At 46.6% G+C, this 288,358-nt stretch overlaps 2 protein-coding genes across 2 annotated transcripts; both read left to right on the top strand.

The window, feature by feature from the left end:
- Positions 1 to 132,719: 132,719 nt before the first annotated feature.
- Positions 132,720 to 266,530, top strand: LOC102455781 (uncharacterized). Its single transcript, XM_089773316.1, has 83 exons — positions 132,720 to 132,835; positions 136,479 to 136,566; positions 137,756 to 137,944; positions 138,492 to 138,600; positions 144,358 to 144,454; positions 145,991 to 146,006; positions 154,391 to 154,572; positions 156,145 to 156,281; positions 156,997 to 157,221; positions 157,685 to 157,826; positions 158,169 to 158,292; positions 159,939 to 160,130; positions 161,807 to 161,944; positions 164,134 to 164,316; positions 164,423 to 164,617; positions 164,880 to 165,028; positions 166,690 to 166,858; positions 167,693 to 167,827; positions 167,917 to 168,069; positions 168,159 to 168,360; positions 168,505 to 168,645; positions 169,765 to 169,947; positions 171,479 to 171,550; positions 173,770 to 173,896; positions 174,503 to 174,642; positions 176,002 to 176,205; positions 176,483 to 176,632; positions 176,777 to 176,956; positions 179,373 to 179,489; positions 180,123 to 180,272; positions 182,716 to 182,931; positions 183,610 to 183,714; positions 184,645 to 184,789; positions 186,636 to 186,850; positions 190,818 to 190,917; positions 191,800 to 191,966; positions 192,579 to 192,812; positions 193,634 to 193,731; positions 194,982 to 195,159; positions 195,461 to 195,712; positions 196,099 to 196,194; positions 196,448 to 196,621; positions 196,898 to 197,053; positions 197,754 to 197,874; positions 198,291 to 198,508; positions 200,573 to 200,824; positions 201,192 to 201,383; positions 204,334 to 204,483; positions 204,830 to 204,933; positions 205,876 to 206,093; positions 208,212 to 208,432; positions 208,554 to 208,700; positions 209,452 to 209,616; positions 210,889 to 211,040; positions 211,331 to 211,499; positions 214,660 to 214,768; positions 215,618 to 215,763; positions 216,621 to 216,746; positions 217,238 to 217,417; positions 217,596 to 217,820; positions 219,132 to 219,258; positions 222,056 to 222,255; positions 223,070 to 223,282; positions 230,350 to 230,495; positions 231,018 to 231,145; positions 232,523 to 232,655; positions 233,013 to 233,145; positions 233,653 to 233,865; positions 234,341 to 234,467; positions 234,797 to 235,008; positions 237,293 to 237,455; positions 238,118 to 238,200; positions 241,419 to 241,579; positions 243,030 to 243,183; positions 244,798 to 244,973; positions 245,070 to 245,139; positions 246,115 to 246,267; positions 248,008 to 248,343; positions 250,385 to 250,494; positions 251,419 to 251,534; positions 258,746 to 258,875; positions 261,210 to 261,341; positions 264,871 to 266,530. Exons 1-83 carry the CDS (start codon positions 132,747 to 132,749, stop codon positions 265,084 to 265,086), a joined length of 13,041 nt encoding a protein of 4,346 aa, XP_089629442.1. The 5' UTR covers positions 132,720 to 132,746; the 3' UTR covers positions 265,087 to 266,530.
- A 35-nt stretch (positions 266,531 to 266,565) lies between these two features.
- Positions 266,566 to 276,254, top strand: LOC112544723 (uncharacterized). The gene is made up of 7 exons (XM_025181434.3): positions 266,566 to 267,352; positions 267,675 to 267,712; positions 270,218 to 270,304; positions 272,437 to 272,553; positions 272,719 to 272,793; positions 274,922 to 275,026; positions 275,126 to 276,254. The coding sequence occupies exons 1-7, from the start codon at positions 267,240 to 267,242 to the stop codon at positions 275,200 to 275,202; spliced, it is 612 nt and encodes a 203-aa protein (XP_025037219.3). The 5' UTR covers positions 266,566 to 267,239; the 3' UTR covers positions 275,203 to 276,254.
- Positions 276,255 to 288,358: the final 12,104 nt, after the last annotated feature.

The following is a 288,358-nucleotide window of genomic DNA, read 5'->3' as shown; positions in this document are numbered from 1 at the left end:
CACTTTACCTCCCCAAACCTTTTCCCTTCCTTCTTTGTCTGCCTTCCCTGTTTAGACTGTAGGCTCCTCAGGACAGATGCTGACAGTAATTAGGCAGCTGGATTTCAGTGACTGCTGCTTGTCATGCCAACCAGTGTTGCTTCAGTGTGCTACCTCTGCCTATTTGCTGCAGTCATCTGCCATCTCATCTTATACTTGGATATTAGAGCTCAGCGGGGTAAAAGGTAGGTATCATCTTTGTAATGGTGTCTGTACAGTGCCTAGCACAACGGGGCCTAACATTAGTTGAGGGCACTAGCTACAGTGTACATAAGTGATAGTATGTCCCTTGTTGTTCTGTTAATAGCTGAATCCCATGAGATTGTATCCAGACATTGTCTGTTTTGCTGTCATTCGGACATGAACATAGAAAAAGAGAATTGACAGTTCTTTGCAGCCCTTTCGACCCTGAGCAGACACTCATGTTCATATTGCTGTCAAGCTGACCTTTGCAACAGTGTATCCACTCTGTAAACTCAATCTCTCAACTACAACCACTGCAGCAGCACTGCCTGTAGCAAAAACTGCCTGACAGCCTTATGAGCAATGGAGGAGAGTGGAGCTAGGACAGCAGGGGAGAGTATCAGGCAAATATAGTACATCCAGTCATGATGGAGCCCCCCTCTCTTCTTAGAATAACTCCACGAGTTGGCTGGTACATAAGTCTGTGCCTCCTCCTCACTGCTCATTATATTTCCAGGGGATTTGCAAACAGAGGTTGTGTTGCAATTGAGTGCAATTGAAATGTATACCCTCCTAACACCAGAATTGTCCAGCAATCTGGTGTTGGGGTGGGGACAAGTATTTTGCTTCCTTGTTATCCATAATAGCAGGATTTTTTATCCTAGTACTTGGTTGCATTTTTACTTCCTATTCTTGTTTACTCTCAAATGAAGCCTGTGATCCAAGACATTCCTGCCTCAAGAGCAGTAAACTTGAGCCAGCTGTCTACTGGAGCTGATTTATTAGTCCTTTTGACTAGGAATAAAAAACAACAGTTACTGGCTATGTAAGTAATAATACACCCCCTTCTCGCCCTCTCCACTCCCACCCATCCATTCATAAAAGTAATCTCTATGCTAAGGAGAAGGAAAAAGCAGTGTTGCGAATGGAAAGTGTGCTGGAAGTAAAATTAAAGATGATTCATCCTGAACCTTAGAAGTGACACCTTCCCCCCTTCATCTTTAAGATAAATTGAAGCTTTCCTCTGGGGTTATGTCTGGAGCAGAGAGTTGACTTGTAGAGCCTTGTGTCATCAGTAATAGCTTCCACTTTTCTTCAGTCACTTAGGAGATCGATGGGAGTTCAATTCTTTGCCACCCACAAGGATATTCCCTTTGATTCAGACCCACAAGGTGGCCCCTCATTATAGGGAGAATACTGTTGCTCCAAAAAAGGTGTAATTCAGTGCAGCCTGGATAATTGCAGGCTTTAAGAATGTGTGTCATGCTGAAAGGCTTAGCACAATGGCTTATTAGAATACAAGGTGACCTACGGCAAGTAGTCAGGATCACGCAGGGGAGCTGGTTAAATTGTCTCTGAGGGAGGCAAAAATACAGTCCATTGTGTAAGACTGTAAAACAAGAAAGGAGAGGTTGACTCTTGCATGACTTACATTTAAAATAATAATTGCAACATACTGAATGGATGTGAAACAAAACTGTGGGGCTGAACCATATTGAACACTGGGTGTAACTCTGTGCCAGAGGACTATTTCATTAATATATGGTGTGTTTGGTTTTTTTACTTTAAAAAATTGTGAAGCATCTTGTGACATTGTCTTGCAATGTTTGCATCTTGGTGTGGTCTCATCAGGGCTCTAGGGAACTGTGAGTGAGTGAAACATTGCAAAGCTAAGTATCTCAATTGACTGTTACAATGCCTCACCGCAAATCACATGTTGCTTCCTGTGTATCTCCTTCCCCCTTGCTTCCTGCCTCACAGCTTCCTGGGTCAGGCATACACCATGGGACCTGACCAAATTCTCACTTACCTCACTGAAAACCTTTCCATTGACATTAATGGGAGATGGGGCCAGGCACTCAATTCATCAGTGCTCTAACGTGCCCCATAGACATCAAATAGAACATGGATGGCTCATTGTAGGGAGGGCCTTGAGAAACATCAAAATGAGTGTCATTGTGTTAGACAACCAAGCATACCCATGAGGGATGCAACACCTTTAAACACATGTGCTGGCAAGAGAGAGTTCAGGCTATGTATTCCGAAGAGAAGACTAATGGTACTAATGGGTTAGTTCCTGGATGAATGTTTCTGTGATGTGGTGTGTAATTGCTGCTGTGTATTTACTTCCAGTTGAGGAGTAGGCCAACCTTGGGAGGTAGGCCAGTCCTCGCTTACAGACAGCCCCCCACTCCGCGGGATCTTAGGTCCGTTGTTTTGGGAGAGATTCTGCTGTTCCTCAGCTCATCTCTCTGAAGCTCCTGGCATCATGTCTGCCTCCCTCGCTGATGTTCCCAGGAGTGAGCTGCCCTTCTGACTTTTAGCTCCTCTTCCAATTGGTGCATTGGCTCCAGGTATGGCAAGGCAGGGCTGACTGAAACCAAGGTAGTTCTTAACCCTGTGTTGCTCTGTGTGGGGTATGTACACCCCATCATACATAGAATCATACAGCTGGAAGAGACCTCAGGAGGTCATTAAGTCCAGCCCCCTGCCCAAGGCAGGACCAATCCCAACCAGTCCCAAAGGATGGACACAGCCTTTGTCCATCCTTCCCCTGCCTTTTCCCCACAGTCTTTTAGTCCATGCCCCTGACTGCTTGTGTGGTAATTTCCATGCAGAACTCTTCTGAGCAGGGGTTCTGTTGGTCCCATTATTTTCTGCCAGTTGCCCAATGTATTTCTGGGTGCTCTAAAAATATTAGCATCAAGTTAGGGGATTTTTTTTCAATTATAATAACCTTTGTGTTGGCAATTTTACCCGACATACATATGGGAAACACTATGTGGGATATTCTCCTCTCTTGAACCATGAGGATTAATGGAAGAGACTTATTAGATATTAATTTTTACTGCAAGCACCTGGCTACAGCAGTCATTATAAAAAACTCTCTGGCATGATGCACAGTTCTGATATGCTAATCACATTTCCATATGGTGCACCATTTTCCTAAGTATCATTTGTACTCTGTAATTCAAAGCAAATACATATTTATGATTTGAAAATAGCTGACTGAATAAATTGGACATTTAAGTAACTTCTGTTTCCTTGTTAACAAAAAAAGTCATTATATTATTGCTGCTAAGTAGCAGTAGGGGAATTAATATAATTATTTTGTGGGGATTTTTTTTTCAGTTTAACTCCTTGAAATGTGCTTATACAGATGCTGGGCAACTCAAATTGGAAGAAGGGCATAAATAATAGGCACGAAAAGCTTAGATAGCCTTTTGTATTGTCTTCAGGATGGTGAGGCTATTATAGCTTTGCCTACTGCTGTAAAACCTCACCCTATGTCTACAGGCCAGTCAATACATGGAGAAGGAAACTTTTAAGGCTCAGTTTTAGAGATGAGATAACCAGCACTCAGGTGAATGTAGGATTCTGAGAACCCCTGAAACTCTTCACACACAGGTTATACTGGTACAACCACTTTGCTCAGGTGTGAGAGCCACACCCTGAGCAACCTAATTATGCTGGTCTACCCCCACAACCCTTGTAGTCAGTGCTATGTCCTTGGAAGACCTTCTCCTGCTAACATAGCTGCCTCTTCTTAGGAACATGGATTAACTATGCCAATGGGAAAAGCTCTCCTGTTGGCACAGAAGTATCTTCATTAAAGTGCTTACTACAGCAGCATTGCTGCAGCACTGTGCATGAAGACAAGCCTTATTCTGCTAGCCACTTCCAGTTTGGGTGGAATACACAACATGTAGGTAAATTCTCTATGTGGTTTTCACTTTCTCTGCTTTCAATCTATGTTACAGGATGCCAGGAGCTCTTTCCTTAAGAGAGAGGAATTCAAAGTTTCATTGATCATCATATATATGCACTACATGAGTATCAATGCTGCCGCCACTAACTTCCCCCCCGTCCTGTCCTAATGAGCAGTGCCCTTCATGTAATACCTGGGACTGACTTCTTCTTTAGCTTTTCTAAAGCTGTGGTCAGGAATCTGAAGGTCATTACATTATGCATAAGCATTGATGTGAAGTAGTTAACAAGCAGCTATGTTCTTGCAAGAGTTGAGTTAATTTGAGTTGTGAATGAACTGCCAAGTATGTATGTAACTGTGCATCTGTACTTTTTAAAAGTCAGATTGCTGTGGATGTGATGTGATACTGATTAATAAGTGGGGCTTGAAGTATTTTTAAAAGACTTTTTATGGGAATAGCTCTCTTAGCAATCAAGAGATATAGAGATATCCAGTTTAGTTGATTTCTTTATGAATTAAAATGCATAATATACCTTACGCTCAATATATTTTTGAGGGCATAAAATTTGTTTACAGGATCTGGAGCTTGTAACACTGCATATACAGTAGCTTTATTTTACCTGTGCATTTCTTATAAATAGCAATAGAGAAGTAGCCCTGAACAGTAAATCAAATGGTACAAAGCATTCTTGTTTTTCTGGAAGCCATGTGTGTTGGAATTGTGTTGCAGAGACCAAAGAGTTATAATCTTAGATGCTTCTGGGGCCTGCTAGCCCATAAAATGTTGAGGGTTTTGTATGAAGACTGCTTTAATATGGTACAGCAGCACAGATAAACATTTTATTCTGTCTTTAACAATAGTGGATTATAAAGTTAAATACAGTAGCTGTCTGAAGATTCAGATTCTTCATGGGGCTTAGGTGATTGCACATCTGTTCATTTAAAATACCGTTGTTTTTTGTGCGTGTAGGAAAGACACAATCAAGTGATTTATTGATTGCTAATGCTGCACACTGTTCACTCATGTCCATCTAATCACAGGTTTTACAATGCTGAGCTGCTATATTCATGGATGTTACATTAATACCTGAGAGCATGTCTACGCTGGGTCTGAAAGGTGCATCCTCTCGGTTGGGTAGGAATATCGATTCTAATGCTGATCAAGCTAGAGCACTAAAATAACAGCCCAGTCATGGTTACACAAGTAACCATGATGTTATTTCAGATGTATTGTAATGGAGTCAGGTAGCCTGTCCCACTGCTTGCATCACTGTGACTACAATGTTATTTTACTTACTCTAGCACAATCAGAGCTAGTGTGGATATGACTACCTGAGTTGGAAATGATTTCTCTAGCTCCAGTGTGGACATACCCTAAGACAGACAGTTGGGTCACTTAGGGTGTGTCTACACAGCAAAGGTATTTTAGAATAACGGCTATATTTCAAAATAAGTATGCGAACATCTACACAGCAGTTCCATTATTTCAAAATAATGGACGGCTTATTCTGACTTCTGTAAACTGCATTCTACAAGGAATAATGCCTATTCTGAAATAGCTATTTTGAAATAAGGTGCATATAGATGCCCCACTGCTGCTATTTTGAAACAGCCCCTCACCAAGGCCATTCTAAGTTATTCCTCCTGGGGCTCTAAATCGAGATAGTCTTCCCTAATGTAGACATGCTGCCTCGGACTCATTTTGAGGCTTCCTTGCACTGTAGATGTGCTATTTCGAAATAAGCTATTTTGCAATAACTGTGCAGTGTAGACATAGCCCGAGGAATGTATATTCCTAATAAATTAATTGGGACTGATGGACATTGTGGATCTTTAGGACTTAATTAGAAAGTGACTAATGAGCTACAGGTAAACAGTGCCATTTTCAGAAGTTCCATTCTCAGAAGCCATTCCATGTTAGAAAGTGGTCCTCAGCATATATTGCTCCTGGTTGATTTGCAGCAACCTGTGATCCAAGGAGCATCTCCATGCAGAAGCATCTCAGTAACAGGAAATATTATCAGAATAAAGGGTAGGCTGTCTCCTTGAAATCACTCTGCACTGCTGCTGTCGGAGCTCAGCAATGCCATCAAATTAAGGTCCTCTCTCACCCATCTGCATATGGAATGAAATGGCACCTCATTCTTTCTCTCCATTTTTAATTAACTTAGAGTAGAAGGAGAAAAGCATGAAAGACAAGAGGGCTGTGTCTAGACTGGCCAGTTTTTCTGGAAAATCTGCCGCTTTTCTGGAAAAACTTGCCAGCTGTCTACACTGGCCGCTTGAATTTCCGCAAAAGCACTGACTTCCTACTGTAAGAAATCAGTGCTTCTTGCGGAAATACTATGCTGCTCCCGTTTGGGCAAAAGTCCTTTTGTGCAAAGCTTTTGCGCAAAAGGGCCAGTGTAGACAGCTCAGATTTGTTTTCCGCTCAAAAGCCCCGATCGCGAAAATGGGGGCGTCTAGATTGGCCACGGACGCTTTTCTGCAAAAAGTGCTTTTGCGGAAAAGCGTCCGTGCCAATCTAGACGGTCTTTTCTGCAAATGCTTTTAACAGAAAACTTTTCCGTTACAATCATTTCCGGAAAATCGTGCCAGTCTAGACGTAGCCGAGGAGGTGAATTTTGAAATTGGCAAGTTTCTTATCCCAAGCAGCAGTGAAACCCCAGGGGTTGGGGGAACCCTTGTTATGAAAAAGATGTCATTCGCATTTTTATCTAATCTTTCTTTTTGCTCCTACCTATGAAACTTCAGGGCAGGAAAATTCACAAACAGTTCCCCAAACGTTACTGAATATTTCATGGCCTGGGTTCATGAGCCAGTCTTCTGCCAAAGCTCAGGACCCATTGTGCTAGATAGTGAATAAGTGAGCAGTCAGGACTCCGTGCCGCTTCAGTGTGTTCCTGACGACTGCCCCTTGCTTTGTCTTTGAGGTGCACTGGCCTGATTCCCAAGCCTTGTCTTGAGCGGATCAGCATGCGGAAGATAATTTAATATTTAATATCTCTTACTTATTGCCCTTGGAGACTGTTATCACAGTACTGAATGATAAGAGGGAACTGGCAGCATGTGGGAATATACAAGTGGCAGCTGTTTCTTCTGTTCTTGGAAGTCTTTTTTTCCTTTGCTCTCCCCAGCCAGTTCCCTCCCTTCACTCCCCCCCCCCTTCAAACTTTGTCAGGTGGTAAAGTTTACCAAGTTCATTAACTGCTACAGAATGCAAACAGAGACACTTTTTTGCCACCATCCCACTGAGTTGATAAAACTTTGCGCTCTCCTTTAGCACAGTTCAGCTGGGAATTTCAGAGACCTTTGCTGATATGCACTAACCTGTCCCAGAGAGGCAAGTTAGTATTATTTCCTATTTTGCACATCTGGAAACTGAGGCACAGAGCAACAAGGTGGCAATTTTACTCAGGAAGATTTCTATAGGACGAGGAATAGAACCCAGATCATGCTAATCTCGCACTACAGTGTGACTGCAAGATAGTCTTAGCTTGGTGTGAAGGAGAGGAGAGTATATAATCAACTCTCAACCAGAACGGTACAGAACCACTTCAAAAGGAATTATGTGTGCAGCTGTCTCTTAAATGTAGCCATTTTTGGTATGGCAAGCAGCAGTTGTTTAAAAATCAACACTCCTCTACCCGTGAAACTACAGCAGTCATTTCTGTAAGATGAATAATGTGTTGGAATTTGGCCAGGAGAAAGACTAAACATTCCTCTTGTAAGAAAATGTCATGGTACCTTTTTAAGGGCCAAAAGTAGTGTCAATCTCGGTTTAAGAAATGGACTTAACTCCCTTCTGGGGCACTTGTGCAATATTGAGCTAGTCCAACCATGCTTAGCTGAGAAGAACTGATAGAGTCACAGTATGTAATGGCACAGCTGGTGGCTTTGATGTTCACTGTTGATATTTTTCTATTTAAAATATACTTGCAATAGAAACTAAGTGTATTGAAAAGACGGCTAGTAGTATTAGGCTAATTACTGTTTATCATTGCTCACACAAGGAAAGGGTAAACACGCCTTTTGGGAAACAAGCATGGTAAATGTATCTATTCTTGTGAATAATTCAAGAGAAACATTGACAAGCGAACAATTGTGGGCAGAAAAAATTGAAGCCTTACAATACTGTTCATCTAATTTAGTTTACTCTGAATACATGGTTGCTGGCTAAGCTAGATTCCGTGGTGCTGAAAAGGGATAGGTGATGCTTTATATTTCAGGGCAAGAAGATCACATAAGTCCACTTTTCCTGCTGGGTCCGCATAGTATGAATTGTCATTACACAGCATCTAAGTTGCCACCAGACTCCTTTTTGCTGAAACAGACTAACACGGCTGCCTCTCTGAAACAGCAAGTAAGGAATGTTCTGAAACAAACCAAGAAAAGGGGATTATGGAATCAATAGGTGGGTGGGAGATGAGGACTCCCAAGACAGAATTAATATTGTCTGTCCAGGCATCCTACTCTTACATTAAAAGGGGTGACTTTTTTTTTCAGTAGGATTTGAATCCATGAGTCAAAAGTAAAAATCTTAATAATCTATTTCCAACCTTTCCAGTCCATTCTAGTTGTAGATCTTACCAATGTGCAAGTGTAAGATAATGTCCAGTGATTGTTCTCTTGGGCTTGTGTTGACCATTGTCTATTAGCAGTGTAACCCCAGTGTTTAGATTTTAGCCCATTCCTGGTTATTCGTTTCCTACCATGCACCACAATCTGGACTCATTTATTCAGAAACTGCTGGTGGCTTATGAATTTTTAGCACAAATAACTAACATTCAAAAACATTTTTTCTCCAGTTTTTGCTAAACATAATTAATAACAAAACATTTGGGAGTTAGCGGCAAAGACATTTTACAGAAACACTTATTATGCAAATAGCTAAATGAATTGCATATATTTGCATCTGATTAAACATGATGTAGCACAAGTAGCTAAAATGGAGCCAGTTTTCTAATATGGTTGCTAGAAAGGCCAAAGATTGACTCTGGGGAGGACACACAGACTTAAACTGCAACACCTAACCTATATAAATAGCTCCCCTTAGATTTTGAAAGTTTTATACATGGAATATTGTAATAGAGCAAGATATATAGTGTGACTCCCTAGCTTTTCAAAAGGTCTTAATTCTTTTTCCTAATCTCTGCATGCATCTGATCTCCTTCCCTCCATGCCATTGTACTGTCCCCTATTTAATGTATTAGCTCTTAAGTTTTCTTTAACATAGGGATGTTCTGTTTTAATATATCTAAAACAATTGATATCAAAGTAGTTAATAGATCCATTACTACAGGGCAGTTATATTATGTATTGATAGCTGTGTCAACATCCTATCCATTCTCAGCTTCACCTGCCTACCGGGTGTGTGCCCTACTAGCAGGTTGTGAACTCTTTAGTGAACTTTTTCATTCCATTGTACAATATCTACCACAATTGGGTCCTGGTCCATAACTTGTGCTCCTGGATGCTATCATAATGCGGATAATATGGAGTGCAGGTTGAACCTCTCTAGTCCAGCAGCCTCGGAACCTGACCAGCACCAAACCAGAGAATTTGCCAAATCACAGGAGGTCAATATTGTCGAGCAGTATCACCAACACTTCCACTGCTTATTGGGCTCTTAGAAGACATTTATGGGTAAATTAGAGTTAAATAATGGCACAGAACACTCAGAGCCAGGACTGGTGGCTGTAAACAAACTTTATCGGACTGCTGGAAACTTGGTCACAACCATGATAAGTGGACCTCCAGCTAACTAAAATCATGCTAGACCATGGATGTTACTGGACCAGATAGTGTCAGAGTAGAGATGTTCAACCCATATTAGAGCATATAGAGAGAGTTCAGGAAACAGTTAAGTGTGAAAAGTCACTTGTCTCTGTTTCTCACACACGCTTCTTTTCTAAACCTCCATTTCGTATGGTTTTGCCAACAAGCAGCTGTATGGTAATCCCGGGAGCTCTGCAGAAGATTGGATGTGTCTGTGCTTTCTTAGCAATGTAATCTCCAAAGCAGTAAAATGGCAACTAAGGCCTTGGATTTGGGGTTTTAAAACAGCTTACTTTAATGAGACTTACAAGGCTATGGGGGCAGGGCATAAAACAAATGACTGTAGATCTCATGCAGATAGGAGTGAAAAACTAATGTTTTCTCCAGCAACTGCAGAGAACAAGCAAGGCAAAGAAAGCACCGGTTACAAAACAAGACTTTAAGCCAACAAAATCTATGCATTCTTCCCTTGAGCAACTGATGCCAACTCATGATTTGTGGCGAGTCTCTTGTCATTTGGTGTTTTTGTTAAAGCCCAGATTCTGGAATCACATGACATTATAGACTCTGAGCTTTAATTTAAAAGAAAGCGTAGGTCTCTAGTTCTCCTGGCTGCAAAGAAAAAGCTTGAGCATGAAAGCTTTGGCGCCAGAAATAGTCAATTTTCTAAGTTCTTTTGGACATGGACCAAGTTTTTCTTCTGTTTGTACAGAGCCTAGCAAGATGGGGAGAGAGGAGAGGAGATGCCCCACAGTGAGCTGGGGGTTCTGTTCCTGCAGGGCTGAGGGCAGCCTGCAATAACTGCAGCAGGAAGTGCAGCATGGGGTCTAAGAGCCGTCAGCTGCTTGAAGGCAGGTCCAGCTCCATGCCTGGAGTTCTGTGGTATCCACAAGGGCAACCAGAGCAGGCAGTGGAATGGGTTTTCTGTCCCTCAAGGAGGTAGGCGAAGGAGAGGAGCCTGAGACATGGCTGTACAGGGGGGGTCCCTTTAAGCACGAGCTTCAGGAGGCAGCTCCAGGGTGTGACAGCTGTTCTGATGCCCTGCTCAAAATGCTTCCAAAGGGCTTTAAATGTATGTGACTGAGGCTCCAGTGAGTGTGGACGCTCTATTTCACAATAGCTCAGCGCTATTTCAATTGGCATTTGCTGCGTAACCCTATTATTTCAAAATAAGCTCGTTCAGAGTTTCTATTCTGAAATAGCTTATTTTGAAATTAGGCATGCAGTGTAGACGTACCCTGAGTGGGGCTCCTTGGTGCTACAATAATATCAATTATAATTAACAGCTCTGGAAAATGGGGGCTCTAGTTTGAAACTCAGCCTGGAGATAAAATCATGACTGATGTGGAAAAAATGGCTAAAGAGAAATTATTTACTCCTTCTATGATATAAGAACTAGGGATCACCAAATGAAATCAATAGGTAGCAGGTTTCAGACAAACAAAAGGAAGTACTACTTCACACACCACACAGTCAACCTGTGGAACTCCTTGACATAGGATGTTGTGAAGGATAAGGCTATAACGGGGCTAAATAAATTAATGGAGGCTAGGTCCATCAATGACTATTAGCCAGGATGGGTAGGGATGGTGTCAGAAGCGGGAAATGGGTGACAGGATGGATCACGTGATGATTCCCTGTTCTGTTCATTCTCTTTGGGGCATTGGCCACTGTTAGAAGACGCTATCTAGCGCATTGGCCACTGGGCTAGATGGATCTTTGGTCTGACTCAGTATGCATGCCATGATTAAGTTACTTTCAAAATGGAATTTAGGATCCTTAAACTCTTTCTTTGAAAATGTTACTTATAGTCTAAGCTTGGCTTTCCTGCCCCTCTTGCACTGAGTCAGTCATGACTGCATAGACAAGACGAGCTTCTTACAATTAGTTCCCTGATTCTGTGTCTTTCCTGTTCAATGTTATGCATGGCGTGGGCTGACTAAAACGTTGTTTATGGGGCTGCATTGAGTATGACTTGTTTATAATGACCATAATAATCACTGTAACTGTTCAGTTATTTCAACTGCTTTCCAATGTATCTTTTAAAGAGACCATTATACAGCTTGCCATGTTTCTGGACTGCTTATTATGTAAATCAGGCGACAAAGTGCTTTATGTTTCATGGGTGAAATGTGTGTTATAAGATAAGATGTCTGTTCCCCTCCCTTCCCCACATGTCAGAATAAATCAACATAAATGGACAATTGAACTGGAAGCTCCTACCTATCACAAAAAGAGGTGTTAGGAATTCAGGACGAACACAATAATGAGAGAGATGTCTGCTCTGTAACCACAGGTTAAAGGGATGGGAGTCAATAAATGAGACTGAATTTTTCCCTATAAAATGATTTACTGTGGGATAGAGAGAGGTATGGATATTTGGTGCATACCAAACTGAATATGTATTGCTCATACTTCGTGGAGCAGGTTTTCAGATTACCTTTGGCTGATAAAATATAGTCACGAAATATACAGTGGTATAATGGGTTTTATTATAGACTTTGCTCAAACATTAAGGATTGTCGTAAGTGGATTAGCTTTCCCTTTTCATGGGTAATTTAGATGTAGTGATAACACTTCTATATCAATCTGACCTACATTTGTACACTAATCTTTCCTCGAATGTTCATGGGTGGCCTACAGCTTCCTAGAGCTTTGTATGCTGTTACCTATTTGCATTTCTCTTCTCTTCACATTAATTCCAGACTTTAACTTTAACCCAACTATTAATCCGAGTCTGAATCTTAGTGATCACATCCTCTAATCCTAAATTTAGTCCAGGTGCTTATTGTAAATCCTGAGGAACTCAGATATTTTTCTACCTTTTCGTAAGTGGTAGGTGCAATGTTTTATGATACTTCCAACACTTGATGAAACATTGAGACCTTATCCTTAAAAAGAAACTTTCAACTAGCTGATTTCCAAATTGTAAAGCCCAGGTTCAATTTAATATGGGTGAGGAGTGGAAGAGGGTGCTTAAGCAATACTATAAACATATGTATCTAGTCTTTTATTTAAAAATATGAAAATAATTCAAAAATATAAACCTCCCTTCTGGGTCTTTTAAACTCAGACACAGCATTACAGTAGAGCAGTAAGAAACCAGAAATAAAACTACCAAGTCTAGTTTTGGTATTCAGCAAACTGCAAACAATACAACAGCATAAATGGTGCAATGTAACTGAGGGTATATCTACACTAACTTTTAGTAGTCTCTAAGAATTTATAAGTAGAATTGGGGGGAAGATACAAAGTTTGAATAGTCACCCAAATTTCTCCAAAGTTTGAAGGTTTTCAGATCTGGGATTTTGTTTGGGGGTCATTTTTGTTACTTCTATCATGGCTTTTAAAAAGACTTTAAAATCCTCTCTAAGAAACAGATTTAAAATTGTTTAGAAAATGAAACCACTAGAAGGGAAAGAAACACATAAAAGAAAAGCTAATCTATCTATTAGCCATGACCAGCATCGGAGACTAAAAAAATTTTCATAGAGGGGTGTGTCTACACTGCAGGGCTTAACTCAAAATAAGCTATGCAAATTAAGCTACGTCAATTGCGTATTTTATTTTTATATTAATAAGCAGCATCTACACAGCACTTATCTCGAAATAGAGCACTCTTCCTCCAACTTCCCTTACTCCTTGTACAATGAGGGTTACAGGAGTTGGAGTATGAAGTCCTGCATCTTGACAGTATTTTGACACTATTTCGAAATAACTGCCTGTAGTGTAGACATATGTCCACCGGGGTATGTGAGCATTTTATGGCAGAACTGTTAAACACATCTGCTTACATTGGTCTGATCTGTTCCGTGAAAGAGAAAGGGCCATGTTCTGCTCTCACTTACACCATTGTAACTCCATTGAGTTACCAGTTCAGCTAATGCCATGTGTTCAGAAATGAGTCAGGCCTCAAAATCATGAGATTTGTCTTTGACAGTAGATATTTGTGCATAATCGCATGACTCCAGGAGCTAAGGCTATAGGAAAGGCTATTCCAAGACTAATGATAAAACATTGAGACTTGGAAGAATGGATTTGCTTGTGACTTACAGGAATATGAGTAAGAGAATAATCTTCTGTATGTGCATGGGTGACAGGTGCATTGATATTTGCACCTTTCTGCCATCGGCCAGAGCAGGGGTGGGCAACCATTCAGAAGTAGTGTGCCAAGATTTTAGCCATTAAACACACATACATAGTTTGATATAGAAATGTCTGATGTGTGAAGGAATTAAAGCACTAATGAAGCAACGGAGTAGAGCAGAAAGCAACAGTATACTGATGTGTTGGTGGTAAAGTGCAATGCCTACAGGTGTCAATAGCCATGAGGTCTGGCAGCTGGAGCAGCTGCCACCGCCACACGGTCCTGGCCCGAGCCATGGGAGGAGCGGCCACGGAGCCCTGGTCCCGGCCACCAGAGGAGCAGCCATGCAGCCCTGGCCCTGGCTGCTGGAGCAGCTGCTGCCCCCATGTGGCCCTGGCCCCCCAGAGCAGCTGCAGCCCTGGGGAGTTGGGGACAGCTGCCCGGCTGAGCCCCCGTTCACCCACCACCAGCAGCTCCCCTTCCACCAGCTCAGTGCTGCTCTGCAATGCAGTTGGGTGGGCGGGGAGCACTGAGGCTGCAGGGCTGGGGCTATCCAACAGGGTGGAGAGTGGCTGGCTGGAGAAGGTGAGGATGGGACTCCCAGGTGTAGGCAGTGGTGGGGCTGGAAGGCGGCTCCGCACTCCCTGCCCTCCTCCGAACTAGGAAAACAGCGCCCCAGAGCGAGCCCTGCCCCTCCCCATGGCCTGGCTCCAGCCTACCCGTGGCAGCCGGCTTGGGGGTGCCTCTGAGTGCCCAGCCACTTAGCACGCAGCCTAACCTGCTGCCGGGGAAGGGGCAGGGTGCCGGCTGCTCACACACCAGGGGAGCCCTGCGCAGCCCAGTCTGCAGCCTGATCCCCCCGGAACAGGTGCTGTAGCCTTGTGGCTGCACATTGGCCGTGAGCCTCCAGCGGCAGCATGGGTTCCCCACTGCACTGGGGACGAGTGGGGTGGGAGAGGGGCTGAGCTCCCACCATGGACCGTGCACATGCCTCTCAAAATCAGCTCGCATGTCACTTATGGCAGATGTGCCCTAGGTTGCCGACCCCTGGCCAGAGACTGTGCAGGAGGTGGGGGAGAAGGGGAATTTTCATGTAATTTTATTTTATTTTCCAACTTTTTGCACTATTTTGACACCTCTTGGCAATTTTCCTAAGTGCTTAAATAGCACATTACTGTGAAGGATGTTTTTAAGTAGCTAGAAGTTTAAATTGGGTAAGGCTTATTTACCGTTTGACTTCTGGCTCTGCCGGCATTTATTTCTCTAAACGATTCCTGCCAAATGAGTTATTTTTCAGTTAAATTGAGCAGGTTCCCACACTTGTATTTTCTCTCCTATTTGCATGTTCTCTCCCTTCTGTCAGCGTCAGTCAGACAGCTCCCCAGCCCAAGGATGCTTCTAAAAGTCAAACGCTGCTTGATCCCCAGCCTGCTGGGTGGGAGGCAGGCAGGAGTGGGAACTCAAGGCTGGGAAAGAACTTGTATGTATTTTTCTGCTGAAGTATCTCAGTTGCTGTGCTGTACGAGGATTGCAGGCATTTTTCATCCCATCTCTTCCTGCTTTTTAATCATTACATTGATTGACGAGACAGGGAAAGGGGACCTCGCATTATTTTTAGCAATAGGTTTTCGGATGCCAAGACAAACAGCCTTAAAGCTGTGATCCTCCTCTGCATTTCTGAAATCCTCATTGCACTCTAATAATGTCAGTCAGGAAGGTTTATGAACAAATTAAGAGGCTGTGATGTTGTTGGATTTTTGATGTGAATATTCAAAGTGTCATTGCATCCACTGTGGTATGTTTGCCTCAAATTTTGTATAACGTGGGACAAGTGAGCTGTCTATTGGAAGTTTATGCTTTGCTGATTCTGTTTCTACTGTTCACATGCATGGGTGCAACTTGAAACCATTGCTCCTCGTCCTGTCACCTTCCACCACTGGGAATAGCCTGGCTCCATCCTCTTTGGAACCCCCTTGCAGGTAGTTGAAGGATGCTGTCAAATCCCTCCTCACTCTTCTCTTCTGAAAACTAAATAAGCCCAATTCCCTCAGCCTCGGCTCATAAGTCATGCACCCCCGTCATCCAATCATTTTCGTTGCCCTCCACCAGGCTCTCTCCAATTTGTCCACATGCTTTCTGTAGAGGAGGTCCCAAAACTGGATGCAATACTCCAGATGTGGTCTCACAAGTGCTAAAAAGAGGAGAGTAATCACATTCCTAGATCTTCTGGCAATGTTCCTACTAATGCAGTCCAATATGCCATTAGCCTTTTTGGCAACAAGGGCACACTGTTGGCTCCTATCCAGCTTCTTGTCTATTATAATCCCCAGGTCCTTTTCTGCAGAACTGCTGTTTAGCCAGTCGGTCCCCAGCCTGTAGCAGTGCTTGGGAATCTTCCATCCCAAGTGCAGGACTCTGTAATTGTCCTCATTGAACGTCATCCGATGTCTTTTGGCCCAAACCTCTAATTTCTCTAGACCACTATGGACTCATCCCTATCCTCTCCCCTTAGCTTAGTGTCATCTGCAGACTTGCTGAGGGTGCAAGCAGTCCTTCATCCAGATGATTAATGACAGTATGGAAGAAAACTGGCCCTCGGACCAGCCCTTGGGGAACTCCACTTGAAACCATCTGCCAAATAGACATTGAGTGACACCGCGAACAAACAGCTCCAGAAGTCAAATAACATGAGCCAGTCACAGGTGCATGCTTGCAGTTGAGGGTATGCGTGTCCTTTTCTCCACTTGGACAACAGACATCATACATACTCCACAGGGATTTTATGCCTTCACTATGCCCTGGATGAGGTCCAGAGATGGAACTGGTAGTGAGGCAGGGCCATAAGAGAGGTTCAGCAAAAATATGAGTTGACTTAATCTCAATCCCAATATTTACAGAGACCATATGAGTACTGGCACAAATGATCTGTTTGGAGGCCACCTTTTCGGACTGAGGCTATGTCTAGATTGCAAGCTTGTTTTGGAAGAAGCTTTTCCAGAAGAGATCTTCCAGAAAAACTTTTTTCGAAAGAGAGCATCCACACAGCAAAAGCGCAACAAAAAAGCAATGTGCTTTTTTGAAAGATAGGGTCCAATCCATGTGGATGCTATCTCGCATTTAAATTGTGATTAGTATGGAGAGAATGACGACCAGGGCACCTGTATTATTTCCTGGAGGCCTCTTCTTTAGAAAGAACTCCCTCTTCTGCGTCCACACACGCCTTTTTCTGAAAAAGCTTTTTTGGAAAAAGGCTTCTTCCTCACAGAAAGAGGTTTACTGCTGTCAGAAAAACCCTTCTATTCTTTCGACTTTCTGCTGAAAGAATGCAATAGCAGTGTGGACGTAAATATAGTTTTTCCCAGAAAAATGGCCGCTTTTCCAGAAAAACACTTCAGTGTAGACATACCCTGAAAGCCACCATCAGAAGTTTTAGGAACAACAGGGAGTGTCCCATGTCAGGATTATGTAACATAATCTCAATCCCAATGGTGAACATAAGAATGGCCGTACTGGGTCAGACCAAAGGTCCATCTAGCCCAGTATCCTGTCTGCCGACAGTAGCCAATTCCAGATGCAATCCCCCCCAGAGGCAGGGAACACAACAGGTAATACTCACATGATCCCACCCCTATCTCCTACTTCCAGAGGCTAGGAACACCATTCTTACTCATCCTGGCTAATAGCCATTGATGGACCTAACCTCCATGAATCTATCTAGCTCTTTTTTTGAGCCCTGTTAAAGTTCTAGCCTTCACTGCATCCTCTGGCAAGGAGTTCCACAGGTTGACTGTGCATTGAGTGAAGAAAAACTTCCTTTTCTTTGTTTGGTGGTGTCAAGAACTTGGACAGCAAGGGGTGATGTGGGACAGGAATGAGTTGCAACAGTGGATCTCTAGAATAGAAGCGCAAAGGGTATTGAAGGTCAGGAGTGAGGATCATTGGCAGTTGTGTGCAGAAAGCTCACACGGCTTAAAACCAAACAGCATCTGGCTCTAACTGGTATGATCATTGCTCATTTTCATAAGCACACAATTATTTTTGTTAAAGCTCAGAGCATTAATAAGATAATGAGCATGAATAAATTGATGCATTAGCAAAGGGATTTCCTGTTCATGAACCAAGGTGGTTGAACGTAGCTTCATAAAATATTGTGAAGGGCCTTTGGAGAGCTGTGAGATTCTGAATTCAGGTTGAAGAGATTTAACCTCACTGTGTACTTAGCTTACTTATTCTTTATTTTATTTTTAAATGGTGAAACCAGCTCTAAGCCACACACTATCTAAAGAATTATCTCTCTAATAATTCTAATCTTTATTCTTTGATCCCAAATGTAGCAGGCAGGCAAACCAGTTTTTTTCATTTCTAATACTTTTGATTATTATATAAAAAAGCAGGGTTTTGCACAGAAAAACATGTCCAAGACCTTCATGTGACTCATGAGTTTGAATGCCTGAGTGTTTGGATGTCCAACTTAAAGTGTCCTTTAAGAGGGCCTGATTTTTGGAAAGTGCTAAGCACTTGCCATTTTGAAAATTAGGTCGCTTATATATACGTATATATGTGTGTGTGTGTGTGTGTGTGTGTGTGTGTATAACATTGAGGAAGATATGAGCTTCTTGAACATTACACAATATTGTCCAAGAATATTTGACCAAATGAGATGCATTCAGTTCCAGTTGATTTTGTTGCCAGGAATGCTTAAGAAAGCAGAAAATAGCAAATATACATTGGAAACTATTCACAGAAAGCAAAATTCAACTTCATAATTATGAACATTCACACTGCTCATTAGGAGAACAGAAGCTATCTCAATGAACAGAAACCTTACTAACTGACGCCTGACTCTTAATAAAATGGCTTGAATTTCAGAGACCGTATTTTCCTGGGGAATGTAGGGGACTGAGCTACAGAACAAGAATAATTTGCAAAAGAGAACTCAACTCACTACATATTTAAAGGAAAAAAGATCTTGTAGTTATGTCAGTGGATTGCGATGCCATTGGAGCCGTGGATTCAAATCCTGATTTTGCAAGAGTCAACCTGAGTGACCTTGCACTGGTCATTAGAGCTCCCAGTTACTTAGTTAACAATCTCTAAAATAAGAATCTTTCTCTCACTCTTTCTTGACTGTTCATGCTGTACATTCTTTTGGGCAGGGACTGTCACTTATAACATTTACATCCAATGCCTAGCGTAACAGGCCCCCCACTAGTGGTTACACACTGTGCACCTCTGATCATACAGAAAACCTGAAAGAAGCTGTTCATATGATGAAGCAATCGTATTGCTTTTATAGAGATACCCACGCTCTAAAATACTGTTCTATAATGATGATAATTTATTTTGTTCGAGACATGAAACAACTTGGGTTAAATAACATTGACAATAGATACATTATTTTCCTGGGCAAATTAAATGCACACAGGCACTGGGTTTTGCAATACATCAAGGGACTTTTATGAACTCAATCCTCAAAGGACATTAATGGAAGATATAATCCTGAGTCAATGCAAGTTACCCTTGATCATTTATCTAACTTGAAATGGCTCTCAAATATTCAAAACATGGCTTGTTCTAATTAAGAACATAATAATTTTATTAGATGTCATTAAAATGTATAAATAAACATATTCTTTTTATGGTGCTGTTTCACATCAGTTAAGCCATTCATGTGTCATACCCAAAGAGAGAGGCGTGAAGTGATAAATTGATAAATCAGTTGGAAAACATGATCTTGTCTTATAGTTTCTGGCCTCAGTTGTTCTCTGAAAGCAGCAATTTCTGTTTTCATACCAAGGAAGTCTATATCTAGGAATTCATTATGAGTAGATGAATCTCTCTCTGCCTTATGAACTGGGCTCTGGTGACCAGTGCACTGCTGAGTAGGGTAAATTTAGATTGGGTAGAATCCCTTCCTTCCTCCTTTCAAATTTTAATCAAATCCCAAAAGACCTTTCCTTGAAAGACCAAAAAGTTCAAACAACTTCCCCTTATGCACTCTATTACTTTTACTCTTGTGCTTTTTTGTCACTTCTGAATTATATATATGAGCAGAAACTCCCACATTTAGGAGCATACTTAAAGGTTATTCTCCTTCTATCTACCTAGAAACTTGTGGGTACGTCTAAACTACATGGCTCCATCGACGGAGCCATGTAGATTTGTTGTTTTGGCAAAGGCAAATGAAGCCGTGATTTAAATGATCGCGGCTTCATTTAAATTTACATGGCTGCCGCGCTGAGCCGACAAACAGCTGATCAGCTGTTTGTCAGCTCAGCGCGCTAGTCTGGATGCTCCCCTGTCGACATCAAAGCCCTTTGTCGGCAGCCCCGGTAAACCTCATCCCACGAGGAATAACGGGGCTGCCGACAAAGGGCTTTGATGTCGGCAGGGGAGCGTCCAGACTAGCGCGCTGAGCGGACAAACATGTTTGTCGGCTCAGCGCGGCAGCCATGTAAATTTAAATGAAGCCGTGATCATTTAAATCACGGCTTCATTTGCCTTTGCCTATGTGTCTAATCTACATGCCTCTGACGACAGAAGCATGTAGTCTAGACACAGCCTGTGTGTCCTATATCATTGCAGGTATTAACTGAACAACTCACAATCATTTGTTGATTTTATTGTCCCTATATTCACTCCATAAGGCAAAGAAATGCTATTTCTATTCAGACAGAGTAAGGTCACCCGAGAAATCTGTGGTACAGGTGGAAATTGAACCCCGATGTCTTGGATAACCATCTGGTGCTTTACCCATGAGCCCATCCAGTGCTGTAGAGAGTCCTGGTTAAGGCAATATTCCTTATCATTAAAATGAGATCTACCTGGCTTGTGGTATCACATTTGAAGGAGTTCTGGTTATTGATTTAGAAAATCATTCCCTAGTGCTTGAGACAAGGGGAAATCGGGATTAGTTTGAGCTGTATCTTTGACTGTATGGTCTACCTCTGTTCCTCAGTTTCTCCAGTGTAAAATGGGAGTCTACCTAGTTCAGAGATTGGCTAATGTTTGTAAAATGTTCTGCCCATGAGATAAGATTTCACATACAGGTTAGTGGGAACGGGGGGAATTCATATTGCATGATATACATGGAGGATGAATAGAGGTTCTATACAAGGCCTTTATGCATCTCTCAGGCCTTTACTCTAGAGGGCCCCCTGAGTTGGACCCTCTGAAATTAAATGCTTTTCCCCCTTCATTATTTCTTTTGTGTGGCAATATATAATATAGGGTGGGGCAGCTGTGCTGCATTGCCCCCAAGACAGTAATTGCTGGGCTCCAGAAGAAATCCAGCTCATATGAGAACAAAAGTCTTCACCACATATTGAGAAGGAAGCTCCTCAAAGCTTCAGTTGGACACACCAACTGAAAGCAGCACTAGACCCAGTTAAGAAAAAAAAGAGTGCAAAACATACAGGAAAATATCTCCTCTGCCCCAATGATCAACATCCCTACAACACACCTTTCAAGATCCATGGGTCTTATACATGCCTGTTATAACATGCCAGTGCACTAAATGCCTCACCAGCAACTAGACAATCACTGGGCTCTTTAACGTCCACAGGAAAATAAAAGGCCAAAACACCTTGTCACTCCTGGGTGAGCATTATTCACAGAAAAATCACACTCTGCCCGATTTCCCAGTCCTCACCCTCAAAGGAAATCTGCATGACACTTTCAAAAGGCAAGTGTGGGAGCTGGTGTCCTTAGTGCCTCTTGGAATTGTACCACCCCATCTAGTAGCTCTTCGTTGTCTGTCTGGGCAGCAAGGTTAAGAATCTGAATAGACTATAGAGACCAAAGTCCTACAGAGAGATGGTCTCCCATGTTTGTAGCTGAAGTTCACAGGCAAGGTGGGGTGGGGAAGCTTGCATCATTCCTATGCAGGTTCTCTAGGTTACTAGTTCTTTATTTTCCAGGTGGTTTTCAATAGTACTGATTTTAACTTCACTCTAGTAAAAATAACATGGCTATTTATAAATGTATGCGAGATTCTTGGATGTGCTTCACATTTAAACAAATGACATCCATGTGTCATGCAGAATAATACAGTACCCAGCAATTCAGAATATGTAAACACTGTAGCAGATCCATTGCATCGTACCCATAAACTCTTCAAATAGGACTGATATTACATGGGATGAAGTTAGAGAATGAACCAGTGTACTGGTTAAAATGCCTGATGAAGTGCATTTACCAAAAGTGCTCCTGGTAATTGTTATCAGAAATGCTGCCTTATTAAGGAAATGAAATGTCCTGTGCCCTGGAAGTATCTCATGCTTGTCTTCCTCCGTCTCTCATCTAAATACTGCCTCTAAATTTCAGAAGCTTCAGAGGGGGAGCTGAGTTAGTCTGTAACAGGAAAAACTTAAACAACAAATAATCTAATAGCACTTTATAGACTAACAAAACATGTAGATGGTATCATGCAGGGTCATCTGAAAAAGTGGGCTGTGCCCACGAAAGCTCATGATACCATCTACATGTTTTGTTAGTCTTTAAAGTGCTGCTAAGCTATTTGTTGTTTTCAGAATTTGAGGACATCATCACCCTTTTCTTAGCTTCCCCTTTTCCCCCAATGAAGCAAAGTCCCACTCAACCAAAAGAAGTAGTATCACTTGTTCTCCAACCCCTCATGAGCTGCTGCTGTTTCTCATCTTTGTAGCTTGACAGAAAAATACCAGTAGGTTGCACAACTTTAGTGGAGAAAAAAGTATCAGTAGAAATCTGTCTCTCATCCCTGTCCTCTGTCCGTGTGTGTGTGTGTGTGTGTGTATACACACACACACACAGTAGTTTCTGTATATGGGATTATATTTTTTTCAGGTAGACAGTAATGAGGCCTCTCTTGCTTGTTGATAGGTTGAGTGGAGAGATCCATACCCTACTTTAGCAAAAGCTGGTGAGGATAAAAGGCCACATGTGTTTTTTCAAAAACACAAGTGACAAAACTTCCGGTAGGGTAGCTTCTGAAGGGCATAAATGCCTCTAATAAGAACCCTTCATGGCTTCACCTGGGCCTCCCCTTGTGTTTCCTGCATGGAAAGTTATTTTATTTGTCCCTCCTGCCACTTCCTTAGATTCATTACCCATAATGGTTATTACCAGCCATTTCCTTTTCATGCTTCTATTGCAGAGGCTTTCCTTGAAGAGAGCTTGATTGCAAGGAAATGGTTTGGATTTGCATGCCATGCAATAAAGGTGGGCAATTTACAAAGTTGTTTTACAGACAGTGGTTTCATTAGCCTCTGTCAGTGTCTAGTAAAGCAGAAAGCCTTGAAACCTCTGGTATGCTGATCAGTAGCAAGGTAAGTAGAACAGTTTTTGGGTGGGGTGTAGAAGGAAAGTGAAAGTGTCCCCTCTGTTAAATTAATTTATTAGCTTAATACAAAAGAGGGGAACTAATTTGGTGTCTCTTGTGATTGTGAGGCACCACAAAAGTTACAGAAATTATGCTGATTATAATCCCTTTCTATCCATATAGGTTGGTCTTACCTTGATCTGATGCAGGGCCAGACTCCTGTATTCTACCCCAGTGCTGGGGGAAGTGTGTAGTCTAGTGTGGGAAGGGAGAGATTAATCTTTACTCTCCTGGGCTGTATTTCTAGTTCTCTCTCTAACCTGCAGCAAAATGCTTCCTCTTTCTGTGCTTCATTCAGCTCCCTCTAAGGGGGGGATGGTATTTACAGTGCCCACCTTGCCATGAGGACTTGTCAGTCTTTGTGAGTGCTTTGAGAGCCTGGTAATATGTCTTTATCCTCCAGAACTGTGACTCCAGCGCCCACCCCTAGCAATAATTTCCCATTGTTTCCTCCACTCTCCTGGGGAAGGAAAGGAAACAACTGGCTAACTGCATTCTGGGAGAGCTGCACCTTTCACTAATCTGTCAGACGCTGGTTATCATTGGAGTCAGGACACTGAATAAGATGGGGGCATTTATCTGATCTCAAGGGGTAAAATTTTGTCTCTGCTTTTGGTGCTAATCAAGAAGATGATAAATATTTTGGAATGTTTCTGAGGCTAATGAGAAGATTTTCTCACTCTTGTTCTTTCCTTTCCCTTGAAACTTTCAGTAGAACCGGGGGAAGGTTGTTTTGGTTTCTTTTAATTTTTATGCCTACAGAAAATATTCAGACAGCTCCTTTATTCCAACTAAAAAAAGAAAAAGAAAAAAGGCAGGCCATGGCTGTCTGCAGACACTTCCAGAATATCAAACCCAGCTTGTGTTTGTGGTGGGAAGTACTCCCCAGGTATCCCCAGTTGCAGAAAGATGAAGACTTAGAAAATGAGGTTCTTTCTGCTCATTCAACCTCTTTATTTGATAGACAAAGAGATTGAATGAGCAGAAAGGCATGATCACAGAAAATACACCTGAAATAATGCAGTTAATTGTTGCAGACAGGAAGTAAAAATGCAGGAATTGTAACAGTTAGTTCATTGTCCCACTGGTGGTAGGAAACCAGGTTGGGGTTTGGTGCAATAAATAAATTGAAAGGTAGAAAGTATAGACTAGCAAGACAGCCCATAGGCAGAGCTTAAAGAAAGTGACAAGTGTCTGTCTCTCTCTCTCTCGCGCGCGCACACACACACACACACACACACACACACGAATTTACGCTTGATCCTCGGCCTGCACTGCTGAGATATATTGTTAGTGAGTTGCTTTGAATTTACTAACAGCTGTTAAATAGAGCTATGAATCCCCTAGTGATCACACTGGATAACATGATACACTGTGAGCTGCAGTACTGGTGACTAAGAAGGAATTTCAAGACTACAGAAGGGGAGAAAGGAAACCTGGTTAACTACTATTCCTGATCCTCCTGAAGCTCTTTATAGCAGCAGCAGACACCTCTATGCCTGGGATCCCTTTTGAGACTTAGCTGTCTGCCGCATCCCATCCTTTTGTCTGTGTCTCTTGCATTGCATTAACCTGTATTAATGCCTGTGGGACTTCTGCCTGATTGAGAGTGCTGGATGCGTCTTTGTGATTTAAAATGACCAGCACATGCCCAACAGCCTGTGATTAGGGATGAGAGAGAGACTGCCTTGATCCACCAACCTTTCCATTCCATTGTCCGTCCCAGTCAGAGTCTCGGGCACAGGCAGAAAGGGACCAGCATGAAAGAGAAGCAAGACTACTGACAGATTAAATCAAGCTCTACTGTGTGCCTGCAAAATACTTGTGGCAGCCTCTGAAATTAAATATCTTGTCCAGGGTTGATCAAGTGCAAATTGCTGCTAAGGTTGAGTTTTTCATTTTACTGCTCACCGTGTTTTCCAAAAGACTGAGAACTGCTTGAACCGGGGACAGATTACAGCAGCACGAAGTCTTTGGTAGATCGGAAGAGGGCAGAACAGCATGGGTGCCTGTCTATACTAGGAATTGGTTGACATGGTGCAGGTACCACACTTGGCAATGGTCGGGCTGGGAGAATTTCTGTCTGAAAGATTATTCTGAATACTGCTGACGTGACTTGCAAGAGCACCGCAAGCCTTGCATAGACATTTATTATTTAAATCTAAATAAAACAGCAGAGAGAGATCAGAGTGACGTGGATTCCACTTTTGCCTTATGGATGCTACTCCGCTGCTGTTTTTGGTTGGGCAAGTGGAAATTTAGCAACACAGGTCACCTTGAAGACATCATCTCCTTATCTCTAATGCTGGCTCCTCATTGAATAGAGTGCTGTTCTAGGTCTGTGTCCTGATTTTCAAAGCCCTCCGTGTCCCTGGCTAACTGGGTGATTACTACTCCTTCTCTTTCCAGGACCATGAACTCTCTCAGTGCTTCTGCTCCACCAGAACAATGCAGTTGTCAAGAGATCTTAAAAGTCTTGTACAGGCAGGAGGAAGAACATTGTAGAAGAAACTGAAACTCATGCCAAGCCACTGTGGCAATGATCCATTGGCGACAGACAGGCTGGATGGACTGACACAGGCACACACGAGCAAATGAGCAAACTACAATATCCCTATACACCAGTCGCGTTCTTTCACCTACACGTTTTAGAGAAAAGGAGGAAGCAAGAGTTATTTCTGTACTGAAATAATTTGGTAGCACTTGGGATACAATGGTGATTTGAAGACTAATAGGTATCTAACAACTGCTGGTGTTACTGAGATTGATACACAAAATCTGGGCCATAACTCACTGGTTTTGGTTCAGAAGCTCAGCTTTGAGCTAAACATAAGCTACGGAAGTGGGCTGAAAAGATTTGAAACACTGTTGTGCTGGTAGCTTGCTACTATTTATTTAATAGCTGATTGAAATGTTTTGACCCCAAATGGTGGGGGAGAGAGGGGTACTGGAAAGAATATTTTAGTTTAAATTTCACATCTGCTTAAGGTATTAATAACCCCTCTTTCCCACAAAGGTCTTTTTCCTTTTTACATTCCAGCAGCTGTTCCAGAACTCCTTTGCTTTTGTGGCAAAGTGAAATCTGTGCCTACTATATTTTAATAGGGAGAAATTGCAACTTTAATTTGTCTTCTCTGTTCCTTTGTGTCAGCAAAGCCCAGCAAGTAAAATTAAAAAAAAACCCCAAACCTAGAGATACAAGAACAGCAGATGGAGATTTATTCTGTGGATCTTCCTTTTGCCCATCTACATACTGACTAGACTCAGCTACTAGGTCACAGGGACTTGGGCTTCTGCTGAATGGATGGATATTATCAGCTCAGATTGCCAGAAAGATGTGTCTGTTGTCTCTGCTAACACCTTTTCTGTTTCATGTTCCCCTGCGATAACCTTCTGCAGGCTGGCTCTTATTTATGAGATCTGTCCCTTTTTGGTCTTGCAGATCTTGGTTGCTATAGTTTCAAATGTTTAGGAAGCCATTATCAGGCTCTGAAATGTCTTGAGATAAGTGACTAGGCTACTTGGGCAGACAGAGGATAACATCTGTCTGTCAGAATCGAAACCATGGGTAGTGAAAACTGACCCCTTAGTCCCTCAGGGGACATTAGTTTTCAGCCATGGCTGAGGATCCTTATTCAGGATCATTGATTCTGACAAATTCCAGTTATATACCTTTTTGCCAAATGTTTTGCAGCATAAGCACAGCTACAGGGGTCGCCTAGCAACATTTTGCCAACAGAGAATCACAGAATTCATAGAGAACATGCAAAGTTTTACACTCCTTTGCCTCTGAAATTAAAGGCAAGAAAACCCAAAAATATCAGGAAAAGGTGTATATGCTGAGAAGGTGAGGGAGGAAAACTTGCATGGGTTTCCAGGGGGAGGGGATTATGCTTTTACAAGCTCATTAGAAATTTCAGACTTAATTAGAAGCCCTTCCCAAACTGAGATTTGGACAGTGAGATTAAATGGACTGTACTTTGACTAAACATGGCAGTGTTGTTGCACAGCTTTGTCATGGCCGGAAGGGGATATCCTGGATCCCTTTTTGTTAGTCCTGCTATCACTAAACTAAGAACTTTTCTCCAGTGTCCTAGCTGGACAGAGCAGGGGTGCTGGAACAATTTTCTAGTGCGGGGCTGAGAGCCATGGAACTGAACTATACACAGAGTTGACAATGGAAAACACTTCAAGCCAGGGGGTGCTGTAGCACCCCCCCTCCCCAGCACCCTGAGGATGTGTCTAGACAACAGGGTTTTGTCGACAAAAGTGGACTTTTGTCGACAAAACTATACATGCGTCTACACTACTGCTGAGTTCTGTCGACGTTATGTCGACAGAACTCAGCGGTAGAACTCGGTAATTTTGTCGACAGCGGTGAACCTCATTCTACGAGGAATAACGCCTTTTGTCGACAGAATTCTGTTGACAGAAGGCATTATTGCATCTACACTGTCCTTTGCGTCTACACTCTCATGTCGACAAAGCAGCTTGCTTCGTCGACAGAACTGGATGTAGTCTAGACGCTCTTTGTCGACAGAAGTTTTGTCTGTATCTGTCAACAAAGTCTCTGTCAACAAAGGCTGTAGTCTAGATATACCCTTAGTCTATGTCTACATTGCTGGGTTTTTTCAGCAGAAGATATGCAAATTGTGCACTCATTTGCATATCTTTTGCGGGTCCTTTTTGCGGAAGAGGTTTTGCCGCTAAAATGCCCAGTGTAGATGGGGCCATTTGTTGGAAAAAACCTCTTTCAGAAAAAGGCTCGGCAGAAGATATGCAAATGGGTGCACGATTTGCATATTTTGTGCCGATAAACCCCCAGCAGTGTAGACATAGACTTAGTTCCAGACCCTATGGGCAGGTGCAAAGGGACCAGATGACAGCCATAACCCCCTGGTTTAAAAAAACCAAGGAGTATTCCTTGGCACTTGGAGTGCTAACAGGCCTTAGGACAGGTGTAAATATGCTGGCGGGAGACAGTACCTATGCCCTGGCACAGAGTCGGCTCTGAACTAGCCCCAAAGAAGCCCCTGGTACAGGGGGTGTTTTGGGGTGGGGCAGAGCTGGGACGGATCTGCTTCCCTTTACATGCATATCAGGGCTGATGCAAGTCAAGGCAGGGCTTGATACTTATAGAGAGTGAGGCCATAAGGGGTTGGTTATAAGCAGAGCTTGCCGAACCGCAGCGAGCCCCGCTCACCAGCCGCGCTGTCCGGCGATCTGCGCATGTGTAGATCACCCGAACCCAGCTCTTCCAGTTGCAATCTACTCCCTATGGGCGAGGAGATTGTATTATTTGTCGAGCCCTGGTTATAAGACCATCTAGTCTGACCCCTGGATATCATGGCCAGTGTCATGCAGCATCACTCAGTTGTCCCTCTTTGAACCCAATAACATGTCTGCATGAAGCATGTCTTCCAGAAAGGCAGCCAGTCTTGATCTGGAGACATGGCGAGAAGGGGCCTACTGGAGTAGTTTGTTCCAATGGTTAATTGCCCTTGCTCTTAAAAAGTTGTGCTCTATTCCCTGTTTGAAATGGTCTGATTTCACCTTCCAGCCACTGGTTCTTGTTCTGCCTTTTATCACTTTAGTACCAATATTTCCATCCCATGAAACTACTCATGAAGTGTGACTGAGTCACCTCTCAGCCTTCTTTCTGATAAGCAAAACAGACTGAGTTCCAGCCCTGAGTTCCAGTCTCTTGTTTCATAGGTATGGCTGCATTCTTTGTGCCTTGTCACTGTGCTTATTTAACCATCCCGATTGCTCTGTTTGACTACCCTGTCCTCCTCATTATTTACCACTCCACCAGTCTTTGTGCCAACAACATTTTTAGTTGCCTGGAATTAAAACATGCTAACTAGTGTTGGGCCTCATACCAATTCCTGCAGAACCCCACTAGACACTTCTTCATTCAGTGATGATTCCCAGTCGATGACTGTGTTTTGAAATCTGCCATTCTTAACCCATGTAGCAAGTATACTATTGCAATTGCATGGTGCTATTTTTTTAATAGAAGTGCTGTGTGGCACTAAGTATGTTATGTCTATGTACTTACCTTTATCAATGGAACTTATCTACTCAATTAATGAAATCAGGTTTCCTAGAATCATAGAACACTAGATCTGGAAGGGACCTCGAGAGGGCATCAGACTCCATCCCCTGCACTCAGGCAAGGACCAAGCACCGTCTAGATCAGTGGTCCCCAGCACGGTGCCCGCGGGTGCCATGGTGCCTGCGGGACCATTTGTGTGCGCCCGCCAAGTGCTCGGGGCTGGCCTGGCCCTGGGCATGTGGTGCATGCATCGTGCCGGAGCCAGCCCAGGAGCATGGTAAGTGCTGGCCCCGGGAGCGCCGCGAATTGGCCGCTCGTGCCCCGGGTGCGCGGTGCTTGGAGGGCGAGGGGGGGGCCCCAGCCCCGGGCGCACAGTGCTTGGGGGGGGGCCCAGCACCCAGGAGCATGGCACTTGCGGGGGGCCCCCGCCCCTGAGCACGCGGCTATGGGGGGGCTACCCGCCCCCGGGCGTGCATGTGTCCCCGCCCCCTGGCACCCGGCAGGCGAACGGCCACGCCCCCTGGCGCCCGGCAGCCTCTAAAAGTTGGGGACCACTGGTCTAGATCATTCCTGAAAAGGATACTGGCTTGACAAGACCTGTCTTCTGCAAAACCGTGTTGACCGGCATTCATTATATTCTTATCCCCTAACTCTTTATTAATTGCATTCCATAGAAAATGTTCTATTACTTTGCCTAGGTTTGAGGTCAGGCTAAGCACATTTACCCTTTTTGCGTATTGGCACAGCTTTTGCACTACTGCAGTCTCCTGGAATCTCCTTGGTACTAAATTAGATTTATTAAAAATTAACATTGGTGGGCCAATAACCTTGGATTGGAAAGTAATTCATCATCTTCGTGTGGGACAAACACATCACCCTGCTTCTTTCCAAACACAGAACAGAAATATTTATTAAGTACGTCTGCCTTTTGTGAATCATTATTAACAATTTTGCTGTCTCCATTGAGCAATTGGCCTATATCTTACTCGGAGTTCACTTATTAGTAAAATGTAAAGACTCCTTATTGTCCTTACCCCCGTCAGCCACAGGTTTTTCCATGATGTTATAAATTGTCTCGACTTCATAACACATATTTATTATCATCTACTTACTCCCTTTTCTGTTTGTTGTTGTGATGGAGTGTCTGCCCCGCACATCAATCCCCCAGTGACCTCAGAGTGAGACAATGGGAATTTATCACCCCTGTGCTGATCATCAGGCTGGCCGATAAGAGGAGTAAAGGAGGCAGTTACCCTGGCTCCCGCTGATTCTGGCTTCTGTTGCTACTGCAGCTGTGGTGGTGGACAGAGGCCTGGGCCCTTTAAACTGCAGCTGGAGCACTGTGCGGTGCACTCCATGTGGCTCTGAGGGCTGGGAGGATGCATGCTGCACTCTGGGAGGCTCTGAGACCTCCCTTCCCAGCCCCACCCCTTCTGCCTGAGGCCCCACCCCTTCTGGGGGCACAGAGTCAGGCTTACCCCACACACCTTGCCCAGGGGCCCAGCCAGGCTCTCGGCTCCCCTGCTGATCATTTTTACAAGCGCCACCTTGCTCTCTCCTGCCTCTCCATCTTCACTGGTGTCTCACTGCTTCCTTTGAATGGAAACATGACTCATGCTGATCTTTCCTACCCTCCTAGCCCTTCTCCCCTTCCTCTGTTCTATTGACATCACTGAAACCCTTCCCATAATTTGGGTGCCCGCTCTGTGGGATCCCTCTCTGCCCTTTTCCCCTCACAGCCAGGCCCCCCCCCCCCCGATTCCATATTTCCCTCTTTGTAACATTATTAAAAAACAGACACCCCCCCTCCCATCATGGTTCTGATTCTTGCCTTCGACTTGTCAAGCCTACCAACTGCAAGTCAAAGTAATATTCCTCTCCCTCTGCTTTAACTGCACCCTCTGTCACATCATCTTGCCCTCCCCATTCTAACCGGTCCTTTTTTGCATGTGGTCCATGCTCTGTCCTCTGAAGATAGGTTGTTGGAAGAGACCGTTCTCCCTTTGTTGTTAGCGAGTTAGTTGATTCTGTTTCCCTTTCAGTCTGTAAACTGGAGATGGCTTCTCCCAGGAGAAGCAGTAAGTGTGTATAGACACAGCTCTGCCATAAAGGATGGCTTTGCAGGGCACAGCAATTAATATTCAACCACAGAGCAGATACAGCACAGGCAACAGAAACCTCCCTCCATGTTCACCTCCTGTTAATGTGTCTGAACCTTACGCTGGAGAGATTACTGTCAGCAGAAGGGAAGAGGCTCATTTGGATGTTCTCCCGGGTGCAAATGCGCATGCTGTTTACACTGTGGACACTGGTCTACTAAGAAATGACCCCTTTTCCTGGGTACACAGCTGGAAATAAAGGGCCAGGCACCCTCACTGGGTTCATGTCTCTGCAAATGCCTCGGCAGATCGAGATGGTGGGGTTTTTTTGTTTTTTATTATTATTATTTTTATTTTTTATTTTTTATTTTTTATTTTTTTTAGGCTTCCTTTGAGAGTGAGATTTCCCCTAAACTCTGTGGGATATTTGTTCATTTGAAAGGGAGGAAGCCAAGAGAATCTGAATTGAGAGAGGAGGAGTAGAAATATAAGAACCAACAGGGCAGGTGAGGTAATATCTTTTATTGGACCAGTATCTGTTGGTGAAAGAGACAAGTTTTTGAGCTTCCACAGAACAGCTTTTCTACCTAAAGTAGAACAGATTGTTTAGCATCCGTAGTTAACACTCATTTCAAGGTGAAGTAGCCATTAACTTTTTCCTGACTTGTTACTGCTGCTGGAACTCTGCTATAGCTGGGTCTGTCCCAGCTGGGAATTTGAATGGTAGAAACGGGGACTGGGAATTATGACTTCTGAGTAGAATTTCCTGTGTGACTATTGATTTGCTTTGTTCAGCCTTGGGCCAGTCACTTCACCTCTGTGGACTTTGGTTTATCCACCTGTCAAATGATCATGTTTACTTGTCTCTCAAGGGGTTATGAGAACTTGATTGTGATACACAGTAATGCCAGATGATACTATTAAAAATTGGAGCAAAGACAGAAATGTGAAAAGACTTAACTCTGGTTCCCTTGTTGTAGTCATGGCATCAGAAAATGGGTTTTATTCTGCTCTCACTTATGCAGGTGTGAATCACAAGCAGTTCTGATTAAGTCAGTTGAGGTGCACAGGTTTAAAGTGAGAGGCAATTCAGGGCCAACAACAGGCTTTTGGGATATAAATACTTAGTCTATCTAGTAAAAGGAGTACTGTCCCTTTAAGACTGTATTGTTCAGCAGAGGAATATTCAGGTAGGAAGTTTAAACTAGCAAAATTGTGCTCCTCTAGTAATTGGAAGTTTGCTTCCAAACAATCAATAACAAATGTCATAAAGTACCAATCTATTCAGAGAATTAATTGGAGATACTTAGAAGAAATTAATAATGAATGTTCAAGTGATAGTTCCTTTTTAACCTTGCAAGAATATTAAGACAAAGTAAACATCAGAGGAATTACAGCAAAGCAGACAAACTCTGTGGGAAAATTAAGTATGCAAACTAGAGAGAGAGCTGCATAAATCTGCATGTTATTAATGGAAGATGTTTCCTGAAATTACCATACAAGCTGAATATTAAGCACAATAAACATAAAACCATAACAAAGAGCTGCTACATTGAGAAGAAAGATGTTACAATGTGTAGGGAGAGAAACTATTGCAGTCATCCTTCAAGTGACACTAACTTTTCATGCTATATTAATATATGTGAAGGTGCACAGCACTTAGTGAGATATGCAGTGTCTGCCGAACTGTACACTCGGCAGGAAATATCTGTGTCAAATCAGGACTAGAATAATGGGCAAAAATCCATTACAATTCTATAAGATCACATAACTATTGTTCATCATCCTTTAAAATCTTACCCTGGTTATAGAATTCTATAGGATAGAACAAAAATTTGCTTGTTTTTAAACTACATACATTTTACAGAGCAATTTCTATAGGACCCTGACTAGTTTAATTCCTGTATACAGAACTTGTGGATACGTTTAAAAATATATGCATAGAGTCATCTTGGATTATAACAATCTAACAACAGAAGCACATATGATGATATTCAAAGTCAAGACTAAGACTGGGAAATGTGCCCATAATTGGTCCTTTTGGGTTTAAATCCTTGAGGTGCTAAGCAACTTCAGATCTGTTTATGTTAGGGGGAGTTCAGGCTTTCAGTACCTCTCAGAAATGAACCCTTTGCAATTTGGTATTTCAGCATCTAAAAACCTCCTACATATCCCTGCACTGTTCAAATAGTGGAAGTGATTGACTCATAATATGAGCTAATCCTTTGCCACATCCAAGAAATGGTGTAAAATGTGTTTTTTAGAACTCATTAAATTTTAAACACCGAATCAATTCTCATATTCTCTCTCATGCTGCTGCATGTGCATGTATACTTGTAGCAGATCAGTTTCTTGTGCTTTTAACATCAAAGAAATGACTTCAGAACTGACTTAAAAATCTGATATCTGCTGCAAATGCTCAAAACCCAAGGGACTGAATAAAACAAGCAAGATATATAAGAAAGAAGGACAGCAGGGCTTGCTTGGGGTAAATTCTGACATCATTACTCAGGCAAAACTCCCACTGAGGAGGACGGCTCTGACTTCAGGAAGGAGCCATATGCTCTTACACTCCAGTTGAGATGAGTGAATAATTTGCAGTAAACACACTTGACACACTAACTTCTCTCTCTATGGATGAATTATAAACAAACAAACAATAGCTTCTCAAGTGATGAAATTCTCTGCTGTGCAGAAGACTGGCACAAGAGCAATGCACCTTTTCATGTCCCATGTAAGTTCTACTTGAAGGGCTTCACTGATGCACATGTCTTGTGCTGGCCCTCTCCACTAGGGTGAATTTCACCCTGCTTGGAATTATTTTACTCCATGATTTCTGCAAAGGATGGTTGATGAGTAAAATAATTGCAGTCAGTTGGGAATACTAGAGGGAAATGAGAGGTTATGATTATGATTAGACACCTAAATCCCATAGTATTGTTTCCATTCCTTTAAAAGAAGGAAGTAACTCTCTAAATTGGATTTCTGGTGTGGCTTCAGAAATGTGACTATTCAGTCATCACTATTCAGGAATGTTCTGCAATATTTACTTAAAATTTCACTGTTAGTGAATTTGGGGCTAGCACACCCAGACTGTGAACACAAAAGGAACTTCAATATAACAATAGCTGTATGATGATCGCAATGCAAAGGTATTTGCTTGGCCTTTTAGACTTTCATGTCCTCATGTCATTTAAAAGGCTTCAGTTAACAATCCCTGAGGCTATGTCTAGACTATGTTATGTTATGTTGGGAAAACGGCCATTTTTCTGACAAAACTTGAGTTACATTCACACTGCAAGCGCATTCTTTCGACAGTACATGGAAAGAACAGAGAGCTTTTTGTGCAATTGGTAATCCTCATGCTATGAGGAAGAAGCCTTTTTCTGAAAGAGCTCTTTCGCAAAAAAGCGTGTGTAGACGGGGAAGAGGAAGAAGCACAGGTGTTTTCTGTCCATTCTGTCCATAGCATTCTGTCCATAGAAATCACTGCTTACATGCGAGATTGCCTGGATGCTATCTTTCAAAAAAGCAAATCGCTTTTTCGATGAGCTTTTGCAGTGTGGATTCTCTTTCACAAGAAGTTTTTTCTGAAAATCTCTTCCAAAAAAAGCTTCTTGCAAAAGAAGCCTGTAGTCTAGATGTAGCTGGAATCTGAATTTTCCATTATGGAAAAGCATAGCTCAGACTCTATGGGGACAAATACTGTATCTGAGGTTTGATTTAACATGTTGGAAAATTCTCTTTCTCTTTGTAGATTTGATCCTGAAAGCACATGCATAGTTCCATCTTTGAATCTGAAAGAGAAACTGATTCATGTGTCTTTGAATGTTACATATGTTAATTCCCACTGCACACAGAGAGAATTTTGGCCAGCTAATTACACAATAGATGTGTCCTGGTTTTGAAAAAAATAATCAAAATCAAATTAACAACCACATGGATCATTTCCTTGTACATTAGGTGGGCAATAAAATAAGTGTATGTTAATCCTATGGGATTTAGGAATACATTGTGGGAGCCCCAGGGTGAGATGTTTGGTCATGTATCCATGTTTTCTTCTTTCCCTGTGTACTTACTCTCATTTGTTTCAGCTTTCATTTACCTTCTGCCAGGGAGCTGCTGATTTCCAACATCTCTTCCTCCCAAGCCCCCACCCCTGTGCCTTTGGCCAGCTTGATTTACTCTGTCCTTCTGAGAAGGGGGTGAGCCCACATGTCTGCGCTAATAAAAATCTTGTCTGTCTTCCTTAACAAAAATCAAATGTTCCAAGAATGTGAATCCTGTTACAGAAGGAAAATCAGAGCCAGTGTGTGCATATGCCCTAGGGACATATGATGGATTACATCAAGAGAATATTTATTATATGCAGCATCATTAAGTTATCACATAAATTGTGCTTACGTTGCAATGCTAGATGTTTAATTGGTATCATGCCAGCAGATGCTGCAGGCCAGCAATTGCTTCACTCTGAGACACTTATGTTGCATGAAAGGGAACTGGCAGCAGCCGTCCTAGTGGGGAAACATTTGTAGTAATGGCTGATTTTCCTGCTGAAGAGTCCATCAGCAATAGGACTATGGGCTGCTAGTGGAAGGCTAGTAGCTAACTCTGGGACATGTATAAGGATTTCCTGCCTTCCTAGGACTGCCACTGACTTATTCTGTGTCAGATTCTGCCCCCTGTTATTTAGAATTGGACATCTACCTAGACTTGTTCAGGTCCTTAAGGAGAGCCTCAGGGCTAGGGGCTGGGGATGGAGGGATGCAGGAGCCAGGGTTAGGGGGTGAGGAGGGGCTCTGGGCACGAGACTGTGTCGGGGGGATGCATGGGGGGAGAGGGAGGGCCAAAGTGCCCCCTACCAGATTCATATCAGAGCTGCTTGCTCTTCCCCTTCCTGTTCCTGTCACAGAGAGCAAGAGCAAAGTGCACAACTCTTCTGCCCCCTGCACTCCCCAGCTAGAGTAAGGAATGCAAGAAACTTCCCCTCACTCCCCGACAAAGGGCAACAACCAGCAATGTCCATGTATGAATCTGGCAGGGAGGGAGCTTCAGCCACCTTCCCTAAAGGGCACCTGAACAGTAGGAGGCTTGGGGCTGGGGCAGTACCAGACAGGAGAGCACCGCCCCAGCTAGCCCCTTCCTTCTGCCTGGTGATTCTGTCTCTTTTATATGGTTTTCTGAGACGCAATCCCATTCCAGGCACATCCTGTTTTCCTAGCTTGACCAAACCCTTACATTGTTTTAAGTTATGATAACAGGAAGCGGTGCACTGAATTTGGTGGTCCTATCTCTTACCATTTTGGAGGAGTTCTTGAACAAACAGGTGAGCAAACAGACAAATGCTCTCCAATATATAGTACTAGCAGATGACCGGGCACAGTCATTTTGCATAGATTACACTTATAGAAAAGGTCAAGAAATTACATATATGTAATAAAAAAGTTTCTAGCAATGTGCATGCAAAAGGGAAGTAAAAGAACAGTTTAACATTTGTAGGATTTCAACTTCAAATATTATTTCTTTTTTTTAATTATTACCATACACAGTAAATTTGAGTCAGAAACTCATAAAGCTTTCATTACACTTTCCGTAACTAATTTGAATTATTTTGTGATTTGTAACAATAAATGTTTTCTTTGCATTACAATCACAGTTGAATAGGTGATTCTATTCTAATTTTGTTAGCCAATATTTTTATGAACTCTAATCATAATAGTCGTCTGATGAAAAACAAAAATAATTATTTAAATCGTTCACTTAGCGTATTCTGGTGTAAGAAGTAGTGCATATGTAATTACCAGGCGGTGGGTTTGAACCTGGGACATCCAGAGCTTACTGTAAGAGCCTCTACTGTCTGAGTTAAAAGCCAGCTACATCTTAACTTAGGTTGAAGAGCTCCTTTGTCCATATTTCTCTCTCTAAGTGGTTTAAGTGCCACTACATAGGACAGTGAACCACTGTAGGTATGTGGGTTACAAATTCAGCTAATTTAAGTGGTAGAATTTTTTATTCAAAAAATCTTGTGATCTTAGGGGCAGGTTGTTTCATCTCTTGTGTTAGTTTCCTTATGTATGCAATGAAGATACAGTAAAACTCCAATAGTCCAGCACTCCTGATAGTCTGGCATCAAAATGGCAAGAGCCTAGTGAGTGAGCTTTGGCAAAAAATGAGTCACAAGGTAACAGCGGCAGCAGCTGAACGGAGCGAAAAGGGTAAAAAAGGGTTTAAAAAAACCTAAAACATTACAGTATACTGTATACAGTATGTACAATAAAAAAGGTTAAGAACACTTTATATACAGTATATACATAACCAGCTTATAGTATCTCCTGATACTCCGGCATATCTGATAATCCGGCACCACCTAGGTCCCATAGGTTCTGGATTATCGGAAGTCTACTGTATTAATACTTACCTATTAGTATTGTTTTGGAGATGATGTCATTCATACAGACTTGCAAAAGTTCACACACCATAACAAGTAACTACTATGGGTGAGCAAATAAGAAGAAAAAAGTTTGATAAAATTTTAAGTAGCTATAGGGTATAAACCAATGTTATTTGTGACCATTTTACAAGGCTACAGTGAAATCCTTAAAGTGGCATAAAGCTCAGGATCTCTCCTCCAACAAACAACCACCCTTTAACAGAGAATTTTAAAGTACCCTGAATTTTTGCAGGACTGTAATGTTTGAGTTCTGGTTTAAAAAAAAAATTCTAGAAAACTGGCTTTTGCTAGAATTTTGAGATGGCCAGTTTCAGTGTAATGCTTTACTGCAGTCTCCACTAAAATATTACTTTAAAAAAGCTTGTAATCTTTGTGATCCTGACAGACCCAGCTGACTTGTCTTCCATACAAGTACAATCTGCTGACTAAGCATTATCTGTATGATTCCTAGTCATATTTCACTTTTCCTTCTTCCTATCTGAGGACAAAAGCTTTACTGAAATTCTCAAGGGGTTAAATGGATTTGGACTTATTTTCTACCGATCACCTTTCTGTAAAGCTACATTATTCACCTACTATCATCCTCTTATTTATCATGTGCAAATGGTATTTTTCAGTGGATGCTCGGTGTGAGGTATCTGACAATACAACTATCACACTCATGAATTACTTCTCCAACACTGTTCTTAATAGAAGAGATTGGGTTAAATCGATCCTCAGTGCAACTCTAACTTTGTGATGGAGTTACCACAGAGTCTGCACAGGAAATTGAGTTCAAGGGGACACGTTCAACTCTCCTACATGAATAATAGAGTAGGTCTGCTTCTCTTCTCACCCCATTGTAAATTCCACTGACTTAATTGGAGTGACTCCTGATTTAAATCCGTGTGAATGAATGGGGAAGCCTGTTGTGGTGCCTACTAGGAACTCAATGCACAGAATGTTTGCAGGACTTACCCTTTGTTCTCACATAAGAGAACATTTCTGCCACACTGTGGTTTTGTTTGTTTTGGAGGTCTGGCAGATATGTCTAGTGGATGTATGAAAAGGCTAAGTTCTATCCTGATGCTTCTACTACTCAAAAAGCTCTTGCATTTGGTAAAAGCACTTTGAGTTGAAACTGACATGTTCCCATAGAAATATTTTTGTAAGGGGGGAAATTGATCAAAAATGTCAAGCAGTGCTATTGCTGGGAAAGCTTATTTTGTCCTTGCAAAAGAATAACCACAGAGATTCTGAGATCTGGCTGTTCATCCCCGTCTTTAGCCACAATGATCCGGTGACATACTTGGAATATTCAAATGAAAACAATGTTTATTAAAGTCCCTTTTTAAATTTAAAATCTCCCAATATACATATATCTCAAAATAGCACATGGAAATGTCACTGAGGGATTGTGCTGACCAAGTACAGAAGCTCTGCTCTTCTTGATTGATGGCTTTGCATCCATCCGTTGATGGTAATGAGGCCTTGTGTGACACAGCTTGCCTGTCTGCTGTCCATACTGTATTTGTTACTGTGAATGTTATGCAAGTAAAAAGCCATTTAATTAAATATATTGCAAAGAAGTACACAGCAAATGTCTGGTTTCTGATATGATCATTTATAACTGATATTAAATCTCCACAATATGCAGTTTTCTCTATTAAATTACTAGTATCATTTTCATTCTTTAAATATATATTAAAAACAAAACTTAACCAAATTAAGGCTTGACTGAGCTATTTGGAAAATATTTTCGGCTTTGTGCATTTTTAGAAAGAATAATTTTCAGACACCATTATAATTGATTAAACAGGAAATTAATCTGTGGATACATTGTATTAAGCATGAATAGATTTAATTTCTCCTGTCACAGATTTAATAATGAGTTTGAAATATGACAGCATTAATGATATTAAAGAAAATAACCTAGACGAGGGTGAGTAAGTATTTGCCATGCCTGGAATTTGTGAGGGGGGGTGGGATACCGATGGAGAGATGTTAGGTCTCTTAATGACTCAGAAATATGCAATAACATAAGGTAGAAGTTTCAATAGCTACTGCATTAAAACTAATAATTCAGTTCTCCTCATGGAAAAACATCCCTTCCTAATAAATCATTTTTGAATGGCACCTTGGAAGCCCATAGATGTTGGAGTCAATGGAAAACTGAATAAGGTCAATTTGCCGGGGACGTCAGGGGGACGGTGATTGTAACATTTCTGTTTGTCTCAGACAATCTAGGGGTAATAGTGGTTTATGCTGGCACTACTAGGGATACGTCTACACTGCACAGTTGTTCTGAAATAGCTTATTTTGAAATATCAGGTCTACATTGCAGGGAAGCCTCAAAATTAGTCCAAGGCAGCTTTCCCTAGTGTAGACGTGCTATCTCGATTTAGAGCTCCAGGAAGAATAACTTAGAATGGCCCTGGTGAGGGTCTATTTCAAAATAGCAGCAGTGGAGCAGCTACACGTGCCTTATTTCAAAATAGCTATTTTGGAATTGTTGTTATTTCTCGTAGAATGAGGTTTACAGAAGTCAGAATACGTCATCCGTTATTTTGAAATAATTAATGGACGTTGTTCTGAAATAACTTTGCTGTGTAGATACACCCTAAGAGTGCTGTTGAAATTCTTGAATGCCACACTTGAGTGAGGAAGTAAATAGCCTGTCTTGGGCCCTGAGCACTGAGACAATAAATTTGCCAAACTGGTATGTAACTTTTTATTCGTCAAGGCTATTATACCAATACTGAGAACGGTTAGGTATTGGGAAGGCAAATCCATAGCTTTACAAGAGGATCAGATGGCAATGAGAGGGAAGGAATGTATTCATTTGTGGCATATCTATTCCTATGGTGCCATAGACATATATGGTGCTTTGCAGACAAACATCTTCAAATATTTCAGAGGGGTGATCATGTTAGTCTGTAAGGGCATGTCTACACAGCAGGGCTAAAGTCAAATTGAGCCACACAACTTCAGCTACATCAATTATGTAGCTTATGTTTAAATAGCTTAATTTACCTTTTGGTCCTGACTGCACAGCAGGAAGTCAAAGGAAGAACACTCTTCATTGACTTCCCTTACTCCTTGAAAAATGAGGGTTACAGGCGTGGGAGTAAAGTCCTCCAGCTCGACACTATTTTGAAATGATGACTTGCTGTGTAGACACGCTTTTCGGCTACATCTAGACTACAAGTCTCTTTTGAAAGACACCGTCTAGACTACAAGCAGATTTTTCGAAAAAGCAAGCCGCTTTTTCAGAAGAGCATCTAGATGCTCTCTTTCGAAAAAGCACAGTTGGCATTCAATTGAGCCTTTTTTCAAAAGAGTACTTTCAAAAAAAGTCATTATTCCTCGTAAAATGAGGTTTACTGCGATCAAAAAACCTGCCGCTTTCTTTCAATTTACTTTCGAAAGAACACGGCACCAGTCTATAGATGCAGGTGAAGTTTTTTTCAAAAAAATCCTGTAGTCTAAACACACCCTTTATTTCAGAACTAGCCAATTAGCCCATCATAAGACAGGCTTTTCAGGTCTCTCCTCCAGGTCGGTGTTCTCTCCTGAGCCTCTGGTGTCTCGTGCTGTGTCTCCTCCTCCTCCTGTCTCCCCCTCTCTCTTTCTCAGCTCTCCTCCGCCTCCTGCCTCTCACTCGGGGGACCGCGGAGCCCAAACAGCCATTTGGGCACCATGCTCCCCGTGCTGCATGGGGAGCTCGGAGCCCAAATGGTTGCTTGCTCCACTTGCTACCACGCAGCGGCTAGGCTGAGCGGCGCAGAAGTCAGCCGAGCCCCACTGCGGGAGGCAAAGGGGGGTGGGGGGGGGTGACGTTCACGACCGGGGAGCAGGACCTGGAGCCGCAGTCACACTGCGTGTTACTGCCCCGCCCCTCCCTTCCGCTCCCGCTGTGGCACTCGGCTGACTTCTGCACCGCGCTGTGGGGGAGCAAGCGGCGCAAGCAGCTGTTTGGGCCCCATGCAGCACTCCCATGCTGCATGGGAAGCGCGGTGTCCAAACAACCGCTTGCTCCTCCGTGGCGGCCCGGCTGAGCGGTGCAGAAGTCAGCCGAGCGCCACGGTGGGAGGCAAAAGACGAGACTCAGGCAACAGCACCGCCCAGAGGGAACAGCCAGCATTTCAGTGTTACAGGGTCACAGACGTTGGGCCCCTATCTATCTATCTATCTATCTATCTATCTATCTATCTATCTATCTATCTATCTATCCTCACCCACCCCCTCTATCTATCTATCTATCTATCTATCTATCTATCTATCTATCTATCTATCTATCCTCACCCACCCCCTCTATCTATCTATCTATCTATCTATCTATCTATCTATCTATCTATCTATCTATCTATCTATCCTCACCCACCCCCTCTATCTATCTATCTATCTATCTATCTATCTATCTATCTATCTATCTATCCTCACCCACCCCCTCTATCTATCTATCTATCTATCTATCTATCTATCTATCTATCTATCTATCTATCCTCACCCACCCCCTCTATCTATCTATCTATCTATCTATCTATCTATCTATCTATCTATCTATCTATCTATCTATCTATCCTCACCCACCCCCTCTATCTATCTATCTATCTATCTATCTATCTATCTATCTATCTATCTATCTATCTATCTATCTATCCTCACCCACCCCCTCTATCTATCTATCTATCTATCTATCTATCTATCTATCTATCTATCTATCTATCTATCCGATAACATCAGAATAGCGCTGCTGTGTAGACATATCCTTACTGAATAACCTTAAAAAACCCTAAGGTGCTGCAAGTCTACTGGTTGTTATGTTTACACAGCAAAGTTATTTCGAAATAACTTTACCAGCGTCTACACAGCCAAACCGCTACTTTGAAATGAAATGAAACTAGCAGAGGGCTTATTAAGAAATTGGTAAACCTCATTCCATGAGGAATAGCGCCAGTTTTAAAATGGCTATTCTAAATAAGTGCTGTATAGATGCTTATTTCGAAATAGGGGGCCTCCAGCCCCCTATTAAAATTTTCTGGGCACAACCAAGAAAATTCCTCTCCCTCCCCCACTCCCCGGAGCCCTTAAAGGGGTAGACTCTGGCCACAGTGCCTGTGCCAGTTCCAAGCCTGCCAGCCCTGAGCCAGTAGTCGCTGCACCTGGCACAGTGGCTCCAGCATGAGCCAGGCAGCCAGTGCCAGCCAGCCCTCCACCACTCTCCAGGGCCAGTCTGCCAGCTCCCCGGAGCCTGCCAGGTGCTGGAAAAGGTCCAGTGCGGAGATCAGGGACCTAATTCAGGTTTGGGGGATGCCTCCAACATCCATGATCTCTGCACTAAATGGAGGAATGGAACCGTCTACAGGCGGATGGCTGCCGGCCTGGCCACCAAAGCTCATGTGTGAACCCAGGAGCAGGTTCGCATGAAAATAAAGGAGCTGCGACAGGCAATGCTAGGGCCACAGGGGGCAGCTCCCAACCGGGGCAGACCCAGACCACTGCCCCTATTTTGATGCCATGGACAGCATCCTGGGGGGCAAGATGGTCTGTGCCCCTCAGGTGGTCATCGACCTTGAGGCAGAGCCCCTGCTGCCTCCCCAGCTACAGCTGCTCCTCCCGCTTCTTCCTCCCCACCCTCCTCACCCCCGCCAGGGACACCGAGACCCTGTATCTGTGGTGCTGGGAGACAGTTGGGCCAGCGGGACCCCCTGCCCTAAGCTTCTCCTTCCCCTTGCCTCCCCCTGCCATCTCTCTCCTCCCAGGTTACCCCTCCCCTCTTCCATCCTCCCTTCTCTCTTCTCCCACCTTCTTTCCCCAGTCTCACCTCAGTTTCATTTCCCCCCCCCTCCGCACGCACACTCCAGTTTTGATCAACAAAGAGGCTTTGTGTAATGAACACGTGTCTCTTATTGTACAGCAGGAAGGGGGGTTAGGGAGCAATAAGTGGAAGGACGTGAGGGAGGAATGAGGCACAAGCCCCCAGTGGGGCCGACCAGGGAGACTGTGACTGCTTGCAGAACGTGCTGCCAGGCTCACAGCAACACGTACAGGAGAAGCACTAGAGTGCCCAGAGGCAGCTCCAGCTCCATGCTTCAGAGTGCTGTGGTGTCCTGAGTGAGGGCAACCAGAGCATACAGAGAAAAAAATGCTTTGCTGTTCCTCAGCGAGGTAGGCAAGCAAGCAGGGAAACCTTAGAACCAGCTGTCCAGGGGGGTCCCTTTAAACACAGGTCTTAGATACCTTGTGTGGCTGCTGCCTGAGGCTAACGACTGACCTGATGCCCTGCCAGAACCGGTTCCGGCAGGCCTTAAATGCGATTGAGCATGCTATCAATGTGGACGCGCTATTTTGAAATAGCAAAACGCTATTTCAAAATGCATTTTGCGTCTAGATGCGTTATTTCAAAATATCTTATTTCAAAATAGTTATTTCGAAATAATGCTGTAGTGTAGACATACCCTTAGAGATTAACAAAAAATATAGCTGGTTGTGCCCACAAAAACTCATGATACCATCTTCATTTTTGTTAGTCTCTAAGGTGCTACAAGACTATTTGTTGTCTTCAAATATGTTCACTAAATAAGGTACAATGCAATATGATGTCAGACAATTTCAGATATAGATGAAGCAGGTTCACAGGGAGAGGTACAAAGGGGGTAATGGGACAGCAAAGCAGAGACAATGGAAGAACATAACCTGCTGGCAATTCTGTCATTTTATCTCCATCTAAAGAAATCCAGATGCCAATTTCTCACCCTAATCTCAAAATAAAATAATTCTCTCCATGGAATTGTGCAAACTTCCCCCTCCCCCACTCTCAGCAGCCTGGGCTGTGTAACCAAGACCAAGGTAATGAAAGCCCGGGTCTCATCAGTAAAGAGTGATCTATAGAATCCAGCTGCTAAGGTGACGGCCCATCAGCTGCAGTGATTCATTGCACTCTCTGAACTGCAGACATTAAAAATAATGGGAGAATGTCACAGCAGAAGTTAGCTATCATTGCACTGGCAATAAAGCTCAGAGACGGAAAGGGCTCTTCATTCTTCTTTAAAAGTCACAGATCTGGAGATTCCGTGCTGGGTTGGGGATGCTTTTCCAGCACAGCTCACACAGTACATACCTAATCCAAAGCCCAGTTGACGATTGCCTTCTATGGGCTCCGGATCACACCTTTGTGTGTGTGTGTCTGCCCCGCAAGTGAGAGCATGCTTCCCTACAGGGGTGGCAAACACACACTAGTTCTGCTTGAGCTACCACCTTAAGATAGCAGTGTGACGGCTGTGGCATGGCAGTGGCACAGCCTAACTTTTTGACTACATGCTCACCCAACCCCAAGGTCCAAGCTCAGATGACTAGCCCATGCAACTGCTCAGCCTTAACAGCCACCCTCTGAGTTGGTGCATGTGGCTAGGGCTACTCTGCAGGCTTCTTTCGGAAGAAGCTTTTCCCGAAGAGATCTTCTGAAAAAACGTCTTTCAAAAGAGAACGTTTACACTGCAAAAGCACAATTTGCTTTTTTGACAGATAGCGACCATTCAGTGTGGACGCTATCTCACATGTAAACTGATTACTGGGGTGGAATGGCCACCAGGGCACCTGTGCTTTTTCCTCTTTCCTCTTCTTGTGAAAGAACTCCTTTTTCCCCGTCCACACACGCCTTTTTCCTAAAGAGCTCTTTTGGAAAAAGGCTTCTTCCTCGTAGAAAGAGGTTTACCAATGTCAAAAAAATCCTTCAGTTCTTTCATTTTTTTTTTTTGAAAGAAAGTGACTTCAGTGGACATAACTGAAGTTTTTTTCTTAAAAATCTCTGTAGTGTAGACATACCCTGTCTGTCTACATGCTTCTAGACATGCTTCTAGGTTCACTGTAAACATACCCCGCATGCCACTCTGACTGTCCCTGAAAAAGTTGAAGCACAACGGGATGGAAACTACCTTCCCAGCCGATGTGGCTTGAGAATAAACGAGGGGGCTACATTTTCATGAACACCTAAATCCTGTTTTCAGAAGTGATTTAGGGCAGTGGTTCTCAACCTTCCCAGACTACTGGACTCCTTTCAGGAGTCTGATTTGTCTTGCATATCCCACATTTCACCTTACTTATGAACTACTTGCTTACAAAAATCAGACATAAAAATACAAAAGTGTCATAGCGTACTATTTCTGAAAAACGGCAGACTTTGTCATTTTTACCGTAGAATCATAAAATAAATCGATTGCAATATAAATACTGTACTTACATTTCAGCGTGATACTTGAATCTGCTTTTTATTTGTGAGCTTTGCTTGTAGCCTGCTCTCTAGGCAGCAAAGCTGAAGCATGTAACTTAGCTTCACAAGGCCCCTTATGGGATGGGATCCTGGGCAACTGTCCTGATTGCTACACCCTGATGTAGGCCCTGCACTAGTCATCCTCTAAAGCAATCTCATGACTACCCTGGGGATAACTTCTCCCAGGTTGAGAAACACCATCCTGGTGAGTTGAGTACCCTCTGGAAAACCTTTTCCTAACCACAGGGAACCACTGACTTAGGCCAGGTCTATGCTATGGGGTAAAGTCAAACTATGGTCCACAACTTCAGCTATGAGAATAGCATAGCTGGGGTCAATGTAACTTAGGTCGAATTACTGTGGAGTCACTGTGGGAGATCAACGAGAGAATCTTTCCCCTTGACTTCGTTTATTTCTCACCAACCGGTGGAGTACTGGGTCAATGGAGGTGCCATCAATGGTTCATTTAACAGGTCGTTATTAGACCCACTTAATCAAATTCCATGAGATCGATCTCCAGAGTGTCAATATTGGGGTTAATGAAGATACGCCCTTAAGGGGCAGCAAATGACAGTTCCTTAGCAAATGTCTAAGTCAGTTTGGATAATATCATCAAGGCTCCTGAATCCTCCTATGAGGGGAGAGATGTTAACTAGCTGCTTCACCTTACTTACACTAAGCAATCTTTTCCAGTTGTATTTAGCTGTAATTCTAAGAACATTTTCCAGACCTGAAGAACGCCGTGGAGCTTGAAGGTGGTTCTCTCATCAGTAGAAGTTGGTACAATAAAAGATATCTGGTCTCTGCAATACAATACTGACTAATGCAAAGAAGAGTGCATGACAGTCTTTGGGAGCCAGTTGCCAAATGATGCACCCTGGATCCTTCTCCTCTTATGACAGAGGTGCTGCCCTTGGTAATCAATTGGTGGGTTACTCTGCTGGAAAAGGCAGAACAAGGAAATGAACAGCTTTGACCATGTTTTACATGCTACTGCTGCTTCCCTTATGACCTCACCAGAGCACCTAATGTGTCTGTAAACATGGGGCTGACCCTCGGTTTGTTAATTAATGGCTTTGCTTGATCTGAGTAGCTGGCCTCCTGCTTGTCAGGTCAGATAGTCTGTAATATCTCGCAAAAAAGAACTGCCTTTCTAATGAACTGCTTAGAATAAGTACCAATTAAAGCATTAAACAAGCTCTGCTCAGGAACCAGCCAGACAGTTCACATTGCTGGTTTTTAAATTAGGAACAGCATCCAAAAAAGCCATTATCGGGTTGCATTTTGAGCTCAGTGCTTCTGCTCCTTTTTGCAACAGAAAAAACCCAATAGTATCTCAGGGAGAGGATGTTTGGACCCACAATCAGTGTAAATTTGAATGGCTTCATTATGGAACATATACTGATCTAAAACACCAGCTTGAGGTCAGGCATAAGGTATCAGAGATTAGAGGAGAGGACTGGGAGCTAGAATGTCTAAGTGTTTTCTCGCTTTATGGCCTCATGAAAGTCTCATAAAAGCCGAGTATGTCAGGACAGATGTCTATAAAATGGGCTCAGTAGTGCTAGCTTGTTTCCCTGGGCAGAGAATTAATGTCAATAAAGTCCTGAGATGAAGGATGCTATCAACATGGAAAATAATATTATGTCTAATAAAACACTTTTCATCTATAGATGTCAAAGTACTGTTCAAAATAAGGTGAGCACCATGACTTCCATATCTAAGACTGAAAAACTGAGGCATGGAGAGGGGAAGCAACTTGCTCAAGGTTACAAAGTGGGTTATAAGCACAGCAGTGAATAGATCCTTGGTCTCTGGACTCCAAGGGTACGTCTACAGAGCGGGGCTATTTCGGGATACTGGAAGTATCCTAAAATAGCTACCCTGCATCTTTTGAGTGAACCTGCTATTTTGAGATGGGTCTCAAAATAGCAAATGCACTGTTTCGGCATCCCTGTAATCCTCGTTCCATGAGGGTTAAGGGATGTCTCCAAATAGCACATTATTTTAAAATTTGGTGCTGTGTAGACATGCCAAATTTTGAAATATGCTCTTCTGAAATTCAGTCAAAATAAGATACGCAATTTGTGTAGCTGAAATTGCATTTCTTATTTCAAGTTTAGGGTGCTGTGCAGATGCACCCCAAGTCTAGTGCTAAATCTGGGTCATGTACAGGGCTGAAACTAAATTACACTATTAGATAATTTAATAGTGGGAGGGACAGCTCAGTGGCTTGAGCATTGGCCTGCTAAACCCAGGGTTGTCAGTTCAATCCTTGTGGAGGCGATTTGGGGCAAAAATTTATCGGAGATGGTACTTGGTCCTGCCGTGAAGGCAGGGAACTAGACTCAATGACCTTTCAAGGTCCCTTCCAGTTCTGGGAGATAGGCAATCTTTATTTATTTATAGATATTTAGGGTTAGAAAGGGCCTCAAGGGGCCATCTATACAGCTATGTGGAATACTTGGAAAAATTCCTAAGCCCCACCTGGGTTTGCATTTCATTACAGGCTCAGCGCTCTGACCAGGTTCACTAGAACATTGGCTGAAGTTCATTACCATTTACAGCAAAACTAGGTCTGATTGACAGTCACAGTGAAGCCAGGAAGAATTCATGGTTAAAGGTAGCTCTGCTGTGAGTTCAAGTGAGGTTTGTCGCAGTCAGTGGAGTTTCACGGAGAGTTCTTTGGGTGTGCTAATACCAAAGTGAAAATGGGCAGGGCAAGATGCAAGCTCCAGGCAGATTTTGAACCAAGAAAATAATTCAGTTTGCAGACTGAAACAAGGCTAAATGTTCATCCTCACTGTAGCATGTTGGCAAAATACTATTCGGTATGATTTCTGTAGCATCCCTGACAGATAATTATCAATTTCAGCACTACACACTCTTCAGTGATAGCTATTTCCTGTCTTTGTGTTGCAGCCTGCTCTATTGTCTAATTGAACTTGTAGCTAGCTGGCATTGCATTATGCTTTTCTATAAGGTAATAGCTCCTGTTCTTGCTTCTATCGATAATTGTCCTTCATCCTTAGCTAACTTTACCTCTGGGGCCTCCTAAGGGCCAATTCTGGGCAAATGTTATCTCATTATTTATATACTAACTCTGTAGCAAGTTGTTAGGAAACCCAGAATTGGTTTTCCGTGCCTTTCTAATGATGCACAGGTGTATTTCCTGGCTAAGCCCTCTGTTGATTCAGATGTCTTGCTGTGGTAAGTCTTGTTGATTGGTTATTTAAATATAATACTGAATAAGGGGAGAGGGAGAAATAGAATATTTCTCATCTGTCCATCACATTTCTTCTAAAGAATCAAATTCTCATTCATCGGATGTGTGAAATAGAAGGGCCAGTTGATGGAATTCATTGTCCTCTTTTGTTCAGAGTGCTCTATGGCACTGGGCGTAAATCCTCCTCATTGTCTTAATGATGTGTTTGTGCATGCATGGGCGTGCACGTGAGTCCCCGGTAGACTATAGCTGTGTGTGTATGGATAGGACACCTCAGTATATTGTTTTCAAAATGTATCTGATAGTGGAAGGATCTACAAACCTTATTAAAATATAACTCCCATCATCCCTGCAAAAATGTACAGTCATGCTAGAGAGTACAGCAGACTTGACTTTTATAATGTTGCAGTGTGTAATAATTTGTGCTTGTCTCCTGCCTTTCTGCTTACAAATTAATGGAGATTGCCTATCTCCTAGAACAGACTTTGAAAGATCATTGAGTCCAGTCCCCTGCCTTCACAGCAGGACCAAGTACCATCCCTGACAAATTTTTGCCCCAAATGGTCTCTGCAAGAATTGAACTCACAACTCTGGGTTTAGCAGGCCAATGCTCAAACCACTGAGCTATCCCTCCCCCCTATAATACTGTGTTGCCTCTTCAGGGTGCCAACAGTCACCTGCTTTCAGTGAGAAGTGCAGGTATTGAGCACAGTCATGAGCAGGCAAGTTTCATTATTCCCCCTCGATGGATGGGGCACTGAAGCTCAAAGCCCAAACTACTTGCCCGTGGCACTGCAACAAAGCTAGGGAAGACCAGAAGAACACTGAGAAGACCTGACCCCCAGTGTCCTCTTGTAGTAATGCAGACAGACCCTGGTGGTCATAGTCAGGGGGGATTAAACATGAGACTTTGGAAGATCAGTTTGTGAACCTCATCTGCACGAGCTAAAAGCCACATGCTTCCCAGCCAAGGCTGCAGCAGTCTCATCCATCTCTAGCTGGGCTAGGTGCCACTAAAAGGGGACAGATTGTCACGTGGCTTATAGCACCACTAAAAGGGGGGGGACCCTTTTTGGGTTGGGTTGGGAGCTGCTGACCCATGGAAAAATCCAGCCCTGCGGGAGTATGGGGAGCAGTGGTGGGGTGGGGCCCCTTGGGTGGGGGCCCTGAGCCTCTGGGACCAGATCCAGGCAAGCGGGAAGCCATATCCAGCCCCTGGGACTGAGGTTCCCCACCCCTGCACTAGATTTCTTGACTCTATAACAAACTGTCATCAGATAAAATGCCATTTAGGAAAACGTGTTCTGAATTGTTTTACTGCATTGCAATTGGGAAATGGAAACTCCCTTTAAAGCAAACCTTCATTTGCTTGTGAATTTCGTCTGCTGCAGGGAGGGTGGAGTCATGGGGAAGACATAGTTATAATAGAGGTATACAGAGAACTATTGTCCTTTCCTTTTAATTTTATTATCTGGAAATCCATTGCTTATATTGTATACAAGATTGATTTTCTGTGGCTCCTTTTACTCCTAATGTTTATTTGCATAAAATCTAATAAATATGTATTCGCACAGAAAAAGTAATTGCAGCTAAATAACAGAGCTGAGCTTTCCTTTCCTTCACTGATACAATATCGCTGAAATTATGGACTGTGTGAATGTCACTGAAGCAGAATGCTTAGTTCAGGCCTTTATTACTACAAGAATTGATTATCGTAATGCTTTGTTCTCTGGATTGCTTGATAATTTGCCTAATGCCGTTCCAAACACAGCAGTGTGCCTGACTGCAGCAAGGAAACGTGAGCACATTCCACCTCCTTTAGTTTCCCTTTGCTGGTTACCAGTTCATTTATGATTGATTTAAACAACTCTTTCGGTTTAAATCCCATTTTGGTACTTGTATCCCCCTATTATGCTCAGCAGGTCAGGCCTTGCGGTATCGTTACAAATCCCTACATTTATCAGCAAATGACTCTTTAAAATAGCTTTTGAACACCAGTGATGGGAAAGCTCCAAAGGGTTGGTTTGAAGACAGAAAACCCAATCCCTAAGAGCTGATCCCCATTAGTCTGGAACTTTGGAGACTTAAATGGAGTTCTTTGCTCTGCCACTGACTTTCTTTGTGACTTTGGGCAAGTCAATTACTCTGTTTCAGCTCCCTTCAGTAAAATGGTGATCGCCAGACTTCCATGCCATGGGGGTAAATACATTAAAGACTGTGAGTCACTAAGATACTGAGGAAATAGGATCCATGTAAGTACCCCAGAATGAATGAATGAACTGGCTTGTGAAGCCTTATGTGGCACTTACTAAAAGCTCTGAAGAATCAGTCTTGTTAAATTTATACTTTGCTTCTAATCATGTCGTAATTTAACCTAATCTGATTTTATTGTCTCCTAATCCAGACAAATCCTGTCCTAATCCTGTTTTAATCAATAATAATCTTTGCCTACTCTAATCTTACTTCTAATTCCAATCTTTTTGTAACATGTATGGCACGTCGCTCATCACCGTGCTATCTAAGGACAACCAGGCTATGTCTCTGCTGCACTGTAATTCGAAATAAGATACGCAGTTTGAACTATGCAAATTGCGTATCTTATTTCGATTTTATTTCAAAATAGCTTATCTTCTGATTTGGCGCTGTCTACACAGCCCCAAATTTAAAATAACCTGCTATTCTGAAACGTCCCTTAACCCTTGTGGAATGATATTGGAATAGTGAGCCCTAAATAACAGGCCAGAGTGGGCTACTTTACTCTGTAAAATCCTCTTCCTTGGTTTATGCATTTGATTTTGCATTTATGAAGCACTAGTGGTCCATGGCAGTACAGGATAAGGATGGATGTGTACTAATGAACCCAAGTGAGCAGCTCTGGAGATGGAAAGAACCTTTTGAAGAGCTACTGAACCGACCTGCCCACATGGAAACTTTGGAGTTACCATCTGCAAATATACCTCTGCAAATTAACAGCAGCAGACCTACAAAGGAAGAAATTAGGAACCGCCCATCTGAAAAGTGGGAAAGCATCTGGTTGAGAAACATCCCCAGAGAAGCAATCAAGGCCTGTAGTGAGACATCAGTCAATATGATGTATAATCTATTTGAGAAAATATGGACACTGAGGAGACTGTAGACATGGCGACCTTATCAAGCTTCCAAAGAAAGGCAACCTGAAGGAATGCAAGAACTGGAGGGGCATCACCTTACTGTCTATTCCAGGAAAAAGTGTTCAATAAGATTCTCTAAGGGTATGTCTACACTAGCTCCCTAGTTCAAACCTCATTCAAACTGTGACACCTCATTCTACTAAATCCTTAGTTTGAGTTACTGTTACACCTCATTCCACGAGGTGTAACAGTTAACTTCAACTAAGGACTTAGTTCGAGTTAATGTTTGACTGCCGCATATAGCCGCGGGCAGTTAGTTCGGACTAAGGGGATTTCAAAATGGCGCCCGGACGGGAAGATGCAAATAAAGCCTGGGATATTTAAATCCCGGTCTTCATTTGCAACTTCGAATGCCTACATTAGCCTCCCTAGTTCGAACTAGGGGGCTAGTGTAGACATACCCTTAGAGAGAACGAAGACAGAAATTGATAGACAGACCAGGGAAGAATAGGCTGGCTTCCGAAGTAAAAGACTTTGGACTGATCAAATAACAACTCTCAGAGTGATCATAGAATAGTCGCTTGAGTGGAACTCCCCCCTGTATGTAACCTTCATAGACTTTGAAAAAGCCTTCAACAGCATTGATAGAAACACCTTGTGGAAACTGCTGCAACATTGTGGCATTCAATCTAAAATTATTAACCTGATTCGTGCAACGTACAAACCCTTGACATGCCAAGTTGTTCACAATGATGTCTTGACAGACTCCTTCAGAATACTCTCAGGAGTGCCACAAGGGTGCCTATTGTCACCTTTTCTGTTCTTGATCACAATGGACTGGATTATGAGCAGGACAACACATGGCCATCAACAGGGCATTCAGTGGACACCTTTCAAACAACTAGAGGACATTGATTTTGCTGACGATGTTACTCTCCTTTCACACCAACATAAAAGCATGGAAGAAAAGGTTGCAACACTAGACAAAACTGCTTCAATGACTGCACTGAGCATCAACAAGGGAAAGACCAAGACAATGAGGATCAATCAGTCCAACAATAATACCATCACACTGAGAGGGGATGATCTGGAAGATGTGGAGCAGTTTACATACTTGGGAATTATTATGGTCAGAGATGGAGGAACGGACAAGGATATCAATGATAGGATTGGGAAAGCAACAGCTGCATTCAAGACTCTTCATCTCATATGGAGCTCACAAATAATATCTGCGAAGACAAAACTGCGGATCTTCAACACAAATGTGAAGAGTGTGCTGTTGTATGGATGTGAGACTTGGTGTACTAAAACGTCTTTAAATCACAAGCTACAGACATTCATAAACAGATGCTTGAGGTACATTCTTCACATCAAATGGCAAGATTTTGTCACAATGAGGAGCTTTGGAACAGAGCAGGACAAGAACCACTTGACATTCAAACCAAGAGAAGAAAGTGGGGATGGCTAGGCCACATGCTCAGAAAACCATCTTCCAGTATAGACCGTCAAGCTCTCACATGGAACCAACAAGGAAAATGCGAAAGAGGAAGACCTTGGACAATGTGGAAAAGATCTGCTGAGTTTGAAGGACGACAATTGGGGTACTCCTGGAGTCAGCTAGAAGTTTTGTCTCGAGACATAGTGAAGTGGAGGAGACCTATGCTCCACTTGGAGTAGAAGGGTTTAGTAGCAGTAGTGGTGGTCCAATCCAAAGATCAATGACATTAGTAGAAAGACTCCTGCTGACATCCATGGGCTTTGGAGCATAGCAATATGAGAAATTTGTTGGGCATGTGGCTGAAGGACTCCAGGAGTGGGATCGTTGACTATTGTGTGAAGATTGCTGTGCTCACATGGTGAGCTTGCAAGCTGAACTGCGGGCTACACAGCTGCAACATTGGTAAGTCTGAAGCTGTGGGAATAAAGGTGGCATTCTGTCTTGTAACAATGGAGAGGAAGAAGTTTTTCACACTGAACTCAGAGGGTGCGTCTACACAACAAAGTGATTTTGGAATAACAGCCATGTGGACGCTCCACTTCTGCTATTTCGAAATAGCCCCTCACCAGGGCCATTCTAAATTATTCCTCCCCAGTGCCTCCTGGGGTTCTAAAACAAAATAGCATTTCCACATTAGGGAAGCCTGCCTCGTACTAATTTTGAGGCTTCCCTGCAGAGTTGACGTGTTATTTTGAAATAGGCTATTTCAGAATAACTATTCCGGAATAGCATATTCCGAAATAAACGTGCAGTGTAGACGTAGCCAGACTGGCCTGGTGTCTGCAGAAACTCTCTTGTGAGGATCAGCAAAACATGGCTTTAGTTTCACATTCCCTCTTCTGCCATTTATATCTACAGAGGACAGTAGTTCTCTTTCTAGGATGCCCTTGTCTGTTTTGATGTGAGGAGTGCACATACACTACCAATATCCAGGAAGGCCAGGGAAGATTTTCAAATGTATTCGCTGTGCTCAAGTGATGTTGTGAAAAGTACTGAATGTATAAGAACTGGCTTAGACTCTAGTCCTTCAATGTTCTCCAAAGGCAGAAATTTCTACTGCATATCAGGATTTGAGAGACCTTGTTCTCCAAGAAGCCAGCTCTGATTTTCCCACTGAGTTTAGCTAAGCCTCCTAAAGAAAAACTATTTGAGTTGGCCCAGTATCTTCTCTCACAAGCTGTCTCTTTGGATGGTTTAGGAGCGTTTGGGGCTGTGCAACTCCAAAAAAGATGTGGGGGGGCATCTTTCCAGCAACTGTCTCCACTCCGAGCAGAAGTTAATATGCTGTTTCAATATGAAAATGACAAGTGATAGTTTCTTTCCCTGAACTCATTTCTCACTCTGCAGCTGACCAAACACAAAACCTCTTGTCTAATAGAAGAATACACAAGGGGAACACTTGTGATTGCATAAAACACCAGGGGTATGTCTAGACTACACCTCTCTGTCAACAGAGAGATGTAGATTAGGCACATCGAAATTGCTAATGAAGCAGGGATTTAAATAGCTCGTGCTTCATTAGCATAAACATGGCCACCGCTTTTTTTCGAAACGGAGCTTTTTTGAAAAAAAAATGACTGTATAGATGCAAATCTGTTGAAAATAAAGCATTTTTGGATGGATCTTGTAAACGTCATTTTTTGAGGAATACAGGATCTGTCGAAAAAGCGTTTATTTTCGACAGATCCATGTGTAGACCGCCGGGTTTTTTCTAAAAAGCTCAGTTTCGAAAAAAGCGGTGTCCATGTTTATGCTAATGAAGCATGGGATATTTAAATCCCTGCTTCATTAGCAATTTCGATGTGCTTGATTTGCATCCCTCTGTTGACAGAGGGATGCAGTCTAGACATAGCCCAGGAATGTTTTGCCCTTCCTGCACTGACTTTCATCTGAAGATCTCAAAGAATTTTACAAAACGTGAATCTCAGCCTTGAGTCTCTATGCAAAAATGTCAGATCATCAGTAAAAGGATGCAGTTTCATTGATTTAAAATGAAAGTAGACTACTTTACATCACCTCAGGATCTGGCCATCACAGTTCCTTTTACCTCCCAGTACAATTATGGATTCCAGCTATCCAAAGGAGGAGGGATAGAATCATGCAGATGAATGAGCACTGACTCAAATGTACATTCTGCATCTTGATTTTGAGGATGATGCAGCTACTGTTGCAGCATGTTTAGTCAAAGTTCCTCCTAAGAAATAGAGCCGCATAGCCCAACCTGCGCAAAGCTTTGATTCAGCACGCATGAGAATGTCAAAGGCAGTGTGTTGACCCATAAAAGGGAATGCAAAATGTGCTTTCCCATATCATGCAATTTGAGAGCTATTGAGTATTCCGTTAGCAAGAATTGCTCCATGTTAGTAGCAATGCAAATCACCATCTGGAAGTGGAAGAGCTTTTGGCTGTTTGGTCTGACCACTCAGTGACTCGGAGTCAAGCATTTACCTGTTTCACTTTGTGCTGCTTACTGCTATACTCTCCAGTGGCTCTTTCGATGATTGATGTTCATTTCCACTTCCCTTAATAAGATTTCCTCCCACACCTGCTGTGACATTCACAAAACACAATAACACTTTTCTCTTAAACTTCTCTCCCCTATCTCTCTCTGCTTTGCTTCTGTTTAATGCATCTGCTCTTGAAAGTGGCTGGTGGCAAAACTCTCTCTGTGCTGGAAAATAAAAATTTGGGAAGAAAACAAAACACATCCTTCTGCATTGAAAATGGCTCTGCCCTAACTCTTGAAGCGTGTGCTCTTCTGTTGCAGGGATCCTTCCTTACTAAGATTTCATGGACATGACTTGCAACCCCACGTTTTGGCAGCTTTTGTTTCACTGTGGAGCTCTCAGAGCCATCAATTAAGCCGCAATTCAATTTCATGGAGGGTCTCAGTTCCTGACCTCCCGATGATTACAATGTCAAAATCAAGTCAGAATATGAAAACAAGCAATTGGAAGCATGAATCACCATGGCAGCCTAGCTAGCCAGCATTAAGTCTCGAATATAAGCTGGGACTAGCGCAGGAGGAAGAATGGTGATTCCATTTATTTTAACATTGGCCATCTAACATATTGTCTACTTACGACATGAGGGTGCTGTGTCCATAATGTGGATTACTGAATGCAATTCCGCAGGTAATGTTCTTCAGAAAACAACAAGTACTTGTACAAATCAGTTTACCTTTTTGTGGAATAACTCATTCTTTTCTTGCTCTAACACCCATTACCTGCCATCATTTTTTTCAGGTTATTGCATGTGATGGGGAAGAAAGCTGATCTTGTGGATATGACACTGAACTGGGACACAGGAAATCTGCATTGAATTCCTGCCTGTCCCACAGGCTTCCTGTGTGATCTTGGGCAAGTCACTTAATCTCCCCGTGCATCAGTTCTCAACATGGTAAAAGGTACGCTCTGATATCTGTGAGATGCCACAACAATGGGAGGGCATATCGTGTCTAGAGCAATGGGCAATGTTATCCTTCTAGTGGATTTGAAAAGGGGGAGCCATTTTTTTCAGTACTTGTACAGCTGCTTAGATAAATGTCTGAATACTGCACACATTCCATTCAGTGCCTTAGACAAGAATTGATTTATTGCACTGAAAGTAAAATCCACACAACTCTGCATCCTTCTAGCACTATCATTAGCTAGTGGGAAATTCTGGAGTCTTGCTTTATTGTGTAAAAATGGATGTTTTCCAAATGAAATGGGAAAAGTAGATTTTACGAAAGTTAATCAACTCTTGTACTCTTTAGGGATACCTTTAGATGGCTAGCCTCTGTAGGTATCAAATAGCTTATTTGGAACCATTATAAGGCAATGCCTTCCTCACAGTTCTTGGTAATGAACTCTACATTCATGTTTAAAGGTCAGTGTATTGTGTCCCCTACCTGCTTCATTCTGCAGGCCCCAGAGAAATGAAGATGTAATTGAAGACTGTTTGTTTGCATTTGGATAATGGACAGAAGATAAATCTGACCCAATGGCCTAACTTTACTGAAGAGAGATTTCCAGGTTTTCTGCCTGTGCATGATTTCTTGTTCCATAGGCTGACAGAGCTGAAAAACACAGAAGGGGAGGTAGAGAAGTGCCTTGTTTCAGTCACAGTTTCTGATGGCTGATTTAGGGGCAGAAGGATAGGATTGGAAGGGTGAGCTCTCGAGTTGTGATGGAGGAAGCTTCATTATGCAATCTTCCCTCACCGAGAGGAAAAAGAATGAGGGCAAGTCTACACCTACTGGGAGATAGGCGCTGCAGTGATCAACCCCACAGGTGTCAATTTAGTGGGTCTAATAAAAGTAATTACTCTGGTCGAGACTAGTTCTCCACCAGTGACCACTGGTCACTCTCTTGTTGATTCTGGTACGTCATCAGAATGAGAGGTGTAAGGGAAGTCGACGGGAGAGTTTATCCTGTTAACCACCCACAGTGGAACCTCCACAGCAATTCTACCTGAGAGCTATGTCAACTCCAACTACATTGCTAGCTTTCTGTACCTGAGGTTGACATTGCTCTGTAGTGTAGACCTGCCCTAAGGAGCAGAGGGTATGTCTACACTACAGCGTTATTTTGAAATATCTTATTTTGAGAGAGTTAATTTGAAATAAGTTATGTCGAAATAACGCATCTAGACACAAAATGCATTTCAAAATAGCGTTTTGCTATTTCAAAATCGCACGTCCACACTGAGTGGACTCTGAATTGCATTTAAGGCTGGTCGGAACCCGTTCCGGCAGGGCACCAGGTCAGAACATACTGTGTGGGGCTGATGCCTGAGGCTATCTGAGGTCTGTGCTTAAAGGCCCCCTCACCCCGGACAGCCAGTTCTCAGGTTTCCCTGCTTGCTTGTCTACCTCGATGAGGGTCAGCAAAGCATTTTTGTCTCGGCATGCTCTGGTTGCCCTCACTTGGGACATCACAGCGCTCTGTAACATGGAGCCAGAGCTATCCCCGGGTGCTCTGGTGCTTCTCTTGGATGTGTTGCTGCGAGCCTGGCTGCACTTGCTGCAGGCTGCCATCCGGGAGGTCCACTGGGGGGCTGTCAGTATCCAGGAGGCCCTGTGGGAGAGCTTCCACCCTGAGGAGCATTAACAGTCTCCCTGGTGTGCCTCACTGGGGGCTTGTGTCTCATTCCTCCCTCTCTTCCTTCCACTTACCCCTCCCTAACCCCCTTCCTGGTGTAAAATAAAATACACGTATTTTCATAAATACAAACTCTCTTTATTTAACAAAATGGGGTGGGGGAGAGGAATGAAACTCTGGTGAGACTGGGGAAGGGAGGCGGGAGAAGGGACAGAGAGGGTGGGAGAGGGGAGGGGGAAACCTGGGAGGAGGGAGCTAGAAAAGGGAAACAAAGGGAAGAAGGGGGAGGGGAAGCTCAGGGCTCACGGTTGGGGGTCTCGCCAGGCCAACTGTCTCCCAGCACTGTGGGCGCGGGGGCCTCAGCATCCCTAGGGGGATGGAGGAGATGAAGGGAGAAGCAGGAGGAGGAGGAGTGGGAGGAGGAGAGGTAGCTGGGGGGCAGCAGGGGCTGGAGCGGCAGGAGGCAGCACGCTCTGCACCAGGGTCTGCAGGTGCTGGCAGATGGCACGGCCCTGGGCAAGCTGCTCCGGCTGGAGCTGCAGGTCTTCTTGCACCCAGTGCTGGAGGGTGCGGTGCAGGGCTCACAGTGCCTCCAGCTGCTGCTGTTGGTACCCTCCACTGCACGGGTGGGCCTGTGGATCCCTCGGGTGCGGGAGCACGTCCCGGGCAGGATGGTGCACCCTGCACACACAGCTAGTGCAGCTGTGGAGAAACAAGAGAAGTGGTACGTTATCCCCGGAGACACTGGCTATGTCTCTACCCACGGCTTCTTGCGCGAGAAATATGCAAATGAGGCTAAGCGTGGAATATCGCCGAGCCTCATTTGCATACCTAATGAGCTGCCATTTTTGCAGAAGAGGCTCTTGCACCAGCAGGCTGTCTACGCTGCCCCTTCTTGCGCAAGAAAACGCCTCTTGCGCAATGCCGTTTTTCCTGAAAATAATCAGCGTAGCGGAATTGCACAAGAGGCATTTTCTTGTGCAAGAAGGGGCAGCGTAGACCACTCCTTCTGGCGCAAAAGCCTCTTCTGCAAAAATGGCAGCTCATTAGGTATGCAAATGAGGCTCGGTGATATTCCATGCTTAGCCTCATTTGCATATTTCTCGTGCAAGAAGCCGCTAGTGTAGTCATAGCCAGTGGGTGAAACCCAGGCCTCCTCTGCAAAGTGAGGATGACCATTCCCTGCACCATCAGAGCTGATGTGCTTGCACACAGGCCATGTTCGGAATGTCCTGCCATCCCCGGGAGTGGGAGCTACCTCGAGACCACATCCATGCCCCTGTGCTATATATAGTTTGTGGGGGGCGGGGGGAAGATGTCCCCTGCCTCTGTGTAGAGTGGCCTTGTGGAGGGAGGGTGTCCTGCTGTGTCCCACCCCGGAGTCAGGAGAATGTCATGTCTCCTCACACATGTGTGTGGCTAACAAGGCAAGGCCCCTGTGTGGCAGCTGGGGCCACATGCCCAGGGGTGACATGCCACATGCTTGCACATGCACAGGTTGCTGCGTGATCCGTGGACAGCAAGGCCCACACATGCAGTCCCTGGTTTCGGTCCCCTCTCCCCCTCCCCCCCCCCGCATAAGGGGACAGTGATGGCACTCACATGTTGTTGCCTCCCTGGCCTGAGATGACACCGGCGACAGGTCCGCTGGGGCAGCTCGGGGGTCCTGGCTCATCGGGGTGGTGATGATGGCCCCCTCTGGCTCCTGGCTCTCCTCCTCCTCCTCCTCCTTGAGGCCCTAGTCAGGGCCCTCTGCCCCAGGGTTGAGGACTACCTGGAGGGCATGGACTGTCCCACCCCCCAGGATGGGGCTCAGGGCATCAAAATAGGGGCAGGTGTGTGAGTCTGCCCCTGGTTGGAGCTGCCCCCGGTGGCCCTGGCATAGGCCTGCTGCAGCTCTTTGATTTTCATGCGCACCTGCTCCTGGGTGCGCATGTGGCCTTTGGTGGCCAGGCTGTCAGCCATCCACCTGTAGACGGCCATGTTCTTGCGTCTCATACCTCCCCGCAAACCTCAATCAGGTCCATGATCTCCGCACTAGACCAGGAAGGCGACCGACCACCTTCTCCAGCCCCTGGCAGGCTCCTGGGAGCTGTGGGACTGGTCCTGAGGAGCGGTGGAGGGCTGGGTGTCGGTAGCTTGCTGGCTCATGTTGTGGGGCCACTGGGTCGGGCAGTGGCTGCTGGCTCTGGGCTGGCAGGCCTGGAGCTGGCACAGGCACTGTGGCCAGACTCTACCCCTTTAAGGGCTCCGGGGAGGGAGAGGAGTTTTCCTGGTTGTGCCCATAGTGGCCACCAGGACACCCTGGGAAAGGCTGGAGGCCCCCTATTTCGAAATAAGCGTCTACACAGCACTTCTTTCGATTTAGCTATTTTGAATTTGGCATTATTCCTCGTGAAATGAGGTTTACTAAATTCAAAATAAGCTCTCCGCTATTTTGAATTAATTTCGAAATAGCAGTTTGGCTGTGTAGACGCTAGGAAAGTTATTTCGAAATAACTTTGCTGTGTAGACATACTGAGAGAATAGCTGATTCCTGAAGTTGCACTGGCTTCTCTCAGTATATCCACTGTACTCCTGAAATTGCCCTGCCTTGGAAGTAAGCTGCAAGATGCAGCTGGAGAGAGTCAGACTGATTTTACAAGGATAGAGGAAGGGTCAGGAGAAAAAATGGCAAACATAGCCAGCTGGTTTCACATAGAAGGACCTGTGTGTAGTATGTATCAAAGAAATGAAAATGAAGTAAAGGTCACAATATATTTTTCCAAGTTGCTTTTTATATCCAACCTGATGTAAGTCATAGGAAATGTCATCCATCATTGCCATAAGCAGTTGTCATTATCAGAAGAGACCAATGACTTATCTAGGCTGGTATCATAAGTCTGTTAGGGTATGTCTACAGTAACCCCCATATCGATCTAGGGAGGCTAATGAGGGTGACCGGAATTGCAAATCAAGCCCAGGATTTAAATATCCCGTGCTTGATTTGCATGTTCCCGGCCGGTCGCCCTTTTAGAAATTGACTAGCCCGAAGAAATTTAGGAATAAAGCCCTAAATTGAATTAGGTGGTATTCCTCGTGGAATGAGGTTTACCACCTAATTCGATCTAGGGGCTTTATTCCGGAATCCCGTTTCACTGCCGCGTGTAGACGCGGGCAGTTTCTTCGGGCTAGTCAATTTCTAAAATGGCGACTGGCCGGGAACATGCAAATCAAGCATGTTTAAATCCCAGGTTTGATTTGCAATTCCGGTCGTCCTCATTAGCCTCCTTAGATTGATATAGGGGGCTAGTGTAGACGTACCCTTAGTGTCCAATGCTAGTTCTTTCAGGAAAAAGGCAATTTCATCATCACCATTGCTACCCAATGCCAACTTCCTGTTCTCATAATATACATGCAGTAGCAATGATTTTCTGTGCATGGGGTATGTGCTTTCTCAATTTACCATTGATTATTAGAATACTAGCCAATTAGCCCGTCATAAGACAGGAGTTTCAGGTCTATCCTCCACGTCGGTCTTCTCTCCTGAGCCTCCAGTCTCTCGCTTCATCTCTCTCTCTCCTCCTCCTACTGCCTCCACACCCCGCTCTCTCAGCTATCCTCCGCCTCCTGATTCTCTCTCCATCTCTCTCTTTCTCTTCTCCTCCCCCTCCTGCCTGGCACTCGGGGGACCACGGAGCCCAAACAGCTATTTGGGCTCCGCGCTCCCTGTGCTGCATGTGGAATGCAGAGCCCAAACGGTCGCTTGCGCCACTTGCTCTCCCACGGCGGCCCGGCTGAGCGGCGCAGAGGTCAGCCGAGTGCCACGGCGGGAGGCGAAGGATGTTACAGAGGCAACAGTGCCGCCCAGAGGCAACACCAAATGTTACACCGTTACAGAGTCACAGACTACTATATATATGATGTGCATGCCTAGGGATTGGTGAAAGGCCTCAGAACATGGAGGTTGCATCGATTTTAATGGGTGATGAAAGAAGCCATAATCTATGTGAAGGGTGTGGATGGAACCAGAGTCTTGATTGGTGCAGCGACTGACTGCGTGTGGAAGAGGGGAAGGAGAATAATATTGAAAGATTAATTAAGTTGGATGTTAGCAGAGTGAAACTGGTGTTTGTTCCCTCCCCTCAACTTTCCTGGAGAGACTGAACACATATGGGAAATTGTTCATCTTGACTAAGCCTTGGAAGAAGTCTGAAGTTCTCATAATGGCAGCAAAAGACTGGAGAGATGAAGAGGCCAGGTCTCCCTTCAAGAAGTGAGGTATGTGGACCCGGGAAGGGACTCATTCATTACAGAAACTAGCAACCCAAAGTCAGGCACATAGCCACTGGAGTTCTATCTCTCTAAGGAAATCCCTTAAATGGGACAGTTTCAAACTGAATTGGACCAAGGAGCAGAGAATATTCTGGAGAGGCCACTCCTGCACTGACCATGAGGGTTAGATTTAACAGAACTTCTCCATCCATTTGGTTTCTACCACATCACAGAAATAGATAAATGCAATAATTGACATGGACCACACAAATTCCTGATGTAACTGCATTGAATTGAGAGGAGTAAAAGCAAGGATGCACTGGGACCCTATGAATACATCAGTATAAAATTGCATGGCTGCATCTAGACTGGCATGATTTCACGCAAATACTTTTAACGGAAAAGTTTTTCCGTTAAAAGTATTTGAGCAAGAGAGCATCTACACTGACATGGATGATTTTGTGCAAAAGATGTCTTTTGCGCAAAAGCATCCGTGCCAGTGTAGACGCTCTCTTGCTCAAGAACGCTCCGATGGCCAGTTTAGCCATCGGGCTTTCTTGTGCAAGAAATTAACTTGCCTGTCTACACTGGCCCTCTTGCGCAAGAATACTTGCACAAGAGAGCTTATCCCTGAGCAGGAACGTCAAAGTATTTGCACAAGAACCACTGATTTTGTACAGTACAAAGTCTCTGTTCTTGTGCAAATACTCGCGGCCAGTGTAGACAGGCGGCAAAATCTTGCCAGTGTAGACGCACCCATAGAATAACAGGAAAGAATGAACATGGCTCCCAGCTGGATTACTGGAGAGTCCTTTGTTTCTGAATTGTCTCATTTTGGTGAGTCAGATGCAGCACTTTCCTGACATGTCTGCCTTTCCTGTGTCAGAATGCCTCAGGCACTCGTAGCTCCAAGTTCCAAAGACTTTTCTTCTTGGTTTGAATTGCCCTCGTTTGTCACATATGACTGTCTCACTGATTTCTACATCAGCAAATATTTCTCATCCTTTTCCATGCATACTATACATGTGCACTACTGCCCATTTTTAGGTGCACTTGAGAAGTTCTTGGACAAAAAGGGACAGATCCTGAGCAGCTATCAATCAGCAGTGCACCATGAAGTAATTCTGTGCTGATTAGCACTGAACGGTATCAGTGGGAGGGCTTTGCCAGTCAAGTGCTGCGAGTCCCATAATGTAAATCACAGCAGTGGAGGACCTGACTCCAAGTCCCATGAATTAATAGAGAACAAGAACTCCCTGCGGCACCTCTCAGAGACATTGTTAGCGTGTGCTCTATGTGTCAATCGCAAAGAATGTGAGATGTTGTAATCATCAGTGGTTTGACATAGAAGCACTCATTCTGCTGCTGGGTTGTGATGACTGCAAACCAAGGCGCAAACACCTGGTTAGACTTCCCCCCGCCCCCCCGCACTCCTTCTGTAATCTCACCAGCAGGTGAGACTTAGATAATTTTATCTTGCTTTCCATGTTGTTTGAATTATCCTTATCTGTATCGGGAGATAGGAAGATTCCCCTTACTAGGAGCAGAGTTGGTTGAAATATTTCAAATGCATGCATGCGCACACGCACACGCACACACACACACTTTCTCTTGACCTGTTATTTTTTGTATTTAGTTTCACATTTTTTAAATAAAGGTGGAAAATTTTGAAAAACAAATGTTCAGGCTCTCCCCCTTACTCCACCCGAATTAACTCTACTAGGAAGTAGTGTCAGAGAGTCTCTCAAGCAGTTTGTTCTCTCTCTCTTCATCTCTGCACTTCTGCATCTCCACAAAAGTTCAGTTTTAGACCTTTAATCAGGAATAGCAATGGCTGATTTTGACCCCGAGGAGCAGTAGTTGCTATGATTACCAAAGCACCCAAACAGGATTTCCTGATGCCACGTTTCATTACCACAGTTCGGATTACTTGGTTTCTTTCACCCTGCTTCTACTGAGGCCACCCGGCCATCCAGCCTGACCCTCTTTTTCTTCCTGTGCTTTCTCATTTACAAAAGATACTTTGGCCTGATTCTCTTCTTGCCTTTCATCTTGTCCCATCATTTATACGTGAACAAAGGGGGGCTGTAAGACGTGTCAGAGAAGGGCTCTGATGTGATGGTGTTACACTCACTTTGTATAGCTGTAAATGACACACTGTGCCGGTCAGTTGAGAATCAGGCGCTGACTCCTCTCCTCGGCAGTCTTCAGCTCAGACTATAAATCCTGATCCAAAGCCAAGCGAAGTCAATGCAGGGTTCCTGTTGACTTCAGTGGGCTTTAGGTCAGTCCCTTGGAGAGCAGTTGGAAAATTATTGCAGGGCAATCTTTATGAACGTCCCCATGAGTACAAATCACAAACTCACTCTGTGGGGGTGTGCCCCAGCCCCCACTAGTGTAGCAGTAATTTTGCTGCTTTACCATGCTAGTCATACTCCCTGCTGTGGAGAGCTCAGAGCTAGAAGAGAATGGGATCAGCTGGGGGGCTTTACCAGTCAGGTGCTGTGGGCCCCATAACTTAAATCACAGCAGAATTAAATTGGTGATATTTTGGCCCAGCAGTTTTCCTCTCCTCTAAGAGCCAAACAGCATCTTATTGCAAAGCATATTGTAGCATTTCTATGGCAACTGCTTCATCAGCTGTGAAAAATCTTCCTGACTCTGCAGAGTGGGGACTGCCAAACAGCTTCTTTTCTCTTTTGCTTTGGAAAATGGAAGGGTTTGCCAACTGTTGTTCTCTTTGCCACCCCTCCCCCCCGAATAACATGCCAGACATTATACAAAGCTGATTGGCCGTTGCTTAGGAACCCATGAAATCACTGGTACCATGGAGAACCAGGCACACTTACCCTTTCAGGGCTTGGTTCTGGTTTGGACAAGATAACGCATGGGGACGTGAACCTGGGGAACAGGTGAAATGGTGTGATCATTTCAGTGAGGCAAACAGAAGAGGAGCTGATATTAACTATTATTACACTGGGGTGGGGATTGGGCACAGACAGAGAAGAAAGAATAATTTCCAAAACAGACAGGGTATGTCTACACTACAAAGTTAATTCGAACTAACAGACGTTAGTTTGAATTAACTTTGATAGGTGCTACATTAGCGATCCGCTAGTTTGAACTTAATTCGAACTAGCGGAGCACTTAATTTGAACTAGGTAAACCTCATTCCACAAGGACTAACGCCTAGTTTGAATTAACTAGTTCGAATTAAGGGCTGTGTAGCCACTTAATTCAAACTAGTGGGAGGCTAGCCCTCCCCAGCTTTCCCTGGTGGCCACTCTGGCCAACACCAGGGAAACTCTTCTGCCCCCCTCCCGGCCCCGGAGCCCTTAAAGGGCCACGGGCTGGCTACACAGTTTGTGCTAGTTGCAAGCCTGCCAGCACCCAGCCAGCAAACCCTGCACCTGCCACAACATGAGCCAGCCACCCGATGCCACCCAGCCCTCCCCCTCTTCCAGGCTGGCGGCTCTCAGGAGCCTGCCCAGGGCCGCAAGAGGCGGGTGCCCGCTTGGTCAGGTGCGGAGATCGTGGACCTCATCCAGGTTTGGGGGGAAGCCTCCAATGTCCACGATCTCCGCACTAGGCACAGGAATGCGGCCGTGTACAGCCGCATGGCTGCCAGCCTGGCCGTCAGAGGCCACCAGCGGACCCGGGAGCAGGTCCGCTGTAAAATCAAGGACGTGCGCAGTCCTACTCCCGGGCCTGCCAGCCAGGGGCCGACCCAGAGGCCTGCCCCCACTTTCAGGCCCTGGACCGCATCCTGGGGGCTCACGCCGTCCCTGCCCCCCGGGTGGTGATCGACCCCGGGGCAGAGGGACCTGTCCCTGACACCGAGGAGGAGGAAACGGAGGACACCGAGAGCCAGGAGCCTGTTGGGAGCCTGCCTAGCACCCAGGACCCCCGAGGAACCACACAGACCACATCGCCTGTGTCGTCTGAGGCAGGGGAGGCCTCCACATGTGAGTACCATCATGCTCCCCTGATGTGTACGGAGGGGTGGAGGGAGAGGGAGCCCAGGGACCGTGCGCCTGGGCCTTGCCCACCATGGAGCAGCAGCTGGGTGTCATGCAGGGGCCTTGGCCTTGCAGAGGGGGGCTGGGTTTCATCCACTTTGTCCCCAGGGAGAACTGACCGCTGCTCTTGTTTCACCACAGCCGCAGCACCTGGGACTGCAGGGCGCACCACCCCGCCTGCAACAGCCACCCTTGCCCAGGCCAGCAGGCGTGCCAGGAACCAGGAGGACTACCAGCGGTGGCACATCCGGTTCCTGGAGCAGCTGCTCCGCAACCAGGAGCACTGGGTCCAGGAGGACATTCGGCTGCACCAGCTGAGTTTGGAGGCGCTGGAGGAGCAGGGCCGTGCTCTCAGAGGCCACCTCCAGACCCTCGTTGACCTGTTCCTGCCTCCTCCTGCCCCAGCTCTCACTCCTCCTCCCACCCCTGCTCCCCCTGCTGCCTCTGCTCCCCCTCCCACTTCCTCCACACACCCCGTCCCTCCTGCCCCACCCTTCACACTCATTACCCCCCAACGCCCCCGCCCCCGCAGTGCTGCAAGACGGGAGAGCCAGCCCGACCCCCAACCCTGAGATTTCCCTTCCCTTCCTTCCCTTCCACCCCCTTCCAGCTCCCTCCTCCCATGTTTCCCTCTCCCCTCTCCCACCCTACTCCTCCCTCCCCCCCCCCCAGTTATGTAAAATAAAAAGAGATTTTTTTTGCCAAAACAGGTGTCTTTATTTGACATTAGGAATGGGAGTTAGGGAGGGGAAAGGGGAAGGGAAAGGGGGGGGAGGGTGGAAGAAGGCCCCAGTGGGGCATGCAGGGAGAGTTCAGTCCTCCTCCTCCACATGGAAGCTCTCCCGCAGGGCTTCCTGGATCCGGACGGCCCCCCCCCCGCTGGGCTTCCCGGACGGCGGCGATGCGGGGCTGAGCGTAGTGGCCAGCCATGCGCTCAGCCTCAGCCATCCAGGCTGGCAGGAAAACCTCCCCCTTTCGCTCGCACAAATTGTGCAGCACACAACATGCTGCCACCACGGGAGGGATGTTGTGCTCTGCGAGGTCGAGACGAGTAAGGAGGCATCTAAATCAGGCTTTCAGTTGCCTGAAGGCCCCCTCTATCACGATGTGGGCCCTGGTCAGCCTCGCATTGAAGGCCTTGTGGGAAGGGTTGAGGTGCCCCGTGTAGGGCTTCATCGGCCAGGGCTGTAGGGGGTAGGTCGCATCCCCCCCATCAGGCTCACGGGCATATCCACGTCCCCGACCCTGATGTGGCGGTCAGGGAAGAAGGTCCCGGCATGCAGCCTCTGGCACACGGAGGAGTTCCAGTACACCTATGCGTCATGTGCCTTGCCGGACCAGCCCACATTAATGTCCGAGAACTGGCCCCAGAGGTCACACATGGCCTGCAGGAGGACGGAGAAGTACCCCTTTCGGTTGACATACTGGGAGGCCTGGTGTTCCGGGGCACGGATGGGGATGTGTGTCACGTTGATGGCCCCCCCCGCAGTTGGGGAGGCCGAGGGTGCCGAACCCCCGAATGATGGCGTCCGGGTCGGTGAGGCGGATCACCCTGTGGAGCAGCACCCGGTTGATGGCCTTGACCACCTGTGGAGAGACACAGAAAAGCGCGAATCAGTGGGGCGCCCGGGTGGCTGGGAGTGTTCGTGCCCTGGCAGTGCCCCGCGCCCCACTCCTGGAAGCAACACCCCTGGGTACGGCCGGGAGAGACCGGCCCCTCCGGTGCGGGGCACTTTCGCCTCCTCCTTCCCATCCCCCCATTTTCCCTGGGGCGGCCCATCCCCTCCTTGCAGCCCCCCTCGCCCCTGGCCCAGTGGCCGGCGAGTGCCGTACCTGCATGAGCACTGCTCCAATGGTGGATCTCCCCATGCCGAACTGGTTCCCGACGGATTGGTAACTGTCCAGTGTGGAGAACTTCCAGAGGGCGATGGCCACACGCTTCTGGAGGGGGATGGTGGGCCTCATGCGAGTGTCCCTTCTGCGCAGAGGAGGGGCGAGCCACTCGCAGAGCTCCAGGAAGGTGTCCCTCTTCATCCTGAAGTTGTGGGTCCACTGCCTGTCTCCCCAGCACTCCAGGATGATGCGGTCCCACCAGTGGCTGCTGGTGTCCAGACGCCAGATGCAGCGGGGCACACCAGCGCCCGGGCACCACCGCAGCTGCTCCATGGCCCCCAGGGCAGCCAGGCGGAGAGGGAGGGGGCTGACATGCACCAGGTGGTGCCAGGCAGCCTCCAGCCATTGCTGGTAGGCTTGCAGCAGCAAGTACAGAAACTGCACCAGAAAGTGCAGGGTAAGCTCTGGCTCCATGGCGGCCCCGAAGGGAACCACCAACACAGATGGGCGCAGAGAAAAACGCTTTGCTGTCCCTCGGCGAGGTAGGCAAGCAAGCGGAAAAGCTGAGAACTGGCTGTCCAGGGGGGTCCCTTTAAGCACGAGCCTCAGACAGCAGCCACACAAAGCAACTACTGACCTGATGCCCTGCCAGAACCGGTTTCAGCCGCCCTTAAGTGCTCCCCAACATCCAATCAGTGTGGACGTGCTAGTTCGAATTAGCAAAACGCTAATTCGAACCAGTTTTTAAGTCTAGATGCGCTAATTCGAATTAGCTTAGTTCAAATTAACTAATTCGAACTAAGTTAGTTTGAATTAGCGCTGTAGTGTAGACATACCCATAGGGATAATCAGCGATTAATGTCACTTGGACAGTTTTAGGATCAGGTTCATTCAATATGTGTGAAAAAGCGCAAGGTGTGCATTGATACCTGACTGTGTAAGAAGTGTGGGACTCTAGATCAATAGAATCTATGCGCCAAGTGTTTGGAAGAGAGGGGTCTAGAAGAAAAATAAGTCACATAAGAGGTTAAGAAGGTCTAAGTTAGAATAAGACCACTGCTTTTTAGACAGCCTTCTGGGTCCCTTTGTACTGCTAAATAGATCCAGCACATTGGAGAATTCCTTCCTTTCTTAAGTCTGCGATGTTCTAAAGGGAACACATTGGTTAGTCTGTTTGCAGCATCAAACCCATGAAACTGTTTGTTTGAGACTGTGAGTGATACACTGTTTTCCACTCTGATGTCTTCTTCAGTGGTACATTCCATGGTCAAAGAAGAAATCGGACAGAAGTTTCTTTTGGCTTCATCATGGGGGGTAAACAGAGATGCTTTGGGGGAGTTTTGCTGCAGGGGAGAGATTTGCCAAGTTGACACTGTTTGGGTATTGACAGAGGGTATGTCTACACTACCCTCCTAATTCGAACTAGGAGGGTAATGTAGGCATACTGCACTTGCAAATGAAGCCCGGGATTTGAATTTCCCGGGCTTCATTTGCATGAAGCCGGCCGGCGCCATTTTTAAATGCCGGCAGTTCGAACCCCGTGCCACGTGGCTACACGCGGCACGGAGTAGCTAGTTCGGATTAGGTTTCCTCATGGAATGAGGAGTACAGCTAGTTTGGATTAGGAAGCCTAATCCAAACTAGCTACTCCATGCCGCGTGTAGCCGCGCGGCACGGGGTTCGAACTGCCAGCATTTAAAAATGGCGCCGGCCGGCTTCATGCAAATGAAGCCCGGGAAATTCAAATCCCGGGCTTCATTTGCAAGTGCGGTATGCCTACATTACCCTCCTAGTTCGAATTAGGAGGGTAGTGTAGACATACCCAGAGAGAACAAATATCTCGTGACTGAGCCAAATGTGCCCACCTGCCTCATGTTAATATGAACTGCTGCAGGCATGAAGACATTCTCCATGGAAAGAGAAACAGAGGTCTTGAGTTTGGCTGTCCTTGTTGCATGAGACAGTACTGTGGCTTTAGGCCACAGCTGGACTGATATTCTTAATAGGAGCAGGCAAATTAAACTGAGGTGCTAAGCGAGGCTAGGGGAAAATGGAGAAGGAAATAAAGAAACTCACAATTGGTTAATAAAATATTGATGTCAAACTGCTTGAAGAATGCAAAATGCCTGCAGAAGGGGGCAGGACTGTGTCGTTTCAGAGTGAACGTGACTGGGATCCGTGGGATTGTCACCTCAGCCTTACAGAGACTTTGGAAGGGAGCCTAGCTAAGTATCCCTTAAGAGCTGCAAGCATAACTCAAAGCAAGTTCTTCTGCATGTGAATTACATTGTACAGACTAGTTGCACTAACTCAGTCTGCCCTTATGCGCGTTGGGGGAGAGGAAAGGGGGCAATCGTTTTCAACGTGCCAGAGCCATGGTTCAGAGGATATCAAAAGCCACCATCTTGAGGACAGAATTCTTGTTTTCTTAAGGGCCAGAAGGGACCTTTATAGTCAGATGGTCAAATTAGGTGTGTGACATGGGCAATGGAAGTTCAGGAGGTTGACTGCTGATGCAATTGAGGGAGATGGGTTCAGCTGATGAATAGATGCAGTGAACAGAGTCTGGAACCATGAGTCACTCTTTAGTCGTCAGTCTCTACTACTGACGACTACTGACGTACCCCACTGAGGGGAGACATTTGTGGGAGTCGGGGAGACTTGAGTCCTGTTCTCAGCCTTGCCACTAATTTGTTCATCTGTAGAATGAGGACTGTGATGCTGACCCCCCTCTTGTAAAGCACTCGGAGGGTGGCATAGTTCACGAGAAGTGCTGCTGTAGAAGTGCTGTATATTGCTATGCAGCATTGGGAGACTTCTTGTTTAGAAGGCACTTGGAGTGTCTCAGAAGAAAAGGTGCTCTCTGAGTATAAAGTGTGCATTGTAATCCAGCCTTGCTGCTTACTGCGGAGAAAGAAGAACGAGGCTTAGAGGACAGGATGAGAGTCACAGCTCTGAAGAATAGACCCTTTGCCACAATATATCATTTAAAAAAAAGAAGAGTGAGGGAGCTGATAAGAGGCTTCTTTCCACTGACCTTCCTCAGGAAGGACACACACAGAAAAATGTATCAGACACCTTTTCACTGTGGCTGGTTTTATTTTCCTGCTTCATTTTAAAGTTGTTTATGAAGTGATTGAAAGCAGCCATTTACTCTTTCCAAAGGAAACCTCTGTGAGGTTTCATAGGCCCTGCTGGGCCAATACTATATTCTCCAGGATGCTAATGTGACCTTTGTATTCCTTTAATACCATAGTAAATGTAGAGGGGGGCGGGGGGGAGAGAGATGGCAGTGTTAAAAAAAAAAACCCTCACAAGTCTGGCCATCAGAATCCAGAACCCAACTTGAAACCCCCCATTGATCTTGTGTCTGTTCCCTGTAATGAACCCACACGGCCCAGATCAGCAGTGATCTCTAGTGCTCCTGTAACCAACGGGCCATTATATATTCAGATCAATTTGCTTTATTTGAGGGGGAAATAGGCTTGCTGCTCTTATGGAGACCCTGCAGCTCCTCCCTCATTGCTTAATTCCTTCCACCAAGGTAGCTTAATGTGTTCAGTTTGGCCAATATCTTGAAAAAGACAATTACTGGATGGCATTTTATGCTTCCTTTCCCGTGTTCTCTGTGTACTTGTATACCAGGCTGCAGACCATGGCCAAGCTTTTAGAAAATGACCATAGATTTGGGAGGTTTCCATTTCTGAGAGTTCAATGTAAAACTCCTAAAGGGGGGCTTGATTTTCAGGGGTTAATGCTCGGCACTTCCTGAAAACATGGGCATCCAAAATCATTAGTCGTTTTTAAAAATCTTGCCCTCGGGGAGCAACTAAGCCAGTGACGTGCCCGAAATGTCAGGGGAGAGGAGATGATATTTACAGGGTACCATTTTCAAAGCATCTCAACTGACTCAGGAGCCTAAGTCAAACTTTCAAAAGGGACACTTAGAACTGTTAGTGGGACTTCAGCACCTAAATCTTTTGACATTTTTATCCCAGCCTGTGGGTGCTTCTCTTTCATCTACAGGAAGATCCCCAAACATGGGAGTGAGCTAAGCTGAGCTATCCAGAGCCATATTCAAAGATGAGACTAAAAGACAATAGGGATTGTGATGGGGAATCTGCCCCAGACTGGCCAAACGAGAGTTATAGCCAGCCCTGGGAGATGGCTGAGATGGAGGAGCCCGCAGCTGAAACCTGTAGCAGCTAATTAAAACCCAGCTGGGATAGTGTAAATAAGGGCTCCTGGAATGGAGGGGAGGATGCTCTTGCTATGGAGGTAGAAGGGACCTGGCTGCTGGTAGGCTAGAGAGGGTACCCGACACAGAAGTGCCAGGGAGCTCTGGCCAGGCAATCTCCCAAGGCCTGAGGGCACTAGGGCTGCAGGGAGGCAGCAGGTCCACACTCCCCTTGCCAATGCTGAGTGGGCATTTCAGACTGCACTTTGCCTGAGGCAGGGGCTGGATGATGACCGGCAGTGGGTCACTGAGGCAAGCTAGATGTAGGGGATTTGTGGGTTCTAGGGAGGGAGGACCACAGAGTGCAGTGGCACTGCCACAGAGCAGTACTCTGAGGAAGGGCACAATGAGCCGAGAAGGACACAGGGCCTGCAGCCACTCAGGTCCCTTCTGAGGGCGAGACACAGGCCAGCAAAGGAAGCTCTGAGGCTGAAGAGCTAGTTCCCAAGGAGACCAGCAGGAGGCGGCAGAGTGGTGAGTAATAACCGTTACCAGCATCTACTCTAATGTAACTTACACAACTTTCCAGTCTCCTCCAGGTGTATTCTGTGCCAACTTTATCTGGATTTTCTCATACTTATGGGCAGATTTAGAGGTGATGCGAGTTGGATCATCCTTCATAATTTTCACTCCTTGGAGCTACATCCACCTGTCCTATCAATGTCTAAGGATGGGGTTGAGGAGGGAGTCTAAGTTGGTGTAACTTCGAAGCAGAAATTCTGAAACAAGGGGCAGTGTGGGCTCTGCTTAAACCTACTTAAGCACCTGAGCATATGAATTACACCATCTCAGACTTCCTTGAAAGTAGATGGTAGTATAAGTGTAGGCAGCTGTATGAGAATCTAAAATAACCTGTGAAAATAGTGCCCAAATTCTTCCACTGTTTCCTCCAGGAGGTAGTTGGCAGTGCTTAAAACATATAGCTTCATTCTGAGCCGTTGATGTGTGTCCACAGAGCGCACTTCTAGTGTCCGCAATCGACATGACCTAGATCTGGAAGTTTTTAAAATGCTGCAAAACTCTGAGGCCCTCTAGTCCATCATCCAACTTTTAGCAGTCTATTGTGTGCAGAAGTGTTGTCCAGCTACAGTACCTAACATGCCTGCCTCGGTCACTCTGGCACAGAAAAATATTTCCCCACTTTCCTCCATATTTGCCCTCCACCAAGCTACTGTAGCCAGCCGTCCTGGGTCTGTCACACTAGTCAAAGCTGCTCACTCTTAAACAAGTTTGGTTGGGTTTTTTTCTATCAAGTGAATTTCATGCTGCTGAGCGTGGCAGGATAAGCAGCCCTGGACAATGAAATCCTCAATAAAGCCACAGCAAGCGTCTCCCATCGGCCCGTCTCACCTCTTACCTGGAAGACGCTCCTCTCAGCCAGACCATTCTTAACATTCTATTTAATTCTCCACTTCTCTGCGGCAGCTGCCAACGAAAGTGACGGCTGCAGTGGTGATTTGAACACATCCCCACCTGGGAGCCAGCATGAAGGCTTCATATTATTTCACGCAGCCATCAAAAGGAAAGAACATTTAGCCACTTTCAATGGGCTCCCTCCATACCATTTACGTCCTCTCCCATGTAATCCCTCCCAAAGCCTGTCCTCCTTTAAACTGAGACTGATTTATTATTGGCATGACACTAGCAGCTAGTGCTCCTAAAAATGGGAGCATGGGGCTCCTTCTAACCTAGTCATTTTTTTACAGCCATGATTATCGTAGCAGCTGAGCAGATACCGTGTTTGTACAGCACCTGGCACTATCAGGCAACTTTACTGTCTCAACGGATCAGACAAATGGGAGATTGGGAGAAGGGCAAGAGAGGCACAGTGAGGGGAAGAACCTCTGCCAAGCCTTCCCCGTTCTGCTCCTTAAAATTCTCCTCTGCTATGACGCCTACCAAAACAAAAAAGCCAACCCTCACCAATATTTAGGCAACACAGGTGTGTTATCACTGCTGCTGCTTATGGTTGGCCGTTTTAGCCTCCTTGTTACCTTGTGCTCCCCCATCTGCAGTCTCTTGTCCTATATTCAAACAGAAATCTCCTTAGGCAGACATTGCATTTTTCTTATATGTTTATAGAGCTCCTATGAGATCCTGGGCTATGCATACATCCCCTAGACTATAAAGCACTTGTGAGCAGGGACTGTCTTTTTGTTCTGCATTTGCACGATGGAATCCTGGTCCGTGACCATGGCTTGCAGGTGCTATCACAGTATGAATAATTAGTGCCAGTCAGAGCTAGGAATAGATGCCAGGACTCCTTAGCCCCAATCCAATGGTCACCCTTCCTCCTGCGGCTTATGGCCTCTAGCCTCCCTCGTCAGCATCAAGAACACACCCTAGTTGACAGGGAGATAAGAAACCCTTGAAGAACAAAGATGCAGAATTCGCAGGAGACAAAAACACTGCTGCTCCAGTGTCCCTCATTTACAGGGCAGGCGATCTGCAGTGTTGCAATGCCCCATGGATTTTCTCATAAAAGAATGAATAGGACAGGCGTTCCTGGCCCACTGAGTTGATTTTTAGTGTGTTGATGTGTATGAAATTATCTAGTCAGAGAGAAAAGAGATTGAACTGATTTTCTGAGATGTAATATCACACTCTGTATATTGAAAACTGTAGTAATTTGATAACAGCTGTCACCTCCATCCCATAATCTTCTTCTACTTAAATAAACTGCCATGGAACAAGAGGCCTGTCTTTAATTTGATCTGCCGTGCCTTGTTGGAAATGAAACACTCCTAGCTGGCAGAGGCTGATGACATCTGGCTTTGGAAACATTGTGTTACTGTCTGCTTAGGCAGAGTCCTTCTTTGTCTCTCACTTCCTTTCCATCTTGTTTCAAGGTCAGGGCAGACTAGTGGACATAGGCACCTCTCAGACAGCTGTGAGGGAAGATCTTGTGCCCCCGAGTCCCTGCTGTCTCATGCTCCAAGAAATGAGCCAACCTCCAATTATTGGGATGAGGGGGTTAAGATGAAACTTTCCCTTTGGGCAAATTATCCCGTAACTGTTGTGCTTCTTGTACCTTCCTCTGAAGCTCCCACCTCTGTTGGACACCAGAATGTTGAACTAGTTGGACCTCTGGTCTAGTCTGGCCTGGCAGTTCCTATGAGCACAATCGTCCTGGCATTCTAATATGCTGGTGGTTGTAAAGTATGACTCTAAAGAGAGGGGCGGTAATCAGTCGGGGAGTGTTTTCCCTAAACATCAACACCGTCTCATGGCAGGAATTGCATTAGCTATTGTATCTCTGAGGTTCTTGTTTACTCCCCCTACTCTCCATTTACACCACATTTTATTCTTGAAACACACTCTCAGTTTATGGACGCAAAAAATCCCCTTCCCTAACTCCACTGCAGGGACATTTATTTGATGAGGATCAATGAAGAGGCCTTCCCTCTCCAGTGGGTTGAAAATGGTTGATAGATGGACAGACAGGACCTTGTGCCCTGGGGTGAGCTGCGAGTGGTTGGGACAGATGGGTGGTCAACTGACAATGCTGAAAAAGCTTTCACTCTGCACCAGGGCTGGAAATAGTGAGAATGGAGACAGGAAATACACTGAATGTGTTCGCCCTGTACTGAGCTCAAAACAGTGGCAATCACGGGTAAGCAGGAACAATGCACAAGAAGCCTCTCTCTACCAAAGGTGATGAGAATAGATAATAACCTGACCTTCCTATTTAATACCCCAGGATGGACTGCTGTACCTTACACATCCTGCATTCTGTGACTGAAAAAATGAGGACTCCTGTGACACCTTCAAAAACTAACAGATTTATATTGGGCATGAGCTTTGGTGGGTAAGAACCACGTGGTTGGGAATTTCCACCCCATGCATCTGACACAGTGGTTTTTACCCATGAACGCTTATGCCCCCAAATAAATCTGTTAGTCTTTAAAGGTGCCACGGGACTCATTGGTTGTGCAGATACAGACCAATTCAGCTAGTTACCCCTCTGAGATGTGTCTCTAATTTCAGTAACTAGGGACTATAGAACAAAGCAGAACATCTGTTTTATACAGGTGTTCGAGCACCTCCTGTGACTTGCATGGAATGCCTCTATTAATGCAGCCTACAATTGCAAAAGCAAAAAAAAGGAAATGCAACAGCATTGTATTGCTGACTCATGCTGAGGCTGTGATCACTAGGTCAGACCAAGGGTCCATCTAGCCCAGTATCCTGTCTGTCGACAGTGGCCCCCTAGCATTGTCTTGGTTGAATTTCATTTTGTTGTCGATAGCCTCATTCTCCACCAAGACCCCTCTGAATTTTAGCTCCATGCTCCAAAGTATTGGCAATTCCCCCACCATCTTTGTGTCATCTGAAAACTTTTTCAGTTTGCTCTCTGTACGTACATCCAGGTCATGAGTAAAGTCGAGAAACAACACGAGCCCCAGAACAGATCCTTGTGGAACCCCATTTGAGACCTCGCTCCATCGTTCAGAATCTAGCATCCATGCCATCTAGAGCTGCCTGCCGGGCCCAGAAGATGATGCTGGCTGCAAACTCGGAGCATGGGATGAGGATGGGTGGGGGGATCTGTATCATCCATTGCATTCATGTGGAATGTGCAAGCAGATGCCATGGTTACCACTGGGCATGCATATTCCACTTGTTGAGAATTGGCAGACAACAGCAACCATAGCTGGGTGGCCACAACACCAATTAGCATCTGGAAGAGCTATCTGCAGCAAAGGGTAGTATTCTTCCAGTTGTCCTGTGTTACATGGGGTTCCATCCAAATGCTGGCTCCTCCTGTGATTCAATTTCCAGCAGTGAGAGCTGATAAGCAATAAGACCTAGGTAATGCTCATGACAGAGAGATTTCCAGTGAAGGGCAGACAGTGACAAACTGATTTCCTCCCTCCTAATTAAAATAAAACTAGGTAAGATAATTACTACTTGATTCAGCATTTGTACTAAATTAATTAGGGTTGGGAGATTTTTTTTAATTGCATGTGACTTGTTTAGGTATTTTTAATTTGCAGTATTTGATCCAACTATTTTTTCAAACTAGTAAATAATACTTGAGGCATTTTCTGAAATGAGAACTCCCGTATAAAGATGCTTATGCACCTGCAACCAAGTTTTCGGGCAGGCATCATGAACAGGAGTGTAAGCCCTTGGGTTTCTCCATGTTCTTCTAATGCACCCCATCATTGTTATTAAAAACAACATTGGCAGCATAATACCTGGCTATGGTCTTTCCTCTGCCATTGTCTCACTTTGGGTGTGTCTAGACTACATGCCTCCATCGATGGAGGCATGTAGATTAGACAGATAGGCAAAGGGAAATGAAGCCGCGATTTAAATAATCGCAGCTTCATTTAAATTTACATGGCTGCCACTCTGAGCCGACAAACAGCTGATCAGCTGTTTGTTGGCTCCACACGCTAGTCTGGACACGCCGCGCCGACCTGAAAGCCTTTTATCGACATCCCCCTTATGTCTCTTAGGATGAGGTTTACAGGGGATGTCGATAAAAGGCTTTCATTTCGACAGGGGAGCGTCCAGACTAGTGCCTGGAGCCAACAAACAGCTGATCAGCTGTTTGTCGGCTCAGCGTGGCAGCCATGTAAATTTAAATGAAGCCGTGATTATTTTAATCGCGGCTTCATTTCCCTTTTTCGAATACACAAATCTACATGCCTCTGTCGACGGAGGCATGTAGTTTAGACGTACCCTTTGTGACCTTAGGTTAGTCATTGGGGCCTGTGCTATACCCTAGAGGTGTGTCTAGACAACATGGTTCCGGCGACGGAGCCATGTAGATTAGGCAGGACGGAAAAGGGAAATGAAGCTGCAATTTAAATAATTGCTGCTTCATTTAAATCAAAACGGCGCGGCAGTCTAGATGGGGATTTGCCGACCCCAGAACCCTTCGTCGGCAGATCCTTTATGCCTCATTTTATTCTCAAAGGCACAATTCAGTGCCACACAGACGATAGACATCTGGATGCTGTTAATACCTTTGAAATCTCCCCTCTTAATCTTCGGTCTTTGGATTTCTCACCTCTAAAGAGGTGTCAATGCTACTGACCCGCATTTATGAAGCTCAGTGAGGGCTTTTGAAGATATAGGTAAAGTAAGTCAAAGTGTTATTTTGTTTAACTATTAAAATTTGACCTTCCCATGATCCTTGTGAGGAAGGTAAAGTAGTAACTTCATTTCACCCACGGGAAGTTGACACAGTGAAAACACTTGCTGCAACTCAAGTGTCCTCTAATATTAGGTGTCCCAATTTTTGGGTGTCTAACTTGAAACAGCTAGGTCTTGAGTTTTCAGAGACACTGTCCTGACCTCCTTCGAAGACATGTGCTCAGCACCTCAAAGTCAAGCCCTAGATGTTTCTAGTTGAGCACACAAAAAACAAGCACACGAAAACAGGGTTACTTCTGAAAACGTGAGCCTAAGTAGCTTGCTCCATGCTCCAGAGAAGGCTGGTGTCAGAGCAAGCTATGGTAGTAATTCTTGTCGCTTACATGGCACTTTCCATCCAGAGATCTCAAAGCCCTTAGCAAGTTGAATGTATTTATCTTTACGCAGATAGCTGTGCAATAGGGCACCACTGTTATCTCCATTGTACAGGTATGGAGGTACAGAGAGACTAAGTAACCTACCTAATTCTGTGGCAGTCAAGGATAGACGAACTTGTCTTTCTTAGTTCTGAGGCTAGTGAGCTATCCACTGGATCATCCTTCCTTTAAAGTTATATTGTTGAATGTGTCCAAACCTTTTTGTCTAGATTTCCCTGCTCAGCCAGGAGATCATATGAGAAATGGCAAGCAACAAATATGTAGCACTTGAAAGACTAACAAGATGGTTTATTAGGTGATGAGCTTTCGTGGGCCAGACCCACTTCCTCAGATCAAATCATTTGATCAGATTTGATCTGAGGAAGTGGGTCTGGCCCACGAAAGCTCATCATCTAATAAACCATCTTGTTAGTCTTTCAAGTGCTACATAGTCCTGTATTTTGTTTCAGCTACACCAGACTAACACGGCTACATTTCTATCACTATTCAACAAATATGTAGGCTGTGTTAAGGAAGTTATTCTGGGCATCGTATGTTATGGGGGAAGTGGCGCATAAGAAGGTTGCTGTTTTGATCTATGTAAAGCAGTACAGTGCTAGTCACTCAGGCTATGTCTCCACTGCACCGTAGCTCAAAATAGCTTATTTTGTACTTTGTCAGCGCCAAATTTTGAAATAACCCACTATTCCAAATCATCCCTTACTCCTTGTGGAATGAGGTTTACAGGGATGTTAGAATAGTGAGCCTGTTATATTCGGAAATAATGGGCTTGCTGTGAAGATGCAGGATAGTGATTTAGGGATATGCTGGTATCCTGAATTAGCGCTGCAGTGTACACATAGCCATACAATCTAAAATGAGCAGGCTTTCTGCACCTTAGAACAATGCACAGCAGCCACTGAACTGACGATTAACGGAACTTTGCAGAGGCCTTGTCTCTTCCACAGCAGCAGCCATCTAGTGAAAGAACAGCAGGCAAAATGCGCACCTGTGTAACTGCCCTGGAAACCAGTTTCTGTGGGTGCAGGCTGCCTCCCCAGTAGTACAAAGGGGGAATTGGAGGATGAAAAGAAGAAATCGGGGTGGTAGAGAAGGCTGCAAGGAGGGTGGCTGGAAGGTGCTCCCATTGTGATTGTAGAGATGGGTGGACCTGAAAGGGGGTTTTGTTTAGGTCAGAGACGCACCCATCAGTGTGGATGCTCAGCTAGAATTCTTAAATTAATAAAACCTGGGTTCTCCACCACTATCAATTTTGTAATCTCTGTTATTCCTTCGCTCTCCCAGTATTTTTCTCTCTTGCATAGGCCCTGGTATTTTTCAGTAGGCTGCTTCCTCCCCACCTCCAGGCCTCTTGTGAACACACTCTTGCTTGCTGTGTTCTATCGCTGTGTGATTTTTTTTTTCTTACCTCTTTATTTTCAGGTTGCATTATTACAAATGGGGAAGGCAGGAGTGGAAATCCCCATAGTTACACTTTTCCGAGTGGCTCATTGCTGTGTATTCACACAATCCCAGAACCAATTACTTATGCTGCTCCTAATGATTATAATAATTTGGTAATAATGATAGGAGCAGTTATAATAATAACAATAATAATAATGACAAATTACAGCCCATTAAGCAGATGCATGTATGGCTGTGGATAATGGTTAGGAAGGCCTGTTTCCATGTGTTTCCAGGGAAATAGCAAGAGGAGATAAGCACCCATGTCTTAGAGGAGGGGGAGGGTTTGGTTGGGATACACAGCACTGACAAATGTCAGCTGGTCAGAGGGCTCTCTTCTCTTGGTAGGGAGTGATTTTGCTACAACAGCAGATAATACAGAGGGACTCACGTGCTCACCTGCTTCCTCCCATACCCTCCTAATTAGCTCTTGTGGGATTTGGAAATGAATGGCAGGAGGACTTTTAATTGCCCGGCATCTTGTACCTTACTTCACTGTTGTCAGCAAGATGGGACCACGGGTGACTCCCCGCCTCCTGTTTGGGGGAGGCTGAATGGGCCTTTAACTGCTGGCATGCGGTGTGCTGCAGTGCATCTGCATAAACCAGCTGCTTCTGGGGATAGAGCTGCATCTCAAATAGGTGAGAGTCCCAGCGCTGGAAGTGGCCTGGCATTGAGTCACTGTGATTCACCCTACAATGTACACAACCTCCCCTCCAACTCAAAATGTGGCCATTGCTAGGAAGGAAAACAGCAGCTGCTCACATAGGCCACGGTGGAGTTGTAGGGCAGAGAGAGTGAAGAAGAGTACCACACGTGACTATACAAGCTTCTGCATGTAACAGGGCATCGCTCCTCTGCAGTTGCCCCATAGTTACCCGGACCACTCCATAGCTGTGTCATTATGATGCTAATGGTCCCAGTGACACACCACCCCAGCAATGGCAAATAGCTTAACTGCTTCGTCTCATCTGCTGACTGTATCCACATCAGTTACAGACATTCTTTCAATACGGCGCCTCTAGCCAAGCCATGGAAAATCCCTGACTGTTGGCAAAAATTCTTACAAAATGGGAAATATTTAAGACTCATCAGCTCAGCTGAGATGAAATTTCCTTTGAGTAATGGCCTAGAACGGGCTAATAAAATGGCATCAAAGCTCAGCTGCATCCTCCTGGTTCACAGAAAAATCTCTGGAGCAAACTGGAATGACATGTGGTTCTTTCTGAATAGTTCTTGGGCTTTCCCCCATTTTAGAACAGAAAGCCCTCATGGTAACATCTAGAGCAGTGACATCAAAATGCTGCTCACAGCACTGGCTTCTGTAGACAGATGACATGGAATTAATTGTCAGAGTATTATAATTGCCATCTGTATGAAAAGTCCAAATGCCTTTCTCCTAATTGCGCTCTCTCTCTCTCTCTGTGTGTGTGTGTGTGTGTGTGTGTGTGTGCGCGCGTGGGTGCGTGTGTGTGTGCACGTGTGCGTGTGTGCGCGCACATTGGTTGTTGGGGCTGTCACAGCCAGGATTGTTAGCTGGACCTCAGAATCTTTGCATCAGCTGGGTAGTAGCATTTCCCCACTGACCTTAACTAGAAATACCACTACAACGTACCAGAGTACTCACAATGCTGGATCAGACTGCTGGTCTGTCAAGTCTGTGTTTCCAGCAGTTCCAGTGCTGTAATGTCTTAGCTACAACCCTTATATCAAGACATTGATACCTGATAATGAGGTATGTAGATGAATTGTATTGATCCTGTTTGTACAGCACTCATTAAACTCCTAGGCTGTGTCTACATTGGCACGCTTTTCCGGAAAAGGGATGCTAATGAGACCAGTCGGAATTGCAAATGCCGCGGGGGATTTAAATATCCCCCGCGGCATTTGCATGAACATGGCTGCCGCTTTTTTCCAGCTCGGGGCTTTGCCAGAGAAAAGCGCCAGTCTAGACGGGATCTTTCGGAAAATAAAGCCTTTTCCGGAAGATCCCTTATTCCTCTTAAAATCAGGAATAAGGGATCTTCCGACTGGTCTCATTAGCATCCCTTTTCCGGAAAAGGGTGCCAATGTAGACACAGCTCTACAGTCCTGCCTCATTGTGCACTGGTGCAATATATGGCCTGTTACTGATTATTTTGGGGAAGCTTGTTCTTTGGTTGGGTCCTCTGAAGGAATAACCCCAAGGCACTGACCTTTTACCTGATGCATCACAGGATGCCAAATGACCCTATAATGAGCCTGGCCAATTTCGCAACGCTGCCCCTGCCCACCTATATCGATAGGGGCACCGTTTCAGATTTTGGTGAGGGGGTCAACCAGTGCATGCCGTGATGGAGAAGGGGGGAAGAGAGTGAGAGTATGAGAGTAGCGGATTGAGGACAGAGGTGTCAGCAGTGTTACTGAGCAGGCTCAATACAAGCCAAGCACCAAATCTGGGAGGGGGATGGGAACCAACACCATCTGCCCTCTTCCCTCCCACACATAGTCTCTATCCAGGGGCTGCTACGGCCTTGGAAAACTACTTTTTTGGCAGTCAGCTTAGCAGTTAGCTGGCAGGAACACTGTATCTATTTCCTGTATAAAAGAAAGAAAAATACATAAATACATAAATACCCACTCAGCTCTAACACTAACATATTCCGACATCTTGTGGCAAGTCACTTGCGGGACACTGGTTAGCCTTAAAATGTTAATATCTATTCTTTGTTACTGACTGTGTGGAGACAGAGACCCCATCAGGACTCCTGGACTCTCTCAGCTCTGGAAGGGCAGTGGAGTTTAGTGGGTTACAGCAAGGGGCAGATACATTCCAGCTCTATATAAGAACATCAGAATGGCCATACGGGAGTCATACCAAAAGTCCTTCTAGCCCTGTATCCTGTCTTCCAACAGTGGCCAATGCCAGGTGCTTCAGAAGGAATAAACAGAAGAGGCAATCATCATGATCCATCCCCTGTTGCCTATTTTGTTTGTTTTAAATCTGCTGCCTATAAATTTAATTGGGTCAGCTTCTTCTGTTATGTTAGTGAGGGACTCAATAACGTTTCTTTTTTCTATTTTTCCATGCCATTCATGAGTTTCTAGACCGCTAACATATCCCCCCACCCTTTAGTCATTTCTTTTCCAAGCTGAAAAGTCCCAGTCTTGTTAATCTCTCCTTATATGGAAGCTGCTCCTTACCCCCCCCCCCTCCACACCTCCCAATGCAGGGGCTAGGGAACCTCTTTTGGGTCAGGGGCCATTGATTCACAGAAAAATCAGTTGGGGGCTGCACACAAGTGAGAAGCAAAAAAACAAAATAAAAAAACCCCGCACTGATGTGGCGCCCGGACTGAGAAGGAAAAAGACCCTCCCCACATTCCTTTTGCGCACCAGAGCCTAGGGGGGCAGGCTAGTAGATTTTGTGTTCTCCAGCTCTGTGGTGGGGCAGCAGGAGGGCTGGAGGGCCAGCACAGGTTCCCCAATGCAGGGGAGGCCTTGAGCATCAGGGGTCAGATGCAGGTAAGCCAGGGGCTGTGTCTAGCCCCCAGGCCTGAGTTTCCCCACCCCACCGTAATCATTTTTCTTGTCCTTTCGGTACCTTTTCCAAATACAATATCTCTCTTTTTAGCTGGGGTAACCAGATCTGCATACAGTATTCAAGATCTAGGCATACAATGACTTCATATAGAGGCAATATAGTATTTTGTCTTTCTATCTATTCCTTTCCTAATGATTCCCAATATTCTCTTAGCTCTTTTTTTTAAAGTTTTTAGATTGCCACTGCACATTGAACAGATATTTTCAGGGAACTATCCACAAGGATTCCAAGATCTTTCTTGAGTGGTGGTAGCTATTTTAGACCCCCATCATGTTTGTATCTATAGTTGGATTATATTTTTCCATGTGCATTACTGTGCACTAATTAACACTGAATTCCATCTGCCCTTGTGCTGCCCAGTCACCCAGTTTTGTGAGATTCCTTTGTTACTTTCTGCAGTAAGCTTTGGATTAATCACTGTTTACCTCTTTTTCAAAAACATTTACAGGAAGTTTAACACAGAGATCCATATGTAAATCTCTGCAGCACAATACTCATTCCTACTCTCTCCCCCCCCCATCTTTTAAGTTGAGTACCCAGCTATGTTTTCATGATGATCTAATGATCCTTCTGTTGCTTGAATGCCCAGCCTTTCATTATTCATAATCACCCTGCATCCCCCTTTTTATAACCAGCTCCCTGCCCCAAAGGCAAAGCTGCAAGCAGCTCAAACTCTGTTGCATTTAAGAACTGCCTCTGGAGTCAGGGCATGGGCGTTAAGCAGACCTCAAATATGAAATTCAGGGGTTCCAACTCAGGAGTGGGGGCCTCATGCAACAGCCAATCCACTGCTTCTGTGTTCAGGTTTCCTTCATCCCTACTACTGCCTGAAAAACCCATTGGCTTTACAGAAATAAAATAATACGGAAAACACTTCTCATAAGCCCTGGCCAGGTTGATTTAGTTGGAATTGGTCCTGCCTAGAGCAGGGGGCTGGACTTGATGACCTTCTGAGGTCTTTTCCAGTTCTATGGTTCTATGATTCTATGATAAGTGTGAACTCTAGGCTATGGCAATTGATATGCTCCCTTTAATGCCCCAATTCTGCAGTACCCAATACAGCACTGGCCTTCCCAAAGGCTCAGCGACCCACTTCATAGCACATTAAAATAGCAGTGCTGCTGCGGGTTAATTACAATTCTCTCGGGTTAATCTAGGGGTGACAGGTGATACTAAAATCTCTGTATTACCCTCACTAAAGCCACACAGCTTCCATTTATACTCCATATAGCCCCAGGGAGGCATATTTATTCATTCCTCTTGATTCATAGCTATTAATGTGTATGTGTGTATATACACTAAGTCCCTTTTCTGGTCCCTAGGCACTTCTGATTTAATTAAAGGTACAAAGAGACCAAAGCTACAATCAGCAGTTTCCCAGCACCACTAAACTATACACCAACCTTAACTCTGGCTCCACTGCTGCATTTACGGAGTGAAGACGTAACCCCTCAAAGTATGGGCTTCTCCGCTCTTTTAAGTTAAGTAAGTTTGGGCTTGGATGGGGGACTGTCAGGAAAATCATAGATGCTACAGTCTGAGACAGGTCCAGAGGGTATTTTTCCCATCTTTCAGATAAGATGTATAACTGAGGTCCTTGTCACATGTAAACCCATGGCAATTTTGTAAGTGCTAAAACCATGGTATCCTCATCAGTCCATGTAGGTATTCTCCCTGCCTAAACTCCCCCTGTAGCTTCACCCTTCCTTTCATTTCTGTCCTAAGCTGTAATGCTGCTGAGTGGTGCACTCACATGCTGTGTTTGTGGAGACTGAGCCCAACCCCATGTTGTATGTCAGGCACAAGGTGCAGCTAACCTGCTTGCAAGGGCGAATTATCTCTCCCCCCTCTTTCCAGACAACACACAGGCACAGGGAGAGCCATAATTTGGCCCAGTGCTTTTAGCTGTGTTCAGCAGACTCAGGAATCAGCAACAGCAAAGACCATTTCAGGCAAGAGGCCAAGTATCTGCCCTTAAATCCCCCTGGTTGCACTTCTGCAGTGCATGTGTGCGAGAGGTCAGAGAGTGCCTCAGCTGCGGGGCATGAGCTGAGGGAGTGGAAGTGGTACATTCAGGCAGCTTTGACTCTTCGGAGTCTGAGGAAAAGGTAGCTCATGAGGGGAACGTGCTAGAGCTGTCTTCGGCAGATGGCTGACAGGCGTTTGCCTGGGTAAAGACTTGTCTTTGATAAGTTGTATTTTCCCTGTTCTATAATGGTAGAATTAGTTAATTTTTTCACCCGCAGCATTAAAAAACTTCTTTAACTGATAAGATTGTACTAGAGGTGAAAGCTGTTAGCCCTGGAGGCAGAATGGCAGCAGCCAGGCCCTCCAACGGGAGGGAGCAAAGGGGGCAGTTGCGCTGGGGCCCAGCGATTGAAAGGATCCCGAGACTCTCTGACGATGACCCTGCTACTGGGAGCATGCTCTGGGTTGTGCGGAGGGCTGGCTGCCCCCAACACTGCCCCTTCCAGGAATGCAAAGCTGTCCCCCACATACTTTACCAGGGCTCGTGGAGGCTGTCAGTGCCCCTGGCTGCAGCCGTACAAGCTTCTTCACATGCTTCTCTGTGGCAGAGGGGATCTCAGTCTCTGGGGACCTTTCAGCCTTCAGCTTCTGCTGGGGACCCATTGTGAGAACCGTAATTGTTATACAGACACCCTGGCCACTCTGAACTGGATTGAAAACTCCCAGAGTCCCTTCACATCAGCTGCTGAACATCTCCAGTCTGGGAATGACTTGAGCCAGCAATGTGAACTGGTTTTAAATCTGTGTCACAGAAAATAAGACGCTCGCTATCTCATTAATTGCCAGTCCTCTGAGCCATTCAGTCCCCAAAGATACGTTCTGTTATTAGCCATTCTAACCTTGAATATGGTGCATAGTTTTGATCACTCCATCTCTGAAAAGGTAAGGAGGGGAAAGAGCCTACAGAGAGACGACAAAATGATTAAGAGGTCTCATGCATGGAGAGATTCTCACGTGAGGAGAGATTTAAAGATATTAGGACAATTTAGGTCAGAGAGATGAACGAGGTAACATGAGAGAGGTATAGAAACCAATGAGTACTAGAGAGAAGGCCAGTTAGGTGCTCCTATTTACCCTATTTTGTAATACAAGAACAAGGACAATGATATTTAAAAGGCAACAGATCTAAAGCTCTGACAAGAATATACTTTTTTTTTTGCATGATACACAACTAAACTGTGGAACTCACTGCCGCATGATTACATTCAGAGGAAGATACCACAAAAGGATTTATCATTTATACATAAATACTCATCATATTAATAGGCATTTTAAAAAATTGACAAAGCTATAAACCCTCAGAGAGCCTTCTATCCATCTCTTATTTGATGTAAGCATAGCATTCAGCTTTTTTTTTTTTTTTGTCACAGTTCCTCCTGCAGCCCAGGGTCTGCTCTGGTTTGGAGAGGCAGGAGGGTGACACAGTATTCACAAGTAAATGATTTGCTGATTGCCACAAAAAAAGCACTCAAATAATTTGATGAGCAATATTTGGCTGGTTGAATAGAGGAGGGAAAAAACATTCCCCACAGATCTACTGCATTGCTGACTAGAAAGAATTGTTGGATAAGATACTCAGAATATTAATCAGTCAGTAACTAAGAGATTCAGGAACCTCATTGATCATTTCAATTAACTTTTGATTAAATTTTGAGGTCTTATGTAAACCTAAGATCTGGCATATTTGCACGGTTTGGGTTCAAAACAGGAACATCTTGCATGGCTCTAGTACTTCCTGGTCACATAGGGTGGGCTAATTACTTACCACAGATAGAGAGTTTGAGGTTCTCAAATTAAAAGTGCTGGGAAAACGACCAGTGTCCATGCTTTCCAATACAGACCGTGACCCACTTTCTTTCCACCCACTATGCTTCAGCTCTAATTTTGTTCTGCGCTTCTCTGCATTTGTAAATTACTTGGAGACCCTCTTGGGAGAAAAGGTGTTATGGCTGCTGAAAAATAAAATAAATTCCCATGTCTTTAGCAGACAGCTTGCCCCATGCACATTACCGTACAGCTGTATGTTTGTTTGGCTGGGGGGGGGGGGGGGGAGTTGTTTGACTATGGAGAGGTTTCAGATGCTAAATGTTTTGCAGTTGCAACCACTTGAGGAAGGCAAGAAGAACACTCTTTTTCCTTCCCCCGCTGCAAAGCATCTGTAATTAGCAAGGCATTCTCTAACCAAGATCAAAGCACAGGAAGAGACTCTGAAGACCTCAAAAGAAGGAGAATGGTTGGATAAACTCTGTGTCCTTCTTGTTCCCCTAAAGGCTGATTACAACAAGCGAGGCAGGGCGAAGGGGAAGACAGCTCTCTGAACAGCCACAACTATGTTCTTTATTCTTGTTTTCAGGGGCAGAGGAAAGTGTCTTGCACTGTTTTAAAGTTACACATCTTCTGTTAGGATAGAACAGCAAAATTTAGTTAAGAATCCAAGAATAAACTTCCCAGTTTCTGGATTTGTTCACATGCAGCCTTTTCCAGTTATTAACAGCCTGTGTTTTCAAAGGTGCCAGGCATCTATAGCTTCAATTCACGTCATCTTTGAAAATTAGGTGATTAGGACTCACCTCTAATTTTTCCTACTGCAGGGTGCGATGTACATCAGTGATGAGCGCCACATAAATAATACATGATAGGAGAGTAAGAGCTTTTTCCTTCCTCCTGTTATTTCTCCTTTATTATATGGTTTCTCTTTTATGCTACTACCTTGGAGATGGAGGCCCATGAGATTAACCCTAATTCAAATCTCATTTTCTCTTTGTGGTCTTCACTCAGCACCCCCACTTAGTTAAGAAGCTGGTGATATGTGCAAGACCCAATATTTATGAGCAGTCTTATGCCCATAGCCTGTATCCTTTTACTATGTTTTGTACATACTGTTTCCATGCTGTGGGCTAATTCACAGTAATCCACAGAAATTCTGGCTTCAGACGTGAGGCTTCTGCTAGCAATCAGCAGTCTCATCGCTTGGTTAGCATAGATCACTCCAGCAAAAGGATGCAGGAAAGGCAGCTGTGTGGTAACTTCTTGGGATGCAGCTAGGAAGGCACATTGGTCTTTTAGGAGGGATATTTGTAAGTAGATTGTGGGGTTTCTGTGCAGCCCATCTGTGTCTCTTATAAACTGGCTGTCTATGGGATGAGGTCAGACCTCACCAACATCACTCTACATTTCTCTCCTCTTGCTTGTTACTCCAATTTTTGTTTTCCTGAAGAATGAGCCATAATTCTGCAAATGCTTAGGTACATGAACTATTTCACTCACAGGAGTTAGCCTCATTGAGTGCCATAGGATTGTGCAGGCTCCAACCTGCAAATACTTAGGTGCATAGACTGTAAGACTTCTAAAGCAAAGACCATGTTATCTTAGGGCAGTGGTCACCAACCAGTCGATCGGGATCTACTGGTCGATCTTGGAGCCTCTGGCAAGCGATCCTGACTAGTTTGGCCAAAAGGCTATCAAGTGCTAGTACTTCAGCTGCCCTTCTCCTTACTGATGTTTATCAACTGCCCTGTGCCTTGGAGCTGCCCCTCCCCCTGGGAAACCTCCTACTTTCTGTGCAGGGCAGGGGAGGGAGAGAATTGGTGCTGATGTCAAGCTGCCCTCTCTCCCACTCTGTATTCTGTTTCCACAGAGCAGAGAGGAGACACAACAGGACTTGGGATGGAGTCTGCTGGCTGATTTAGGGAGTGGTCCACGGCTAGGGCAGAGGTGAGCCTGCCTTAGCTCCACTGCACCACCACCCAGGAGCCACCTGGGATAAGCAGTGCCGAGCTGGAGTCCATATCCTGAAACCCTACCCCAGTCATGAACCCCCTCCTGTACCCCAAGCCCCTGTTCTAGCCCTGAGCTCTGCTGCAACCAAACGCCATCACAGAGCCTGAACCTAGAACCCCCTCCTACATCCTAACTGCCTGCCCTAAGAGCTGCTCAGAGCTCCTCTTGCACTTCAGATCCCTTAATCCAAGACCAGAGCCTGCGCCCCAAACCCTCAACCCCAGCCTGATGAAAGCGAGTGAGGATGGGCAAGAGAAGGCGAATGGAGTGAGCAGGGGCGGGGCTTCAGGGAAGGAGGCGGGGCAAGGGTATTTATATTTGAGGTAGATCTTGGATTGCACTTAAATTAAAAAAGTGATCTCATGCTTTAAAAGGTTGGAGACCACTGTCTTAAGGTCTGTACAGCAACTAGCACAATAGCTCTTAGATGCCGATGGGGCCTAGGATGCTACTCTAGTACAAATAATAAAGCTAATCTAAATCCATGTTTGGATTCCTGACTACACCAAACTTTACGGCTGTTCAGATCCATACATTTGGCTCTAGGCTGTCTCTAATTTACAGTAAAATGAAATGAAAGTCCCCGCTGAATTCAATGCACTGCAATTACAATTTGGTTTCTAGGAAGCTAGAGTGGTTCTGTGAAAATAACTGGTATTTGCTTTACAATGGAAAAAAACCTCTTTGTTTCCTCCTTCTTTTATTGAAAATGCATTTGATACACAGGAGTCTAGCACACTGGCACCTCATTGATGTGATATAAAGCTGTCCTGCTTCAATACCATTCATGCTCCAGCTCAGACTGCACAAAGTGCTTTTGTTAAGTAGTTTAGTCAGCCAGTAATCCAGTCGGGCTTCAAGCCCAAGGAGTAATTATTGACTGACTATCTCTCCAAGCCTGGTTAGACTGGGAAAAACTCCCAGGGTCAGTCAGTTATCTTGAAATCCCTTTTAGAAGCTTTTTTTAAAATGTTCCTTGGCTGCAAATATTTTTAAAAGAGTATATAAAAAGGCATCATTGTGACAGAGACAGTGAATTCCAGCTGTAGAGATTCTATGTCATTACTCCTGATCAAATAGAAATATTTAGATTCTCATCAGTTATGTGGCATTATCAACATACAATTTAACTCTGAACAAGTCCAGGTCTTCAAAACAGACAGTTTCTCTAGTGAACAGGATTCTATCTGTTTCTTGCCCTTTGCTTTTACCACGTTTGATTTTGCAGCAGAAGCATAACATGTGAGTCGTGCAGAACTTTGTGGCTTGTTACAGTTATATATTTATATATGAGGCCATTTCTTCAGCTGCTCTAAATCCACATCTCTGTGTTGAGGGCTTGAGCCCATTAATTTAATCAACCTTAGAGGGGAAAGAAATATTTATAAGTGAAATTCAAATGGCTTGTCATTGTAACATGCTCACCTTGTTGTAGTTGTTGTGAATCACAATTTTATTCAAGTTTTGTGAAATTTTTGCAAAATGTTGATGCCAAGAGGCAGTGATTACAGAGAACATGAGCCCTTTTTGGAGTAGGATTGCTATTGGCACAAAGACTATGCACCATTTTGTGACTTATCACAGACAATAACCATGTTTGTATAATTTCACACAAGTGATTTGTTGCAGCTAAGCTGTTCAAAAGTGATCAGTGATTTTGGGAGCTTCGATTTCTGAATAACCCCTTAAAGGAGCTTAATTTCTAAAAGGGGCCTTTTAAAGTATACTAATGTGGATACCCAAAACTGGGGTAACCAAAATCGCTTGTCTTTTCTGAATACTTTTCTCTCTCCATATTATGGTAGTGCTCAAGGACTCCTTTTGAGGGATAGGGATGCCTTTGCTATGGGAACTTTATAAATAATTAAATAAACTGGTTTATGCCCTCAAAGAGCTTAAAACTAGGTTTTTGTGGACTGGTACAGTCTGAGGTTGATGGTGGGGTGGGAATTGTTGAGATTATGGGACAAGTGATGCTGCTTGTCCACAATTTCAGCCTGTGCACGTTGGCAGAAGCACTCTATGTAGAAGTCCAGTTGGTTGTTGCAACTGTCAGGTGGAGACAACTCAGAATCCTCCTTCTCGTGACATTGGTAGGGCAGCATCTGTGGGTCAGTGTGTTTTTTCAGTGGAGTGGTGGAAGGGCTGTGAATCCCACATTTTGTACTGAGGAGGTCTCGGTGACCTTGGACCTGCGGCCATGGAAAGAATTCATGATAACTAGATGAAAGCAAGGCTGGCTACAAAGATGTACATACACACTGGGTGATATCCCTTTAAATATTGTTGGAGTCTTCTATAGAAGAAGCCATTCGGAACCCTAACAGAGCAGCAATGTACGTAAGTAGCTAGGTCATTTATATTTCTACATAATAAACAAAGTTTGAAATCCAGCTCTCCTGGGGTATGTTGATACTGCAGGGCAAAAGTTGAGTTAAGCTATGTAGCCTCAGCTATGTCAGTTGCATAGCTAAAGTCAAAATAGCTGTCTACACTGCAGGAAGTTGAAGGAAGGACACTCTTCCTTCAACTTCCCTTACTCCTCATGAAAAGAGGTTTATAGCAGCCAGAGGCTATGTCTAGACTGCAGGCTTCTTTCGAAAGAGGCTCTTTCGAAAGCATCTTTCGAAAGAGCCTCTTTCGAAAGATCGCGTCTAGACTGCAGGCGGATCTTTCGATAGAGGAAATCCGCTTTTTCGAAAGAGAGCACCCAGCGAGTCTGGATGCTCTCTTTCGAAGACGGCCTCTTTACATTGTAGAACGCCTTCTTTCGAAAGAGGAACTTTCGAAAGAAGGCGTTCTTCCTCGTGAAACGAGGTTTACCGCCATCGAAAGAAAAGCCGCGTTCTTTCGAAATAATTTCGAAAGAACGCGGCTTGAGTCTGGACGCAGGGGAAGTTTTTTCGGGAAAAGGCTACTTTTCCCGAAAAAACCCCTGAGTCTGGACACGGCCAGAGTAAGAAGTCCTCCAGCTCGACTTTATTTCAAAATAACTTGCTGTGTACAGTCACTGTTAATTTGAAATAATGTCAGTTATTCCAAAATAACACTGCCGTGTACACATATTCTTAGGCTGTGTCTACACTAAAAAGAAAAGCAGGAAAAGATACGCAAATTGCAGTTCACAATTTGCGTATCTTTTTCCGCTTTTCTTCTAAAAGAGGCTTTTCCAACATTTGGCCCATCTACACAGGACCAAAAGTCAGAAAAAAACTCTTTCAGAACATCCCTTCTTTCTTGTTCAAAGAGGTTTACAGGGATGCCGAAAAAACACATCTGCTTTTCTGATTTTTTTTTTTTTTTTTTTTTTGGAAAAGCAGACACATTCCTTGGACACGGCAGAGCTTTTCCAGGATACCTCCAGTATCTCAGAAAAGCGCTTCAGTGTAGACCTAGACTTAGTGTGATTTCCCCATATGCTTAATGTTATGTAGCAAGCAAGACAGCAAATACATGGGAGCAAGAACAGAAAATCTCATCCTGTATGTTGCAAGTGATCTCTTCTTCATGTTCTTTTGGGGTGAGTTTCTCATGGCTACCAGCTAGCCTAGCATTAGATGATTACATGTAAGACTGATGTAGCACTAGACCTACATAGGAAATGCCCATGGAATTAAACAGGGAAGTAACCAATAGGATTCTATGGAAATGTAATACATTTCTCTTAGTATACTCATTAAAAATAAAACTCTATAAAAAGTAATAGAAAGTGATCTTTTCTCTAGGTTGTGTTTCTCCACCCTATAGAATTAATTGCTGGGATAACAGTGTATTACATCCAAAAGTCCTGTAGAAAGGCTGTCATTTTCTGTCAATTGCTCCAAGGTAGCAAAGGAATGGTTTTCTATAGCCTAACACCAAGCCAGTTTCTACTTTTAAAATTACTATATTTGCTAGTTTCTGAAGAGGTCAGTTGTGTTGACTTTGAACAGATGGTGTCTCAAGGTTTCTGGACTGAGTTGCTATCCTGCTGAGACAGCAATGCTTTCTCCAGAAGAAATGCATTGAAATTTTCCCTTCATTAGAAGGAAATCTTTATTTCTGGCCCTGTAAATTGTAATGAATTCTACCTAGAGGCAAATAAGTGCCTTCCTTTATCAGCAGAAGAAGTTTTAGTGTTGGATAAAGTCTCCACATGGCAGGCATTCTCTTTCTGCAGAGGGCCACTTGAGCCAATCAAAACAGTTAACATATCCTTGAAATAACATGGAGGTTTTATTAGTGACCTTCAAAATATAAACATCTGTGTGGCTAAATTACTGCATGAGATGGTGGGATGCAATTAAACTGGATCGGGATGATTGCAGAGTGACCTTGAATCACTGTTTTCTAGAGCGATCATTTGCAGAATCATTTGGATAGCAGTCAATTAATTTTATTATTTTCCTTTTCCATTAAAAAACAACAAAACCAACTGCCTGTAGATCTTAGATGAAATATTAGGAAAGATGTAGTATCTTTCTGCCAACATATGACTACATTTTCTGACAGTGAGATAGTGAGAGACAAGGATAAAAAAATGCAGATGGTGCTAGGAAAAACAATGTATAGGCTCTATGGAAGCAACCATTAGACTGATGCCATGCAAATACAGGGTCTAATTTGGAGCTCACTGTAGTCTTTCCATTGATTTAAATGGTCTTGGGATCAGACTCCTTGGGTGCATCTAGACTGGCAAGATTTTGCACAAAAGCGGCCACTTTTGTGCAAAAACTTGCCAGCTGTCTACACTGGCCGCTTGAATTTGCGCAAGAACACTGACTTTGTAATGTACAAAATCAGTGCTTCTTGCGCAAATACTTTCACGCTCCCGCTTGGGGAAAAGCCCTCTTGCGCAAGAATACTTGCTCAAGAGGGCCAGTGTAGACAGGGAAGAACTTTTTTGCGCAAAAAAACCCCGATGGTTAAAATGGCGATCGGGGCTTTCTTGCGCAAAATCATGTCTAGACTGGCCACAGATGCTTTTGCGCAAAAGCAGTTTTTGCATAAAAGCATCCGTGCCAATCTAGACGCACTTTTGAAGAAATACTTTTAACGGAAATACTTTTCAGTTAAAAGTATTTCTGCAAAATCATGCCAGTCTAGACGCAGCCCTTATGAATAGTTCTCCTGCTTCTACTACGCAGACTAGAATCTCAATCTCTGTGTAAATGACACAATAGAAAAGACTCAGAGGAGCACAGCACCACATTTCAAAATAAGATCTTTCTACCTAGACTCAGAATAAGCTATGTGATTTACGCAGCTCAAATTGTGTAGCTTATTCCGTCAGAAGGGTGCTGTCTAGATGCACCCTAACAAACTTAAATAATGAATGATCCTGCAGCACCTTAGGGTATGTCTACTCTAGCCCCCTAGTTCGAACTAGGGAGACTAATGTAGGCATTTGAAGTTGCAAATGAAGCCCAGGATTTAAATATCCCGGGCTTTATTTGCATGTTCCCGTCCGGACGCCATTTTTAAATTCCACTAGTTCGAAGTAACTGCCCGCGGCTACACGCGGCAGTGAAACGGTACTTCGAACTAAGTCCTTAGATCTTAGATGAAATATTAGGAAAGATGTAGTATCTTTCTGCCAACATATGACTACATTTTCTGACAGTGAGATAGTTAGAGACAAGGATAAAAATATGCAGATGGTGCTAGGAAAAACAATGTCCTTAGTTCGAATTACCATTTCAGTGCCACGTGTAGCAGTGAAATGGTAGTTACTTCGGACTAGTGGAATTTAAAAATGGCGACCGGATGGGAACATGCAAATAAATATTTAAATCCCGGGCTTCATTTGCAAGTTCGAATGCCTACATTAGCCTCCCTAGTTCGAACTAGGGGGCTAATGTAGACATACCCTTAGAGACTAACAAAAAATGTAGATGGTATCATGACCTGTCATGGGTGCAGCCCACTTCTGCAGATGAATAGGGCTGTGCCCATGAAAGCTCATGATACCATCTACATTTCTTGTTAGTCTCTAAGGTGCTGCAGGATCATTCATTGTTTTTTAAGTTTTTACAATAGAAAAGGGCACAGTGAAGTTGCAGTCAGTAATCACTATAGGTATGTCTACACTTGCAGCCTATTTCGGAATAGGGCTGCAAATGTAGGCATTCGGAATTGCAAATCAAGCCCGGGATTTAAATATCCCGCGCTTGATTTGCATCTTCCTGGCCGGGCACCATTTAAAATTTTTTTTTTTAAATTTACAAGCCCGAAATAACTGCCCGTGTCTACACGTGGCAGTGACATGGGCATTCGAAATAAAGTCCTATTTCAAACTACCTGTCATTCCTCCTGCAATGAGGTTTAACAGGTAGTTCGAAATAGGGCTTCATTTTGAACGCCCATTTCACTGCCACATGTAGTTATTCCGGACTTGTACATTTCAAAAAATGGCACCGGACTGGGAAGATGCAAATCAAGTGCGGGATATTTAAATCCCGGGCTTGATTTGCAATTTCGAATGCCTACATTGGCAGCCCTATTCCGAAATAGGCTGCAAGTGTAGACATACCCTATGGGAATTATGTTGCTTGCTAAAATATAACGTTGTGGGGTTTTTAAAAGAAATCATATGATTCAGGGAAACATATATAGATATGGTTTGAAGCTGGTGAGCAAAATACAGTTAGTGATGAAGTATTTGCTTTCGGCTATTTGCCATTATTGTATTTTTTCCTTGATTCTGTAGAGTAATAGCTACCAATACCCTAAACTTCCATCTCTCCTCCAGGGAGGTTGTTTATGTTGTAATATGGAAATTTAAGCAATATAGTAATGCTGCTTTCCTCTGTACCGCTTGACTTACATCTGAGGACATGAAAATTCTCTGCCACTATTAATGAACGAAGCCTCAATGTGAATTTCATTATTCCCATTTCACTATTGAGGAAATTGAGACACAGAGAAAGCCTATGCCAAATTCTTCCTTTTCCATCACCTAATCCTATGCCTTAACCATGAGACCAAAGTATTTCCCTCTGCAGTTATTTCATTGACTGTAATAATTCTTCATGTGTCAGGGCCTCATCTGATCACTAGCTGGAGGAAGAATGATTTTGCCCCTGTTCCCATTATACACAATTTCATGGGTAAGTTAAGCTATTGTATCTGTGGGTGGGCATTCAGGATGGATCACTAACAAAGGCGTAACAAAAAACAGGACTGTGTAGTACTTTAAAGACTAACAAGATGGTTTATTAGATGATGAGCTTTCGTGGGCCAGACCCACTTCCTCAGATCAAATAGTGGAAGAAAATTGTCACAACCTCCCCAATTATCACCTCTAATATAATTAGCTCACAGACATTTACCTCCCCCTCTGCCTCTTCCTCCATCCCCCTTCTGTTCTGAAATGTGATTTGTCCTTTTCATATGTGTTCACTTTTTTTTAATTGTATCCTTTGGTATATATGGTTGTGACAATTTTCTTCCACTATTTGATCTGAAGAAGTGGGTCTGGCCCACGAAAGCTCATCACCTAATAAACCACCTTGTTAGTTTTTAAAGTGCTACCCAGTCCTGTTTTTTGTTTCAGCTGCACCAGACTAACATGGCTACATTTCTACCACTATTCTACTAACAAAGACGTAGTACTATATTAGGTGAATTGTTCTGTTTTTTTAGAACTTTTGTCATCAGAATGAGGTGTGTATTTAATGCCTGATTCTGCGCCACTGAAACCAACAAAGGCTTTGCCATTGACATCAACTGGTGCAGAACTGGTGCGGGACTGACAACCCCAAGTACTGGCCTTTTCTAATTGTTCATAGCAGGTATAGCATGGAAAGTAGTGTAAGCTTGTCACACTCCCCTGCAAATAGTGATGCACCTCTTCGAATTTTGACAAAATTGCTTATTGCTATTAGTTATGGGATGGTTTCAGTTGCTCTTCTCCACTGGAAACTGTACTCAATGCACATTGGCCACCAAAAAGCCATTAGTGTGGCTTTCAGCCACTACTGCCTTGGCTAGATCCATGCTGCTAGTCATGTGGTCAAAAGTTATATACCCCAACACCAATAACCTGAGCCATCTACTTCCTATCTCTAAATAGATTGCATGCCTAACAGTCTTTTCCAGCTACACTGGCTGTAACATGAATAAAATACAGGACTATGTAGCACTTTAAAGACTAACAAGATGGTTTATTAGGTGATGAGCTTTCGTGGGCCAGACCCACTTCCTCAGATCAAATAGTGGAAGAAAATAGTCACAACCATATATACCAAAGGATACAATTAAAAAAATGAACACATATGAAAAGGACAAATCACACTTCAGAACAGAAGGGGAAGGCGGGGGTGGGGGAAGGAAGGTAAGTGTCTGTGAGCTAATGGTATTAGAGGTGATAATTGGGGAAGCTATCTTTGTAATGGGTAAGGTAGTTGGTGTCTTTGTTGAGCCCGACACCTAGAGTGTCGAATCTTAGCATGAATGACAGTTCAGGGAATCCCTCATTTCAAGGATGAGATCATTTTAAGAGGGATAAGGGATCTTTCGGAAAAGGCTTTATTTTCCAAAAGCTCCACATCTAGACTGGTGCTTTTTTCCGGCAAAGTTCCGAGCCGGAAAAAAGCGGCAGCCATTTTTATGCTAATCTGGCGGGTGGGATTTAAATCCCCGCTTCATTTGCAATTGCAATATGTCTAATTTGCATCTCTTTTATGGAAAAGGTATGCAGTCTAGACACAGCCAAACAGAAAAACTAAAAGAAAGAAAGACAAAACAGGAAACAACCAGACAAAACCACAAAACACATACTGATGCGCAGGGATTAAAACACAGCATAGCATTGGAAAGTACAGCATTAAACAAGAAAGCACCCAGCGGATGGATTTACTTTACAGGCAAGATGAGTCAGAGTTAAAAGAAAGGAAACAATCAATTCAAAAGGAAAAGAACACAGGCCAGGAAGAAACAGATACTTAATTTGCATTTTAATATAAACACAGAATTATAAAGAGTGAAATCAAAGCAAACAAGATTTCAAGCAAATGAACTGATAAGGCATGTGACATACCTCATAGAATCATAGAGCTGGAAGAGACCTCAGAAGGTCAAGTCCAGCCCCCTGCTCTAGGCAGGACCAATCCCAACTAAATCAACCCAGCCAGGGCTTTGTCAAGCCGAGACTTAAACACCGCTAGGGATGGAGACTCCATAACTTCCCTAGAGAACCCATCCCAGTGCTTCACCAACCTCCTAGTGAAATAGCTTTTCCTAATATCCAACCTGGACCTCTCCCACCACAACTTGAGACCATTGCTCCTTGTTCTGCCATATGTCACTACTGAGAGCAGCCTTTCTCCATCCTCTTTGGAACCTCCCTTCAGGAAGTTGAAGGCTGCTCTCAAATCCCCCCTCACTCTTCACTTCTGCAGGCTAAACAGACCCAACTCCCTCAGTCTCTCCTCATAAGTCATATGCTCCAGCCCCCTAATCATTTTGGTTGCCCTCCGCTGGACCCTCTCCAATGCGTCCACATCCTTTTTGTAGTGGGGGGCCCAGAACTGGACACAATACTCCAGATGTGGCCTCACCAAAGCTGAATAAAGGGGAATAATGACATCTCTGGATCTGCTGGCAATGCTCCTCTTAATGCAACCTAATATGCCATTAGCCTTCTTGGCTAAAAGGGCACACTGTTGACTCATATCCAGCTTCTCATCCACTGTAACCCCCAGGTCCTTTTCTGCAGAACTACTACTTAACTGGTTGGTCCCCAGCTTATAACTATGCTTGGGATTCTTCCGTCCCAAGTGCAGAGTCCTGCACTTGTCCTTCCTGAACCTCATCAGATTTCTTGTGGCCCAATCCTCCAATTTGTCTAAGTCAGTCTGGACCCTATCTCTGCCCTTAAGCGTATCTACCTCTCCCCCTAGCTTAGTGTCATCCGCAAACTTGCTGAGGGTGCAATCCATCCCCTCATCCAGGTCATTAATAAAGATATTGAACAAAACTGGTCCTAGAACCGAACCTTGGGGCACTCCGCTAGAAACCGACCGCCATCCTGACATAGAGCCGTTGATCAAAGATAATAGCCAAAGGCTCCTCAAGGACATTTGCCAACTCCCTCAGTACCCTCGGATGCATTAAGTCCGGACCCATGGATTTGTGTACATTTAGCTTTTCTAAATAGTTCCTAACCTGATCTTTACCCACCAAAGGCTGTCCATCTTCATCCCATCTTGCGTCACTTAGCGCATTAATCCGGGAGCCCACCTTGTCCGTGAATACAGAGGCAAAGAAAGCATTGAGTACTTCAGCTTTCCCCACATCATCTGTCACTAGGGCTGTGTCCAGACTCCATGCCTCCGTCGACGGAGGCATGTAGATTAGCCAGCTCGGAAGAGGGAAATGAAGCCGCGATTAAAATAATCGCGGCTTCATTTAAATTTAAATGGCTGCCCCGATCTGCCGATCAGCTGTTTGTCGGCAGATCGGGAGAGTCTGGACGCGATGCCCCGACAAAGAAGCCTTTCTTCATCGACACAGGTAAGCCTGGTTTCACGAGGCTTACCTGTGTCGATGAAGAAAGGCTTCTTTGTCGGGGCATCGCGTCCAGACTCTCCCGATCTGCCGACAAACAGCTGATCGGCAGATCGGGGCAGCCATTTAAATTTAAATGAAGCCGCGATTATTTTAATCGCGGCTTCATTTCCCTCTTCCGAGCTGGCTAATCTACATGCCTCCGTCGACGGAGGCATGGAGTCTGGACACAGCCTAGGTTACCTCCTTCATCCATTAGGGGCCGCACACCCTCTCTGATCATCTTCTTCTTGTTAACATGCCTGTAGGAACCTTTCTTGTTATCCTTCACATCCTTAGCCAGTCATAATTCCATTTGCGCTTTCGCCTTCCTGATAACCCCCCAGCATTCTCAAGCAATACATTTAAACCCCTCCCTGGTCATTTGTCCAAGTTTCCACTCTTTGTAAGCTTCCTTTTTGTGCTTAAGTTCACCAAGAATTTCCCCTGTAAGCCAATCCGGTCTCCTACCATGTTTGCCTCTCTTGCTACGCGTCAGGATGGTTTCTTTCTGTGCCTTCAATAAGGCTTCTTTAAAATACTGCCAGCTGTCCTGGGCTCCTTTCCCCTTCATGTTAGAATCCCAGGGGATTCTGCCCATCAGAGGGAGTCTCTGAGGGAGTCAAAAATCTCCTTTTTTGAAATCCAAGGTGTGTATTTTACTACTCTCTTTTCTTCCTTTGGTCAGGATCCTGAAATCTACCATCTCATGATCACTGCTTCCCAGGTTCTCACCCACCTCTACTTCCTCTATTAGTTCTTCCCTGTTTGTGAGCAGAAGGTCAAGCTGTGCACGGCCCCTGGTTGGATCCTTCAGCACATGTGTCAAGAAGTTATCCCCAACATTCTCCAAAAACTTCCTGGATTGCCTGTGTACTGCCGTATTGGTTTCCCAACAGATGTCAGGGTGATTAAAGTCCCCCACAAGAACCAGGGCCTGTAATCTGGAAACTTCTCTCAGTTGTCCGAAGAAATCCTCATCTACCTCATCCACCTGATTCAGTGGCCTGTAGCAGACACCAACCACAACATCACTGCTGTTTGCTACTTTAAACTTAACCCATAGACTCTCAACAGGTTTTTCTCCCTCTTTATACTAGAGTTCAGAGCAATCGTAGTGCTCTCTTATATATGGCACAACTCCTCCTCCTTTTCTCCCCTGCCTGTTTTTCCTGAACAGTCTATACCCTTCCATGACAGTGCTCCAGTCATGCGAGTCATCCCACCAAGTCTCTGTTATCCCAATTAAATCATATTTCTTGGACTGGGCCAGGGCCTCCAGTTCTTCCTGTTTGTTGCCCAGGCTTCTTGCATTAGTGTACAAACACCTCAGGTAACCAGTTGATTGCACTATCTTCTCCATTCGAATCAGGGGTCCTCCTTTTTTGCTCATTCCTCTTTGCATTTCTTCCCAGTATCCGACTCTCCCACTCTCCTCAGGGTTTTGGTCAGCGTCCCCCGACGAACCTAGTTTAAAGCCCTCCTCACTAGGTTTGCAAGCCTGCCTGCGTAGATGTTCCTTCCTCTCTTGGTTAGGTGGATCCCATCTCTTCCTAACAATCCTTGTGCCTGGAACAGAGTCCCATGGTCAAAGAAACCAAAGCCCTCTCTGCGACAACACCTGTGCAATCACGCATTTACGTCCTTAATTCGACGATCCCTGCCCAGTCCTTTCCCTTCAACAGAGAGGATGCACGAGAACACCACTTGCGCTCCGAATTCTTGGATCCTTCTTCCCAGTGCTACATAATCCGCAGTAACCCGCTCAAGGTCATTCTTGGCCATATCATTAGTTCTCACGTGGAGAAGCAGGAAGGGGTAGCGATCCAAAGATTTGATCAGCTTGGTAAGCCTCTCAGTGACATCCTGAATGCGAGCTCCCGGTAAGCAGCAAACCTCTCGAGATTCCAGGTCCGGACGGCAGATGGATGTGTTTTGCTTTTATACTGCATCCTCTCACGCTCACACACACAAACCTGTCTTCATTTCTCACACCTCTCTTCTTCTGCATTTTGACTATTTGGAGCCTTGCAAAGATTTAGCTAGGTGAATGACCTTATTCATATGAGGAGTCCTTGCCCTCATCAGCAAATGAGTAATTTTAATCACATGTATTGTCCTACTAAAGTCAAGGTGATTACTCGTGAAGGTTTCTCACCTATTTGGATGGTTGTAAGATCAACTTCTTAGACTTTCAGCTCTTTGGGGCAGGGCTATATCTGATACTGAAGGCTTTTCCAATACTGCAAATGAAAATGTAACAAGCTCCAGTGGATGGATGTTGAAGTTAGACACTTCCACCTTGAAATAAGGCACAGTTCCCTAGCAGTGAGGTTAATTAAACACTGGAGTCTTTAAAATCAGATTAGTTTTTTTCTAAACAATATGCTTTAATCCATCTTCTGGGGAAAATTCTACACCTATGCATACGGGAATCGGACTGCCTGATTCTAGAGGGCCTTTCTGGTGCTAGAGTCTATGCATCTACTAATCTGAAATCCTGAAATCAATGGAAGTTTTGTCATTGACTCAGTGGGGCTGCTACTTGTCCCCGCAGAACATTCAACTCGGTGTGGGTGTTGTATCAGCACTCTCAACTATTTCTTCCTAGCACCCAAAGGTAATTCTAAATATAAAGAGCCCCTAGAACAGGGGAAGGGAAGCTTTTTTGGGTTGGGGGCTGCTGACGTGGCCCCCAACTAAGGAGAGACATGCTCCCCAAAATCTCCCTGCTCCTGTGTACTGATTCCTCCCACATCTTCCGTTTGCTGGCTATAATATACCCAATTATCTGTCTAAGGTGGGTCTCTGTGCCAGGAGCATGGCATAAGACTTTATTCCTGACCCAACGCTAGATATGAAACAAGTCCTGGCCATGAGGGGGAAGATCCCCTTCCACTGGTTAGACACTGAGGCAGATCACAACCAGCACCTACAATCATTCCTTATGGGAATACAGATAAATTTAATAAAGGAAAGAACTGGTACACTATTTCTTGGAAAAGCATACTCCAAGAATAGGTTCACAGTGAGGCTGGAAAAGCTAACAGAGTGGGGGGCTTGCAGTGATCTGTCCAGGGTCCAGTTTTATTTAATAACATCACAAATGATTTGGATAATTCCATAGAGAATACACTTACGATTGCAGAATTCAAAATGAGCACATCAAACTGGAAAAATGGTTGCAACAGGGGGAAGTTCAAGAATGACAAACGCAAAATGCCACACATAGGATGGAATAATCAATTGCACAAATACAAAATGGTAAACAACCGCCTAGGAAGGAGTACTGCAGGAAAGGATGTGGGGATTATAGCTTATCACAAACTAAATATGAATCAACAATGTAATACAGTTACAATGAAAGGGAACATCATTCTGGGATGTATTAGCAGGCATGTTGTAAGCAGGACACAAGTAGTAATTCTTCTGCTCTACTCAGCATTGATAAGGCCTCATTGGCAGCACTAGTTCTAGTTACCACACTTCAGGAAAGCTGTGCACAAATTGGAGAAAGTCCAGAGGAGAGCAACAAAAAGGATTAAATGTACAGATAATATAACCTACAATGAAAGACTTAAAACATTTTGAGTTTGTTTAGTCTGGAGAAGAGAAGGCTGAGAGGGCGTATGAGAACAGTCGTCTAAAATACAAAAGGTTGTTATAAAAAGAATACTGCTAATAGTTCTCCTTAACCGTGGAGAACAGCACAAGAAGTAATGGATTTAGCTTAGACAATAGGAAAAAATTCTGTCAGGGTACTCAAACACTGCATGCAATTACCTAAAGAGGTTGTGTCATCTCCATCACTGGAGATTTTTCAAAACAGCTTAGACAAACGTCTGGCAGGGATGGTCTAAAACAGGGGTGGACTGTAAGCAGCTCACAGGCTGGACGTGGCTCACCAGTGCTAGCTTCTGGCAAGCCACCAGACACTTTATTTATCTGCGTATCCACAGGTACAATGGCTCGCAGCTCCTGTTGACCCTGGTTCACTTTTCTCAGCTAATGTGAGCTGCGGAGGAAGTGGTAGCCCAGCCAATGGTAGCTCCCAATGGCCAGGAACAGCGAACTGCAGCCAACAGGAGTTGCAAGCAGCCATACTTGTGGTAAATAAAGTGTGTAGTGGCCTACAAAGGGCTATCCAGGTGAACGGTGTCTGGCTAACCAGTCACTTATTTCCCCATCCTGGTCTAATAGTACTTAGTCCTGCTTCAGAACAGAGGACTGGATTAAGTGACCTTCCCTGCCTAAGGGTACATCTAGACTACATGCCTCTGTCGCCAGAGGCATGTAGATTAGGCTACCAGACATAGGAAAATGAAGCGGCGATTTAAATAATCGCCGCTTCATTTAAATTTACATGATCAGCTGCTTGTCGGCTCAGCGCGATAGTCTGGACGCGCGGGTGTCGACATCAAAGGTATTTGTCGACCACCCAGGTATGCCTCCTGGGATGAGGTTTACCTGGGTGGTCGACAAATACCTTTGATGTCGACACCCGCGCGTCCAGACTATCGCGCTGAGCCGACAAACAGCTGATCAGCTGTTTGTCGGCTCAGCGCGGCAGCCATGTAAATTTAAATGAAGCGGCGATTATTTAAATCGCCGCTTCATTTTCCTATGTCTGGTAGCCTAATCTACATGCCTCTGGCGACAGAGGCATGTAGTCTAGATGTGACCTAACAGTTCCATGATTCTGTGTCTCACTCTGCCAAGCCATCCATTTGGTTTCAGATAAACTGATGTTACCTTACAACAAACAAATAAAGCAGATATGAAAACGAATAAGGGATAATGTAACTGAGCTAGTGACAGACGATGGTAAGAGCTTGTATTTGACAAAACTGTAATAACACTGCTGATAAAAGGGAAGCTGCAGTTTAGCATAGACTTCTCTAACACTGCAAATTACACAACAAGGGAGAAAAACCAGAGCAGAATTAATCACTACCTGGAAAACAATTTCACACTAGACTTAACAGAGAAGAGATAAAAAAGCAAATGTTTGTGGGACAGTTAGTAACCGTGACCTTGATTTAAAAAAAAAAGTCAATTAGCTTTAACTGTGACTGAAATTCACTCTATAAATAAAAAAAAAACCTTTTTTTCAGGGTGTGGGAGAGTTTGAATTAAATTCAGATTAGGGGATGATGCTTTCTGATTATAAATGTATAAGGTAACGCTGTAGCTTGCTGTAATGGTATCTGAGGGATGCATACAACTTGGATGCATTTGAGTGAGCTGGAGGAAAGGATGGATAACAGGAGTATATCAGTAGAAGGAGTGAATAGGAGAGTATATCAGTGACTTGCAGACAAGGCTGTAACATAAAGGAACCGAATGTCTACATAGGCATTTAAAATAAAAAAATTTACTCACTGATTCTCTATAGGGCTGATCAGCTACATGTATTTGACAGGGTGGTTGGTTTATTCTTTCTAAAGCTTACCTGGAGTGTGGAAGGCACAAAGCCAAGTGATGGAGGAAAATAACTTACCAAATGAAGAAGCTTTATGGGTTTCAAGTTCATTGATGACGAGTGGCTTTGGGGATGTTTTCCATGCATGGGAGATGGAAATCACTTTTTAAAAGCCTTAGCAGGCTTTAACCTCAGCCAGTCAATTAGCTAGCATGGTCCAGTGGATCAGACATGTGGCTAGGTATCTGGAGGAACGGGTTCTGCTCTTGATGAGGAAGTTCCATGATTAGGTTGCTAAGCTACTATTCGGAAGCCCTAGATTCGCTGCCCTGTTCTGCCACTGACATAGTGTGTGATCTTGAGCAAATCATCTTGGCTGGCTGGCTGTCTGTCTCAGTTCCCCCGCCTGTAAAATAAGAGTACTATTACTGCTCTACCTCACAGGGGGGTAGTGAGATGCACAAGATATTATGGTGATGGGGCTGATAAATGTAAGGCTTTGATGGATTCAGCAGTGTTATCATGTGTGAGTCACTGGATCTCAGTGTGTGTCAGCTTCTCCATTAAAAGTACTTTGTTAGAGTTCAGTGATCATTACCGGGTAGCCCACTTTTCTTCTTAAACATTTAGAACTAGCAGGTGAGGCCCTTAGTTGACCAGGCAAAGTCATTTTGCATAGATTACATTAGAGGAAAGTTCAAGAAATTACATATATGTAATAGAATGTTTTATTAATGTGCATGCAAAAGGAAAGTAAAAACAGTTTTAAATTTGTAGGATTTCAACTTCACACATTATTCATTTTATTGAATAATTTCCATACGTAATAAATTTGAATAAAAAATTTCGTAAAGCTTCCATTATGCTTTCCGTAAATAATTTGAATTATTTTGTGATTCGTAACAGTAAACATTTTCTTTCAACTAAAATGACAGTTGAACAGGCGACTCAATTTTAATTTTGTTAGCAAATATTTTTATGAACTCCAATCATAATAGTCATGACTTTGTTCCAATGAAAAACAAAAATAATTATTTAAACCTTTCATCCAGCATATTATGGTATAAAAAGCAGTGTATTCGGCTAATTTAGGTGGCAGGATTGTTTATGCAAAATTTGATACCTGTAGGTAATCCTGAATTTTACACCCACTCTTCAACATATATAATAGATGGCTGTTTACCTGGGGTGGGGGGGAGGGACCAACACTATAACCCAGAGGTCAGCTCACCTACAGCTCGTGAGCTCACCTAGGAGCCAAATTTGGCTTGCAGCTTGAGCTCAGCCCCCTGTCTTCTGCAACGGGGAGCCTGCACTGGCTCTCCAGCCTCGCACCCCCCCCCCCAAGATTGGAGCCAGCACCAGCTTCCTGGCTGGGGAGGGGAGGGGGGAAGAGGAGAGCCCAGAGCCACAAACGGCTCCATGCCTTCCCCCTCCCCTAGCTGGGGGAACAGCAGCACACAGGTGCCTTGCCTGGAGGCTCTTCCCACTGCTCCATTACCCAGAATGTGGCCAGTGAAGCAGCAGGAAGCCATGCCTGGGACAGGGAGCCTGACAGCCGCACGGGGCACAAAAGCAAGTAAGTGCCACCCAGACCTTGCATCTCATCGCCCCTGCACCCACAGCCTGCTCCTGCTCCCTCCCCCTGGCTAACCTCCCTCTCCCCAGCCTGTTCCTGCACCCTCCCCTCTTGCCAGACACTCACCTGCACCCTGCTCCTGCACTGTCCCCCCATGGCCAGACCCCCTCCCCAGCCCGTTCCTGCACCCTGCCCCTTGGTTAGATACCCTCCTGCCAACCTGCTCCTGCATCCTTCCCCTAGCTAGACACCTACCTCCACCCTGCTCCTGCACCTTCCCCCTCGCCAGAGACCCTACTTCCAGCTTGCTTCTGAACCCACCTCCCACTCAGATCCTTCACCCGCATCCCTGTCCCACACCCTGGAGCCCTTATTTTTGGCTCCACCCCAGAGCTTAGGGGGTCCCACAAAATCCACTAACCCTGGAACCCTAGAAGAGTTAATCTGGCCTGAGGCCTTGATCCTTAGTCCTCCCTGGCCCTCCCCACCATGGGGCTGAAGCACCAGGGGAGCGAGGTGGCTCAGTTGGGGCCCACATCAATGAGGGTTGGGGAGGTTGGAAGGGGTTGCTTTTTTGCTTCTCACTTGTGTAGCCCCTGTCTGATTTGTGGGGGGGAGGGGGGAGGGCAGTGGCTCCTGACCCCAAAAAGGTTCCCCAACCCAGCCATAAATAAAGACAATGTTGAAACCTTTTGTGTTGGACATTAGGAAAAACTTCCTACCTGTCAGGAATGATCCTGCATTGACGGCTGGGTTTAGGACTGTCCTCCCAACCAGCCAGCGGGACACAGAAAAGCAATGGCAGAGGCTGGCAGCAGCAGCATCTGTTATAACAGGAGAGGGACTTAAGTTCAAGTAACTTAAATAGCTTTTTGTGATTCTTGCATTCAAAGGTCTCTACCTCATTAAGCTTTGCATCTCCTCTGTAAGTGGGTATTGCTTGTTTTCCAGACTGGAAAACAAAGACAAAGGGAGAAGAAACTGCTACGTAGGCCTGGTCTATATTATAACGCCATTTAGGGCTGGGTTGGCTTTTTTAACTTACATGGTTATACTAGTTCAACCCCTAATTTGGACTCAGCTGAACTGGCATAAAGTTGCCTTACATCGGTTCAACTTATTTTCATCTCTTGCAAAATTAGCTAACCTGGTATAAGGACATGTCTACACGAGGAATATTTTACTGGTGAAGTTGAATCAATATTCAGTACCGGCAATGGTGTTTCTAGTGTGAACTCCAGTTATACCAGCACAGCTGTGCTATTACTAGGATAGCCTATTCCATCCCCAATACAAGTGCAGTCTTGCCAGTAGAACTGCACCTACATTATGGGCTTTTCCTGGCAAAGCAGTCAGTCAGGGATCACATTTTTTTACACCTCTGACTAAGGCTATGTCTACACTAGCATTTTTGTCAGCATAACTTATGTCGCTCAGAAATGTGGAAAATCCCCACCCCTCTGAGACAAAAATTGAACTTTTCACACTAGCACGTCTGTGGGTGTAATGTCAATGGGAGAGGCTCTCCTGCCAGTGTAACGCCTACTGCTGGTGAGGCTACATCCGGGCTATTGTGTCCAGTTCTGGGCCCCCCACTATAGAAAGGATGTGGACACATTGGAGAGGGTCCAGCGGAGGGTGACCAAAATGTTTAGGGGCTGGAGCCCATGACCTACAAAGAGAGACTGAGGGTGTGTCTAGACTACAGGGTTTTGTTTTTTTTTTTTGACAAAAGTTGGCTTTTGTCGAAAAAACTATTCCTGTGTCTAGGCTACCAACCCGTTCTGTAGACAGTAAGTCGACAGAACGCAGCAGTTTTGTCGACGGCAGTCAACCTCATTCTACAAGGAATATCGATAGTACTCTTTCAAAAAAAGGCGATATTGCATGAAAACTGTGCTTTTTCGGAAGAGAGCGTGTACACTCTCTTCGAAAAAGCGAGCCGCTTTTTTGAAAAACCTTGTTGTCTAGACACTCTTTTTCTACAGGGGCTTTTTCAAAAGATACTTTTGAAAAAGGCTCTGTCGAAAAAGGCATGCAGTCTAGACATAGCCTGAGGGTATGTCTACAGTACAGTGTTATTTCGAAATATCTAATTTCAAAATAGTTATTTTGAAATATCTTATTTTGAAATAATGCGTCTACACACAAAATGCTTTTCAAAATAGCTTTTTGCTATTTCGAAATAGCACATCCACACTGATTGGATGCTGAATCTAAGGCCAGCCGGAACTGGTTGCAGCGGGGCATCAGGTCAGAAGTTACCTTGTGGCCAGGGAGGCCAGGAGGGAACCGTGGGAAGGGCTGGAGCCCCCCTATTTCGAAATGAGCTTCTACACGGCACTTATTTTGAAATTGCAATTTCAAAATTGACGCTATTCCTCATGAAATGAGGTTTACTGATTTCAAAATAAGCTCTCCGCTATTTCAAATTACTTTCAAAATAGCAGTTTGCTTGTGTAGATGCTAGGAAAGTTATTTCGAAATAACTCTGCTGTGTAGACATACCTTGAGGGATTTGGATTTGTTTAGTCTGCAGAAGAGAAAAGAGAGGGTGGATTTGATAGTAGCCTTTAACTTCCTGAAGGGAGGTTCCAAAGAGGATGAAGAAAGGCTGTTCACAGTAGTGATGGATGGCAGAACAAGGAGCAATGGTCTCAAGTTACAGTGGGAAAGGTCTAGGTTGGATACTAGGAAAAACTATTTCACTAGGAGAGTGGTGAAGCACTGGAATGGGTTACCTAGGGAGGTGGTGGAATCTCCATCCCTACAGGTGTTTAAGTTTTGGCTTGACAAAGCCATGGCTGGGTTGATTTATTTGGGGTTGGTCCTGCCTTGGGCAGGGGGCTGGACTTGATGTCCTTCTGAGGTCTCTTCCAGCTCTATGATTCTATCACTCCCCAGGACTGGGGTTGGGAGCGTATTGGCTGCTGGCTCCATCCCCTGGGTCTATCAAATAGTCATATAACCAATATGATTTCATGCAGTTACACAACTATTCAATTTACTGTATCTAACATCCCTATTGGCCACTGTCAGCAGACAGGATACTGTCTTGCCAGGAGAACTGCAAGATAGACCTTTGGTCTGACCAAGTATGGCCTTTCTTAAGTTCTTATGTACCAATGCTGGGAAGCACCGCCCAGCTATTGTGTGGACATTTACATCAACAGGAAAAGAACCCCAGATTCCTTACTCCAGGCCTTCGCTCTGCCCAGTGGATGGTCAGATTGTATCACTCCTCACACTTGCAAGGGAAGGAGTTCATAAGTTAAACCTACAATAAATATCCTGCATTCTTGGCATTCATCTACATCAGGTGGCATTCATCTACATCCTTCTTAGAAGGGTATCCAGGGGAGAATAATGGTGGTTCCAGGATTGCCTCTTGCACACTTGAATAAATCTTGTGCTGCCTGCAAAATTACAGCATATTCCGTGTCTGTGCATTGAGCTGGTGTTTTACATTGCACATGCCTATAAAACATTTTCCCTCTTTCCGTTACACTTGTGATGGGTTCTGACCAGCCTTAAGTTTCTCCTCCTGGGGCTAAACTGACACGTCAGCTTCACACGTCCTGTCCTGTGAATCACAGAGCCTGCAAGAAGCTGTTCATCATTGTAATAGGATCCTCCGATTCAGATGTGAGGCGCCTCTAATTTATCGGTGCTTTAGGATGAAATCATTACCAAGTGCCTCTGACGGGTTACGTGAGATACTTTAATGTAACACGTTAGAGCCTTTGATTAATCATCAGGCTGGTGGTGTTTTTAAAACCAGTGGGGTTTTTTCTCTTTCTAAGCCCTGCTGAATGAACTCATTTTCTTCCCCTTTGTGTCCTTTTTCTGGCGCTTTGGTCAAACCTTTCGTTTCCATGCTTTGTCACAGATGCTGCTAGTCTGTCCTTGGTGTCTGTGGTTGGTGTCTGCTATAGACCCCCAGATCAGGGGGATGAGGTAGATGAGGCTTTCTTCAGACAACTGAGAGAAGCTTCCAGATCAGAGGGCCTGGTTCTTGTGGGGGACTTTAATCACCTTGACATCTGTTGGGAGACCAATACAGCAGTACACAGACAATCCAGGACATTTTTGGAGAATGTTGGGGATAACGTCTTGGTACAAGTGCTAAAGGAACCAACATGGGGCCATGTGCAGCTTGGCCAGCTGCTCACAAACAGGGAGGAACTAGTAGGGGAAGTGGAGGTGGGTGACAACCTGGGAAGCAGTGATCATGAGATGGTAGATTTCAGGATCCTGACCAACGGAAGAAAGAAGAATAGCAAAATACACACCTAGCCATGTGTATTTGGAGACACCTAGCCATGGCCCATTTCCCAAGGGAAGTTCTTTTGTAAGCGCTTGACATGATTTTAGAAGTCTTTTCGTGTATTCACTTCAAGGGGGATTCTGTTTCCAGAGTAAGGCTGAGCTGTTCAGCAAGAAGCAGCCCTGGCTTCTTCTGATTTAGTTGGGCTTGGTCCTGCCCAGGGCAGGGGGCTGGACTTGGTGACCTTCTGAGGTGTCTTCCAGCTCTATGGTTCTATGATTCTAAGAAATGTCCCATCCTTCTGGGAGGGTTGACACCTTTCTCCAGGACCTCAGTTTCTGTTTGTGATGGTTGCCGTAGGTGTCCATTTCTTCAGTATCTGCACCAGCATAAGCTATCATCTTTTCACCACTCCTCAACTAGCAGAGTGTCTGATATGATCAGTACTTAGATGGGAAACCTTCAAAGAAAACCCAGGTGGTATTGGTTATCCAATAGGTGATGAGCACTCTTCCTTCTTAGTGAGTCACAACCTAGTTCTCTAGCAGGGTACTCTGTGTTGATGGAAATAACATCTTCCAGATAAGACATGAATCTAAGGCTGTGACCGACCTCCCCTCTCCCCCCCCCCCCCCCCGTAGTCATTAATGTTTGTGTGACACTTTTTGCAAGTGTAGGAGTGATAATTCTAGTTTCCCCCAACACTTCTTGCTCAGTGTTGTTGTTAGGTGTTGCTCTGCTCTATTAAACAGATGCTACCTTTCACCATGTTGTTAAGAGATTTCAGGCTATTTATTCTATGCAGAGATTGGCCAGGGGGGTGGGAGTGGGAGGAGTGGAGAGAGAGAGAAAGAGAGGGAAAGAGAGAGAGAAACACATTGAGTGGCTAAAATACAGGGCTAAACATTAGGAGATCTGAATTCCCTTTCTGTGTCTACCATGGGTTTGCTTTATAACACCTAATAACATCAGATGGCTGATTAAGTACATTTTGGGCTGTTTAAATCTACTTTCATTGTTGTTGTTTTGTAGCCACAGTCTACTATCATATTGTAGGTAGGGGGGGGGGGGGCTAAATTTAGCTCACTGTTACCTAGGAACAAGAGAATTGCCACCATGGATCAGATCAATATCCTATCTCTGACATCAATGAGCATTAGGTACTTCAAAGGAAATTGCCAGAACCCCTATTGTGGGCAATGCTAGAATAACCTGTATTTAGGGGACATCCTTTCCTGTCTTCCAGCATTGGTTGGTTTATGACCTGAAACATGAAGGTTTACAGCCAGTCATTACTCTATTAGATTAAATGTAGTTTTGCCTTTTTACACCACATGCATATTTGGCCCAATGCATTTAACATCCCATGCATCTGTTACAACTACATATCCACCAATTTAGTTACCCAGGACCATAGCAATCAAACACAGCATATAATCTTCCCAGGCTGGAAATACAGAGAATGTGCTTTCTTGGCTTAACCTTACAGCTGAAAGAGTTCTGTCCATTTACCTATGAATAATTCAGCGTGAAGGTAAGATTTATCAGAGGGCAGTATTGAAGATGCCTCATTTAAGGGTCTGCCAATGTTTTCCATTATAATTCCCTATATTCAGATGGTTTATCACTCGGCTATTAAATAATTGCTTTATGCTGCAACTCAGCAGACAAGGTCTCAGGAGCTGAGAGGAAAGCTATTGCTTTTCTATAAAATTAGAAAAATCTGTTCCATTATTTTTAGGTTACAGGAGTTCAACAAAACAAGAACTGAGAGGGGAAACAGGAGCTTTTGTGTGGCTTGCTATTTAAAAAGGCCCTCTACTGTATTAAAAAAGGAAAGCAAAATAATTCCAAAGGATGAATTACAGGCAGGAAATGCTAGGGCTACGGTTCTGCTGGTCTACCGTGTGTCACTGTCACAGTCAGTGATATTTTGGATGAATATGCTGATACTCTGACCTTCTGGCTGAGAGATTCATGGTGAATAGTGTTGTGAAGTTAGGGTGATACTCACCCTGGACAGAGGGCTTGTACTTGGCCTTGGAACCACTTAAGTAATCTCTGCGCTCCCCCAGTCCCAACCTACCCCAGAGTCGAGCTTCTTCTCCAGAGCAACTTAGATCAGCACATTAGTCCCTACTGCCCACAGCTCCAACAAGCTGTTCCAGCCACTGGGAATGACTGGGGTGCTCCTGTCCCTCCTTCCTCCTTGCCCATGCCCTGTATAGTGGACACTGATCCTGGGTCAGCATTAAACCACCCAAAGGGGAGTCCTTTGGGAGACGAGCCAGGTTTTGGTCTCCTTTGCCCCACCAACAGAGCATCACAAAGGATGAGGGGCCCTGAAACCGACACAGAGAACGGTAAGTAACTTGAACAAAGTCATAAAGTGCAAACTGGTTTGTTTTCCCTGACTTGTGGGTAAAGCAACTCCAGTGGCTGGTTTTGTCCCAGTCTGCAAAGGACACAGCAAGCTGTGGAACTACAGCCGGCCCTGTTTATTACTCAGCAAGCTCGTAAATATTTCTCATGGCTTTTCTTCCAAGCCTGCTCTACATTTATCCTGGTTCCTCAGACTAATTCCATCATCAGGTTGATTCAGCTGCTGAGCACTGGCCCAAATTCCTCTGGGTTCATTTCCAGCTCTTTTTCTCTGAGTTTATAATCCCTTCTTTCTATTGAAGCACTAGGCAGTAGCAGTAAATCAACATCCCTGAATACATTTTCATCTATTTGTTTACTTTTGAGCAATGCAAAAAACACATTTATTAATTCCTCTCCTCATCCCCCGCAGGCCATGTTTAATATTGCAGCAATGGAATCTTCAGAGGAGAACATGAGTTCCTTGGTGTGATTTCAAATCTGCTTTTTGGCAACAAATCCACGTGCAATGCTAATCGAGCTCTGGAACCGCCTCCGCTGGATGGCATCGCAGAAAGTGAAAGAGCTGACGGGTAAGTAAGAGCAAAAGGGAACTGGCCTCTCTAATCCATTTCTTCACTAGGAGAAGGCACAGAAACACAAAGTTCCAGAGAATCTCTCGCCAGAGTATAATTTTCATTAATCGCAATGTAATTACATAATCACTTAAGCAAATGCTGCTTGAATCCTCTCAGTGCACTGATATTTAGAGAGTGCCGACGAGATGCCAATGCAAATATATTCAACTCTGATACGTGCATTCTGATGCTGTGGAAGTGCAGCCCACCCCCATCACAATGTCAGCGGGCAACTACGGAAAAAATTCCATTTACAGTTACCGGTACTTTCTGCTGGGAGTCTTGACTACTGGGAAGCCAGCCCAATGGGATGATGCACGTGTTTGTGACTTTGCTGTGATGGGAGACAGCACCATCTACATGATAAGGCACTGGGCTAATAGCCAGGGGCAGTGCTGGTTGAAAACTGTTTTTGTTTTTCACATGCACACACAAATGAAGAAAACAAACACTGCATGTTTCCATTCTTTTGTCAAAATGAATTGAATGTCCAAGTCCCCACAGCGTTTTCTGTTCACTCGAAAAACCATTTTTCACCAGAAAGAAGTTTAAATACTTTTCTACAATCTTGTCTAGTCAGAGCTGAGCTCTCTTCCCAGTTTTGCTGCTCACTGGAGTTGTGACCTTCAACAGGTGTCACAGACTCACAAGTTGTGCCCACGCTTGGCCCATAAATGGTCCCCGGGAGGAATCCTCACCAATGCGACACCTTCTTGGGGGTTTACTCCAGTGCAATAGCCCCTTCTTGGGAATCCACTCTCCCTCGGGGTTAAGTCCCTCTGCCTTCTGGGACGACACCTCTCTGAGCCTCCAGCACACCTGTCTCTCGCTGTGGGACCCCTTTTGGGAGTCCACTTGCTCTGGAGCCCCGGGGCCTGCACTTCCAGAGGGAATAATGCAGCCCTGTTCTCTAGACCAGAGAGACTCTCAGCCAGTATAAAATAGGAGGGTTTATTGAGCATGTGAACACAGCATATGAACTCTGAGGCTCCTCCCTCAGCGCAGCATGTCTGAGTCTCACCTGCAGCCAGGTGGGCTCTGTCTGATCTCTCTGCCCAGTCCAGCAACCCCCTCCTTCCAGCAGAGCCTCCAATATCCCTCTCTAGTAGCTCCTCTCCTATCTTTTGTCTTCTGTCCAGACTAACAGGGTTGTCTGGGCCCCTCTCTTCAAAGCCCATTGCCCACCCACTGTGCCATCCAAGCTGGACCAGGTCTCCTTTCACTGGGGTCTCCATTCTCCAGGCTTCTGGCCAGCCTCCCAAATTTCATACTGGTCCCTGCAACAACAAACTCCCACTCCCATCACCTCATTAAACCAGTAATATATAAAGACACCGAATCCCCACACTTTGTCACAATATATCATAACATAAAAATGGCCAAACTGTGTCAGACGAAAGGTCCATCTAGACCAGCATCCTGTCTTCTGACAATGGCCAATGCCAGATGCCCCAGAGGGAGTGAACAGATCCGGTAATCAAGTGATTCCTGGCCTATCATCCATTTCCAGTCCCTGACAAACAGAGGTTAGGGACACCATTCTTGCCCGTTCTGGCTAATAGCAATTGATGGACCTAAATTCAGGGAGGTTATCTCGTGTTTGGTTTTTCTTAACCCTGTTAAAGTCCTGCTCTTCACAACATCCTCTGGCAGCAATGCGCTGCATGAAGAAATACTTCCTTTTGATTGCTTTAAACCTGCTACCTATTGATTTCATTTGATGATCCCTAGTTCTTATGATATGGGAACAAGTAAATAACTTTTCCTTATTCACTTTCTCTATACCTGTCATGATTTTATAGACCTTTATTCATAGTACCCGCTACCAAAAAATTCTTCCCCCCACCTACGTGCTCTGGAGAGCCGCACAGGCAGGCGGGGCTGGCTGAAACAGCATGGTGAGGGAGCCGCAGGGGCAGAGGGCTGGGACCTGCCATGGCTGCATGGTTGGGAGGAGGCCTGCTCTGATGGGCTGTGGCTACCATGTGGCATGGGAGGCTGGGGCCTATTCTGCTGTGTGTTGCCAGGAAAGGAACCTGCCACATGGTGGGGGTATCTGCTCTGATGGCCGGGAATGGGACATGCCACATGGCGGCGGTGGGGAGGGTTGTCTGCTCCGGTAGCTGGAAACATGTGTATTAATAAATTGGGTGCCACAGTGGCACACATCCAGACTAGTGCACATGACCTCAATATTGCTGCACAAGCCAAAACTCACTATGCTCGTGGCTGGAAAACCTTAGCGGGAACACTGCCTAGTGGGTATTATGCTGTTTAATAGCTTTATGACACTCAGGCTGTGTCCAGACTCAGGGGTTTTTTCGAAAAAAGTAGCCTTTTTTTGAAAAAACTTCCCCTGCGTCCAGACTCAAGCCGCGTTCTTTCGAAATTAATTCGAAAGAACGCGGCTTTTCTTTCGATGGCGGTAAACCTCATTTCACGAGGAAGAACGCCTTCTTTCGAAAGTTCCTCTTTCGAAAGAAGGCGTTCTTCAATGTAAATAGGGCTTCTTCAAAAGAGAGCATCCAGACTCACTGGATGCTTTCTTTCGAAAAAGCAAGCCGCTTTTTCGAAATTTCTCCGTGCAGTCTAGACGCTCTCTTTCGAAAGAGGCTCTTTCGAAAGATGCTTTCGAAAGAGCCTCTTTCGAAAGAAGCCTGCAGTCTAGACATAGCCTCAGAGTGCATCTACACTGCAGCGTTTTTCCGGAAAAACAATACTTGTGTCCACACTGCCACTGAGTTCTTTTGACAGACAGTTGAAAGAATGGAAGGATGTTTCCAATGGTGGTAAATCTCATTCCATGAGGAAGAAGCCTTTTTCCAAAACAGCTTTTTCGGAAAAAGAGGTGTGTGGACACAGAAGAGGAGTTATTTCAAAAGAAGAGGCCTCCAGGAAGTAACACAGGTTCCCTTGTTGCCCTTTTGCTGTGTGTTTGCTCTTTTTCGAAATAAGCTTTTTTGGAAGATCTCTTCTGGAAAAGCTTCTTCTGAAAGAAGGTTGCAAGTCTACACATAGCTTCAGAGGCTAGGTTCAATATAATCTAGTATTCTAGTCCCATCTCTCCTGTTTTCTAATTGTGTAATTTTTTTTTTTTTTTTTTGGTCAAGTTCAACCATCTTTGGCTTTATTTCCCCTTGATTCATCTTATCTACAAACATTCTGAGCTATTTGACACAGTGACTAAATCTTGCTATTTATATATTATAGCCTAAATTAGGCTGGGTCTTCCAGGTGATACTTTAATACCCACACTAATAAAGTTTCTTTATTATAACACATCTGTAGCCTTTTTAAATAGGAGCTGAACTGCACTGGACTCTTCAGCGCTGGCATTTATTTAATTTCAGTAGCTCTTTCTACATGCAAAGCAATTATCATGACATGCCTCAGGCAATTTCAGTGGTTCCACAATTGCTTTTCAAGGTCCAGATTAAAATATCCATCTTTGATGTTGAAATCCTCCATGATTTGCTCTTGCTGTCTCTCATACCTTGTGTGAAATTGGGGCCCCAATGAAGGCGAGGAGAACTTTCTCATACACTTCAATAGAAGAAGGATTTCAACCTTTGCATTTTTATGCCCATCTCTCTGCTCATTCTGCTTAATCAGGATTGGCCTTCTAACTGTCCCCAGCCATACTGCTTTAGTTGCCCCTAAAGCTTGCTCTCTCTCATAGCGGCTTTCTCTAATTCTCTGCCTGAACAGCTCTCTGTCTCAGTACAAGCCCCTTCTGAAAACATTACTCTTGCATAAACTCTTCAATTTCTCTCTCCTCCTGCAGTTATTAATCTCTGTAAATCCTTCATTTAACTCTGTAGCCTGGTTAGGGATAGAATTCAACATGCAAACTACTATTCAAAATAACCTTACACCTGTAATTCATTTCATTACTGTAGCTTCTCACAGAAAAGGAACTTTCATATCTTTGGAAGAGAAGGCTGAGTTTTAATTGTCAGTTCACACATTGGCTGTGGTGCCTGCATGTATTTACCATGTTAGGAAGTTGCCCTTGTTTCAGGGGGGTATCTTTGTTTTTGCATCTAGCCCCAAACTTGCTCTGATGCAGTCCAATGTTAAAACAGTAGCCACACCACTGTACCATCTCTTGACATGTTTAAAAAATAGAAAGCATCTTGGTGGTGGTGGCTGCTGTTGGCTACACACCCATCTCTTCTGGCTTCTGAGGTGTTAACAAATTTTTAAAAGCATGAATGATGCAGGTAAGTGGCTCGGTGGACATGGGGAAGTCAGTGGATGTGATATACCTTGACTTTAGCAAGGCTTTTGATATGGTCTCCCATAATATTCTTGCCAGCAAGTTAAGAGAATGTGGATTGGATAAATGGACGGTAAGATGGATAGAAAGATGGCTAGAAGGCCGGGCCCAGCGGGTAGTGATCAATGGCTCGATGTCAGGATGGTGGTCGGTTTCTAGTGGAATACCCCAAGGTTCGGTTCTAGGACCGGTTTTGTTCAATATCTTTATTCATGACCTGGATGAGGGGACGGATTGTACCCTCAGCAAGTTTGCAGATGACACTAAGCTGGGGGGAGAGGTAGATACGCTTAAGGGCAGAGATAGCGTCCAGAATGACTTAGACAAATTGGAGGATTGGGCCACAAGAAATCTGATGAGGTTCAACAAGGACAAGTGTAGAGTCCTGCACTTGGGATGGAAGAATCCCAAGCAGAGTTACAAGCTGGGGACCAAACGGTTAAGTAGTAGTTCTGCAGAAAAGGACCTGGGGGTTACAGTGGATGAGAGGCTGGACATGAGTCAACAGTGTGCCCTTGTAGCCAAGAAGGCTAATGGCATATTAGGTTGCATTAAGAGGAGCATTGCCATCAGATCCAGAGATGTCATTATTCCCCTTTATTCGGCTTTGGCGAGGCCACATCTGGAGTATTGTGTCCAGTTCTGGGCCCCCCACTACAAAAAGGATGTGGACGCATTGGAGGGTCAAGCGGAGGGCAACCAAAATGATTAGGGGGCTGGAGCATATGACTTATGAGGAGAGGTTGAGGGTCTTGGGTCTGTTTAGTCTGCAGAAGAGAAGAGCGAGGGGGGATTTGAGAGCAGCCTTCAACTTCCTGAAGGGAGGTTCCAAAGAGGATGGAGAGAGGCTGTTCTCAGTAGTGACAGATGGCAGAACAAGGAGCAATGGTCTCAAGTTGTGGTGGGAGAGGTCCAGGTGGGATATTAGAAAAAACTATTTCACTAGGAGGGGGGTGAAGCACTGGAATGGGTTACTTAGGGAAGTTGTGGAGTCTCCACCCCTAGAGGTGTTTAGGTCTCGGCTTGACAAAGCCCTGGTCAGGTTGATTTAGTTGGAATTGGTCCTGCCTAGAGCAGGGCGCTGGACTTGATGACCTTCTGAGGTCTCTTCCAGTTCTATGATTCTATGATTCTATGAGCACAACACGAGCCCATAATCTCACATGAAACATGCAAATATTACTATATATTTTAGAAATATGCATCTGAATGTCTGTCCATCTGTGAGTCCATTGTTCAAGATCTCCTCCTAAACAGTAAAAGCTAGGATTACCAAATTTGGTATGCAACTACCTTTTGTCATAACTTTAAAAAGGTAAAGTTTTGGTTGGGTCAGGACAATGGGATGTGCCTGGAATTCGATTGTTTCTCATACAATGCAAGAGGAGGGGTCCGATACGAGGAACATTTATATTGCAGAATGACCACAGGGGGCAAGAAATTGGGACTGGGATAGTGAGAATCCCATTGGGCTGGTGGGGCGGTGGGGATGGAGAAAGAGACAGCTATCTACTATATATTTCAGAGAGTTTGTGTGTGTGTGTGTGTGAAGGGGCTAGCCTGAACACTGAACAGGGGGGAGGAGATCCCGCCTATTGGGTAGAATACGCCCCTCCCCCACAGCTCTGCTGGGCATGCTCGCAGTGCAGCCCCAGTATAAAAGGCTGCCGGGCTGCTCAGTTGGGATGGACCTCCGGGGAGGAAGGAGCTCCATCCCAAACCACAGAGCCACAGCCGGACCTGCTGCTGGAACCAGAGCCATTGGGACCGCCGCTGTCATTGCTGCTACCATCCCCGGGCCGCCCGCCCCGCTGCAGCGGACAACCCCTTCGCTGCTGCCACAGACACGGGACCTGCTGACGTTGCCGCCGCCGCCAGCCCAGCATCGCTAGGTGGGGTCTCTGTCGGTCACAGGGCTGGGGTAGGAAGCAACCCAGGGCAAGGGGCAGGGAACCCCCGAGTAGGCTCGGTGCGTTTCGGGGAGAACTCCCCGCTGAGCCAGTGGTGGGAACCACCCACCACTACTAGGGCCCTGGGTTGGGGTCTGGTGGAGAGGGAGGGCCCGGACTCCCCTACCCCATCCCCTCAGGGCACAGACTAGGCCTCAGGGCCTGCGAATTGTGCGGGACTAGGCCTCAGGGCCTGCTTTAACCTCGTGGAGGAGAGGGCGGGGCTGGGGACCCCGCCACAGCGTTTTTGTGTATCTATCCATCCCCATGCTAGGAGAAAATCACCCCTCCCCTGGTTGGGCCCACTGCAACTGCAGACATCATGAACAGAAGTTTCTCCCCTGGTCCAAAGCAGTGGGGCTCTTGGAAAATGTCTGTGCTTCAGTCCCAGGTGTGATTGTGGCATAGGTAGACAAACCCACAATAGCTTTTCTTCTGGTAGCCTGGCTAAAAATTGTAGTGTAGATGCAGCAGCACAGATAGCAGTGTGGGCTACAAATGTAATATATACCCAGGGACTCTGGTGTACTTATACAGCCGGTACTAAAACCTGTGCATCTGCACTCCTATTTCTCACCATTCTAGTGTGAATAAAGCTAGTGTAGTACATCCACCTGTGCTGCAATCGCATTCTGGGTTTCCGTGTAGATATACCCTTGTTTCCTTTGAGGGTGGGGGTGGGCGAGAAAAGGAGATGCAGCACTGACTTTGCAGCTCTGAAGGTGGAATTTTAATATATTAATCCACAGCCTTCTAAGCAGCACTGAATAATAATGATGAAAACAAGAAGAAAGGAGAAAGAGAAGCAGATGAGAGGAGACTCTGTCCCTGATCAGTCTGTGTAGTGCTGCTCTTTTATGAGCCAAAGTGCTCGTTTTTAACTGAAATGTAATTGCCATTTACATACATAAATCCATAATATTTCCCCCTTTCGTTGCCTATTAGATCTGATTTATAAATGGACAGACTATGGTTTATATCGGGGTTAGAGAAGAGAATTGAGGGTACATCACTGTCCTGCATAACTGGGAAATTCCAGGTAGTGAAGAGTATATAATGAATCCTTAGCCATATATCGTAGCAACAGACACTATAAACCTCACTATGACATATGAACTAAAGAATGTGCAACCTGAATCACATTAAGGGTCATTGAAGGGAGTTGGATGCTTCTCTCATTAGACTCTTTTGAAATTGCCAATTCTGTAACTCCGAACCCTCCCCTCCAAAATTATGATCTTAGTCCCTCTTATTCACAGAGGGAATCTCTCTGTTACCTTTTTAGAACAGCATGAAATATTTGCAACAAGTGTAACATTTGTCACATTTCATTTTGGTTGGAGAATGGGTCCTTTGTGCTTACAAGTTCCCCAAGCTCACAAGCTCCCCCTTACTTTTCTCAAATATGGGTTGAAATGTGACTACCAAATTTGGATAATTTTGCATATTTTTTCATTCAGAAAATATCTGTTTTGTTAAATGTGCTGGTCAAGCAAAATCTGAGGGGCAGAGAGTTGCCTGAAATGAGATGATGGTTAAGTTCAATATGATCCTGGTCACTTGGGGTATGTCTACACAACAAAGTTATTTCGAAATAACAGCCTTTATTTCAAAATAACTTTACTAGCGTCTACACAGCCAAACTGCTATTTCGAAAAAAAGTGCTGTGTAGACACTTATTTCGAAATAGGGGGCCTCCAGCCTTCCCAGGGTGCCCTGGTGGCCACTCCAAACTCAACTAAGAACACTCCTCTCCCTCCCCCCTCTCCAGAGCCCTTAAAGGGGTTGACTCTGGCCACAGTGCCTGTGCCAGTTCCAAGCCTGCCAGCCCAGAGCCAGCAGCCACTGCCCCTGACCCAGTGGCCCCAAAACATGAGCCAGCCAGCCACTGGCAGCCAGCCCTCCACCGCTCCCCAGGAGCAGTCTGGCCAGCTCCCAGGAGCCTGCAAGAGCCCAGGGAAGATGGACACCTTCCTGGTCCAGGGTGGAGATCATAGACCTTATTCAGGTTTGGGGGGGGATGCCCCCAACATCCATGATCTCCACACTAGATAGAGGAACGCGGCCGTCTATGGCAGGATAGCTGCCAGCCTGACCACCAAAAGCCACGTTCCCTTCAAGGGTGTGGACTTTTTATTTCTCCAACCACAACCAAATTCATTAGTGGTGGACATGGCACAGAACAGGTCCAAAACCCCCACAATACAAATCCATCACACAGGCAAAGATCATAAGCACTTGGACATATTTGGCAAGATAATGTATTCCTCAAAGCCACAAAGGAAATTATTCTTTTTACCCAGAAGCTGTTTGATTCTCTCAGCCTTATCATAAATCATCAAAAGACCACCCTAATTCCCATCCAATCTTTAGAGTTCATAGGAGCTTGCCTGGATTCCCTGGAAGCACGGGCTTGCCTTCCATACCACTGCTTCGAGGCAATAAGAAGTTTGGTGGCCATCATGGCATCCAGTCCCAATACTTACCTGTATTTGCCTCATTGGCCATATGGCTGCCACAACATATGTAGTTCGACACCCTCGACTGCACTTTTGCTGCCTCCAACCCTGGTTTGTCTCAGTGTACACTCCTTCCAAACACCACATTCGCAAGCAAGTCTCAGTACCCCCAAGGGTTCTCACTTTGTTGAGATGGTGGACCAGCCTGGACAACCTTCTTGCTGGTGTTCCATTTCACCAAGCCCAGACATCCTGCCAGATTGCTACAGACGCTTCATTCCTTGGGTGGGGCATGCATCTACATCACTAAATTGCTCAGAGCAGATGGTCTACATAGGAGTCCTGGCTGTGTATCAGCCTGCTGGAGCTCCAAGCTTTGCACAGTGCCTGCAAACACTTTCTTCACCACATCCGGGGTTCTATGGTACGCATCTTCACTGACGATATGACCACAATGTTTTACATCAAACATTGGGGGTGCCCATTTTCCTTTCCTCTGTGTGGAAGCTGTACACCTGTGGAACTGGTGTATCCACAACAGTATCAACATCATCGCATCATATCTCCCAGGCATCAAAAATACTACCACAGATGCTCTCAGCCATTACTTCACAGTAGATCGCAAATGGGAGATTTGTACCTGAGTTCTACAAGAAATTTTCTACCTTTGGGGTTTCCCATTGGTAGATCTCTTTGCAATGCATCAGAACGCCAAGTGTGCCCAATATTGCTCTAGGGTAGGCATTGGTCCCAGATCGCTGGGTGACGCCTTCCTTATCCCATGACATGTCTGTCTCTGTTATGCCTTTCCGCCCATTACACTCTTGCCAGAGTCCTCAGGAAGATTTAATCAGATGGGGCCCAAGTCATCCTCCTAGCCCCAGTTTGGGCCAGGCAGACCTGATTTCCCTATCTCTCTCAAATGTGTCTTCGCCCTCCGTACTCTCTTCTGACCCACCCAGACCTTTTGTCTCAGAACAGAGGCATCCTTCTCGATCCCCAACCAGAAATGCTGCATCTGATGGCCTAGTTCCTATCTGGTACTCAGAAGTGGAGAAAATACGTTCCCAACAACTAAAGGCCGTTCTACTCCAGAGCAGGAGATAGACCACTCGCACAGTCCTCTCAGCTGCTCAGAAGCAATAATCCAAAGCCCACCTTCCAACTTTGGGTATCGCTAAATAGTCACCAACAGTGGAGCACCCACGGGGACATCACTCAAAGAAGAAAAGGAAATTGCTCACCTCGTGTAGTAATGATGGTTCTTCAAGATGGGGGGAGGGATGGAAATGCATCCCCATGCAGAGGGTCAGCACTTATTGCCCACATAAATCCTCCAAGTAGGACTAACATGCTGTGCTAGCCTTAAGCCGACCCTGTCTACAGAGGTGAAATTCACACTCGAGAGACCACATATGAATCTGAGAGAAGTTACAAATTGTCAGTGAACAGATACATGAGGTGAAATTAATGAAAATGTTCACTAGTTAAAATCCTGCTCCTCTGATTTTTCTGTCTTCCTGAACTTGCAGAGATACAAGGTGCCTCTAGGAAGAGAATCTGCAGCAATGAAGTTGGCTGATTGCCTCCTTTTAGAATGTGTCAATTATGTTTTAATTGGCAATTCTTGTCTGTAATATAAGATAATTGCAGAAAATCCCAGGTATTGTTTGTAAAATAGAAGGAAATGGAAGCATTTGAGTTCTACTGGAAAAGTTTAATTAGACACTGTATAAAGTGCAACAGATGGCACTTAGTTAGCTAGTAAGATGGACATAGGACCCTGTGCTGGAATTTCATTATAGAGGAGAATATGTCTGCATCCTGCTGATTAAACCAAGTCTTTTATACTTCCATTCAGTGGTTTGTGTTACCTAAGGGACAGGAGCCTTTCATGTCCTGATCTAACGCTGAAGATCCATTTTGGGATTGGGGCAGGAGGACAACCCTACAGACTGCAATTCCCTAGATGGCCAAGTTCAAAAGGACTTCACCTTCCCCCCCACACTGTTTTCTGCCAATGTATCTCCTTGCTCTTATGGAGGGACCTTTTGGTGTGAAAAGGCAGTTCAATCTCTACTGGGCTTTTTTGCAGAGACTCCTGACAACCTTGCCAGCTGCAGGAAGTGTTTGTATGTCTTGTAGTGGACATTTCACACTGGAAACTAGACTTGAAGTCATCAGCTAATTTTATGTGACCCAACAAATGAACTATTGAATTATGACATTTGCATGTTATTGGCCCAAGCCAGATTTAAGCCAGTGACAAAAAAAGTCAAAACTCCGTAATTCCAAACCAACAACAGGAGGCCATCACGATTCATGGAATCGCTATTCATGATCCTACGTATTCATGGGTCTCCTGTCCAAGTTTGGGGAGGACAGTGACGGCCACAAATTCTGGGGAGCTCACTGCAGGGCCTGTGAGCCCATATTTGTGAATTTTGCCATTTGTGATGTATGCAGGAACTCCTCCTAAGTCAAATTTAGGTTTGGGGCCTATGTAGAGAGTGGTATGGAAAACTGAAGTTGCTAGGTTGAGGAAAGTCAAAGATAAGTTGGCAACAGGGTAATGGGAAAGTGAGAGTTAGCAAAGACATGACCCAGGTTACATAACCATTATGTTTCGGGTTATAGATTGTGCAAGCAAGGTTTTTAAAGAGGGTATGTCTACACTACCCCGCTAGTTCGAACTAGCGGGGTAATGTATGCATACTGCACTTGCTAATGAAGCCCGGGATTTGAATTTCCCGGGCTTCATTAGCATAAGCGGGGAGCCGCCATTTTTAAATCCCCGCTGCTTCGATCCCCGTGCAGCGCTGCTACACGGGGCTCGAACTAGGTAGTTCGGACTAGGGTGCCTATTCCGAACTACCGGTACACCTCGTTTCACGAGGAGTAACGGTAGTTCGGAATAGGAACCTAGTCCGAACTACCTAGTTCGAGCCCCGTGTAGCCGCGCTGCACGGGGTTCGAAGCAGCGGGGATTTAAAAATGGCGGCTCCCCGCTTATGCTAATGAAGCCCGGGAAATTCAAATCCCGGGCTTCATTAGCAAGTGCGGTATGCATACATTACCCCGCTAGTTCGAACTAGCGGGGTAGTGTAGACATACCCTGAGTGTTTTTTGAGAATTGTAAATGTTTTATTAAAATGCTGTCTATGTTGATAGTATAGGAAGGACATTAGTGTAGATGTTCATTTAAATAATGTATAATGTAAAGAGCCAGTGAGAAGGTGTCAGCAATATAATTATGGTAAAAGGCTGTTTAATGTTAATTGGTATTATAATGAAGTATAAAAGAAGTCGTTTTGCTAAATTTTAGCAAACTCTAATTAATGTCCAAAGGTTACAGTTAGATTCCAGAATTATAAGGTTTTGTGATTAAACAAAGACTGTGAATGGCTAGCCAACTACAAAAGCAGTTTCTCCTCCCTTGGTGTTCTCACCTCCACATCAGCTGCTAGAAGGGGACTTCATCCTCCTTGACTGAATTGACCTCGTTATCTTAACCTTTCTCTTGATTGGAACTTTTCTTATGCCTGTATATTTATACCTGCCTTTGGAATTTGCACTACATGCATCTGATGAAGTAGGTCTTTGCCCATGAAAGATCATGCTCCAATTAATCTGTTAGGGTATGTCTACACTACAGTGTTATTTTGAAATAAGATATTTCAAAATAACGCGTTTACACACAAAATGCATTTCGAAATAGCATTTGGCTATATCGAAATAGCGCGTCTATAGTGAGTGGACGCTGAATCACACTTAAGGCCAGGTCCAGCAGGGCATCAGGTCAGGAGTTACTTTGTGTGGCTGCTGCCTGAGGCCTGTGCTTAAGGGGACCCCCCGGACAGCTGGTCCTCAGATTTCCCTGCTTGCCTACCTCGAAGGACAGCAAAGCATTTTGTCTCTGCATTCTCTGGTTGCCCTCACTCGGGACACCACAGCACTCTGCAATATGGAGCCAGAGCTGCCCCTGGGCACTCTGGTGCTTCTCGTGGATGCATTGCTGCGAGCCTGGCTGCACTTTGTGTAGGCTGCCATCTGGGAGGTCCATCGAGGGGCTGTCAGTATCCAGGAGGCCCTGCAGGAGAGCTTCCACCTTGAGGAGCACTAAGAGCCTCCCTGGTCTGCCCCACTGGGGGCTTGTGCCCCATTCCTCCCTCACGTTCTTCCACTTACCCCTCCCTAACCCCCCTTCCTGATGTCAAATAAAATACACGTATTTTCATGAACACAAACTCTCTTTATTTAACAAAACTGGGGTGGGAGGAATGAAACTCTGCTGAGACTGGGGAAAGGAGGCAGGAGAGGGGAGGAGAGAAGGTGGGGGAAGGGAGGGGGAAACCTGGGAGGAGGGAGCCGGAAGGGGGAAGCAAGGGGAAGAAACGTGAGGGGAAGCTCAGGACTCAGGACTCGGGGTCTCACTGGACTAACTTGATTTTCATGTGAACCTGCTCCTGGGTTCGCTTGTGGCCTTTGGTGGCCAGGCTGGTGGCTATCCTGCCATAGACAGCTGCATTCCTCCATCTAGTACAGAGATCATGGACGTTGGGGCATCCCACCAAAGCTGAATAAGGTCCATGATCTCCACCCTGGACCAGGAAGGTGCCCGCCTTCTCTGGCCTCTGACAGGCTCCTGGGAGCTGGCAGACTGCTCCTGGGGAGCGGTGGAGGACTGGCTGCCAGTGGCTTGCTGCCTCATGTTTTGGGGCCACTGGGTCAGGTGCACTGACTGCTGGCTCTGGGCTGGTAGGCTTGGAGCTGGCACGGGCACCCCTTTAAGGGCTCCAGGGAGGGGAGAAGGGAGAGGAGTGTTCTTAGTTGAGGCCAGTGTAGCCACCAGGGCACCCTGGGAAGGGCTGGGGGCCCCCTATTTCGAAATAAGTTTCTACACAGCACTTATTTCAAACCAGCAATTTTGAAATTGGTGTTATTCCCTATGGAATGAGGTTTACCAATTTCAAAATAAGCCCTCAGCTATTTTGATTTAATTTTGAAATAGCAGTTGGCTTGTGTAGACGCTAGGAAAGTTATTTCAAAATAACTTTGATGTGTAGACAGACCCTTAGTCGATAAGGTGCCACAGGACTTCTTGTTGTTTTTAGGGTGGGAGTGTTGAGCTGTGTCCCCCCCCACCCCCCCACACACCTTACCACATCCATGCCTCTTACCACCCCAAGCTGGGTGACTGTGGATCCCTGGGTGCTGGGCCAATGGTTGGGGGCCCAGGGCCTGCAGTGGAACCCCAGCAGCTGGGACCTTGGGTCAACAGCAAAGCCTGCAGGGCCAACAACAAGAACCCCAGAGTCAGTGGAGCCAGCAGTAAGGAGCTGGCAGCCAGGACCCCGGGTGGCAGTGGAGCCCTGGGCACAAGCTGGTGTCTGGGACCCTACAGAGGATGACTCTGTTTCTCAAGCACTCAATCTTGCCTGGTTCAGAGAGATATGTAGAAAGTGGAACCAGGATTTGGTGTCAGTTCTAACAAAAGACAATCAGGCCCCACATTTCCTTATAATCTCCATTCAGACAGACTCAGATGCCCTGGACCTTTCATATTACCCTTAAAAGTTGGAAACACTCCTTTGGAAAAGAAGGTAAGTAAGAAAACATTCTTGCCTAAAGCTAGCGCAGATGTGCTCAGCAGAATGGCACCGCTATATGAAAATAGCCCCATATTGTCAGTATATTTGCTCCTTGGATCTGTTTGCTTTGCTCTCTTAGCCAAGTTTCCACTCTTGTTTGCCCTCCAAAGCTGCTGCAGTGGTGACAGAGTGTATTGCATCCAATGTGTGGTGCATCATTCATTCCAGAGAGTAGCCAACTGTCAGAAAACTTAGCTCGACGCTGTTGAACATGAGACATGGAAGAGGAGGAAGGAGCGCAGTTGTGCTCTCAGATTCCAGGTAGAATCTGAATTGCTGGGCAGATGACCTGCAAACTGAGAATATTTGAGCTAGGAGCTGCAGAAGCAGAATAAACATTGGGCCCTGCAAGATGCTTCACACCGAATTGCTTATTTGTCTGCCTGCCAGAGCTGCACGGTGATAACAGCCCTGCTCTGAAGCTCTCACGTAAGTGGGCTTCTTTCTCAGGTGTTCAGCATCACACTGGATTGGGTCCTCACACTGCAGCACCAAGGAGCCGTAGGTGTGGAACTAGAACCCCTTTGTGCTGGGTGCTGATAACCATAGAATAAAACAACAGGTCCTGTCCCAAAGAGCTTACAATCTACATGCAAGACAGGAACCAACAGATGGGCACAGTCAGATCTATGGGGGGACACAAGGAAGCCACGTGTTGATGTCTGTTATCTCTGCACTAGCATCCAAACCACAGTCATATTTTTATAAAGCTATTGAGGCAAACAAGAGTTTTAAAGAAGGATTTGAAGGGGGCTATCCCTGGCAGATTCCATGAGATGAACATTTATGTTCTTGTCTCTTTCTGCTGCCTGGTGTCCATTTCACTTCAGGCTCTTCTGTAAAGTGATTACTGGGGAGAGATTTGGTTACATTTGGCTTCAGCAAAGGAAAACATCGGTTGCTGGGGCAGTAGGTCTCCAGCAGTTTCTATGCAGCTCTGGGTTTCTCCAAAAAAGCAGCTCCATCTGGCTGTGCTGTTGTCTTGATGGCTAGGGCTTTGAGCTGGTTAACTTTCTTCTGTATCTTCAGTGCCTTCTTGTCAGGTGAGTTGAAAACTTTACCCGCTCTGGACTGACTCCTGCTTTCTTTCTCTTTATTTGTGCTGTCATTCTTGCCTTTAGAAACCCAGAAGTATGAGACACAACAGGTATTTAGCTAGAAAGCCACAGTCTTGGTCACAAGCCAGAGATGGTGGCTACATATCACCCTAATCAGAACATTTTTCAGAGTGTACTTTGAGATTAAATTTGCAGTATGCATTCTCAACTCTGTCTATTTCATTTCCTTTTAAAAGGGAAAAAATCAGTTTGGACATGTTTTCATAACAGATATAAATAGTAATAGATTAGTTTGCAGCATGAGATAGTCACTTTGGGAATTAAAAAAAGATACAATTGAAAATGAATGAAGTATTATCAGAAAGTATAAAAATGGAAGTCTTCTCTCTTCCTCCCACCCTACCTGCACTTGCATGGATGCATGCGCACGCACACACAAATACTCTTTCTCCATAAGGAATTGTATATGGAATGCTAATGATGGTTGGAACACCTGTAGGAGGGCTTATTGTTCAAAGTCAAATGCCTTATCAGCATATTTAAATCCTAGAATCTAAATATTTTGGCCCTGCAAACTGATGCTGAGGTACAAAAAGGGCATTTTCATGTTAAGTGCTAATTGCTGCATCCTGATATAACTGTGTTACATTTCTGTAGGGCTTTGCACACAGAGATCTCAAAGTGGTTTCTAAAGAAGGGTTATGAACAATATTAACTTAATTTATAGAATGGTGAACTGAGGCAGAGAAATAGTGTCTTACTCAAGACCTCACAAGGGTATCTGTCTCTTGATGCCCAGCCTCCTCCTCTTACCTGTTTACCTTATTTGAAAATTGAATTCACCTCATTTAGGCATATATACATATGTAATCCTGTTACCGTCCCACTTCCAGAAGCTGGGGACCAGTAACAGGAGATGGGTCACTTGATTATTATTCTGTGTTCTGGTCACTCCCTCTCATGAACCTATAGTAATAGAGAGGTAGCCGTGTTAGTCTGATCTTGCTAAAACAAAAGGAAAAACTTTGTAGCACTTTAAAGACTAACAAGATGGTTTAATAGGTGATGAGCTTTCGTGGGCCAGACCCACTTCCTCAGAGGGTCTGGCCCACGAAAGCTCATCACCTATTAAACCATCTTGTTAGTCTTTAAAGTGCTACATAGTTTTTCCTTTTGTTTTCTCATGAACCTGCCATTGGCCACTGTCAGTGGGCTAGATAGACCTTTGGTCTGGCCCACTATGGTAATTCTTATGTTCTTATGAAGTAATTTGGTTTTGATAAACATCTAAAATTAGATTGTATATCTGAAGCTTTCTGTGGTTTCTCCAGTGCACTCTGCTGAAGAGATTCATGTGGAAATGTGATAAGAACAGGGTTCAGTAGCTCACAAGATCCCATCTCTCAGTGTTGACGATCATAAATGAAGAATGAGTTTGAACACAGAAAGGGAGACCATCTTGCAGAGTGGTTAAAAGAAGAAGTCTGGGATTCGGGGCACCTGGATTTTATTCCTGGCTCAGCCACTGACTGTAAATTCAAGCAAGTCAATTAACTGCTCCGTGCCTCAGTTTCCACATCTCCAAAATAGGAGTTCTCTAACAAGTTTAAGTGCTTCCATTACTGCCATATGTAAGGCTGTCTCGGGGGATGAATTAATTATGGTACAGGGCATTGTGTTTGTACATCAAAGGTGCTGCTATATCACAGAAAAGTATTATTGCCGTGATTAATGAGGAAAAAAGAGTGGGTGGTGAATGTCCAGCATTGTGCTGTCCCGTGGCATCATTATGTCTGGCAGCTGGTCTTAGAGCCCTGGATATGCTCCTGTTGCTTTCTTAGTGCCTCTTCCCTTCTTGCTGCTCTTTACAGGAAACTTCTCTACAGCTGCAGACTGCAATATGGACTGCAAGACCTGCTGCCTCATTGACTGCGATAAGGGTCACTATTACACAGCTGGTAACTGCCTGGAGTGTCCAGTTGGATTTTAGTAAGTTACCCCTCTGCCCTACTCAACCCGTGCCAGGGTAATATAACATGAGAGCTTTGGAGGTGAGAGACTTGAAACCATTCCACTCCTGAGAGAACTCGAAGGGTGTGTCTACACAGCAAAGTTATTTCGGAATGCCAGTGTCTACACAGCAATTCTGTTATTTCGAAATAATTTTGAAATAACGGATGGTTTATTCCGACTTCTGTAAACCTCATTCCATGAGGAATAATGCCCATTCCCAAATAGCTATTTTGAAATAAGGTGTGTGTAGATGCTCCGCTTCTGCTATTTTGAAATAGCCCCTCACCAGGGCCATTCTAAATTATTCCTCCTGGGGCTTTAAATCGAGATAGCATGTCTACATTAGGGAAACCTGCGTCGGACTCATTTTGAGGCTTCCCTGAAGTGTAGACGTGCTATTTCAAAATAAACTATTTTGGAATAACTATTCCAGAATAGCGACAAGGAGTCCTGTGGCTCCTTATAGACTAACAGATTTCTTGGAGCATAAGCTTTTGTGGACAAAGACCCACTTTGTCAGATGCATGTAGTGGAAATTCCAGAGGCAGGTATAAATATGCAGGCATAAGAAAAGAGTTTCAATCAAGAGTAAGGCTAGAGATAACAAGGTCAGTTCAGTCAGGGAGGATGAGGCCCACTTCTAGCAACTGATGTGGAGGTGTGAAAACCAAGAGAGGAGAAACTGCTATTGTATTTGGGTAGCCATTTACAGTCTTTGTTTAATCCTAAATTGATGGTATCAAATTTGCAGATGAACTGTAGCTCAGCGGTTTCTCTTTGAAGTCTGTTCTTGAAGGTTTTTTGTTGCAGGATGGCTACCTTTAAATCTGCTACTGTGAGTCCAGGGAGATTGAAATGCTCTCCTACAGGTTTTTGTATATTACCATTCCTCATATTACCATTCCTAAGACCCAGAATATCTTACTGCCCCTGTATAAAACTATGGTACGCCCACATCTTGAATACTGTGTACAGATGTGGTCTCCTCACCTCAAAAAAGATATTTTGGCCTTGGAAAGGGTTCAGAAAAGGGCAACTAAAATGATTAGGGGTTTGGAACGGGTCTCATATGAAGAGAGGTTAAAGCGACTGGGACTTTTCAGTTTAGAAAAGAGGAGACTGAGGGGGATATGATAGAGGTCTATAAAATCATGAGAGGTGTGGAGAGGGCAGATAAAGAAAAGTTATTTATTAGTTCCCATAATAGAAGAACTAGAGGACACCAAATTAAATTAATGGGTAGCAGGTTTAAAACTAATAAAAGAAAGTTCTTCTTCACACAGCATGTAGTCAACCTGTGGAACTCCTTGCCAGAGGAGGCTGTGAAGGCTAGGACTATAACAGAGTTTAAAGAGAAGCTAGATAATTTCATGGAGGTTAGGTCCATAAAAGGCTATTAGCCAGGGGATAGAAGTGGTGTCCCTGGCCTCTGTTTGTCAGAGGCTGGAGAAGGATGGCAGGAGACAAATCGCTGATCATTATCTTCGGTCCACCCTCTCTGGGGCACCTGGTGCTGGCCACTGTTGGCAGACAGGATACTGGGCTAGATGGACCTTTGGTCTGACCCAGTACGGCCGTTCTTATGTTATGTTCATATCTGATTTGTGTCCATTTATTCCAGAATAGCTTATTCCAAAATTACTGTGCAGTGTAGATGTAGCCCAAGAGACAATCTATGAACTGGTTAAGCAGCAAGGGTGCAACAGGAAGAGGTGGTGTGGAATCTCTCGTGTTTGTAGCCTTCCCCAATAATTAACATGGGTGTAAAAAAACTCCTGGAAATTTCCCCTTTATAACTCTGCCAAGGACATTTTGAAAATTCCGTTATAGAGGCACTCTCTAAAGAATCCACTCCAGCGTTTAAGGCCATCTTATTGGTGGATCATCTTTTTGTAGCCAAGGAGCCATCTATTTCTTTATCCTGGTAATGCTACCTAGGGATTTCCCAAAATGCTGAGCACTCACATTGAAAGTCAGAGTTCCCCGTAGGATGGAACACAGCAGTTACAAAGAGGTGCTGGTGCTGTGTTCCAAGGTCTGTACGCTTGACCAAGGCCAGTTTCCAGCTGAGAAAAACATTGCACAGCTCCAGTTTATTCAGCCAAGAAGAAGCAGAATTAGGGCCAGTGCTTGCAGTAGCATAAGTTTCTGCCTTTCAGACTCAGCTCTCTTGGTATACAGGATGCACGTACGATGAGTCAGGCCATTGGTTAGGGGAATCCTCTGCTACTAAGTCTATTCTGCTTTCTGGACACCTGTTTGCAAATGTGCCAGTGGAGAAATATGCTAGTTAGGCATGGAGCATTAACCTGGGAGTTCTAGAGTGGTGGAGTTTAGTTACAAAGAGCAGTGAGGAGAGCAAAAGCAGCTTGGACACTGTTTTCCAAAAGATGCTGATCTGTGATACACAAACCTGCCTACCAGCCTGGGCGAAGTTCCAAGTGAGTCCCTGCTGAGTCCTATTTCCAGATGGAACCATGCCAAACTCAGCTGTGTCATCTACAGTTTGCTATGGAACAGTTTTTGCTATCCTGATGAAAACAGTAGGGTTCTCCCATAAGTAGCTATTGCCTGGCTTGAGTGAGGCTGGACCCTTCTGGCTCTGTACGTTTTCGCAATCTTTCAGGCTCAGATGCCCAAAGCCAAATTCTGGGTGAGGGTATGCACAAACCCAAACTAGAAAGACAGGTTTTCTTGTACTCCGCTGTGTCCCAACCCCATGATTTCCTGCGTCTCCAACTGAGAATACTTCTCACTTATACTGTTTTTGTACCTCAGTGTTTTAAAAGATGGCCCCTGCCCCCAAAAAGCTTAAATCTAAGTATACGTCATTCACAAGAAGTCAATGTGAGACATTATTGTCTGGCCAGACAAGGCAGAACAGGGTTCTGGGAAAGGGTGTAACACACATGTTGAGTGGACGATGTGATGTTCCACAATTTCTCTTGTTCAGTCGGTTTGGATTTGGGCTTTTGGTTTGGGGTTTTGGGGGGGTAAATTTACCTGAGGAGGCGGGATCAACTAAATGGAAAAACAGGGAAAGGAAGGGAAATGATGTGGGAGAGGAGCAGGGATGGAGTGCAACTGAGAGGAAGAGCCTGTGAGGAGATGGGTTGGAGCAAACTGTCCAGGATAGAGGCAGTCAGAGAACTTTCTAGATGGCTGTGGAAATTTCAGAGGTCCCTGCTTTGGCTGCTGCTGCTCCAAAGGCGGGAATCTCTGCCTGGCTGCTCCCTCCTTGCAGGTTTTCCCCAAGGCCACATGGTAGGGGACAGAAGCACCATCTGAATCTTAGTGCCCCCAGAACTGGCAGGGAGGTCTCTCCCCCATAGCTGTGGGTACAGAGGGCTCCTGATGGGGGGATATTACCACCTCCCTCCTTTGCCTACTTCTGGTCCTGCTGACTGGAGTTTCTGACAAGGAAACTACCGTGGGCTTTGGACTTGAGTCCCCACTCCTCAGAGTGCTCGAGTGGGTGTTTGAGCAGCCTGCGTTTGGGGCACTATCTGTAGGGAAGGTGACAGAGATACCCAACGTACTGGGGGAGGGGAGATAAAAGTCACAGGAGTGAAATGATTGACTTGAAAAATCATTTTGGTCTCACTGTTTTTGAATCCAGCTGCCCGGGAGGGCGAGCGGCTCCTCGGAAATGCCCGGTAGGAACCGCCAATCAGCTCACAGCTCAAGCAGACATCATGGCCTGCCAGGTGAGCAATGGACAGGCGTGGCGCTCCCTGTCTGTGCACAGAGGTGGTGGTACTAAGGTGCTTGTCTGTCTTCTGCCTTCTTCCCAGATTTTACAATGTAGTTTTAAACCCTGTCACAAAATCCACTCGCTTTATCTGGCAGGGATATCTCAGTCAGCTGCAGAGAGAGCAGCAGGGCTCTGCAAGGGGATACAAAGCAATGCAATGCCCCAGTTCAATATTGACACTGCTAGCAATGTAACGCACAGTGTTGGTACTCCTCTTGGAATACAACGCACGCTGGGCCAAACAGCATCCGTCCATAAGTAGCATGCACAGTATTCTGAGTGAGCATCTTATATTCATCTGTTACAGAGGCATGACACCTGCCTTCACAGGCATAGGAATCACTTTGGCATACTTGAGTGAGCACTGCACTAACATTCAAGAGGTCTTGGGTTTGTTCCCTGTTCTGCTGCTGCATGCCCTGGCACAAATCACGGCCTAGCCCTATTCTTTAATCTATCTGTAATGTTGGGGAGGGGGAGATGATGTGCTGTGTGAAGTGCTTGGAGATCTACTGATGAAAAGCACTATATGGGAGCCAGGTGTTATTAGTTTTAACCTTTGTCCCTTCACATCCAAGCATTAGTGCTTTTCCCTGCCTTCAGTAACGCATTGGAGGTGGATAAACTGACCAGTAGATTTGTGTCTTCAAAATCTTGTCAGCTGGGCTAGTTTCTAGGTTCTGTTTGTGCAAATCACATAGTTTGGGATGGGGGGAGGGCAGTTCATATTCTGTCCCTTCTCGCCTGAGGGGGGGGGGGGGGACATTCTGTCATCACAAGAAGCACTCAGGTTGATTCCAAATGCTCCATTCTCCTACAAAGCATCATATTTCCCAGTGGCCTTCCTTCCAGGATTCTAAAGAGTAACCGCAAGGGAGATGAAAGAGATCGTCCATCTACTTCGCGGCACTTACCATGCACCCAGATTTATTCATCAGCTCCTCAAAAGCTTGCAATTCAAAGGGATTTAAAGAGGTTTTCTTTTGCAGCAAGAAGAGGCTGGTTCATGGGCTGGGGGCATAAATGAGCTGCTTATTTACTGATTATCCTGCAGGTTATGGGTATGTTTCTGTCATTTAGCAAAAAGTGGAACTCACACGCTCAGTCATCTGCCTGTTGGTGTTTCCAACCCCCACGGACAGGCTTGCCCAGACGGCTATATGAGCTCAGAGACCAGAGCGGGGTGCCTCTTGTGCCCAGATGGCTATTCATGTGATCAACACAGTGGCTTGTGGAAGAGCTGCAATCCTGGTCAGTACTCACCTGAGGGAGAGCTGGAGTGTCGGGTGTGTCCGCAAGGATATGTCTGTCCCGATGGACGAAACAGACAGGTACTCTTTGCAGCACAGTGTGGCACCATGTGAGCACAAATCCCCATTCATCCTAAATAACAAAGGCCTGAAGGTGGTGATGTGGGTGTGTCCCCAGGAGAAGGCATGTCTCTGTGGGTGGCGGGGGGCAGTAATCAGGCATGAAGCCTTTTGCTGCCAGGAAGCCAGTTCAAATACAGATGCGGTTCACAGTGAATCTCAGATTTTCAATACATGGTCTCTTTGAACTGAGTTTGGTGAGTCTCCGTCCAGTAGATGTGTGTCCATGTGGCAGAAACACCTAGCAGCTCAGCTGGGAATTGAAAGAGGCTGTGGTCTGAAAGGGCCCTGGAGCCTGAAGCACCTCCTTGCCTCCAAAAATGTTCCCACCTGCGCTGGAAGATCACTTCAGGTCTCTGCATGAACAGAGCTTTGGCAATCCAGCACCTTTTACCAGCTCTAGAATATGGGCCAGTGCTTTATTAGACATTGCGCTGACAGGGACACAGGTTAGGCCTTTCCGAGTCGTTAACCTTCGTCACCTTCAGACTCTGCTTTCTCCCCACAGCATTGTTCAGCTGGCCAGGAGCCAGATCCCAACTACACGCATTGCGTAACCTGTGCTCTTGGCTCTTTGTCCACCAAGGAAACTCCGGGGTGCCAGCCCTGTCCAGCAGGTAGGCAGAAGTCTATTCAGCATCCTGACGATTCCTTAGCCTACAAACCTGGGGTATGAGGGAGTCCCATTGGTAACAGCACTTTGCACATCCTGGCATTTTGAAGCACATGTGATTCTCCTATAGTTACATTACAATGCATGAGGGGTTCCAACTCTGATCCATACTCCACTCACTGCCTAGATCCCAAGGAACTGAGCAAATGGGATCTGACACTAGACAATGACAAAATAGCTCTCATTCTGTGATTTTAACTGATCACCTATATAAGGTACAGCACTTCCTATCTGAGCATATTGTTGAGTTTCACCTTAATTCATTGACTCTCAACTATTCCCATGTAAAATGGATATTCATATTCCCATGATATAGATGTGGAAACTGAGGCATGGAGTGTTGAAATGATGTAGGCAAAGCAACACAGCGAGTCTCTGGCAAAACCAGGAATAAAATATAGGAGTCATGACTCTCAAACTCATCCTGTAACCACCAGACAATGATCTCTCAAACACAGCTTTATTATTATTTTATAGATTGGCTTTTAAATTGGAACAAAGAAAACATTTATTTATCAAGGGGTTTGCTATGCAATTAAATGAATTCTCATTTCTGTTTTGTGGACTGCTATTTGAAGAGCTACTCTCTTTTGCTGCTTATTTCCTCTGTGTTTGATATTCAAGTGAAATCTTAATAATCCTGTCTTGAGGACATTGCAGTCTATCATTGTGGAAATGACAGTGGGTGTCATACATTCATCATTGTGATATTAGTGCAGAATCCAGTACAGCGGGAAGATGGGCTGGGCGGGACTTGACTTTTGTTTTAAAACAATTGTCTTTGAAAAACTGTAAAAGCGTAAAATATTGTGCAGATGATTGATTAGCTCAGAATCTGCAAAGAAAATGAAAGAGAAACATGGGAAAGCAACCTACTTACATTTGGGCTGTGTCTCCATTGGCACCCTTTTCCAGAAAAGGGATGCTAATGAGACACTTCGGAATTGCAAATGCCGCGGGGGATTTAACTATCCCCCACGGCATATTCATGAACATGGCTGCCGCTTTTTTCCGGCTCGGGGTTTTGCCGGAGAAAAGTGCCAGTCTCGACGGGATCCTTTCAAGTAGGAATAAGGGATCTTCCGGAAAAGAGTTTATTTTCCGCAAGATCCCGTCTAGACTGGCGCTTTTCTCTGGCAAAGCCCCGAGCCGGAAAAAAGCGGCAGCCATGTTCAAGCAAATGCCGCAGGGGATATTTAAATCCCCCGTGGCATTTGCAATTCCGAAGTGTCTCATTAGCATCCCTTTTCGGGAAAAGGATGCCAATGTAGACACAGCCTTGTTGTTCATAAATATTCCACACCACAAACATTTCAGTAGCATTTGACCCAAATTAATTGTGGGAATAGTTCCAGTCCTGGGTGTAGCTGTGAATGTCTATAAGCCTGTACTCTTGCCGTACGTCCTTATTGCAGAGTTAACTTGGGTATTGACATGGATGTTGCAACTAACACTTCTCCCATACACACAAATGACTCTCTGACCTGCGCTGGGTGCTGTCAGTCCAGGCTGGCTGTGGCTGTTGGATAATGTTTGAGTGTAGCCTTCACTTGACCTGGTAGCCCACCTACTTTCCAGTCAGGATGCAGGCTAAATCACCTCAGTGCCTTCCCACAATCCTCTTTTTGTATGCCCACAAGGATAGACAAGTTCTCCCATAATTTACTGGGAAAGAATCAGAACAGTTCAGCTCTACAAAACCGTGGGATATACCCCCAGAAGTCCTAGTGACACAGAAAGGGAAGGGTAACACCAATAACTCTGCTGGGTATACGTGTATACGTCTAGACCTCGGCACTATTTTGAGATACCAGAAGTATCCCAAAATAGCCATTCCGTGTCTTTAAAGCAACCCGTTAGTTCAAAATATAATGGGCATGCTGTTGCCCTTGCTGTTGGGCATGCTGTTGGGCATGCTGGTGTCCTTGTAACCTCATTCCATGAGGGTTAAGGGACGTTTTGGAATAGAGTTTTATTTCAAAATTACCTCACAATGTTTTGAGGTAAGGGTGCAGTGTAGACACACCTCTAGTTGTTGCCTTGTGGCTGCTCATTCCTGGGCTAGGCTAAGATGGAAGCTCAGATCCAGGTGTTGGTCACCCAAATAAACTCTGAAATACCTTTGCAGCAGAGTCCCTCCTGCTGAGAGAGTGTGGACCTGGAATATCTTGCCTCTGTGCACGCGTATGGTTGATGCATTGACTCTGTCTGTGTAGACTATTTGGGGCTGTCTATATTTGCTAGCCCCATCTCTTCTGAACACTGCCTCCTGCTGAGAGAGGGTGGAATTATAATAGCTGTACAGTTGTGCATGTGAGTGGTCAGTGTCATCAATGGCTTCATCTCTTCAGTCTTGCTAGCTTTCCTTTCCTCTAAGCAACGTTGTTGCATCTGAAGCTGAAGTATTTAATGAGCAGCTGCAGGTGTCTCCTGCAGAGTCACTGAACCTAGTAACTTGATTCTCATGTCGGTAATTAGAATCCCTCTTATTAAATAATGAAGTGTTCTTGTATTCTAGTTGCCTTGCTTGTTGTCTGATAAAAGGAGAAATGGAGTGGCTAGAGAGATTGGGATAGCATCAAGGCCCTAGCAGTTCAGATTCAGATGTTATGTGTAATTCACAACTATGGAAATTGAATAACACACACTGGGGTTACCAAACTTCCAGCTACTGGCACTGTGGTGGGATTAAAAAATAGCACCCACATAGACCAGAGTAAAATGTGGGAGGGGAGGATATCTTAGGGTGTGTGTGTAATGTTACATACATCATTTACTATGTTGTATAGAGGATTGGACATGTAATTTTTGCTGCAAAAAAAATCCAGGAAACGTTGGCTTCTTTAGTGTGAAGCATTTGCAAACTAGCCCTGCTATTTGCCAATGTGTTAAGCACTTGCAAATGTTTAACCAAGTGAGCAAATGACAGATGATGGCCAGATCTTGGATATTACAGTGATAAAATTATCACTTTTCTTATTATTCATATTGCGGTAGCAACCAAAGGCTCTAGCTAGGATTGGGCCCTCATTGGGTACGTCTAAACTACATGGATCCGTCGCCGGAGCCATGTAGATTTGTTTTTTTGGCAAAGGCAAATGAAGCCGTGCTTCCTTGGGCCCCACAACCTCTTTGGCTGCTAGGCAGGTAACAGGTGAAATATGTACTGTGTATACAGTGTGGCTACGTCTACACTGGCATGATTTTCTGGAAATGCTTAAAACAGAACAGTTTTCCGTTATAAGTATTTCTGGAAAAAGAGTGTCTATATTGGCAGGATACTCTTCTGGAAAAGCCCTTTTTCCGGAAAAGCGTCCGTGCCAATGTAGACACGCTTTTCCGGAAAAAAGCCCCGATCGTCATTTTCGCGATCGGGGCTTTTTTGCGGAAAACACTACTGTGTTGTCTACACTGGCCCTTTTCCGGAACAGTTTTCCAGAAAAAGGACTTTTGCCTGAGCGGAAGCAGCATAGTTTTTCTGAAAAAGCAGCTGATTTCTTACAGTAGATCGTCAGTGCTTTTCTGGAAATTCAAGGGGCCAGTGTAGACAGCTGGCAAGTTATTCCGGAAAAGCGGCTGATTTTCCGGAATAAGTGGCCCAGTGTAGACACAGCCTGTTGGATTTTAATATCTGGGAGTCTTCCTGGTATTCTAATGGGTAGGATGGATGTATTTCTATGTCAGACATATGTCTAATTCAATCATATCAACCATTTTTTGAAAGTCAGGGATACTAAAGAGCTTGGATATGGCTAAAGGGAACCAAACCCCTAAAATTCATAGTGCTCTTTTTCACTATTCGACTGACTTTAATTGTGTGCAATCTGTGTACTGAATATTGTGTGAGATAATCAAAAGCCATTGCTCTGCAGATAAATGGGGATATATTTCAGCATTGCAATGGCACTTTTACGCCACAATTAAATCATTTTATTTTTTTCACTTTTCAAATAACCATCTGGAGCTTAGTAAAACATTTGATATCAAGTCCCGCAAAATCTTACTTAGAAAAATTAATTCAAATGGGCTTGCATCTGAGCACTCTATTGTTAAATGAAAACTGATGATAAATAAAGGATAGAGATATCTGGAAATGTGTCGAGTTGTCGGGGGACATTTGATAAGGAAACCTGATGAGGTAGTTTAGATCTGACCTCATGTAACACCTTCATTAATGAACTAGGAAAAAGATATAATTGGAAAAAAAGGAGTAAAATGAATTTTTTAACAAAGAGCTTAATTTTTTATTAAAATGAAATTTTGTTGGAATTTCAAAATGCAAATATTTTTACTATCTCTGAGGTTGATTCAAAAGCAAGAAACATTTTTTGGTGAGAGTTTCATTAGAATTTATTTATGATTTGTTTTTTGAATTTTGAAATTTTGTCAGCATTTCAAAATTTGATAGATTTTGGCCAACTCGATGAAGAGAATGGATTGGGTGAGTTAATGGTGCTCTGCCATTTGTTGAGTTCATGCTCCTCTGTTTATATTGCAACGAGGAGAAGTTGATTTTCGTCATGTTTTGAACTTCAGAAATGAATATGCTCTTGGATAAAAGAACAGTCATTTAAACTGCTGTTTTCTGAGCTTATATAAACTACAGCTGGCTGAAAGGTTTTTGAATTTCAAAATCTCAGTGAAAATTTTTATTGACATTTCAGTACAAACAACAGAAAAAACATTCCAACAAACATTTCACATCATTTTTTCCTCTTATTTTTCAACCAGCGATAGAGATAGTTGCCATTATTTTGATTTTAAAATTTGGGTTTCCTGAGCTTTCCAAATTTTTAAAAAAAATCAGGATTATATTTTTTCTTCTTTTTCAATTCTAAAATTACAAATTTTGGAGCTTTGGTAGACCTCTTCTTCTGGATTTGTTCCCCGTCACTCAGTTTTGGTCTTTCTCTATAAATGCTATAAAAAAGCGGGTGCTTTTCCAGAATAAGTGGCCCAGTGTAGACACAGCCATAGAGTACTTGCATGGGCATTGGGGTTACATCTAACCAGCACCACATAGCTCGAAATAAGCTATGCAAATTGCGTATCTTATTTCAAGATAATCTATTTTGGTGTCTACCCAGCACCAAATTTTGAAATAGACAGCTATTCTGACAAATCTCTTAATCCTTGTGGAATGAGGTTTACCAGGACGTCGGACTAGCAAGCCCGTTATTTCAAATATATTTTGAAATAATGGGCTTGTTGCTAAGATGCAGAAGACGCTATTTCGGGATACCGGATGTATCCCAAAACAGCGCTGCTGTCTAGATGTACCCTGAGAGATTGTGTGCTGATTAATCATATGATATTTACATCACAGTGTCATCTTCAGGATAGCCTAATGGCACTACTCTGAGAGTCAACCCTGGGCAGGAGTAGGATGGTTTAGTGGGCAGAATCTGTCCAGAATCTGTAAGCTCTCTGTTAACTTCTCTGCAGCCCTGCAGACCATACACACTCTAAAGCTGAGCTCCCAGAGCATGGCACAGTGGCACTTGCAATTCCTGGAGACTTCCCCATACTTAGCAATGCATCTGTCTCAGCTGGACCAACACATGTGTGTCCTCTGTTTGATGCTCCTTGTGAAATGGCTTAGTAGGGAGATCTCTCCTCTCAAGGGGCCTCTTGGGAGAGTGAGCTGCACAGAATGTAGTTTCCTTACCACGTACGTTGTTCTGACTGCCTCTTCTCTCAGGTCACTTTTGCCCTGATGGATTTACAGCCCCTCCATGCCCAGCAGGGAGCTTCAAGCCCAGAGAGCAGTTCTGCAAATCCAGCGACTCCTCGTGCTTGTCAGGTCTGTGTTTTATTTCGTCTCCATTTTTCACAATGGGGGAAAATAATTCTGGTTCTAAATCAACCTGCTAATTAGTTGCTTATAGAGGATATGACAGTTATAGTGCTTATTTACTACCCTCTGGCTGAGACGGTATTGAAGAGCGCAAAGAGGAGAACACCCGGAAAATCTCCTACTCCGCTCCATGTGTAGTGAAGCTTTCCGGAATTATTAGAGCCTTACAAAGAAGATACAATTGGGTTATTATGTGTAATGGAAGTCATTTAAAATACAACAGAAGTGAAGCTTTCAAATAAATGTTGGCTGGTGAAAGGTGTCAGATTAACAGTCCCGGAGATCAAAGCCGTATGCTGAACCTCTGTCTGTGAAAGACGTGGACAGTGGCAAAATAGCAGGCTCTTAGCAGTGTTCGGACCTAGATCCTTCAGCTCTGCATATGGAACTCTGCCACTTGAACTAAAGGGCCAAGTCCATTAGCTGCCTTCAGGTGTGGGCTGTGCTCTGATAGCATCTAATCCCTGCCAACCATGTCCTGGAGGGACCAGCCCCCCGGCAGACATCAGCTGACGATGGTGATTGTCAGTTGCTATAGACATGGATCCTATTCAAAGCACTGTGGGTATAAGGCAGTGAAGCTACTCCCAGAAACTGACTGGCCAATGTCTAGGTGATTGAAACAGGGGCGTTTATGTCATTTGCTGATAAATGTATCGAAAGAACATGCGTCTGAAAGACTTTGGGGACTTGATTTTTAGAGGGGCCTAGCACCAACAGCTGCTGGTGACTTCAGCTGCCAATGCTCAGCACTTCAGACCTTCTCAAAAACTGTGCCACAGATGCTGCAAAAGAATTGCAGGAGGAGTCACTTTCTTCTAACACGGAACTGGAGATTTGATTGGAATAAGGAAATTTATTCCTAAAACATCTCACTGTCAAGCTGCTTCATTGCAGAGCTGCTGTCTAGTTCCTTCCCTGGCCCCATCCTGCCTGCTTGCTAATAAGTGCTGGGGGTGGGGGACCAAGGGCCATTACCTCCCACTTTTTAAACAGGGTGGCTCTGCTCCCCACTTTTGAAAACCTGAATTCAGTGGGGAGTCAGCAAGCAGGGAAGGGGACAGATGACCGGAGTGATGTAGCCAAACAGCAGAGCACTGGCAAGACAGGGTGACTGAGCAAAAGCTGAGGGGTTGGTGTTGCAGCCCAGCAGGGCCCTACGCCGAGCTACTGTACTGGTGCCCCTCTGCCTGATGGCAGCCCGGCGGAGGCAGTTGTTTTTTTAGAAATGTGATTTCACAATCCTCCGCAACGCACTCATGAAATATTTTTAAAGTAAATTTTAATCTAGGGTCCTGTAAGCTAACAGTAAATTCAGGAACTGAGAGTACATGCCTGGGATTGGCAAATGCCTGTGAAATGGCTTCATTGCCACTGGAATGGCTCTTTCACAGGTTCTGGGTTCTGCTAATAAGTCTGGGTTGGCTTTTTCACTTTTAAGTTAACTAGATCCTTTCTGGCGGAAGCAGAGCCACAGACCAGGGAGAGGAAGAGTATATGGGTGGACATTAAGACCCAGGGTGTCCCACATTTTCTAGTGTCCTGTGCCACTGTGTATTCTGCATATGGGTAAGGATGGACCTACAGCCTGGTCCACAGGGTCACACCACCACCCAAATTTGGCCTGTTTTGGTTGCTTGGTTCCCATTCATTTGAAGTCTTTCCATCACACCTGTGCCTTTCTGCCACAGATTTGTGGCCACCCAGCTTACCACTGGCTTAAGCTGCTTGGTGACTGTCTACTTGGAGAGGGACAAGAAAGAAACTAGTTTAATGGCAGATTCCAGGGGAAGGTAAAAGAAATAACAGAAGATTGGGGTTGAAAGAATCCACAGGCGGTGACCTAATCCAACCCCTTGCTCAAAGCAGGACCAACCCCAACTAAATCATTACAGCCAGAACTTAGTCAAACCTTTCGGTAAAAACCTCTAAGTACGGATATTCTACTATCTCCCTACGCGATCCATTCCAGTGCTTCACTACCTTCCTAGTGAAATAAGCTTTCCTTAAAATCCAACCTAGACCACCCCCACTGCAACTTGAAACCACTGCTTCTTGTTCTGTCATCTGTCACCACTGAGGATAGCCTGGCTACATCCTCTTTGGAACCCCCCTTCAGGAAGTTGAAGGCTGCTATCAAATCCCGCCACCATTCGTTCTTCTGAAGACTAAATAAGCCCAGTTTCCTCAGCCTCTCCTCATAAGTCATGTGCTCCAGCCCCTTCATCATTTGTATTGCCCTCTGCGGGATTCTCCAATTTGTCCATGCCCTTTCTGTAGTGGAGGGCCCAAAACTGGACACAGTACTCCAGATGTGACCTCACCAGCACTCCAGATGTGGCTCAATAGACGGGAATAATCACTTTCCTTGATATCCTGGCAATGCTCCTACTAATGCAAATGTGGTGGTGTGGGGAAAAGGAGGTTCAAATATCATGTCTAAGATTTTAAAAAAGCCTGAATTACTTGGCTTATGTTTCATGGCATTGTGGATGCAATTCACTCTGGTGCAGAGAGACCGCACAAAGTTACGTCTCTCAAAATAGGGATGAAGTAGCGTAGGGGTCTGGACTTCTGCACAGAGGTGACTTTTTGCAGGCTGATCTTTGCCAGGTCCAGGAAGAAATGTTTACGTTTGTAGATGTGTTTGGTCTAAATAGGTATGGAAAAGCCTGTACTCCTAGCACACAAGTCACTGCTACTAAAGAGGTCTGCTATGCTATGCTATGCTGTGCTTTGGGTATCTTCATATCTGGTACCACGGAATGCAGCACAGCATGCATATCCCTGCAGGCATGCTCTTGAAAAGATGAGGTCACTCACACAGTCCATTCCATTTAAAAACAGGTTTATTTCATTTACATGTGACATCCATTAGGACAAGAGATCGATGGTTTGGCCAATGGCCTCTGTCATGATGTTTGTCCTAATGGATGACACCTGTAAGTGAAATAAACCTGTTATTAATGGAACAGATTGTTATAGTGGCCTCCTCTGAAACAGAGGGCACTTTCATGAATATGCACCCAGTGTGCAAAATCAGGGCCTGATCCGGCAGACTCGCCACTGCCTATCACTCTGTGAAACTTTGATGCACATTGGTCCGTATGTCTATAAAGCATTTAAATCCCATATATTCCATGGGACACATCTTGAGAAAATATGGACTGTGTCAAATCTGGGCTGTTTAAATGTTCTGATTGTGTCTACACTGCACCCCTTTTCCGGAAAAGGGATGCAGATTAGACACTTTGCAATAGGCAAATCCACGGGGGATTTAAATATCCCCCGCGGCATTTGCATTAACATGGCTGCTGCTTTTTTCCGGCTTGGGGATAAGCCGGAGAAAAACGCCAGTCTAGACGTGATTCTCCGGAAAATAAACGCTTTTCCGGAGGATCTTTTATTCCTACTAGATCTTTTATTCCTATCTAGTAGGAATAAAAGATCCTCCGGAAAAGGGTTTATTTTCCGGAGAATCACGTCTAGACTGGCGTTTTTCTCCGGCTTATCCCCAAGCCGGAAAAAAGCGGCAGCCATGTTAATGCAAATGCCGCGGGGGATATTTAAATCCCCCGCGGATTTGCCTATTCCAAAGTGTCTAATCTGCATCCCTTTTCCGGAAAAGGGGTGCAGTGTAGACACAGCCTCTGTGTTCTGACTATACAGCAATGAATAGGCCTTCGATATAGGACACCTACTGGGCTCCTTACATGAGTAAGACCAGACTTCAGAGAGAAACTGCTGAGCTACAGTTCATCTGCAAGTTTGACACCATAAGCTCAGGATTAAACAAAGATTGTGAATGGCTAGCTAACTACAAAAGCAGTTTCTCTTCTTTTGGTATTCACATCTCCAGATCAGCTGCTAGAAGTGGGCCTCATCCTCTCTGATTGAATTTACCTCTTTATCTCTAGCCTGATTCTGGCCTGCATATTTATACCTGCCTCTGGATATTTCACTACATGCATCTGTTGAAGTGGGTCTTTGCCCACGAAAGCTTTTGCTCCAATACATCTGTTAGTCTGTAGGGTATGTCTACACTACCACCCTAGTTCGAACTAGGGTGGTTAATGTAGTCATACGAACTTGCAAATGAAGCCCAGGATTTGAATTTCCCGGGCTTCATTTGCATGTTGCCGGGCGCCGCCATTTTTAAATGTCCGCTAGTGCGGACTCCATGCCCGCGGCTACACGCGGCACGAACTAGATAGTTCGGATAGGAAGCCTAATCCAAACTATCTGTACACCTCGTTCCACTGTTCTATCGTTCTATCGTTCTATCTGTTGAGGAGTCCTGATACATAATGAGCATAGTGCCTATTTCTCATATAGCATTCATCTGTGGCTATCAAGGCACCATGCAAAGAAGGATAAACAGTAATATCCCCTTTTTGCAGATGAGGAAACCAAAGCACAGAGCAATGAACTTGCTCAGGGTCACGCAGCAGGCCAATGGCAGAGTCATATGGCATAGCAATCAGTTTAGACAGGTGCTGTTGTGTCTAACTTCATGTCAGCCAGTGAACTATTGGGTGAATTGAGACTAGCTAGCCTGGTGTTAAACAGGTGTGGCCGTGCCTGCAGTGTAGCTGAAGTGTTGTGCTTAACATCATGTTAGTTAACAATCATCTTAGTGTTGTGCTCTAACCCAACCTCATTTTCAAACCTTTTCTGAGAAGAACAGCAGGGCATTAATGTACTTAAGGATCTTTGGGGCGGGGACCCTTTTTTTGTTCTGTGTTTGTACAGCACCTATAACAACAAAGTCCTATTCATGGCTGGTACTCATAGGCATAATTGCAGCACAAATAATTATAATTATTTTTGCAGGGTTTTTGTGCGTGTAAAAGAAAATACAGAAAATCCCAAATAACTAGCCTTTTGAAATCAGCTGCTACAAAATTGATGCTTATTTTTTCCATTTGCCTTTTGCATTGTTGTTGTTTTATTTTTCCCATAGTAAAACATTGTGAAGTCAAGAAAGCTGCTGAGAATGACTAAATTTTGTAAATTAGCAAGTAATCAGGCAAACTCAATTTTAAAAGAGCAAAAAATTCCAAAATGATGCATCCCAAACTGTACTTGGTTCATTTATTTCGATAATTGTCATTTTACTTTTAAATTATTTATTTTTATAGTGTAATAGTGAGTGGAATGTAATATATCTTGGTGCAAGTAATCCTGCCTAACTAATAGGCAGCTTTACTGAAGTCTCCTCTGCCACTAAATCTTTGAAGCACAGGTAAGGTATATTGCATTTCAGTATGAATTGTAATGGGTGCAGATTACTGACACTGTTCTGCCAGCATAATACTGTGTGGCTGTGTCTACACTGGTGGCTCCTTGTGCAAGAACTTCTTGCACAAGGGTTCTTGTGCAAGAAGTACTGCGCAAGAACACAGCCACACTGTCATGTGTGAGATGTGCTTTTGCGCAAGAGCACCCATGGCAGTGTGGATGCGCGGCAGGGGTTCTTACGCAATAAAATTCTATAGCTAAAATAGCTTTCTTGCGCAAGAGAGAGTCCACACTTGTGCTTCTTGCGCAAGAGCTAAGCTCTTTTCTTACAAGTGGAAGCTGACTTGGCAAGAACTCTTGTGCAAGAGAGCTTACATTTGTAAGAAAAGAGCATAGCTCTTGTGCAAGAAGCTGTCTCTTCTTGCGCAGGAGCGGGTGGGCAGTGTGGATGCACTGTGGATTATTGCGCAAGAACAGCCGTTCTTGTGCATGAAGCTGCAAGTGTAGACATAGCCCGTGTGTTTATATATAGCCTTGATCTGATAAAGCACTTCCTAAGCTGTAACATGCCCCACAATACCCCTATCACTTATCTTAACACTCTTTTTCAAATAGGGAGAGTCTGAGAAAGATTAAGTGAATTAAAAAGTCCACTGATGAAGTTAAAGGGAGTGTTTCAGTTGACTTTTTGATCAGATCCTAAATGATTTGTCCAAGGTCAGTCCCTAGTGAGGTCATAATTGGAAACAGAATCCAGAAGTAGTGATTCCCAATCTCCTGCGATAATCTCTATGCATCACTGCCTCTCAAATGCACATGGGTTAACAAGGTAACATATCCCTAAAACTGAGGCCTATTTTCTTCTATCTGATCATTTTGCGTTAGTGGACAATTCGGCTGCTAAAGCATCTGGATTGTTAAAAGAATTTTTGCTCATTGGCTAAGATTTAGAAATCACTGCTCCCCTCCTGCTTCTGAAATTAAAATCAGAAGTGAATGTTCACAGTGCAGCTAGGAAGAAGACTCAAATCTCAGCCAGACAACACAAGTCAATAGACAGACAAGACCACCGGCATCTAAACAAACATCATAGATGGTGCAAAAGTAAATTAGATTTTAAAAACTCTTTCAGTTTAATAATCTAAACTGTTAGCCTGCAGCTGTTCTGTGATGATCTTGTCAACTCGAAGTAAGGGTGGCGTAGTGTTTGAATGGGAGATCCTCAAATAAAACAGTAGTGAGAAGTAACAGTAGTGAGAAGTAAGAAGGTGAGGTATTTTCCTCTGTGTTGCATACTCTCTAGTACCAAAGGGATGACACATAGGGGTTCTGGGAAAAGTTTTATCTTTCCTCCTTGCCCACACTCCCATGGCATTACAGCCTATTGGAGTGCAGAGTCTTTAAGTAGTAAAGCTTGGATCTGGGCAATTCATGGTCATTTATTCAATAACATTGATTAAAAGGTTTGTTTTTTCAATGAAAACTGAAAAGTAGCATTTTCCTGTAGAAATATCTGAGTTTTTTTAACCAAAACTCTTTTTTAAATGAATAACCAAACTAAAAATTTCCCATAACTGTACATTCGTACCAAAAAAAGTTCAGACATTGTACTGGGAGTGGTGGGGTGTTTGTTATTGAAGAATCAGATAATTTTGATCATAATTGATTAATTCATTTTAATTGAGGAGCCATTTTTCATTGGCAGGAGAGAGAGATTAGAATCAAATTTTTGAGCAGCTCCAATCTCTTGATAGAGTCTCATGTAAATCCTGGTACAAATTGAACCTCTATGGTCAGGGATTCTCTAGTCCAGCACCATCTTCTGGACCATGGGTGTTGTTGGACTAGAGAGCCCCAACACAGAGCTTGCTGGTGGTTGGGAGAAGAGCTGGCTGGCAGACCAGCAGAGCCCGCAGCCATCTGGGCTGGGAAGCTGGTGGGGGTGCTGCAACCTGAGGGGGAGGGGGAAGGGCAGAGTTCATAGCTGGAGCTCTTGGGGACAGCGGAGCTGCTGGAGCTGGTAGAGCCACAGAGCTTGCAGGGCTGCCTCAGGCAGGGGGACAGGGCAGCAGTGGCAGATCACTGGGCTTCTCCCTCTACCTGAGAGGTTGGCACCCCTACTCCTCAGCCCTGACCTTCCCTGGTCTGGAAAACTCCCTGATCTGGGACAGGTCAGGTCCTGAGGGAGCCAAACCAGGGAGGTCCAACCCGTATACTAGACAAATCCCAGTTTAAGTGATTTCCTTTTCCTGCCTAAAATTCCCTCTGCCATTTCTGTGGATAAGGTATTATCCCCTTCCTTTCCTAAATTGGCATACTTGCTGGCTGCGTCTAGACTGGCAAGTTTTTCCGTAAAAGCAGCCGCTTTTGTGCAAAAACTTGCTAGTTGTCTACACTGGCCGCTTGATTTTGCGCAAAAGCACTGACGTCCTACTGCCCGAAATCAGTGCTTCTTGTGCAAATGCTTTGACGTTCCCATTCAGGCAAAACCCTTTTCCGGAAATGTTTTTGCGCAAGAGGGCCAGTGTAGACAGCTAAAAAGTGTTTTGCGCAAAAGAGCCCCAATGCCGAAAATGGCAATCAGGACTTTCTTGCGCAAAACCGCGTCTAGATTGGCATGGAATCTTTTCCGCAAAAAGTGCTTTTGCGGAAAAGCATCCGTGCCAATCTAGACGCTCTTTTCCACAAATGCTTTTAACGGAACACTTTTCCGTTAAAAGCATTTGCGGAAAATCATGCCCGTCTAGACGTAGCCGCTGTGTACTGTTTAAACAACTGCTTTGTTCCAAACATCAGGAGAAGCTCCTAAAGATGTAGTTCATTTTAAGTATGTAAAGCACTTTAGGATCCTTGAGAGACATGTACTCTACAAACCAGTGGTGTAGAAAGGGAGAGGGCCGGGGGGGAGGAGTTGCCCCCGGGCGCCAAGAGAGAGGGGTGCCAATTTAGCAGCTGAGGGAAGGACAGCACTAGGAGTACTAGGACCCCGTGGGCACCAGCTGCTCCTGCACCTGCAGGAAATTGAAACTGAGCGTAAAGTGCCCAGCGAGAGCGGCGCACAGGGCGGGGGTTCAGGTTGAGCATGCTCAGAACGCAGCTGGCACACAGGCCCCGTCTGCGATGACAACATCCACAATCCCCTTTGCTACCAGTCAGTCCGAGGCACTGCCCATTGGGCCTCAGCATTCAGGTTCTTGCCTGTAGCCCACCCCTCCAAGAAACCGCAGCCACCGATTGGCCAGAGGGTGCATCAATCTGGCTGGAAGCGGACCAGCCCCATGTACTGGAGGGAGCCCCATGTGGTGGCATGATAGGCAAGGGGTGGCCCAGCTGGGGGAGCAAATTTTGTCTTTGCCCCGGGCGCATAACACCCTCGCTCCTCATCTGCTATAAACCTGGGACAGGAGCGGTAACATTGGAAGGAAATATTTTTTTTTCTTAATTAGGCATTTTTCTTTTTTCTCAGCAGCATCCCCTTAAGTCAGAATGGGAGCGTCCTTTGTTTAACACACAAGGTTTCAAAGACTGTCACGTTTGCAATGTTTGTCATTCAAGCAGGTATCTATGTGTTTGGGCTGAGTATGTCTCCAGTCTATGAAACTCATTCGTCTCTCCATATTCAGAATACTAACATGGAAACAGCTCAGCCGTATACAGCCCAGGCTCTCTCAAGACCAGAATCCAGACATTTGGGGTATTAAGTACATTAATAAGGGGACCCTGGCTAACTTGCATCAATGTGTGTTGTTGCCTGATGTATTTATTTGTTTTTAATGGATCAGTTCCTCACAGAATAAAATCAGAATACAATTCAAATGGGTTTTTTGCTTCCAAAAGCAACTTGACCAAGGAGACATTCAGCTAGTCCAACAGCACCATCCTCTGGTGCTGCAGTGGTTTTATCACCCTGTTTAGGAGCATATCTCCATTATGTTTCCTTGCAGTAGGACTCATGGTAAAAGAAAGGGAACCCACGTTGTGTACATGGCAACCCTTTTTTACAATTTCACGCTCTCTAGAGGCCCTAAGGATACATCTACACCAGCCCCCTAGTTCGAACTAGGGAGGCTAATGCAGGCATTCGAAGTTGCAAATGAAGCCCGGGATTTAAATATCCTGGACTTTATTTGCATCTTCCCATCCGCGCGCCATTTTTAAATCCCCTTAGTCCGAACTAACTGCCCACGGCTACACGCGGCAGTTAAACGTTAACTCGAACTAAGTCCTTAGTTCGAGTTAACTGTTACACCTCATTCTACTAAGTCCTTAGTTCGAGTTAACTGTTACACCTCATTCTACTAAGTCCTTAGTTCGAGTTAACTGTTACACCTCATTCTACTAAATCCTTAGTTCGAGTTAACTGTTACACCTCATTCCACGAGGTGTAACAGTTAACTTGAACTAAGGACTTAGTTCGAGTTAACATTTGACTGCTGCGTGTAGCCGCGGGCAGTTAGTTCGGACTAAGGGGATTTAAAAATAGCGCCCGGATGGGAAGATGCAAATAAAGCCCAGGATATTTAAATCCCAGGCTTCATTTGCAACTTTGAATGCCTGCATTAGCCTCCCTAGTTCGAACTAGGGGACTAGTGCAGACAAACCCTAAGTATTCTCTCTCTCCTTAGGAATCAAACAGTGTCTCAAATGTCCTGCTGGACACTACTGCCCTGCTGGTGTTAGTTACCCACGCCCGTGCCAGCCGGGTACATATAATCCTCTCCAGGGGCAGGATGATGCCACAGACTGCACTGCCTGCCCTGCAGGGAGAGTTTGCACCCAGGCTGGCTTGGCTCAGCCAGACTCTGAGTGCATGGCTGGGTAAGCATCAGATTTTCTTTGCACTGTTTTTTTTGTGTGGTTGTGCTCTTTGGTTCTGTCTCTTTTGTTTGATGCATTAGGGTCTGAGCTGTCACCTTTCCACCAGCAGCCTCAGAGAAAATCAGAGTTTTAAACAGACCATAAGATCTTTAAAGAAGGGAACAGCTTTTCTTCTGCATTTTTACAGCACCTGGCTCAATGGCGTTTTGCTCTGTGACCAGGAATCCTAGGTCTGCCATAATACACATAAATAATAATAATACCAAATTATGGGGTGTCAGCGAGCATAGTCATATGTAGCATCCCAGTTCTGAACATCTAGACATGACTGAAAAATTGAACCTTATTTATTGAAAACGGAGAACAAACTATTTCACAAAATAGCAGAACAAACGTTTTCTTTTAATTTTTAGTCTTTGCATTAATTTGTTTTTAATTAGTAGAAATCGAATGGGTTTCACACATTTCAATGTTGACAAACTTTTTGAAGGGACACAAATTCCAGGGAAATATTTACACCAGTTCTTCAGACCTGCATTAGGTGAAGGACTCCAGACTACCGGCCGCACAAGAGAAATGCCAAAATGGAGGCTTTGTCAAGATGTCAAGCAGGGGTTTCAGACTCCCAGCACGTGGGCCCGTCCCAGCTCAAGCAATTAGACAATCTGGCCAGGGACTCCCAGTCGGCGGGGAGGGGCTGTCCATTACTAGCTCCCAGCCCCGCTCCTTGTCCCACCCTCTTTCCCCTCATGGCCTCCTGAACCTTGAGCATGCAGCTTTGGTTACACCCTCCCACACTCCCCCAGTGGTAGGAGCCACAGGGAAGTGGTGTGCACTGGACAGGTGGACTTGCTCTGTTTCCCTTGTGGTTCCTGCAGCTGCAGGGCATGCAGGACGGCATGACCAGTGCTGGCCCGCAACACCAGGCCACCTGGCGAGCCCCAAAGCAGCATGCCCACCAGGAGTCTCTGGTCAGATTGCACAGTTATTCCATCTGGGACTGGCCTGTGGACTGCGAATGTGAGACCCTTGGTGTAAAGGAAATATAAGGGCATAAAAAAGCTCCTTCTTGTTAGATGAGAGAGAGAGATAAGCCCTTACATTGTAAATTGTATTATTATTTTATTCATATTACCCTAAGTTCTAGAACAGGACTCCATTGTGCTAGGTGCTGTACAAGTAGAATAAAAATAATCTTTTCCGCCCCTCTTCTCTCTCTCTCTCTCACCCCCCCCCGCCCCGCCAAAGATCCACATATACTGCCCAACTCTTCTCCCACATGCCAGAGAAGTGTCCTGACCACCTCCCACCTTTATGGCCTTCTTGCAACTCCCTGGACAAGTTTCCTGTCTCCAAACCAGTCCCTTAACTGACCTGCCACTTCAGCAGAGGCTGTCCAGTCCTTATCAAGCAGCCTAACTCACCTGCAAGATCAAGTGACCCAACTTCTGCTTAGCTGCAGAATTCACCCACAGCCCCATCCGTGTGACAAGCAGCCCCAGTAGGGAGGGGCAGGAGGGGCTCTGCCCTATGTGAACTGTGCACCTATCCGGCTTGTTTGTGTTTTTATAGTTATGTGTGTCCAGCGGGGTCCTCCAGCCCTCATGCTCCCAGCAATGCCTGCCCCCCAGGAACATTCAGCAACCATTTCGGTCTGTTTGATAAGTCTCAGTGTGAAACGTGTCCTGCCAGATTCATCTGCACGAGAGGTGTGTAACTTCCTGGACCCTTGCATCTCTATGGGAATAACCCAGTGCTGTGGGTCATTGGACAGCAGGGTTTCCAGTCCTTGTGGGTCTGTCTACACATCACACTATGCTGCATGTTCGAACCCAATCCCTACTTCTGTCCACACACAAATCAGTCTGACTCCGATCAATATAAGTATCAAACCTCAGGTCCTAGGACACTCCTAAAGGGCTGGTCAGAGCCTATGTCCTGCTGTGACTTGGTCCACGCCTGTCATTCTGCAGTGTGACCATAGCCCAAGCCACAGACCTGCCAGAAGATGTGTGTCATGCAGTATGGACATCTCAGCATGGCTGTGAGACCCAGATCCAGCAACTGTAAACTAGGCTGCGTCTAGACTGGCATGATTGCCTCTTCACTTTGACCACTCTTGTTGGACATCAGACTCTTCAGAGTGTTGCCTGCAAAGTGATTCTCTGATCATTATAATCCCTAGGTCTTAGATAGCCCCTTTCATCCATAGATTGCAAAGCGCTTTACAAAGGAGGTCTGTAACATTATCCCCATTTTACAGAGGGGCAACTGAGGCACATAAAGATGGAATGGCTTGTGTATGAGCCACCCAGCAGCTCAGGGGCAGAGCTAGAAACAAAACCAAGGGCTCTTGAATCCCAGTCCAGTGCTTTGTCCACTATGTTGCATTGCCTCTCCTTATGGCCAGTCTTGTATTTGCAGGAACAGGGGGGAAGCAGAAGCCCCCTATCCCATGCCCAGTTGGCCACTACTGTCCCCCAGGCACAAAATATCCAGCACAATACAAGTGTGCCCCTGGTACCTGGAGCAATAGGACAAGCCTGGCATCAGAGGAGGAGTGTTTGCCCTGTCCTGCAGGCTGGTTTTGTGTGGCAGGAGCTCATGTGCCTTCCGGGAGATGCAGCCCAGGGCATTACTGCCCAGATGGTAAGTAGAACCTAAGCAGAGGAGGAGGAATTTAGCTCATTTTTGTGTTTAGTAACTATGAGCACACAGATCATGGTGTTCATGCATTTGTTCATTCAGCCCGTGGTTTGTACCAACATATTTCAGCCTGTGGGTTGATAGCAAATGGTGCTCTCTGAGTATTTGATATTTGAAACTCAAGCTGTTTGGACTGAACATGTAGGTCACGTGGTATTTTCCATTCCGTTGTTTGCATCAGCATACAGTTTAGGATCAAGCTTCTGGTGCAAATGCATGTGATTCCAAATCCAGAACTGGTGGCAAACTTTCTGCAACATCCGCCATGTCAGTGATTACTCATGTTGGTAAACTTGTTCACCAAAGTATTCCTTAGATCTAGGCAAGGAAGCGCCTTTCCATTCTCTCTCATGTAGTGAGAGGGGCTAATGTTAGGATTTCCATCACCTCCTCATCTTTGGGAAAGGTACACGGACAAGCAGCCAGTTCCCCTGTCCTGCGGGAACCTACAGTACCAGGCTGGGAAATGGCCAAGTAGAAGACTGCACTGCCTGCCCTGTGGGATCATACTGCACAGAGGGAACCTCCAAGCCAACTCTCTGCCCAGTGTAAGTCAATTCTGTGTTGTGCAAAAGAGACCTTAAGACCAATGCCTGACTCGTTTGAGCAGGGCCTAAAGTGGGACCTCAGAACATCCTGTGAGCGTGCACATCCTAAGTGGGTGCATGCTCCGTAGCAATCTGCATGTTTCTGGGTGGTCAAGGTTTGTGTGAATTCCATCCCAGGTGGGATGTTTCCCATGGCTCTGGATATGGTGCATTTGCTCAGTTTGTCTGGGTTTCCTCCTCTGGGGTCTCCCCTGTATTATAGCCAAGGAAAGAGCAACACCCACACTCTACCAAATTCACTGCCATGGGTGACTCTGCCTCCTCTCTTCTATCCTTATTCAGGGGAACTTACCGCACCGAGCAAGGAGCAAAGATGGCCACAGACTGCGTCCCCTGCCCTGGAGGATACCGCTGCCCTGAGCTTGGCACAGGGGTTCCCCTAGTATGTGGCACTGGCAGCTTTTCAGTAAGTGGCCACTGATTCACTCTAGTTGCTGTGCAGCAGAAGAAGAGTGGCAGGGCTGGACGTCCAAACTGTGACCAGAACAGTCTCTCCCCTTTGGGTTTAAAGGCTGGGTCTGCAGTGAACTTTTGTCTCAACATTTCTCAACCTTCCATTGACAAGGGAGGGAGCCATCGTTCAACGAGGCACTGGCATTAGTGTTCTATCCTCTAAGCAGGCTCAGAGCCGGTGTTTAAACTGCCCGGGGCCTGTCTGCACAAGTGCTCTCTCCAACAGAGCTGCACTGATTGGAGCAGGATGGTGGGAAATGTTACGTAAAATACAGACAAGGCCTAGCAGCAGGATCTATTCGACAGTGGGATTGTCTCTTATGGAAAGCAATGACGAAGCGTTGTCATGATTTACATAAAAGCTGGCTCAATGAAAGGCCTGGACAAGGAATGATGCTGCAGGTCCAGAGTTCTGGGTTGCTGCACAGACCAGTCCTAACCCCAATTTCCATTATTATGAATGCAAGTTAATGGAACAGCTGTAACCACAATCCATTTGCCATGAAAATAGCCATTGTGTTAATAGGTTCTGGTTTCATTTGTTCCCCTCAGCTGGCTGCTTGCAGTTTTGTAGATATTTGTAATTTTGATGGGTTTTTTTCCCTTTCAATGTCAGCTGCTAATTATTGCTGAGGAATGACAGGAGCAGGCTTCTCTGTTCAGACCCTGCTCCTGGGGGATTTCAATGGAATCAAATATTCATTTGACTGTGGAAGGCAAAACAATGGGTCAGGTCCACAGAAGGGGACAACGGGTGAGAGAGCTGTTCCAACAAACAAAGCTTGGTGTATTCCTTATTTGTCTGTCAGTAAGCTGTAATGAATAATTCTAGCGATAATTACCAAATTTCCATATTGATGGGAAACTGGCATGTCATCACTATCAAATCGCCCTACTATCTCCACCCGGGCCAACTTTCTATTGCTGCAGAGATTTGGTAATTATTGCTGGAACTATTCATTAAGATCAGAGGGGAGATAAATGAATGGGACTTATGTATGACAGATAGGCCTAGATTATCTCTCTGTTGTGCCTTCCAATCCTGTGTGACATGGAGAGGCTCCGGGAAGAGAGGAACAGGGGATTTCTGTGTTCGTCTCCTTTTCTATTATACCGATGAAAGCTGTTGGATTGACAGTGCTGGAGAACAAAGTCCTTTATCTCCATATAGGCCATGGGCAGTGGCAGGGGGAGCATCCTAGTTGAGGCTCAGTCTTTCATGCTTTCAGGGTAAATAAACTGAATTGCATGTTGTTTCTGATAGAGGTATGTTCTGTGAGACCTTTTAATCCTTTGTAGGTATTAAAGCTGCCACAATACTTTCTATAAGAGCAGGGTTAAAATCATAGAATACTCGGACTGGAAGGGACCTCGAGAGGGCATCGAGTCCAGTCCCCTGCCCTCATGGTTCCTCGGGCTCGAGTTGTTCCACTCAGCTGCAGTATTTCTGGGGCAATTTGTCTATCTGCATGCAATCCTCCAGCCCAGAGCTGCATTCATTTGCAAACTGTTCTGCACCTGGATATATCTTAGAAAATGCTTTGGGTTCCTTTTGTGCTATGAAAATGGGAACTATATCATGTGACCTCTATGCTATAGGACCCAGGCTCTGCCTCCTGCTTTCCCTGTCTCGCTGGACACTACTGCGCTGATGAAGTCACAAGCAGAGAGGCCATGCTGCGTGCTATGGTTTGCCCTGCAGGCCTGCTGTGCCCTGAAGGACAGGCAACCACTCCAGATGCCAGTGGAAATGCCTGCCCGAGAGGATACTACTGTCTCCAGGGTGACATTGTGAGCGGATCTGCTTTGGTTTATTGTTATTGACCGTTCTCTGATCTTCTGGGCTTTGCTGGTGGGAAGCTAGATTAGAGTCAGTCTTGCTGTGTGAGTCCTTACCAGCACTAGGCTATTTAATCTTTTTATTTCGGTTTTCATGATTTCATGGTGTTCAGAGACCTTAGTGTTTGCTGCATACAAGATTGTGCTAATTTTGGGTCTCTTTACCTTCCCCTCTGACTTCTTTCTTACCTTCCCAGCTATATTTTTAAGGATGTTTTTAGTATTTTGGTTCCTCTTGGTAGACATTGTATTCAGTTTTTATTAATATTATATATTATTTGCTTGTAAAACAATGCACATCACCTCCTTGCTGTTATTCATACCTCATCCACATTGAAGCCATTCCTACCATACTGCTTTCAAATAACTGAATTAAGATATATGTTTTGTAAAATAAAAATATGCTGTTTTCCTTCCTTTTTATTTCCCTCTGTCTATTTGTCCATCTGTCCTTATCCTGGGAGCTACTCAGGGTAAGGACTAGTCTATTTTAAATCTGTCAGGAACCCATCACACTGTGGGTGCTGCTGCCAGCAGATCATTTTAATTAAGACCATTAAGAGATGAAGTTATGTAATACCTGGAATAATAGGATTCACTTTCATTTATGTATTTCCTTATTCATACAGTATTTGCACCTAAGCTCTTTAGTCGTTATCCAGGGCCTTACTGTGCTAGATGCTATAGAAATACAATAAAAAGACGGTTGCTGCTCCAAGGAGCATAAATCTCAATAAGAATTCTAAAATCCAGAGTAAGGTCTATGCAGTTGCATTTCATCCGACCCTCTGTTAGCCAGAAATGCAGGAACAGAGTTGGGAGCTTAGGGTACGTCTACACTGAATCCCTAGTTCGGACTAAGGATGCAAATGGAGATGACTAAAGTAGTTAATGAAGCAGGGATTTAAATATCCCGCGCTTCATTAACATGATCTCGCCGGTGCGTTAGTTCGAATTACAGCTGATTCGAACCATTTTTTGACGAGTAACGTTAGTTCGACTAAGGGCTTTAGTCCGAACTAACGAGTCCCGGCGCGCACTTCCTGGTTCGAATCAGCTGTGATTCGAACTAGCTCGCCGGCGAGATCATGTTAATGAAGCACGGGATATTTAAATTCCTGCTTCATTAACTACTTCGGTCGTCTCTGTTTGCATCCCTAGTCCAAACTAGGGATGCAGCGTAGACGTACCCTTATAGCCTAAACATACCCCTTTGCAGAATAGAAAGATGGAAGAATCCCAGCTCCAGAAGATGGCAAAAGGATTCCCAAGGGCCCAACAGTGTCTATTAAGGACTGGAAAGAATGGCAGGAAAATGGCTTCCTAAACCAGTGGACTGTGCATGTGAGCACCAATCCACTTGGTGAAGCATCTAACCCTTTAGTTGGGTATGTGTGTAGCAGCACCCTTGACGCCTTGACAGATCATCACAAAGTTGAGTGTAGGTTTATGCCTGTGAAATGTTGATGCCTCCCTCTGTTCCCCTCTATCATCCTCACTTCTGCCTGACAATATTCATTCCCATATTCTTCTTCTCAGACCCCGAGCGGGACTGGTGTGTGCATTCTGCAGTAGGAGGATGCGGTAGTGACAATGCTGTGGTAAAGAGAAATCTGTTTCATTTCCAGGACTCTCATGCTACACCTTGCCCTAATGGAACCTACGGTGAGCAGAAGGGTCTGGGCAGAGCAGACGAATGCTTGCTATGTCCTGCAGGGAAGTATTGCTACAGGGAATGGAGAGAGCCCCGAGGAATTCCCCATCCGGTGAGTGCCCACAGACCTAACAGGCCTCCGACAGTGACTCCGTTCAGCTCTTGTAGGGCTCAGGTCTAAGGGATCCACATCCAGGAAACCAACCCACAAAAGGGACCAACCCCCCAAATAAACCCATCTTACTCTGTGTAAAAGTTTTACACAGAGGAAGTTCATAAGGTCTTCCCACTTTTCATTCAGAGGTATGCACAGAGATTGCTCCTACTCCAGGTAACAATTATTTACACTGGGCTTGATAATAAACAGAAGTGTTTTATTAAATATAAAAAGTGGGATTCAAATGGCTGCAAGTGAAAACAAATCAAAGTAAGTTACTACATTTGAAATGAACAAAAAAGGCCAGTTAGTTCTTATCCAAATCAGAGTTAATCTTTACTCTGGCCAGGGTCTACAGTTACTTTAAAGTTTTTGTCATCTTCTTAGGCTGGGCCAGACAATTTCAAAGGCCAGCTGAAGACAAAGGACTGATGGCTTCCCATTGCTTAAATAAACTTTTCCCCAAGGCAGGAACCCTTTGTTTAGCACCCTCCATCCCGCTGGAAAAGTACAAGGTTCAGGATGGATTTCAATACCAGCTGGCATTGTCACATACCTTTCTAGGACCAACCATAGTTCAGGCTGATAGGACAAACAGGACCAATCACAGGTCATTGGTTTGAGTACTGAGTCATTAAGTACTTGAAGAATTACTAATAGCCCTCATTAGCATATTTATAAGAATAAATAGATTCACACTTCATAATTCTAACTTTATATACAAGAATGACACATGCATAAAAATAGGATATAGAGATTCTGCAGATTGTAACTTTAATACCGATATGTTACATAAATAGTTTTTGCATAAATCATCTTTGAGTTATGCATATTCATATCCATAAGCCAATTTTCATAAAGCATGGGGGGCCATGACAGGGGCTTATTTGTGATCGTTAGCCAGATGATCGTCTATCCAGTGCTCCTGTGATGTGATGCTCTAATGAAATACAATCCATGAAAGATACCCCAGTTGCCAGCAGCTGGTGCCTGTCTGGTTCTAATGGATTTTGGGAGCTGTCATTGTGCCAGGCCCATCTCCAAAGACCTGGGACTCTTACATCAATAAGAAATATAAGGAAGAAAGCTGTAGTAACAATAATTAGATGGGAGGTTCAGCAGCATGGAGAGTACCAAACTTTTAGCTGAAAGAGAGAAGTTTGTCAATGCCGTACTACCCTTCCCTCCTCGGTGGGCATACGTTGACACTATGCAGGAGCATGCTTCCTCCTTGCTTGAACTAGCTCCTTAAAATTGGTGGGTAGCCTGGGCAGTAACTTGGGCTTGTCACCCAAGAATAAACCCACACAGCTGCATGGATTAATAGTCAAGCAGCTAGCCTAAGCTGCTGTGTATGTGCTACCTCCCTGGGGGGCTTGCATGTCTGTTCTAGCTGCTCTGGAAAAGGCTTTCCCAGCTCCACTGTAGATGATCCCTGAAGGCAGCGTCTCAGGCCCCAGAACTCTATAGGCATCCCAAGGGTCCCATCACTCCACACTGTGGCAGGAGTGAACAGGAGGATCCTTTTACCTGCAGTGGGCTGAGATCAGGAGACAGAATGAGGCTGATGTTCTGCAGTTAGGTTCTCTTGAACATTGCACCCACTCTTGACTTTGCAAGGTCATTACCCTGCCCTTTGCTCATGCAACAGCTTCCCTCTTTCCATCCACCAGCAATGCTGCCTTTGTACCTCAGCCAGGCCCCTTCTTTCTCCCATCCCCTGTATCACTGATCTCCTACACCTCCGTCTGCTCTCTTCTAGCTCCCAAGCTTCCTCCTTTAACAGCTTATATTGTGGGATATGGACTGTGTCTAACAACTGGTCTTTGTACAGCACCAAGCACATTGTCAGCACTCAACAAAATGAATAAAAATAAATAAACAAAGAGCTGGTGGATATTCTTCAAAATTTGAGATTTTGTTGACTTTTTTTCATCAACATTTTGACCGATTCTAAACAAAAAGGGCAAAATTTAATTTAGAAAATGTTATGGGGTTTGCTTTTTCTTTTTCTGCCCATTTCCAATAATAAAATAGAAGTTTCTAATTCTGGCCAAAGCTCAAGCCACTTCTTATTGTAACTGAATTGATTCACTCAAAACAGCAAGGACAACCCAGGACTGATGATCCCTTTTGTTTCCCAGACTGGAGACTGTCCCGCAGGATACACGTGTCCTCCAGGGACTGGATTCCCCTTCTCTTTTCCATGCCTGGCCGGCTTTTACTGGAATGGTTCTTCTGTGGAAGGAGGAAATACTTGCAAACCATGTCCTGCAGGGTACTACTGTGATTCTCCTGCCATGACCCAGCCCAAACCATGCCCCGTAGTAAGTTGTTCCACTGTGGTTTTGTAATAAATGAGGTGGCAGGTGGGGCAAGTTCAGGTTTCTTTAAAAGCTGTTAGCCCTGTAAGGAACTGGCTTTGCTTTTCAGGGTTCTTACTGTGCCACAGGCAGCTCCCGTCCTGAGCCCTGCCCGGCGGGCACTTATGGTACCAGGAAGAAGCTGGCAGCATTGCTAGACTGCAGCCCGTGTGGACGTGGATTCTACTGTGCTGGTCAAGGACAGACGGGCCCCAGCGGCCTCTGTGAGGCTGGGTTCCTCTGCCAGGGCAGAGCAGTGACGCCGGTAAGTTGCGTGTTAGGTCCTTCTCCACTCAGAGCTGGACTCCATTTCACTGGCTAGGTGTGACGGACTCCAGGGTCAGTCTGCCCTGCAGCTGGAAGCAAGCTTCCCACATTGTCAGGCTTGCACTAGGTGGCTCCAGCTACTACCTAGAAGTAGCTGTGTGGATGTTGAGGCACTGCTTGGGCCTACAAACCCAATGGCTGCGTCTAGACTGGCATGATTTTCCGCAAATGCTTTTAACGGGTCTGTTTTCCAATTTCAGTTGCCTATGGATGGCGTGACAGGTGATATCTGCCCTGCGGGAGCATACTGCCCACCTGGCTCCCCCTTGCCTACACCCTGTCCTCCAGGGACCTATAGTAATGTGAGTGGGTTGAGGAGCCTGGAGCAGTGTTTAGACTGTCCACCTGGGTGAGTTTTCCATCCTGCAGAAGAACATTGCTCAGTTTTACAAGGATGCCGTGTGACTGCTCTCTCCTGCTGTAAACGCATGTGATCGTCAGAGACTCCGCAGTGAGGGACCCTCAGCGTGAGACTGATCTCTTTGGCTATTCACATGCTTAACGTTAGGTTTGTTGAATCCAAAGTGCAGGATCCCAGACCCAGAGACTCTCCATCCGATTAATGTTAGACCCTGTCAGTGAGAGACCGTTTGTGGTGTAGGCTGGATGGGGTATTCTCCCCATTGTTCAGTGTGTGACATTCCCATTGACAGCCAAGGCTTCCAATGGTTAGAAACTGAAGCCAGCTAGAGCAGTTCAGACAGGAAAAGGCATAAATCTTTAACAGTGAGAGTAATTAACCATAGAACAATTCATGGTGGATTCTCAAGATGGGATGTTTTCCTAGAAGTTCTGTTCTAGGGATTATTTTAGGATGCTTGCTGGCCTGTGTTACGCAGGGGGGCAGACTAGATGATCACAATAGCGGCTTCATTTCCCTCTGCTGATCAGCATTGACAGAGCCATGTAGTTTAGACACACCCTCTGGCTACGTCTACACTGGCCCCTTTTCCGGAAGGGGCATGTAAATTTCACCAGTCGTCGTAGGGAAATCCGCGGGGGATTTAAATATCCCCCGCGGCATTTAAATAAAAATGTCCGCCGCTTTTTTCCGGCTTTTAAAAAAGCCGGAAAAGAGCGTCTAGACTGGCCCCCATCCTCCGGAAAAAGTGCCCTTTTCCGGAGGCTCTTATTCCTACTTTGAAGTAGGAATAAGAGCCTCCGGAAAAGGGCACTTTTTCCGGAGGATCGGGGCCAGTGTAGATGCTCTTTTCCGGCTTTTTTAAAAGCCGGAAAAAAGCGGCGGACATTTTTATTTAAATGCCGCGGGGGATATTTAAATCCCCCGCGGATTTCCCTACGACGACTGGTGAAATTTACATGCCCCTTCCGGAAAAGGGGCCAGTGTAGACGTAGCCCAAGTGTTCTAGTAAATGCTGTCAGTGTGATATCTGGTGTTGTTTGGTCCGTGCAATTTCCTTTGTACTTTATTATGAAGGGGACAATAAGTCTGGATAAGACCCAAAGCTCAGAGGGAATCCAAACCATCCCTTCACCTTGGTATTTTACATTACTACATTCTTGTGCACCCTGTTTGCAGCCAGTAAGATACACAACAATATAAGAAAGACGTATATGATAATATTTGTGTTCCACCAAGGAACTGGAATCTACCAGGAATTTCATGAGACTATCTCCTTTGTGAAATTTTCCACCCAAGGTCATGAAGCTAGAAGTTTGTGGGCTGTGGGGGGAAGAACCTGTGAACATTAGTGAGTTTATCTGACCACTACTGAAAAGTTTTGGTTCATGTTTCCTTAACAGCTACTAAGAGGAAAGAAGCTTTATTCTCTCTACCAAACTGTTAAATGTAGAAGTTTACTGTCTTGATTAAAATAATTACATTCTGAAAAAAGAATAGCCCATCCTGTGTAATCCCTACAAGACCCATGCACATGGGTCCTATGTGCTTCCAATCAGTTAATGCGTCCTTTATTGTTGCAAGACAGTGCTTTCCTGTGGCGAAAGGAACTATTTTTAATTATGATTTGTGCTTTTCTCCATACCCAGGCTGTACTGTGATGGGATAAACAGCCAGGCTCCCACCGGACCCTGCAAACCTGGCTACTTCTGTACTGCAGCTGCCAAAACTGCCCTTCAGCAGGTGGTCATGGAGGGGCATTATTCTCTGGCAGGGGCTTTCAGACCAGAACCCTGCCCTCTTGGGAGTTTCCAGCCTGTAAGTGCCGTGAACTAAGTTACACCTATTCTGGGAACACAGAAGCCTTCAGAGTCTGAATCAGTAGAGCAGATATTTAAGAGATGTTAGCACCAGACTGAGTGACTCTGCTGGCTTCAGGTTTTCTCTCAAACTCGACACTCACCCCAGGTGCGACAGACTAAATTCTGCCCATGTCTGGAGTGGGGTGGAAGAGGGACAGTCTGACCTGTGGTCTGGGACAGGGAGCTGCTCTGATATCTTTAAATTGCCTTGGAAACCTTACCCCTGTTGGTCCTAGCCAGACACATGGGCTGCGTCTAGACTGGCATGACTTTGCAGAAATACTTTTAACGGAAAAGTTTTTCCGTTAAAAGTATTTCCGCAAAAGTGCATCTAGATTGGCACGGATGCTTTTGTGCAAAAGGGCTTTTGTGCAAAAGCATCCGTGGCCAGTCTAGTTGCAATTTTGCGCAAGAAAGCTCCGATCGCCATTTTAGCTATCGGGGCTTTTTTGCACAAAACAGTTCTTCCCTCTCTACGCTGGCCCTCTTGCGCAAGTATTCTTGTACAAGAGGGCTTTTTCCCGAGCGGGAGCGTGAAAGTATTTGTGCAAGAAGCACTGATTTTGTACATTACAAAGTCAGTGCTCTTGCGCAAATTCAAGCAGCCAGTGTAGACAGCTGGCAAGTTTTTGCGCAAAAAGCAAAATCTTGCCAGTCTAGATGCACCCATGGTGTTATCCACAACAGGGTGTGCAGCCTTTTACACCTGCACTTCCTTTCCCATTGCTCGCAACCCTCATTTTGAATCAGTGGGGACTCTAATGCTCAGTTCCTGCTGTTTTCCCTCTAGGCCCTTGGTCAGTCTCTGTGCAGGAAGTGCCCAGAGGGAACATTTTGCAATCAGACAGGCCTGGCCGAGCCTGTGACTTGTCCCAAAGGACATTACTGCCCAGCTCAGAGTATCCTGCCTCTCCCGTGTCCAGTGGTAAGAGTCAAGTGTGTTTCCTTCCATCTGGACGTTCTTCCTTGGAGACTTCTTGCCCTCAGAGGGCTTCAGTTGCTCTCTCTGTGCAGGGCACCTATATGGACATGCCCAGTGCTACAGGAGCAGGATCCTGCAAACCCTGCAAGGCAGGCATGTACTGCAGCACAGCTGGTCTGGCCATGCCTGAGGGGCTCTGCCAGCCAGGACACTATTGTGCTCAAGGGTCCAACAGTACCTCACCTGTGAGTATTGGACTGGCCGATGGAGGCCGCCCTTCTTACGCAGCATGAAGTGATTCAGGCACAATATTAACCTGTTTCCTTTGTTCCAGGTGGGACTTCCTTTTGGTGATCTTTGCCTAGCAGGGTATTACTGCCCTGCTGGCACGAAACACCCGAGGGAGATGCCATGTCCTGCTGGAACCTGGAATGAGAGGAGGGGAGCCCATGATGCCACCTGGTGTCTGCCCTGTCCCCCTGGGTTCTTCTGCAACGTGGCAGGTCGAGCTTCCCCCGCAGGGCCTTGTGCACCAGGTAAGACATGGTTTCGGCTTTTCCAACCCCCAGGCAGTTGACTCCCCCCGCCCCGTTTTAATGGCTATTGTTTTCTGCTGGGTACCCTCCCACTGCTGCAGCAAGACAAGGTGTGTGATGGGATCCCTGCGTTCTCTGTTTCAGGCTATTACTGCACAGGAGGGACGCAGACCCCAAGGCCCTTGGATGCTGTGACAGGCGATCGCTGTCCTGAAGGACACTTCTGCCCAGCAGGCTCAGCGGCACCTTCCCCCTGCCCAGATGGGGACTATAGCAATGCAACAGGTCTGGAGCTGGGGAGAGGGACGCTTTGCTTGTGCTGCTCTCTACGTGGGAGGGATCTAGCAATCCAGCTTGCACAGCATGGCCCCCGTGGTAGTGTCCTGTTTCCCTATCACAGTGCAATGAGCCTTCCAAGCCGAATACTTGCTGGTGTAAGTGAATGGAACACTTCTAAAGTCCAGCAGAGCCGTGCCTCCTGGGAGTCAGCCGTGTGCCCAGCGTTCACCCCTACAGAGTCATAAAACCCCCTCAACGGCAAAGCCGGATCTCACCCATTCTGACTGGCGTGGGGGCAGTCCCATGCAGGCCTGCTGCCACCGGGACAAAGGGAATAGTTGTCCTGGGCCCCAGGGCTGTAGCAGCAGTGACAGCCAGAGCCACAGGCTCTTTAAATTATCGCTCTGGAGCGCCAGGCTGTGCGCTCTGGGCAGCACTAAGGATTGGGAGAGGCGCATCGCACCCCACGCCGCACTGAAGGCCAGCCGCCATTGGCCCCACCCCTGGCACCCTCGGCCCTGCCCCTTCTGGGAGCACTGAGCCGGACCCCACACACACACACACTTTGCCCAGGGGTCCACAGAGGCTGTCAGCTCCACAAGGCTGAGACACACAAATATGTCTCCAAATAGCTCCAGGGCTGTTGCACTGTAATGGAATAAGGATGCCGCAGTTGATGGGGATGCTGTGTGATGGGGAGATGTCCCAGAGGACCACGTTCCATACATGGTCCAAGTCCCAGAAGCAAAGTGGCAGCTATGTTGTACATTAACAGAGCTGTTAAATACTCAACCAGATTTCCTCATCCATTAAATGAGCAGAGCTGGGGATGAGTAGAAATCCTCTTCCAGGGGCTGCTAGCCTTCTGGGTAAGCACTCCGAAAAGTAGATGCTTCTGCAAACTTCCTGGCCCTGCAATCCAAGGCTAGAACACTTGCTAGAGCAGGCTACCTCGTGAGCTTTCCAGTATGTCTGCAGACCAGTGAAACCAGGAAAGGAGAGGAAATACCATTTTTAGGGTATTTCCAATCCTGTTTCAAGTCCAGAACCAGGCAAGACAGAGTCCTGCAGAAGTGAGTCTGCTCAGTGGTGCTTTTTCTTTCCTTTCCTGAACTGCCCTCTCAGGTCAAGACAAATGCTTTCCCTGTCCAGCTGGATTTCACTGTCAGCGCGGCATAATTCACCACTGTCCACCTGGCTTTTATTGTCCCGAGAAGACTGGAATCAGCTTTTACCCTTGTCCAGCAGGGACTTACAACCCATCTCATGGAACCAGTCAGGCTGAAAAGTGCCTGTGGTGCCCAGCAGGTAAGGAGCCCTCTGAACACAGTAATTGTCAGCTCTCCCATCCTGTGGACCACTCTGAAAGAGAGACACCACTCCATGTACTACCTCTGTTCCCACGGCCAGTGTTGCCAATTGGGGAGGTCAGTGGTACAACCCTTTAGTCAACGTTTTTGCACTTCCTTGCAATTCTGTAAGTTGTGGGGTGGGGGCTGACTACTTTTAAGCAGCAGTTGTGTACTGGATCAGTACAGGTGCTGCCAACGTGATCCAAAGCATCACTCCAGCTGCATGGTTACTATGCCGCTCAAATTTGACCCATATGGCCCTCCATCACAGCAGGGCCAAATTGTACTGCAACCTGGTATGCAGGGAATCTGTCCCAGTACAGCAGAGTGCAGGGAAAGCTGCTGAGAACTCAATTCCTGGGAGCATGGGCAAGAAAGGGGAAACTCCACACCAGAAGAAAAATGGGGATCCCGGCAGGAAGAAAGAGGAGGAATGAGCAGCACCATCATAGGGGTCCTGCTGGGGAGTGCAAAGACTAAAATTCCCCCACCTCCTGAGAAATGTCTGAATTTGGGTTAGGGGCTGCTGACCCACAGAAAAATCAGTCGGGGGCCCACACAAGTGAGAAGGCAAAAAAAACCCCAAAACCCTTAGGATATGTCTACACTAGCCCCCTAGTTCGAACTAGGGAGACTAATGCAGGCATTCGAACTTGCAAACGAAGCCCGGGATATAAATATCCTGGGCTTTATTTGCATCTTCCCGGGCGCTGCCATTTTTAAATCCCCCTTAGTCCAAACTCCGTGCCCGGCAAGATGCAAATGAAGCCCGAGATATTTAAATCCCGGGCTTCATTTGCAACTTCAAATGCCTACATTAGCCTCCCTAGTTCGAACTAGGGGGCTAGTGTAGACATACCCTTACTGATGTGAGAAGGAGAAAGACATTCCCCTGGCACATCAGAGCTTGGTGGGGTGGGGCAGGCTGTGTGGGTGGGTGGGTGGGTGGGTGTTGGGCAGGCTGTGTGGATGGGTGGGTGGGTGTTGGGCAGGCTGTGTGGGTGGGTGGGTGGGTGTTGGGCAGGCTGTGTGTGTGCGTGCGTGTGTGTGCGCGCTACAGCTGCACAGAGGGACGGCAGAGGGGCTGGAGTGAAGCACAGGCTCCCCCATGCTGGGGTAGGAGGGAGCCCAAAGCCTTGGAGGCCAGATCCAGCCCCCAGGCCTTAGGTTCCCCACTCATGCCCTAATTAATGCATTTTACCTCCACAAAACAAATATATAATAAACAATCCAATCAAAACATACTTACTTGCTATCTGTAGTGTCCCCGTTGTGAATGGGTGTCTGCTAATGCCCTGGGGGAGATTAAGAGGCTCTTAGATCCATGATGTCTCATAGGAGCACAGTTTAAATGGGAAAGATGGTGAGGCTGTTACGGGATCTCTCACTGATTCCCCCTCTGCCTGCTCAGAAGCGCAAACTGTGCGCTGGATCTCTCGGTGCTCTTTCCACTTACATGATAATCTGTCCCCTGTGTGTTTCTCCAGGGATGTTTTGTGGAGAATGGGGATTATCCTTCCCAAGTGGCCCTTGCGCACCAGGATTCTTCTGCACAGCAGGTATTTGATGTAGCATTCCCATGGGCAAAGGGAGCAGAAGAACAGGGTCCTTTGATATTTTTCTTCTCCCTATTCCCTGAGCTCCTCTGCCCTGTCGGTTTAATTTGTCCTGTCCCCTCCTGAAAAGAGACATTGCAATCAGGTTACTGAGGCATGAGGTTGGTATAGAAGCTTTCAATGGGAGGATGCTGGTGTGAGATTAGCATGTTGCAATGCAGTGGGAAGCTGGAGCAGTAGCATAAATACGAGGTGATGACAGAGGTTTTGGAACAGGAGTTCATAATGATGGTGTTGGCATGGTTTGTTGGCATAACAAACAATATAATCCCTTAAATTATGAGTGTTTATTTGGCAGGATGTGGCTAGAAACTGTATTGACTCTTGGCAAGTAATGGAAATTATCTGTGAAATACGGGAGGTTGATTCTGGTGCATGAGCAGATGCCTCAGCATCTCTGTGATGCTGCTCATACCAAATCAGAATTCAGATTTCTCAGAGCCAGGGGCTGCAAAATGAGAGGAGGTCAACAGCAATTCTGGGCTCTGGCTACAGCCTGTGCTGCTAGTCAGCACAAAACACTCTGTAGGTTTTGTTTACCAAACCACATAGGTTTCTCGCTGATGAGTCTTTGTGCTCCAAAATATTGGATGGGTTTTCTTCAAGCCCCTGGATAGAATCCTAGAGCTGGAAAAGACCTCAGGAGTCATCAGTCCAGCCCCCTGCCCAAGGCAGGACCAATCCCAACTAAATCAACCCAGCCAGGGCTTTGTCAAACCGAGACTTAAACGCCTCCAGGGACGGAGATTCCACCCCCTCCCTAGGTAACCCATTCCAGTGCTTCACCACCCTTCTAGTGAAATAGTTTTTCCTAATATCCAACCTGGACCTCTCCCAACTGCAACTTGAGATTCATGTGATTTCATGAGATTCTCAGTATTGTGTGTGTATGTGTTGGGGGGCAGGGAGGGGATTATTAAGTTTCTTTCTAGCTCTCATGGTTATGGATCAAAGGCTGAAAAGTGATGCAAGTGCAGCCAAAGGCCTCTGATACCAAGACACACATCAAATCAAACCTATTAAAAAGGTAACAGTTCTCATGGTTGTTTGAGGCTTGAACTCATGGGCTGCGTCTAGACTGGCATGATTTTCCGGAAATGCTTTTAACGGAAAAGTTTTCCATTAAAAGCATTTTTGGAACAGAGCATCTAGATTGGCACGGACTGTGCCAATCTAGACGCACTTTTCCTCAAAAAAGCCCCAATTGCCATTTTCGCGATCGGGGCTTTTTTGTGGAAAATAAATCTGAGCTGTCTACACTGGCCCTTCTGAGCAAAAGCTTTGCGCAAAAGGGACTTTTGCCTGAACGGGAGCAGCATAGTATTTCCGCAAGAAGCACTGATTTCTTACAGTAGGAAGTCAGTGCTTTTGCGGAAATTCTAGCAGCCAGTGTAGACAGCTGGCAAGTTTTTCCGGAAAAGTGGCTGATTTTCCGGAAAAACTGGCCAGTCTAGACACAGCCATCCTGTATGGAACTGTTAGGCCTGGCCACACCTTAGATTAGTTTCAGATCTTTGCCCATGTGTGCACTTCACTCTTTCTCTCTCAATTCTCATTAATATTTTATTGACATGGAGTCCAATTCTAAGATTTTCCCCTAGCCGGAGTCCAGTCCAGACGGAATATTCAGAAACAAGTATCTATCTGTGATGTTTGCATCTCAGTGCCAGGAGAGCTTGGGTTAAACGCAGTACATCCCTCTGTGTATGCCAGGGGAACCGAACTTACTGATTCACATACGATCACCCTCAGAGGTTCAAGTGCCAAGTGCACTAGTTTGGAGCTTCTGCTCTGTGGCAGGAGGGTGGGGCTTTGGACTTCAGCCCAGCAGGAGATGCCTGCTGGTGCTCAGGGCTTCAGCAGAAGCAGCACTGAAGCCCTGAGCCTTGGCAGATGCTTCCTGCGATGCGGTAGCCCCTAGACCTCACCCCCCTCTAATGGGCAGAAGCCCCTAGTCCACCACCCCACTGCAGGGTAGAAGCACCCCAGTTTGGTAAGTGAAGAATAGGGGGGAGGGGCTCTGCAAGCCACATTTTGCCTGTAAAAGAGCCACATGTGGCTCATAAGCCATAGTGTGGCCACCCCAGCACAAGGCCCAAAGAGGCCAAAGGGTTGCAATGTTTGTCGCTTTGGATTTATTTCCCCTTTGTATGTCAATACAGGAGCCAGTACGTCAAACCCTGATGGAGCCACCAATACAAGCACCGGAGGCCCATGCCCACCTGGGCACTTTTGCCCAGCTGGCACCAGCATCCCATTGCCATGCCCTGTGGGCACGTTCTCTGACAGGTGAACTCTTTGGCTGTGGTCATGCTGGTTTGGAAACAGAGGCTCTGTCTGTCTGTCTTTCTCCTGGTGTTCCCAAGGGCAGGTGCGCTATATGCATTCCTTCCCCACTTCTGTGGTCTCTCCCCTCCCCTCTAGGTGGTTTCTCATGCTTACTCTTTCAGCAGCAGAGTGCAATGGTGCATGGTTCATGGGGCAGTTGCCTATATTGACTATAGGAGCCTGAGGGTCAAGGCTTGTTGGCAGTGCTAGTTTCAGCACATTGGTGATACAGCTGCCCGACTGTATGCAATGAAGCACAGGGCAAGGTCCAAACCACACTGGGGACAGCGTGTGACTGGAAACAGGAACAGACAAGTACTGGTGGTTGGGTGCCAGGCAGTGAGGGGTAGGTGGTGGGATTGCCGGGGTGTTACAGAAGCAGTGGAGCTGTATCATGCTGTGGTTTCTGGATGGGAGAAGAGTGATCCCTGCCCCCATATGTATAAAGAGCAGTGGGTGCTGTAAAGCAGAACATTTATCGCAGCACATGGTGCTAGGTGTTGGTGGCTAATGGGGATTAGCTGCAGCCTGCCATCTTTCCCAGCTATGCCTCAATTGTCCCCCCAGGCTCTACCTCTGGCTAGAATCCAGCTGCACCGTGTGCCCACCTGGCTATTACTGCAGCTCAGCCGGCCTCGCAGCCCCGTCAGGACCCTGCTCAGCTGGCTACTACTGCCTCTCGGGAGCCTCCTCCTCATCCCCAGAAGGTCAGGGTGTCACTGAATGAAGGTCTGAACAATTTTAAGCCAGGGTGATTCCCTGTAAGTGGTGCCGTCCCCCGCTTACGGCGTTCACTATCGGGCGGAAGGCATTGCTGCCTAGACTCATGGGGCCCAACATAAAGAGCTGAGGTGTAGGGCTGACTTCCCAGCATTCCCTCCACTACCTCTGATGTCTCCCTCCCTAACGACTCTTGTCTGCCGCACTCAGCTTCTGGATCGCTGTCACCAGCAGAACAGTGCCCGATCTTTTATCTGCTTACTCCCTTGTATGTGTTTGGCTTGGCTCTTGCATGAGCCATGTGCGTTGCCCACTAGGGAAGGATATTGGTAGCAACCCATGCACAGGTGTTGGGCAGCACACTGCAATATCCCAGTTGTGGGTCTGTTGGGCATTGCACCCGGTTAAGTTCATGGGAAAAACAGAGGGAGGCTAGATATAGGGTGGGACTCGGCTCAGCCTTGCCTGTGAGGAAGGGCTGTGTGCACGCTGCACTGATCGTTCCCATATGTACATGTGTAGACCTCGATTAGCCCACTTGTGCCTTTATTTACCTCTCACTCTCCCTCACCCTCCTGTGCCGGCATGGGTACCAGGGTCTGACCCGCGCCAAGTCTCCTCATTTAAGTCCACTCCTCAGCGTTCAGCTCCTGAGCCAGCCTGCCCCGACTGTGCCCAGGGCTTCTCGCACCGCCTCCGACAGCAGGGAGAGGGGGGTCCGGGCCCACCCTCACTCACGGACCCCAGCCCAGGGCCCTAAGGACGTGGACCTGTCCAGGTCCGGTCCAGCTGGCGGGACTTCCCACCGTAATACGCCCTGCCCTGGGCTGCTTCCTCTCCTCTCTCCTGGTCTGCCTCCCTCCTGTCCCTCCTGAGCCTGCCTCTGGAGCCGGAGAATATTCGAGGGGGTGTAGCCCCATGACTCCTCTCCCCTCCCCTCTCCAGTCCGGTCCCTTTTGATTCTTAGCGCCCTGACATTACAACATGCCAGGGCACCTCCCCTCTCAGCGTCCTCGCGGCCCGAGAGCACACCGAGCATGCCCCGTCAATGCCCCACCCCATCCCCTTTTGGCCGGAGTCCGGGAGTTTGAAACGAGGCCGCGCCGCGCCTGGTCTCTCGTCGTGCCCCATACAGAGCCGGCGCCGGGGGACTTAGAGTGCGGGGCCGCGGCGCCCCGTCACACCATAGCTCACATACCCTGGAGGGTGCTGTCTGGTCATTTTCTAACCTGACACTGCCTCCTCTCCATCTCCCTTGTGGGATCACAAGGAACACAACAAAAGAGATGCACCCAGTAGCTGGGCACAGTCTTTGTTCCCACGGCTTTTCACTTTCTTCCTCATAGATGTATGGCACAAAGGAGGACCTTGCCCCATGAGCCACTTCTGCCCAGAAGGGACCAGCTACCCCTTTCCCTGCCTTGCAGGGACTTACAACAACCTCACCAGACAAGCTGTGTGTTTGCCGTGTGCAGCTGGCTACTACTGCCCTGAAAACACCACCAGCTACTATGCCTACCCCTGCCCACCTGGCTTCTACTGCCCCAAAGGTGAGACGCAAGCCCTGCTCCTGGGCCAACAGTGGCCTCTGAGAAACGAGCTAGTGGGTCTCAGTACAGTTCTTCATGAATAAGTGTCTGGATCACACAAATCATGAATGCAACTGGCTGGAATCCCCCTTATCCACAACCTCAGGTGAGACCAGAGACCGACTGGGAATTGCCATCTGAGCTACCTCAACAAGGGCAGCGTTATTATGCGAGAGCTTATAGGAGGGCTTGTATTTATGTCCTACAAATACCACAAAAAATTATCTTTATTTCTAAGCAACAAGGTTCGCTACTGAGTTTCCTTGCCCCCGAGGTTACTATAACCCTGACCCCATGACCCAGAGCCTGGACAGCTGCCTGCCCTGCCCTCCAGGGCACTACTGTGGGAAGGAGAATTTAACGACTGTGTCGGGGAAGTGTGATGCAGGTGAGTCCAGAACCGTCTGGCTGCATGTTTCAGAGGGCGGAGAGGGCCCTGTGAGGTTGCTGCTAGCTCATACACCCCGTTTATCCATTGTAACACAGTGGGTTGCCCCGCTGCTGCAGTTCTCTTTGTGTTTTCATTGCGCAGGCTGGTTCTGTGTGTCGGCTGCATGGACCCCACAGCCTTTCGACCTGGATAATTACACCAATGCCAACTGCCTGTGTCCAGCCACAGCCACCGGAGGGAAGTGCATGGCTGGATTCTACTGCCCCGCGGGCAGCCTGGAGCCCATTCCCTGCCCTCCAGGGTTTTACTGCCATGCGTCAGGTGAGGCGACAGCCATGCCAACTGGGGCGGAGGATAGAGAGATGATGCAAATATTTGTCTCTGTTTCCCAGTCAGTTTGCTATTCCAGCCCTGCCTTCAGCCACGGGGCTCACCTTGAGTTCCCATCAGGGAGCAGGGGACCTGTGATCTATCCCTGACTGTTACAGGCCTCTCCATGACCTTGGGTGAGTCACTCAGCCTCCCAGCCCAACTGTCCAAAACTCTTGGCTCTAAAAGGCCAGGGTGTCGCCTCAGACTCATTCCACTCTCGGCTTCCATTTGGGCTGGAGATAGAGCTGTCATGGCCGGTCGTTCATTTCCCCTGCTGTTTCTTTTATTCTTTCAATGCCATTTTGGTGTGTTTAACATGAGCTATTATTAGTGTGTCACAGACTCACAGGTCAGGCCTACTCGTGGCCCCGTAAGATCCCCAGGGGGATCCCCCTTCAGTGTGACAGCCCCTTCTCGGGGTTCTCTTGGGGGTCAGCTCCTTTAACTCATGGAACTGCACCTCTCTGAGCCTTCAGCATGCCTGTCTCTCACTGTGGGTCCCCTCAGGGAGTCTCCTCACTCTGGGCCCCTGCGGCCTCCACTCCCAGAGGCTGTCTCTACACTGGCATGAATTTCTGGAAATGCTTAAAACGGAATACTATTCCGTTTTCAATTTTTCCGGAAAAGGAGCGTCTACATTGGCAGGCTGCTTTTCCGGAAAAGCCCTTTTTCCGGAAAAGCGTCTGTGGCCAAAGTAGATGCGCTTTTCCGGAAAAGACTACTGGGCTGTCTACACTGGCCCTTTTCCAGAACAGTGTTCCGGAATAAGGACTTATGCCCGAGTGGGAGCAGAATAGTTTTTCCAGAATAGCAGCTGATTTTGTACAGTAGAGCGTCATTGCTTTTCTGGAAATTCAAGGGCCAGTGTAGACAGCTCGCAGCTTATTCCGGAAAAGCGTCTGATTTTCCGGAATAAGTGGCCCAGTGTAGACGCAGCCAGAGGGAATAATATCAGAGGGGTAGCCGTGTTAGTCTGAATCTGCAAAAGCGACGAGGAGTCCTGTGGCACCTTATAGACTAACTGAAGTGTAGGAGCATAAGCTTTCGTGGGCAAAGACCCACGTTGTCAGATGCATCTGACGAAGTGGGTCTTTGCCCACGAAAGCTTATGCTCCTACACTTCAGTTAGTCTATAAGGTGCCACAGGACTCCTCGTCACTTTTGCAGAGGGAATAATGTAACCCTGTTCTCTAGACCAGAGCAACTCTCTCAGCCAGAATAAAATAGGAGAGTTTGCTGAACATCTGAACACAAGGCAGTAACAATTAGGGCCTGTAGGCCCAGCCTCCTTCAGCACACCATGTTTGAGTCTCCCCTGCATCTGGGGGGCTCTGTCTGCTCTTTCTGCCCAGTGCACAATCTTCTAGCTGAGCCTCTGATATCTCTGTCCCAGCAGCTCCTCTCCTGTCCTTTGTCTTCTGTACCTGTTTAATGGGTAGCAGGTTTAAAACTAATAAAAGAAAGTTCTTCTTCACACAGCGTGTAGTCAACCTGTGGAACTCCTTGCCAGAGGAGGCTGTGAAGGCTAGGACTATAACAGAGTTTAAAGAGAAGCTAGATAATTTCGTGGAGGTTAGGTCCATAAAAGGCTATTAGCCAGGGATAAAATGGTGTCCTTGGCCTCTGTCTGTCAGAGGCTGGAGAGGGATGGCAGGAGACAATTTGCTTGATTGTGTCTTCGGTCCACCCTCTCCTGGGCACCTGGTGCTGGCCACTGTCGGTAGACAGGATACTGGGCTAGAAGGACCTTTGGTCTGATCCAGTATGGCCGTTCTTATGTTCTTATGTTCCTCTATTCACCACCTCTTCTCTCAATCCCCCTCCTTTGTTCCCTGGGCCCAGGCTGGAACCAGCTGGTCAGGTCACCAGGGTCCTCTCTCTACAGATCCATTGTTCTCCCACTGGCCAGAACTGGCTGTGCAGCAGGGCTTAACTCGAAATAAGCTACACAAATTGAGCTATGTCCATTGCGTGGCTTATTTCCAAATAGGGAGCGTCTACACGGCACTCATTTTGAAACAGAGCACTCCTCCTCCACCTTCCCTTCCTCCTCGTACAATGAGAGTTACAGGAGTTGGAGTAAGAAAGCCTTCAGCGGGACAGTAGTGTAACACTACCTCGAAATAACTTCATCACCTAGCGTAATATTTATCAGGGGGAACAAAGCTGCTGCTGAGCCGTGGGGATCCGCCAGCGCTCCTGTGTAGGCCAGGAGCTCAGCTGTCTCTTCCGATGCTGCCTCCTTGGCAAGGTTTGAGCCTGCTGCCTTGCAGACTTGTTGGCCTGACTTGCTCCTGCTGCTTCCATGCCACCGTTGCAAGGCTTTGGCCTTAGGCTGAGCCTCTGTGTCTTCTCCATCCCCCAGGTCTGTCTGAGCCCAGCGGGGAATGTGCTACCGGCTTTTATTGCACGGGAGGAGCATCCAGCCCTAAACCGACTGAGGGTGTCACTGGGAATATCTGTCCCCTGGGCAGCTACTGCGGTGAGTATCTGGAGGACCCTGTGCCAGGAGTGGGAACTCCAAGCCACAAAATGCTTAGCCTGCGGAGAAGAGATTTTGCAGCAAAGCGTTGAAAGGCAGGGTGGGCCAGTGGCCAGAGATTTGGGTTCTGTTCCTGCCTCGTCTGCTGTGTGGTGTTGGGCAAGTCCCTCCCTCTTTCTGACTTAGCCTGGGGACTAGTGATGCTGAGTCTCCTTTTCAAGGTACTTAAAGACCTATGGGTGAAAAGTGCTTCATAAGGGTATGCCTACGCTGCAACGCTATTTCGGCATACCAGAGTATCCCGAGTCTTCACAGCAAGCCCGTTATTTTGGGCTCGCTATTCCAACATTCCTGTAAACCTCATTCTACAAGTACTAAGGGACATTTCAGAATTGTGCTTTATTTCGAAATATGATGAAACGAGCTATTTCGAAATAGCATCGAAATAAGATAAGCAATTTGCGTAGTTCAAATTGCATTTTATTTTGCGTTACAGTGCAGTGTAGACACACCGTAAGAAATCAACTCTTATTTCTGTATTGATCTGGGCTACTTGAGTCTTTTTGTCCTGGATGCAGCAGCCTTTAGACTGTTTCAGAGTCAGTTTGTTATGTTTTGTTTTTCTTCCCCCAGCTGCGGGGTCAACAATGCCCAGGCTCTGTCCACCTGGCACCTTTTCCAACCTGCTAGGGCAGAGCATGGTTTCTCAATGCCAGATTTGTCCCTCTGGATTTTACTGTGCGGGTTCCGGCCTCAGTGCCCCCACTGGAGAGTGCCAGGAAGGTAAGGCACACGAGAGCAAACCCCAGCATCGAGTACAGGGAATGGGTGAGTCCAATGGCACAGACAAGTGAGAGCCAAAGGGAAGAGGGAGAGTATCTTGGGAAACACAGAGTAGCACCTGCATGTTGGCCAGGAACTTGTTCTAAGCAAGGGTGTTTGTTACTCACTGGCTTGATGGTGAAAATCCCTTTCAGCAATGGGGAATGGGGATACAGACAGGAGGTACAGAGAATGATTCACTCCAGACAAATCTCTAAGAATTGGAATCCTAGTCAGTCTCTTCCCCAGTACATGTGACTTTCCCTCTTGGCCCCTATGCAATGCACCTTCCCAAAGAGATGGTCACTAGATCAGAAGCAAGGAGGTGGGCAAAGGGGGCAATTGCCCTGGGATCCAGCTATTCAGAGGGGCCCGGGCTCTTGGCCACCACTACTGCTACTCTGGCAGGCAGAGCCCTGAGCCCTTTAAATAACCACTGGAGCACCCCGCTGCGCCATACCGCACACTCCATGAAGTTCTGAGGACTGCGGGGGTGAAGGGGGGGTGCACTGCACTGCAGGCAGCACATAGGGCTAGCTGCCTCTGGCTCTGCCCCTTCTGCCTGAGGCCCCACCCCTTTTCGGAGCACAAAGCCAGCCCTCCTTCTCTGCCCCCACCCCCTCCACTCAGGGCCTGTGCAGGCTGTCAGCCCCTCGCTCACAAGTCTTGTTGTGGGAGAAGGTTCTGGTCTCTCACCACCGTCAAGTGTCTGGATATCTATTTAGGCCTGCTCCACCTTCAATCTGCTTTCATTGGGTAGCCAACATCTGGTCCTGGGTGCAAATACCACTAGGAGGAGCCTATCTATTGGCATTTCAGAGATGAAACCAGCGGCGTTAAAGTTAGCAGCACGTTTCTGAAGCTTGTACACAAAATATTTGGATTCAAGGTTGTTTCTGCACATGAGGGAAAATTACGGCTTTATCCAACCTGATCCCCCCCATCCCTGCGAGCAATCCCCACACATGACTTGATTTTGCTGCTGCTTCAAGTAAGGATGATCACAGATCAGTTTGTGGATCAGAATTTTTTGGCCATGTGCTTTGGAAACTTGAAATACACACTGCAGGGGATACCCAAGTCTGTGCACCACTGTTCCCCTTATGCCTCAGCATGCATGAGATTTGCTGGAGATTAGGTTGTGCATTAGCTCCCTGCCACACCAGTCTCTCTTCCTCACCAGTACAGTCTTTCCAAATCTCACCTACCAAGTCACAATCCATGAACTCCAGCCCCAAGGCTCCCCAGATATTTCTGCAATGTGCCGTCCCTGCTGCTGGGCACTCACAGAATATATTAAGCTTGCTACTCTTTTATAAGTCAGTGTATTACATTTGATTAATTTAATAGGGATAAACACACATTTGCCTTCAAACATAGCACTGAGTTGGTTTATATTTATTTAATTTATTTAAATATTTTTATCTCGCCTCTCCATTTAAAATATTCGAGGCAGCTTACAAAAAAAAGTACAAATAAAACCAGTTTCCTAACAAAGGCCATATTCCAGGTAAAAGGGATATAGGCAGAAATGGTTACATGCAAATGCAAGTGAAAACACACATCTGAAAGACAGCTCTCTTGGGGATGTAAGTGCTCTCGTAATGGCCAGTGACCCGTACCCTGGAGACCACAGGCGTCTATGCATGCAGTGGTGGGGAAACTCGATCAGTCCCAACAGTGGTGTGATTGAGATCAATAAAATAATTAAAGATTAGTAACAGATTTCTTCCTTGAGTGACCAGTTACCACAGTGGTCCCCAACCTTTTGGGGCTGCTGGGCGCCCGGGGGCAGGGCCACTCACGCACCGGGCACCCGGGGGCGGGGCTGCCCATACACCGCGTGCCCGGTGCCGGTGCCACCCATGCGCTGCACTCCTGGGGCCGGCACCACTCCTGTGCCGCACGCCCAGGAGCCAGCAGCACCCATGCACTGCGCCCCTGGGCCGGCGCCGCTCCTGTGCCACGTGCCGAGGGGGGGGCATGCTCATACGCCACATGCCCAGGTCCGGCACAGCCCATGTACCATGCACCCAGGGGCAGGGCCACTCATGAGCCACGCGCTGAGGGGGCGGGGCTACCCATATGCTGAGCACCCAGGGGCCCTTGCGCCGTGCACCCGGGGGCGGGGCTACCCATATGCTGAGCACCCAGGGGCCCTTGCGCCGTGCACCCGGGGGCGGGGCTACCCATATGCTGAGCACCCAGGGGCCAGCACTGCTCGTGCACCACGTGCCTGGGGGCAGGGCTGGCCCTGGTCACTCGGCGGGCACCATGGCGCCCACGGGCACCGCGTTGGGGACCAGTGAGTTAGGAGCTTTTGAAGAGTCTGTTGGAGCAGAGATTTAGTTGCTAATATCTCCTAGTAACTAGGCTGGTTCTTCTTTCTTTGCCTTCCCTTCAGGTTATTACTGTGACAACAGCCAGGGGCCAGTCAGTGATTTCACCCTTTACCCATGCCCACAGGGCTTTTATTGCCCCCCTGGGACTCACCAGAGCACTCAGTACAGCTGTCCCCCAGGTACTTTTGGTTCCAGGCAGAAGTTGAAGAATATCCAGGAATGTCAGGGATGTCCACCTGGAAAATATTGTGAGTTTCCTGGGCTCTCAGCCCCCACAGGTACGTTGGCATTCAGCGCTGGGAAGAAATCTGACCGCATTGGGTGAGTCTCATGAGGAGTGGGGGTCAAGGGGAGGGGGTGTTGCCCGATGATTAGAGCAAAGGCCTGGGAGACAGAACTCCTGGGGTCTATTACTCAGGCACGGACTTTCCTTGCACGTTATTCCCCTGTTGGTGCCTCATTTTGCTCATCTATTAAATGTGAGTAAGATCCACTTTGTAAAGTGCCTTGGGATATTTGCCTAAAATGAACAGTTGGCCCATCCTTCCCCTTCCTGATCAGAACTAAAATGAAGGAAAGGCTCCATTCAGTAAGTAAAATTGCAAGAATGGATGAAGGGAATGGAACACTTTAACTTCTAGGATACCCGTGTGAATATCTTCAGGGTTTGTAGCTGCCCAAGATCGTAGCTGTTTGGTGGCCTAGTTGAAATTAGTTCATAGTTTCAGTTCTTCTCCTGATAGACAGGTGTTTATGTAACAATAAATCCTTTGCTAAGGATGGAACAAATCACACTAATTCCTTTCATTCCTAGAGATGGCCCTTTGAGTCAGGTTGGGGAAGATATCATGGTTCCAACTAAGGCTGCCACGTTACGTCTGTAGCCTGGAACTTTTATTTAGACCCTCATTATTTTCTTTTGTCCTCATTTATATGTATGAATGTGTATCTTCTAGGGGACTGCTCTGAAGGATTCTGGTGCAAGGGAAGTGCCCAAGTAAGAGACCCTATAGATGGAATAACAGGGCTCCTATGTCCTCCTGGACATTATTGTCTTGCAGGTACAGTGACCTATTGAACGTAATTCTTCTATATTTCTGTGAAGCTTGAACTGGGATTGCTCTGCTGTGTTTCCTGCAGAGAGACTGAGATTCCAGATCCTCCACTAACACTTCCTACAGTGCCTTTGGCAGGAGGAGTCTGGAACTGCACTAGCTGCTAACTCTGTCTTGTATTTATATGGCCCCCATTCCCAGAGTAACGGAATGCCCCACAATCTTTATCCTCCTGGTAGGGCCGTGCTATTATCCCCATTTTACAAGTGGGGAACTGAGGCACAGAGAGGCCAAATCTCAGTTTTTTAAAGGGTGTTTAGTCGGGATGTGAACGGGTAACCAGTTAACCAGTTAACCAGTTAGAAGCCTCCCACCCAGGGCCTGCCATGGGCAGCAGGATGCTCCAGGAGGCCGGGAGCAGGCAGCAGCCCCCCCCCCCCCCCCGGAGCCTCCGGGGCCAGGAGTCACCTGTTACTGGTGGCAGCAGCCCTGGGGCTGGGGATCCCGCTTAGTTGGTAACTGGTTAAACGTGAGGTTAAGCTAACATTTAACTGGTTAACAGGTTAATCCCTAGATATAGATTTTATATCCCTAGTGTTCAGCTGCCTAATGTTCCATCTGACCCTGTGTGACTTTCCAGTGTCACATAAGAGATTTGCAGAGGAGCAGGGACGTGAACTCAAGTCCGGGCTAGGACCTGAACAACTGGACCGGCTTCCTCTTGCTCCTTTGTAGCCTGTACTCCTATGCATGCCCACAGTCATTGCGTACACTTCAACTAGATACAGCTGTGCTGGGCTCACGCTGCTCCTGGATCAGGCTTAATCCAATCCAATGTCTATGACCAGTTCACGCTGATTTCAACGCCCATCTGTGTGATTTGCTGCTTTCTCCCCCTGTTTGTGCCGAGGGGCTCTGAAGCACTTCTCTCATCAGGAACACCCACTCCATCTCTGTGCCCACATGGCACCTGGTCAAGCAACGAAGGGAATAAGAATCTACGGGGATGCCAGCCTTGTCCTGGAGGACGCTACTGCAACAGCACTGGACTGGTAGCACCATCAGGACACTGCAGCCCAGGGTAAGGACAGAGCAGTACACAAACGTTACCCAGTAACCCAGTGCCAACCTCTCCTGTAATTGCAATAAAGCTTCAGAGGGGGAGCCGAGTTAGTCTGTAACAGGAAAAACTTTAAAAACAACCCATAGTCTAGTAGCACCTTCAAGACTAACAAAACGTGCAGATGGGATCATGAGCTTTCGTGGGCACAGCCCACTTCTTCAGATGACCAGAGTGTTGGAAGTCCAGAACCAAGAATAAATAAGGGAAGGAGGGAGCGGTGGGGAAATGGTTGTATATAGAGGCAATAAGATATTTTCTATCTTCTTCTCTATCCCTTTTTAAATGACTCCTAACATTCTAGTTGCTTTTTTGCCTGCCGCTGCACATTGAGTGGATATTTTCAGAGAACTCTCCACAATGACTCCAAGATCTCTCTTGAGTAGTTGTAGCCAAATTAGTCCCCATCTTATTGTGTGTATATAGTTGGGATTATGTTTTCCAACGTGCATTACTTTATATTTATCAACATTAAATTTCATTTGCCATTTTGTTGCCCAATCACTGAGTTCGGTGAGCTCTTTCTGAAGCTCTTCACAGTCTGCTTTGGTCTTAACTATCTTGAGCAGTTTAGTGTCATCTGCAAATTTTGCCGCCTCACTGTTTACCCCTTTCTCTAGATCATTTATAAATAGGTTGAATAGGATTGGTCCCAGGACAGACCTTGGGGGGCTTCCTGTCTTTTAACCAGTTCTCAATCCACAAAAGGACCTTTCCTCTTATCCCATGACAACTTATTTTACTTAGGAGCCTTTGGTGAGGGACCTTGCCAAATGCTTTCTGGAAATCCAAGTACACTATGTCTACTGGATCCCTTTATGTGTTGGCCTCCTCAAAGAACTCTATCAGACCTGCAGAAATGCGCTTTCCATAGATATCCAGAGGATCCAGCAGCTTTGTGTGCCGAGCCTTGGGCATTTCTCACAGTCGCTGTTCAGTCAGTTACCCACCTGCTGCCTTTAGGGGATTGTTTTTCACCTGAGGCTGTTGATGTTTGATGGCTTGTGTAAAGGACTCTATCGGAGCACCCACTGGCACCCTGTGCTCTCCGCCGGCATCTCGTGCTCCCCTCACCCAGTGGTTCGCCGTCTGGCGTCCCCAGTCAAATATCCTCTTGGCCCAGGGGGCCCCTTTAACACCAGGGGTCTCCAGGCTTCCCGTAGCAGGGAGAGGGGGGTCCGGGCCCGCCCCCTCTCACAGACCCCAGCCCAGGGCCCTAAGGACTCAGAACACTTACGGCGTCCGGTCCGGCTGGCGCCAGCCCTCAGGCTCCCTTCGCCTGCCCTGGGCTGCTTCCTCTCCCTGCTCCGCTGTCTCGCCGATGTGGGGGCTTACCTCCACAGTTTGGGTCCCGTCCGTTGGGCAGCCGTGTGGAGGAATGCTCTCCGGTCTTCCCCCCCTTCTCGCCGCTGGCGTCCGACCTTTTAAATCCCTGCGCCACTTGTGGCCGGGGGGGGCTCTTCCCCCTGTACGCAGGTCAACTTTCAGCAGGGCGGCGTACCCGCCATCTGGTGCTGCCCCCCGCGTGATGTCAGGCGTGGTCTCGACGGGTGCAGGCGCGTTGCCGCCGCCGCGGCCCAGGAGCACCCGGCACATCGCTGCTCGCCCCGCGCTGGGGTCACCCGGTTTGTCCCCGGCACCTCCGGCTCCTGCCCGCACGCCACCGCTCGTAGTGTGGCTGGTGCTGGGGCTTCTCGCTTAGACTCCTGGGTCGCCGCAAAGGCAGCTTCCAGGGGGATCGGAGTGCGGGGCGCCTCTGCCCCGTCACAGCTTGCTTTTCCTTTTGCTTTTCCTTTTGCTTTTCCAGGTTTTACTGCACAGTGGGAGCCAGAACACCAGCACCCACCGATGGTCTCTCAGGAGCTCCATGCCCCGTGGGACACTCCTGTCCCCTGGGAAGCCAGAGTCCCGTCCCCTGCTCCCCTGGCACTTACATGCCACAGACACATGGAGAAGAGTGCTACATCTGCCCAGAGGGTAAATACTGTGTCCCTCTTCAGAAGCCACAATTATGTCCTAAAGGTGAGTTTTGCATCCACTAAATGGCTAGATTGTTCCCTGCTTTCCGAAGAGGTTAAGTCCCTGTGTGCAGGGCAGAGCTTGAGCCATGGAAAATTAACCAGGGCATGAGTCCTGTCCCTGTGCCTTCAGCTCCATGTTCAGTCTGACAAGACCAGCCCATGTGACCCTAGGGAGTCTATACAATCAATGTGCTGAAATCCCAGTTACTGATTTGTCTTCTTTAGGTCTCTCTCCCACCCATAAATGTGACTGTTCTCTCCTTGCAGGCTTCTTCTGCCCCAAAGGAACAGGTCTAGATTGGCAGCCTTGCCCACCAGGGACCTACAGCCCCGAGCAAGGGCTGGAGAGCAGCACTGGGTGCAGAGTTTGTGATGGAGGGAAGTTCTGTCTGTACCATAATGCGACAGACGTGACTGGAGAGTGCTGGGAAGGCTACTACTGTACACGAGGATCAGACAGGCCTGATCCACAGGCCAAGCTCCAAGGTGCTGCCTTTTTCTTTTGCTTAAACAACACTGGATTTTGTGTGTGCTGTGGCGATGCCCCCTTTGGCATCTGGCCCATAGGCCTTGATCTTTTCAGCCCCCTGGTTCAGCTGCTTCTTTAGATTCTGCCTTTCTAGTCCCGTGCAAAATTCCCTCTGGCTGTTTGAACCCCAGATGTGTGACTTGTGAGGAAATGACTCTGTACCGGATGAGTCCTGCCTCCCAGTCCCAACAACTAGCTAGAATCCTGCCTCTCTGTTCCCTGGTCTCATCATTAGATCACACTCATTCCCTGAGCTGGGGAGTGAATTCAGATTCCCACTCACTTTTTCTAGCTGTGAGGACACAATAGCTGAATGGCCCTGTATGGTAGCTCAACCATCTTCAATGGGAGAAAATTAAAGACTTGTGGGAAATCTACAGATGAATTGCTGCTGGCTTGAATTGCTATGGCTATTACAGAAGCACTGAATGCTTGTAGTGCTAATTTCCATAATAGCCTTTAACCAGCTGCACTCCTTTCTCCCCTCTTGATTTCAGGTCAGGCTGGCCCTTGTCCTCCAGGCCACTACTGTCCAAGAGGCACTGCTGTCCCCAGCCGTTGTCCTGTGGGAACCTTCAGCATGAAAATCAAGTTGAGCTCAGAGGTAGGAAAATGCACAGGGTAAACTAGCAATGGTGTTTGTGCACTTGGAGAGCTTAAGTCCACCTAGTGCTGTGACGGAACGCCCCTCCTCCCCCCCCCCCCCCATGCTTTCTGAAATAGATTTATGGATACAAATATACGTAAGTCGAAGACGTTTGGGACAAATTGCCTCATGTAACCCATCAGTAACCTACCAATCTTCATGTCATAATCTGCTGGGGCCGGGGGCTGCGTGGCGCTCCTTAGAGCTGCCATCAGGCACTGTGCGCTCGATTGCAGCTGTAAGGTGCACAGCGCTGCCCGGGGCGCAGGAATGGCTCAAGCCGGCCCTGCATGTGACCTCCCTAACTGGTAGGGGCTGGCCAGGTAACTTCCCATCTAAGGCTACGACTACACTGTAGACTTCTTGCGGAAAAGCTTATGCAAATGAAGCTCAGCATGGAATATCGCGCTTCGTTTGCATAATTAATGAGCAGCTGTTTTTGCGCAAGACACTTTTGAGCGAAAAAGAGCCATGTAGATCGCTCCTTTTTCAGCAAAAAACCCCTCTTGCGCAAGAGCCGTTCTGCCTGAGGACCTGAGGAAGAATGGCTCTTGCGCAAGAAGAGGTTTTTGCACAAAAAGGAGTCGTTTACATGGCTCTTTTTTGTGCAAAAGCCTCCTGCACAAAAGTGGCAGATCATTAACTATGCAAATGAAATGCAGAGATATTCTACACCGAGCTATATTTGCATAAGCTTTTTTGCAAGAAGGCTACAGGGGAGATGTAGCCGAAGGATGGAATATAGAAGCAGAATTCCCACCCAAAGTGGATTCTATAAAACAATAGGAAGCTAGCAGGTCTTTGTCTTTGGCTGGCGTGGCACATCCAAAAGAGGGAACCAAAGACCCCAGGGAGAAGGAACTTAGTTGGAACAAAAACAGTTTTAGGGTGACTTTGTAATAAGTTTGTCCTGAGATTTTAAGGTTAGAATTAGCTCTGTTTTTTCTGTTGTTTTAAGTTTGTAATCTACTTTGCTCTGCCTGCTCTCACTTATAACCATTTAATTCCTGTTGCTTGTACTTAATAAAATCACTTTATTTACTATCAAGCCCAGTGTAAATAATTGTTACCTGGGGGAGCATTCAGTGTGTACATCCTCCTTTCATTGTTAAAGGGGCTTACCTAAGTAATTCATTTGGGATTCCGTTTCCGAGGAAGCTGAACCCAAAACTACATTTTCCTTGGACTTGAAGAACTTCAGTGTCTGTACTGCTCCTGGGGGGAGGCATGATCTCAGCTCTGTGCCTTGGCTGGGGGAGACCAGGGAGCTGGCCCAGTGGGACAGGGTAGCGAGAAGCCCCAGAGAGCAGGAAGGTGAGTAGCAGTGACCTTGGCAGCACCCCAGGAAGCACTCCAAGGGATCTTCTGTGGCCTCCTCCTGTCACAAGTGCCTCGCTGCCCGAGTAACATGTACAGACTGATTACATGCTAATCATTTCCTGCATCCTTTCTTTGAAGAACAGCAAAAAAGTAATATCCCAAAATTAGAGACCGTGGCATCTGAGGCTATGAAAGCACTTTAATGAGCCTCACAGCATCCCTACAAGATGGGAAAGTTACTGCCAGTGCATAGATGGGGAACTTAAGCTCACGGAGATGATGTGCCTTACCTGAGATCCCACAGTGAATCAGTGGCAGAGGCAGGATTCATATAGAATCATAGGGCTGGAAAGGACCTCACAGGTCATTTAGTCCAGTCTCCCCGTTCTCTTGGTGGGACTAAGTATTATCTGACAAACATTTGTATAACCTGCTCTTAAAAATCTCCAGTGATGGAGATTTCACAGCTTCCCCTCCTGCTTACTGACCTCGACAGGAAATGTTTCCTAATGTCCGACCTAGACCTCCCTTGCTGTAATTAAAGTCCATTGCAGCTTCGCCTTAGCCTTTGAGGATAGGAGAACTTCTCCCTCTTCCTTTTAACAACCTTCTGCAGACATGGAAACTGTTACCCTGCTCTTCCCTCAGTCTTCTCTTCGAATGACTAAACAAACCCAAGTTGTTCAGTCTTCTCTCAGAGGCCATGGTTTTAGACATTTAATCATTTGTCTTGCTCTTTTCTGGACTTCTTCCAATTTGTCCACGTCTTTCCTGAAACGTGGAGCCCAGAACTGGACACAATACTCCAGTGGAGGCCTAATTAGTGCAGAGTAGAGGAGAAGAATTACTACTTATGTCTTGTTTATAACATTCTTGTTAATACATTAGAGTGATGTTATGATGTTTGCTTTTTTTTTCCAACGGTGTTACACTGTTGACATATTTGGCTAGCTAACCACTCTACTCCTGAGGTCTCTTTCTGCAGTACTCTTTCCTATCTGTCCAGAGGTGAAAAAGTGGATATTCTCATTTATTTCTCACAGACCCAGTGCTTTCCCTGTCTACCTGGACATTATTGCAACTCCACTGGCCTCCAGGCCCCTACAGGGCAATGCCAAGAAGGATTCTACTGCACGCTGGGGTCCACCATTGCCAGCATTCGCATCCCAGATGAGACCGGAGGCCCCTGTCCTGCAGGTAGATTGTTTGCAGATCTTGGTTCATATCAAGATAATTGATGACTTATTACTAGTCTGAGTTAGAGTCAAGCAAATTCCATTGCAGAGTCTGGGAGTTCAGCAGGTCATGAAAAGAACTCCATCGCAGGCTGCAAGAACCTGAGACATCACAGCTCTTTCATCTTCTCAAAGCCTCGGGGTTTATGCATTGCCTGTTTTGGGACAGGGTGAATTTGCCCGCTAGTCCTGATTTTGAAAGAATCTGCTGACTCTGCCTTATTCTTTCTTTTATCAGGGTATTTCTGCCCCAAGGGTACAGCCGTTCCACAGGCTTGTCCAGCTGGGTCATATAACCCTCTACAAGGGCAAGCCAGCTGCCTCCTCTGTGCTAGAGGGTAAGAATGAGAGTGTGTTCATTACTGTGTGCAGTATAAATAGAGGACCATTGCAATAAAGCAGCCAAGCGACACTACACAAATGATTAGCATTGGAAATTAGGTGAGCTAATTGAGAAGGTAACTGAAACTGCCTGCTGGCCAGGAAACCACCATTAACACCAATGGTTCCACACTGTGTCCCTAGGGGATAAAGGATTTCACTTTCATGTCTCTTCCAATAAACAATGCCTGCTGGCACCACGCTGAATATTGGTCTGTTGCTCTCTCCGTAAGCTTCTTGCTGCATGTGACTTGTCCTTGAAGGATTCGCATCCAACAACTGACCCAGTTTTTAGCATCTAGCAAGGGGATGGGCAAATTCCGGCCTACAGTCCAGATCCAGTCCACTGGATTAGTTCCTGGTGGGCCCCCACCTGTATATTTACCTGTGCCTCTGCAGGTATGGGGCCATCGCAGGTCTCATTGGCTGTGGATTTCCTTCCATGGCCAATGGGAGCAATGGGGAATTGTGTCCTGGTCTGCAGAGCTTCCTGCAGCTCCCATTGGCCAACAAGAGCTGCGGTCATCCGATACCTGCAGAAGCCCAGGTGAATAAAGCAGCGGCATCCTGACATGGACTAAGTAACTCTGGCTGGCTGCCATTTTCTTATTGCCCACCACGATCTAGGAGCTGATGAAATCACAGTCCTAGTGGTATGACTGGAGTGAAGACTCCTATGCCCTTACGGTCCTTATATGCATGAGCAGGCCTGATATAATGCCCATCCAATTCAGTACAACAAGCACACAGAGACAAGCCATTCACTTTGCTGAGCCGATGGAGTGTTGGCCTGAGAGTTTTAACTTTCTTCCTTCTGCTCTTTCCCCTTATGGCTGCAGGTTCTTTTGTGCCAAGAATTCCTCTTCTCTTGCTGGGAGTGAATGTCCAGCTGGCCATTACTGCCCCGCGGGTACAGCTTCAGCAACTCAATACCCATGTCCCAGAGGGACGTACAACCCACAGACTGGCAGCAGCCATGTGTCTCACTGTATCCCTTGTGATCCAGGTAGGATCCTAGTGAACATCATCGTGAATGGCATAGGAACAACATGTGCTAGGGAGGCTTGCACTTCGGTAGAGGTTTGTGGGGCTCTGGAGAGTGATAATGGGTGATGAAGCTCTTTGCCATTGGATCACTGGTTAAAGTTCGAGACAGGCCGACACTCAGCTTCATGGAGACCCTCTAGTCTTAAGAATTACCAGCCTAGAAAAGACCCAATGGTCCATTTACTCTGAGGTCCTGTCTCAATGCAAAATATTTTGGAGCAAGGCATTACTTTATTGCCACAGGACAGACCTTTGTATACAATGCTATATTATGAAAGGGGAACCTTCTTCATTGCCTTTATAATCCATTTACATAACAGCATATGTGCATGATACTTTAGAAGAAGACAAAGGGACTTTATAGTCTAATTAGTCTGCTGATTGCCAGACCTCCCCTGCTGATAACTTACAGCTCATAAGTTACGGCTTGAGTTATGAAGGCTGACATCCCTTGCAATGTTTTTATCTCACTTTAACTCCTGTGCATTTCTTGTTTGTGTAAATATCCAACCCTTTCTTTTAAATACCCTCCTATTACCTTTTGCTAATGCCGATTCCATTGTTTTTTCAGGTCATTACTGTGTATTAGCAGGACAGTCACATGTCACAGGACCTTGTTCAGCTGGGTATTACTGCAGTGCAGGGAATCCCACATCGACACCTACCCAGGGCCTGACGGGGAACTTATGTCCTGTGGGAAATTACTGCCCTAAGGGATCTGCTCTTCCACAGCCATGCCCTCTTGGTTATTATAGCAACTCTACCAGGAATACTAAGATTGAAGACTGCCTCCTGTGTGCCCCAGGTACAATAATGGGAGAAGGATCAAAGTGATTCTAAGCTGTTTCTAGAAGTTGTGAAGTCTTCTGAGAAACTCGGCATCTTTAAATCATGCAATGGGGATAACTGCTATTTCAGGGATACATAGGTTGGACCAAGTTGAAAATAAAGTCTCTTGCTATTCCTCACCCAGGAGAGTGTGGGTATGTCTACACTAGCCCCCTAGTTCGAACTAGGGTGGCTAATGTAGGCATTCGAACTTGCAACGCCCGGGATTTAAATATCCCGGGCTTCATTCGTATGTTCCCGGGCGGGAGCCATTTTTAAATCCCCTTAGTTCGAACTGACTGCCATGGCTACACGCGGCAGTCAGAAGTTAATCCGAACTAAATCCTTGGTTCGTATTAACTGTCACACCTCAGTTAGTTCAAACTAAGGGGATTTAAAAATGGCGCCCGCCCAGGAACATGCAAATGAAGCCCGGGATATTTAAATCCCGGGCTTCATTTGCAAGTTCGAATGCCTACATTAACCTCCCTAGTTCGAAGTAGGGGGCTAGCTTAAACATACCCTGTGTGTCCAGCTGTTTCATTGTGCAACTTCCTACCGATTTCCTCATTCCCTTTACAGGATGGATTGGAGTGTATTGATGGTGCAATGAGTGCTGTCTTTCTTGGCACGTTAGGTACATTTTATGTTAAAGCTGTTCCATATGGAAACATCTCCATAATGTGTATGGGGGTAGCCAGACCTCTTACTTTTTATGGTTTACTCTTCAGTTTTCACCTGCTGCTCTCTGTCAGCTCAATGACAGACAGACTCCATGCTCCCTTTTCTTACTTTCAGGGTACTTCTGCAATGTAACTGGACTCATATCTCCTGCTGGTGTCTGTGAAGCTGGGTTCTATTGCACCAGAGGGGCTGTTTCTCCTAGACCATCCATGGTGAGCTGTGCCTGGTGCATAAACATGATCAAAACCAGAGTTTGTGGATGTAAAGAACCAAATGTCTGTGTAGTTTTTCTCTCCCTGTCATATAAGTCCCACCACCTCAGGGGGCATCAAACATACATATTTGCAGTTCCTACATTAAACTCTCTCCCCCTTATTTGTTCTTGCCATTGGAACACTTGTTGTGTCAACCCCTCCATGACCCCCCTCCCCCCATCAGTACCATTCCCAAAAGCTATTGTTTGAGGGGAAGGGTTCTATCCCAGGCAAACTTCTCTCTGGATTTCTGAAACTGTTGGTATAACTTCCTTTCTTGACACACACAGTTTATTACAGCCGAAGGAGTGTACAGACACCAAACATCCCCTCTCTGTTCTAGATATAAAGCATGTCCATAACAGTACAACCTTTTCATATCCATGCTGCCTCACTCCCAGTTGTCCTATTATGGCCAGTGGACAAAGATAGGTAAATAAAAATTATATCTTTCATCCCCAAGAATCCCAGAATATTGCAAGCTATACACAGCAGTTACTCACCCAGCGCTGATGTATCAGAGTCATAGGGTTGAGAGAGACCTCAGGAGGTCATGTATCAGCCTTTGGGGTGGGATTCAAGACCCTCTTGCCAGCACGCAGTAACACTGTACAACATGAGAGCAAGCGAAGAACAGTGCCATTTCCCTGCAATCACAGAAGTCTGCAGAACTTGAATATGACCAGAATGCTGAAACTCTCAACATGGCTCTTACCCCCAAATACCTTGCGAACTTTAAAGAATGCAGAGACTCAGGACACTGGTGTCATGCCATGATACCTTTCCCCTGCCCCAGTAGCATCGCACTACACTGACTCTGAAGGACAGGCCGGACTACTTGATAAATTATCAGCATCACTTCCTACAGCAAGCCTGAGTATTCCTGGGCAGCCTCCTAAGCACCCCCCAGCTCATTCTGGAGATATGATGGGATTACACCAGCAGGGTTTGGACAGAGGTGAATAATGAACAAAGCATTTTGTTCTTCACTCCATCACTCCAGCTGTCAGCCCCATTAGGATCTGGTGTGCTCCAGCTACAAGATGCATTTCCTCTGAGGTTGCAAACAGGCCCAGATTCACACAGATATTCGGTCTTTTAATTTCCATTTAAATCAGTGGAAGTTAGGAGACTAAAGACATTTGAGGATCTGGGCCAGTGACCCCAGTGGGAACATCCTTTCTAACAACCACACTTTGTCTTCACAGACAACAAGCAGCGGAGGGCCATGTCCTCCCGGACACTACTGCATAACTGGGAGCAGCAGAGCCCAGCCGTGCCCTACAGGGAGCTACAGCCCACTCTGGGGCATGGCACAGTGTTTGGCCTGCCCAGCAGGCTTTTACTGTAAGGCTGGTGCCACCAATTACACAGACTGTCCCGCAGGTGAGTGCGGTCACAGCTATCTGTCCCTCACAGGGAGCGTGGGAAAGTGTGCCATCGGTGCACTGGCAGCTCCTTGTAAGGCTCCTCACAAAGGAAAAGAGCTAGTGGCTTCAAGGAATGCTTCCCTCTGGGTGGGAGACCCTGAACAGTACTGGTGAATCAGTCTGTGCACGGGGTGACACATCCCGGGATCTGTTCCTTTGGGAGAACTGACGGAGAGGGCACCCCAGCGCCCTTGCTAGTAGCGTGAGACATTTCAAGCCTGTCTTCGCCATGAGGAAAACCATCATCTCTCTCCTAGGACATTACTGCCCAAGGAATACAGGGTTTGCCACACAGTACCCCTGTCCACAGGGAACTTACAGCAAGGATTTAAACATGAAGGATGCCTCCAAGTGCCAGGTGTGTCCTCCTGGAAAGCTCTGCTCCAAGCCAGGCCTGACAAGTCCTGATGGACCCTGCATGCCTGGATGGTTTTGCCCACCTGGATCAGCATCACATGAGCCGACATCCTCAGGTAATCACTCTCTGGCATCAAATGGAGAAGTGGAATGTTATTGGGACTAGTATTAGATGTGGTGGTTCTATACAACCATCAAGAGTTGAAGGAAAGGTCCCATAGACCCAGTGAAGGGAGGAAAAGATGCTGCTGCATGCAGTAACATTAAGTAAACAAGAACCCTTGCTTGTGGAGAGGATGTGTGTTTGTGATGGGTCTGTGATCTTGGCAGGAGAACATCGCTTCCCCAGGGAGAGGCTGGGTGGGTATTTCCATTGTGGGAGGATGTGCCCAAGGAGGCTCTCCATCCATCTAACGCATGTGGATGGTGCTCACCTATGGTAGTGGTGAAGGTCACATGCTGTAAGTACCCCCAGAGAAATAGAAGTTCTGCTGCTCTGTGTTCCTTTGCCTCTCTCAGGTCCCACCCTTTCCATTAGCAGGGTCAGAAGCTTCACCTCCTGGCTCCTTCAGATTGTGCCAAGCAGGAACGTTTTGTCCCAGTGGCTCGTCCCTTCCTATTCCCTGTACTTCAGGTAGGAGAAAATGTTATTTTTTGCCTGAGAATCAACATTTTTAATACAAACCCTTCCCCCCTCACACATACTGCCATACTCCCCGGACTCTCCCAGGCTTTCTCTGCAACACTGCTGTGATCTCCTAGTGACCGTTGCTTCCCTGGCCTCTGGGCCATGACAGTGTTGCAGTCCAATTGCTTTGAGGATCTGGTGGCGCAAGCTCGGGGACTTGGACGCTGAATGAAGGTCTCCCTTCTGTTCCCTTTTTTAGGCTTGTATTGTGCATCCGCAGAGCTGGCAGCTCCATCAGGTCCATGTGATGCTGGTTTTTACTGCACTGGGAGGTCCACGGTTCCCAACCCAACAGATGGAGCAATGGGAAATATTTGTCCTCAAGGCTACGTGTGTCCCCAAGGAAGTTCCTCTCCTTCTCCTTGTCCCCCAGGTAAATCAGACAGCAGCTGCCGGGTGCCCTTCTTTCCTGTGCCTGATATCTTGTGGGACACGAGTTCCTGCTCTAAAGTCCCTTGCTGTGTGGTATGAAGCTAGCAGCCACAGTGCTTAAGGGATGGGATCTTAGCTTTCACTCTGAGGCTGTTAAATGAAGAGCATCCATCCCGAAATGTTGGCTCAATAACAGCGATGCTGCCTCTGCAGCCTAGAACACACATGTATTCTTCCCCAGCACTCAGCTCTCCATCCACGTGTGCTTCTTTTCAAGGTTCTTTTTTGGCCCATCGTGGTGGCCAATCATCACAAGATTGCCAGCCCTGTTTAGCAGGATGGTTCTGCTCCCACCGGGGTCAAAGTGCACCAGAGGGGCAGTGTAAGGAAGGCTGGTTTTGCCCAGAAGGGTCTGTATCAGGCTCCAACCCAGGTAGGAGAGTTCTTGGACCCCTGTCTCACAGGGAAACGAGTGACATTAGCAATAATGGAAATGTTTCAAAGTCGCCCGTATCAGTGAGGAATGTCACTGCCAGGGCTGTACCCAGCTTAGCCCAATGGGGGAGCTCTGAGCAGCTCTGATGCAGCCCGAGAGCCACCAGACTCTGAGTTTCTATAGTGATCTCATGTTGGAGCCCCGGTCATGGAGCAGCAGCCCAGTGTGCTAGGTTCTGGACAAACACAGAGCAAAGAGACAGCTCCTATCTCAAAGAGCTCGCCCCACCCAACCAGGAAGCAAAGATTATCCCTTTGTGTTCATGCTCTGGAACAAAAGAAACAGGAAATCCCTGCCTTGTCCTTGTTCACGAAGCCCATTGTGGGTCAGGAGTGGGCTTCAGGAGCATTTGGGACACCCAGACCCCAGCAAAGTCAGTGGAACGATTTCACTGTCCATTGGACCTGGGCCTTAGTGAGATATTGTAGCCTCCAGTCTGGCTGGGTGTGTTTGATGAAGCTGTTAACTTGCCCCGGTTTCTCTTTAGTTCTTCATAAAACGTTCTCCTTATTAAATCTAATAGCTCTTTCCCTTTGACACCATCCCTTACGACTGCTGGCCATTACAGAACTACACGATACCACTCGGGAGTTATGCAGAGCCTCAGCACTAACCAGATCTCTTCTTTTATTCCTAGATTATATATGTCCTCTTGGCCACTATTGCCCCAGAGGCAGCCCAGAGCCCAAACCCTGTCCCTCTGGGAAATACCAGGACCAGACTGGTCAAAGCCTGTGTAAAATGTGCCCAGCAGGAAAGTAAGTGGAATCTTGCAGTGAGCCTCTTCCAGTATCCTGGCTCTTGGGCTGGAAATTAACATCTGAATTGCCTTGAGCTGCTCTGTTATACCCTTTGATATACACGACTGGTCTCCTTCATCCTGTCCTTGTATCTCCCTCTCTCTCATACCAATTTCTGTATCGTATGCCCTTCATCTCAGAGTTATCGCCCTGTAGGCATGTCTCCAGGGAGTAGCAAAACGGTCCCCAAAATAACAGCTTCTCCCAAACAGGCTTCACTGTCCTAAGTCCTTCATTCATTTTCCGAAGGGCATTCCCCATTGCCTTGTCTTACAGTCACAGGCTATGGCTGTTGCATGGAGAATGGCTCTTCTTGGTCCTGGTGAAAGTGTGGGCTGTGACAGGTTAATGCCAACTTAGCCTTTTATTGTTAGGTTCTGTGGCCCAGAAGTCCAAATCCAAGATCACAAGGAGACCTTTCCACGTGGAGTGATCAAGCCAGCTGATTGCCCGGCTGGGTACTACTGCCTCTCAGGAACCAAAGCTGCCAAGCAGGACCCATGCCCTGAGGGCACTTTTAGTAACCAGACTGGGCTGAGCAGTGCCAAGGACTGCAGGGCTTGCCCTGGGGGAAAATTCTGTGCAGATGCAGGTAAGGAGCAGTCAGGCAGAGATTAGCTTCCCTGTCCAGGCTGGAAAGATCCTGCATTTTGTCTTGGAGGACCCCGCTGAAATTGGAGCAAGGACGGTGCATCTAGACTGCACTCTAAAATAGGGAAAAATGTCATATCTTTTTTTCGATTTAATTTCAAAAAAGGCTTTTTCAAAATTTTGCATGTCTACATGGCGCCAAATTTTTGGGGAAAAGTGCTCTTTCGAGCCATCCCATATTCCTCGTAGAACAAAGTTTACAGGGATGATGAAAGAGCATGTCCCTTCTTTTGGAAAAAAAATTGAAAAAGCGGACACGTTCCTTGGACGTGGAGTTGCTTTTTCGGGATACTTACGGCATCCCGAAAAAACAATGCAGTCTAGACAGAGCCACAAGTTTTCTCATCACGCATAAGAAAAACTGGCCTTGGAAAACTACCTCCCTGATTAACTTGTTTGATCTGGGATACCTATTTACACACTGAATATATTTTATCCTTTCCAGTCCCTGCCGTGCACTGTTGTGTGGTGACATTGTGTCCTGGTAAACCGCTGTTTTGCTTCACCCCAGAAGTGGCCACATTTCAGCAGTGGGTGAAGCCATCCCTGCACAGTCTTCTAGGGATTCTTTAAGATGAAACATGCTCTAGATATAGAAGATCCCAATGTCATTATAAAGCCTTCGTCTCCGCAAGCTAAACAGAAAGGGGCAAGGACAAAGACAATGATGGTTTTGGTTTGGCCAGTCCTGATTGGTGAAGACCTAATCTGCGATTAGTTTATCCTGTATTCCCTCTCCTTGGGTATGTCTAGACTACATGCCTCTGGCGACAGAGGCATGTAGATTAGGCTACCCAGCATAGGAAAATGAAGCGGCGATTTAAATAATCGCCGCTTAATTTAAATTTAAATGGCTGCCGCGCTGAGCCAATCAGCTGTTTGTCAGCTCAGTGCACTAGTCTGGACGCTCCACGGTTGACATCAAGGGCATTTGTTGACCACCCTGTTATGCCTTGTGGGATGAGGTATACCAAAGCGGTCGACAAATGCCTTTGATGTAGACCGCGGAGCATCCAGACTAGTGCGCTGAGCCGACAAACAGCTGATCGGCTCAGCACAGCAACCATTTAAATTTAAATAAAGCAGTGATTATTTAAATCGCCGCTTCATTTTTCCATGTCAGGTAGCCTAATCTACATCCCTCTGTCGCCAGAGGCATGTAGTCTAGACGTACCCCTTGGGTGGGTGGATGCCAGGGTCTTCATTAAACAGAAATGTCTCTGTGGATAAATCTGAGTGTGGCTATATCTAGACTGTAGGGTTCTTTTGGAAGAAGTTTTTCCAGAAGAAATCTTCCAAAAAACTTCTGAAAGAGAGCATCCACACTGCCAAAGCACATTGAAAAGCAATCTTCTTTTTCAAAAGATAGCATCCACACTGAACGGACGCTATCTCACATGTAAGCTGTGATTACTATGGACTGAGTGGCCACTAGGGCACCTGTGCTTTTTCCTTTTTCTTCTTCTTTCAAAAGAACTCCCTCTTCCCTGTCTACACAAGTTTTATTCCGAAAGAGCTCTTTGGAAAAAGGCTTCTTCCTTGTAGAAAGAGGTTTACCAGTGTCAGAAACCCACCTCTGTTCTTTCCATTTTCTTTCGAAATAATGTGATTGCCAGGTCAACATATCACTCAGGTCCTACCTTATAAACACCCTGTTACCAATCCTTTGGTATGTAAGTGAAGTTTTTTTCGGAAAAACAGCTGTTTTTCTGAAAAAAACTCTGTAGTGTAAACAGCCTGTGGGAGCAGGAGAGCGCTGCATGGGGCATTTCTATCACTATTCTACATGCAAGGCACTCTGAGGAAGTGGGTCTGGCCCACGAAAGCTCATCACCTAATAAACCATCTTGTTAGTCTTTAAAGTGCTACATTGTCCTGTTTTTTGTTTCATGGGGCATTAGACACTAAATTAATCTAGATGCAATGGCTTGGCCAGTTTAGGGTACCCCTGAGCCTGTGAACTACATAACGCTTCTGTTTTGTTTATTTTTATCCTCTTCACCAGGCCTCCTGACCCCAAGTGGCCCTTGTTTGCCTGGGTTTTACTGCGTTTTGAAGGCACGTGTGCCTAATCCTGTTAACAATGAAACTGGAGACATGTGCCCAGCAGGACACTTCTGTCCCCAGGGGAGCAGCACTCCAGTGCCATGCCCTACTGGCACCTTTCTACCCCAGCCTGGAATGGCATCTCACAGTGCTTGTCTGCCCTGCCCTGGGGGGAAGTTCTGCCACGGAGAAGGGTTGGCCAGTGTTTCAGGTGAGTAGTATACATCATAGATGTGCAAACATGGGGTTCATACAGTGGTTGTATGCCAGAGCATCACCAATCAGTAGCTAACCTAGGTCTGGGACTGGCCCATTATGATTTGTCAGACAACAAGATGCTGGAAAGGGTCAAGTTCTGAATCCTGTTCCAGCTTTAATCAAATGGGAACTAAATGTGGACAATCCCTAGTCAGATTAAAAGCTGGGTGAGACCGAAATCTCTCAAACCCTTATGAATTTAACAGCTAGATTTCTAGAGCAAAACCTTCTAAGACAAGACCAGAAAAGCCACCAGTGCACTGGCCTTTCTGAGATTCATCAGTTGCTTAGTCTTGCTCTTGAAATTCTCTGCTTTGCAGGAACCTGTCATGCTGGGTATTACTGTGATATGAAATCCACCCGGCCAGACCAGAAACACTGTCCACCTGGATTCTATTGCCCCAAAGGCACTGAGTCCCCAGTTCCATGTGGCGCTGGAAGTCTCAACCCCCATGGTGGGAAATGGCACTCAACAGACTGTCAGCTCTGCCCAGCCGGATATTTCTGCAGTGGTATTCGTTTTCATCAGTGTTGTTTGATGCATGGGGAGGAGGTGGTGGAGAAGCAGACAAGTGGGAGCAGATGGTCTTCCCAGCTTTATTTCCTGCACATTTGTCTTAACCAACATTCCAGGATCTATCCTGCTATCACTGCAGAGAATCACATTCGATCAATAGCCCATTTCCTTTGGCCAGTGTTGTGGGATCGTTCCCTGCAGGGTTTGCCCAGGCTAGTTTGATATGTCTCAAGTGACGTGTCTTCCAACACTTCCCGTGGGTGCCTCTTCCAGGCTTAGACATTTCACCATTCCGAAGGGCTTCTTGGCAGGACAGGGGTTTCTTTCACTTGCCTTCATCCCATTTCTCTTTTCCTCTGCCTCTTCTTACCACATTGCCCATGTGCTCAGAGTCACAAAGAAAATGTCTGGTGTGGCTCAGTAAAATGAAGCAGTGTAGAACCTTCTTAACAGCATAATAAAGCCCTAACAGGAAGACAAAGGCACTGCACGCTCTCAATGCTAGAGATGTCTCCCCCATACTCCGGGGACATGACATAGCCTAGCTAGCAGGTGTTTGACAGTGCTTAGTATCCAGGAGAGCCCATAAGTGAAGGATCATATTATTGCTCTGAGATGGCTGCTACTGTTCCAAGGACTTGTGCCTCCTGTCTGTGTATCCAGGCGTTTATTTGTCTCTATCACTGTAATATTTGAGCACCTCCCAACCACTAGCTCACTCTCCCTCCTGGAAGGCAAAAGATTGCTGTTCCCATTTTACAGACCGGGAACCAGAGGCGAAGTGTGGTGCCCAAGTTCCCACAAGGAATCTGTCAGTGAGCAGGAAATGAAGCTCAGACCTTGTGGGTCCCAACTCAGAGTTGAACCCAGAACGCCAGGCAGCCCCAGGATAGATACTTTAGAGCAGGTCTCTGATTCGTTTGGTGCAGTGACTGGCTTGCCTGGGCAATGCAGTAATAAACATCTGACTTTCTGAGGCTGCGAAGGGCATTTGCTTCCAGATTTGACTGCGTGTGTGATGAGGCCATGTACCTGAGGGATAGGATGGGAACCAAAAGGATCTTTTTCCTCCATAACTGCAGGGCAAGGAAAAACTGCTGTAGAGGGACTGTGCTCTGCTGGTTACTACTGCCCACCAGGCCAGACCTCAGCTACTCCTCCCTCCTATCGTTGCCCCCGTGGCTTCTACTGCCCTGCAGGATCTGCCGTTCCCGTGGCCTGTGAGAGAGGGACTCACCAGACACAGGAAGGGAAAGAATCATGTGACACCTGCCCAGCAGGATTCTTCTGTGAACCATCCAGCAAAAGTGAGGGATGCTGGGGAGGGCTGTGGTATCTGTTGCTGGGGAAAGGCTGGAAACTCTCTTCTAGTTCAGCACAGTGGGATGTATTCTCCTCCGAGAAACGCGAGTGTTTCATTGACTTCGGCCTGTGCTTACTCATTTCAGTACGTGCTTTCCCGGTCGGCATCGCATGCATTGGTATAGAGGGGAAGGGTGGAATGTAGTTCTGCCCTAGGCGGAGAAGAAATAGACCTGCCAGAAAGCCAAGCAGCAGGCCAGGAGGGGCGGACAACACTAGGCATTTCTACCATCCAAGCAATGAAGCTTTGCAGCCAGACTAACATAGCAACTAATAATGGTGATGGCTATTCCGGTAGCACCTCCCATCCGGAGAACCAAAAGCACTTAGCAAGATCTACCTACCATGAGCATTTCACACATTGCCCTACTTTTGCCTCGTCTTGGGAGGAAGGTGGCTGTCCCTACGCCAGGGGTGGGCAATCATTTTTGAACGGGGGGGACCTCAAATTTCAGAAGTGGCTGCGGGCCACTGGGAAGGGGCTGGGTCTCAGGTGGCAGGGGTGGGGTCAAGAACGACCCTACTGGGAGCTTTGCTTGGCCTGGGGTCCCTCCCCCGACTTCTGGCCAATGGAAGAGCCCTGGGGCAGAGGGGAGGTGCTGGGGGCTAGTCTCCTTCCGGAGCTGTCTGGGGCGGGGGTTTAGAATTCACATAACACGACTCGCAGCTCCTGGCCCCGCTTAACCAGCCGCACGGCAGGCACAAGCCCTTCGAATAGAAACAGTTGAAAGGGCTCGTGCATCCCGGTCAGCAACCTGGCCAGTGGGCCCGAGAGCTGCGAGCTCTTTCAATTGCTTCTGTCCAAAGGGCTTGCGCCTGCCGGGTGACCGTCAGGAAATGCAGCCACCCAGCAGACGTGAGCCCTTTAAATTGAAGCAGTCGAAAGGGCTCGTGCATCTCCAGCTCCCTAGCAATGCACGAGAGGCGCTGGGAGCCCTTCAAGCTGTTTCTATTTAAAGGGCTCTTGTGTTCCCCCCGGCTGCCAGGCAACATGTTACCCGACAGGCGCGGGGAAGGCTCCAGCCCTTTCAATAGAAGCAGTTAAAAAGGCTCACGCATCTCTGAATCCCAGGCAACGTGCTGGGGGCTGGACCTGGAACTGCCTCACGGGCCGGATCAAAGCCCTGGGCAGGTCTCATAGACTCATAGACTTTAAGGTCAGAAGGGACCATTATGATCATCTAGTCTGACCCCCTGCACAGTGCAGGCCACAGAATCTCACCCACCCCTCCTAGAATAATCCTCTCACCCCTGCGCTGCTCAGTGCTCACTAAGGGGACGTCTGCACTAGAGAGGAAGATTGAAGCTGCCGCTGTCGAACTTGCAGGGTTCGAACTAGCGGTCGAGTTAAGAGAGTTAATTCGACGTGGGAGGGGCACTCCGGTGGATGCTGGTACCCCTGCTTTTACGAGGAGTAAGGGAAGTCCAAGGAAGAGCGTTCTTCCTTCCACTTCCTGCAGTGTGGACAGCACCAAAAGCCGAGTAAAGCTACTTCGACTTCAGCTACGCAATTAATAACTCCCTTGTCACAAGGGAAACGGTCATGAAATCCCCCGAGCAAATTGCCACTGTTTGTGTCCTAGGTTCTGGGACACAGACACCAAGGCTGTGCCCTAAAGGGCACTTCTGTCCACCCGGTACCAGCTTTGGTACAGAACATCCATGTCCCAGGGGTACATCTGGACCCACGACTGGTGCCACTGCGGAATCGGACTGTGAACCCTGCCCAGCAGGTAAAGAAAAGTCTAGCACTTGAAGGAAAGATGAAAGGTCAAATTCTGCCTTCGGTCACTTTCTCAGCAGTTGATGGGTTTTTCTTCCTTTCTCCTTCCCTTCTCCCCTCTTTTTGAAATATAAAGCAGAAAATCTGTACCCCATGCTCCATGTTTTGTCATCTGAAGAAGTGGGTTGTGCCCACAAAAGCTCATGATACTATTTAAATATGTGTGTTGTCTCTAAGGTGCTACAGGACTATCGTTTTTTTTAGTTAGACCAACTTGACGACCCCTCTGAGGCTCTCTCAGCAGAGATGACACACTGGAGATCCCTCACTTTGGGTTTCTTTTCTGCTTATTTCAGGCATGTATTGTTCATCTCTAGGACTGTCCCAGCCCTCGGGGCTTTGCCACTCGGGCTTTTATTGCACCCAAGGAGCCATCCACCCAGCCCCCATCAGACACAAGGTGCGTGAATGCCCGGTGAAGGCTTAGCTGCCCACCATGGCATCCCAATGCAGCCATCCTGGGTTTGGACCAGGGACTAAGGATTTGGTAACACTGTAATATTCCCGGGTAATAACTTCCCGACACTCCAGTAATGCCCGTGGAAGCTGCAGTGCTAGGGGCCATTCCAGCAGAGCGCTGGGATGTCTCAGATGTTGTGGGTGAGCTCCTTGGCGCTGGGAGGCTGCTCCACTCCTGAAGAGTGCTGAAAGGACTAGGCGGTGCCTGCCTGCTGAGATGTGAGGATGCCTTGGAATCCATCCCTGCCATGTCTTCATTCCTGCACCTCTCACACGGGTGCTGTGCAGCCTAGAGATCCCACTGGCTGATTCATGGCCAGCGCTGGACTGACCAGCATGCCAGAGGGCCCTTTTAAGCCAGACAAGTCGTACTGCAGCGAGTGCTCCCATGGGAGCAGACCTGCAGTGCTTAGCTCACATCCGTGCTTTCCATCTTTCTGCAGCACTAAATGACAGCCCCATGTGTCCAGGGTACATAAGAACATAAGAACGGCCGTACTGGGTCAGACCAAAGGTCCATCTAGCCCAGTAGCCTGTCTGCCGACAGTGGCCAGCACCAGGTGCCCCAGAGAGAGTGGACCGAAGACAATGATCAAGCGATTTGTCTCCTGCCATCCCTCTCCATCCTCTGACAAACAGAGGCCAAGGACACCATTTTATCCCCTGGCTAATAGCCTTTTATGGACCTAACCTCCATGAATGTATCCAGCTTCTCTTTAAACTCTGTTATAGTCCTAGCCTTCACAGCCTCCTCTGGCAAGGAGTTCCACAGGTTGACAACACGCTGTGTGAAGAAGAACTTTCTTTTATTAGTTTTAAACCTGCTGATTAGTTTTAAACCTGCTGATTTTCCCTCTTTTTTTGTTTTTTTTTTGTTTCACAGATGGAATCTGCTGGCCCACCTCCGCGTGGAAATGACATCTGCCCTCCTGGGCATTTCTGCCCCACTGGCACAAGCCATCCTCTGCCCTGCCCTCCTGGAACCTATTCCCCCTCCCTGGGCCTGGGGGCAGAGGAGCAGTGCCAGCCCTGCCCAGCAGGACGCTACTGCAGTCAGGCAGGGTTGTCTGATCTGTCCCAGACATCGCCGTGCAATGCAGGGTGTGCAGTGTTCTCATTCTCTTTTCTATTGGCAAACTGAGACCTGCAGGCCTCCTTTGCAAGTAACCCTGGGGCACCCGGGAACACATCGTTATTAACAAATACGGGCACAGGACTCAGCTGATCCAGCAGTTTGGTAACAGGATATTGAGCTTTTGCCTCGCAGGTCACCAGTTGGAATCCAGCCCGAATTGATAGTCATCAAATATCATTGTTGGCAGGTGGCTGTCCACTAACCTGTGCAAATCGCATTGGCAGGGTCAGTCCAGTCCTGCTCGGATAGGAGTTCAGACCCGTAAGACATTGGGTCTGAATCTCTGTTGTCCTGCACTTGTTCGTAATTGTTTATGCCAGCTGGGTGTAACGTGCGACCCCACAACACCTGGGTCATTCTGTAACTGTCTTTGCACGAGCAGCCAACAGAAAGTCCAGTCTAGCGACACAACTGGCCCTCTTGTTGACAATCTCCAAAGAGATGTCAAGGATGAACCGAACCGCACAGACCCTACTGTCTCCCCCTGAAGGGGCACTGGACATTTCAGGTCCCTTATGCAGCCAGAAGTTGGTCGGTCTGGTGTGTAGACGGTACGGAAGCCTTCAGTCTTCATGGCTATTAACCGTGCGCCTCCACCAGCGCTATATTCAATGCAGAGGTGTTTCATTTGCTGCAAACATGATTCAGCTCAGAGATCTTGCCTATTGTGCTGCCACGTACTGTACAATTTACAGGCTTGCTGACAGGGCGGGGGTAGGGCAAAGGGGGTGGTTACCCTGGGGCCTGGTGATTCAAAGGGACCGGAGATTCTGGCTGCCACTGCTGCTACTGTGACAACAGCAGCTGCTGGAGCTCCAGGCCCTTTAAATTGCTGCCTTGAGCACTGCACTGCCTGTCCTAGGCAGCTCTGAGGACTGACGGGGGGTGGGGGGGCACGCCATGCTCCAGGTGGTATTGAGGTCTGGCTGCCCTGCCCCTTCTGCCCAAGCCCCCAGCCGCCCTGCCCCCACTTGGCCTAGGGTCCCCCGCAGACTGTCAGCACCCCTGGCAATTTATTAACACAGATGATTTTCTTTTAGTTTTCCTTTCTCTTCCTGCATTAGGTTCTTTTCCCACAAGGTGGTGCAATTATCAATAAGAAGGACATTACAAAATGCTGCTTGGCCATTGCTCATCCATCTCACAAACATCCCTCACAGCGAGAGACGAACCATGCTCCGTGTGTGTACATTATTGAAGAGAAAGCTCAGGGGTGACTTGGTCACATGACGAACACCTGTATGGGGAGAGGCTGGACCCCATTTGGTGTAGGAAAGACGGCTTCTGGCAGTACAGCCTCCCTGAGAGGAACTGGGAAGTCAGTCTCCCTTTGGCTGGAGATCTTATCCTTTAGGCAGGGCGTGCATCAGGGTCCATGTGGTCTCCTTAGCCCAGAGGGAGATGGGAGAGGCTGTGGGGACATGGGGATTTTAATGACCGGGCTTATTAAATGCTGCTTGTATTTATGTCACCGCTGGGGCAGTGATATCCACAGGTAATTACTGGAGTTTGTTTGCTGCCCCAGATGCAGGTTGTATGGGGACTCCCTCCCCCTCCTCCCCCCTGCTTGGAATTGGTGTTCTGTGCAGCAGAAATGTGACTCAATAATAAAGAAGTACAGTTAGCCACCCAAATGACAGTGGCCTAACTCTCCGTGGCTGCACCCTTCTCCGGACCGAGGACAAGGGGAGCTGAGCAGTTTCGCCCAGTTGAAGTAAAAACCTCTGTTTTGAAAAGAGCAGTTTCCAGATCTGTCATTATGAAAACCCCCATCTGGCCAGACGGGGGGCATGGTGTGAGCCCTAAGCTACATTTGCATTGAATGCTGGAGGTAGATTTTTAGCACATTTGCTGGATCTGAGCTTGTTCGGGGATATATGGGCTCAGGTTGGAATTTATACCCCAAGCTCCAGGTGGAGCCAAACCTCAGTTGCAACAGCAGAAACAAATAAACATTTTACAACTGTCATTTACACTGACAATCAAAAGTCCCAGATATGCCCAGCCCCCGCCCATTTCCTCCATCACAGCGGTGCTGAGAGCCCCACGTTCCAGCTCTTTGAATTCTCTCCTCTCACTTGCAGGTATGTTTGCCATGAAGGAAACTCCGCCCCCTGCCCTTCTGATGGGATTCGTGGTTACAAATGCCCAAGTGGCTTCCATTGTCCTACAGGCACCAGGCAGGAAATACCCTGTGAACCGGGAACTTTCAGCCCTATGCCTGGAGCAAGCACCTGCCTCCCTTGCCCGGCTGGTATGACCTGCAGACTTGCTGCCACTGTGGAGCCAGTCAGCTGCCCCAAAGGTGAGGAGCCCAGCTTCACAGCAGAACCCCCACACCCCCGATGAGAGGTTCACGGGGTGGAATCTTGACGTTGCTTTGTCGCATGAGGCGTTCCTAACGCACCCTGTGCATTCATTTACAGGTTACTATTGCCCCGCTCACACTGCCATGCCCCTGCCATGCCCTGAAGGTACCATGAACACCCTGGAGGGGGCACTGTCTCCCACTGCATGCAAACTGTGCCCAGTGGGGCGGTACTGCAGCGGGGATGGTAACTGGGAACCAGATGGTAAGTTGTCCTGATAGATCCAGGACCACCAAGCACTGGAAGTCCATGAGTGGGTCTTTCTGAGCTGCATGGGGAGGTGGTGGAGACTCCTCTACAGAGATCAAAGGAAGGGAATTAAAGGAACCTCTTTTACTCTCATTCGCTCCATCACTCTGTCATACTATTCACTGAATGTGTATGAAGAGATTTGGATCTGTCATCTTGAGTCCTTTAGTTCCCCTCCCCGCAATTCCTGTGCTTGTTCCCTTCCCCCTCTCCTTCCTGTTCTCTTTTCCTATTGTTTCTCCCATTTCTAGTTTCTTCCTAGCTTGCTGTGCTCTCTCCTTCCCTGCATCCCCTCCCCTACTCTCTGTCTCTCCCTAGCACAGAGCAATTAAGATGATGCCAAGATGCAGAGGTTTGAGTTATGAAGGGAGAGAAGAAAAACTGAGCTCATTCCACAGGACAGTCATTCCACGGGAGGGAAGGAAAGGCCAGGGCGGGGGGGGGAGGGGTAGTATAAATGATTCAGGGAGGGTGGAGGTAGACACTGAGGAAGGGAGGTCAGTCGAGAATAAAAGGGCCCAGGAAGTCGGAAGGAGGTGGGGATACAGGGAAACCTCTGGTGGACTCTGTACAGGAGACAGTAGAAAGCTGCTTTTCTCCTGGCCCGGCTGCCTGGTTCTGGGGTTGAGGTAGGTTCTTCCCCCAACCTCTGTGGAACTAAGTACCACGGGCTGAGCCCTGAGCACCCCCTTTTTTCCAATGGCAGGTCTGTGTTCAGCCGGCTATTACTGCTCAGGAGGAGCTGCCGATGCTGTTCCACAGAGGACACCCAGGCTCCCCCTCAATGGGCCCTGCCCACCAGGACACTACTGTCCGGAGGGCACTCAGTTCCCAGTCGCTTGCCCCGTGGGCACCCTGAATAACGCCACCGGTGAGTGCATCTCCTCTTGGGCATTTTGCCTGGGATACACGGAGCAACCGGGCCTAATGATGCTTGTGCAGCGTATAGTAACAGATCTATGGCTGCCTGGGAACATTGTGGTTGATACAACGCTGGACGCCAGGGCCACTGGGAAAGTCCAGGTTTAAAATGAAGATGCAATTATAGAAGCCAAGGTCCCTGTCCCTTGCATTAAAGGAGATTCTTCCTTAGGCTATGTCGACACTACAAAGTTTTTTTTTCAGAAAAATGGCTATTTTTCTGAAAAAAACTTGAATTACATCCACACTGCAATCACATTCTTTCGAAAGAAAATCGAAAGAACAGAGGGGTCTTTCCGACATTGGTAAACCTCTTTCTATGAGGAAGAAGCCTTTTTCCAAAAGAGCTCTTTCAGAAAAAGGCATGTGTGGACAGGGAAGAGGGAGTTCTTTAACAAGGGCTGTGTCTAGACTGGCCAGTTTTTCCAGAAAGTCAGCCGCTTTTCCGGAAAAACTTGCCAGCTGTCTACACTGCCCGTTTGAATTTCCGCAAAAGCACTGACTTCCTACTGTAAGAAATCAGTGCTTCTTGCGGAAATACTATGCTGCTCCCGTTCGGGTAAAAGTCCCTTTTGCGCAAAACTTTTGTGCAAAAGGTCCAGTGTAGACAGCTCAGATTTGTTTTCCATAAAAAAGCCCCGATCGCGAAAATGGCCATTGGGACTTTTTTTCACAAAAGTGCTTTTGCAGAAAAGTGTCCGTGCCAATCTAGACGCTCTGTTCTGAAAATGCTTTTAACAGAAAACTTTTCCGTTAAAAGCATTTCCAGAAAATCATGCCAGTCTAGACGTAGCCAAGAAGAGGAAAGAGGAAAAAGCACAGGTGCTTTGGTGGCCACTCCATCCATAGTAATCACAGCTTGAATGCGAGATGGCGTCCATTGCAGGGACACTATCTTTCAAGAAAGCAGATCGCTTTTCGATGTGCTCTGGCAGTGTGGACGCTCTCTTTCGGAAGTTTTTTTGAAGATCTCTTCTGGAAAAGCTTCTTCTGAAAGAAGCCTGCAGTCTAGACACAGCCTTCGTGCTCAGCAGCATAGTGCCTGTGACGTACAGTAGGACAGTTTGGTTTACAGCCAGTGGGGACAGTGGTGCAGACGTTAGCCTCCTGATTGCAATATAATGATCATAAGCAAATACAACGCTGATGTGACTGGTTCAGATGAGTTCTTCCTCCCCTACCTGCCATTCCCTGTAACTCTAACTTCCCCCTTCCCTTCCAGGTGGTTCCTCCCCGGGCAGCTGTGTGCCATGCTATCCTGGGTTCTTCTGTGCCAGTATCGGTCTGAGCTCACCTACAGGACCCTGTGCAGGGGGTTTCTACTGCCCAGCAAACTTCAGCTCCTTCAGCCCCACTGCATTCCTCTGCCCCAAGGTACTGATCTCTGGCTGGGATCAGACAGCGATTGGGTCTCCAAACCCATTCAGTCTTGTAACCTCTGTCGGTATTGCCCATTGGTAACGGCCAACAATGCCAGGTAGCATTAAGCTAAAGAGTTTCCACCTTTCATTTGGAGAGAAGTGGCAGAGGCCATGGGTCCAATCCCGCCTTAGTTGAGTCAAGAGGAGTTTTGCCATAGGCTTCAGCAGCTCTGATTGTGGCCCTTACAAATGAATGTGCTTGGATCTCTATGCATTGCTCTTCCTTCTGATTCTGATTTCTAGGGTCATTTCTGTTCCTCTGGGTCTGCCCAACCAACCCCCTGCCCCACAGGGGAATACCAGCCCAACAGGGGTTCTGAGTCCTGCATTCCTTGCCAACCAGGTTTCTACTGCCAAGAGGCAACTGCAGGAGACCCCCAGCCCTGCCCACCACACTCCTACTGCCCTGAAGGTATGTAATCGATGTCCCTTCACAGGCATGCTAGTATATGCTGGTTCATACTGCTCTCCTGGCTGGCTGTATAGCATGTGCCAGAATATACCCTTCCCTGCCACACTGCTACGTCTGCTTTCCCTTCCTCTTCTGGTCCCTTCTCTGCTGGGTATACACCTTCCCATTGGTCCTATGTCAGTGCATCTCACTATAAGTAAGGAGGGAATCTTCTAACAGTTGAGGAATGGAAGTGTAGAAGTGGAGCAAACCTTGGGCCATACCTACCTTTGCCTTATACCTGATGGACTCATTTACACCCGTGTGATCTGGATGTAAAACATTATCCAGTGACAATGCAGTCCCTCTGCACTAGTGTGAATGACTCACAGAGTGCCTGGCAGGCAAGAATCAGACCCTTTGTGCATATCTTCCCCCAAGTCAATGAGGGGAGGGAGAGAAGAAGTAGTGTAAGTGTGTGTGAGATTACTAGATTTGATTAGTCACAGGAGAAGAGCTCTGACAGGCAGGAGCCAAGCAGAGCCCTTCTTCATTCGGTAGTGCCTTGGCCTCAGGATGCAGTGATTTATAAAGTTTGTTGGTGATATCAAGCGGGGAAGGGTTGCAAGGGCTTTGGAGGATAGGGTCATAATTCAAAATCAACTGGACAAACTGGAGAAATGGTCTGAGGTAAATAGGGTGAAGTTCAATATGCAAAGTACTCCACTTAGGGTACATCTACACAGCAGGGCAAAAGTTGAATTAAGATACGCAACTTCAGCTATGTCAATTGCGTAGCAGATGTCGAAATAGCTTAATTTGGCTTTTGGTGCTGTCCACACAACAGGAAGTTGAAGGGAGAAGACTCTTCCTTTGACTTCTCTTATTCCTCATAAAATGAGGGTTACAGGAGTCAGAGTAAGAAGTCCTCCAGTTCAATATTATCCTGAAATAAAGGCTTGTAGTGTAATAAAGCCTTGATTTAGACGGTGCTTGGTCCTGCTGTGAGGGCAGGGGACTGGACTTGATGACCACTCGAGGTCTCTTCCAGTTCTAATATTCTAGCACTATGTAGCTAGAGACATAAAGAGTAACAAGAAGACATTCTACAAACGTATTAGAAGCAAGAGGAAGACCAAGGACAGGGTAGGCCCATTGCTCAGTGAAGAGGGAGAAACAGTAACAGGATACTTGGAAATGGCAGAGGTACTTAATGACTTCTTTGTTTCAGTTTTCACCAAGCAGTTTTATGGTGACGGGATACCTAACATAGTGGATGCTAGTGGAAATGGGGTAGGTTTAGAAGTTAAAATAAAAAAAGAACAAGTTAAAAAATACGTAGAAAAGATAGATGTCTTCAAGTCAGCAGGGCCTGATGAAATGCACTCTAGAATGCTCAAGGAGCTGATAGAGGAGGTATCTGAGCCTTTAGCTATCATCTTTGAAAAATCATGGAAGTTGGGAGAGATTCCAGAAGACTGGAAAAGGGCAAATATAGTGCCCATCAATAAAAAGGGAAATAAGAACAACCCAGGAAACTACAGACCAATCAGACTAACATCTGTGCCAGGGAAGATAATGGAGCAAGTAATTAAAGAATCCATCTGCAAACATCTGAAAGATAATAAGGTGATAGGTAACAGCTAGCACGGATTTGTAAAGAATAAATCATGTCAAACCAATCTGATAGCTTTCTTTGATAGGATATCTAGCTTTGTAGATAAGGGAGAAGTGGTGGACATGGTGTACATAGACTTTAGTAAGGCATTTAAAATGGTCTTGCATGACCTTCTTATTAATAAACTAGGGAAATACAATCTAGCTGGGGCTACTATGAAGTGGGTGCATAACTGGCTGGATAACTGTTGTCACAGTGTAGTAGTTATCAGTTCACAGTCATGCTGGAAGGACATAAGTAGGGTTCCACAGGGGTCTGTTTTGGGGCCAATTCTGTTCAATATCTTCAAGAATTTAGATGATGACATACAGAGTATGCTTATTAAGTTTGCAGATGATACCAAGCTGGGAGGGGTTGCAAGTGCTTTGGAGAATAGGGTCATAATTCAAAATGATCTGGACAAACTAGAGAAACGTTCTGAGGTAAATAGGATGAAGTTTAATAAGGACAAATGCAAAGTACTCCTCTTAGGGTGGAACAATCAGTTGCACACATACAGAATGGGAAGTGACTGTCTAGAAAGAAGAACTGCTGAAAGGAATCTAGGGGTCACAGTGGACCACAAGCTAAATATGAGTCAACAGTGTGATACACGTGCAAAAAAAGCAAACATGATTCTGGGATGCATTAACAGGAGTGTTGTGAGCAAAACACAAGTAATTCTTCCCCTCTACTCTGCACTGATTAGGCCTCAACTAAAGTATTGTGTTCAGTTCTGAGCACCACATTTCTGGAAAGATGCGGCGAAACTGGAGAAGGTCAAGAGAAGAGCAACAAAAATGATGAAAGGTCTAGAAAACATGACCTATGAGGGAAGATTGAAAGAGTTGGGTTTGTTTAGTTTAGAAAAGAGAAGACTGAGAGGGGACATGATGGCAGCTTTCAAGCACCTAAAAGGGTGTTGGAAGAAGGAGAGAGAGAAATTATTCTCCTTAATCTCTGAGGACAGGACAAGAAGCAATGGGCTTAAATTGCAGCAAGGGAGGTTTAGGTTGGACATTAGGAAAAGCTTCTTACCTGTCAGGGTGGTAAAGCACTGGAATAAATTGCCTAGGGAGGTCGTGAAGTCTCCACCATTGGAGATATTTAAGAGCAGGTTGGATAGACATCTGTCAGGGATGATCTAGATGGTGTTTGGTCCTGCCGTGAGGGCAGGAGACTGGACTTGATGACCTCTCAAGGTCCCTTCCAGTTCTAACATTCGATGATTTGCTCTTAAGGGCTCTGCAATGCCCTCTACACTGCTCAGACCCTGATACCCTGTAGTCCTTCTAGGTCAGCACCGTGCATGGGAATAATTATGCCCTGTAAGTGAGATCATGTTTGTGACATGGCTAGTTTTGTCACCCTGACAGTGCCTATGCACATACACGGGATTGGAATTCCCAATTCAAAACAGTATAGTAGTGGTTACAAAGAACAGACTACCTGCGCAAGGAAAGGACTGTAAAGCATTTCCAGGCCTTCTCTGGCTTTATATTTACTCTCATGTTTCTGTGCTAGGTGCACTGGTTCCTTCTCCGTGTCCTGATGGCACGTTCACCCTTCCAGACATGATTGGCCTGAGGGAAGAGAGAGAATGCCTGGCCTGTTCACCCGGTCACTACTGCAGGTCCTTATTCTGCTGGTTGCCTGTGTAGTTTTAGTTGATGTTAGTATTTTACCTCCCTGCCACATTGCTGTGCACAGTTAAGGAGCTGCCTTTTCTACCCCAGAGGTGGCTGTATGTCAGTAGTTGGTGAAGTGATCCCAATATACACTGGGTTAAACCTGTGTCAGCCGACAGTCAGGGCAGTGTGTCTGTGTGTGTGCGTGTGTGTGAGTCTTTAACGTCCGTGCCTTTACCGCTAGGACTGGGGTCCCGTCGCAGAGGGCAGTCAACAGGCTGACAGATGCCCCAGAGTTTATAGGAAGAGCTTATTACATCTCAGATTTCAGCTGCTAGGATACAGGATCCCTGCGTAGTGGGCAGACTAGGGAAGACAGAGAGATGCCCCAAGGGATCTGTCACCTGGGAGTGACACGATCCAAAATGCCCAAGCTCTTCCTATACCTGTCCCTTATGACCAGCTGAAGTTCTTTTAAATTGTGCTTGGTTCTGTTACAGCAACTGAAGGAGTCAGGTTAAAACTTAAACAGTTACAGGTTTATTAAAAAGACTTATACAAGCAAATGGTTACAATGGCTATTGCTCTATTTCTTAACTGCTAGCAAATACAGATTTTAAAAATGGTTACAAAGAAAATAAAGATAGAAAATAGAAATAATGGTACCAAGTGACAGCTTAATCTTTAAAGAGCTCTAAGTCTATGTGTATACTTATGCCAAAGGACCACATCCCGGTACCTCAGCTTGCCAGCAATAGGTACTTGGCAGGCGGGGTCCGACACGAGTGAATGTTTGCCTATATCCTATCACAAGCAGCGTCATATGAAAATCCCCACTGCTCTCTCTACCCCAGGGGCGGGCGTTTGGAGGGGAAGTGTGCTGCTGGGTACTTCTGCCAGGCCGGGAGCTCTGAGTCTACTCCCCAAGGCGATGATGTACCCTGGAGCTCCCTGACAGAATGCCTCTCGGGGCAGATGCATGCGGGTCTCTGCCCAGCAGGTGAGTGAGAATCACAGTGATATGTGAAGTGCACAGTAGATATCTGGTTTTAACCAGCCAGGATATGAGCAAGTATCCAGTATCTCTTCATGACCTGTTCTGACCCCTGATTTGATGGTCCCATCAGCTTAGCTAAAGGAGGATATATCTGTATTGAAAGTGCTGCATTCGCAATTGCTTCCTCACCAGCTCCTTCCATTTCCCTGATTTCAAAACAAAGACGGGCTTGACCCAAAATCCCCAATTCAAGCAATTCGGGTGTTCAAACCCGGAGCCTGGCTGAACTGTATGCTCAGCCCCATCTAGCGCCACGGTCTCTTGTAAGTGCTGCTCTAAGGTGCTGAGCAACCCGCTCGCTGTTCCCCCTTCTGTGCTGAATCTGGAAAAAGAGCCTTGAGACCTAAGTTCTGATCCCTTCACATAAGAGTTCGTTGTGCTTTGCCTCTGGCTGTGGATGGAACGCCTTGGCGTCGAAGCGAGACCTGGATTAGAGTTCTGAATGGTCAGTTCTGGCTTTTGTCCATAAGCGTCATCACCTCCCAGTCATTCACCATGGGCAGGAGAGAGGGTCCCAGAAGGTGGGCTCTTCCGGGTTAGCTGCCAGAGGAGACAGTTCTCCCTCTGGTCTATCTTTATGTCGGAGCGGGGCTTCTGGAGCTCTGGACTCCGCCCACTGCCAGTTCTCACCTCTTTGGCCTGTCAGGTGAAGCTAATGGTTCCAGTGTCTGCCGTGAGAATTCACGATGCTGGATTCGTGGCTTGTCACGCTCTGAAGGGGACTATTTTGCTGTGTCACAGGGAGACAGCTACGGAGACACTTGCCTGTCAGAAGGGACGTTTTGTTGTTTCTCTCTCAGGTTTCTACTGCCACGAAGGCTCAGAGGTGCCCACGCCATGCCCCCCCAACACCATTGGAGCCATCCCAGGGGCGAGGCGGAGAGAGGACTGCCTACCCTGTCCACCGGGCCACTGGTGCAAAGCAGGTCCAAACTTGGGAGACAGTAGGAGTTATAGATCATGTGTCACTGAGGAAAGTGTGTGCATGAAATTACTGACCTCGTCAGGCTGGTACTGATGCAGGGTCTGGAATGTGGAACACAGGGAGCTTGGACAAATCCATGGTCCACCCAGTAAGCTACCCTGTCGTCATCCGCGGGTGACCAGGGCTGGCTACTGCAGAGGAAAGAATAAGTACCCACTCTATGTACATTATACTTCTACTATTACTACTCATGTAATACAGTAGTATGCAGGGATTCAGAATCTAGAGAAGGGCCTCAAATCAAATTCAGTCTCCAGTTCCCCCATGTCCCGTAGTTCTAGTCCCCCAGAAGGGTGGTGTGCTGTTTGTGGCTCGGTTCTGTGCATGTGGGTATGCGAATAGGATCCAGTATGAGATGCCCAAGAGGAGTCTGGGGAAGAAGTTTTGGCTGGAGAGTGTCTCTGCTGATGCTCCTGTTTTCTGTTTCTTCAGGGGACCCAGTGACCTATCCGTGTCCCCCTGGACACTACTGTGGTGGGGTGAATCGCACTGAGCCCATCACAGTCCTGGCACCTCAGCAATGCCCTGAGCACACTTACCGCACAGCACCAGGGGCACGGAGCCTGGCGGATTGCCAGCCTTGCCCCCCAGGTTACCTCTGCCAAACACCAGGTGAGCTGCCATCTGAGGGTCCAGTATTGCTGCTGTTGGAGTCAGCTGCAAATCTCCCATTGCTGCAGGTCAATCCTGAGACAGGAGGGGGTGGAAATTCTAGCTCACGGATGTGGCAGAGCCGGCACAGCTTGGCACTTTCTCCCTCCCCTGCTCTCCTCTTCTCTCTCTCCGCCAGGCCTCACCAGTTTTGAAGACTATCTTTGCCCCCCTGGGTACTGGTGCCCAGGTAAAGGGGACAGGGTTTTTTGCCCTCCTGGAACCTTCAGGACCCATCCTGGTGCAGCATCTTTGGAAGAATGTGACCTCTGCTCTCCTGGATATTATTGCCCGGACCCAGCAGAGACGGGGCTGCCCAATATCCAAGGAACTCTTTGCCCATCTGGCTATGAGTGCCCACCAGGTGAGATGCCCGTGCACACCACTGAGTACAGTGGCTCCTGACTCTGACAGGACCCTGTGATCACTTCCTTGCAATGAGCCTCCTGGGCAGTGTTCCCTGTAAGCTGAACATTTAGGTGCCATCCAGGGGAGATTCAAATGTCACTGAGCTGATTAGCAGAGTGCCTGCAGGCCCACAGCCAGCAGCATGTGTTTCTACTGGTGGTGCACATCCACACATGCCTCAGTGCACATAACAAAATTTATTCTGCACATGGATTGAAAAAAATGAGAGGGAACTGCTCCTGGCTGCCTCTCACCCTGAAGTGACATTGTGAGCAGGTTGTCACCCTTAGGATCCCACCCTCAGTTTCTGTGATCGTGACACCCAAACAATGAGCTGCAACTGGAGAAGAACAGGTTCTTTGCAACAGCCAGACATGAGCCAGTCCCTTTCTGTATTTAAAGATGACACTAATAGACAAGTCAATGGACTCGCAGCAAATGAATCTGAGTCCTTCACTGAGCAAGGTGGGGCATATAGGGATGTGCTGTCATACCTGGTCTATAGACCACAAAACTCTCTGGGGGTATGTCTACACTACCCTCCTAGTTCGAACTAGCGGGGTAATGTATGCATACCGCACTTGCTAATGAAGCCCGGGATTTGAATTTCCCGGGCTTCATTAGCATAAGCGGGGAGCCGCCATTTTTAAATCCCCGCTGCTTCGAACCCCGTGTAGCGCGGCTACACGGGGCTCGAACTAGGTAGTTCGGACTAGGGTCCTATTCCGAACTACCGTTACTCCTCGTGAAACGAGGAGTACCGGTAGTTCGGAATAGGCACCCTAGTCCGAACTACCTAGTTCGAGCCCCGTGTAGCCGCGCTACACGGGGTTCGAAGCAGCGGGGATTTAAAAATGGCGGCTCCCCGCTTATGCTAATGAAGCCCGGGAAATTCAAATCCCGGGCTTCATTAGCAAGTGCGGTATGCATACATTACCCTCCTAGTTCGAACTAGGAGGGTAGTGTAGACATACCCTGGCTGCTCTCACAGTCTCCTCTGCCTCTCTCTGTTAAGGGCATACTTTTCCCATTGGAGGTAATTCACATTAGGAACTCTTAGGTCTTGTTCAGTGTTATCCCTCCATCTATTCCTTGGCAGGCCATGAGGTTGCACACCATAATGATATCACAAGGCACTTCACTGATGTGACCTCCATCATCCTAGCCACATGTCTCGCCCACTGAATGATTACAGGGTTATCCCTTCCGTTCCCTTCCCCTGCTCCCTGGAACATCGCATTTCACCAGTTCTTATGTTCCCCATCAGGTTCAGTGAATCCAGTCATATGCAGACATGGCTCCTATTGTGGGCTCCGCACAGCGGTCCCTTCCATGTGTCCTGGGGGATATTATTGTCCAGAAGGGTCATCCACATACAACACACCTGAGCAGCGGTGAGTATTCTTGGGATGTAGGTAGCACGAGGCTCTTGGCAGCTCTGTAGACTCTGAAATGCACCTGCTGCAGCATCAGAAGATTTTAGTCACAACCTTCATGCATTTTGCAAACGGTGCAACAATATTTTCCAACACAATTACAGATTTTGAAATATTAGGACTTAAACTATTGGGACCAAATAAAGTGGTCCTCAATTTGTAGCAAGCAGCCTGAGGCTGGATTGGGGAAAGGGGCTGGAAGCAAGAATTTGGCCTGTAAGGGTACGTCTACACTACAGCGCTAGTTCGAACTAACTTAGTTCGAATTAGTTAATTCGAACTAATCTAGTTCGAACTAACGCATCTAGAACTAAAAACTAGTTCGAACTAGCGTTTTGCTAGTTCGAACTAGTAAGTCCACATTGAGTGGACTCTGAACAGGGCTTAAGGATGGCCGGAAGCAGTGCCGGCAGGGCATAAAAGGAGGACTTAGAGCATGGAGATGCTGTCTCAGGCTAGCCGAGGGCTGCGCTTAAAGGGTCCCGACCCCCACCCCGGACACACAGTTCTAAGGGGTGCCCCGCTTGCAAAGAAGTTCTGGCTTGGAGTGCCCTGAGTGCCCACACTGGGCACATCACACCACTCGGCCATCAGCCCGGCTGCACTTGCCGCAGGCTGCCATCTGGGGAGAGGGAGTAATTGGGGGGCTGCAGGAGAGCTTCCACCCCCAGAAGCCCGCAGAGCCAGCCCAGTCCTCCCCATCGGGGGCTCGTACCCCATTCCTCCCTCACCTCCTTCCACTTACCCTTCCCTAGCCCCCCTTCTTATTGATGTACAAAATAAAGATAACGTTTCTTCCAACATTGACTCTGTCTTTATTGAAAAAAACTGGGGGAGACTGGGAAAAGGAGGTGGGAGAGGGGAAGAGAAAGGCTGGGAGAGGGGAGGGCAACTAACATGATCAGGGGTTGGGAACAGGTCCCAGATGAAGAAAGGCTACAGAGACTGGGACTGTTCAGCTTAGAAAAGAGGAGACGGAGAGGGGACAGGATAGAGGTCTCTAAAAGCAGGGGTTGGGTGGAGAGGGTGCATTCATAAAAGTTCTTCCTGAGTTCCCATAAAGAAGGACTAGAGGACACCAAAGGAAAGGAATGGGTAGCAGGCTTGAAACTAGTAAGAGAAAGTTGTTCTTCTTGACAAAGCAAATAGTTAACCTGTGGAACTCCTTGCTGCAGGATGCTGTGAAGGCTAGAACTAGAACAGAGTTTAAAGGGAAGTGAGATAAAGTCATGGAGGTTGGGTCCATGGAGTCCTATTAGCCAGAGGGTAGGAGTGGTGTCCCTGCCCAAAGTTTGTGGAAGGCTGGAGAGGGATGGCACGAGACAAATGGCTTGGTCACTGTCTTCGGTCCATCCCCTCCAGGGTCCCTAGGGTTGGCCGCTGTCGGCAGACAGGCTACGGGGCTAGATGGACCTTTGGTCTGACCCAGGACGGCCATTGTAAGCTCAGGGCTCAGTGTCGGGGGTCTCAGTGGACCCCCTTGATTTTCATGCACACCTGGTCCTGGGTGGCCAGGCTGGCAGCTCTCCTGCCCTAGACGGCCACTTTCCTGTGCCTAGTGCGGAGATCGTGGACGAGGTCCACGATGTCCGCACTAGCCCAGGAAGGTGCCCACCTCTTGTGGTCCAGGGCAAGCTCCCGGGAGCCGCCAGCCTGGTCCCGGCAAGAGGGGGTGGGCTGGGGGGCATCGGGTGGGTGGCTCTGTGCCGCGCCAGGTGCAGGGTCTGCTAGCTGGGTGCTGGCAGGCTTGCACCCGGCACGGGCACCGTAGCCAGCCCGTGCCCCTTTAAGGGGTCCGGGGCCGGGAGGGGGGCATAGAGTTTCCCTGGTGTTGGCCAGAGTGGCCACCAGGGAAACCTGGGGAGGGCTAGCCTCCCACTAGTTCGAACTAAAGGGCTACACAGCCCTTAGTTCGAACTAGCTAGTTCGAACTAGGCGTTAGTCCTCGTAAAATGAGGTTTACCTAGTTCGAACTAAGCGCTCCGCTAGTTCGATTCAAATTCGAACTAGCGGAGCGCTAGTGTAGCACCTATTAAAGTTAGTTCGAACTAACGTCCGTTAGTTTGAACTAACTTTGTAGTGTAGACATACCCTCAGTTACTTTCATGTTTTTGGAAATTCATTCTGGGAAATTATAAAATGTAGGTTTGCATGGCTACGTGTTATCTGCATCCCCATGACACCATAATCCAGAACTGTGTGCTCAGAAACGTGAGAGCCTTTCCAAAGGTTCTGAATTAAATGCTGCTTTTGCTAATTTAATATGAGGTGATATTTTCACATTGTATAGTCTAACAGTCCACTCTGGTGTTATATTGTAGTGCCCCTGAGGGTCATTCTGAATGTATCCATGCAAGTATCACTCTCCATCTAGCTCTGGGTTTTAGACGGTTGCCTATGCATTCAAACCTGCTTTCAGGGAACTGTGATATGGTGAAACTCTGTTTATAGTGTAGTGAGAGAAGCTTCACTGCGTTCGAATGGAGTTTGACTAAATATATACAGACCCTTCCATTTGAAACAGGTTCCGTTCTATCACTTCTCTGAAAATGTAGCAACTATTTCCTCCCAGGCAGAAGTTTAACTGCTATTTTTCCTGGGGACTATATCCTCTCTCCTCCTCCTCCTCTCCTTTGGATATATAAACCTTCTGGGATGCTGTGAAGACTAGTTACCTCCCAGCCTGGCCACCAGGAAATTCAGCAAAAGAGTGTTGCCCATTAACTTTGCTTCTGGCCTTTGTCTCTCCCCATAGATGTGTGTTCCCCTATTACTGCCCTCCAGGCAGCGCCCATCCACTGCTTTGTAAGGGAGGATACACAGCCCTGAATGTGACCGGCTCAAGGGACTCCTTTGAAAAATGCTGCAGGGTTTGTGATCCAGGCACCTACCGGAGTGATTCCCTGATCGGTTCCACTTGCCAGCCCTGCCCATCAGGCTTCAGCTGCCCACAAGGTAACTGAGGGAGGAGGGGAATGCATGGAGGAGGAGGCTGGACTGTGGGAGGAGGGCCCCATGGTGAATCTGGGTGTTACAGAACCCTCAGGACTTCCCATGTGACTGTGGGGCTACGTTTACATTGGCATGATCTTGCGCAAATATTCTTTAGCGCAAGCGTTCTTGCGTTAAAGTATTTGCGCAAGAGAACGTCTACACTGGCATGTGCCTTTGCACAAGAGCATCCGTGCCAGTGTAGACGCTCTCTTGCGCAAGAAAGCGCCGAAGGCCATTTTAACCATCGGGCTTTCTCGCGCAAGGAATTCATGTTGCCTGTCTACACTGGCCTCTTGCGCAAGAACAGTTGCGCAGGAGGGCTTATTCCTGAGCGGGAGCATCGCAGTTCTTGCGCAAGAAGCCCTGATTTCACACATTAGAACGTCAGTGTTCTTGCACAAGAACTTGGGGCCAGTGTAGACAGGCAGCAAGCTTTGCACAAAAGCGGCCGCTTTTGCGCAAGATCGCGCCAATGTAGACACAGCCACATGTTAGCTTTCAAGGGAAAGGAAGAATCTTTCAAGCAGCTGATGGCGATGTTTCCACCTGGATCCTTTATTAGGCATGCTGGGCACATGAGCTACTTGTGCAGGGCATGGTGAGGCTCATGTATTTACACATTGGGTGCCACAGGCCCCATCCCAATAGAATAATTTATTCCCCGGGCCTGTCTCCTGAATTGCACTGGGCTGGGTTTTTCCTTTTCTGCCCAGTGTTTCCCCATTGGAGGGGACAGCAGTCTCTGTGTCTGAAATGCCCCCATTGCTTTTCCCAGGCACAGCAAGTTATCTCCAGCAGCCCTGCCCCAGGGGGTATTACTGCCCTGCCATGGCTCCTGCACCAGTGCCCTGCCCCCCTGGGACCCATGGGAACAGCAGTCTGGCAAAGCAGCCTGAAGAATGTCATGCCTGCCCTGCTGGATCCTTCAACCACCTCTCTGCTCAGACAGGGTGTTTCCCTTGTGGGAGCTCTTCCTCCTCACAGCCAGGTGAGTCATGGCCAGTGTGGGGAAAGCCACGTTCTCCTTCAAGTGATGTCCCCACGGGTGCTCCACAGTTGGTGCCAGGCTCGTCCTGGCCCCGCAGATCGGAGACTTTGAGAGCAGCGAGCAGGCGGGCTGTGCATGCGCGAGCGGAGAGCAGCGCTCCCGCCTTTTGAAGTAGCGCGCGCGGCCGTCTCTCCTCAGTTCCTTCTTCGCCGCCCTCGGCCACAGACGGAGCTCAGTTCTCTCCTCTTCAGCGCGCTCTGCAAGACAAGGCGGAACCACCTTATCAGGTTAGATAGCCCTGAGGCACTCAGCACTACCTTCTTTTTACACAGAAAACAAAAACAAAACAAAAAAGCCGCCGCCTCCAGCTTTTACCGCCGCGCAGTGGCAAACAAAAGAAAAAGGAAACAGAAACCAGCGATCCACAAACAGTCTCAGCTGCTCGTACCACTATAGATAGCTTCTGAGAGACATGCCAGACTCTCCTAAGGAGAAAAGATGCAGCAAATGATGAGAATTTGTCAGCCTCTGATGCCCACTGTTTGGGGTGACACATGTACCTCAGAAATGTGTCCATTGCCATTGCCTCACAACCAGAGCTTGCAAAGAAAGGGAGCTCACAGTGCGCACGGAGTCTATGGATAGACCCCCATAATTATCAAGAGGGAAATAAGGTCTCGAGCACAACTTCTCCTCAGGGCAAACATCCAAGCCCTTCTCCTCAGAGAACACGCTCAGAACCTAGACCCGCACCAGCCTGCTCTCTACTCCTCAAGAATTAGCAAAGGAGATGAGCCAGGAACGGAAATGTCTCAAGCCTCCTCAATAATGAGCTGGCTCAAAGATGTGCTCGAAACAGCCCTCTCAATCAACTACCAAAAAAACGGGACCTAGTAAGGGCCCTGTGGTGACAGAGGCACCACTGGCATTAAAGGCATCTGGCTCACTGAGGGCACAACATTCTCCTGTGGCACAGAAAACTGATAGGGCTTCCTCCAGCCACCCCCTAGTACCCTACACTAACTCTAGATCCCCTGGGGTCACGGCTATACCCATGTCACCACCACAAGTGCCAACCAGAGCGGCAACGGGTTACAAGCCTGCATCCCATCACCATTCCTCAGGTCACAAAACACGAGCACCACCAGGACATGACAGGGGGTCTAGGACCCTGTCCCATCCTGAGCCTTCACCATGACACCGCGATCCCCACTACAAACAAGGGGCTCGCCAAGGTCACCGTCCTTATCACAATTCAGTGCCTACTATGGGGATACAGGGAGCATGTTCTACTCACAAAATTCCTCCCCAGATAGGGCACACGCACGTTATGGGGCTTACAAACCACCACATTATCAACATACCCTGTGGCACACTGATTGTCATTGCTATGACTCTCATCGCAGCCAATGGTCCTTCTATTATTAGTGGGCACCATGACACACCACTGCACCACCTACACCCACACAAAGGTTACTGCTCTCCATGCACTCAGATGCAGCACATTCCTCATCTGAGGGCTCAGGTCTAGAGGAAGGACAGATCAAGGATGACCCAACTGTCCACCGATTTGAATGATAATTCATCCTCGCTCCTGATGAAGCGATTATTCCAAATGACCCAACATCCACTGATGATATAAAACTACCTCCTGACGGGTAGCCACCCTTTTAAATAGGTCAGGACCTATTTAAAAGGGTGGCTACCCGTCAGGAGGTAGTTTTATCAGAGGTCCGGAAGAAACAACACGAACTCTTAAAGAATCTACAGCCCTCTGCGAAGTCCAAAATTGCACTGCCTCTTGATGAAGCAATCCTTGAGGCTGCTGATGAAGTCTGGCAAACACCTGCCATGGCCCCTCCAACTAATAAAAGGGCCAATAGGAAGTATTTCATGCCATCTAAAAGCATGGACTTTCTCTACCTGCACCCTCAACCAAACTCCGTAGTGGTTGACGTTGCTAATCATAGGTCCAAGAACCCACAACATTAACCACATACACAGGAGAAGGATCACAAACACCTCCCTGTGTTTGGGAGAAAAGTGTACTCTTCATCAGCCCTCCAGCTACACATAGCTAACTATACAGCACTGCTTGCAAATCATGATTCTGACAATTACACAAAATTAATAGAACTCATACACAAGCTTGCAGAGGATAAAAGATCTATCCTCGAGGAAATCATTAAGCAGGGTCACACTATATCCTGTACAGTGCTGCAAATGGCCCTGGATGCCACAGACACTGTGGCTAGGTCCACTGCGACATCCATGGTGACGAGACATTCATCTTGGCCGCAAGCAGTGGGAGTCTCTAAGAACCTCAGGCCAAAGTAGAGGACCTGCCTTTCAACAAAGCAAAATTGTTTGCTGCAGGTACCAATGAAGCACTAATTACAGCAAAGATTCACGCACTACCCTTTGCACATTACGGATGTACACTCCTCCTTACCAAAGAAAGCGCTACACGCCCTATCAAAGACACAGGGACACAACCTTCACTAGACAGCACCAATACCGACCCTTTGAGCAAAACCACTTCAGATCTCGAAACCAACGAAAGAGGGCCCCAAACAACCATTCTTTTGCGACCCAGGCCTCGAGGCAGCAAGTTTGCCCAACCTTCCCCCAATTACAGAACCAGGTGAGCACAATATATTTCATCATCACTTGTGCCCCTTCTACGATCAGTGGGCAGTAATCACTACAGACCAGTGGGTCCTAGAAATTGTCAACTATGGTTATTCTATCCCTTTCACGGCAATTACTTCAACCTCCCTACCCTCTCCCTCCCTCTTCAGGGACCCCTCTCATGAGACTCTGCTCCAGCAGGAGGTTTTACACCTTCTCAAAATAGGAGCCATAGAGCGGGTACCCAAAAAATACAAAGGGAGCAGATTTTATTTGAATTACTTTCTCACTGAAAAGAGAACAGGAGGTTGGAGATCTATCTTGGACAATTAAGCAAATATCTTTGCAGGCAATGCTTCAAAATGGTCACGCTCACCACAATAATTCCAACACTGGAGAGGGGGGACTGGTTCACAGCCCTCAGCCTTTAAGATGCGTATTTTCACATCACAATGCACCCAACACACTGGCGCTTCCTATATTCATGGTAGCCTCAGACCACTTTCAATGCAGAATTCTCCCGTTCGGACTTTCATCTGCCCTCAGAGTCTTTTCCAAGACCCTTGTGGTGGCCGGCATATCTAAGACGTAATGGGATCACAATATCCCCTATCTAGATAATTGTCTTATCTGAGGTACCTCACAACGGACCATCAAAGACATGGTCACAATCATGAAGACTACGCTTCAGTCTCTGGGCTTCATCATCAAAGAGCAGAAATCCATACTACGCCCCACATAATCTTTGGAGTTCATAGGGGCTTGTATAGACTCCACAACAGCTCGAGCCTATCTCCCCAATCACTGGTTCGACAATATAAGAAATCTTGTTATAACCATTACCACCAGCCTAACGGTACCCATCATAAAGTGCCTCAAACTTATGGGGCACATGGCGGCTACCACATACGGGGTCCTGCATGCCAGGCTGCACCTCCCTTGTTTCCAACACCTCCCTTGTTTCCAACATCTCTTCAGTGTACACATCAGCCAGCCGTCAGATCCACAGGCACGTTTCCCCTCCCCCAAAAGTCCTCACCTCCCTACAATGGTGGACACAGGTACACAACCTCTGCAACGGGGTACCTTTCCACCAGGACCAGCCGTCCAAACAAATTATGATGGACACCTCACTGATGGGATGGGGAGCTCACTTCCAACAACAGTTTGCAAAAGGGAAATGGTCCAAAGACGAATCAAGACTGCACATAAACCTGCTCGAGCTTCAAACAGTCCACAACATGTGCAAGCACTTCCTTATATCCGAGGCTCTTCCATACGGAGTCTCACCGACAATATGTCAACTATGTTTTACATCAACCGCCAAGGGGGTGTGAGATCCTAGTCACTATGCGCAGAAGCGATCAGGCTTTGGAATTGGTGCATCCACCACAATATTACCATTTCGGCAGAATACTGGCCTGGAAACAAGAACATTATGGCAGATACCCTCAGCCGCAACTTCCTCACAGAACATGCGTGGGAACTACATGATCAGATCACCCACAAACTGTTCCACTAATGGGGGCAACCAGAGATAGCTCTCTTTGCCAGAAGGCAGAACTCCAAATGTCCCCAGTACTCCTCCAGAGTGGGCACAGAGCATGGCTCCTTGGGTGATGCCATGCTTCTCATTTGGGGGAGAGGGGCGGCACCTATTATACCCATACACCTTCCCACCCATTCCTCTCATTCCCAGAGTCCTCCGGAAGATACAGATGGATGGGGCCCGGGTGATCTTGATAGCTCCAGCCTAGTGCCAATAGACATGGTTCACATGTCTTTATCACCTACGACCTCCCTACCCACTTCCAAACCACCCAGGCCTGCGCTCCTAGAACCGGGGGCCAATACTTCACCCCCAACCACAAATGCTCCACCAGATGGCATGGTACCTATCTGGTTCTTGGGAGCGGAGCAGCAGTGCTCCCAACAAGTGAAAAATGTTCTGCTGCATAGCAGGAGATGAACAACATGCAAGACTTACCTATACAAGTGGCACCAGTTTGCACAGTGGTGCACACATAGGGCACTCGGACCATCCAGGTCACTGCTTCACCAAGTACAGGAGTACATCATGCACCTGAAACAACAAAATTTGCCAGTTTCACTGCTCCTGGTGCGCATTATGGCCTTCCACCCTTCCATTGATGGGTTCTCCATATTTGCCCACCCCCTCTCAAAAAGATTCTGGAAAGGCCTGCAGAACCTTCACCCACCTCAAAAACCCTTTCCCCTCACGTGGGACTTAGAATTGGTCATACACTCTCTCACAAGACCACCTTTCGAACCAATGGCAACTGCACCACTTACCTTTCTTACCATGAAAACGTTTTTCCTTCTGGTGATCACTTCTGCAAGCCTGTCAGCAAACTTGCAGCTCTCACTTTCTCACTTCCATACACAACCTTTTACAAGCACAAGGTCATCCTGTGGCCACACCTGTCCTCCTTACCCAAAGTGAACTCAGAATTCCATATCAATGAACCAATAATCTTTCCCACTTTCTACCCAAAACCACATCATTCCAGGGAAGAAGCTATATTACACACCCTGGACATCAGAAGGGCAATTGCCTTCTATCTCGATAGAACTTGATCCTTTCAATCATCCCAGAGATTGATGGTTTCCCTGTCTGAGAGGTCCAAGGGAAATCCACTGTGTTCCCAGTGCATAGCAAAGCTCATAACATCAATAGGGCATTACCAATGAATCTGAAGGCCCACTCCACCAGAGCTATGGTGACATCCGTTGCTTTCCTAAAGGGAGTTTTACTCCAGGAAATACGCAGAGCAGCGACATGGTCATCTAATCACACCTTCATAAAGCATTACGCTATTCCACCATGCTCCACAACAGATACCGCAGTAGCCAACGCAGGTCTCTCCACGATCTGTAGCAATTGATCAAAGCCCATCATCCATCTCAATAGGCACGTCTACACAGTCACCAACTGTGGAGCACCCACAGGGACATCACTCAAAGAAGAAAAAGAAGTTACTCGCTTCGTGCAGTAACGATTGTTCTTCGAGATGTGTGGCCCTGTGGGTGCTCCACTACACACCTTCCTCACCGCTTCTTTGGGCAATAATAGCAGCCCATGAGGGTGTCAAAGAAGAAACAAAGAAGCAGGCTGCGCATGCTACTTCAAAGGCAGAAGCGTCGCTCTCCACTCGCACATGTGCAGCCCACCCGATCACTGCTCTCAAAGTCTCCACTCTGTGGTGCCAGGACGAGCCTGACACCAGCTGTGGAGCACTCACAGGGACACACATCTCAAAGAACAATTGTTACTGCACGAAGTGAGTAACTTCTCTTTGCTTGCTTCGAGAGGGATGGTAAAACACCATTGGCCTCTGCTCATTATGACTGACTTCCTGATCTGTGAATAGGACGACCATCTGGGGTCTCTGGGATGGTCTGTGCTTGCCTCCAACCCTCAGCTCCCGCCTCCTCTGTACCACACCTGAGACTGAGTGCACAGAACTTTAACCTTCCCCACACAAACCGTGGTAGCTGAGGGGATTTAATCCCATTGGGCACAAGAGAGAGGGAAGGATAGATAACAGGATGGGTTCTGCCTTGCTGCATAACTCCAGCATTTCCAGTCACCCCTAGTGGTCTGGGACAGCAATCCACAGAGGCCTCAGCAGGTACCATCGTGACCCAGATGGCTCAGTGGACAAGTTAAGAGGGCTTGTCTACCTACCACTTCTGCATCCAACCCCACTTGGGTCTTTCCCACCTCTCAGTGAAGGATCCTGCCACAGGAACTTCTCTGACAATATTGCAGCTGCATAAGGCAGCTGAATCATGCTCCCCCCCCCCACACACACACAGAGTGAGAGAGGGAGGGTATGTCTACACTACCCCGCTAGTTCGAACTAGCGGGGTAATGTATGCATACCGCACTTGCTAATGAAGCCTGGGATTTGAATTTCCCGGGCTTCATTAGCATAAGCGGGGAGCCGCCATTTTTAAATCCCCGCTGCTTCGAACCCCGTGAAACGAGGTGTACCGGTAGTTCGGAATAGGCACCCTAGTCCGAACTACCTAGTTCGAGCCCCGTGTAGCTGCGCTTCACGGGGTTCGAAGCAGCGGGGATTTAAAAATGGCGGCTCCCCGCTTATGCTAATGAAGCCCGGGAAATTCAAATCCCGGGCTTCATTAGCAAGTGCGGTATGCATACATTACCCTCCTAGTTCGAACTAGGAGGGTAGTGTAGACATACCCGGAGATATATAAACCTTCCAAGGATAAAGTGACTGTGCATTTGGGTATGTCAATAAAGCTGTCAGGTACACCATGGAGCCAGATGGGAAGCAGATGACATAGGGAAAGTTCCCTTTTGGTGGGCACAGTTTGTTCCACAAAACATGCTCCCTTCCATTGATTTGCACATCTAATTCCATAGCACTGTTGTTCTTGTCTCAAAGGGGCTCGGAGCTGTAGCTGCCATGGGCTGAACCGGGCTTTTCAGGAGTCAGATGGCTCTTGTATCTGTCAAGCAGGATACATCTACTATGATGAGAGAGGCAAGACAAATTCTGACACCAACAGTGATCAAGACTGCCAGCCTCAGGTAAGATATTTCTGCAGAACAGCCCTACGAGCTGAGGCTGGATGGCTGAGGGGCAGGTAATGTAACATATGGGAGGATGGTGCTGTGGTGAGAATACAAATTTGGGACTGAAGAATCGGGGGACCAATTCCCTGTTCTGCCACAAAATACTCCTCTGTGACCCTGGGCAAGACACTCAGTCTTTCTGTGCCTCACTTCCCTGTCTGTGAAATGGGGATAATACTTCTCTCCCTCACCACAGTGCTACGAGGTGCTTATGTACTATGGTATGAGGCTATATTTATGGGACTTGTGTCTCTGGGATTGTCATTCTGGCTTAGTTCAGTCAGAGCGGATGTGAAATTGTTCTCATTGTTCCTCCTCACCACCCATTCACCGGAGGAGAAGTTACCCGCCCAATATTGGGGCTTGGTTGTTGGCTGGGGCGGGGAGAGACCACTCAAGTGATGCTGCTCTGGCCATGGCGTAATGTGTTTGTGCCTAAGCCTGTCTTGCGTGTGTGTGCTCGTGTTGTTGTTGCAGGTAGAGGAGCGCTGTGCTCCTGGGGAAGTCCGTCTGGCATCCACACGCAAATGCATTGCCCCCGAACTACATGACTGCTCTCCCTTCTGCGGTGCGCCGAGTGGAGAGCTCAGTGCAGAGCTGGGCATGTAAGTCTCACTCCAGCCTCCTGCTAGGAAAGCACCAGCCAGCTCAGAGTATTTGTGATGGGTTACGTAGCCAGTGACTTCCCGGTCAGTTCATCACGTGAAACTGGCCCAGGTCGGGAGCGGAGGAAGTGCTGTGTGGTCTGTGTGAATGAGATGATGTCCTCAGCCCAGGTCCTCACTGTAGAGGAACCCGCATCAAGGCCTGCCAAATTGGGAACAACTGCCCCGGGGCCCAGTGACTGAGAAGGGCCCAGGGCTCCCAGAAGCAGCAGTGGCTGGAGCCCCAGACCCCTTTGAATTGCCACCAGAGAACTGGAGTGCCATGCTGGGTGCTTTGTGTGACACTGAAGGCTGGGGTTGGGGTTGCTGCAGAGTGGGTGGTGCTAAGGGCTGACTGCCCTCATCCTCAGCCCCACCCCTTCTGGGCACGGATACAGGCCCCACACACACCTGGCCATGGGGCCCACGGTGGCTGTTGGCTTTGCTGTCTTCAGCCTATCCTAGATGATGATCCCTTGCTTTGTGGGAAGCAGGCCACGCCTCACTTACAGACAGCCCCCCAACCTGAAACACACACTCACAACCAGCCACACACCCCACAACAGAAACACTAACCCAGGAACTGATCCCTCCAACAAACCCTGTTGCCAACTGTCCACACATCTACCTTAGTGACACTATCATAGGATCTAACCACATCAACCATATCATCGAAGGCTTGTTCACCTGCACATCTACTAATGTGATATAGTCCAGCGTACGCCAGCAATGCCCCTCTGCCATGTACATTGGCCAAACTGAACTGTTTTGAAAGTTGATTTGAAAGTTGCCATCCGCAAGCAAAAAAAACTTCACAGACTGCAGTGTGAAACTGCTGACCTGGAACTCATATGCAAATTTGACAATGGCTCTTTCATTACAATAAGTAATTTTCCACTTTAGCTATTCTCACCTCCTTATCCATCCACCCTGATTAAATTAGCTCTGATGTAACACACCCACTTCTGTATCCCTACTATTTGTTTCTGTTTCTTTCACTTCATGCATCTGATGAAGTGAGTTGCAATTCACGAAAGTTTATGCCACAATAAAATTGTTAGTCTTTAAGGTGCCATTGGACTATTTGTTGTGTGTGCTGAAACAGACTAACATGACTGCCTCTGAAACCGGTCTGGTTCTTATCACTCACTCTGAGGTACTGCAGTAGATGGACCTCACATGTCATTGACTCTGGAAGTTCACTATGTTCCAGCTTTTACAGAAATAATCACTTGACTATGCAGATTACAGAATAATGAAGCTAGTCTGACCATCAGCATGTTGCAGCTGCGTACCCAGTGACTATAAGTAACCACAACCCTTTCTCTCCTTGGCAAGGTGTCGCTGTGAGCAGTACATCTCTGCCGAAGAGCTGTGCGATCGAGAGTGCTTGCAGAATGCCCCACAGATCTCTCTGAGCCTGGGCACTGATTCAGAGCTTTTCCTGAAGACTGAGGCAGGAGAGCACAGAGTGAGTAGAGGCAGGCTGAGGAGAACACTAGTACATTGCACATAGGTATGGGGATTGTGCCAGGCGTGTTGGTGTGATGTGGAGAATCCAGACTGTACACAGGAAGGAGGGAGTGACTCCGTATTGTCCAGAGGACATGGAATACTGAGAAAGCAAGAAGATGGTGAATCCTTACAGAATAGCAAGGATGTACTGAATGGGGCTGAATGTAGGAAAGAGGTGTCTCTAGGGAGTCTTAGGCAGATTCATTGAAGGTAGAGATGGAGCAGGGTTGCGGGAGGGAGGCTGCTTCCAACGTTAATACTGTAGTATCACCGGTCATTCTCTAGTCCCCTTTGGCCCTGCTCTACTTTGCAGAAGGTGACAAATGTTCTGGGCCCAGATGAACATGTGCAGAAGAGCCAGCAAGTGCATTTGGTTCTGTTTGATCCCACGGGGGTATTTGGTTTCATTATTTCCAGTGCAGCCATACTGGATGCATTCCTCACAGGTGAGTCATGAGATCTCAGTAAAGATGAAGAGTCAGCAAATAGCCTTATATTCCCTCTGAGCTACATGGGGCAGCAGAGATTTGTGTCCAAATGTTCCATGTTAAACAAGGAGGTCCCCTTTTACAGGAAATCTAGAATGTGGCCCTGTAGTCAGAGGAACATTGATTGGCTGCACTTTCAGCTCCGCCCCCCCCCCCCTCCCTCCCGGCACCTACCTGCCACAACTATCTGGTTGGTGGCTATGAGATCACTCTAGTTTTCCAATAAACTACTGGAGGATTCGGTGTCATTGCCAACCAGTGCAGTGCTGAGCAAAGGTCTGACGCGCCTCTCCCGCCAGTGGACCTTTGATTTCAGTTGGGTGTTTCCTGATTGACACCAGTCTCAGTGAGAGTAGAGTTGAGTTCCAAGAGTAGAAGGGGGGGGTGGTGTGGTGTGGTGGGATGGGGAAAAGCAGCTTTTCCATGTCCAGGAGTAGATTGTGTCTGATCTTGCCTCTCTGGCAGGCACTTTCCCAGTGAAGTTCCCTCTCCTGTCCTCTTTTTCACCACGCCCAGCCCCGGAAGATGTTGGGTCGGATCTGCCATTGCAGAGAGGACGGCGTAGCGAGCAGACTGCCTCCTCCAAGGACACTCGCCCTTTACTCCACATCCCCAACCCTATCTTGTGTTTGAGTGTGGGAGATGCCATCCTTTTCCAGCTCACCATCCATCCCCAGGGTGAGTCTCGTCATGTAGAGTCTCATGCTGTCTTCTAGTCAGTCTAGTCATCCTGTTTGCCTGGAACCACCACGCCTTGACTGTCTACCAAAGTGTCAGCTGGTACTGCATGCCTGAATCTCTTCCACATGTCCCCTGCCTTTCTACCTTTAGACATGCCTGCCTGCAAGGCTCCTGGAGTCTATTCTAGGACCTGCCACTGGCTCAGTGTGACACCATGGACATGGCACTTAACTATTCTCTTAATTTTCCTATTTGTATAATGAGGATTGAAGTACCTCCCCCGGATTGTGAGGCTTCTCTTGTCTGTGTGGAAAGCACAGTGAGCCTCCCAGTGGTATGCACATTCGAAGTGTTATCATTAGGTGGTGTCACACCCCTTGGGTCCCATGCACTTCTCAGTGCCATGCAGCATGATTGCACCCACCCTAACCAAGAGGCTCAGAATGGCTAACTCTGTGCTTCTCATGCTCAGATCGTGCTTCCAGCCACTACCCTGTCTATCAGAAGCAGCACCTGTTCAACAGCAATCCTAGCTGGGATTTTGGCCCTTTCCGAAGACTGGACTATCTCATTCGGGAGACTCACCTCAATATCTCCAGGTAACTCCTTATGCTACTGGGAAAGGGAGCTCAAGAGTGAGTAGAGTTGCCTCGATGAGATGTTGCACATTTCCCTTCTTTCCTTCTGCGAAAGGCTGGGTGTGTGACAGGGAGCAGCACATGAAAATCCAGGCCTGAGGGTTTTATGCAGTGAAGTCCAGGGAAAGTCCTCCCCTTGACTTCAGTGAGCTTTGGATCAGGTCCTGAATTAACACAGACATTGAGTCTTCCTAAGAAGGCATTTAGCTTTCTGGCTGGAGAAACTAGTGGCTACAGATCCTAATGCCAAAGGCAGCTGGATCTACCTGTATCTGCCTTCTCTCTTGCAGGTTTGCCCATGTTTTCCTAGCTCCTGGGAGATACGTTTTCAGGGATAACATCATCCAGGAGCATATCTTGATTGTGGCTGTGAATGAGGAGAACATGGGCTGTGACCCTGTCAGTGCTTCCTTCCAGCCCTCTTCTCCATACCAGCTGGCCAGGCATGGGATTCTGAAACATCGGGCACTACATTTAGCCCCTGACTGGGCAACTATCACAGGTACAGTAGCCAGGGCATATGATATCTTAAACCAAAGGGGCCTATTGCTGACATTCCTGGGACCCTTCCTCTTTCCATTAACCAGAGAGGACTTATATAGGCACCATGCATTGATTGGCCCAACTGGTCCCTTCAGATTAGTCAGTTTGCTCCAAGGATTACCTTGGATGGTGCCTCTTGCAAAGTCAACTGCTATCATCTGTGGGGAGCATTTAGTGCTCTTGCCCTGCAGAGAGACAGATGCATCATGAGATAAACATCATTTGTGCATGTGAATGGCGAGCTCATTCTCAAAGCTTCCAGAAGACCTGCATTGTAGCGGGACCAGCCACAAGAGGGGTTATTGGGTGCCACTGAGGCAGATGTTCATTGGGAGTGAGGAGGTGCTCATAGAAATATAGCCTTCGAAGGGCTTGTGTCCAGAATGGAAAAGCACCTTGCACTTCATAGCCCTGCAGTGCTAAGCAGGGGCGAATGAGAGTCTTGCGGAGCCCAGGGCGTGGGGCCTATTGAAGCGCGGGGCCCGGGGCAGCACAATTTCGTGCATGTTCCACAGCCACAGCCGACAGGTAGTGCACATGCCCGGGGCCTATTGAAGCATGGGGCCCAGGGCAGCCGCCCCGCTCGCCCTGCCCTATATCCGCCGCTGGTGCTAAGCCCCTGTTCCTGCACAGGAATTTATTTATATTTTATGTAAGGGGTCCCTATCACTTTCCTATTGTCCCATTGCCAGAATCTTCCTTCTCATTCACTCATCAGTCCATCCGCAGATGCACCAGATGAACCAGGGTCCTTAAGCTCATCAGGCAACATCAACAAATGCTTAAGCCACTCATCCTCTCTGGAAAAAGCCCCTGTACTATTCCAGTTCTAATTGGTGCCCTTCCTTTCTGGAGCCAGCCCTCTCAAGGCTTCTTTAGCTATCCTGAGCTAGAAATAGGCCAGAGGCAGGGGATTAAAGTGGGGAAGATGCCCAGAGTAGCTGCCTTTCCCCTCATTCACCTTGGAAGGGATGCAGCTAAACAATAGCTACCTTTTCCGCACCACCATGCCAATTGTTAGCGCTTCCCTGATAAATGGAAAGGAAATAAATGTATTGTAACACAGCTTGGGAAGGTCTGATTCCAGCAACTCTGGAGGGGGCTCAGCTCTCCACGGCCTGGCTTGTCATCCCTCAGCTAGCTGAGAGAGAGCAGAAATATACATGGAAGTGCGGCCCGCAAATGGGAGCACCAACTTCCATCACTGGCTCTGGCTGTCAGTGCTGATCTACCCTTCCCTCCACACGTATGCCAGCCCTGCAGGGATCATTGCACAGTCCACCTATCTGAGTGTGATTAGTGAAGGGGGTGTGGCTAAATGTTCCTCATGGCTAAGTGAGATATTAGAAGGGGTTACCTGAAGCTGTCGAGGTTGCTGGATGTCCCTGTTACTGGGAGAAGATAGTGCCCCTTTGAAGCATATAAGCGATGATTGACAAATGCCTTTCTTCTCCTGGGCATCAGAAATGGCAAGTGCCCCTGCTGGAAGCATCAGCACCAACGGGGGAAGTCAATGGAATGCTGTTGATTTTTTCAATGGGGGAAGGCAATGGAATGCTGTTGATTTTTTCAATGGGGGAAGGCAATGGAATGCTGTTGATTTTTTCAGTGGGGGAAGGCAATGGAATGCTGTTGATTTTTTCAATGGGGGAAGGCAATGGAATGCTGTTGATTTTTTCAAGGGGGGAAGGCAATGGAATGCTGTTGATTTTTTCAAGGGGGGAAGGCAATGGAATGCTGTTGATTTTTTCAAGGGGGGAAGGCAATGGAATGCTGTTGATTTTTTCAGTGGGGGAAGGCAATGGAATGCTGTTGATTTTTTCAATGGGGGAAGGCAATGGAATGCTGTTGATTTTTTCAAGGGGGGAAGGCAATGGAATGCTGTTGATTTTTTCAGTGGGGGAAGGCAATGGAATGCTGTTGATTTTTTCAGTGGGGGAAGGCAATGGAATGCTGTTGATTTTTTCAGTGGGGGAAGGCAATGGAATGCTGTTGATTTTTTCAATGGGGGAAGTCAATGGAATGCTGTCGATTTCACTTGCAAGTGGTCTGTAGGTTTCCCTTGTTGGATGTGCAAGGCCAGTCCTCCACTAGGTGATACCTCTTCCGTGATTCCCCTACATACACTAGATAAAAGGGAAGCCCAGACCCCCACTGTTCTGTTCCATGATGCTATCCTAGGGACTGTGCATGCACTCAGCCACATAGCTCCTTCAATTAGCCATCTCTCCTGGTCTTTCTAGCAGTCCTCTTTGTCCTGGGCTTCCTGACAGTTTTGCTGTTGAGCCTGGCTATCATGCTGAGGCCCCCCATTTCCAGCCCAAGCCCCATGAAAAATTGGAAACCACGGTGGAGGAGCCTGGGTGAGCCACACATCCCACCTGAATACATCCTCATTAAAGACAGGTGAGTCTGTCTGCACACTGGCACGCTGCTAGCTCTGGAGCATACAAAGAGACCTGTAGGGTAGCGTGCAAGTGTAACCCACACACCTAATGTGGTTACTGAGCAATGCAAGTGGTACCTAAACCACAGCAACAGCTAAGATCAAGAGACCTCTTCAGCATAGGCTGGGAGCCAGCTGGCTTTTAGCTCAGAGGGTAGAGGCTCCTATTCTCTGCTTCAGAGATCCTAGGTTCAAATCCACCTGGCACTGGTTACATCAGTGCAGTAAAGGAAACTGGCTTCTTACTGCACTGTCCAGGTGGATGCTGACCCCTGTTGCCCTTTGGCACTACACGCCCATCCACCATCACAGTGTGATGGGTCCTCAGCTGCACATAGAGGAAGCTTCTCTGTTTCCCCACAGAGTGGTGTTTCCTCTATTGCACTCCAGGGACTTCCTATTCACATCTCCACCCGCACCCCTTGCACAGTGCCATCATCTCGCTCTTTTCATATGAACCATTTTGCCTGGTTCGATGCTCCATAGCCCTCGTACTGCAGAATGTACAAGGAAAAAGTTAATCTGAACTGAACTGGTGATGCTGCACTGCTACTGAGAGCCAGCATTGGTCCTGCGGGCATGTGCTAATCCGTCCATGGGCATTGTCTTTTTCTCCTTCCAGCCTTCAGTTCTATGAAGCCCTTGGTCCTCATGGTTCAGGAGGAGGAACTGATGGCGGAGAGAAAGGAGTTGTCCATGGTCCAGGTAAAGCCAGGCTGCTGATGGGACCAGGGGAGCAAAGAGGTTGCCCTAGGGCCCACTGATTTAAAAGGGCTCAGGGATCTCAGCTGTTGCTGCTGCTTCTACAGCAGCCAGAGCCCTTAGGACCTTTAAATTGCCACCAGAGACCCACGTGGCAGGGTCCAGGCAGCTCTGAGGTCTGGCTGCTGCTAGTCTCACCCCTTCTGCCTGAGTCCTCACCCCTTCTTGGGACCCAAAGCCAAGCCTCCCCTCTCTTCACCACACACACATTTGGCCATGACCAAGCGAAATGTGTCGCCAGTCCTGGGTAAAGCACTTTGTTAAGGCCAGACTTTCCTTTAGACTTGCTCGACCTCATTCCCACCAATTCTGTTGTGTTCTCATTCATGTACCACACCCTTACCAAGTGCTTGCACATTTGGGAACTCCTGCTGCTGCCCAGTCACTTGTGGTCACACATTCACTCAGTCTGCCATGGACTCGCAGACACAGACATCTCATGGGCTCCTCCTTCCATTCCAACACTTGCCTTTCACACTAGGCTGCCAGCTGTGTGATAAGATTAAGAGGTCCACCCTCATATAAAGGAAGGACATCTGAGGTGGGGGAGGGATGCACAGCGTTAATGAGCAAAGCCAAGCTACTGAAAACAAGAGCCTCATGTTGGCTCTGATGTTCTCCAAGTGCCCAGTGACCTACAGTCTTTCTTCCCCTCCTTCAGTGACACCCCTGAGGTGATGGTCTCAAGACATGGTTCATGCTAATGCAATAAATTTAGGGCCCAGCAGGTGGCACCATCTACTAGCTCTGGGAATTCTTGTGCTGTAAAAAGCTAACTTTAAGAGCCCAACAGGACACAGTGGCTGTGTCTAGACTGGCAAGTTTTTCCGCAAAATCATCTGCTTTTGTGGAAAATCTTGCCAGCTGTCTACACTGGCTGCTTGAATTTCCGCAAGAACATTGACGATCTCATGTAAGATTGTCAGTGCTTTTGCGGAAATACTATGCTGCTCCCGTTCGGGCAAAAGTCTTTTTCTGGAAAACTTTTGCGCAAAAGGGCCAGTGTAGGCAGCAGAGATTTGTTTTCCGCAAAAAAGCCCCGATGGCGAAAATGGCGATTGGGGCTTTTTTGTGGAAAAGCGCATCTAGATTGGCCACGGACGCTTTTCCGCAAAAAGTGCTTGTGCGGAAAAGCATCCTGCCAATCTAGACGCACTTTTCCGAAAATGCTTTTAACGGAAAACTTTTCCATTAAAAGAATTTCCGGAAAATCATGCCAGTTTAGAGGTAGCCAGTGGGTTGGTGCTGTGGAGACTGGAACTTCCAAGGGGGGATGATTCTATTCTCTGTTCAGCAAAAGAATGCCTGAAGTTCTGAAAAAACGGTACCTGCTGTCCCTGCTCCGTGGCTGTCTCTTTACTGGCACCTGCTCTGAGACAGACAGGAGAGCGCTGTCATACCCAGGTCCTTGCATCATGCACTTGTTCGTTTGCATCTCCTAGAAAAACAATAATAAATAGATATTTAGTGTGATTACAGCTAGGCACTGCAAGAGTCAGAACATACAAAGAGGAAAAAGCTGCAGCAGCCTAAATCACACAAGCCCAATGGTAAGATCAGAAAATGAATGGCACTTTAGCATTTCACTGGCACTTCTAGAGATGTCAGTCTGGGTGCTCCACTCCAGGTCAGCCCTGGGCCTTTGATCAGAGACTTTCATAGCAGTTCCCATAAGGGCCATGCACACAAAGTGTCTGCCTCGTGAGCTGTCAGTGCCCAAGTAGCACATGCAAAGCCCAGACTCCTCAGTTCCTTTACTACCATTCCTGGCTAGAGACAGAGTCTAGCAGTCTTGCTAATTTCACACTTTGCACCTTTATTTGGTTCTAGCTGTTCGTTAGTTTTAATGGGGGTTTTTAGATAAGGTTCAGTTATTACTTCCCTGACCCCAGAACTGGGGGCTATCGCCAACTGGATCTCTTTGCAACTGCAACAAACAAGAAATGTCCCAAATTCTGCTCCAGAGCTGGTCTGGGAAGTGCTCTCTGGGAGATGAATTCATAATCACATGAACACTGTGCTGTATGTATTCCCGCCAATAACTCTGCTGTACGGAGTGGTACAGAAAACAAGATTAGATGTCTTTTGAGAGAAGTCCCTGTGGGTGCTCCACTACCCACCCTCCTCCCCTCTGGTTTGGACTTTGCAGCACACTCCGTTGTAGAAGGAACTGAGCAGTCTGGGCCATGCACGTACTATTCAAGCACTGACAGCTCATGAGGTTGGCTCCGTGCATGCGCAGCCCTTACACGAACTGCTGCAATCGAAGATGTGGAGATGCACATTGACTGGGAGTGGAGCACCCACAGGGACATGAGTTACTGTACAGGGTGAGTAACCGCCTCTTTTCAGCCACAAGCCTCCAGGCCTCAAAGTGCATTACAGAGGCTGATGTCTTTATTCCTGTGGGGAGCCCAGCAGAATAAGGCCCCTGCCGGAGATGTGACTTAAGGACCCATGAAGCACAGGGCAGAGTTGTGAATAGGCTGTATCTGGCCCTTAGGGTTGGCATTCCTTCTGCTTTCCCTTTGAGACAGGGATTCTGTTCTCTAAGCCTCTTCCTTGAGGACAAGGAAAGGGCAGTGGAGCTGAAACCAGTGGGCTTTGTAAAACAAATGTGCAGTTCATAGGAAGCCCACTGCTCTCTTCTCCCATATAAAAGTATCAGACTACATCACCCGTATCCACAGAGCCATGGCGTCTCCCCTTCAGTTTCAGAAGACCGACCCATGGAGGATTCTTGGTTATTAGAACGCTTGAGGCATTTTATCCAGACACCCTGATGGGTGTTATCTCGCTCTACTCCATTCCCACAGGTGTCTAGCATTGACGCTGACCCTCACAGTCTTGCTATTGTTGGGGTGAGGGACATCTGTTTTGCAGCCATTGGGAGCTCCGGCCATGTGAAATAGCCTCCCTGTGTCCCCTGCCTCATTGACTCTCCTTTCCTCCTTTGCACCACATTTCTCTCTCCCCCATTATTATTTATTACACTTTGTGAAGCATGCTGGGATATAGGTTGCTATTAAAGTCCTGGCCTGTAATGCAATGAGGTATCATGAGATAATAGCCACTTGAGATTCAGCAGATGCCTCTCAAGGGGAGAAATATCTTCAGGCCTTTCAAACAGCAATGGAAATGAGAGGTGTTTTGTGTTTCAGGTGAGCAGCCTGCACTGAGGGATCTGGAAGACTTCAGTGTCCGCACCTTGTATGATAAACTGGAGGACCAAAATCTTCATCTGGCTTCTCAAATGGCAAAACACAGGACGGATGCCTTGGCCTTTTACAGGGGGATCAGCCAGAGGATACAGGGTCTGATGGTCAGTATGGGAAGGAGCTTAACCAAAGGGATCTCAGAGCCTTGGAACTTGTAGCATAGATCATTTACTGGGTAGGGATTGGCTCAGCACAGCTGCTGTGGCTGAGGATTCCCAGTAACAGCAATGGTCGAGACACATGCAGCTGGGCAAGAGAGTCCCTCCTTCTGTTCTCATTTCACTAAGGTTAGCAATGCCTCTGTTACCTCCATATAAGCTAAACTGCAGCAGCGTGTTGGAGCTACCCATAAAAGGCTACCAGGTGCAGCATACAGCTGTCCACTCTGAGCAGGGCAGACCCGCAGGAATATCTCATTCTGCACTGGCTACCAGCCCACTTCTCAGTGAAGATTAGGGAGCTAGTGAGGGAGCTAGTGATTACAGAGCACTGAAGTGCACAGAGCCTACCTATCTCAAGCAAAAGCTTCCCTTAGCAACTGGATTGTTTTTACACCCCATCCCTAGGGTGACATGCATAACAGCCAGCGAAAAGGCATTTCCTCGCTTTCAGTTTTGGAATTTGCTCCCGGTGGAAATTCTTCTGAGCCTGATTTTGGCCATGTATTAGTGCAGTATTGGATTAAACTCTTGGACCCAGCTACCTGTCAGCTCTGGATCCCTACCACTTAGACACTGAAAATCTAGCTAATAGATTATTAGGTCTGGTCTGTGCTAGAAAGTTGTACCAGCAAAATGGATCCGTTTCAGCACTTGGTGGTGATTATCCCTTATATCTGTCCCCAGACTATGAACCCTCTGCTATTTCTGTCATTTCTTCTCCCTTTGGGGAGGGACATGAGATTCTGTCACTACAGTTTTGTTAGCACAGTAGCAGTGTGGACACTGTGCTACTGTCTAAATGCTTCTCTTGCTGTAATCCCATAATGCATCATTCCTTTCAGGAGTGACCTCTCAAGTAGCACTTTGGAACTCGGCTGCCCTGAGTCATGGTGATCAGAAGGGCAGCTCATTTGAAATGCCCAGGGTGGTTTTCACATGACCCCTTGCTCTGCATCTCGTACTATGGCCTGGTCCAGAAGGGAGGTGCTAGATTTCTTTGCACTATAAGGCAGCAGCAGCATGGGGTAGCAGTTGTAATTCTTCAAGGAGCTGCAGTGCCTTTCCTCCCTGAGGGCTCCATAGAGCATGTAGGCACAGCCATTGTGGCTCCTGTAACCCTTTCTGGAGCTTTCCAGGGTTTCGGAGATACACATCCACTGTGGCACCTGTCAGTTGTGGTATAGCGTACTCTTGGCCTCGTATTCGAAGCCACACAAAGCTCCCCTGATACTATAGTGTCCTTACACATACAGATGATCTGGAGTCAAATTCTGCCCTGGAATGCCAGCATAGGACTTGCTGCGTGTGAAGGTAGCAGGTAGCCCGTGGTGTCTCTATGCTTCGTTGGAGAGACTGAGCGGTAGAGCATGACATTGCTGTTCTCTGCAACTAGGACTTGGTGCAAACTCTGGACTCTGAAGGGCTGAAAGACCTCACCAGGCAAAGCATCTCTGTGGATAGAGCCCAGGGCAGCACCCAGGTCGCCATGGACACTGGGCAAAATGACACATTGACCAGCCAAGATTTTCAAGCAATGTGCTACACAGGTGAGAGATCCACAATGGGGGAAAGACAGCTGCAGGGACTGGTTAGGAAAACCATCGTTCGTGCTAATGGAGAGCAGAGATGACTCCAGTATCCCAGCTCTCCATGTCACTGGCGGTCACAATTTCCATAAGAATGGATGGCAGCTTCCGAGGTGAGTTCCCTTGCGGAAGTGGCCTATCAAACGGTGAAATCAATAGAGTCCTATAGACGTGTAGAATTTTCTATAGAAATTACTGTAAACCTTAAGAAATTCAATAGGGAATGTTCAACATTTTTCATTGGCTTTATTCAACCCGGCCTGTAGGATTCCATAGCAGAGTTATAATTCTTTATTAAATTCTGTGGAATGGCACAAGATATGTTATAATTCTCCAACCAGCTCCACAGAGTTCTAATTTTAAGAGACATCAGCCCTATTAAACTCCAATCTGTGGGATTCTTCCACAAGGGCTGGAGGGGAGATGTGCTGGCTGTGCAGTGTTAGACAGGTAGTAAGAACATAAGAACAACCATCCTGGGTCAGACCAATGGTCCATTTAGCCCAGTATCCTGGTTTCTGAGGGTACGTCTACACTAGCTCGTTAGTTGGAGCTAGGTAGGGTAATTAGGGCAAGCGGAGTTGCAAATGAAGCCCAGGATTTAAATATTCCGGGGGTTCATTTGCATGTTCCCAGGCACCGCCATTTTTAAATCCCCCTTAGTCCGAACTCCGTGCCCGCGGCTACACGCAGCACAGAGTAGGTAGTTCGAATTAGGATCTCTAACGTGCTTTGCAAGTGCATGGCATTTTAGAATAGGAAGCTAGGAATGCTGTGCTACCCTACAGGGAGACTATACAGAAGCGCAGTGGGGTTTAGAGAGCTGGGAACGGATTCAGGCACGGAGGTTGGGATTAACAACCATAGCAGAGCCTCTACTGTACGTCTCTTTTGCAAAGGAGCTCTGGGAGACACGGTTTCAGGTTTCAGCCCGGGATATTTAAATCCCGGGCTTCATTTGCAACTCCGCTTGCCCTAATTACCCTACCTAGCTCCAACTAACAAGCTAGTGTAGACGTACCCTGACAGTGGCCAGTGCCAGGTGGCTCAGAAGGATGAACAGAAATGAGCAATTTGCAAGTGACCTATCCCCTATTGTCCAGTCCCAGCTTTTGGCAGTCAGATGCTTTTGGTCATCCGGACCATGGAGTTGTGCCCCAAACTATCTTGGCTAAAAGCCACTGATGGGCTGATCCTCAATGAACCTATTGCCATCAGCAGTAGGTCTGCAGTCATGAAGCTGAAACCTGGAACCGTGTCTCCCAGAGCTCCTTTGCAAAAGAGACATACAGTAGAGGCTCTGCTATGGTTGTTAATCCCAACCTCCGTGCCTGAATCCGTTCCCAGCTCTCTAAACCCCACTGCGCTTCTGTATAGTCTCCCTGTAGGGTGGCACAGCATTCCTAGCTTCCTATTCTAAAATGCCATGCACTTGCAAAGCACAGCTACGTGGCTGTATGTCAGTGCTAGAATGATGAGACTTGTGCATGGGTTCATAAGCACTTGAGAATGAGCAGGGCTTTATAAAAGTGTGGAACAATCCTTGATTATTGCTGTTGCTGAATCACTCACTAGGTGCTGAGTGGCGGGAGGCAACAGAGTTAATGAAAGCTCTGAAAATCCTGATTGGCAAAGTCCATTGTGGGAAGATGATGGTGAAGCAAGAGCCACTACAGCTTGTTCAGGGACAGGATGGGACAGCAGAATCCAGCCGAACCCATCAAAGGAAAGCAGGAGCAGAGCAAGGGCAGGTGAAGAAGGAGCTGACCCCAAATAGACATCTGCCTTATTCCCAATGACTTGTGTCTCTGTCCATGTCTGACACTTGGCCCTTTTATATCCTACAGGATCCCGGCATGCTCCAGCAGCATGAACACTCCAATAAGAAAGGCACTTTTGTCACCTGTGAAGAACAAGGTAAGAGTGATGGTCCAGCTGTGGACACAGTAACAAGTCTGGGGGTGCTGTAGGAGACTGATACTTGGTTAAAATAATCCCCAGAGTATATGAGTAGTGACACTTAAAATGTTCTTTGGTGTTTCATGGTTAGTATGTATGGAGAGGTCTTTTTGTGATGGTGGGACGGTGAAGGAGCATTACTCAGTAAGCTCCCATTGCTCATCAGTCCAGGAAAGGCCCTGCAGAGAACTATACTGTGATGAGGGAGATCCTAGAACCATGATGGAAGGGAAAGGGACAGCTGCCCCATGCCCTTTAAATCACCTCTAGCGCTGTGGGTTGTGCAGACTGGGCAGTACTGAAGGACAGGCTGGGGGAGGCTAATCTCAACCCCACCCCTTGCAGGTCACCCTGCCTTGCCCATGGGCCTGGCAATCCTGTCGGCAGCCCTCAGAGACCCACAGCACTCCTAGCCACTTTGCAGCCGTGCATGCTGCAAGCATCTGCTGTGAAAGATGTTGGATGCCATGCACTGATCAGCCACTGGGTGGACGCTCTCAGGAAAACTGATCACCAGCTCGATATGAAGGAGCATGAACTCATGGCTCTTTAGCAGGTGGGGTTCAGGAGCAGCATTCTCTCGAGGCTGTAGGCAGTACACATCCGTGGAACGAGGAGTAACGGTAGTTCGGACTAGGAAGCCTAATCCAAACTACCTAGTCCGTGCCGCGTGTAGCCGCACGGCACGGAGTCCGCACTAGTGGACGTTTAAAAATGGCGGCGCCCGGCAATATGCAAATGAAGCCCGGGAAATTCAAATCCTGGGCTTCATTTGCAACTCCGGTTGCCTACATTACCACCCTAGTTCGAACTAGGGGGCTAGTGTAGACATACTCTAACTGTCCACCTGCCCCTCCGTCATCATGAATCCTCTTCCTTTCTCCCGCCTGGGAGGTGCATTGCTAGGTGACACGCCATGTCTGTGTTCCATAGAGCTATGTCCACAGCCTGGGAGGGCCACGCTGGCCTGTCTGACTGAGCTTGAGGTGGAGAGTCTGCTGGCGACTTCCCCCCTCGCCAAGACTCTGCGTGAGATCAGGCAGGCTTTGGAGAAGCAGCAACAACATCCTATTGCTTCTGCTTCAGGTAAAGTAGCAAAATTCCTCTTGCATGTCCTCCAACCCGTCCCTCTTGAAGTGCAGAGTGCAAACATACAGGACTGGTGCCAGGGAAAGGAATGAGTAATTCTCAAGTTCACTCTACATTTGTGCTCAGATGAGGGACTTTTTCATAGATGAAATATCTCAGCAGGTCATTAAATAGCTTAGCATAGGTTGGAGCTGGTGGAGAATGAAGTCCTCCTAGGCTGTGTCCAGACTCAGGGTTTTTTTTGGGAAAAGTAGCCTTTTTCCGAAAAAACTTCACCTGCGTCTAGACTGCAGCCGCGTTCTTTCGAAATTAAATCGAAAGAACGCGGCTTTTCTTTCGACGGCGGTAAACCTCATTTCACGAGGAAGAACGCCTTCTTTCGAAAGTGCTTCTTTCGAAAGAAGGCGTTCTTGAATGTAAATAGGGCTTCTTCGAAAGAGCATCCAGACTCACTGGGTGCTTTCTTTCGAAAAAGCGGCTTGCTCTTTCGAAAGTTCAACGTGCAGTCTAGACGCTCTCTTTTGAAAGAGGCTTGCAGTCTAGACATAGCCTTAGTGATCCATATATAGAGCAAGGGTCAGGGGTCTGGCTGGCCTGCGGAGACCAATTAGGACCTGGGGGCGGGGGAGCACCTGAAGCCTCCTCCCGCTCTGCCAGGAGCACATGGCGCTTTAAAGCACTGTGTGCTGCTCACAGGGCAGGGGGGAGAGCGAGGAGACTTCGCGTGCTCCCGTCCCCAGGCCAATCAGGGCTTGGGAGTGGGGAAGCTGCGTGAAGTTTCCTTCACCCTGCCACAGCCCTGGGAGGAGCCCGCGTCACTTCAAAGTGCCACGTGCTTCTTGCAGGGTGGGAGGAGGCTTCCTGCACTCCCCCGCCCCAGACCCTGATTCGCCTGGGGGTGGGGAAGCGTGCCAAGCCTCTTAAAGGGCATGGGTGCCTAGTGGGAGGAGGGGCAAAGGGGCTCGCCAACCCCCAGACCAATCACGCCTACCCCTTCCTGTTTCGGCCCCACCCCTTCTGGGGTGGCCCGGGGCTACTTCAAAAAGTTTTGAAATGACCCCTGGGCAAAAATTATTGCCCACTCCTCCTGGCATAGGTATTAGAAGGGCAAGCTTCCCTGGCAATGCGTCTCACTCCCGCCTAAGAAAGATTGGAGGAAAAATTAATCTCTGGGTCCCATTTGCCACTTGGCTTCCCTGCTGATAATGACAGTGAGAGGGACAGGGCTTAGGGGAGACTGAGGATACCTCTCCTGGGGCATTGGACATGTCAGAGGCAAACTGCCAACCCTGGAGCTGCATGGAGCCTTCCATCGTGGTGAGGTGGGTGGGGGCGGGAGGTATCCCCATGTGGTCGATTTGTACAAGGAGACCACAAAAGCACGGTCTGGCAGAGGACACTGGACTCACTGGCCCCTGCCTGCTTTCAGGAACCCAGCCGTTTATACTGACATAGCCTGCTGTGTACGGTGCCTTTGCAGCTACACTCTGTGCTTCTCCAGAACTATCTCTGGAAGCCTGTGACAAAGGGAAGGAAATAACTGGTGGAATTGTAGCTTGTGGTGGAGAAGTTCACAGAGGAAGGAGGAGAGCAGTGCATTGTGGGGCATGGTGCTAGTTCCCAGATGGTGGACTTCCCTAGGGAGCAGTAAGTGGTGTTGATTTGCAGAGGGAAGAAGACCGCTCCAGGGAGCAGCGAATGACGCTAGATTGCTTACCTGTGTCTTTTCCTTTCCAGAGGCACATCGGAGTGACAGTTCTCCAGGGTCCACCGGGAATACATTGGTCACAATGGATTTAGCCAGCCTGTCCCCTCGCCAGTTTGTGGTTTACCGCTTCGGCTGCACTGTGGTTCGCCTGCTAAGCAGGGCCTGCTCCCACCCAGGCGTAGTACTCATGTTGGCTCAGACAGTCCCAGACCAAAGCTCAGAAAGGGTCCAAGAAGTTCTCCAATGCCCTAGAGATTCTTACTATGATGCCACCAACAGGTTCCTGTATATATGTTCAGCCTGCCTGGAGAATGCCGGTGAATTTATAGCCATCCTTCTGAATGCCATGGCATGGATCAAAGCAGGTATGAGTTTCAGCAATCGATGGGATCAGGATGTCTGCTATTTATACTCTATCTGCGACGCAATGGGAAAGAACAGATTCTTTTACAGGGATGGCTTCATAGTCCCAATCATTTCTTCATTTCTTAGTAAGAGTTTGCTGTCTGGGCACAGTTTGGTTTTCTTTGCTCCTGGACACAGCTCTATCTCCAGCCTTGCCGTACTGCTCTACATGACCTCACGTGTTATCTCCTTTTCCCAGGTGCTTTGGGTCCTTTCTGGCCCTCGTGCTGAGACCCAAAACTAGGAACAGAGGAGTAGCTTCGAAGGCACAGGGCACTCCCCAGCAGTGGGATTGCAGCCCAAGTAAAAGGGAAGCTTTCATTTAACGTTTGGATTTTTTGAGAGTCGGGTCAACCTCAGTGATCCAGGAGCTCTGCACCAGACCAGGAAGGCGAGAGCCTCTTTCGTCCCCAGGCAAGGTCCTGGGAGCTCCCTTGCAGCTGTAAAGGGCTCAGTGGGTGCAACAGGGTGGCCCATGGCAGCTGCCAACACTGTGCAGTCTGCTACTCTGTGGCTCACTGCTGTCAGGACCTGCTGTGTGCCACAAGCCCTTACCCCTATGGCTGCAGCTTTAAGGACTACAGGGGAAGCGAGGCAATAGAATTCTGATGAGTGTGGCCAGAGTGGCCAGCTAGGTACCCGTGGGATTTACTGGAGGCCTCTTATTTTGAAATAACCCTAGCTGCCCCAGCTACTCAAGCCCTATTCTGAAATAGCTAGTTTGGAATGGGCGTTATTCCTCGTAAAATGAGGGTTCCAGAATCTGGAATAAGACACCCGTTATTTTGATAATATATTTGGAAATAACGGGCTTGCTGTGTAGATGCTCACTTCATTATTTCAGAATAATATCCATTATTCCGAAATAACGCTGCTGTGCAGACGTGCCCATAGAGTGTAGGACATCTTTGAGTCCTATTGGAACACGCTATGGGTATGTTTAGACTACATCCCTCTGTCGCCAGAGGGATGTAAAGTAGACATACAGAAATTGCTAATTAAGCGGGGATTTAAATATCCCGCGCTTCATTAGAATAAAAATGGCCCCGCTTTTTGCTGACGTAGCACTTTGCTGGCAACAAGCGGCAGTCTAGATGGGGATCGGTCAACAAGGAAAGCCTTTTCCGACCAGTCCTGTAAACCTCATTGCACGAGGCATAAGGGATCGGTTGGAAAAGGCTTTCCTTGTCGACCGATCCCCATCTAGACTGCCGCTTGTAGCCGGAAAAGTGCCACGTCGGCAAAAAGCTGGAGCCGTTTTTATTCTAATGAAGCGCGGGATATTTAAAAATCCCCACTTCATTAGCAATTTTGGTATGTCTAATTTACTTCCCTCTGGAACGAGGTGTACAGATAGTTCGGAATAGGAAGCCTAATCCGAACTATCTAGTTCGTGCCGCGTGTAGCCGCGGGCATGGAGTCCGCACTAGCGGACATTTAAAAATGGCGGCACCCGGCAACATGCAAATGAAGCCCGGGAAATTCAAATCCCAGGCTTCATTTGCATGTTCGTATGACTACAATAACCACCCTAGTTCGAACTAGGGTGGTAGTGTAGACATACCCTCGTGTAACCACTCAGAAGTCGACAAAACAGAAATAGGCAGAGGGTCTTCACATTTGTGTCCTCTGACAATAGATCAATGAAGTTGTTGGGGGGGAGAATCTCTTGTAGGGGTGGAAGATTTTTGTCATCAAAACTGGGCATTTTCCCCAAGACCAGTCTCATTGCAGCATGTACGTTCTTATTGTTTTGTCACCAAAAGGCAGTTTTTGGTGACAAAACTTGGTAAATCCCATTGTCATCCTCCATTCTTTCTAAAACCGCTTCTGCTGAACAGATGCTTTGGTTATTTCTGCCCTTGCTGCTCTTTTGTCTGCTATGGGCTCAGTGGACAGACTAGCTAAAGAGGCTGCACCGTGGGATTAAAAGGCCGATGGTAGCTACAGATGAGCAGTGCAACTGGGATGTGACTCCATCAACTTTTGTCTTTTTTCCAGGTTCTACAGCAGCTGCCACTGCTCGTTCTTGCTTTCAGATGGAACTCAACAGAGGCATCACAGCTCTAGCTAATGCCTTTTTCCAGTGTTCCTGGGGAGCAGTAGAGAAGGTAGTTGAGACAATGTGACTTCTGTTAGTGGCCGTGACAATTATACTTGCAGAGCAAGGGGACAGTGGATTACAGCAGTGTGGAATTGTTCAAATCCACCCAAAACTTGCCTGGTTGAGCGGGGTGTGGTGCAAACTCAAACTTAATGTAAGGTTTGTTGTTGCATTAAGAAATCTTCTGAGCATACCTGGGGCTGATTCATGGTTTTGACTTGAATTCTTTAGAGTCTAGTGGATTATATGGTATCAGCACCAAGCTGTGAGTTGCTGGTGAATGTCACTTTTACCTAGAAGTGTAAGTTGGGAAGCATAATCCTCAAACTTCAGGGGAAGTCTATACTTCATACTCTGCTCACATTCCACATCCAAAATGCTCTTTAATCTCAGGGATGAATAGTGATCCACAGCGAGTAGAAATTTTCCCTTAGTCTACAAAGTTTAAACAATGCCTTCTTTAGACATGTGTCCATCTACTATCCCTAGTATTTGGTTTGTACGTGAATTAGAACCAGACATACAATAAAACCTCAGTTCTAAACTCTCATAAACCATGGGGATGGTTCAAATTTGAAATCTGGATCTGAACTTCATGGTGTATATCCTTCTCTAGTTTAAAGAATCTCTGAATGGCAATAATTCTGCAATGGGAGGCAGCCAATCCCTTGTGAGCTTCATTAGTTAATTTTCCTGTAAGACTTTTGAAGTATCCAGTGTAATCACAGAAGAAATGTTGCTATTTTGATTGACCCTCTGGTGTTTACTCTGTGAGAGAGAGTCTGCATGCCTGATTTTTTTCAGATATGCTGAATACCCACAATTCCTACGGAAATCAGTGGAAGATTGCAGGTACTCAGCGTCTCTGGAAATAAGGCTCTGGAACTGTGATTCCCATAGGTTCTTTCCTTTCTCTTTGTGCCCATTCTAGGATCCTGCAGAAGACAAATCACCCACTTGCTCTGACTGCCAGACAATATTCAAAGAACTTCTGAGCATCCGAATGTCACCAGATCCCCAATTCCTTGAGAAATCCCAAAATGACAGGTACTGGAGATCAACACAATGCTGAAAACAATTATGGGAGGAAGAATTTAATCAGAAAAATGTGAATGATAACTGGGAAGTAACACTTTTACTGCATGCCCCAAAAGACACAATGTCATAGTCAAGGAAGAAGGGCTGTATTGGTTAAAAAAACCCACCTGGTTTAGAGGGGACAGTCAGACAAGACTGATAGTAGTGAAGTTAAGATTTGTAGAAAAATTAAGCTCTAGTTCCTCCATTTTCTTACCTAGGCTCCTTGCATTGGTGTACAAACATCTTAATTTTTGCTGTTTCACCTCACTCACATTCTTTACCCCATTTGGCATGGACATTGTACCTCCAATATGACCTATTAGACTAGTATCCACTCTTCCCTTCCTCCTTATGTCCATTCTCCTACCCCCAGCTATATCCTTTCTTACTTTGTTTTCCTCCCTCTCAATGCTAAAATCTGGCGTAGAGATTACCTGGAGATCTCCCAACTGTCTCCTCCAAATTCCTAGTTTAAAGCTCTCTTAGGGTATGTCTACACTACAAAGTTAGTTCGAACTAACGGACGTTAGTTCGAACTAACTTTAATAGGTGCTACACTAGCGCTCCGCTAGTTCGAATTTGAATCGAACTAGCGGAGCGCTTAGTTCGAACTAGGTAAACCTCATTTTACGAGGACTAACGCCTAGTTCGAACTAGCTAGTTCGAACTAAGGGCTGTGTAGCCCTTTAGTTCGAACTAGTGGGAGGCTAGCCCTCCCCAGGTTTCCCTGGTGGCCACTCTGGCCAACACCAGGGAAACTCTATGCCCCCCTCCCGGCCCCGGACCCCTTAAAGGGGCACGGGCTGGCTACGGTGCCCGTGCCAGGTGCAAGCCTGCCAGCACCCAGCTAGCAGACCCTGCACCTGGCACGGCACAAAGCCACCCACCTGATGCCCCCCAGCCCACCCCCTCTTGCCGGGACCAGGCTGGCGGCTCCCGGGAGCTTGCCCTGGACCGCAAGAGGCGGGCACCTTCCTGGGCTAGTGTGGACATCGTGGACCTCGTCCACGATCTCCGCACTAGGCACAGGAAAGTGGCCGTCTAGGGCAGGAGAGCTGCCAGCCTGGCCACCCAGGAGCAGGTGTGCATGAAAATCAAGGGGGTCCACTGAGACCCCCGACACTGAGCCCTGAGCTTACAATGGCCATCCTGGGTCAGACCAAAGGTCCATCTAGCCCAGTAGCCTGTCTGCCGACAGCGGCCAACCCTAGGGACCCTGGAGGGGATGGACCGAAGACAGTGACCAAGCCATTTGTCTCGTGCCATCCCTCTCCAGCCTTCCACAAACTTTGGGCAGGGACACCACTCCTACCCCCTGGCTAAGACTACTCCATGGACCCAACCTCCATGACTTGATCTCACTTCCCTTTAAATTCTGTTCTAGTTGTAGCCTTCACAGCCTCCTGCAGCAAGGAGTTCCGCAGGTTAACTATTTGCTTTGTCAAGAAGAACAACTTTCTCTTACTAGTTTCAAGCCTGCTACCCATTCCTTTCCTTTGGTGTCCTCTAGTCCTTCTTTATGGGAACTCAGGAAGAACTTTTCTGATTGCACCCTCTCCACCCAACTCCTGCTTTTAGAGACCTCTATCCTGTCCCCCCTCTGTCTCCTCTTTTCTAAGCTGAGAAGTCCCAGTCTCTTTAGCCTCTCTTCATATGGGACCTGTTCCCAACCCTTGATCATTTTAGTTGCCCTCCCCTCTCCCACCCTCTCTCTTCCCCTCTCCCACCTCCTTTTCCCAGTCTCCCCCAGTTTTGTTCAATAAAGACAGAGTCAATGTTGGAAGAAACGTTATCTTTATTTTGTACATCAATAAGAAGGGGGGCTAGGGAAGGGTAAGTGGAAGGAGGTGAGGGAGGAATGGGGTACAAGTCCCCGATGGGGAGGACTGGGCTGGCTCTGCGGGCTTCTGGGGGTGGAAGCTCTCCTGCAGCCCCCCGATTGCCTCCTCTCCCCAGATGGCAGCCTGCGGCAAGTGCAGCCGGGCTGATGGCCCAGTGGTGTGATGTGCCCAGTGTGGGTACTCCGGGCACTCCAAGCCAGAACTTCTTTGCAAGCGGGGCACCCCTTAGAACTGTGTGTCCGGGGTGGGGGTCGGGACCCTTTAAGCGCAGCCCTCGGCTAGCCTGAGACAGCATCTCCATGCTCTAAGTCCTCCTTTTATGCCCTGCCGGCACTGCTTCCGGCCATCCTTAAGCCCTGTTCAGAGTCCACTCAATGTGGACTTGCTAGTTCGAACTAGCAAAACGCTAGTTCGAACTAGTTTTTAGTTCTAGATGCGTTAGTTCGAACTAGCTTAGTTCGAATTAACTAATTCGAACTAAGTTAGTTCGAACTAGCGCTGTAGTGTAGACGTACCCTTAATCAGTTGAGCCAGCCTCCATCCTAGAAGTCTATTTCCTTCCCTACTTAAGTGAAGTCCATCCCGAGAAAACAGTCATCTGTCCATGAATGCTTCCCAGTGGCCATACATCCCAAAGCCTCCTTATAGCACCACTGCCTGAGCCACCTCCTGAGCACCATAATCCTGTCACACCTTTGTTGCCCTTCTCTAGGAACAGGCAGAATCCCACTGAAGATCACCTGAGCCTCGATTTCCTTAAGCATCCTCCCCAACCTGGCATAGTCTCCCTTGATTCGTTCCAGCGAGAATCTAGCCGTATCATTTGTTCCTACATGAAGGATGATCAGTGGATTCTTTCCTGCTCCCTTTAGGATCCTCTTCAACCTCAGTTCCACATCCCGTATCTTAGCACCTGGCAGACAGCACACCCTTCTGTTCTCTGGATCAGCTCTGGTTACAAGCCTGTCTATTCTTCTCAATAAGGAGTCCCCAATCACATAGACCTGCCTTTTCCTGGTGACAGTGCGATTCTCTGGTCTATCCCTTCTTTCCTCTGGCTGCAAGTCTTTTCCATTCCTATCTTCCCTTGTAATCTTCTTCAACACATCCTGTATCCTCCTGGTGTTCTTTATTGGTGTTGTCTCCATCGACTCTTCCCCTTTATGTATGGGACTAGCTACTCTTCTCTTCTTCCTTGCCTTTCCACCTTCAGTGGCCACCTGCTGTATCCCTTCTCCATTCTCCAACTCCACATACCTGTTCTTGAGCTCTATGGGTATGTCTACATTCCCCCCCCCTAGTTCGAACTAGGGGGGGTAATGTAGTCATACGGAGTTGCAAATGAAGCCCGGGATTTGAATTTCCCGGGCTTCATTTGCATAAAGCGGCCGGCGCCATTTTTAAATGCCGGCTAGTTCGGACCCCATGCCGCGTGGCTACACGCGGCACGGACTAGCTAGTTCGGATTAGGATTAATCCGAACTAGCTAGTCCGTGCCGCATGTAGCCGCGCGGCACGGGGTTCGAACTAGCCGGCATTTAAAAATGGCGCCGGCCGGCTTTATGCAAATGAAGCCCGGGAAATTCAAATCCCGGGCTTCATTTGCAACTCCGTATGACTACATTACCCCCCCTAGTTCGAACTGGGGGGGTAGTGTAGACATACCCTATTTCTCCTTCACTGGCCCATCTTTTCCTCTGCCTGGTTCTCATAGTCACATGCTTCCACTGTCCATTTTCTTCACCCATCAGTCCCCCCTCAGAGGCCTTTGATCCTGCTTCAGTCTGCATGTCTAAGCTTTCCCCTTCAGCCACCTCATGCCTTTGCTCCATCATCTGCTCAAACCCCCTTCTAAACTCGACCAGAGTTTCCACCTGCATCTCCAGTCCTCGGATCTTTTCTTCCATATTAATTCAGCTAAACGTAAATATATACCTGGAGATACAAAGAACATAGATCATTCCTACAAGATGAGGGATGCTATGCTGGGAAGCAGTGCCTGTGAAAAAGATTTGGAAGCCACTGGTGGATAATGAGTTGAACATAAACTACCAGTTGTCATGAGATAAGAGGGAAGGTCCTCTCATGGACTGATAACTGGTTAAAAGACAGGAAACAAAGGGTAGGAATAAATGGTCAGTTTTCATAATGGAGAGAGGTAACTAGTGGTGTCCCATAAGGGTCTGTACTAGGACCAATCCTATTCAACCTATTTATAAATGATCTGGAGAAAGGAGTAATCAGGTGGCAAAATTTGCAGATAATACTAAACTGCTCAAGATATTAAAAACCAAAGCAGATTGTGAAAACCTTCAAAAGGATCTCACCAAACTAAATGATTTGCCATTTTGTTGCCAATGAATTTTAATGGTGATAAATGTAAAGTAATGCACACTGGAAAAATAATCCCAACTATACATACAAAATGATGGGGACTAATTTAGTTGTAACCACTCAAGAGAGAGATCTTGGAGTCATTGTGGATAGTTCTCTGAAAACATCCACTCTATGTGCAGCAGTAGTCAAAAAAGCAAACAATGTTAGGCATAATTAAAAAGGGATAGAGAATAAGACATAGAATATCTTATGGCCTCTATATAAATCCATGGTACGCTCACATCTTGAATACTGTGTACAGATGTGGTTGCCTCATCTCAGAAAAGATATAGTGGCACTGGAAAGGGTTCAGAAATAAGGCAACAAAAATGATGTGGGGTTTGGAATAGGTTACCATGTGAAAAGAGATTTAAAAGACTGAGATATTGCATCTTGGAAAAGAGGACACTAAGGAGAGATATGAGAGAGGTCTATAAAATCATGACAGCTTTGGAGAAAGTAAATAAGAAAAAGTTATTCAATGTTTGCATAACATGAGAACTAGGGATCACCAAATGAAATTAATAGGTAGCAGTGTTTAAAAAACAAATTGAAGTTTTTCTACATGCAGTACAGACAACCTGTGGAATTCCTTGCTAGAAGATGTTGTGAAGACCAAGACATTAACAGCATTCAAAAAAGAACTAGATAAATTCATGGAGGTTAGTCCATCAATACTTATTAGTCAGGATGAGTAGGAAGGGTGTCCCTAGCCTCTGTCAAGGGCTGGAAATGGATGACAGGTGACGGATCACTTGATGATTAACTGTTTTCTTCACTCCCTCTAAGGCATCTGGCATTGCTCCACTGTTGGCAGACAGGATACTAGGCTAGATGGACCTTTGGTCTGACCCAGTATGGCCGTTCTTATCTCCTTATTTACCAGTACAATATTGTGGCCAAAAGGACTAATGTGCTCCTTGGAGTCATAAACAGGGAGTAGAGAGAATAATTTTCCTCTGTAGAGCAACCATTGCTAGAATAGTGTGTCCTGTTGTGACATCCACAATTCAAGAAGGATGTTGATAAATTGGAGCAGGTTCAGAGAAGATCCGCAAGAATGATTAAAGGATTAGAAAACCTGCCTTAAAGTGATAGACTCAAGGAGCTCAAACTACATAGCTTAGCTGGAACACTCCTGGGGAAAAAACAGGTCCCATGTTCAACAACTCCTCCCCTGCCTTCCTAGAGTTTCCAGAGAGCCACAAATAGCTCATGTGCAGCACTCAAGCTCAGTGAGGAAGGGAGAAGAGTGGGGATCATAGCGGGATGCTAGGGGAAGAGGCCGAGTAGGAGCCAGAAGCACAGCCCAGTAGCCATGGGCTTGGTGGAAGCTCTCTAACCTGTATTGTACCAGAGGCCACATCTAAACTTACCACGCCAGAGATTGATCTTCTGGCGTTTGATTTAGCGGGTCTAGTAAAGACTCGATAAATCAAATGTAGAGAACACACCTGGTCAGCTCTGGTGGTACTCAATTTGCGAGGAGTAAGGGAAGTCAACGACAGTGTTTGCTCCCGTAGACCTCCTGCTGTCAACATGGCACCATACTTGTCAACTCCAGCTAAATTATTTACAAACCTGGAGTTGAGTACGTTAAGCCGACCTTCTAGGTCTAGCATAGATCTGACCAGAGATTAGAGTAGATAATCAGAATGAACCCTTCTGGCCTTGGAACCTGTAAATCTATTAATTGCTCCATATGGAAGCATAGAGTGAAACTTCAGTTTGTACATGGCTATATTGAGTTTTTGCCTAATTACATAATTGACATCTATCTCACCTACTCTTGCATTAAACTCTTCTGCTTTTGCTTTCAAAGTTCATTTGGATACAGATCTAAGCCATGGGTGCCATTATTACCACTGATATTAAATCCTAGCAGCATTTCTGAATGAGCTGTGGCCAGGAGCCCCGAGAATGCTTTGTGTGCAGTGAGAGAGATGTGGTCTAGTGGCCTATGCTCTCTAGGATTCTAATAGTCAAGCAAGTGATTTGCCCTGCCCTGTCTGAGCCTTGTTTTGCAGAAATAGGGCTAAATATGACTTATTTATTTCACAGCAGGAGCTATCAGGTGTAATTGATTAATATTTGTAAAATATTCTATTAAAATTATTGCTAAATAAATATAAAGTTGTAATGCGGACGAGGGATACAGCAGCTCCTTCTCCCTCAGTCTTACAGGAAGAGTCCTGTGAGCCAAATAACAGTGCAGGCTTTCTGCAATGATTTACTCAGAGGCACCACTGAAAATGGGCAGCGTAGTTTGAGGGTGATATGACAGCTGTCTACAGGTAAATGAAGATGTTAATACCAAGGGGTGAGGAGGATTGAGATAGGACAGACCACTGAAGGAACAATGAGATGAGCCTGCACTCAGGAATATTTAAGCTGAATAGCAGGTGAAATTCCCAACGGATAGTATTATTAGATCGCCATCTCCCCCAAAATAATAATAATAATGGTGGAAGCCTCGTTGCCTGCTTTTGGTTCCACCCCTTATGCTACATGAATATTCTCTGTGGGACAAATTTCACCGTGTACTCATGTTATACAGACCTGCAAAAGATGCTCTAAATGTCATAGCCACCCAGAGGTGGGAGAATTGGAACATGCTGGCTACTGAGTAACTTTGTTAGTTGTAACTTTTTCTGGAGCAAGAAAAGTGTGAAGAAGTTAGTGTGCTTTACTGAAGCCCTAGGGAGGGGGTGAGATTCAGAGCTCCATACACAACTTCAAAACACTGTCTACACAGCTAGCCCTTCTAGCCCAGATCCATAGCCTTTGCCTGTGTAGGCATACCCTGTCAGACTTGCTTCCAGGCTTGAGATGAGATTGCAAGTGAATCAGTTCATTCATCCTCTTTCCCCAACTCCCCTCCCATCTATCGCAGGTGAACAAGGAACTAAAGTGGAAACTCTGGAGAGTGATGGAAGGGCCTGTTGTGTTTTCTGTGTCTAGGTTGCAACATTACCGATGTTTTCAGCTTCAGGCGGAGATTCGGGCTATGATGGAAAGCTCAAACAGAAAAGAAATAATGAAATGGCATGGCGAGGGGGATAATAAAAATGCAGATTCCTCTGGCATTCAGGTCAGTCATTTGGGCTTAAACTGCAGCAAGGGAGGTTTAGGTTGGACATTAGGAAAAAGTTCCTAACTGTCAGGGTGGTTAAACACTGGAATAAATTGCCCAGGGAGGTTGTGAAATCCCCATCTCTGGAGATATTTAAGAGCAGGTTAGATAAATGTCTATCAGGGATGGTCTAGACAGTATTTGATCCTGCCATGAGGGCAGGGGACTGGACTCGATGACCTCTCGAGGTCCCTTCCAGTCCTAGTATTCTATGATTCTATGATTCATAGGCTGTGGGCCTGTCTCAGAAGGTGACCCCGCTTGGTATACTCTCCTGCAGCCATAGCATGATGGGCCCACCCATCCTCCATCCGCCAGAGTGCCAGAAATAGTCCAATGTGTCCTTCAGTACAAAAGGCCCTTTTGGGAATTACTTCTACAAAAGAAAGGATCATGCACATAACAAATACTAACACTGTAATCCAGGCAATACAGTAAAACTCCATTGGTCCGGCATCCAATGCTCCGGCACCATCAGGAACCTGGAAGTGCTCTGGCTTCTGGACAATTGGAGCTGTTCTGCGCCCGGCTTCCCCGATTCAGCTGCTGCTGAAACTGACCAGCAGCTGAATTGGGGAAGCCGGGGGCAGAGCCGCTGGGGTGCTGCCGGGTTGGTCCCGTAGTGCTGCCCCTCGGCGCTACCAGACCAACCCAGCAGCACCCCAGCTGCTCTGTCCCAGGCGTCCCAGATTCAGCCGCTGCTGAAACAGACCAGCAGCGGCTGAATCAGGGATGCCTGCGGCAGAGCCGGACTATTGGAAGGGGGGGCTATGAGGGGTCTGGGATGGCATCCCTCCCACCCCACTCCAGACCCCTCATTGACCCCCCTTCCGATAGTCCGGCATATTTGATAATCCGGCACCCCCTGAGTCCTAAAGGTGCCGGATTATCGGAAGTTTACTGTACATCAGATAGAGTTCCGGTGTCCCCTGCCCTCACTCTCTGGCCCAACCGTGGTGTCCCTCACCACACCCTGGCTCTCCAGCCCAGCCACAGTGCCCCGCAACACATACCAGAGTCCCTCTCCATGACCCGACTTCCTGATCCCTCCCCAACATCCCTCACCATGCTCCGGCTCTTCAGAACAGCCTCTATGGCCTGCTGGCTTCAGCTCTCTGACTCCAAGAGCCAGAAAGCATCTTCCTCTGCTGCTCTCAGTGTTCAGGTTTCTCTGGGCTTGCCTGTCTCTGGCTCAGTTTGGATGCCCAGTTTGACACCTCCTAAAGGAGCGTGAAGTTCTGAAAGTGCCAAGGACCTGTCCTCTTGGTAGACAGGCACTCAAAAGCTCTAGTAACTTTGGAAAGCCTTGTTAGTGTGACAGACGAGGAGACGTTCTTCCAAGAATTGGCTTGTCTGTGAGTAGGTGCTCTGCCCTGCACTCTTTAGTGTCACTCTTGCTAAGAGAGCCTGGGGCTCTACTCACAGCCACTGCTCTGCTACCCTTTCTTCTTGTGGGTTTTACAGCACCTGTGATCTCCCACATGCCTTGCATGTCTAACTGTCCCCAGCACAGACTGCTGCTAGGAAAAGCTGTATTAGGTAGTGTGATCTTCCTGGTGCTTTTTTCATATTTATTCCACCTCTGCATCCAAGCACTATGTATTTCCATGTGGAAAGGTTCAGGGCTTCAGTTCCTTTCAGTGTTAATGTAACCACCACCAGGTGGATTTGAACCTGGGAAGCAGAGTTTAGGAGCCTCTATCCTCTGAGCTAAAAGCCAGCTGGCTCTCAGCCCATGCTGTAGAGTTCTCTTGGTCTTAACTGTTGCTGTGGTCTAGGTACCACTTGGATTGTTCAGTAACCACACTAGGGCTATGTCTACACTCGTGGCTTCTTCTGCGAGTAATATGCAAATGAGGCTAAGCGTGGAATATCGCCGAGCCTCATTTGCATGCCTAATGAGCCACCATTTTTTTCAGAAGAGGCTCTTGCGCAAGAAGGAGAGTCTACACTGCCCCTTCTTGCGCAAGAAAACCCCTCTTGTGCAATGTCGTTCTTCCTCTCAAGTAGTAGGTGTAACGACATTGCGCAAGAGGGTTTTTCTTGCGCAAGGAGGGGCAGTGTAGACGCTCCTTCTTGCGCAAGAGCCTCTTCTGAAAAAAATGGTGGCTCATTAGGTATGCAAATGAGGCTCGGCGATATTCCACGCTTAGCCTCATTTGCATATTACTCGTGCAAGAAGCCGCGAGTGTAGACATAGCCTTGGTGTGTGGGTTATGTTAATTGACTTGATCATGCACTGGAGGGCTCTTTGACTGAAGGGTCTCAGTAGCCTATGTTCTCTTGTGGAAGGCTGCAAAGCTGGAGGAGACGCTGGATGGGCTGAATGAGGAGTTCTTCCAGCTTACAGTGCAGGCGTTGGCAAGCCAGGAGGAGGAGGAACTACTGGACCAGAAGCTCAAAATCCGGGAGGAATCATTTGCGGTATGAGCCACTTTTAATCGATTTGGTGCATTGACCAAACAGAAGTGTCCACAACAGCTGACCTTCACCTTGGGTGCAACCCTTAATGATTCAGTCTCCTATGCTGCAGAAGGTCAGGGAGGAGAGCCAGGTTAGGTGAACAATTCAGACATCCTCCAACCAATTTCCTTTTCCCCTGCAGACCCTTAACTCCAGTATCTGGAGTTTAATTCACTGAACAAAGGGAAAGTTTTTCCTCCAGGATAAAGTCTTGTATCGTGCACTTTACACTGTAAGGTTGTGTTCCAATCACTTAGTCTTCCATTGTGACACACATGACATTGCATCATGCTGCATGCAGGCTGACAACTCTGTGCTTCAGGCATCTAGCCCCAGAAGATAGGTGGCGTAACAAGGTCAGTGAGACACTTCCCTATGCATCCCACCAAACGAGATATCTGCTGAAGCACAGCGAAAAGGAGAAGGTGGCTGGGATTGGATTATGCAAGTGTATTGAGCTTTGTGATCATTAGCAGAACCCAAATTTCTCTGGGGCCTTCGCAGGGCATTCTGTGATTTAGAGCGTTTCATAATTTTATTGTCTGTGGGAGTCCATCAGATCAGCTTTTACTGGAACATGGAAGCAGTGTAGACTAGTGGTTGGAGCAGGGAACAGAACCAGGCATCTTCAGTTCTATTCCTAGCTCTTTGCCAGTTTCCATGTATGATCTTGGACATGTCATAACTTCCCTATCCCTCAATTTCTGCATCCATAAAATGGGCTGTAAGTATTACTTTCACAGCGGCTATGAGGGTTTATTCATTGGAACATGAAAAAAACTTTGCAGACTTTTATGTTGCAACCAAATAAGATAATTAATCACATTTCAAACATTGCATGAATGAGCTACAGCGCCCAGAGGAAATTGCAACTTTCCAGAGCCCTCTGTAGAAAATTTGGAAAAAACATTCAGTTGAAAAAGCGTCCTGCTTGTGTGTCTTATTTCTTGTTGTTCTTCCCCTTCATATCTTGTCACTATGGATAGTTGCATGAATACAGATTTTCTGTTTACTAAGAGCTCGTCTGTCAGAGCTTTCCGTTAGTATCATCACAGATAGTTGCTGTGGAGATGGATTATGGTGCAACCGAAGTTTGTGACTTTCAGTGGGGATTAACCTGCAGGAGGATGAAGATCCTGGTTTTCTTTATGCGAATGCATCCCTGGCAATAAATGAGAGAACAAAAGTTTGCAAATAAACAGAATGGCTTCTAGATGGAAAATACTCCAGGAGATAGATGTGAATCTTTGAGACAATGTCCAGTTTTAAAATTTGGTAACTAAGGGTATGTCTACACTACAAAGTTAATTCAAACAAACAAAAGTTAGTTCGAATTAACTTTGATAGGCGCTACACAGGCAAACCGCTAGTTCGAACTTAATTCGAACTAGTGGAGCGCTTAATTCGAACTAGGTAAACCTCATTCTACGAGGACTAACGCCTAGTTCAAATTAAGTAGTTCGAATTAAGGGCTGTGTAGCCACTTAATTCGAACTAGTGGGAGGCTAGCCCTCCCCAGCTTTCCCTGGTGGCCACTCTGGGCACCACCAGGGAAACTCTTCTGCCCGCCTCCCGGCCCCGGACCCCTTAAAGGGGCACGGGCTGGCTACAGTGCCCGTGCCAGTTGCAAGCCTGCCAGCACCCAGCCAGCAGACCCTGCACCTGGCACGGCACGAGCCAGCCACCCGCTGCCACACAGCCCTCTGCCTCTTCCCAGGACCAGGCTGGCAACTCCCAGGAGCCTGCCCGGGGCTGCAAGAGGCGGGCGCCCGCCTGGTCTAGTGCGGACATCGTGGACCTCATCCATGACCTCCACACTAGGCACAGGAAAGTGGCCGTCTAGGGCAGGATAGCTGCCAGCCTGGCCACCCAGGAGCAGGTGTCCATGAAAATCAAGGTGGTCCAGTGAAACCCCCGACCCTGAACCCTGAGCTTAGAATGGCCGTACTGGGTCAGACCAAAGGTCCATCTAGCCCAGTAGCCTGTCTGCCGACAGCGGCCAACACTAGGGACCCTGGAGGGGATGGACCGAAGACAATGACCAAGCCATTTGTCTCGTGCCATCCATCTCCAGACTTCCAAAACAGAGGCCAGGGACACCATTTCTATCCCCTGGCTAATAGCACTCCACAGACCCAGCCTCCATGAATTTATCTAACTTCTCTTTAAATTCTGTTATAGTTCTAGCCTTCACAGCCTCCTGCAGCAAGGAGTTCCACAGGTTGACTCTTTGCTTTGTGAAGAACAACTTTCTTTTATTAGTTTGAAGCCTGCTACCCATTCATTTCATTTAGTGTCCTCTAGTCCTTCTATTATGGGAACTAATGAAGAACTTTTCTTTATGCATCCTCTCCACACCACTCATGCTTTTATAGACCTCTATCATATGCCCCCTCAGTCTCCTCTTTTCTAAGCTGAGAAGTCCCAGTCTCTTTAGCCTCTCTTCATATGGGACCTGTTCCAAACCCCTGATCATTTTAGTTGCCCTCCCCTCTCCCACCCTCTCTCTTCCCCTCTCCCACCTCCTTTTCCCAGTCTCCCCAAGTTTTGTTAAATAAAGAGTTTCTATTTTTGAACACACGTGTCCTTTATTTTGTACATCAGGAAGGGGGGCTAGGGAAGGGTAAGTGGAAGGAGGTGAGGGAGGAATGGGGTACGAGCCCCCGATGGGGAGGACTGGGGTGGCTCTGCGGGCTCCTCTCCTGCAGCCCCCCGATTGACCCCCCCTGAATGGCAGCCTGCGGCAAGTGTAGCCGGGCTGATGGCCGAGTGCTGTGATGTGCCAAGTGAGGGCATTCAGGGCACTCCAAGACAGGACTGCTTTGCTGTCCCTCATCGAGTTAGACAAGCGAGCAGGGAACCCCTGAGAACTGTCTGTCTGGGGTGGAGGTCGGGACCCTTTAAGCACAGCCCTCGGCTAGCCTGAGACAGCAGCTCCACGCTCTAAGTCCTAATCTGATGCCCTGCCGGCACTGCTTCCGGCCATCCTTAACCTCGGTTCAGGGTCCACTCAATGTGGACATGTTAGTTCGAATTAGGTCTAGATGCACTAGTTCGAATTAGCTTAGTTCGAATTAACTAATTCGAATTAAGTTAGTTCGAATTAGCGCTGTAGCGTAAACAGACCCGAAAATAGTTGGTGTGAGATACTGGGTAGTATCTACATTGCAAATGGAAGAGTGAGGGCAATACATATAGATGTGCCCGGGTTACCTTTGATCCAATTAACTGAACTAATTGCACAGATTTGTGTTCTGCCACATCTTCACTACAGTGGAAAGGTCTATATGTGCTGCAATCACACAAATGACAGTTTTTCACTCAAAAGTGGAGTCAAAGGACAAACTGGGACTAAAATCCAGGTCCCTTGGTTCTTAGTGCTACGTTCTACCCACTGGGCCAGGCTGCCTCAGAAAAGTTGGACTAGTTACTTGCTGTAGTCTAACTCCATAGGAGTGCGCTATTGTTTTGTTTTACATTTTTGTGGCAGACACGGGGCATGATTCATGAAGAAGAGGCACAACACTTCGCAGAGCAGCTGGAATTCTGGGCCACAAAGAAAGACCAGGCCCAGTTGCTGGAAATTAAGAGGAGCTGTATTGCTCAGAGAATTCAAGACATAGAATCTGAACTTTTTCACCTTCTGCAAACCACAACAGCCATCAGTTCATCTCCTGGAGTCCAGCAATCCTACTGTACTAGCTAAAAGCATCCAGCTGATGACATTCCATCATTGCTGGGGCTAACAGCCCTGTGAGCACATAAATCCTAATTTCCATGAGGAATTCACACATTGCAAACGTAGTACATATATAGAGACACTTAGCCATCAGCACATGCATGATGTGGCTTCTGGGGGCACAGATGGCAGAAATACATGCACAGAAACAAAGACACTGATGGATATAATTTGAGAGAAATACATATGTTCATGAAGAGATGTACATGTACAAAGAGATTTTCATATGCACATTGATAGATACACACTGTGATTCCTATATATGCATTCATTGCAGCTGTGAAGACATAGACTTAAATGTATTCCTACTTGCTGTTAGTCATCCCTAATTCTGCAGGCTTGAAAATAACATAATGTTCTTAACATGGTTCACTGATTCTGAATATACCACTCTCAATTGGAGACACAAAAACAGAATAGGAAATTAGACTCTTCACATACGTTGTAGGTAATCCATCAGCAAAATAAATAATGCGTATCTCATGCAGGTTGCACCATTAAGGTTATTTGTTTTCCTGGAGAAAAAAAAGGGTATTTTGGTCCTGCATGGTCTGACTTTAATAGCTTGTGAACATGAACTCAAGCAGCAATGTCAGTTCCAAGGAGGGTGGATCAGGAAATACCAAAGATGTCTGTAACAATAATGGATTGTTGGCCCTCGTGCTGAATTTCATAGATCTGTTACCAAATTGCTAATTAATAGTAAAGCTTGGCCCTTTTCATCCATGAATCTCAAAGCAATTTACATTGGCATGGTGAATTACAAATTTAGAAAGAAAGAATGTTCTAGAAGGTAAAAATGCAAGTGTGTGTGTAAAGGGGAATGGTTGCTGTGATTTACGGAGTGATTTTAAATTAACATATTTGAAAACCTTCAGATTTAAAACATACTTTGGCGTCCAGATCATTTTTGTTCTGGAGAATTCTGATCATTGGAGGTTAATGTGACAGTTTTGTATTGTAAATTTTTCATGTCTCAAAAACCAAGTTAAATGAAGAAATAGGAAAACAAATGGACAGAATTTTAGCCATTTTCGTCCTTGTTGTTATCCCCCTTGTTTCATGAGGCTCTTTTGTACCATAAACATGTAATCCAGAGGCACTGAGACCACTACAAGGGAGAGTGAAGCGTGCTCTACAGCTTTAGCAGACAGCCAAGTGACTTTAGCCCACCTGCCGGCGACCCCAGTTCGTCAGCTTTACACACAACTACCAAGTCTTACTTCTTTGAGCTTCATATTCAGTATCTCCTGCTAGCAAGGAAGGATTTTGCAATGAACTTAAATGGGATGTTTCAAATCTCTTTTAAATTGTCACTGTTCTCGCCCTACTTTCAACTGTTTGTGCTGTGTAATAACGGGAAAGGAGTAACTCTGCTCTCTAGTCAGGCTGGGAAAGGGTTGAACAATTCCCTGACATTCAGCCTCTTTTCCTGAAGGGACTCCTGCTGGGGGAGCATGGGAGCACAGTAGTTGTAAATTCTCTCCCAGTACAATTCCTTGGATCTCTCTCTGCTGCCAGTGGCTAGGACTGGAGTAGCCACAAACTCTCTCTGCAGCCAGTGTGCCCACGCTGTTCTGGACAGCTTCTCCGGCTGAGAGGGTGGGGTTGGTGCATAGTAGAGAGAACTCCCATCTGGGCATCCAACACACCTATCCCAGCGCCTCTGGCTGAGATTAGAGTGGCTGCCTGCAGCACGGATCTTGAAACAGAAGATTTATGATCTTTTTAAAAAAATCCGTCCCTTCCACTTGTCAGCCCTGCCTGTAAAGAAGGGCAAATGGAGTCTGTCGTGGCTGTGAAATGTGCCTGAGTTCTGTAGTGCAAGTCAGGAGCCTCCTCTCTCCCTTTCTCCCCGGGTGCCTTCCTGTCAATTCGAAGCAAGGGAAAGTAAGGGAAAGTTTCCTGGCAAGGAGCCAGCATAACACCGTGGCAACCTGCACAAGCAGGTGCCCACTAGTAGATTCCAGCAGCCTCTGCCTGGTCCCTTTAGTTGATAGAAACAATATTTATTCAGCTGTTGCCTCATGAAGAGGCTTTTGAGCCCCGCTGGTTCCTAAGCACAAACAATGTTTACAGGGCAATTCTACAGGTGGCATCATCAGGGAGAGTAACAAGTCATGCTGGCACCTGGCAGTCGGGACAGACATGTTCAGTTTGGCTTCTACAGGGTGATTGCCTGGTCGGATGTGAAGGAATTTCAGGGTCCTTCTCCTGGGGGAAGTTTTTCCAGGTACTCACCCTTCTTAGATATTATTTCCCTCATTCTGTGCCGGTTGATTGTGACTTTCCCTGGCCTGCACAGGCAAACTGGAACACGATGGCTGGTATTACTGTTGCAGCTCCACCTTGGGAAGATACAGTCACTTACCAGCATCCTGGGTGAGTTTTTAGCCAAGGATAGAGCAAGAGAAGTCCAGGGAACACAACTTGTCTGGGAGCAAACAGCTAACTCCAAGCATTTGCAAGGGGCTCTTAAGTCTGACTCTGGGATTGCTTTTCTGTGTCAGTATAAGACAGTGGGAACATTGTCATGGGTCTCTTCCTTTTCCTAGGCTATTGGCAGAAATGTTTATAACGGTGCTTCATGGAGGTAAGTGACTTTCCAGCCTCTGATTTCTGTTGCCTCTTTCTTGTCCATAAGGAATGTTTAGCTACTCAAGACAAGAGGCAATGAAGCCTGCATTCCTTTCCCTCCTGGGTATACTGGTTTTGACAGGGGGAAAAATATATATTGCATGGGAAGTGGTTTTCTTTTTCAAAAGTTCCTACAAAAATACTTGGTTCCCCCCCCCCCCCCTCCCATGCCAATATTAGGAGATAAGTGAAAAGTTTTCTAGGTGAAATTTTCAAAAATATCTAAGTGACTTTTCAAAAATTATTTTGACTCAGATTTTCAAAAGCTATTTAGGCATTACTAGGCTCAGCACTGCAATCCCTAACTGATTCGGGCACCTAAATCTCATTTGCAAAAGGGATTTAGGATCTTTATAGACAAAATCTCCTTGACAGTTGATGAATTTATAATTCAAATGTCTAAATCACAGTTTAAAACTAAATCAGTAAGGCATTGAAATGTAGAGCACAACAGTTCCTCAATACCTTTAAAAATCTGCCCCTATGGGACTGAAAGAGCCTAAGGCTTCATCTATACCTAAAATGTAGGTCACTCTAGCACTGTGAAAAATTCACACCCTGTGTGCTGCTCTTAGGTCTTATTGTAAATGCAGCTAGGTCAGCACGTGAATTCTTCTGTCAACATAGTGATTTCCTCTCGATGGGGTGGATTACAGCAATGGAAAACACTTCCTCTTCTGTTTGTATAGCAAATGTATGGGCTACAAGTGTTGAGAGTATATAGTGCAGACATATCCTTAGCCTCACTGAGGACAGGTCTACACTAGACCCGGCAGCTCGGTTTAAGGTATGCAAGTCCAGCTACGCAGCATGTGTAGCTGGAGTTGGCTTATGGAAGGAGCTGCCCTCAGTGTTCGATTTATGGGTCTATAGTAGACTAAATCAAACACCAGAAGATCAACCGCTGGAGCGTCAATCTTCCAGGAAGTATAGAGATGCCCTCAGAGTCATGCATCTGAAGAAGTGGGTCTTTGCCTACGAAAGCTTATGCTCCAACACTTCTACTAGTCTATAAGGTGCCACAGGACTCCTCACCGCTTTTGCAGATTCAGACTAACATGGCTACCCCTCTGATACTTGACATCAGAGTCAGTGGGTCTTAGACCAGCTCCTCAAAGCTATTCAGCTGCCTCACTCCCATTGCTTTCAATGAGAGATTGCCATCTAAATATCTTTGAGGGTCTGGGCCTTTGTCCCCTCGGCACCTAAATCACATTGAATATAGCGCTTACTGCTCTTAAGTTACATAGGCATTTTTGATGGTTGACGTCTGGGACAAAGTCGTCCAGCAACTGGAGATGGAGATAAGCCGCAAATGCTGGAACCACAACCAGACCCAAAATTCTCTGTGCTGGGTGTTAGGATCCTGGATTTTACCATAGCAATAAACTCAAACAAGGATGTGCATTATTGGTCTGCTGGTGCATCCCTGATATGTGCCCTTTGCAGCACAAGGAAAAGGAGGGTGCTGATACCCTGCTAACTATAACCCTCCCTCACTTCTTTGCCATTGGAGTATGGCTTTGGAGGACTTTTGTGCAACATATTCTTTCACTCTCCATAATGGCTCCTAGAAAAGGGTAAAGCAAATTTTAAAAAAACATTATAAATACAATTTCTATGCTATTTTGAATGGATTTATTGTTTGCAATTGTTTTCTAGCTCGATCGTCTGTGATCTCCTAACAGCCACCATTGAACCATACCTCAGAGTGATTCCTGCTTAGCCAGGAAAGAGGAGCAGGACCAGCAAGTTACCCTCACATCCCAAATTCAATCATCCTCTACAGTGACTCCTGCTGGGAGAGGCTGGGCCAGAATAGCTTAGGGTATGTCTACACTGCCACCCTAGTTCAAACTAGGAAGGCTAATGTAGACATTCGAACTTGCAAATGAAGCCCGGGATTAAAATATCCTGGGCTTTATTTGCATCTTCCCAGGCACCACCATTTTTAAATGCCCGGTAGTTTGGACTCCCTCCTCATTGCAGGACGAGTAACAGTAGTTAAAATTAGGAGCTTTAATTCAAACTACCTAGCCCGTGCCACGTGTAGCCATGGACAGGGAGTCCAAACTACCAGGCATTTAAAAATGGTGGTGCCTGGGAAGATGCAAATAAAGCCAGGGATATTTTAATCCCGGGCTTCATTTGCAAGTTCGAATGACTACATTAGCCACCCTAGTTCGAAGTAGGGTGGCAGTGTAGACATACCCTTAGGGACAAAGCTTTTGGTTTGGTGCTGAGCTCCTGGAGAGGTCTGATCTGGGGGAAGAAGGAAGACAGACATTTGTACTTGCGTCCCAAGCTTAGTATCTTGTAACAAGGGTGAAAACGGGAGCAAAATGGTAGGGATGGGGTCACAGTGAACACGTCCTAGGGCCCCATATTTCTCTTGATAGGCCTGCTCCCTGCGACCTCAAGGAGGTTTAAGTTTTGCTCCATGAATTATGTCTCTCAACAGAAAATGAAAAGGCTCTTTTCAACATTCATTGCAAAGTCCAGCTACTCCTGGAGAGCATCAAACACTGCTGTAGCTGTGAGAATGAAGGTACAGTAGGTCATGGAGCCCTGCCAAGGGCTCCATCTTGTTACGGCTCTGCTTGATCATGCAGACTGGGATAAGACCAGGCTTCTGCTGCCCTTCAGTTGCAGGGTGGGGTGTCACCAAGCCATGTAGGGTTGAAAACTGACTTTCTTAGGATGACCAGGTATCTGGTTTTCAAGTGGAACATCCAATCAAAAAGGGACACTGGTGTCTCCAGTCTGCACCACCAACCCGACCATTAAAAGTCCAGTCAGCCATGCTGCAGGGGTGAGACAGGCTAGTCCTCTTCTGTCCTGGCACCGTGCTGCAGCCCCAGTGCAGCCAGTGGTTCTGGCTGCTGGATGGGGGAATCATGGGCTCCACCCCCACCCTGGGCCCTTGCTCTGCATTCCCATTGGCTAGTTCCCAGCCAAAGGGAGCTGAGGGAGCAGTGTCTGTGGGCAGGGGGACCAACAGACTTGCCAGGCCCCTGGGCAAGATGGGAGAGGCCAGCTCCACATTCTCAGAAGTGGTGGGGTCTCAGGCAGGGAGGGCAGGGCCTGATGTGTTTGCGCACATGGGTCCATGTCCTCTGGTGCGGACCATGCTGCCGCACGCTTTCCTGTGCCACCTCTGAGGGCTCCGATATGACCTTCATTTGAGAGGTCTTCCGCGAGACCTCTCCAAGCTGCCGACCGTCTACCAGGACCTCCTTCAGACCTAGAAGATGCTTTCAGTGGCCAGGTCCTTGGGAGCCACCATGGGGGCAGACCTCCTCGTGGAGCCCCTGCTACACAACCCCCATCTACGTGCACAGGTGGCAGAGTCCCTCTTGGGCACCACAGGTTGGTCCTGGCAGAAGTCGCCAGAATCAGACACCTCCTAGACTACGACCAGGGAGACTGGGTGGATCCTCTGGCACTGCCCAGCACACGGGGCTCTCCACCCTACGTACTCCCCGGTGCATGCTTCAGGAGGTGAAGGACGCTTTGCTGCCTGCTGCTCGGGTTTATCTCAACAGGATCCTGTGAGAGGGTACACCCTGCCCGCCCCCCTGATCTCTCCATAGGCCCCCAACCCCGCGTACCTTCCCGACCGCCACCCCCTCCTTACCCAAGCCGGCTGCACACGTTGCAGTCGGTCCCCTTTCGAACCACACTAAAGAGTCATCTGTACACACTCGTGCTTCACACTCTTCACTTCCCCACCCTCGTGTCCCACCCAGATACCGAGTGGCAGGACCTCCTTCCGCCAATAGAGGGTGGGGAACCCGAATGGACCAATCTCTATTCCACCTTGGTTCTACGTCTCACAAGAGACATCAGCTGGAGAATCTTCCACGGTGCTGGGAGCACGAGCATGTACTTGGCACAGTTCACCCCTGTTCCCGACACTTGCCCCTTCTGTGGCATTAGAGAGACCCTGGCGCACGTTTATCTCAAGTGCGCCTGCTTACAGCCCCTCTTTCAGCTCCTCCAGAACCTCTTGTTGAGGTTCTGGCTACACTTCTCCCCTCACCTATTAATTTACACACACCCCATCCATAGCCTCACACAGTCGCGGGACCTCCTCATCAACCTCCTGGCTACTGCCAAACTGGCAATTTATAAAACCAGGGAGCAGAGATTAGGTATGGGGGTGGGGGGAGGCTGTGACTGTGGAGCCTATTTCCGCTCCTGCATCTGTTCATGCATCCCGGCAGAGTTCCACTGGGTGGCATCCGCTGGCTCTCTTGAGACCTTCAAGGGGCAGTGGGCACTGTCCGGGGCTCTCTGATCGGTGTTCCTATCTGGTTCCCTCGTTTTAGCCCTTTGACCTTCACCCCCGTCCCTGTTTTTTCTTTTTTCTTGGTCCCCTGGAATTAGTTGGCATCTAGGGCTCTTTGGATCTTCCCTGTAGGTTGGGGGAGGGTCCTTTAATGGGGGTGGGCGAATGCCCATCCACCTCCCTGACCCAATAGGACCAAACTCCTGCAGCCCACTGCCTTCAGTCTGCCCCAGCGGTATGTTTATATTTACCTGTTGCGGATAATAGCTGCTTCTGTGTCAATGTTCATGCTCTGAATGAGCAATGTGTTCATTTTAAAGATGCTCTTCCTGCTCCCAGGTTTTATTTGCTCACTGGCCTTCAGCTCTTACCCACGTTATGCATTGCAGATGACATTGAGCTGGCAGATGTGAGTGGCCAGGTGAAGAATTTGCTTCAGAACCAACATCGCTGTGCCTCGGAGCTTCTGAGCGAGCGAGAGATCTGTGTCCTCCTCCGTGTCACAAGTAGGTACAGCATAGCCAGCGCCACGAGAGGAAAATGCCTCTGCATTTTGGCCACAAGCATTGTGATGGCTACAAAAGCAATGCCCAGTCCCAGTTCTGGCCACTAGATAGCACATCTGCAGGAGAAATGTTTCTCTCTCTATGAAATTCCTTTGTCCCTCACAGATGGTGGAGGTTCTTCAGAGGCAGTATTTACCCCACTGCTGAAAGATGAAGGCATAATTAATCCTAAATTCCTTGGTAAGTAGTGCTGCTAAACTAGATAGTTTTATGAGACTAATGTACAAAATGTATTAGGATGTTGGGTGTATTTCCAAGAGAAAGGACTATACCATCTCAGTTGTATTTCTCAGGAAGGAATCAAAGCCCAAGCCAAGCAAGAATGATTTAAATTTGTACTAGAAATATTTCTTTGCAGTTTCTTGGAGACAAATTGGCATTGTCAGAGGAGGGCAGCAGGCCTAGCATATCGGGGGCTGAGGCAGCTCTGAGTCACCTGAGAATAGTTAACTCGCTGAGTAACTGGGAGGCAGTCTCTTAGGCAGTAAAACACCTGGGCATGTATCAAGGATAACGATCTTAATTAGCAAAGGAACTTCTAAGCAGAAAGGCTGTTGCTGCTTCTGAGACTGAGGGATTACAGAGACACACTCCTTCCAGCAGACTGTTGAGAAACTGCTAGACAAAACCAACACCCCAAAGAGGGAGAAACAGATTAGAGCTATGGAAGAAAGATTAGAGAGGTAGGAAATAGCTCAGAGAACAAGGGATGGAGAAGGACTGGTTCTAACCCTTCAAACAAGGGACCAGAGCTGGAACTCGGGGAGTGGGTTGGCCTGAGTTCCCATATCTATTCCAGGGAGGGGTTTTTTAAGAGCAGAAGCTCCTAACTTTGGATACGTTGGATGGATTAACCCCTGCTAGCACCATGCCAGGGGGTGTGGTGCTTAGGAAGCAATGGTGCTCTTCCTTATGGGTGTTTACTTCCAAAGTGCCTCTGAATTTCTTTCCAGTCGGGGTGGTTTACTGGCATCTTAGACAGGAGCAGACTTGTCTCTGACTTGGTTAAGGAAAGTTTGTGTGCTGCAGGCAACGCATTTCTCTCCTGGGAAAGTATTTTGATCTAGGATTGAACTGGCCCAGCCTATCCTGGGAGTGACATGTGTTTTGGCCAGCACACTGCAGACCATAGAGAGGGATGCAGAGAGCAGGAAGAGCTTGTCTGGGCAACAGCCTTGCTGATGGCCCATGTGGCTTTGCCATGGCCAAAACCAGTTACCTAGGAGCTTTATGGCCTGATGGAGCTCTTGAACAATGGTTGGATCAGCTCAAGATAGGTAGCCAGTGTAAAAGTCCACCATAATGTCAATCAGTGACTGAGATGATTGATTTACTGCATAGACTCCCTGTCTCACAAGTGTGGGGTCACCAGGCCCTGCACCCCCTCTGCAGACAGATGTGACTCTCAGCCAGCAGGTGAAACAAAAAGTTTATTAGCCCACAGGGACACTGCGTCAACCAGACTTGTTAGCACAGAAACCAGAAGCAGTCAGTGTAATCCACATTGAGGAGAGAGGCCTTAGAACCAAGGGCCCTGCCCCCCATTTCTGCCTCCCCCAAATCAATGAGAGTCACACTCACACACAGCGCCCATCTACCCCCTGCAGCCAGCCCCATTTCCAGCCTTTGTCCAGCTACCTGGGCGAAAGGTGTCCCCTGTTTACCTCCTTTACAGAAGGCATCAGCCATTGTATACATGGGAAAGGCTGTCCCACCAACATTCCCACCATCATCTTCATATTGGTACAGTGCCCAGGGAAACTGAGGCCCATACATAGGGTTACTATAGAGTGCATATAATCCCCATTTTGTCGCACTCATTCACATTCAGGAGTACTGTTGTTGATTTGTATTTTGAAATTATATGGAATATTTTATCTGTAGCTCTCTAGGCACTTCACAAATGTTAAGTAACTAAGTAATGACACTCCTCCCACTTTTTCTGATCAGTATTATTATCCTCGTCATACAGTGGTGAAATTGAAGTACAGAACTGTTAAATGACTTGCACAAAGTCACCCAGTGAGTCAGTGGCAGAGTTGGAAATAAAACCCAGGAGTTCTCATGGCACTGGTGCTGTTTGTAATCACTCCTAGAGGGGGCCGGACTCAGTCTCTCAGAATAACTACTAGATTGCTCCTTAATCTTTCTTTTATTATTTTTAGCCTTTTATTTGTGTGTGTTGTGATATTAATTGCACAATTAGTGTAATAGTTGGTTTGGGTGAAATCAGATGAGTGCCAGGGAGGTACAAGTGTTGACATTTCCGAACTTTCCTAATCCGAGTGCTTTTCTCCTCTCTGTGAAGCTAAATTGGGGAACTGGGAAGATTCCAAGGTCTCTTCAACCAGAGTGAAAGCCAAAAAAGCAGGCAAAAAGACAAGTGTGCTCTTAGAGATTCCATCAGAAGAAGGTGAGTCTCTGAAACCTAATGAGGCCAGAGAGCTTAATCCTGTTCATACCCTTTGAATTTCCAGCAGCCACCCATCTGCACTGTGTGTTTCTGCTGCAGGTAAACAGAATCCATCGCCCCAAGGCAACAGGACTAAAATTATAGTGTCCTCTCCGAAACAATCCAGGAGACACTGAGAGTTGCATATACCAAGGGATGGTTGATGCTGACCTCTCCTTCCCAGCTGCTATTTGAAAATGTTTGATGTCTTCTGGCTTGTTCCTTGGAGAAGTGCCTTTTAGGGCTGACTCCAGGAGTCTGAGCCACTCGGAGCGTTCCATGCGTACATTGATTCTGAATGATCCCAGATTTGCTGTGGAAAAACTCCTCCATTCTCTGCTAGCCAATTGGAAAGGACGTGAGATAATGGCTTCCTTTCTGATGGCTCAAGGAAGAATGTAAAGTTGCATCAAGAGGGCATACTGTAATCTAAGCCTAGGCATGAAAGGGGTCCTTTTGGAGTGGGGCTCAATACTGGACTGATTAACTGTTAATTCAGCAGCTGAGTAAGGTCCACAAGTTCAGGGCCTAGAAGATTACTAGATTATTGGATGCAAACTGTAAAATGCAACCTGCACTGATGTCTTTGTTATTGTGTAACCAGTTTTATGGGTACTAGTTGGAGATTCTGTTGTTGCTTGTCTACTTTCTCTGTGTAAGGTCCACAAGTTCAGGGCCTAGAAGATTATTGGATGCAAACTGTAAAATGCAACCTGCACTGATGTCCTTGTTATTGTGTAACCGGTTTTATAGGTACTAGTTGGAGATTCTGTTGTTGCTTGTCTACTTTCTCTGTGTGATTCAGAATTCTACTTTGTTCCTTCTGATTGATGTAACATTTGCTTTGTGCTCTGTACTTCTTCCATTGGTGTGTCCTTGAACCACAAGGGCTATTTGTGTTGAATGTCTCTCCCTTACAGAGAGAAACTTCACAATAGTAGATTTCTTTGAAGTTACTTGGCATTTATACCCGAGCAATCAACAACAGAATTGGCCCCAACACGTGCAATTTTGACACTGTCCCTCCATGGTAGAGCCCTGCAACCCAAGAGGACCCAGCTGTAACTGTCATATTTGGGAAACGATGCAATCCTTGGGGACTCGGGTCACATCAGCTCTCTGCCTCCTGCCCAGGAGAACAATGACTCTGTCAAATAGTGATAGAAATGTAGCTGTGTTAATCTGGTGTAGCTGAAGCAAAATGCAGGACAATGTAGCACTTTATAGACTAACAAGATGGTTTATTAGATGATGAGCTTTCGTGGGCCAGACCCACTTCCTCAGATCAAACAGTGGAAGAAAATTGGCACAACCGTATATACCAAAGGATACAATCAAAAAAATGAACACATATGAAAAGGACAAATCAAATTTCAGAACAGAAGGAGGATGGGGGTCGGGGGGGGAGGTAAATGTCTGTGAGCTAATGATATTAGAGGTGATAACTGGGGGTGCTATCTTTGTAATGGGTGAGAATTAATGTCTTTGTTTAGACCTAAGCGTAAAGTGTCGAATTTAAGCATGAATGACAGTTCAGAGGATTCTCATTATCTCAACAACTTGATTACCTGCTTCAAAGACCTTTTAATGCCAGACTTGAAAGAGAATCCTCTGAACTGTCATTCATGCTTAAATTCGACACTTTATGCCTAGGCCTAAACAAAGACATTAATTATCTTACCCATTACAAAGATAGCACCCCCAGTTATTACCTCTAATATCATTAGCTCACAGACATTTACCTTCCCTCCCCCCCGCTCCCCATCCTCCTCTGTTCTGAAATTTGATTTGTTCTTTTCATATGTGTTCATTTTTTTGATTGTATCCTTTGGTATATACGGTTGTGCCAATTTTCTTCCACTATTTGATCTGAGGAAGTGGGTCTGGCCCACGAAAGCTCATCATCTAATAAACCATCTTGTTAGTCTATAAAGTGCTACATCGTCCTGTTTTTTGTTTCAATGACTTTGTCAGCGTGTCCCCCTGCTGCTGGCTGCTGCCGTCTTGCTTTGCTGTGCTGTAGAGTGAGCATGGCAAGGAGCTGCAATGCTTCTCACCACACAGCACAGGAGCAGGACAGACTGCACCAGCTCTTGGCAGAAGGGAAAATGACTTAGTCTCACACCCACCTGAGCAGATCATTTCAGATCTGAATTGGGCTAACAACTTAGCCCCAAACACGTCTCTGCTCTGTGGTACCTACTGGGCATGTATGACGGGGCGTCTCAGCCCTGCACTGGAACCCCCCCCCCCAAACGCTGGATCGGGAATGTCAAGAGAGGCAGAATCCCGGACGCCAGGGTGGGGTATTTAAAAGTGGCTAAGGAAGCCCGAGGGGAGGGAGGAGCTGCAGGAGAGGAGTGACGGTGACCGGAGACTGAGGAAGGTGAACACCAGAGCAAGCGATGCATGGACAACCAGGGTGAGCTTTAATCCGGGTCCACCGGGTGGACATGGATGTGGAACTAGGGAAGAAGTGACTCAGGACAGGGTTGTGGACCCCGTGAGTGGGGGAGTTTAGGGGCTACAGCCCCCTCCACTGAGTAGGGACCTAGGTCCCTACCTTAGGGCCCTGAGCTGGGGTTCAGAGAGAGGGAGGGCCTGAACCCACCTTCCCCGGTACCCCGAACGCTAAACTGGCCTTGTATGGGTAGGCACCCATCCAGGGTGACCCGCATAATACAAAATAAAACAAACCGTGCAACAGTTACTGGGCGCACAGGAGTAAACTGGTGTTTGGGGACAGACGAGAGTGGGAAAGACTCGAACCCCACAAGGGGAACACATAACACATGGTGGGCTGTGTCTAGACTGGCCAGTTTTTCTGAAAAATCAGCCGCTTTTCCGGAAAAACTTGCCAGCTGTCTACACTGGCCGCTTGAATTTCTGCAAAAGCACTGACTTCCTACTGTAAGAAATCAGTGCTTCTTGTGGAAATACTATGCTGCTCCCGTTCGGGCAAAAGTCCCTTTTGCGTAAAGCTTTTGCGCAAAAGGGCCAGTGTAGACAGCTCAGATTTGTTTTCTGCAAAAAAGCCCTGATCGCGAAAATGGCAATCGGGGCTTTTTTGTGGAAAAGCGCATCTAGATTGGCACAGATGCTTTTCCGTAAAAAGAGCTTTTGCGGAAAAGCGTCTGTGCCAATCTAGATACTCTGTTCCGAAAATGCTTTTAACGCAAAACTTTTCCGTTAAAAGCATTTTTGGAAAATCATGCCAATCTAAACGCAGCCGTGGAGAACGTGGGTACGTTCCCGGCCCCGAGGTAGGGGTCAGTAATGAGATAAGGAGATACATGAGGGATTAACAATATACTTATCACCAGGGAAAAATGGAGGTAAATAAGATCCTGGAGTGGCTGGTGGAAAACCAGAAACAGCAGCAGCAACAGCAGACACAGGCGCTGCAACGAATCTTGAACCAGTTTCAAGAACAGCAGGGTCAGATGCTCAGAGAACTCAAAGAAGCCCCGACCGGGGTAACCACCGGAGTAGTTGGAAGCCCCATGGCAGGAGAGGGGGTAGGAGCCGTAGGATCACAACTGCCGATACGCCTTACCAAGCTAGGACCAGAAGACGACCCAGAGGCGTTCCTGATTACATTTGAGAGAGTGGCCACGGCCGCCAAATGGCCACAGGAACACTGGGCGATGCTCCTGGCCCCCTACCTCTCTGGACCGGCCCAGCTGGCCTATAGGGGCATGTCGACCCGTGATGCCTTATGTTATTACAAGGTCAAGGAGGCAATCCTTGACCAACTCGGCGTCACACCTGAGACTCATCGCCGAATGTTCCGGGAAGCCCACTACAACCTGCAAGAGCATCCACGAGTGGTGTCGCAACGCGTTAGGGAAGTGGGGATGAGATGGCTGGAACCGGAAAACAAGACGGGGGTCCAGGTGGCTGACCTGGTCATCCTAGAGCAATATGTGAGGATCCTGCCCGTCGAAGGCCAGCAGTGGGTATGGCAGCACCTCCCGGAAACACTGGAAGAGGCCATAACATTGATGGAGCACTTCATCGTAGCAGAGGGGGTAGACGGGAAGGGGTCAGCCAGCGGCCCGAGGGACGCCAAGAAGATGGAATCTTCCACCCTGAAAGCCGCAACTACCCCTTGCCAAGGATATGGACAAAAGCCTCCGTTAGGCCCTATCCTGGAGAGGAAGTTGGCGCCCCAGTGGAGTAGACAGGCGAGCGGAGCTGGAACCGCGGGGGAGCAAGAATATGGCCCAGAGTGCAGTCTGCAAGGGGAAGGGGCCCAGAGAGGGGCCTGCTACCAGTGCGGCCAGGAGGGGCACTTTAAAAAGGACTGCCTCCTCATGGACTGCACATTTGGTCAACGACAGACAGAGGAGGCAACCCAGGGCGAGCCGAGCCACGCACAGGTAATGCAGAAAATAAGGGTTAACGGAAGTTAGGTGGAGGCTGTACTAGACTCAGGGTGTGGACAAACCATCATCCGAAGGGACGTTATACACCCGACAAAGCCAAGGGGTCCCCGAGTATACATGCAGTGTGTACACAGGGACATCCATTCATACCCCACAACTTGAGTAAAGATAGATGACAGGGAGGTGGAGGCGATATGCGAGGTAGCGGTGGCTCCTAAATTAGCATATCGTACCCTGCTGGGGCGAGATTGGCCGGGATTGGCCAGGCTGTTAAGGAAGTGGGGGGACGCCCACACCGACAGGGAGGTAGGGATCCAAGAGGCTCATACCTTCGCAGCCCACGGCGAGGAGGTTAGAGAACCACCACCGGAGGAAGAGCCCGAGCAGGACGAACGGCCCACCCCACGACGCCTGGAGCTGGACGAAGGGGACTTCCTCTCCTTGAAACGAGAGGATCCGACACTGAAATCAGCATGGGACCAGGTACAAGGCGGGGAGGGGACACGAAAAGGGGGCGTGCCGAACCCACCACTCGGGCCGTGATTTGAGGTAAGAGACGATTGCCTGTATAGGGTAATGCAAGGGGACCTCGAAGGGAAGAAAGAGTCCAGCTGCTAGTACCCCGACCCTACCGTTGGAAGGTCTTAGAGTTGGCTCATGACCACGCTTGGTCAGGACACTTAGGGACCGATAAGACACAACAGAGGGTGTTGCAGCGGTTTTATTGGCCAGAGATGGTTGAAATTTTTCCAAATATTTTTCCCAAAGCAAAAATCCATGGGGTTAAATGAGCATGTTTTAACATGAAAGGAGGCCTGGGGTAATGGCCAGTTCAACCCTTTTAGCACATTAACTCATAAGAATACTTGCCACGTGGACTTATGCTCTTCAATGTGAAGAGTAGCAGCCCTTGTTAAGTTTTAAGGCCAAAAGGACCATTATGACCATTGAGCCTGACCTCTTACGTAACATAGATTGAGTGAGGCTCTTGGATCTAGCCTAATTTCTATTCTAGGTTATGTAAATGCAGATGCTTATAACAAACAGGGAGAGCTGACTTTGCTGAGATACTATCCCAATGAAGGAATTGACTAGAACACATTCCTAGTATTACATCAGGGAAATCTCCACAGAATAAATGAGACTAAACTAGAATAAGAAGTGTACTGACTACCTGGGAAGTCTGATGGTTGGTGAAGAGACACAGAGCTTTGGATCTTAGAACTAGAGCTGCTCAAAACATGGGAAATTCTGAGGATTTGGGTCAATTAGGAACAAAACTTAAGTTCCATAATTTTCTGAGGAAAGAAATCATCAGGGTTTCGGGGGAAAACTCAATTCTTTCTGTTGCACCTTTTTCCTGGGTGGCAAAAAACAGCCCCAGTCTCTCAGGCACTGCTCCCAGGAAGGGAGAGAGCAACCTGGGGGAGATCTCTGCACCCAGGAGCAACCTGGGAAGTCTCACACCATAAGCCCAAGAGTTAAGAAGCCCTGAGAGCATGTGAGCTACCAGGGTCCTGCCGCAGAGCGGGAAATCTAGATGCCCTGAAACTCATTTTTCACCTGTCTGCTAGGGTGGCAGCTGCCTATGGGCATCAGCTTGCATGATCAGCCCCACTGTTAGTTCATTTTAAACACAGTACCGGGTGAACACTTCCAGTCCAGCGCTCTTGGAACTTGATTGGTGCTGAACCAGAGAGTTGGCCAAATCATGGGAGGTGAATGTTGTCTAGCAGCATTACCAACCCTTCCACTGCTTACGAGGCTCTTAGACGACATTTAGGGGTAAATTAGAGCTGAAGAACAGCACAGAACACTGAGAGCCAGGACTGGTGGCTGTAAGCAAACATTTTAGGACCATGGGAAACTTGGACATACCCCTGCTAAGTGGATATCCGGACACCTAAAACCATACTGGTCCATGGATGTTTCTGGACCAGAGTGCGTTAAGATTCAGCCTGTATTTGCATTACCATTACTACTAAAATGTTTTGTTTAAGGACTTTCTATAGCATTTTTATCTTTGTCTTGCACTATGTCAGCTGCCATAACTCTGCACGGCCAGGAGCCTTTTGTGTGTTGTTAAGTCTCCTAGTTAATGAATCCAAAGTGGGAATATTATAAACTCACTAAAACTTTTCACCCACAGTCAGAGGTAAGCTTCAGATAATAATATAGACCTGCACAATCAAACTCATTGCCTCACTTTGCTTTCTGTATCCAAACACTGTCAATTGTAAAATAGAAACAACCTCTCATAAAACAATCAAAGCAATGACAATAAAAACAAAATCTTTCCTCCATGAAAAAGGGAGGGAATCAAATGCAGAATAAAGGAGCCACCCTCAGCCAATTGTCGCCTTTCGATTGACTCCATTTCACTTTCGCTTACCCATAAACATGCATTAAATGAAGTCATTGTGTTCTAGTTATTTTTAGTAAAAGCTTTTACTGGTCCCAGAACGTAGATAAACAAGTAACGCACCAATAACTGACTCCCAGACACACTAACGGCAAGGGGCCATACTTTGAAAGGCATTGAGGTGCCTGACTCCCATTGGTTTCAATACCAAAATACCTTTAAAACTATAGGGGCCAACATTCAGGCACCACTGAGAACCCCAGAGCCTCCATCTCTGTAGGTATCTAAACTTCCACTATTAAAATCCCCGAGGAGCCTCAGTTTCTGCCAGTGAGCTGGTACACGGCTGCCTCCATCTAAACACCCAGGACTCTCAAGCCTAAGCTGCAGTGGGATCATCAAATGATGCTTGGGCATGTTCCAGGAGGTGTGCTCTGAGTCCACCTAAACTAGAGTCAGCGGCGTCCCCTCTTCCCCCCTCCACCACCTCCTATGTAACTTGTAGCCCAGTGGTTAGAGCATTCAACAGGAGGTGAGACACCAAGGCTCAATTCCCCATCTCTCTGATGAGGGGAAGGCATTTGAACATGGGCTTCCCCTGCTCCAGATGAACGTCCAAAGCCCTGAGCTATGGGTTATTCTGGTATGGGGCTCTCTGTTGCTCACATGAAGCTTTTCCAAGTTTATAAATAATTATATATACACTGCACTGAAATGTGGGGCTATACAAGCAGAGGACCAAAAGACATTCCCTGCTCCAATAAGTTTACAGTCTGCATAGATGAGACAAACAGCTGGGGAAATGGGTAAAACACGGAAACAGAGTCATAGACTCAGAACTGGAAGGGACCTCAAGAGGCCATCCAGTCCAGTCCCCTGCCCTCACGGCAGGACCAAGCATCATCTAGATTGTCCCTGATAGATGTGTGTCTAATCTGCTTTTAAATATCTCCAGAGATGGAGATTCCACAACCCACCTAGGCAACTTAATCCAGTGTTTAACCACCTTCATCACTGGGAAGTTTTTCCTAATGTTCAACCTAAACCTCCCTTGCTGTAATTTAGCCCATTGCTTCTTGTCCTCTCCTCAGAGGCCAAGGAGAACAATTTTTCTCCTCCATCCTGGAAACACCCTTTTAGATATTTGGAAACTGCTCTCCTGTCCCTCTCAGTCTTCTCTTTTCCAAACTAAACAAGCCCAGTTCTTTCAGTCTGCCCTTATAGCTCATGTTTTCTAGACCTTTAATCATTTTCATTGCTCTTCTTTGGTCCTTCTCCAATGTCTCCACATCTTGAAATGAACTGAACACAATACTCCAAGTGAGGTCTACTCAGCACAGAGTAGAGTGGAAGAATGACTTCTCGTGTCTTGTTCACAACACTCCTGCTAATGCATCCCAGAATCATGTTTGCTTTTTTTGTTAGTGTCACACTGTTGACTCATATTTAGCTTGTGATCCACTATGACCCCTAGGCTATGTCTACACTCGCGGCTTCTTTGCGAGAAATATGCAAAGGAGGCTAAACGTAGAATATTGCAGAGCCTCATTTGCATTCCTAATGAGCCATCATTTTTGCAGAAGAGGCTTGCGCCAGAAGGAGCTGTCTACACTGCCCCTTCTTGCGTAAGAAAAACCCTCTATCGCAATGCCGTTATTCCTGAAAATAATCAGCGTAACAGCATTGCGCAAGAGGGTTTTTCTTGCACAAGAAGGGGCAGTGTAGACCACTCCTTCTGGTGCAAGAGCCTCTTCTGCAAAAATGGCAGCTCATTAGGTATTCCACACTTAGCCTCATTTGCATATTTCTCACGCAAGAAGCTGCGTGTATAGACGTAGCCCTAGAGTTTATAATAAGCTGAAAAGTGCTGGGCTCTAAACTCTCCTCATTATCATATGGAAGCTGTTCCATACCCTTTACCATTTTTGTTGCCCTTATCTGTCCTCTTTACAACCCTAATATGTCTCTTTTTTTGACATGCCACTTGGCCACAGTCACGCAGTAGGTCAGTGTTTCTGAAATAGAAACAAGGCTTTCTAAGGCCAAGTCCAAAGTAACATGCAATGTAGGATTAGTGACAATGGAAATTTAGTGTAAGGTAGTTATATTAGGTTTATATAAACCTTTTACTGTTCTGATAGCTGTGAAAGAGTTTGGGTCCTTGTTCCTTATCTCTGCCTTCTTAGAATTTTGAATAACTTACACAAAACAGTGTCAGAGAGCTTTGAGCAAGATGAGGGTTAAAAAACAAACTGAAAACTGAGACAGGACTTGAAAGGGCTCGAAAAGCAGGACACTCTTAGCTAATTGGGGTTGTTTTCTGGATGTCCCTCACTGAATCTTTCCCATGCTGTCAAGTGCCATTTAAGGTACAAACAAGGCTCTGCAATCCCTGTCTATCCTGGAGTGCTTGCTTGTATGTTCTCTGTGTTGTTAAGTCCCACAAGTTTTCCCTGTCTGACTAGTGTTCTCAGAAGGAGTCCTTCAATCAGCCCCTTTCCCATGTTTCTCCAGTGGCCTAATGGGAGATGTTCTGGCTTCATGTCTCAGACATTTCCATCTTCATTTCTGTATAGTTTTGGAGCTAAAGAATTGTTAAAGTCTCTTAAGAGCAGGCTAGATTGTTTAAATCACCTATTATAATCCTAATTTAAATTTTCAAGCAGGAAATCTCGAGTTGATATATCCTTTATCAACACCTTTTGCATTTCTACTTTGTAGTTATTTTTCTTTAAAAAGATTGGTTACCAACCAATAGCATTTTAATTTGCAACTAAATATAGCCAGTGCACTAAACTGGGTGCTATTTTGACTAATTAGAAAAGTATACTATATGCATATAGATTTATTTTAGCAGTTTTATAGCTACACATACATTTATTCAGAGTCTTAATTTGTTATACTTTTTATCAAGTTGGGAGATGATGAACAGCATATCTCTTAATTACTAGATAAGTATTAACTAGATAAGTAATTTTTTTACTTGTCTTTTGTGTCAAGTTCTGTTTGAATGAAAATTCAAATGCAATTACAATACACAAAACATCATTATAATTATTTTAGTAAATAAATCTTCCTTAAATGTAGGGGACACAAAAGGAAAAAAAAAGTTTATCAAAACATGTTTTGAATTTAAAACTAACTTTATTAAACAACAACAGGACTACATGTTTTCAAATGTACAGACTAAAGGTGCGTCTACACTGCGCCCTTAGCTTGAAATAAACTATGCAATTTGAGCTACACAAATTACGTAGCTTATTTTGAGTTAATTTTGAAATAGCTTATTTCAAAATTTGGTGCTGTCTAGACACCATGTAGAATGAGGTTTACAGGCACATCAGAATAGCATGCCCGTTATTTTGAAATAATGGGCACACTGTCAAGATGCGGAAAACGCTATTTCAGGATACCGGAAGTATCCCAAAATAGTGCTGCTGTCTAGACACACCCTAACACTGTTACCCCTCTAAGACTTTATTAAACAAAGGAAATATTATCCGTAATTAATGAATTTCTGGAGCTTCAGGGGGTAGCTGAGTTAGTCTGTTACAGAAAAAAACAACAAATGGTCTGGTGGTAGCACTTTATAGACTAACAAAACATGAAGATGGTATCATGAGCTTTCGTGGGCACAGCCAGATTTTACAACTAGTAGTTCTCATCCCCTTACACCTAGATTTTATTCATCGATTGAAAAAAAAAATGAGTTTTTCAATTCCCAGCTGGTTTCTTAACTTTGATTGAGCTAATCATTGAACCGAACTAGCTGCATAAACTGAAAGGCATACAATGTTCTCTCTGCATCTATATATGCTATTGCTGTCAAAACTACTTTAACATTTCAGCAATCCCTGATTGTCTATGGCTTCTACCGGTTTTGAAGGGGTGACTGTGTACTAAACATGCATTGCTTATATTGAATTTAAATTATTTTACTTGATTACAGTAAGCCTGCCTAGGCCTGACCATACATTGTCAATTTAAAAATGTAATTTTAAATATGTTTAGTTTTTAAAACCATTCATTGAATTTAAGTTTTAAAAATGAAATTGAAAAGGCTGCTTTAGATCTATGAGGAGAGACTCTCTCTCTCTGACTGCACCCGGGCAGAGATGTAAGTTGGTTGCTTATATGCCCCTCTCTGAGCTTGGGTCTCATTTGGGCAGCTCATACGAACTGGGAAATAGTCTGGCAATAGGGCTGTCCTGGTTGCTCTGCTCCCTACTGGTGGAATATCTCCCAGCCACTTCTTATTGTCATGGAGCGCGCCTTGTGGGACCACAAGAGGAGGCTCCTGCAGCTGCCGGGGCCCACTGGAGAAAAGTGGTGTTGGAGATATGGGAGGATGGTTGCTTTGTTTCCAGTTTGTACCACTCAAACTGCTGTAAGGTGGCCCAAGGAGAACCATGAACTGGGCCCAGAGAGCATAAAGCAAAGAGCAAGGGCTTGTCTACATTTAGAGCGCTCCAGCATGCAGTGAAGATTCTGTCTGCATAGGCTGAAGTGCTTCTGTTGGCCTAAATGCTTCATCGCCCCAAGATGTGGTATCTATGTGGACGGGAGAAGCCTGGGAGTTCAGTTGATATAACTACATGACTGTGAGGGTGTGTCTAGACTACAGGGTTTTGTCGACAAAAGTGGACTTTTGTCGACAAAACTATACCTGCATCCACACTGCCTTTGAGTTATGTCGACATAACGTCGACAAAACTCAGCAGTTTTGTCGACGTATGTAAACCTCATTCTACGAGGAATAACGCCTTTTGTCGACAGAGTTCTGTCGATAGAAGGCATTATTGCATCTACACTGTCCTTTGCGTCCACACTGTTATGTCGACAAAGTGGCTTGCTTTGTTGACAGACCTGGATGTAGTCTAGACGCTCTTTGTCGACAGAAGCTTTGTCGACAGTATCTGTCGACAAAACTCTGTAGTCTAGACATACCCTGAGTGACATAGTTATACAGTACTGACAAAAGCTTGTTGTATTGACCAGGGCTAAACTGCAGAACCTGAAGCTGCAGGGGAATCAGAGGGAACTTGTGTTACCAACTCTTGAAATGTTGGGGTACGTTTGTTTAAAACCCTGGAATCATGTGACCACAGCAGAATTCAGGGTTCCCTGGGAGCCAAAAGGATGTTTCTTGTTTCGAGGTTGCAGAGAAACCCTGGAAACTGTGCTCCCTCGCTGAGACTTGAATCTGAATGGTGTCATGTCTTCCGGCAATACAAAGCTGATTCCTTATTTGTGAGGAAGAAGAAATTGTTGATTCTATGCCCCGGAGGTGCTCAGAAAATCTTTGAACTCGGATTTCTGGTAGGGGTGAAAATTATTTTTAGATACAGTATTTAGTTTTAGACTCTAAATGCTATTTGTGGTGAGTTAAATAACCACATTGTCCCATTTAATGATTTACCACCTTATGCAGTTTCCCTTTAATGTATTTACATATCCTTTGTCTCTTGGAGGTAAATGTAAGAATGAGGAAGACATTGAGGCTGTGCTGTAAACTCTCTGGTTACTTTGGCTTCAGCAATACGACTTAGAACTGTTCTTGCAAAACAACCTGATCTCTTGCTCAAGCTCTGAAAGGAAATATTGACTTGGACTTACTCTCCTTTGTTTTTTTTCTGATGTGCACCCTAGATATTGTTCAGGGAAGAATTTAAGACTTCATTGCAGAGGCCTTGGACTGAAGGTAAATGGGCAATTAGGGTTAGGAGGAAACTTTTTCTGGGAACAAGTTATCCCATAACTGCTGTGTTTCTTGCACCGTCCTGTGAAGCAGCTGGTACTGGTTGTTGTCACAGTCAGGACACTGGGTTAGGTGAAGTGCTAGTCTGATCCAGTCTGGCAGTTCTCACTTTCTAAAGATAGAAACTCACTCTTCATTGTTTTTAGACTTCCTGCTGAGAATGCCAGCTAGGATAGGGGGTTGTGATGTGTGGTTTATGATGTGCACAAAAGCTGGACCTGCTGACATGCTGTCATAGCTCTTTATTATGTTTCATGTTTGGCATGAGACACAATAGCCCTGGACAGTCCTGGCTCCTGCTGACATTTCTAGTTGATACCTCTGGCTCTTTTATCATTGTTACACAGAAGGCAGCTTTTATGTGATCTGATTCACAAAGAAGCTCAAAAACATTTTGCGGAAAACTGTGCAAGAGAGAGGAAGAACTAAATTCCAGCAATACCTGCCCTCCTGCTGCACTTGAAAGAGAGAATGGATATGGTCTTCCCAATGCTGTGCAGAAGGCCAACACAACATTCATATACCACTTAACTCCTTGCTAGTTTGGCATCATATCCCACTCCAAATTCTTGCTTATTTTAAAAACTTATTATTATACCTCTGGATATTTGTATTCTCTCTATATCTTTTTTATATAAATGTCCAATACCTTTTGTCTTTGCTAAGTTCTTGCCTTCAGTGATATTGTGTGACAGTGAGTACAACTGACTGATTGTGTCTTGTGTGGGACTATTATTTGCTTTGGTTCCTATTATGGGTCCCTTTGTGTCATGGATTGTTGAGTT

The sequence above is a fragment of the Pelodiscus sinensis genome, chromosome 25 (genome assembly GCF_052426305.1).
Source record: "Pelodiscus sinensis isolate ZL-2025 chromosome 25, ASM5242630v1, whole genome shotgun sequence".
Classification (NCBI taxonomy): Eukaryota; Metazoa; Chordata; order Testudines; family Trionychidae; genus Pelodiscus; species Pelodiscus sinensis.
Note: the sequence above shows the minus strand (reverse complement) of the source record. Positions and strands in the feature narration are given on the sequence as shown.

Bases quoted from the DNA above. Each gene is read 5' to 3' on its own strand.
- LOC102455781 (XM_089773316.1), top strand. From the start codon at position 132,747: ATGGACTGCAAGACCTGCTGCCTCATTGACTGCGATAAGGGTCACTAT. The intron at 233,146-233,652 runs GTGAGTCATGAG...CCTCTCTGGCAG, and splicing joins ACTGGATGCATTCCTCACAG to GCACTTTCCCAGTGAAGTTC. The intron at 245,140-246,114 runs GTAAGAGTGATG...TGTGTTCCATAG, and splicing joins TGTCACCTGTGAAGAACAAG to AGCTATGTCCACAGCCTGGG.
- LOC112544723 (XM_025181434.3), top strand. From the start codon at position 267,240: ATGCTGGCACCTGGCAGTCGGGACAGACATGTTCAGTTTGGCTTCTAC. The intron at 267,353-267,674 runs GTACTCACCCTT...TCCTTTTCCTAG, and splicing joins CCTGGGGGAAGTTTTTCCAG to GCTATTGGCAGAAATGTTTA. The intron at 270,305-272,436 runs GTACAGTAGGTC...TATGCATTGCAG, and splicing joins CTGTAGCTGTGAGAATGAAG to ATGACATTGAGCTGGCAGAT.